Source organism: Notamacropus eugenii, chromosome 3, assembly GCF_028372415.1.
Source record: "Notamacropus eugenii isolate mMacEug1 chromosome 3, mMacEug1.pri_v2, whole genome shotgun sequence".
Taxonomy (NCBI): domain Eukaryota; kingdom Metazoa; phylum Chordata; class Mammalia; order Diprotodontia; family Macropodidae; genus Notamacropus; species Notamacropus eugenii.
In genome coordinates this window covers 95,619,413-95,841,836 of record NC_092874.1, presented here as the reverse complement: position 1 = coordinate 95,841,836, position 222,424 = coordinate 95,619,413, and the positions used below count along the sequence as shown (strand labels likewise).

General features: G+C 38.4%; 4 protein-coding genes, 2 long non-coding RNA genes and 4 pseudogenes across 12 annotated transcripts in view; 6 read left to right on the top strand and 4 right to left on the bottom strand.

The window, feature by feature from the left end:
* Positions 1-5,124: 5,124 nt before the first annotated feature.
* Positions 5,125-6,946, top strand: LOC140533012 (uncharacterized). Its single transcript, XR_011976762.1, has 2 exons — positions 5,125-6,208; positions 6,508-6,946. It is a non-coding gene; the product is annotated as an uncharacterized lncRNA (long non-coding RNA).
* A 32,622-nt stretch (positions 6,947-39,568) lies between these two features.
* LOC140531830 (GTPase IMAP family member 7-like) lies at positions 39,569-43,721 on the top strand (annotated as a pseudogene).
* Positions 43,722-45,574: 1,853 nt separating this feature from the next.
* Positions 45,575-58,106, bottom strand: LOC140533009 (polyadenylate-binding protein 1-like; annotated as a pseudogene).
* A 19,528-nt stretch (positions 58,107-77,634) lies between these two features.
* LOC140533011 (uncharacterized) lies at positions 77,635-127,837 on the bottom strand. Of its 4 annotated transcripts, none has more exons than XR_011976759.1 (7): positions 127,233-127,837; positions 126,557-126,648; positions 122,540-122,602; positions 108,359-108,407; positions 99,484-107,588; positions 78,373-79,620; positions 77,635-78,073 (listed from the first exon to the last, which is right to left on the bottom strand). It is a non-coding gene; the product is annotated as an uncharacterized lncRNA (long non-coding RNA). The 4 variants fall into 4 exon arrangements; XR_011976761.1 differs by having other exon boundaries at positions 77,635-79,620; positions 99,484-99,561; positions 107,441-107,588; positions 127,233-127,825; XR_011976758.1 differs by having other exon boundaries at positions 77,635-79,620.
* LOC140531028 (GTPase IMAP family member 5-like) lies at positions 85,016-90,459 on the top strand (annotated as a pseudogene).
* A 3,008-nt stretch (positions 127,838-130,845) lies between the features above and the next one.
* On the top strand, positions 130,846-146,782 carry LOC140533007 (GTPase IMAP family member 1-like). Of its 2 annotated transcripts, XM_072652260.1 has the most exons (5): positions 130,846-130,883; positions 133,541-133,589; positions 141,524-141,619; positions 142,031-142,079; positions 142,995-146,782. In XM_072652260.1, the coding sequence occupies exons 4-5, from the start codon at positions 142,037-142,039 to the stop codon at positions 143,921-143,923; spliced, it is 972 nt and encodes a 323-aa protein (XP_072508361.1). In that variant the 5' UTR covers positions 130,846-130,883; positions 133,541-133,589; positions 141,524-141,619; positions 142,031-142,036; the 3' UTR covers positions 143,924-146,782. The 2 variants fall into 2 exon arrangements, with proteins under 2 accessions (XP_072508361.1, XP_072508360.1); XM_072652259.1 differs by lacking the exon at positions 141,524-141,619 and having other exon boundaries at positions 130,855-130,883.
* On the top strand, positions 130,848-140,542 carry LOC140533005 (GTPase IMAP family member 7-like). Its single transcript, XM_072652255.1, has 3 exons — positions 130,848-130,883; positions 133,541-133,589; positions 136,811-140,542. Exons 2-3 carry the CDS (start codon positions 133,566-133,568, stop codon positions 138,419-138,421), a joined length of 1,635 nt encoding a protein of 544 aa, XP_072508356.1. The 5' UTR covers positions 130,848-130,883; positions 133,541-133,565; the 3' UTR covers positions 138,422-140,542.
* Positions 146,783-150,060: 3,278 nt separating the features above from the next.
* Positions 150,061-157,772, bottom strand: LOC140533006 (GTPase IMAP family member 6-like). Of its 3 annotated transcripts, none has more exons than XM_072652257.1 (3): positions 157,518-157,770; positions 153,582-153,777; positions 150,061-151,991 (listed from the first exon to the last, which is right to left on the bottom strand). In XM_072652257.1, exons 2-3 carry the CDS (start codon positions 153,655-153,657, stop codon positions 151,018-151,020), a joined length of 1,050 nt encoding a protein of 349 aa, XP_072508358.1. In that variant the 5' UTR covers positions 153,658-153,777; positions 157,518-157,770; the 3' UTR covers positions 150,061-151,017. The 3 variants fall into 3 exon arrangements, with proteins under 3 accessions (XP_072508358.1, XP_072508357.1, XP_072508359.1); XM_072652256.1 differs by having other exon boundaries at positions 153,582-153,657; XM_072652258.1 differs by lacking the exon at positions 153,582-153,777 and having other exon boundaries at positions 157,518-157,772.
* A 376-nt stretch (positions 157,773-158,148) lies between these two features.
* Positions 158,149-184,718, top strand: LOC140533008 (GTPase IMAP family member 8-like; annotated as a pseudogene).
* A 29,685-nt stretch (positions 184,719-214,403) lies between these two features.
* Positions 214,404-222,424, bottom strand: part of LOC140533004 (GTPase IMAP family member 9-like) — a 10,670-nt gene continuing 2,649 nt past the window's right edge. The window contains exons 2-3 of the mRNA XM_072652253.1: positions 222,193-222,225; positions 214,404-217,210 (exon numbers count right to left, since the gene is read on the bottom strand). Of these exons, the coding sequence (XP_072508354.1) occupies positions 216,302-217,210; positions 222,193-222,225 (942 nt within the window). The 3' untranslated portion in view covers positions 214,404-216,301. The remainder of the gene's footprint in view (positions 217,211-222,192; positions 222,226-222,424) is intronic.

The following is a 222,424-nucleotide window of genomic DNA, read 5'->3' as shown; positions in this document are numbered from 1 at the left end:
TCACCCAATATGAACCCATCTCTCAAATAGGGATGACTTTTCTCCTTGGTTCTCTATCATCTCTTCCCATTCCCTCACAAAAAGAATGATCCTGCATTCTTTCTTCCACAGGTTAAAAAAAAGACATCATCTTCTACTCCAATTCTAGCTCCTAATATGATGGCTTTGAATCTTTTCTCAATTTTCCATGTCTGTGAGGCTGAAAACCACTATGACATTTCTAAAATCCTTTGTCTCCTTCAATTCCACTGTCATCTTCTTGTAAATAGAGCTTTTCAATATAATGATTTAGAAAATAGTGAATTCTTTGTCACTGAAAGTGTCCAACTACAAATTGGACAACCATATATGAAGTGGGTTGCTGAAGTTATTACTACATCATGTAGGAGATTGGATAAAGGGAACTCAGTACCTTTCAACTCTACGATCTGGTGATTATAATTTGATGCTACTTGTTCATTATAAAATCAAGAAAAGGCAAAATTACCTCCTGGTTTTATATTATAGAAAATAATTAAGGATTCTCTTTTCCCATAATATAGTTCTTCAATTGGCCTGATGTGGTACCTAAAATCTTTATTATTGGAGCCCTCTCTTTAAGGCAGGACGCTGTCCTCAGATGATCCCTATTAAAATATGAGCTGGAAAGTTGTCAGTGTACAAGTAGGGTCTCTCTTGAGCTCTCCTCCAAAACCCCTCCAAATACCTGTAAAAATGACTCTAAAGAAATTCTGGAGCAGCAGTACTCACAAAAAGAGAAAATGAAATAAATTTCTATCCCAAGACAGCCTAGATGGTCTACAGGAAAAGTCTGTTGCACTATGCTGGGAGAGGAATACAGTTCAGGCTGCAATGGGGCAGACCAAGCCAGAGGAAACCTGGAGCAGGCCTTAGGGGACTGAATCATAGGCAGCTATGGCAGTTTCCAGACTTCTCACCACACAAACACCAAAGGCAACTTAGAAGGTCTGGAGGAAAAATCTGTGAAACTGGGAAAGAGAGGAGTGTAGTATAGCCCCATGCCAGTGCCAACAGAGGCAGTGGCAATGGTGGCAGCAGCTGCTGCTTCCAAAACTCTAAGCCCACAGATGGTAAGGGGACGTAGCAACTGATCAGAAGGAGATTGCAGGGATCTCTTTACTGGTACTGAGGCAGAATTCTCTTGCTTTGCCCACACATAGATATGACTTTCAGTCCTAGGGCAAGAAGGAGTACTGGCAAAACAGAGCTTGTGGCAGCAGTGGAGAGAGAACCCTCCTCACAGATCTAGGGCAGAAAAGAGTGCTTGTGGTCACTCACAGACCATAGCATAGGCCAGGAGAGGAATAAACACCTCTCCTTAGATCATACTATCTTGGAAGAACTGAAAACTTATAGGTCCCTAGACATATATCTGAAAACAGTTGCACAAAATCCCTGAAACTTGGGACAATACAAACTCCACCCTGGGAGCCAATCCCTCGTTCAACAAACAGTTAAAAGTGAAGTAATGAGCAGAGGACATAAGCAAACAATGGGAAAAAACTCTAACTATAGAATCTCATTATGATGACAAGGAAGATCAAAATACACACCCAAAAGAAGACAACGAAGTCAAAGCTTCTACAACCAAAGCCTCCAAGAAAAACCTGAATTGGTCTCAGGCCTTGGAATGCTTAAAATAATTGATAATCAAGTGAGAGAAGTAGAGAAAAAATTGAGAAGAGAAATGAGAGGGATGCAAGAAAATTATGACAAAAGGGCCAAAAGCTTGCCCAAGGAGGCCCCCCAAAATACTGAAGAAAGTAACACCTTAATAATAGACTAGACTAAGTGGTCAAAGAAGTCCAAAGAATCAATGAGAAGAAAAATGCCTTAAAAAGATGAATTGGCCAAATGGAAAAGCTCACTGAAGAAAAAAAGCAAATTGAAGCTAATGACTTTGAAAAATCAAGAAATTACAAAACAAAAACAAAACCATGAATTATAAAAAACAATGTGAAATATGTCCCTGGAAAAACAACTGACCTGGAAAACAGATCCAGAAGAGAAAATTTAAAAATTATTGAACCACCTGAAAGCCATGATCAAAAACAGAGCGCAGACATCATCTTTAAGAAATTATCAAGGAATACTGTCCTGATATTCTAGAACCAGAGGATAAAGTAGACATCAAAAGAATCTACCAATCTCCTCCTGAAAGAGATCCCAAAAGGAAAACTTTCCAACTTCCCACACCAAGGAGAAAATATTGCAAGCAGCCAGAGAGAATTAAGTATTGTGAAAGCACAATCAGGACAGCAAAAGATTTAGTAGCTTCTGTATTAAGGGATCAGAGGGCTTAGAATATGATATTCTGGAGGTCAAAGGGTTTAGGATTAAAACTGAGAATCACCTACCAAGCATAAATGAATACAATATATGAGGGGGGGAAATTGTCATTCAATGAGATAGAGGAATTTAATGCATTCCTTTTTTTGGACACAATTTAACTCTATTTTTACTCCTTTAAAACAATACTTTACAAAAAAAACCCCTCAGCTTTTACCTTTTCTGTTTCTATATTTAAATACAAAATATTTCAAAGTAGAATAAATTAACACAAATAATACAGATGTAAAGATTAGGATCATTTAGGCATAACAACTTTGGTATAAAGTCAAATTTATCTCAGTGCTTCTTTCTGTGTATGACAGGCGTGGGAATTAGCTGTTGGAAATTTATGGAAGGATTCCCTTTGCCTCTTTTTGTGACTAGAGGTGAGGAAGAGAAAGCAAAGATTGAGAAATTTTCCCATTCTTTTAGACGGACTAGTTCAATGCACAGACTTCTGACCACACAGAAACTTGAGTTTCATAGAAAAGTTTGGGTGCATGGCCTAGGGAACACAAAGAAAGCATATTGGGGTAGCACTGGGGAAGACAGAGAAATTTTGTCATGGCGTTCTGTGGCTTCTCTACAACACTCCAGAATTGGTCTTTCTAATTTGCTGATTTTCAGTGCAAAGAAAGACTGTTTCTTTGCTCCTAGGATTATGGCTGTGGCTGAGGGATTATCTGGAGACAGTCAGGCACAAGCCCAGCCACCTTGGAAAATTTGTGAAGGGAGTACAGAAAAGATTCTCTTCGTTATATAGTCCTGAGATTGGGGGTGGGAGTAAGAATGAGACTTTGTGAGATTTAGAATCATATCCTTAACAAATGCCAATGTGAACACTGGAAAAAAATATACCAAATTTTCTCTTTAAAAAACCTTGTGGTACAACTTTGCACTGTGATATCTATATCAGGGGATTTAAGCTTAAAAATCAAAGAGCACTGAATTAAATCCTCTAAATCAATCAAAACATAATAAGTTTTATTGATTAGGGTTATTTCTAAAACACAGAACTATATGTACATATTTGCATATAAATAGTAATTTAATATTTTATATACATATGTATATATATATTACTTTCAGTTTATATCCTGTGGAGAAATAATTAAATTCAAGGGAAAAAAGAGATATTTCATACAGATCAAAGTTTTGTTGCAAGAAGAACAAGGAGATGAGTTCTTCATCTCCATTAATTTATTTTATATAACTGATTCAAGGCCACATAAAGAATGCTCTACATTGCTATCTGAGCAAAAATAAGTGCTAGAGATGTTAAATTTAATGCATTCTTGAGAAGCCAGAGCTAAATTGAAAAAATTGACTTCTATATACAACAGTAAAGAGAAGCATGCGCAGGTAAACAGGAAAGACAGATCATAAGGGATTTATTAAAGTTGAACTGTTTACATTCCTACATGGAAAGATGATATTTGAAACTCATGAGATATTTCTCATTATTCATGTAGTTGGAGGGACTAGATAGATAGATAGACAGACAGACAGATACTCATGAGACATTTCTCATTATTCATGTAGTTGGAGGGACTACATAGATAGATAGATAGATAGATAGATAGATAGATAGATAGATAGATAGACAGACAGAAAGATAGATGGAGGGCACAGGGTGAGATAAATATGAAGGGATGATATCTAAAAAATAAAATTAAGTAGTGAAAGAGGAATGTACTGAGAGGAGGAAAAGGAGAGGTAGAACGGGATAAATTATCTTATGTAAGAGAGGTAAGAAAAGGATTTTACAGTGAAGAAGAAGAGGGGAAGGTGAGAGGGAATTAGTGAATTTCATTCTCATCAAATTTGGCTTAAGGAGGGAATAACATGCACATTCATTTGGATATGGAAATCTATCTTACTCTATAGGAAAGGAGGGGGAAGGAGATAAGGAGGGAAGAGACAAGATATGGCAGATTGGGGGAGGAGGTAATCAGAAGCAAACACTTCTGTGGAGGAACAGGGTCAAAGGAGAGAATAGAATAAATGGAGACTAGCATAGTATGGAGGGAAATATAGTTAAACTTTCACAATATGACTATTATGAAAGTGTTTTGCTTGACTACACATGTATAACCTATATCAAACTGCTTGCCTTCTCAATGAGGGTGGGTGGGAAGGGAGGAAGGGAGAGAATTTGGAATTCAAAACTTTAAAAACAAATGTTAAAAATTATTTTTACATGTATGGAACTAAGATACACAGGCAATGATGTTTAAAAATCTATCTTACCCTACAAAAAATAGAAAGGAAAGGGAATAATAGAAAGGGGCGGTGATAGATGGGAGCGTAGATTGTGGGAAACCTTAATCAGAATTCACGCTGTCATGAGGTGCAAGGAGGGGAGAGATGGAGAGAAAATTTGGAACTCAAGGTCTTGTGGAAGTGAATGTTGAAAACTAAAAATAAATAAGTTGTAAAAAATATGCGCAGGGAGTGTTTCTTAAAAAGTATAACATGATGACCAACTACTGGGTCTCATTTTGGATAGGTGATGCTTTCAACAATAGATGACAGTGGCATCTACCCTGAATTTAGAGTCAGAAAACTGAGGTTTCCATTTCAACTCTGCTTCTTCTTGTCTCTACAGGCTTTGCCAATTCATTATATCTCACAGGTCTCCAGTTTCCTCATCTGTAAAACTGTAGAGATTGGATGACATGTTCTCTAGAGGTTCTATCCAGGTCTAAGGTTTGTGCTCACCTAAAACCACTTGTTGATATTCACAGATCTATCTTAACATCCTTAAAGAAGATTACAAAAAAGAAGGACGAGAAAGGGGATGTTTCTTTATCATAAATATAATGGGGTGTAATGGGAGACTGCCCCATGAGGACCAGTCCTTAAAACTTGCACGTGATTCCCTACCTAGTTGCATCCAACATGTGGATTTTTAGGAAGACTTCTTCTGACCATGAGTAAACAAATGGATTGTGCCATATGGTTATAAAGCCTCATGGGGAGTCTGAGGAACTGGAAGGACTAATGACTGAACAGAGGTTGAGCTTGAACTGAGTAGTCTCACACAGAGCCCTTCGTGCACTTCTCTGTGCCCATACACTTCTGAGCAAGGAGGAGCTGCTATGGTCCTCCAGCTGAGGAAAGTGGAAGCAATTTTGTCTATCTCATTCCTCACCCAGATGTCCTGTATCCCTGATGCTATGATGGTATTGAGAGTATTCATTTTGTGTTTATTCTTTTCTGATCTTCTGTGTCTGAGCATACTGAGAAGAGACTAGAGAGACCAAGAAATTCATCAAACCCTCTGAAGTTTCATCTACTCCTGCAGTCTAGAGTCAGTGGTAGCAACAACTGAGTCCAGTAAGAAACCACAGCAGTGTGTAAGAACTAGATCAACCCAGTGTAGCAATGAAATGACTGGGCAGCTAAGACAAGGAGCCCTGCAAGGAGATGGCTCAGCTAAATGAGGGAGTGATTCATCCATCAGCTATGTCATAGCCCAAACTGCACTTGGTGAGGACCCTTTGGAAGGAGAAAAAAGACTCTCAGAACCAGAGGAACCCCTAGGCCACAGGTGCTCCTTATGTTGGTACTGTATCTGTGCTTCAAGTTTGAACTTAGTATTCCCAGGGACCAAGTGTGTACAGAGGGCAGTGTACTTCTGGGTTGGGGAGGGGAAGGGGCACGTGTCATTTCAGGCCTTGCTATACTTTCTTGGTAAATATCCTTTGGAAAAATCTTGGTGATATCATCTGGTTAATTGACATTGGAATCTTAAATTAGAGAACTTGTCAACCTCCCCTGGAAGACCCAGCCTGTTAACTTCAGTAGAGATTGGGAGAGAGAGGCCAGAAGCAGAGAGCTACGCAGACGAAAGGTAAGAAATTGTTTTGTGATTGCCATCTGTGGCTTCTGCCATCCTCTTCACCTTCCTTCTTTGCTAACTGAAATAACTTTCAGTTTGCTAGGTTCTTTGCTATGCTAAGAGGATATGCTTACTGGGAATAACAGCTCAAGTAACAGTTCAATTTCATTTATAATTATCACTCTGTTCCAGAAGGTTTTTCTCCCTAACGAGGGTTAACCAGTTGATCTCTGACCCACTTACTCTAATTTGTCTCTGATATTCTCTCTCAGTAATTAGTAATTACTAAATACTCTTTCTCTTTTCCCCAGGAACCCTGACAGTCTTCCCTTCCCAGGGGAATATTCTTAGAATGGGAGTATCTCACTCAAAGTGAGCCTGATAAGACCTTAGCCTAAAATGGCCAAGGTCTCACATTGCATCCTGGGACATCTCCAGTTGTCCTGATGAATATCAGGCCACCGGAACCAGATGACTCTGGAGGAAAAAGTGAGGCTGTTGACCTTTCAAAGCCCTCCCTCACTCAAATCAAAGTCAACTGCAAGTCACATCATCATCTTGATGTCATGGTCCTCTTCAAGAACTAAGGACAAACACAATGTTCTCTCTCTCTCTCCCTCCTGCTCTCCCTGCCTCCCCCCGCCCCCTCCTTCTCTCCCTCCTTTCTCCTCCCCCATTTCATTGTCTCTTCAGCCTGGTCAGATTTTTTTTCAGCCATGCACAATAATAGTAACAAAACAACTGAAACTATCCTTTGTGAAGTATTCTATGCATTTCAAAGTACATTCATGTTCATTCTCATTTGATCCTCACAGATTTCATGAAGTAGGCAGATAATTCCCAATTGACAGATGAAAAAAAGGAACAACACAGAGTAGCAATTGTCCAAGGTGTGTGGTGTGCGTGTGTGTGTGCATGTATGTGTGTGTGTGTGTGAGAGAGAGAGAGAGAGAGAGAGAGACAGAGAGAGAAAGAGACAGAGAGAGACAGAGACAGAGACAAAGTGAGAGAGAGACAGACAGACAGAGACTGAGACTGAGACTGAGACTGAGAGACAGCAGCTGGGACAAGATCCCATGTTTCTAGGCTCTTAATGAGACCCTAAAAACAAGTTGATTTGTCTTTACCTGATAAGCCCAGGAGCAGGTGCCTCTTTGTTGACAGTCTGAGGTCAGACCTTACCTCCCCAATCTTCAGTCTCTGCAGTGCTATCTGTTCAGCAGAACAAGAGAGCACTGAGAACAGGGTAACCTCTGATATGGATAGTGACACACAGTGGGTGGGGGGGGGGGTGGGCTTGAAATACTAAACAGGAAATGTTTGCTGTCCCAGAATCTCAGCTAGGCTCCATTAAGGAAGAGAGGCTCCCTGAGACTTTGGTTTCCAGAGAGATGGAATAAAAGAAATCAGAGACTTTTATAGAGACTCACCCTTCTGTCCTTCAAGCCAGACACTCAGTAAGGTCATCATTAGGAGAGAAGGGGAAATCAGAACCTTAGAGGGGCCCAGAAAATACTCTGCCTGCCATCTCAACAAAGCTTGACCCTTGGAAAGACAAGGGTCCCTATGTCTAGGGAAGGTAGAGAAGGGGTCACTAGGATCTCTTTTCAGAGGTGTTGTTGTGAAGGTGGAGAGGCCATTCTTTGAAACAGGGACCATCTCAAGAAACCTATGAAGTCGGTGAAGTGTGTCTTTGATAGGGGTTGAATATCCACTCCAAATGACTCTGCTTCTGTCTCTACAACCATCATATATCACTTTTCCTCAGGTCCCTGATCTCAGTTGGCTATGAATTTAATTTAGCAACATTAATCAAGCCTCCACTATGTTTAAGACACTCTGATAGGCACTGGGAATATAAAGATTGTCACCTTCCCCCACTCCTGAGACAGGGACAGATGAGAAAAGAAAAAGGGGAGGAGGAGGGAGAAAGGGAAAGGTCGATAGAGAAACAGAGAGAGACACAAACACAGAGGGAGACATAAAGGGAGGTAGGTAGAGAGAGGAGAGGCAGGGAGAGAACTTGCCCTGGAAAAGCTAATATTTTAGTGGAATGAAGGATCAAAACTAGGCAGATAGTGCAACTAGTAAAAAGCACTGGATCCAAGTCTAGACCTGATGTGAAATCTCACCTCAGATATTTATGCCATGTATGAACCTGGGCAAGTTATTTCATGTACCAGTCTTTGTTTCTTCTCAGGAACAATAAATAATAAAAATTATAGTAATAATAATGTATGCATCAAACATATGCCATGAGAATTTAGTTTAAAGCTTTTTCCCAAAACTTGTACTTTAGTTTCTGATTCTAGATGTATTGATCTTATTGAGGTAAAAACTTTTAAATTTTCTATTATGTAGACTTCCCGTTTGGTTATTTTATGATTTATTTTATCCTCTGATGCTGCATATTATTTTCTGCCTCTACCATGAAAGAAATAGTTTTCTAATGTCTTCCTATTTTCATGGTATATTTTTAATGAATTAATTCATTTTTAGCTTTCAACAATCACTCACATGAGCTTTTGAGTTTTAAATGTTCTTCACCTCCTTGCTTTCCTTTTCCTCTCCTGAAGACAGCATGAAATCTGAAAAGACTCAACATATACATTCATATTAAATATATTTTCACATTAATCATTTCATAAAGAGGAATTACAACCAATAGGAGGAACCAATAGAAAGAAGAAACCAAACAAAACAACAACAACAAGAAAGACAGACAAAGGTATATTTCCATCTGCATTCAGACTCCGTAGGTCTTTCTCTGGATGTGACATTTTGAATCATGAGTCTTTTGGAGATGTCTTAGATCATAGCATTGCTGAGAAGAGCTAAGTGTATGAAAGTTAGTCATCACAAAATGTGGCTGTTACCATACACAATGTACTCCTATTTTGCTTCCCTCACTCAGCATCAGTCCATGTAAGTCTTTCCAGGATTTTCTGAAATCCATCTGTTTATCATTTCTTATAGCACAACAGCATTCCATTGCATTCATATACCATGACTTGTTCAACCGTTCCTCAATTAGCAAACATTATCACAATTTCCAATTCTTGGTGACCACAAAAAGAACTACAATAAATATTTTTATACATGAGGGTGCTTTTCTAATTTTTATCATCTCTTTGGAATACAGAACAAAAGTGATATTGTTGGGTTCAAGGGTGGGCATATAGTTGGGCAAAGTAATTTCTAATTATTGTTTTAAGTTCCTCCTTATTGGCAATTAGTTCACCCTTTTTGTTTTTGATATTGGTGATTTGGTTTTCTTCTTTCTTTTTTTAAATTAGATTGACCAAAGGTTTATAAATTTTATTGGTTTTTTCATAAAACCAAATCTTAGTATAATTTTTAGTTCAATAGTTTTCTAATTTCAACTTTTTAAAACTGTCCTTTAGCTTTCAGTATTTCTAATTTGGCATTTACTTGGGAATTTTCAATTTGCTCTTTTTCTAGCTTTTTCAGCTGCATGCCCAATTCATTGATCTCCTCTATCTCTATTTCATTCACATAGTCATTCAAAGATATAAATCTTCCCCGAAGAACTGCTTTTGTAGTATCCCGTAAGATTTGGTAGGTTGTCTTATTATTGTCATTCTCTTGAATGAAGTTGTTGATTATTTCTATGATTTTCTGTTTAACCCACTCATTCTTTAAGATTGGATTGTAGAGTTTCCATTTTATTTTTAGTTTATATTTCCATGGCCTTTGACTACATATAATTTTTATGGCATTATGATCTAAGAAGGATGCACTGACTATCTCTGCCTTTCTGCACTGGATTGTGAGTTTTTTATGTCCTAGTACATAGTCAACTTTTGTATATGTGCCATGTACTGCTGAGAAATAGGTATATTCCTTTCTATTCCCATTCATTTTTCTCCAGAGATCTATCATATGCACCTTCTCCAGAGTTTTATTCACCTCCTTCAAGTCTTTCTTATTTATTTTGAGGTAGATTAATCAAGTTCAGACAGGGGAAGACTGAGGTCCCCCACTAGTATGGTTTTGCTGTCTATTTCTTCCTGTAACTGCCTTAAATTCTCCTCTAAGAATTTGGATGTTCTCCCACTTGGAGCATATATATTTAGTAATGAAATTGCTTCATTGTCTACAGTGCCTTTTACCAGGATATGGTTTCCATACTTATTTCTTTTCATTAGGTCTATTTCTGCTTTTGCTTTGTCTGAGATTAGGATTGGTACCCATGCTTTTCTTTCATCAGCAGAAGCACAAAATATTCTGCTCCCACTTTATACCTTTATCCTGTGTGTATGCCCTTTTCAAATGTGTTTCTTGTAAACAACATATTTTTGGATTATGATTTTTAATCCATTCTGCTATCTGTCTCCATTTTATGGGAGATTTCATACCATTCACATTCATTTACTATCTCTGCATCCCATTTCCCCTTGTTTATGCTTTTAGCTCTCCTTTCTCCCTTCTTCTCCACGATAGAGTTTTAATTTTTGACCACTGCCTCCCTCAGTCTTCCCTCCCTACTTTCAGCCTCCCTCATTTTTAATCCATTTGTCCCTTACTACTTCTTCCCTCCCTTTTAACCTCACCTTCCTTTTCTTTCCCCCTTCCCTTCCTACTGCCTATAGAACTAATAATATTTCTATACTAAACTGAATTTGTTGTACCCTCCTTGAATACAATCAGAAGAGAGGACCATTCAAACAATGCCCATCTCCTGCCCCTCTTTCCATCTATTGTGATATATTTTCAAGCCTTTTCCTATGATGAAATTTATTTTTTTCTGCCTCCTCCTTTGCACATCTCCCATTACAATTCCTTTATACTCTTAAATCACATTTGTTATCATCACATCATTTAATTTATAACCACTCCCTCTATCTTTGTATATGCCCTTTATATTTCATAATAAATATACAGTTCTCAAGATTAACAAGCATCATCTTCTTTTATAGGGATGTAAATACTTTGTGGATATTATGTAACAACTATTTTTCCCTGTTTACCATTTTATGCCTCTCTTGAAACCAGCATTTAAAGATCAAATTTTCTATTGAGTTCTGACCTTTTCATCAGGATGGTCTGCCAATATCCTTGCCTGAAATGTTATGCTGAACTTCTGTGGGTAATTGATCCTTGGTTGTACTCCAAGCTCCTTTGCCTTATGGAATATCATATTCCAATTCATTCTATCTTTTAATGTAGAAATTGCAAGGTCCTGTATGGTCCTGACTGTAGCTCCTCAATATTTGAATTGTGTCTTTCTAGCTGTCTGCTGTATTTTCTTCTTCACTTGATAGTTCTGGAATTGGGCAACAATATTCCTTGGTACTTTTCATTTGGGGTCCCTTTCAGGAGGTGAATGGTGGATTCTTTCGATGTCTCTTTTGCCCTCTGGATTTAGGACTTCTGGGCAATTTTCCTTGAGTATTTCTTGGATGATATCGTCCAGGCTTTTTTTTTCATCATGCCCTTCTGGTAGACCAACAATCCTTAGATTTACTCTCCTGGATCTGTTGTCCAGGTCAGGTTGTTTTTCCAATAAGATATTTTACATTTTCTTCTATCTTTTCATTCTTTAGATTGTGTTTGACTGATTCTTGATGTCTCATGGATTCATTAGCTTCCACTTGTCTGATTCTAATTTTTATCAAATTGTTTTCTTCAGTTAACTTTTGCATCACTTTTTCCATCTGTCCATTTTTTCATTTTAAGGAGTTATTTTGTCCAGTTTGGTTTTGTATTTCCTTTTCCATTTGTCCATTTGTCCTTTTAAATTCTTCTGTGATTTCTTTTTCCATATTTTTAAAGTCATGGGTCAGTTTTTCTTCTATTTCTCTAATTTGACTTTTAAAAGCCTTCCTGAGCTCTTCCAAGAAGGCTCTTTGAGCTTCAGACCAGTTCATATTCCCTTCTGAAGTTTCTGATAGGATTAAAGTCTCAAAGCTTACCTCTTTGGTATTTGTGTTTTGGTTCTTGTCCACATATAAAGATTCTATTGTCTTTTCCTTTCTGCTTTGCTTCTTATTCTCTTCTACTTTGCATCTTACTCATGATAATCACCCTTTACCTTCCTTTTAAAGTAGATCTCTGTTTCTGGCTCACAGAGGGGATCTATCCCACAGTTCCTGTGCCTTGTGCCTAAAAGTTGGGGGTTTGTGTGTTGTAGCTTCTGATTCTTTCAGGTAAAGTCTAAAATGCTGCAGCTTACCTGGTCCTGAGTTGGCTGGTGTTGGAAAGCAGAGGCCAGGTGAGGTCTTCTTGTGTTTCCCCACAGTTACCCAGGAGCTAGCTCATTAAGTGTGAGGGAGGGGTGATCTGGCCACAGGAGGTCTTCTCTACTGAGTTGGAGCATGGGAAAGCTCAGTGGTTGGTGATCCCGTCTGCCCTAGTGTCTTCCCGATTCCTCTGGGATGCTGAGACTCTCCTGGGGTCCTGGTGTTGGCAGTTTCTGGCTTCACCCCCCTGGGGCTTAGGATCTTCTCTGGGTTTTTTGAGGTGGGGCTGTCTGGGACAGTTCTGATCCTGCCCTGGTCCCCTTCAGCCACAGCAAGAGGGACCTTCCTTAGAGATTTTCCTAGCCTCATGGGCTAAGAGTCTGTTTACCCCTTCTGCTGCTCCCACTGTTCCAGGGTTTTTCTGGTGAGATATTCTCTGAATTCGTCAAGTACAAGAACTGAATTTGTAATCATGCAAAGTGAGTTCAACCAGGTATGCTGCATACAAGCCCTGTGACTCTGAACAAACTCATCTACATCTCCTTTTGATGATCTCTAATGTTACCTTCAGCTTTCAATTCTATAATCCTAATATTGTAATGACTGATACCAATTATTAGACATAAATATTCATAGGGAAACGAAAGGCAGTTCCTCCGGCAAACACAAAGGGAATTTTCCCTAATGAATGTTGTACTACTTTTTCCAGTAGCGAAACTACTCACTTAGACTTTCAGCCCTGAGAATTTCTATTTGTTATCTTACGGGAACAGTCCCCATTTGAAATCAGTTGTCATTCTAGTTTATCAATTAGTCTGTCATAAGTTTAGTTTGTGTGAATAAGTCCTTACCCCACCCCAGGCCCAATTACTTCTTATTTATATTAATAAATCTCAGGTTTTTAACATGGAAAGCTGAGTTTTCCCCAGGATCTATATCAGCTTTGACCCCCCTCCTACCGTTTATATATCCTATGAGTCTCAGTCTGAGAAGCCAGGTATCCTACCAGCCTTTCTCTTTTTAATGGTTTGTTCCTGAAGCACTTAGATCTTTGGGGCAAAGTTGCTCCCGGTAGAAGAAGGCATTGTTGCTCCCCTGACCAATGCAGCCTGGCTCCATAGCTCCTCTGTGCACATGTAATTTAAATTCTGGGATAGAGCTGAGCAGACCAGAAATCACCATCCACTGCTACTAATCTCAGTTGAGCATCACAGAAGCATAAATTTAGCAAAGTGAGGGATCTTGGGGATCATCAAATCCAAATTCCTTATTTTACAAATGAGGAAACTGAAACCAAGAGGTCACACAATCTACAAATATCTGGGACAGAATATGAATCATCATCTTCCTATTCTATCAATATTTATCATCTATGCAGGAAGGCAGTGAATAAGTTCAGTCTTAGACCATCATTGAGGGGTGCGGTAATCCTAGGGGAGAATACTTTTTTCTAAAAATTATTGCAACAAGGTCATTTCCTTCCTTAATGTTCAGTGAAATAAAGATATTAAATGGAAGACAGGCACAGTGACAATCCCTCAAAGTGAAGAGAAATTAGCCAAATACATGCATTAAACTGACTCACCCTTTGTCTCACACAATCTCAAGCCCTGAAATCCCTGCTCGCTTTGTTCCTGTGTTCAGACCCCCAGCTCCTCTAACCCATCAAATCTCTTTCCCCATCCCTTGCTATTCTCCAGCCCCTATTCAGGTTCACCTTCTCCCAGAAAGGTAGAAACAATCTTTTCCACTATAATGATAAAGCAGTCTGAAGTACTGATTCCACTTCTGCTTCAAAAATCAGAAGTTGTCTTTACTTCAGAAAGCTCAGGGACTGACTTTAACCAGTAAACTGTATAGCCCTCATTGGGCAGTCTGCTATAATGAAGCCTTCTAATTTGTGATGAAAAGATCAGGAGTAAATTGAAGGAATTAGAATACGCAATAAGGAAACAAAACTATCAGCTTTTACAGATGATATGATGTATACTTGCAGGATCTTAGAGAACCTACTAAAGAACTAATTGAAATAATGAAGAACTTTAGCAGAGCTGCAGGATATAAAACAGGCTCTCATAAATTAGCAGCATCTCCATATGTTATCAGCAAAGTCCACTAGGAAAAAATAGAAAAAAATGCCATTTAAAATATCTGTAGACAATAAACTACTTAAGAGTCTACCTCCCAATAATTTTATGTAATTACAAAATATTTTCTCACATCAATGAAGTCAGAGCTGTAAAGTTGGAAAAATATTAATTGGTCATGAGTAGTCCAAGACAATATAATAAAATAATAATCCTAACTAAATTAATTTACCTGTTCAGTACCACAGCAAACTGTCAAAAATATTTTATTGAACTTGAAAAAATACCAAAATTCATCCAGAAGAGCAAAAGGTCTAGAATATCAAGGGAATTAATGCAAAGAAATGTTAGTGAAGATGGCCTCACCATAAAAGATCTAAAGTTGTATTATAAAGCAGCAATTATCAAAACCACATGGTACTGGCTAAGAAATACAGGGATTAATCAGTGGAATAGGTTAGGTACACATGAAAGAATGGTCAATGACTTTAGCAATCTACTGTTTGATAAACTCAAAGACTCCAGCTTCCAGTGTAAGACCTCACTATTTGTGAAAAACTGCTGGGAAAACAAGAAAATGGTTTGGCAGAAACTGGACATAGACCAGCATTGTATGCTGTACACGAAATAAATTCCAAATGGGTACACAATTTAGATATAAAGGCTGATACTATAAACAGATTAGGGGAGAATTTATCCATCAGATTTATGGAGAATGGAGGAACTCATGACCAAACAAGAGATAGAGAACGTTATGAAATGCAAAATGGACAATTTTGATTACATTAAATTGAAAAGTTTTTGCACAAATAAACCCTATGCAACCAAGATTAGGAGAGAAACAGAAAACTGGGAAAGAATTTTTACTAGTGTCTTTGATAAAGGCATCATTTCTGAAATATATAGGGAACTGAGTCAAATGTACAAGAATCCAGGTCATTCTCCAATTGATAAATGCTCAAATGATACAAACAGGTAGTTTTCAGAGGAAGAAATAAAGCTATCTATAGTCGTATGAAAAATGCTCCAAGTCATTATTGATTGAAGAGATGCAAATCAAAACAACTCTGAGATCCTACATCTGAAATCACAATTTCAGATTGGCTAACACGACAAAACAGGAAATTGATAAACGTTGAAGAAGAAGTATGAAAGTTGGAACATTAACTCATTGTTGGTGGAGCTGTGAGCTAATCCACCCATTCTGGAGAGCAGTTTGGAACTATGGCCCAAGGGCTATAAAAATGTGCATAACCTTTGACCCAACATGTATCCTAAAGAGATCATAAAAATAGGAAATTTCCCACCTACACAAACATATTTATAGCCTCTCTTTTTGTGGTGTCAAAGAACTATAAATTGGGGAATGGATGAACAAGTTGTAGGATACAAATGTAATGGAATACTTTTGTGCTATAAGAAATGATGAGTAGGTGGACTTCAGAAAACTCTGAAAGATTTATATGAACTGATATTGAGTGAAATGAACAGAACCAGGAGAACACTGAAAACAGTAACAGCCACAGTCTGTGATGACCGATTGTTATAGACAGCCCTTATCAGTAATGCAAGGACTTAAAACCATTTCAAAGGACTCCTGATGGAAAATACAGTTCACATCCAGAGAAAGAACTATGGCATCTGAATTCATAGCAAAACATACTATTTTCTTTTTTTGCTTGTTTTGTTTTGTTTTTTCTTTCTTATGGTTTCTCTCATTTGTAATAATTCTTCTATACAACATGACTAATGAAAAAAATAGATTTAATAGGAATGTATATGCAAAGCCTATATCAGATTGCAGGCTGTCTTGGGGAGGGAAGTAGAAGGGAGGGAGGGAAATTAAAGCTAATGTAAGTAAATACTGAAAACTAAAAATAAATAAATTAACTTAAAACTAACAATGGAATTCATGAAAAAAAAATATGAAGGTGGCACAGTCATACAAGATCTCAAACTGTATTATAAAGTGTTAATCATTAAAACAATCTAGTACTGGCTAAGAAATAGAGTGGTGGATCAGTGGAATAGACTGATTACATGATACAGAGTAGGTAAATACCATAGTAATATAGTGCTTGATAAACGCGAATATACCAGCTTTGGGGATGAGAACTTATTATTTGACAAACATTTCTGGGAAACCTGAAGAGCGTTTGGAAAAAAAATAAATTTAGACTAATATCTCACACAATATACCAAGAAAAGGTTAAAATGAGTTCATGATCTAGACTCATACCATAACCAAATTAGGGGAGCATGACATAGTTTACTTATCAGACCTATGGATAATGGGAGAACTTTAGACCAAACAAGAGATAGCAATATTACAAAATGGAAAGTGAATAATTTTGAAAACATTAAATTCAAAACTTTCTTCACAGACAAACCAAATTAAAAGGAAAGCAGAAATCTGGGCTTGAGTTGCTATGAACAGAATGAGTAACTTAGTGTGACCAAAACAAACCTTGGAGACCTAGTGTGGGTCTCAAGGAAATATTAAATGAATTTAACAGAATTTGATAGTAAGAGGGAACATGAACTTAATAACCTTTAATATTTATAGACTATTCTTCCACAACATGAAATAGAATGTCTGAATATATTAGAAAGATAACAATTTTGTATATACAAGAAAAGAATTTAACCCACAAAACCACATAGAGAATCAAAGTGAAGCACTGAAATAAAATGTATTTTATATCTGCTGAGTCCCCAATAGCTGGCATAGTAATTATGATTCCATATAAGGCAGCTAGAAGAGGGAAACAACATTATCCTTAAAGTCATCAGAGTTAATTGAATGACATTATTGTTAAATAGCTATGAATCAAGTGATGTGGCATTTAAGTACTTGAAGGAAAAACTAACTAAGATGCAGAAAGACCTGGATAGGGAGACAATGATTATAGGTAAGTTTTTTTTTAACATTCATCTTTCTCTTTCAGGACTTGGCAAATCCAATAAAAAAATAATAAAGAAAATGTAGATCCGAACAATGTTAAAAAAAACTCCAAATTTGATAGACCTATCACAATTATTAAATGAAAACATCAAAAAGTATATTTTTATTTCCACGGAGCACAGTACCTTCAGCCCAGATGCCTGCTGGATAAGCCAATCAGCATTACAGTTTGAATTAACATGTGTAAAATATTCCTTTATCAATCACTTATAATTACAGAGCAAATGGAAGTTGAATTCCATCATAAGTAGGAGCAGATGACAATCTCAAGCAGAGAATACAATTCTCTGTAGACCCTGACCAAGGATACAACCAACCATGTCTCACGTTCAACCATAGACTCCTGATTCTTTGGGGTTTTATGGACTCTGTTATTAAGAAACAACCAGAAATGCAATTTGGCGATCAGAACCAGTAGAGTATAGTACCACTGAGTGATTCAAAGTCTCTCCCTCAGGACATTTCTTCTTATAATCTCAAGAGTTTAATATGAAAGTACTGACATACATGTTTTTCTCCCCTCATGGGTAACTCCTAAAGAGTAAAAGAGAAAACTTAAGCCTGTGACCAGAGCTCAGGACTTTATCATTAGTTCAACATGAAACCCTCTCAAGGCTTCCTAGATCAAACTACAAATAAGGGAAAATTAGTCAGTCAGGACAAGTAGTACCCACCATATCTTTTTTTTTACACAAAACTAGAGAATAAGGGAAACAAATCCCTGGGAACAGAAACTAAAAGAGGTAAAACTTAAGAAATACTGTACATGTCTACCACCTAGAAGGCATATAGAATTAGTATAGAATTTAAGACTTTTGCAGTGACTCACAAATCAATAGTATGAATGTTCCACCTTTTAATCTGCTCCTGAGGTGTCAAACTCATGGTCCCAAACTACCAAGTGTGACCTGAAGCAGATGAAAATATGATTGGGAAATTAGAACAAAATAAATAAAAATACAATACCACATAAATATTGTTAATTTGTGGTTTTCTAAGTGATTAAGCAGTGCACAGGGATCAAGGATCTGCTTCTATTTGAGTTTGATACACTGGTCTACTCCATGGTAGTATATCCTCATGTCCTAAGGACTTATTGGACCATAAGAGATGTAAGTAGAAATAAGTTGTCGTTCGCTTTTGACAAAACCATGATTATTAGGACTATAAGTCACAAAATGCAGAGACAGAAAACTGTTGCCTCTATTCCTGAGATCTGTATTTCTCTTTTTTAGATAGTCACAGCTTAAAAATATTTTTGATAAATAATAATTTATTTTTCAGTTCTCAAAATTCACTTACACAAGAATTGGATTCAAAATTTTGTCCCCATCTCTCACCACCCCCAACCCAGGAAAGCATGCACCACATCAGCCCCTTCCTCCAGTCTGTCCTTCCTTCTATTACCACCCCCTTCTTCCATCTCCCTCCTTTCTATTTTCCTGTAGGGCAAAATAGATTTCTATACCCTTTTGCCTTTGCATCTTATTTTCCAGGTGCATGCTAAAATAATTTTTAACATCCATTATTAAAGTTTTGAGTTCCATATTCTCTTCCTTCCTCCATCCCCAACCCCCTCCCCTTATTGAGAAAGCAAGCAATTCAATATAGGTCATACACGTGTAGCAATGCAAAACACTTCCACAATAGTTATGTTGGGAAAGACTAACTACATTTCCCTCTGTTTTATTCTGCCCTCCATTTATTCCATTCTCTCCCTTGACCTGTCCTCCCACAAAAATGTTTGCTTCTGATTATCCCTTTCCCCAATTTGCTGTCCCTTCTATTATCTTCCCTCTCCTATCCCCTTCACCCTTGTCTTCCTGCAGGGCAAAATAGATTTCCACATCCAATTGAGTGTGTGTTATTCCCTCTTTAAGTCAAATCCCATGAGAGCAAGGCTCACTTATTTATTTTCATTTCCCCCCTCCTGCCCTCCAGTGTAAAAGCTCTTTCTTGCCTCTTTTATGTGAGATGATTTACTACATTCTACCTCTCCTTTCTTTTACACCTAGTACATTCCATTCAACAGTAAATTTTGTTTTCTAGGTATTCTTCCTTCATATTCAGCTCAGCTTGTGCCTTCTGTATGTGTATACACACATATGTATATTTATATATATACACATATACATACATACATACATACCCATATACACATACATAACCATACACACATACACACATCTATACATGCATACATGCATGCATACACATAAAAATACACACACTTGTATGTATGTATGTATTTCTTCTACCTACCCTAATATTGAAAAAGTTCACATGAGTTACAAATAGCATCTTTCCACATACGAATGTAAATAGCTCAACTGTAATGAATTCCTTAAGGCTTCTCTTTCCTGTTTCCCTTTTCATGTTTCTCTTGATTCTTGTATTTGAAAGTCAAATTCTCTATTCATCTATGCTCTTTTCAACAATGGTTGGATGTCCTCTATTTCATTGAAATTCCATTTTTCCCCCTGAAGTATTATACTTAGTTTTGTTGGATAGGTGATTCGTGATTTTAATTGTATTTCCTTTGACCAATGGAATATCATATTCCAAGCCCTGTGATCCCTTGCAGTAGAAGTGGCTAAATCATATGTTTTCCTAATTGTATTTCCTCAGTATTTGAACTGTTTTTTTCTGGTTGCTTGCAATATTTTATTCTTCACCTGGGAACTCTGTAATTCATCTCCTAGTATTCCTAGGAGTTATCTTTTTGGGATCTCTTTCAGGAGGTGATCAGTGAAATCTTTCCATTTCTATCTTACCCTTTGGTTCTAGAATATCAGGTCAGTTTTCACTGATAATTCGTTGGAAGATGATGTCTATGCTCTTTTTTTATCACGGTTTTCAGGTGGACCAATAATTTTAAAATTATGTCTCCTGAATCCATTTTCCAGGTCAGTAGTTTTTCCAATGATATGTTTCACATTTTCTTCTGTTTTGTCATTCTTTTGGTTTGTTTGATAATTTCTTGGCTTTTCATAGAGTCATTAGCATCCTGTACTCTATTGTAAGTTTTAAAGAACTGTTTATAAAACTATTTTTAATTGTTTATTTATTTTTAGTTTTCAGGATTCATTTCCACAAGATTTTGAGTTCCAAAATCTCTCTCCATTTCCCCCCTCCCCCCACCCCAAGGCAGCGTGCATTCTGCTTACACTTCTGAAATCTTCCCTCCCTTCTATCACATCCCTCCCTTCCCTTATCCCTGTCTTCTCTCTTTTCTTGTAGGGCAAGACAGAATTCTACAACCCATTACCTGTATTTCTTATTTCCCAATTGCATGAAAAACAATTCTAAACATTTGTTCCTAACACTCTGAGTTCTAACTTCTCTCCCATCCTCCTTCTCCACCCACCCCCATGGAGAAGTCAAGCAATTCAACATAGGCTATACATGTGCAGTTATGCAAAACACTTCCATAATACTCAAGTTGTAAAGGACTAACTATATTTCCCTCCATCCTATCCTGCCCTGCCATTTTTTCTATTCTCTCTGTTGACCTTATCCCTCCCCAAAAGTGTTTACTACTAATTACTCCCTCCTCCCATTTTCCCTCCCTTCTATTATCCCCCCTCACACCCCACTAACCCCTTACTCCCTTACATTCCTGTAGTGTAAGATAAATTTTCTTATTTTTTATTAGCTTTATTTATTTTCAATGTTCTACTTTCATTGCCTTTTTACTTAGATTTTTCCCCTCCCCCCTCCCTCCCTCAGCCCTCCCTCCTCCAGATGGCATTAAATTTTATATAGGTTCTACAAATACATTCCTGTTAACTACATATTCACTATAGTCATGCTGTGTAGCAGAATTAAAATGAATGGGAAAAATCATATAACAAACCAAAACGTAATACAAAGAAAAAAAATGATCTTCTACATTCTGCAATTGAATTCCATAGCTCTTTCTCTGAATATGGAAGGCATTTTACCTTAAAAGACCCTTGGGAATTTTTTGAAGTCCTTGCACTGCAATGAAGTTCTAAGTCTACCAGAAAAAAACTCTCATCCAGTGTGGTCATTGCTGTGCACAAACTTCTCCTGGTTCTGCTCCTTTCACTCAGCATCAGACCATACGAGTCTTTCCAGGCCTCTCTGAAGTCTTCTTGTTCATCATATCTTACAGCAAAGTAGTATTCCATTACATCTATCTATCATAATATATTCAGCCATTCCCCAGTTGATGAGCTTACTCTTGATTCCCAGTTTTTGTCCACTAAAAAGAGTGCTGCTATAAATATTTTTGCACATGTGGGACCCATTTCCATTTTTATGATCTCTTGGGGATACAGTCCTAGAAGCGATATTGTTAGGTGAAAAGGTATGCATATTTTTGTAGCCCCAAATTGCTTTCCAGAATGGTTGGATCAGGGGGTGGAGCCAAAATGGTGGAGTAGAAAGACACACATACACAGAGTCTCCCCACACAGCCCATAAAATACCTGTAGAGAGGGACTCTCAACAAATTCTGGAGCAGCAGAAGTGGAGAACAACAGAGTGGAGGAGATTTCCAGCCCAGGATGACCTGAAATGCCCACGGGAAATGTCAGTTGCACCAAAAGCAGAGCCAAGCCCAGCCCAACCTTGGTCACGCGGCACAGCTCCAGAACAGCCCTCAGGGGTGGAATCTCCAGTTGTGGAATCCCCAGTCCCAGTAGCAGTGGGTTCACAGATGCCTCAACCCACAGGCGCCAAAAGTCAGTGACAGGGTTTTTTCAGCTAGCCAGGAAGGGAGAAGGACCTTCCATAGCTCTGGCCTTAGGCAGTGGCCTGCAAAGGCCACATCAGGCTAGCAATAGCAGTTCTCAGCCCCTACATCAGCCCGCATACATTATTGGAGCATAAAAACCCCTGGGGGCACTGAGGAGCTGAGTCTTGCGACAGCCCTGTGTGGAGGCCCTGGAGGAGCTGGTCTTTGATTCACACTAAATGGCGGCCCTGCCCATCCAGCTTATCTGAAAATCAGCCCCCAGTGCTGACTTGGCTGAACTGGAGGCCAGGTGGCTGTGGAGAGGTAACTGCTAAGATTCTGGGCACAAAAATCTCTCTCTGCATCCAGACAAGTACATGCTCGATTGTTCCACCTTGGAGGAACTGAGATCTTATAGAGTCCCGAGTATACCCTACTCTTGACAAAGGACCCAAAAGTCTAGTAACTGGTTGGGAAAAATGCCAAAAAAAAGGGGGAAAAATAAGACTATAAAAGGTTACTTTCTTGGTGAACAGATATCTCCTCCCATCCTTTCAGATAAGGAAGAACAATGCTTACCATCAGAGAAAGACATAAAAATTAAAGCTTCTGTATCCCAAACATCCAAAATAAATACTCAATGGGCTCAGGCCATGGAAGAGATCAAAAAGGAGTTTGGAAATCAAGAAAGAGAGGTGGAGGAAAAATTGGGAAGAGAAATGAGAGAGATGCAAGAAAAGCATGAAAAGCAGGTAAACACCTTGCTAAAGGAGGCCCCCCAAAAAATGCTGAAGAAAATAACACCTTTGAAAATAGGCTAACTCAATTGACAAAAGAGGTTCAAAAAGCCAATGAGGAAAAGAATGCTTTAAAAAGCAGAATTAATCCAATGGAAAAGGAGGTTCAAAAGCTCATTGAAGAAAACAGTTCTTTAAAAATTAGAATGGAACAGATGGAGGCTAATGACTTTATGAGAAACCAAGAAATCACGAAACAAAACCAAAAGAATGAAAAAATGGAAGATAATGTGAAATATCTCATTGGAAAAACAACTGACTTGGAAAATAGATGCAGGAGAGACAATTTAAAAATTATGGGACTACCTGAAAGCCATGATCAAAAAAAGAGCCTAGACATCATCTTTCATGAAATTATAAAGGAAAACTGCCCTGATATTCTAGAACCAGGGAGGAAAATGAATATTGAAAGAATTCACCAATCACCTCCTGAAAGAGATCCAAAAAGATAAACTCCTAGGAACAATGTGGCCAAATTTCAGAGTTCCCTGGTCAAGGAGAAAATATTGCAAGCAGCTAGAAAGAAACAATTCAAGTATTGTGGAAATACAATCAGGATAACACAAGATCTAGCAACTTCTACGTTAAGGGTGTGGAGTGTGATATTCCAGAAGTCAAAGGGACTAGGATTAAAACTGAGAATCAGAATGGTTGGATCAGTTTAGAGCTCCACTAACAATGAATTAGTGTTCCAACTCTCCCACATCCTCTCCAATATTTATCATCTTTCTGTTCTGCCATGTTTGCCAACCTGAGAGATGTGATATGGTAGCTCAAAATTGTTTTGATTTGCATCTCTCTAGTCAATAGTGATTTAGAGCATTTTTTCATATGATTAGAGATAGTTTTGATTTCTTCCTCTGAAACTTCCTGTTCATATCCTTTGACCATTTATCAGTTGGGGAATGACTTGTATTTTTGTACATTTGACTCAGTTCTCTCTATATTTTAGAAATGAGGTCTTGATCACAGACACTAGCTGCAAAAATTCTTTCCCAGTTTTCTGCATTCCTCTGAATCTTAGTTCCTTTGAGTTTGCTTATGCAAAAACTTTTCAGTTTAATTCAATCAAAATTGTCCTTCTTGAACTTCATAATACTTTCTTTCTCCTCTTTAGTCAAAAATTTTCTCTTCTCCATAAATCTGATAAATACACTACTCCTTGCTCCACCAATTTGTCCATATTATCAATCTTTATAACTAGATTGTGGACCCATTTGGATTTTATTCTTGTGTATGGTGTCAATTGGTCTATGCCTAGTTTCTGCCATACTGTTATCCAATTTTCCCAGCAATTTTTGTAAAACAGTGAGTTCTTATTCCAGAAGCTGGGGTCCTTGGATTTATCAGACGGTAAGTTACTAAATTTACAGCCTATTGTAGTTTGAATACCTACCCTATTCCATTTGTCTACCCTTCTGTTTCTTAACCAGTGCCAGGTGGTTTTGATAATTGCTGCTTTATAATACAATTAGAGTTCTGGTAGTGCTAGACCACCATCCCCAGCATTTCTTTTCATTCGTCCCTTTGATATTCTGGAACTTTTGTTCTTCCAGATGAATTTTGATACTACTTTTCCAGCTCTCGAAAATAGTTATTTGATAATTTGATTGGTATGGCACTAAACAAGTAAATTAATTTAGGCAGAATTGTCATTTTTATCATATTGCCTCGGCCTACCCATGAGCAACTGATGTTTTTTCACTTACTTAGATTTGACTTTATTTGTGTGAAAAGTGTCTTGTAATTGTACTCATATAGTCCCTGGGTTTGTTTTAGCAGGTAAACTCCTAAATATTTTAGAGTGTCTACCCCAGCTTTAAATGGGATTTCTCTCTCTATCTTTTGTTGTTGGCTTTGTTTCTGATATATAGAAATGGAGAAGGTTTGTGAGGGTTAATTTTGTTACCTGCAATTTTGCCAAAGTTATTTATCATTTCAACTAGTTTTTTACTTGAATCTCTAGGATTCTCTAAGTATATCATCATATCATCTTCAAAGAATAATACCTTAGTTTCTTCTTTGCCTATTCCAGTTCCTTCACTTTCTTTGTCTTCTCTAATTGCTACAGCTAACATTTCTAGTACCATATTGAAAAAACAGTGGTGATAATGAGCATTCTTGTTTCACCCCTGATCTTATTGGAAATGAATCTAGATTATCTCCATTGCATATAATGCTTGCTGAAGGTTTTAGGTAGATGCTGCTTATTATTTTATGGAAAATTCTCTTTATTCCTATGCTCTCCAGTGTTTTTAATAGGAATGGGTGTTGTATTTTGTCAAAAGCTTTTTCCACCTCTCCTGCGATAATTATGTGGCTTCTGTTAATTTTGCTATTGATATGATTGATAATATTAATGGCTTTCCTACTATTGAATCAGCCCTGCATTCCTGGTATGAATCCTACCTGATCATAATGTACTACCGTTGTGATAAGTTGCTGTATTCTTTTTGCTAAAATCTTATTTAAAATTTTTGTATATTTATTCATTAGAAAAATTGGTCATAATTTGTTTCTCTGATTTGACTCTTCCTCTTACGATACACCATAGGTGTATCGTAAAAAGAATTTGATCTCCTTCTTCCCCAACTCTCCCAAATAGTCTACATAGTATTGGAATTAACTGTTTGAGATAAATCACTTGCGAATCCATTCGGCCCTGGAGATTTTTTTCTTGGGAGTTCACTGATGGCTTGTTCAATTTCTTTTTCTGAAATGGGGTCCTTTAAGTATTCGACTTCCTCTTCTGGAGGTCTGGGCAATTTGTTGTTTTTTTTTTAAATACTCATTCATCCCATTTAGATTGTCGAATTTATGAGCATAAAGTTGAGCAAAGTAATTTCTAATTATTGTTTTAATTTCCTCCTCATTGGAGGTGAGTTCACCCATTTCATTTTTGGTATTGGTAATTTGACTTTCTTTTTTTAATCAAATTGACAAAAGGTTTGCCAATTTTACTAGTTTTTTCATAAAACCAACTATTAGTTTTACTTATTAATTCAACAGTTTTTTTTTATTTTCACTTTTATTAATCTCTCCTTTGTTTTTCAGTATTTCTAAGTTGGTATTTAATTGGGGATTGTCGTTTTGTACTTTATCTAGCTTTTTCAGGTGTATGTCCAAGTTATTCATCCCCTCTTTCTCTATTTTATTCATGTAAGCATTCAAAGATATGAAACTTTCCCTAAGAAGTGCTTTTGCAGTATCCAGTAAGATTTGGTAGGTTGTCTCATTATTGTCATTCTCTTGAATGAAGTTGTTGATTGCTTCTATGATTAGTTGTTTTACCCACTCCTTCTTTAGGATTAGATTATTTAGTTTTCAATGAATTTTTGGTTTATCTTTCCATGGCCTTTTATTACATGTAATTTTTATTGCATTATTATCTGAGAAGGATACATTGACTATCTCTGCTGTTGTGCACTGGATTGTGAGGTTTTTATGCCCTGGAACATGGTCAACTGTGTAATTGCCATATACTGCTGAGAAAAAGGTCTATTCGTTCCCATCCCCATTCAATTTTCTCCAGAGATCTACATATCTACCTTACCCAAAGTTTTATTCACCTCCTTAACTTATTTCTTGTTTATTTTAAGGTTAGACTTATCAAGTTCAGAGAGGGGGAGGCTGAGGTCCCCCACTAGTACAGTTTTGTTGTGTATTTCTTCCTGTAACTCCCTCAACCTCTCTAAGAAATTGAATGCTATAACATTGGAGCATACATGTTTCATAATAATATTGCTTCATTGTCTATAGTTCCTTTTGACAGGATATAGTGTCTTTCCTTAACTTTTTTGATTAGATCTGTTTCTGCTTTTGCTTTTTGTAAGATTAGCATTGATACCCCTGCTTTTCTTACATCAGCTGAAGCACAATATATTCTGCTCCAACCTTTTACCTTTACCCTGTGTGTATCCCCCCCATTTCAATATGTTTCTTGTAAACAACATATTGTTGGATTATGACTTTTAATCCATTCTACTATCTGTCTCTGTTTTGTGGGAGAGTTTATTCCATTCACATCCACAGTTATGATTACAGTATGTGTCTTTCCCTCCATCCTCTTTCCCATCGTTTGTGCTTTTAGTTCTCCTCTCTCCCTTTCCCTCCTCAATAGAATTTTCACTTTTGACCACCACCTCCCCCCTCTTCCCTTCCTTCTTTCAACCTTCCTCCCTTTTACTCCATTTTACCCTTACTACTGCTTCCCTCCTTTCTAGCTTCCTCTCTCCTTTCTTCCCCCTTTCCCTCCTACTGCTTATATAGTTAGATTTATATACTCAGTTAAGTTTGTTGTTCCCTCCTTGAACCAAATGACATTAGCACACCTCTCAATGTTCATCTCTCTTCCCTCCTTCCCTGTAGTATAATATCATTTTATACTTCTTCCTGTGATTTAATTTAGCATTTTCTGCTTCCTGCTTTTCACATCTCCTGTTAAAATCCCTTTGATGCTTAAATCACATTTTTATCATCACATCATTTACTTTATACCCGTTTCCTTGTCTATCCCTTTTATATTTCATAATATATGTGCAATTCTCAAGATTAGCAAGTATCATCTTCCCTTATAGGGAGGTAAATGGTTGCCTAAATTGAGTAACAAGTTTTTCTTTTCTGCTGTTTACCTTCTTATACCTCTCTTGATACCTGCGTTTCAGGATCAAATTTTCTATTGAGTTCTGGCCTTTTTTCAGGAAGGTCTGGAAGTTCCTTATTTCCTTGAACGTCCATCTCCTTGCCTGAACTTTGCTCAGTGATTGATGCTTGGCTATAGTCCAAGCTCTTTTGCCTTACGGAATATCATATTCCAATTCCTTCGATCTTTTATTGTATAAGCTGCAAGGTCCTGTGCCATCCTGATTGTAGCTCCTCACTATATGGATGGTTTCTTTCTGGCTGCCAGTAGTATTTTCTCCTTGACTTGATAGTTCTGGAATTTGGCAACAATATTTCTTGGTGTTTTCCATTGAGGTCCCTTTCAGGAGGTGAACGGTGGATTCTTTAGAAGACTGTATTACCCTCTGATTCCAGCCCTTCTGAGCAATTTTCCATGATGATTTCTTGGAAGATATTGTCCAGACTCTTTTTTTCATAGTGGCTTTCTGGTAGGCCAATAATTCTTAACTTTTCTGGATCTATTTTCCAGGTCAGTTGTTTTTCCAATAAGACATTTCACATTTTCTTCTATCTTTCCATTCTTTAGATTTTGTTTGACTGATTCTTGATGTCTCATAGAGTCATTAGTTTCTATTTACTCAATTCTAATTTTTATCAAATTGTTTTCTTCAGTTAACTTTTGCATTTCCTTTTCCATCTGTCCAGTTATTCCTTTTAAGGAGTTATTTTCTCCAGTTAGTTTTTATCCTTCCTTTTCTATTTGTCCAATTTTCCCAGTTCGGTTTTATGCTTCCTTTTCCATGTGTTTAATTTTCCTTTTTAAAGAGCTGTTTTCTTCATATAATTCTTTTTTCATACTGTTAAAATCATTGGCCAGTTTTTCTTCCATTTCCTTCTTCTTCTCTTCCAAGAGTGCTCTTTGTGCATGCGAGCACTTCATAGTCCCTTCTGAAGTTTCAGACGGGAGTACAGTCTCAATTCTCACCTCTTTGATATTCGTGTTTTGGTTCTTGTCACCATAGAAAGATTCTATGGTCTTTTCCTTCTTGCTTTGCTTCTTCTTACTCATGATGATGACACTTTGTGTATTGTGGCCTCTGGCTTTTTCAGCTAGAAGCTGAAGAACCTAGTGCTCAGCTGACTGGTGTGAAAAAGCAAAGGGCAGGTGCCTTTTTATTCCTTTTTGTTTTGTGTTTCCCTGGATCAGCCCTGGGGCTAGCTTGTTAAGTGTGGGGAGGGGTGGTCTGGTCACGGGAGATCTCAGCTGAGCTGGAGTAAAGGCAAGTTCAGGGGTTGGTGATCCTGGCTGCCCTATTATCTTCCCCTTTCCCTGAGGCAAGCCTGGGCTCCTGGTATTGGTGATTGTGGGACTGCACCCCCTGGGGCTCCTCTCCTTCTGGTTCACCTCCACCACAGTAAGAGGAAACCCCTTAGCTATTTTCATAGCCTCAAGTGCTACAAGACTGTTTGTCCCTTCTGCTGACCACACTGATCCAGGATTTTTCTGGGGAAATATTTTCTGGTTCTCTCAAAGTCAACAAGGGGAGGGGGAGAGAGAATTTACTGGTCACTCCATTTTGAAGTCTTCCATGGTCTGAGACAATTGTCTTATTTTTGGAGGTTTTTGATGTAGAAGCCTTGACTTTTATGTTTTTCGCTGATGGTGTGCTTTGTTTTTCCTCATCAGAAAGGATGGAGGAAAATACCTTGTGGCCAAGAAAGTTACCTTCTATGGTCTTTTTTCCCTTTTTTGGGCACTTTCTCATCCAATTGCTTGAAATTCAAGTCCTTTGTCAAGTGGAGTTTGTACTCTAGAGACCTGTAAGTTCTCAGTTTCTCCAAGGTGGCACAATCAAGGGAGAGGACATTAATTCTCTCCTGTCCTGCACTCTGGTCTGGGAGCATCCACAAACTTTTCTGCCCAGGATCCTCTCCAAAGCCTCCACCTCTCCACCACACCAGCACTCCTCCTTACCCCATGACTGGCACTCAGCACTGAGTCCCAAATTGGACACTCAGTTCCCCCAGGTTCTTTATGCTGAGGAACTCAAAAATGGACACAGCTGCTGCAGTGGCTACTGTTGCCTTGGGGCCATGGCTGTGACTGAACCCTACTCCATTCTTACCCAGGTGGAAGAGCTTTCTCTCTGACCTTTGAAGCAGTCTTTGGGTTGAGAAATCTAGGAACCATAGTTGGGCTCATAATTCCACACCTTGTGGCCTATTCCAGTCCTGTCCCTGCCATGCTGCCAAGCCTGGGTTATGCTCCCCTCTGAGCCTTTTGCAATAGACCTTTTCTGTTGGCCTTCCAGGCTGTCTTGGACTGGAAATCTCTTTCAATTTGTTGTTTTGTTACTTCTGCTGCTCTAGAATTTGTTTAAAGTCACTTTTTACAGGTATTTTTTAGGCTATGGGGTAGAGCTAGAGCAGGTCTGACCTTCTACTCCACTATCATGGCTCCACCCCTCAAGAACAATTTTATTCAGTGAGCTTTTGAACCACCTTTTCCATCTGGCCAATTCTGCTTTTTAAAGCATTCTTCTCCTCATTGGCTTTTTAGACCTCTTTTGCTATTTGGATTAGTTTATTTTTAAAGGTGTTTTTTTCTCCAGCATTTTTAGGGTCTCTTTTAGCAACTTGTTGACTTGTTTTTCATGATTTTCTTACATCACCCTCAGTCCTCTTCCCATATTTTCCTCCACCTCTTTTACTTGATTTTTGAAATTCTTTTTGAGCTCTTACATGGCCTGAAACCATTGCATATTTTTTGGAGGCTTTGGATATAGAATCTTTGACATTACTGTCTTCCTCTCCTGGTATGCTTTGATCTTCCTCATCCAAAAGGATGGAAGAAAACACCTTTTTACCATGCAAGTTCCCTTCTATAGTCTCATTTTCCCCCTTTTGGGCCATTTTTCCATCCAGTTATTTGACTTTTGAGTCTTTTGTCAAGGTGAAGGTATACTACCCTAGACTTCAATAATTTTGTGTAAATATTCTCAGAGATATCTGTAGGGACCTGTAAGTTCTCTGTTCCTCCAAGGAGGAAAAATCAAGGGAGAGGGGTTTACTCCTCTCCTGGCCTGTGCTTTGGTCTAGGAGCAACAAAAAGCACTCTTTCTGCTCTGGAACTGAAAATCGAATTCCCTTTCAACAGCTGTCACCATCATGTTAGTGCTCCTCTTCACCCCAGGACAGCCACTCAGGACTGAGACTCAGATCAACTACTCGATTCCCCTAGGTTCTTTAGGCCAAGGGCAACAAAAGTAGATGCTACTGATGCAGTGGGTGCCACCACCCTGGAGAAGGGCCTGGGACCAGACCACACTCCCCTCTCACCCATGTGAAAGAGCTTTGTTACTGACCTTTGAAGCTGTCTTTGGTGTTTGTGGGTTGAGAAATCTAGGAACCACAGCAGTTGCCTGATATTCCATGCCCTGAAGCCTGCTCCAGTCCTGTCTTTGCTGAGTGCGCCACGCTTAGCTGCACTCCACTCTAAGCCCAGTGTGATTGACCTTTTCTGTCGAACTTCTAGGCTGTTCTAGGCTAGAAATCTGTTTACTCATTCATTTTGTGGCTTCTGCTCCTCTAGAATTTGTTTAGAGTCATGTGTACAGGTATTTTATGGGTTATGCAGGGAGAGCTTACACTCAATTGATATCTTACTCTACAGGAAAATAGGGTGGAGGGGATGAAAGGAGGGGGTAGGACATAAGAGTTGTCAGATTGAGGGAGGGAATAGTTAGAAGCAAACACTTTTTTCATAATATTTTAACTTATTTTTTAAATAAAATTTATGCATTTTCAATTTTCAACATTCACTTCCACAAAATTTTGAATTTCAAGTTATCTCTCCATCTCCTCCCTCCCCTCACCCCAGTACATTGTGTAATCTGATTTCCCTTTCTTTCAATCTTCCCTCCCTTCTATCATTCAGCCCTCCTGTTTTCCCCTTCCCTTCTATTTTCTTGTAGGACAAGAAAGATTACTATACCCCATTATTTACACATCTTACTTCCTAGTTGCATGTAAAAATGCTTTTTAACATTAATTTTTAAAGCTTTGAGTTCCACATTCTCTCCCTTTCTTCCTACCTGTCTACCCTCATTGAGAAGTCAAGCAATTCAATATGTTACACATGTGTACTCATGCAAAATACATCTATAATAGTAATGTTGTGAAAGATTAACTGTATTTCCCTCTAACCTACCCCACTGTCCATTTATTCTATTCTTTCCTTTGGCCTGCCTCTCTACAAAAGTATTTGCTTCAGAAAACCCCTTCCCATTACCCCTTTCCCTGATCTACCATCCCTTCTATTAGGCCCCCTTCTTATTCCCTTCCCCCTGCTTTTCTGTAGCATAAGATAAATTTCCATACCCACTTGAGCGTGCATGTTATTCCTTCCTGAGTGCAAATCCAATGAAAATAAGGCTCACTTATTCCCTCTCAATTTCCCCTCCTTCCCCTACATTGTAAAATCTCTTTCTTCCCTCTTTCTTGGAGAATGATTTAATACATTCTACCTCTCACTTTCTCTTTATCCTAGTATATTTCTCTAAACACTTAATTTTATTTTTTAGATATCATCACTTCATATTCAGCTCACCCTATGCATTTTCTCCCTCCCTCCCTCCTTTCCTCTCTCTCTCTCTCTCTCTCTCTCTCTCTCTCTCTCTCTCTCTCTCTCTCTCTCTCTCTCTCTCTTTTTCTCTCTGTATATGTATATATATATATGTATATATGTATGTATATTTGTATGTATACATATATATACGTTTGTGTGTATGTATACACACATGTATATCCATAAATATATGTGTATATATATATGTATATGTGTGTGTATGGATGGATGGGTAGATATATTACCTTCAACTGTCCTATTATTGAGAAAATTCTCATGAGTTATAAATATCATCTGTCTATGATGTAGGAATGTAAACAATTCAACTTTAATAAGTCCCTTATGTTTTCTCTTTCCTGTTTACATTTTCAGGCTTCTCTTGATTCTTATATTTGAAAGTCAAATTTTCTATTTGGCTCTTGTCTTTTAAAAAAGAATGCTTGGAAGTACTCTATTTCATTGAAATTCCATTTTTTTCTCCTGAAATATTATACTCAATTTTGCTGAGTAGGTGATTCCTGGTGTTAATCCTATATCTTTTGACCTCTGGAATATCATATTCCAAGTCCTGCAATCCCTTACAGTAGAAGATGCTGAATCTTGTGTGATCCTGTTTCCACCATACTTGATTGTTTCTTTCTGGCTGCTTGTAGTATTTTTTTCTTGACCTGGGAACTCTGTAATTCAGCTACAGTATTCCTATGAGTTATCATTTTGAGATCTCTTTCAGAAGGTTATTGGTGGATTGTTTTCATTTCTATTTTACCCTCTGGCTCTAGAACATCATGGCAGTTTTCCTTGATAGTGTCTCAAAAGATGGTGTCTAGGCTCTTTTTTTAATCATGATTTTCAGATAGTTCCATAATTTTTAAATTATCTGTCCTGGATGCATTTTCCAAGTCGGTCATTTTTCCAATGAGATATTTCACATTGTCTGCTATTTTTCTCATTCTTTTGGTTTTGTTTCATAATTTCTTGATTTCTTATAAAATCATTAGTTTCTATTTCCTTCATTCTAATTTTGAAGAATTTATTTTCTTCAGTGAGTTTTTGGACCTCTTTTTCCATTTGGTCCATTGTGCTTTTTGAGATATTTTTCCCCTCATTGTCTTTTGGAACCTCTTTTGCCTTTTGAGTTAGTCTAATTTTAAAGGTGTTGTTCTCTTCAGCATTTTGGGGGTCTCCTTTAGCAAGCTGTTGACTTGTTTTTCATAATTTTCTTGCATCACTCTCATTTCTCTTCCAAATTTTTGCACTAATTCTCCTACTTGATTTTCAAAATCCTTCCTGAGCTTTTAAATGGCCTGAGACCAGTTCATATATTTTGGAGGCTTTAGATACAGGACCTTTGACTTTGTTCTGTTTTTCTGATTGTATGTTTTGATTTTTCTCTTCACCAATTACAAAAGAAAATACCTTTTCAAGGAGGAAGTAAGAATCTATAGTCTATTTTTTCCGTGTTTGCTCATTTTCCCAGCCAGTTACTTGAATTTTTAATTCTTTGTTAAGTACAGGGCTTCAAAAGAAGGTTCTGCTTCAGCAGTGAATTCTGCCATCCTGTGGCTGTAATTGGTACTGGGGCTCATGTCAGGGCCAGGCAGGGGCTAGAACAAGACCACACTCCCCTCTCAGCCAGATGAGAGACTCTTCTCATTGACTTTCAAAGCTGTCCTTGATGTTTGTGGGTTTAGAAGTCTGAAAACCATAACAGTCACCAGCATTTCAAGTCCCTTAAGCCCTGCTCTAGCATTGTCCGTGCTGGTGTGGCCCACACAAAACTGTGCTCTGCTCCAAGCCCAGTGTGATAGGCTCTTCTTGTTGACCTTCTAGATTGTCTTGAGCTGGAAATTTGCTTCAGTCTTTCATTTTATGACTTCTACTGCTGTAGTATTTATTTAGAGTTATTTTTACAGGTTTTTTGAGCAGTCTGGAAGTGATCTCCAGCAGGTCCCTGCTTCTATTCCACCCTCTTGGCTTCATCCCAGCAACAAACACTTTTGAAAAAGGTCAGGGTCAAAGAAGATAATAGAATAGGTGGGGGAGGAGGAAAGGATAGTGAGTAATTTAGCTAGCCTTTCACAACATGACCATTATGGACATGTTCTGCATAACTACACATGCATAATCTATACTGAATTACTTGTCCTTTTAATGAAGATGGTTGGGGAGGAAAGAAGGGAGAGAATTTGGAACTCAAAATTTCAAAAACAAATGTTAAAAATTGTTATTACATGCAAGTGGAAAATAAGATGTATAGACAATGGGCTATAGAAATCAATTTTGCCTTTCAATAAAGTGAGGAGAAGGGGGATAGGAAGAAGGATAATAGAGGGAAGGACAGACTGGGGGAAGGGGTGATCAGAATGCATGCCATCTTGGGGTGGAGGTAGAAGAAATATGGGTAGAAAATTTGGAATTCAAAACCCTGTGGAAATAAATGTCCACGACTAAAATAAATTTAAAAAGAATAGCAATCATAAAAAAAGAATAAAGGGAGAAAGATATTGAAACTGTCAAATTTTATGTGACTTAATAAAAATACAGATAATAAAAAGTCTCACAAAACAAAAAAATAATTTTCTTCAAAACAAAACTGAAGATATTTCTGATTCAGTTTTAATAATTACTAGAAAAACAGCTTGGTGCCATAAACTGTTGCATTCATACCCAATTATTCTTACATCAGTTTAAAAACATTTAAAGACCTTATTTTACACACACATGCACACACACACACACACAAAACTTGGAGTCCTTCTCCAAGTCTTTTCCATGAGAACTCTACCTATAGTTCATGGATGCAGAATCCCATAAGATTTCTGGCCTCATTGAGAACAGCTTAACAGCATTCTTTGAGTACCGTGCCTAGAAATAGACTTAGAAAAATACCAGTTAACAGTTCCATAATTTCTTAAACATAAAGTTCAATAATCAGAACTTTGGGTACATTCTGTTTCCAAGGATCACATATCCTGGATAACAAATAATGATTATAATCTCACATTGGCAGGATGCATTATGCAAAGTACTCCTGCTGAGTAGATTTTTTTATCCATAAGCATACTACACAAATCATTTTGCTTTAACATGCTTAATAGTAAGAAACAAAAGAAGCATTGTCTATAATAAAAGACGTTGAGTGATTAACCATTTTCAAATGGATATAAACATATACTACTGCTATCAGAATCCCTTGAAATACAGAAACATATTTAAGGTGACTCAAGTACTTTACATGTGTTTCAGGACATACTTAACCATATAGTTTGTATGTACATATATATATATATACATTTACATACATAAAATCTATATATGCATTCATATGCATGTGTGCATATTTGTATGTTAGTACAACCACATGCACACACATTGCTTGTTTTCTCTCCCATTAGCCTGTTCGCTTCTTCAAAGTACAACCTGCAACCAGGTGGCAAAGTGTATAGACAACTGGACCTGAATTTTTCAGTTCTGGGACATAAGATGGTGGAGTGACCAGTGAAGTGCTATCTCCCTCCCCTTGTTGATCTTGATGAGCTCAGAGAATATCTCACCAGAAAAACCCTGGAACAGTGGGAGCAGCAGAAGGGGTAAACAGACTCTTTGCCCATGAAGCTAGGAAAATCTCTAAGGAAGGTCCCTCTTGCTGTGGCTGAAGGGGACCAGGGCAGGATCAGAGCTGTCCCAGACAGCCCCACCTCAAAAAACCCAGAGAAGATCCTAAGCCCCAGGGGAATAAAGCCAGCAACTGTCAACACCAGGACCCCAGGAGAGTCTCAGCATCTCAGAGGAATCGGGAAGACACTAGGGCAGACGGGATCACCAACCACTGAGCTTTCCCATGCTCCAACTCAGTAGAGAAGACCTCCTGTGGCCAGACCACCCCTCCCTCACACTTAATGAGCTAGCTCCTGGGTAACTGTGGGGAAACACAAGAAGACCTCACCTGGCCTCTGCTTTCCAACACTAGCCAGCTCAGCACCAGGTAAGCTGCAGCATTTTAGCCTCTAGCTGAAAGAATCAGAGGGCACAACACACAAACCCCCAACTTTTAGGCACAAGAACTGAGGGAGAGAGACCCCTGTGACCCAGACACAGAGATCTACTTTAAAAGCCAGGAAAAGGATGATTATCATGAGTAAGAAGCAAAGTAGAAGAGAATAAGAAGCAAAGCAGAAAGGAAAAGACAGTAGAAAAGACAATCTATATATGGGGACAAGGACCAAAACACAAATACCAAACAAGTAAGCTTTGAGACTGTAATCCTATCAGAAACTTCAGAAGGGAATATGAACCAGTCTGAAGCACAAAGAGCCTTCTCGGAAGAGCTCAGGAAGGATTTTTAAAGTCACATTAGAGAAATAGAAGAAAAACTGACCCATGACTTTAAAAATATGGAAAAAGAAATCACAGAAGAATTTAAAAGGACAAATGGACAAATGGAAAAGGAAATACAAAACCAAACTGGACAAAATAACTCCTTAAAATGAAAAAAATGGACAGATGGAAAAAGTGATGCAAAAGTTAACTGAAGAAAACAATTTGATAAAAATTAGAATCAGACAAGTGGAAGCTAATGAATCCATGAGACATCAAGAATCAGTCAAACACAATCTAAAGAATGTAAAGATAGAAGAAAAAGTAAAATATCTTATTGGAAAAACAACCTGACCTGGAAAACAGATCCAGGAGAGTAAATCTAAGGATTGTTGGTCTACCAGAAGGGCATGATGAAAAAAAAAGCCTGGATGATATCATCCAAGAAATTCTCAAGGAAAATTGCCCAGAAGTCCTAGACCCAGAGGGCAAAAGAGACATCGAAAGAATCCACCATTCACCTCCTGAAAGGGACCCCAAATGAAAAGCACCAAGGAATATTGTTGCCCAATTCCAGAACTAACAAGTGAAGAAGAAAATACAGCAGACAGCTAGAAAGACACAATTCAAATATCGAGGAGCTACAGTCAGGACCATACAGGACCTTGCAATTTCTACATTAAAAGATAGAATGAATTGGAATATGATATTCCATAAGGCAAAGGAGCTTGGAGTACAACCAAGGATCAATTACCCACAGAAGTTCAGCATAACATTTCAGGCAAGGATATTGGCAGACCTTCCTGATGAAAAGGTCAGAACTCAATAGAAAATTTGATCTTCAAATGCTGGTTTCAAGAGAGGCATAAAATGGTAAACAGGGAAAAAAAACTTGTTACATAATATTGACAAAGTATTTACATACCTATAAAAGAAGATGATACTTGTTAATCTTGAGAATTACATATTTATTATGAAATATAAAGGGCATATACAAAGATAGAGGGAATGGTTATAAATTAAATGATGTGATGATGACAAATGTGATTTAAGAGTATAAAGGAATTGTAATGGGAGATGTGCAAAGGAGGAGGCAGAAAAAAATAAATTTCATCATAGGAAAAGGCTTGAAAATATATCACAATAGATGGAAAGATGGGAGGGAGATGGACATTGTTTGAGAGGTACTCTCTTCTCATTGTATTCAAGGAGGGTACAACAAATTCAGTTTAGTATAGAAATATAATTAGTTCTATAGGCAGTAGGAAGGGAAGGGGGAAAGAAAAGGAAGGTGAGGTTAAAAGGGAGGGAAGAAGTAGTAAGGGACAAATGGATTAAAAATGAGGGAGGCTGAAAGTAGGGAGGGAAGACTGAGGGAGGCAGGGATCAAAAATTAAAACTCTGTTATGGAGAAGAAGGGAGAAAGGAGAACTAAAAGCATAAAGAAGGGGAAATGGGATATAACAAAAACACTTCTAGTAAATGAAAGTGAATGGGATAAAATCTCCCATAAAATGGAGACAGCAGAATGGATTAAAAACCATAATCCAACAATAGGTTGTTTACAAGAAACTCATTTGAAAAGGGCATACACACAGGATAAAGGTGTAAGGTTGGAGCAGAATATTTTGTACTTCAGCTGATGAAAGAAAAGCAGGGGTAACAAATCTAATGTCAGGCAAAACAATAACAAAAGTAGATCTAATCAAAAGAAATAAGTATAGAAACCATATCCTGCTAAAAGGCACTGTAGACAATGAAGCAATTTCATTACTAAATATATATGCTCCAAGTGGGAGAGCATCCAAATTCTTAGAGGAGAATTTAAGGCAGTTACAGGAAGAAAAAGATAGCAAAACCATACTATTGGGGGACCTCAATCTCGCCTCTCTCTGAACTTGATACATCTACTTCAAAATAAATAAGAAAAATGTGAAGGAGGTGAATAAAACTCTGGAGAAGATGCACACGATAGATCTCTGGAGAAAACTGAATGGGAATCGCAAGGGATATACCTATTTCTCAGTGGTACATGGCACATATGCAAAAACTGACTATGTACTAGGCCATAAAAACCACACAATCCAGTGAATAAAATGCATCTTTCTCAGATCATAATGCAATAAAAATTATGTGTAATCAAAGGCCATGGAAATATAAACCAAAAACTAGTTGGGAACTAAACAATCTCATCCCAAAGGACGTGTGGGTTAAACAACAAATAATAGGAACATTCAAAAACTTCATTCAAGAGAATTACAATAATGAGACAACCTACCAAATCTTATGAAATATTGCAAAAGCAGTTTGTAGGGGAAGTTTTATGTCTATGGATTCCTCCATGAATAAAACAGAAAAAGAGGAGATCAATGAATTGTGCATGCAGCTGCAAAAGCTAGGAAAAGAACAAATTGAAAATCCCCAAGCAAATATTAAATTAGAAATACTGAAAACCAAAGAAGAGATTAATAAAATTGAAATTAAGAAAACCATTGAACTAATAAATAAAACTAAGAATTTGTTTTATTAAAAAGACAATAAAGTTGATAAACCTTCAGTCCATTTGATTAAACAAAAAGAAAGAAGAAAGGAGATGTTGTGATCTGGGTGTAGAGAGTCTTGGTATTGGATCCTGAGAGTGATAGAGAGTATGGAGTGTGTTGAAGGTCACACACTGGTTGGGAGCACAGGTGCCTGGGAGGATGGCATTGTAGAGTGCCTTAGAGAAGCTAGTAAAAGGCCACTAGGGCCAGACTAAGGAGGGCTTTGAATTTTAGACTTCATTGTGTGGGCAATGGATTGTTGTTATTGGTCATTTGACTACTATAACCCCCAGTTGCTTCATAGCAATTAATGTCCTTCCTATTTTCAAGGTCCTTGTGAGGGTTTAAATAAAGTAATGGATACAGAAGTGATTTGAAATAATTACAGTCATTGTATGAATATGAAGGATTATTCTTGCCTCCCTGCGCAAGAAAGTTTGAAATCCTATCAAAGGACAGTATGAGTTTGGGATCATACTAACTTTAGTCTCATAGTCCAGGTAGGGTCATGGTCAGGTATTAGCTGCAGCTGGAGTGTTCTCCACCCAGTCCAAAAACAAAAAAATAAATGTGTCAGAGACATGACTGAGCCTATACTTAAAGAGAAGAGGTAGTCATGTCCCTGTGTGATAAGAGTAATGAATAGCTTCTCTTCCTCAAAATATCAGCCCTTTCATCCTTCCCTGATATCTGAAATCCCATGCTCAGAACTTTATTTCTTTACACCAAATCATTACTTTTCTAGGCAAATGAATATAATGCAAATGAACCAGGGACTGTTAATCTTGTATACAAGAACTAACTATTTATACCTCATTATGAATTGTCTTTATCAGAGATACAGAAGTCAAATAACTAGCAGCACACTGAAGAATAGGATTTGAATCAGGTAAGTGCTAACAGGTGAGGAAAAATGGAACTGTTGTAGCCTGAGTTGACAGTTGACAGTGTGGGTCTAGACACTAAGCTCAGTTTGATGCTTATTGGATATCTGTTTGGAGAGGGCTCTCACAAAAGAAAAGAGAGAAACTCACTAAATGGGTTTACTGGTAGATTTCTTTTTCTTCTTACCATCTTTTTTTCTTTCCATCTTCCTTCCCTTTTCCTTTTCTCCCTCTCTCCCTTCCCCTCTCTTTCTTTCTTTTTCTTTCTTTCTTCCTTCTTTCCTTCCTTTCTTTCTTCCTTCCTTCCTTCCTTTCTCTTTCTTTCTTTCTTTCTTTCTTTCTTTCCTTCTTTCTTTCTTCCTTCCTTCCTTCTTTCCTTCCTTTCTCTTCCTTCCTTCCTTCCTTCCTTCCTTCCTTCCTTCCTTCCTTTCTTTCTTTCTTTCTTTCTTTCTTTCTTTCTTTCTTTCTTTCTTTCTTTCTTTCTTTCTTTCTTCTTTCTTCTTCCTTCCTTCCTTCCTTCCTTCCTTCCTTCCTTCCTTCTTTCCTTCCTTTCTCTTCCTTCCTTCCTTTCTTTTTCTTTCTTTCTTTCTTTCTTTTCTTCCCTTCTTTCTTTCTTTCTTTCTTTCTTTCTTTTCTTTCTTTCTTTCTTCCTTCCTTCCTTCTTTCCTTCCTTTCTCTTCCTTCCTTCCTTTCTTTTTTCTTTCTTTCTTTCTTTCTTTCTTCCCTTCTTTCTTTCTTTCTTTCTTTCTTTCTCTTCTTTCTTCTTCCTTCCTTCTTTCCTTCCTTTCTCTTCCTTCCTTCCTTTCTTTTTCTTTCTTTCTTTCTTTCCTTCTTTCTTTCTTTCTTTCTTTCTTTCTTTCTTCTTCCTTCCTTCCTTCTTTCCTTCCTTTCTCTTCCTTCCTTTCTCTTCCTTCCTTCCTTCCTTTCCTTTTCTTTCTTTCTTTCTTTTTTCTTTCTTTCTTTCTTCCTTCCTTCTTTCCTTCCTTCCTTCCTTCCTTCCTTCCTTCCTTCCTTCCTTCCTTCCTTTCTTTTTCTTTCTTTCTTTCCTTTCTTTCTTTCTTTCTTTCTTTCTTTCTTTCTTTCTTCTTCCTTCCTTCCTCCTTCCTTTCCTTCCTTCCTTCCTTCCTTCCTTCCTTCCTTCCTTCTTTCTTTCTTTCTTTCTTTCTTTCTTTCTTTCTTTCTTTCTTTCTTTCTTTCTTTCTTTCTTTCTTTCTTTCTTCTTCTTTCTTTCTTTCTTTCTCAAAATCTTAAACCCAGTTCACTCTGAAGCTCACAGACTGGACCACAATAGATCCCTGCCCATGCTACACTTAATGGCTGTTTTTTGGGCCCTCCTGGCATTGAGTGAATTTATACTGAATGTCAGTGGTAACTGTTTCTTTTTGGAACAGCAACCCTGAGAATCTTGCTCTCCAAGACTGATTGATTGATTTTTTTCTATTTAAAAGGGCCATCCTTGACTCACTTCTTAAAGAAGCAAGACCTATTCACTGAATGGACATTACCTCACTGTGAGTACCTGAAAAGGCCATAGTCTAAAAGGTTGCGGTTCCATTGTATATTAGGCTATCTCATTATCCTGATGAATATCTGGTCACTAGATCCAGATATCTCTGGAGGAGAAAGTGAGGCTGGTGACCTTTCACCTTTTCCTTACTCAAATCAAGGTTACCTGCATGTCATGTCATCATTTCCCTGATGTCATGGTCCTCTTGGAAAATGAAGAACAAACACAATACAACCTACCCACAATCCAGTGACATTGGAATACTTGTGATTCTTTATGCAAAACACTCTGTCTCCGACCTCTTTCCATTTTCATGGGTTGTCTCTCATTTTGTGAATTCTCTCTCTTCATTTATTGTCATTCCTCCAAGTCTTTGCTAAAATCCCACTTCACTCTGAGAGGATCTCCAATTTATTACATAGATAGATAGACATGGATATATAGATATATTTGACAGAGTTGCTATTATATTATCCCTCCATTAGATGCATTAGATTGTGAGCTCTCTGAAGGTAGGAACTGATTTTGCCTGTCTTTTTATCCCCAGCACTAAGCCCAATATGAGTAGGATTAAGGTTGAAAAAGAATGGAATAGTAGGAAGGAACCAGGTTCTGAAGGACTTCAAATACTAAAGAGCAGAATTTCTATACGATGCCAGAAATAATAGGGAGCAGCTGGAATGTTTTGAGTAGGGGAGAGACTGACATGGTCAGACTTGTGCTGTAGGAAGATCACTGTGACAACTGAGTGGAGGATGGGTTGCTGAAAGACTTGAAGAGAAGAAGTGAAGAGAATGCTCAATACTTCAGACCTGAGGGAAGAAAAGTCTGTGTACCAATTTAAATTAGCTTTCTTTTCACCTCACAGTTTTAAAGCTATGCCTAGAGACCTACAAGTTTAAGGAACTTTCCCAGAGTCACACGGAAAGTATGTGCCAGAGATGGACAGAGCTAGAACCCAGGGTATCCTGCCTCCAAGGCCAGCTCTCTATCTCTATTGCCTGTTTAAATGACTAAATACTATGATTAAATGCTATGACAAATTTTAAAAAGGAAACAAAGTACAGTTGAGTACCATTTTCACTAATCTTTTAAAGTTGTAGATCTATGCTCATCTGTATACATTCATTCATAGATCTGAATGAGAAAATTCTTTTTTTAAAACTCAGTCTACTTCTTTTAACATTGTTGCAAAATTTAATCCTAGACTACATGCAACACTGGGGTTCTGGGATTTGAGGCCAGATTGGGATCTAAAACCCTAGCAAATGACTTTAATTTTTTTAAAAATATCTAACCCTCCCATATTTGTTAACCATCATATAAAGTTCTGAATTAGTAAAAATTTTTCCCCACAATTCCATGCTGATGACGTGAATGCTGATCAGGCCAGTGCCCTGAGGATTGTTCTAGCTGGGAAAACTGGAAATGGGAAAAGTGCAACTGGGAACATCATCCTTGGGAAGGAAGCTTTTAAATTTAGAATCTCACCACATGCTGTGACAAAGATCTGTCAAAACAAAGTTGGAACCTGGAAAGGGAAAGACTCTATAGTTGCTGACACACCTGGGCTTTTTGACACAAAGGATAGTCTAGAAACCACGTGCAATGAGTTCAGTCTTTGTGTCATCTATTCTCGCCCATTGCCACATGCCATCATTCTGTTTCAGCAACTGGATCAATTCACTGATGAAGCAAAACACACTGTCTTTTTAATTAAGGCACTCTGTGGGAAATTATCCATGAACCACATAGTCATCTTATTCACTAGGAAAGATGACTTGGAAGATAAGCCACTAGAAGACTTTGTAAAAGAGTCTGATGAGAACCTCCAAAGTCTTGTACAAGAATGCAGCAGAACATACTGTGCCTTCAATAACAAAACTCAAGACAATGAAAGAGAAGTCCAAGTGAATAAGCTGCTAGACTCAATTGAGAAAATGGTGCAGAATAATCAGGACAAATATTTTTCAGAAAAAACTATACCAGCAAACTCATGAGTCACCGAAAATCAGGAGAAAGTCCCTGAGGGAAATCTACACCAAACAAAGAGACAGTGATCTGCAAATTATAAAAACAGCTTATGCAAACATAGGTCCTCTGTAGAAGAGGAAAAAAAGAAAAACCAAGAGATAAAGGGAAAGATAGAGAAGGAATATGAAGAAAAAATGAAAAATATGAACACAGAGACTGAGAAATCTGTATGTGAACAAATTTTTCATTTCATTAATTTTGTGATTTCTAAGATTTCTGGTTGGTTCAGAAAATAGTTTGCTTTATTTCCATTAATTTCTTCATAAATGTTGATATCCTGGATCAAGGGTGTGGGCTATGTGGCCTTAAGGTCACATATGATCTTCTAAATCCTGAAGTGGATTCAGTCCAAAAGTCTCACTTAGGGATTCTAAGTGAATCTATATATGCCACCACTTCTATCCTGGATGTACAGAATTATATACTTATGAAATGAATAGAATTGGGTACTAATTCCCTTCATTTCAATCAACAATAAGGGATTTTCAAACCAAGGAACACTCTCTGTTGGAGGTAGAGCTCCCACCAGAGATTTGTCACATTATATATAGCTACAAGAATTAAATTCCCCACTTGTTTTGTCTGAGCTTTTACTTACCATGGGCCTAGAGATCTGGGCCCTTGGTGTAGTGTCTGCAGCTCTGCCACCTCAAATCCTTTATTAGTTATAAATAATTATGTAAATAAATGAGAGTTGAGGTCCTTTAGGCATGGGAGAAAGATCAATAAAATGAGGAGGACCAGGAGTTGATGATGATTTACTCATTTGCTTCTTAAGTCCTACCACCATATTCAAATTGTTCCCTGGGCAGTTCCCTAACTCCATACTATCCTGATTCTGACTTCTGGATCTCCAGATGGTGTAAGACTCCCATGTTTACCAATTCCTTCCATGTACCACTTCCACACTTAACAAATAAACAAAAACTATTCTCTGTCCTCCTTAACACTCAGCCATACCTTTCATTTTATTTCTGTTCCTGCCTAGCTGCTATGATCTAGAGGTTCCTCCCTATTACTTTGGCCCACAGAGAAAGTAAGCTCCTCATTGGTAGACATTGTTTCATTCATTTTAATTGTATCCCCAGTTCTAGCAATGTCTACCACATGTTGAACTCAGCCAAGGTGTGTCACTGACATGGGCTTTTCCAATAGCATTCCATCTACTGGGATATTCAAGTATTTGAGGTTTGTGAGGATTCACTGAGTAGGATAGGATTCTTCTAATGGTGACTGGGGGACAAGGGAGGGTAGAATTTTCTGAGATTTAAACTCCTTTGAGTCAGAGTTCTCCTTTTGTGAGTACAGCTAGCTGACAGCACCTTGTGAAAATGGAAGGGGGGAACACCAAAGAAATAAGCATTTATACAATTTATTATGTGCTAGGCACTGTGCTAAGTGCTTTTATGAATATTAACTCATCTTGTCCTAAAGACAGGCATGTGTTCATAAGTTCTTTTATTATCCCTATTTTAGAGTTGAAAAAATTGAGGTAAACAGATCTTCATGGGCAGTTTCAAAAATACCTGGCAAGGCCTATATGAAGTGATACAAAGTGGAGTGAGAAGAACTGGGAGATCATTGTGCACAGTAACAACAATGTTGTGATGATTATCAATTGTGAAGCACATGACTACTCTGAGAAATACAACGATCCAAGAATGTTCCAAAAAGCTTATGATAAAAAAAATGCTATTAACCTCCAGAGAAAGAACTGAGGAACTCTGAGCACAAATTTAAGGATAATTTTCTCAATTTGTTTATTTTGCCTGCTTTTTTTGGAATATGGCTAATATGAGAATATGCTTTGCATGATTTCATCTGCATAATTGATATTGTATTGCTTACTTTCTCTGTGGGTAGAGGAGGGAATGAAAGAGAAAGAGAAATTTGGAACTCAAAAATTTAAAAGAAAAAATGTTCTAAATAAATAATCAATAATTTAAAACAGAAGAAAATTGCCTATCCATATCCTTTGAGTACTTATCTATTAGAGAATGGACTATTTTCTTATAAAATTAAATTAGATATTTATATATCTTGGAAATGATATCTTTATTAGAAAAACTTGTAAAGATTTTCCCTCCAATTATGTTTTTATTCTAATTTTTGTTACATTATGTCTGTTTGTGCAAAGACTTTAAATTTTTTGTAATAACAATTGTGTATTTTTTCTTAATTCACTTTTTTTCACTTATTTAGGTATGGATTCTTCCATCATCCATACATTCTTATTCCTCTACATGTGACCTTTTTATATCTTAGTCATGTGAATATTTGGAATTTATCTTGGTATGTGGTATGAAATGGTATAAATCCAATTTTTACCAGTCTGCTTCTTGGTTTTCCAAGTAGTTTTTGTCAAGTGGTGAATCATTCCCCCTGTAACTGGTATTTGGCAGGTTGTCAAAGATTCCATTAGTATACTTGGTTCTGTGTGTTGGACGCTGAAACTATTCCACTGATCACCCTCTCTATTTCTTTTTAAAAATCAGTACAAACTAATTTTAGTCATTCTATTTGATGGTAGTTTTCTTTCATAATTTCTTTTTCTTCCAGCCAAAATATTTATGTATATACTAAGTGCTAGGCACTGTACTAAGTGCTGAAGATACCAATAAGAGAGCAAAAGACAAACCCTGTTCTCAGGGAGCTCACGGTCTTATTGGGGGGTAAAGGGGTGGGGATGACAGGCAAACAAATATATACAAACAATGCATATATAAAGGATAAGCATGAGATAACAAAGGGAAGGCACTAGAATTAAGGAGAATTGGGAAAGGCTTCCTGTAGAAGGTGAGATTTTAGTTGGGACTTGAGGGAAGCCAGGAGGGAAAGAGGAGGAAGGAGAACATTCCAGGCATGGGGGAACACGCAAAGAAAGTGCCCAGAACTGAGAGAGGGAGTGTTTTGTTTGTGGAATAGCAAAGAGGCCAGTATCACAAGCCTCTGCTTCTGTTCCTGGGGTGGGGCTTAGGCCAACATAGATACCATTAAAGTCTCCTACCCTTGGATATACACAGCTGACTCCATTACCTGATGTGCATTAGATACAGCTGAGGAGTACTTGTACTGGGCCATGGTGTAGCCAGAGGAACCGGGACACCCAGTTCCCATACTCTGGGCCCCAATGTTGACATCTCTCTGCAAGCGGGGTCCTGTCTTGGGCACCTAAGTAAAGGCTTGCCAGACAGTATTGATGTTGGAGATAGAGTACCAGGCTGTGGACAAAGATCTAGGAGAAAAGTTGGTGCACCAAATGGGGACCACAGTGGTAAGACTGTAGAAGATTTCTTAGGTAAGAAGACTATGGTCATCTGGGGGATGGCAGGCAGGAAATAATTGGGGGGCTAGGGAAAGATAGGGTCATTTATGTTCCAGAGAATGGAGATTTATTGCATTGACTGGTTGGTGAGGATGGTCTTCTGCTCTTCCTTTTATTGGACCAGGGCCATGTGGGTACTGTCAGTCGGGGCCAGGTACTGATAATCGGCCTGTCCATCTCCATCACAGCCTCTTTTGGGGAGGAAAAACATGCAAAGCCAAAACCCTTGCTGTGGCCACCTTCTGTCATCACCTTGTCACTGGTGATCATTCCATATGGAGAGAACTCCTTCCATAGCTTCTCGTCACCAATGACATCAACCAGATTCTTCACACACAGATTAACATCATGGTAGCAATTTATTCTCTCCTGCTTCATCTGCTCAAATATACTCTTCAGGTCACTCTGCCTGTCTCTCCTCTGTGCCCATCCAACCTACAGGACCAAACCTCAAAGCTCCTTCTCATTCATGTTACTCACAGCCTTTTGAGCTTCCTCATGCTTAAAGTTGACAAAACCAAAGCCTTGGGAATGGCCATTTTCCTTGACCATCATCTTTACACTTAGAGTCTTTCCAAATTGAAGGAAGAGTTCCTGAAGGCACTGATCATCTACATCTTCCTTACAGTTTTTGATACAGATGTTGGTGAATTCTTGTGGTTGTGCACCCAGCTGTGCCTTCTGTTCACGCCAAGACTTGAAGTGGCCCACAGAAACTTTCCAGTCATTAAGTGGCATCCCATTCATGCTGTTGTTTGCTTGGATCTCAAAGTGGATGAAACCAAATTCCCTGGAACTATTCTCATCACACATTGCAAGAGAGGATGTTCCCAAAGGTAGAGAAGATGTCTCTCATACAAGGCCTTATTGTCAATGGAGTTATCCAAGGTTTTGATAAAGATGTTGCCAATTCCTAATTTCCAGAGCCCCAGGTCACACTGGGACCACTTGACACAGATGAGCCAGCCCTTGATTATCTCAAACTTCATGATGTCCAAGGCTTGTTTAGCAGACTGCTGGAAGTTGATGTATCTATAACTTAGGGAGTAGTACATGGCTACATCAGGGCAGACACAGATGGACATGATGGGCCCTGAGGCTGAGAAATTTTCATACAACATGGCCTCAGTCACACTGGGGTGCAACTTGCCTATGTAGAAGTATGATAGAGGGGCAAACAGGTCCCCTACATGTTCCAAGGAGAGGTGGGTCACAGTCCTGGCAACATCCCTGGAGGAACAAAAAGAGAGAGCATTGAACCATGCAGGGATTCCCTTCATGATTTCTTGAAACATATCTAGTTTCCTTTTTTTTGGTCATGGTTTTCAGATAGTCAAAGGAATGTTAAAGTAACTCTACTTGATCCACATTTCAATTCAGTTGTTTTTTATATGAGATGCACTATGATTTCTTCCATTTTTTCAATCTCTTGACTTTGTTTTAGTATTTCTAATGTCTCATGCAATCATGAAATTTTGTTAGTCCTTTCTAATTTTCTAGCTATCTGTTTTGGGTAAGGTCTTATACTCCTTATGCTAAGCTATTAATTCTCTTTCCAAGTATTCTCTACAAATCTCTCATTCCTTTTCCAATCCTTTCTGTTGGGGCTCTTATTTCATATAGTATCCTTTGTGGAAGGTAGTTAATGCACTGGATAGAATGCTGGGCCTGAGTCAGGAAGATTCATCTTCCTGAGTTCAAATCTGGCCTTAGACACTTACCACCTAGGTAACACTGAGAAAATCACTTAACCTTGTTTGCCTCAGTTTCCTCATCTGTAAAATTAGCTGAGAAAGAAATAGCACACCACTTCAGTACCTTTGACAAGAAAACCCTAAATGAGGTCATGAGGAGTCAGACACAACTGAAAACCACCAAAAATAGCAATCTTTTGAAATTATTTTTTAAACTCTTACTTCATTTTTTCTAGCAATTGTTTATCTTCTGGCCAAACTATGGGTTTTTTGAGCCTTTTTGCATTTTGCAGTTATTCTCCTCTCCTGTATTTGTGTTTAGTCATTCCTGTCACCATGCTGGTGCTTTATCTTTTATTGCTGTTTTTTACTCATTTTCTAGTCCTCCTTTACAGATTGGGGCTTTGTGTTAGGGCCAGGTTCTGTGCACCTCTGGAGGGACTATTATGGTCTTGTATATTCCTTACCTGTCTTATTTGGAGACTTTGCACTATGTTTTTGGGGTACTGAGTGCTATGTTCATAGAAGGAAATTGGACTAGAGAGTCGAACCATCAGTGACCCTTATTCTATCTTATTGAAGACACAGTCTATCTTGGAATAGTCTCTGTTTTGAGAGCAGACAACATAACTTCAGATTTGACACTGAGTGGTCCAGCCTGGAACTGAGTCCCTGATACATTCTGGGGCTGCTGCTAGCCATTCACTATTCTCGTCTTGGAGCTGGCTCCATGATATGACTCCTTTGAGTGATCCCATAGTCTGCTGCTTCTGATATAGCACTTTTGAAGCTCTAGATGCTATGTCTGTGATCCTAGTTCACTCTTATTCCACAGTTCCTGACTTGATAACTTGCTTGTGTGTAAAATTTGTGATTTTGAGCCAGGAAAATGATCCGGTATGGTTTTTCCTTCAATTTCCTGATCATTGCTCAGAATACCATTTTTGCTTATTTCTCTGTCATAGTAGTTATCGTAAGAGCTGGACTGTACTTCCTCCTATTTCACCATGTTGGATGGTCTTCTGCTGTACTACTGTTGAGAGCATTACTCTCTTCTCAGTCACACAGACCTGTGACCAGTGTTATCAGCAGCTTCCCAATCTGACTGCTCATATCCGACCTCATCATTTTTAACTTCATGACATCTTGCCTATGTATCCTCCATCTTCATTCACTAAGTCACCATTCTAGTTCAGAACCTCTTGAACTCTCACCTAGACTATTGCAGTAATGCTTAGGAAAATGCTAGTACAGAGTAAATGCTTAAGAAATGCTTCATGACTGGCTGATAATCCAAAGTTACTTCACCCTTATATAGAATAATCTTATGATTTTTTACAATTTTAGTTGCCCCTTTCACTACAGTTTATCAATGTTCCTCATAAAATATGGCCTCTAGAATTGAAAGAATATTATAGATGTGATCTCACCAGAATACAATAGAACCATCATCTTTTTGTACAGCACATTTTGCTTCTGTTCAGTCTAAGATCACATAACCATTTTATTTTGACTGCCACCAAAGCTAAAATTAGGGTAGAGTGAGGAAGGATTTGTTCTATTGTTCTAAAATGCAGAGGATACTGTCAGTACAAACATTTTAATAGGTAAAAAGAAGTGAGCATAGCCCTTAATTAACAATTATAATTAATTAAAATGAGAAATTATCTAATAAAATATTTCCTTTCCCAATAGCTGTAGCCTAGTTAAACTCCTCCTGGTCTGGATATGCCCTATTTCTACTCCTACAATAGCTTCCTGTCTATCAGTGTTGGTCACTTTGGATAATTTTCCCTTTTCCTTACCACCAAAATGGTTTTGTTTTGTGTCTTTGAAATTTCATTCTCTTTTTTAAAAGTTTATTTATTTTTAGTTTTCAACATTCACTTCCATAAATTTTAAATTTTCTACCCCTTCCACTCTTCCCTGTACTCTTCCCAAGATGGCATGAAATCTGCTGTAGGCTCTACATGTCCATTCCTATTAAACCTATTTTCACATTAGTCACGTGGTATAGAAGAATTAGAACAAATGGGAGAAACCAGGAAAAAGAAAAAAAAGTAAAATAAAGAAACAAAAAAGCAAATAGTCTGCTTTGCTCTGCATTCAGACTCCATAGTTCTTTCTCTGGATGTGAATGGCATTTTCCATCATGAGTCCTTTGGAATTGTTTTAGGTCCTTGCATTGCTGAGAGGTGATAAGTCTATCAAAATCAGCAGACTGTTACTGTGCAACAATGTTCTCCTGGTTCTGCTCACCCAAAGAGTAATCATGACCACCGAGACTTGGGACAATACCATAAACCCAAGACCACTAGGAATAGTAACTGAAGACCTAAAAATGATTACATCACGGTCCAGCCCAGGATGTATGAAAAACATGCCTTTAATTCAGCATTTAAATCCTCCTTCTAAGGAGGGGGCAGGGCATTCATTAACAAATGTCATTTTCCTCACCCTGAAATTAATTAAACTTCCGTCTTGTGTCCTGCCTCTCTTGTCTCTGTTCAGCTCTGCTTGTTTGGCTTCAGCCACTCAAAGATTGGAGGCCAGCTCCAGTCTGGTAGACACATTTAAGGTGGGAATAATTATACCTGCGTGACTAATTCTCACTGTTGAAAAATACAGAGATTTGTTTTCAGGGTAAAATTATGCAAAGGAGTTCAGAGGGTACAATTAAACATCACCTTTGTTCTCAGTCAGAAGAAGGACTATTTAATCAAATTTCTTGTTTATTTTCTTTCCATGTCAGAGAAGGTGTGAATTTGAGAAGGCAGTTCACCCTTGTCAGTTCTTTTCATAGTAGGGGAAATAGCCAATCAGTCAGCAGGGAATTTTTAAGTGATTACTACAGATTAGACTGAGGTGGACACATGTTTCTTTAGATCATTTGAAGAGTTGAGAATTCCCGGAAGACAGTGAAAGTGAAAGGTATTCCCCAAAGATAAGTACGAATGATTTTGGATCTTTGGATATTGGGCTGTAAGGGAAGGCAAGCAAGGATGTTGAAACCACCTAAAACAGTGACTCTCACCAGACAAGGTCTGGCATAGGGTACACATGTGGATTGGGAATGACGCAGGTGAGGCAAGAGGTGAGGAAGAGGGGTATCAAACACAAACATTGCTGCCTTCACAATTTTCCCAAGAATTAGCCCTACTAAGTTGAGGGTTGGGCCTTAGATTAGTATAAGAGGCAGGACTGCTGGTAGACAATCTATCTATCTATCTATCTATCTATCTATCTATCTATCTATCTATCTATAAATATAGATATATATACATGCATATATAATATAAATGTATATTATATAATATATATATATACATATATATATTTAAATGAATGTACATACCTTTTGTGCCAGAAAATTCTGTTCTCTTTGGTGCTAGGCATTTATATTGTAATGTGCCAAGTCACATGTTTTATAATGAAGAGTCAAGGTATGCAGTGAATTTGTCTTTGTTTACTCCTTTCAGTTGCGTATGACTCCATGACTCAGTTTGGGGTTTTCTGGACAAAAAGACAGAAGTGGTTTACCATTTATTTCTCCTGTTCTTTTACACATGAGGAAACTGAGGCAAACAGGGTTAAATGACTTGTCCAAGGTCACACCGCTAGTAAATATCTGAGGCCTTATTTGAACTTAGCTCTTTCTCACTCTAAACCTGGCGCCCCATCCACTGCTCCAACCAACTTCCAAAGAATGCTAACACATGAAGACCATTGTTTTTATAACTTGTCTTGAATGCATGGATGCCTTTTCTCAATTCCTTTGAGACATTTTCCCAACTACTCAAACTTGCTATATAACTCTTACTTATCAAGTTTAAAGATGTGAGACATTTTAAGTGATGAAAGAATCCAAAAGTGTCCACTTTGGGAGCCAAGATGGGAGAATAAGTAGTAAATTGCTGTGACTCTTCCATACTCACCTGCAAACAACCATAACATTAAGAAACATAAAAAACCCCCAAACAAATCCGGGTACAGCAGAACCAGTAAAAAGATGGGGTGAAACAATCTTTTAGCCCAGGAAATTTGAAAGATTGACAAGAAAGATTTGTCTCATGCTGGTAAAGGGGAGCGCATTTCAGAACAAGAACCATCCTAGCAAATCAGCAGCGAGTTCCATCTCACCAAAGCAGTGGTAGATCCTGAGGCACAGTGTGGTAGAGAAGGAAACCATCAACACCAGGACCCATCACATGCCTTAGCACAGTCAGGAGACCCAGCAGACTTCAGCTTTGAGAACCACCACATGCTTTAATGTAGCCCTGGGCAAACAGTCATTCTTCAGTGGCCAGACCTCAGAGTATATCCAGGGAAATGCACAAATGCCTATTTGAACCTAAGCACTTTCCTGACAGAACCTGAAGGATCCCATCTCACTTAGACTGTCAAATTTAGAGGCATACAATTGAACAAAGTGATCTTTTTTCAAATTAACCTTATTTATTTTTAGTGTTCCACAATCACTACCATATAATTTAGATTATTATTTTTCCCTCCCTCCCCCCTACTTCTCCCCTCCCTCCCCAAGAAAGCATACAATTTTATATAGGTTCCACACATGCATTCGTGTTAAATACATTTTCACTATAGTCATGCTGTGTAGAAGAATTAAAATGAATGAGAGAAATTATATAACAAACCAAAATATAATACACACACAAAAAAAGGATCTGCTGCATACTGGGATTGAAATCTATAGTTCTTTCTCTGGATGTGGAAGGTGTTTTGCCTTAGATGACCACTGGGAATTTTTTTTTAAGTCCTTGCATTGCTACAAAGTTCCAAGTCCACCAGAAAAAACTCACACACTGTGGTCATTGCTGTGCACAAAGTTCTCCTGGTTCTGCTCCTTAAGCTCACCATCAGATCATATAAGTCTTTCCAGGACTCTTTGAAGTCTTCCTGTTCATCATTTCTTCTAGTGCAAAAGTATTCCATTATATTCATATACCATAATTTATTCAGCCATTCCCCAATTGATGGGCATCCCCTTGATTTCCAGTTTTTGGCCACCACTAGGAGGGCTGCTATAAATATTTTTGTACATGTGGGACACTTTCCCACTTTTATGATCTCTTGCGGATACAGAACTAGAAGCAATATTGCTGGGTCATAGGGTATGCATATTTTTGTAGCCCTTTGGTTATAGTGGCAAATTGCTCTCCAGAATGGTTGGATCAGCTCACAGCTCCACCATCAATGTATTATTTCTAATTCTCCCACATCCTCTCCAACATTTATGATCTTCCTGGTCTGTCATGTTTGTCAATCTGATGTGGTACCTCAGAGTTGTTTTGATTTCCATCTCTCTAATCAAAAGTGATTTAGAGCATTTTTTCATATGACTATAGATATCTTTAATTTCTTCCTCTGAAAATTGCCTACTCATATCCTTTGACCATTTATCAATTGGGGAATGACTTGTATTTTTGTACATTTGACTCAGTTCTCTATATATTCTAGAAATGAGACCTTTATCACCCACATTAGATGTAAATTTTTTTCCCAATTTTCTACATTGCTTCTTCTTGTGTTTGAAATTTAGATTTTCTATTCAGTTCTGATTTTTTCAACAAGAATGATTAAAAGTTCTCTATTTCATTCAATAACCATTTTTTACCATGAAGCATTATACTCAGTTTTGTTGGGTAGATGATTCTTGTTTTTAATCCTAGTTCTTTTGACTTCTGGAATATCATATTCCAAATCCTTCAGTCCTTTAATGTAGAAGATGCTAGATATTGTGTTATCCTGATTGTATTTCCACAATACTTGAATTGTTTCTTTCCAGCTCAATATTTTCTCCTTGACTTGGGAACTCTGGGATGTGGATATAATATGTAATTTATCTTTTTCTTCTTCCTATTTTTCCAATTTCCTGTTTTCATGGATTGGCACCATTAAATCGCATTGTTTTTTATGATCATATCATTTACTTTATACCCATTCCCTCTATCTATGTATATTCCTTTCAAATATCATAACAAATACAGTTCTCAAGATTTACAAGTGCCAGATGCATTTATAGGGATGTAAAAAGTTCACTCATATTCAATTACAAAGGTTTTCCTCTCTTTACCTTTTTTATGCCACCCTTGAGACTTGTATTTGAAGATCAAATTTTCTATTGAGCTCTGACTTTTTCATCAGTAAAGGCTCAAAATCCCTTATTTCATTGCCTTGCCTGAAATACTATTCTCAATTTTTCTGGGTAATTGATCCTTGGTTGTAGACCAAGCTTCTTTGCCTTACAGAATGTCGTATTACAATCCCTCTGATATTTTAATGTAGAAGCTGCAAAGTCTATGTGATCCTGACTGTCATTCATCAATATTTAAATTGCTTCTTTCTGGCTCCTTGCATTATTTTCTCCTTCAGTTGATAGTTATGGAATTTGGCAACAATATTCCTTGGTGTTTTCAGTTTCGGATCTATTTCAGGTGATCAGTAGATTCTTTCGATCACCATTTTGTACTCTGAATGTAGGACCTCAAGTCAGTTTTCCTTGATGATATCTTGGAATACATTGCCCATTTTTTCCATCATAGCTTTCTGGTAGAACAATAATTCTTAGATTTTCTTTCCTGGATCTATTTTCCAGGTCAGTTGTTTTTCCAATGAGATATTTTACATTTTCTTCTACTTTTTCATTCTTTAGATTCTACTTGACTCATTCTTGATGTCTCATGGAATCATTAGCTTCTACTTGCCCAATTCTAATTTTTAAAAGATCGTTTTCTTCAGTTAACTTTTGCAACCCCTTTTCTATTTGGCAATTGTTCCTTTTAGGGAGTTATTTTCTCCAGTTAAGTTTTGTGCTTCCTTTTCCATTTGTCTAATTTTCCTTTTTAAGGAGCTGTTTTCTTCAGTGAATTCTTTTATCATATTTTTAAAATCATTGGCCAATTTTTCTTCTACCCCTCCAACTTGGCTTTAAAAACCCTTCTTGAGTTCTTCCAAGCATGCTCTTTGGGCTTGAAAACAGTTACATTTTCTCCTGAGGTTTCAAATGGGAGTACAATCTGAATGCCAACCTCTTTGGTATTCATGTTCTGGTCCTTGTCCCCACAGTAATATTCTATGGTCTTTTCTTTTCTGGTATGTTTCCTGCTCATGTTGATTGCCTTTTTCCTGGCTTTTAAATGAAGCTCTGCTTCTGCAGCACAGGGGGCTGTGTTCCACAGTTCTTGTGCTTAGGACTTGAGGCTTTTTGTATTGTGGCCTCTGATTCTTTCAGCTAGAATTTAGAGTGCTATAGCTTACCTGGTGCTGACCTGGCTGGTGGGCCAAAATAGAGACCAGGTGAAGTCTTTCTGAGTTTCCCTAGAGTTACCATGGAGTTCAGTACGTGAGGTGTGTGGAAGGGGTGGTCTGGCTGTTGGAATTCTTTTCTCCTGAGCTAGAATACCAGCAGGCTCAGGGGTTGGTGAACATCCAACTGCGTTAGTGTCTTCCTGTAATCAAATTTAAGCATTTTGCATTCCATAATGTTCTCTCTGTCTCGTTGTTCATAAGTTCTTCTCTTCTCCATAGATCTGACTATGGAGAAGTGAAAACTATTCCTTGTTTCCCAATTTGTTTATATTATCAGCTTTTTCATCTAAATTGTGTAACCATTTTGACTTTATCTTAGTGTACAATGTAAGATATTGTTCTATGCCAAATTCTGTCATTCTATTTTCCATTTTTTGCAGCAGTTTATGTTAAATAGTGAGTTCTTATCCCAGAAACTGGAGTCTCTCACATATTTTACGTTGTCTACACAAACTTTAAATAGAATTTCTCTTTCTATCTATTTCTGTTTGACTTCCTAAATGATATGAAAAAATTCTTATGACTTATGTTGTTTTATTTTATATCCTCCAAATTTGCTTAGAATTTTCTAAGTATACTCTCATATCATTGGCAAATAGTGTTAACTTTGTTACTTCATAGCCTATTGTAATTCCTTCAATTTATTTTTCTTCTCATTGCTAAAGCTAACATTTCTAGTATAGTACTGATAATACTGGTGATAATGGGCATTCCTGTTTCACCACTGATCTTACTGGGAAAATTTCTAGCTTATCCTCATTACACATTAATGCTTGCTGATGATTTTAGATAGATATCACTTATAATTGTAAGGAAAATTCCAATCATTTCCATTCTCTCTAGAATTTTTAATAGGAATCCCTGCTGTATTTTGTCAAAAGATTTTTCTGCATCTGTTGAGATGAACAGGTGATTTCTGTTGGCTTTGTTGTTGATATAATCAAAGATGCTGATCTTTATCTCACACTGAATGGTGGCCTTGCCCCTGCAGCTTATCTGAATCTCAGCCCCCCAGTGATGGCTTAGTGGAACTGAAGGCAAGGTGGTTGTGAAGAGGAAAGATTCTGCTAAGATTCTGGGCACAAAAATCTCTGGCTTCTCCCGGACCAGTGTACATGCTTGATTGTGCCACCCTGGAGGAACTGAGATCTTACAGATCCCCAGAGTATGCCCTACTATTGACAAAGGACCCAAAAGTCAAGTAACTGGTTAGGAAAATGCCTAAAAAGGGGAAAAAATAAGACTAAAGAAGGTTACTTTCTTGGTGAACTGATATCTTCTCCCATCCTTTCAGATGAGGAAGAACAATGCTTACCAGCAGGGAAAGATATAAAAGTCAAGGCTTCTGTATCCCAAACATCCAAAATAAATATTCAATGGTCTCAGACCATGGAAGAGCTCAAAAGTATTTTGAAAATCAAGTTAGAGAGGTGGAGGAAAAATTGGGAAGAGAAATGAGAGAGATGCAAGAAAAGCAGGAAAATCAGGTCAACACCTTGCTAAAGGAGATCCAAAAAAATGTTGAAGAAAATAACACCTTTAAAAGTAGGCTAACTCAATTGGCAAAAGAGATTCAAAAAGCCAATGAGGAGAAGAATGCTTTAAAAAGCAGAATTAACCAAATGGAAAAGAAGGTTCAAAAACTCAATGAAAAAATATTTCTTTAAAAATTAGAATGGAACAGATGGAGGCTAATGACTTTATGAGAAACCAAGAAATCACAAAACAAAACCAAAAGAATGAAAAAAATGGAAGATAATGTGAAATATTTCATTGGAAAAACAACTGACCTGGAAAATAGATCCAAGAGAGACAATTTAAAAATTTTGGGACTACCTGAAATCCATGATCACAAAAAAGAGCCTCGACATCATCTTTCATGAAATTATCAAGGAAAACTGCCCTGATATTCTAGAACCAGGGGGATAAATAAATATTGAAAGAATCCACTGATCACTGCCTGAAAGAGATCCAAAAAGAGAAACTCCTAGGAACATTGTGGCCAAATCCCAGGGTTTTCAGGTCAAGGAGAAAATATTGCAAGCAGCTAGAAAGAAACAACTCAAGTATTGTGGAAATACAATCAAGATAACACAAGATCTAGCAGCTTCTACATTAAGGGATTAAAGGGCTTCGAATATGATATTCCAGAAGTCAAAGAAACTAGAACTAAAAATAAAATCACCTACCTGCAAAACTGAGTATAATACTTCAGGGAAAAAAAGGTCTTTCAATGGAATAGAGGACTTTCAAACATTCTTGATGAAAAGACAGGAGCTGAAAAGAAAATTTGACTTTCAAACACAAGAATGAAGAGAAGCATGAAAAGGTAAACAGCAAAGAGAATTCATAAGGGAGTTACTAAAGTTGAATTGTTTACATCCCTACATGGAAAGACAATATTTGTAACTCTTGAAACTTTTTTCAGTATCTGGGTAGTTGGTGGGATTACACACATACACACACACACACACACACACACACACACACAAGAGCACAGGATGAGTTCAATAAGGTGGGATCATATCTTTAAAAAATGAAATTAAGAGGTGAGAAATATATTGGGAGGAAAAAGAGAGAAATGGAATGGGGCAAATTATCTCTCATGAAAGAGGCAAGCAAAAGATTTTACAGGGGAGGGGAAAAGGGGTAGGTGAGAGAAAAAAACATGAAGCTTGCTCTCATCACATTCGACTAAAGGAAGGAATAAAATGCATACTCATTTTGGTATAAAAACCTATTTTACAATACAGGAAAGTGGGGAGAAGGGGATAAGCAGGATGGGGGGATGATACAAGGGAGGGCAATGGGAAGAGGGAGCAACCAGAAGTCAACATTCTTGGGGAGGGACAGGGTCAAAAGAGAGGATAGAAGAAATGGGGGGCAGGACAGGATGGAGAGAAAAAAAGTTAGTCTTAACACAACACGACTATTATGGAAGTCATTTGCAAAACTACACAGATGTGGCCTGTATTGAATTGCATACCTTCCCAAAGGGGATGGGTGGGGAGGGAGGGAGGAAGAGAAGTTAAACCTCAAAGTTTTAGGAACAACTGTTGAGTATTGTTCTTGCATACAACTACTAAATGAGAAATACAGGTAATGGGTTTAGAATTTGTCGTGCCCCACAGGACAAAATAGAAGATAGGGATAAGGGAAGGGAGGGATGTTAAAAGGGAGGGCAGATTGGTGATAGGGATAATTAGAATCCTCAGCTTTTCGGGGTGGGGGAGGGGAGAAATGGGGAGATAATTTGGAAATCAAAATTTTGTGGAAATGAATGTTGAAAACTTAAATTTTTAAAAAATATAAAAAATAAAAATAATTTAGTAGGACTCCTTTTTTTATTTTTCCAAATATCTCATATATTATTGGAATTAATTTTTCCTTAAATATTTTTTAGAGTTCACTGATAAATCCATCTGGCCCAGGAGATTTTTTTCCCTTTATGTGTTCATTGATGGCTTGATTAATTAACTTTCTCTTCTGTTAATCTTCATAATTTATATTTTTGTATTCATCCATTTCATGTAAATTGTCAGGTTTATTGGCATACATTTGGGCAAAGGAGCTCCTAATTATTGCTTTAACTTCATCTTCATTGGTGGTGAAATCACCCTTTTCATTTTTGACACTAGTAATTTTGTTTCCTTCTTGCTTTTTAAAAATCAAATTAGCCAACTGGTTTTTTTTCTATTTTATTTTTTTCCCCATGAAACCAGCTCTTTATTCATTAGGTCAATAACTTTAATAGTTTTTTCTGATTTACATTTTATTAATATCTCCTTTGATTTTCAGAATTTCTAATTTGGTATTTAATTAGGGATTTTTGATTTGATCCTTTTGTAGCTTTTTAGTTCTATGACCAATTCATTGATCTCTTTATTTTGATCATATATGTATTTAGAGAGAAAAAATTTCCCCTTAGAACCAGTTTGGCTACATCTCATAAGTTTTGGTATGTTGTCTCATTATCGTCATTCTCTTAGATGAAATTATTGATTTTTTCTATGATTTATTCTTTGATCCAATCATTCTTTAGGTTAAGATTGTTTGGCTTCCAATTAATTTTTATTTTATCTCTCCATATCCATCTTCTATTACACATAATTTTATTGCCTCATGATCTGAAAAGGATGAATTTAATATTTCTTTTTTTTTTTAGAAATGTGAGTTTTTATGACCAAATACATGGTCAGTTTTTATGTGGGTATCACGTACCACTGATGAAAAGTTATAATCCTTTCTATTCCCATTCAATTTTCTCCAGAGGTCTATCACATCTAACTTTTCTAAAAATCTATTCACTTCCAATACTTCTTGTTTATTTTGAGATTAGATTTATCTGTTTATGAGAGTGGGGAGGTTGAAGTGCCCTACTTTCATGATTTTGCTCTTTTTTTCTCCTGTAACTCACTCAATTTCTCTAAGAATGTGGATAGCATACCACTTGATGCATACATATTTAGTATTGACACTACTTCCTTCTCTATGGTAACTTTTAGCAATATGTAGTTTCCTTCCTTCACCCTTTTAATTAGATCTATTTTTGCTTTTCGTTGTCTGAGATCAAGATTGCTACCCTTACTTTTTTTTTTTTTTTTACTTCAGATGAAGCATAATATATTTTGCTTCAGGCTTTCACCTTTACTCTGTGTACGTCTCTCTGCTTCAAGTGTATTTCTTGTAAACAACATGTGGTAGCATTGTCCTTTTTAATCCACTCTGCTATCTTTTTCCATTTTATGAGAGAACTCATTACATTCACATTCACAGTTATGATTACTTAACTACATTGCCATTCTATTTCTTCCCTTTTACACTTTTCTCCCTCCTTTCATCTTGTACCTCCTTATCAGTCTTTTACTCCTGACAACTACCTGCCCTCCCTTCTATCAGTCCACCTCTCCTTTCTTTCCCTCTTCTTTTCCTAAAGTGTAAGTTAAATTTCTATGCCCAATGGAGTGTGTATGTTATTCCCTCTGAGCCAAATCTGAAGGGAATAAAGTTCAAACCATGCTTAACCCCCTTCTCTCCCTTTATTGTAATATGCTTTTTGATATTCTTCATGTGATCTATTCTGCCTGGCCCTTTCATCTTCTCCCAGTACAATCCATTTTTTCACTCCTTGATTTTTTATATTATCATGTCAAAGTCAACTTGACCCACACTCTGTCAACATATACCCATTCTGCCATAATTCAGACACAGTTCTGAAGAATTACAAGTTTCGAGAGGCACAGCAAATATGGCCAAGTAAAAGCAAGGACTCATCTGAATTCTTCCTTAAATCCCTCCAAGTACTTTTTAAAATGATTCTAAACATATGGAGCAGCAGAATCCAAAAAGAAATGGAATAAAACAAATATCTATCTCAAGACAACTTGGAAGGTTGGCAGGAAAGGTCTTTTGTATCAGAGTGAGAAAGGAATGCAGTGTATTGAAGGCTCTCCCAGGAAAGAACAGGTTCCAGCAAACTGGGAGCATGCCTTGAGGTCACTGCATCAGTGCTAGCAGGGAGTTTCCAGACCTTGCAACCCACAGTTGCTAAAGACAACTTAAAAGGTCAACAAGAAAAGGTTGTCATACCCAGGTGAGAGTGGAGGACAGTCCTGGGCAGGCTTTGCCAACACAGCACTGGCCCCAGTAAACCTTGGGAGTGATTGAATTTGTACTAGCAGTGTGAACTTCCAGAACTCTCAGCCTACAAACTGTAAGGGGATCAAACATCTGATCAGAAGGAGATTATCACATCTTTTTGCTAGCACTGAGGCAGAATTCTGTTGTTTTGCTCATACTCAGATCTGAGTAGCAGTCTTAGGTGGCAGACCAAGGATGAGGAGTAGCACTATGCAGCAGCAGATGAAAGGGGAGCCTCCTCCAGTTCCAGAGTAGAAAAGAGTTCCAGGGTTTGTGGTTACTCATAGACCAGAGAACATGCCAGGAGACTAGGAAACACCACTACTTGGATCATACCACCTGGGAAGAACTGAAAGCTTACAATTCCCTAGAAGTATCTCTGAAAACAGCCTCATAAAACCACTGAAGGTTGAAGCTGTGAGCCCTCTGCCCTGGAAGATATAAAAGTCAACTAATAGGCTGGGGAAATGAGCAAACAATAGAGGAAAAACTCTGCCTATTGAGTAACCATGGAGACAAAGAAGAACAAAGCACATATTCAGAAGACAACAAAGTCAAAGTTCCTACATCAAAAGCCTGCAAGTAAATATGAATTGATCTCATTCCATAGAAGAGCTCAAAAAAAGATTTTGAAAATCAAGTAAGAGAAATAGAGGGAAAATTTGGAAGAGAAATGAGAGTGATGCAAGTAAATGATGAGAAATAAGTCAACTTAGTAAAGGAGACAAAAATATGAAGAAAATAACGCCTTAAAAAACAGACTAGGCCAAATGGTAAAAGAGGTCCAACAACCCAATGAGGAGAAGAATGCCTTTAAAAAACTGAACCCGTGAAATGGAAAAGGAGGCCAAAAATTACTGAAGAAAATAAATCCTTGAAAATTAGAATGGAGCAAATGGAAGCTAATGACTTTATGAGAAATTATAAAATAGAATCAAACGATTGAAAAAATAGAACTCAATAAGTAGCATCTGATTTGAAAAAAAAAGTACTGAACTGGAAAATAGATCTAGAAGAGATTAGTTAAAAATTATTGGACTACCTGAAAGCTGTGACTAAAAAGAGAACCTAGACATCATCTTTCAAAAAATTATTAAGGGGAGGAGCATATGACAGCACAGACCAGGAAGTGTGGAGCACAGCCTGACATGGCAGGGACAGGACCCTGAACAGCCTTCAGGGAGCCACCCACAGCAGCAGTTCCCACTTTGCTCAACTCACAAATGCCACAGGCAGCTTCAAAGGTCAGTGGGAGGGCTCAGTGACCCAGGAGAGGGGAGCATGATCTGGACTCCAGCAGCAACTTCCATTTTTGGAGGCCTCCACCTAGAGTCCTGGGAGAATTGAGCAGCTGATCTGAATCTCAGCCCTGAGCTTAGCCCTGACAAAGAATGTAAAAGTCAAGTAATTGACTGGGGAAATGCCCCCCAAAACGAAAAAAAAAATAATACAATAGAAGGTTACTTTCTTGGTGAAGAGGTATTTTCATTCATCCTTTCAGATGAGGAAGAACAATTTAAGTCTTCAGAGGAAGACCTAAAAGTCAAGGCTTCTACATGCAAAACCTCCAAAATAGATATTTAATGGTCTCAGGTCATAGAAGAGCTCAAAAAGAATTTTGAAAATCACGTAAGAGGTGGAGGAAAAATTGGGAAGAGAAATGAGACCAATACAAGAAAGTCATGAAAAGTAAGTCAACAGCTTGCCATATGAGAACCAATGAAATAATCAAAGACTATGTGGAATATCTCGTTGGAAAAACCACTGACCCGGAAACAGATTCAAAAGAGATAAATGTAAAAATTATTGGACTTCTTCAAAGCCATGATCAATAAAAGCGGCTAGACATCATCCTTCAACAAATTATCAAGTGCAGTTTTGCTCTGATGTTCTAAAACCAGAAGGTAAAATAAGAATTGAAAGAATCCACCAATCACTTCTGGAAAGAGATCCCCAAAGGAAAACTCCTAGGAATATTGTAGCCAAATTCCAGACTTCCTAGGTCAAGGAGAAAATATTGCACACAGTCAGAAAGAAACAATTAAAATATTTTAGAAATACAATCAGGATAGAACAAGATCTAGTAGCTTCTTCATTAAGGGATCTAAAGGCTTAGAATATGATATTCCTGAGGTCAGAGGAGCTAAGATTAAAACCAAGAATCAACTAGCCAGAAAAACTGAGTATAATCCTTCAGGGGGAAAATGGACATTCAATGAAATAGAGGACTTTCAAGCATTCTTGATGAGTAGACCAGCAATAAATAGAAAATTGGATTTTCAAATACAAGAATCAAGAGAAACATGAAAAGGTAAAAAGAAAAGAGAAATCACAAGGGACCTCTTAAAGTTGAACTGTTTACATTACCACATAGAAAGATGATATTTTTAACTCATGAGATCCTTCTCAGTATTAGGGTAGTTGGAGGAAATAGATAGATGTTATATAGATTAGATAGATAGATAGATAGATAGATAGATAGATAGATAGATAGATAGATAGATAGATAGATAGATAGCACAGGGTGAGTTGAATATTGAAGGGATGATATCTAAAAAATAAAATTAAGGGGTGAGAGATGAATATATTGGGAGAAAGAGAAAGAGAGATAGAATGTGCTAAATTATCTCACATAAAAGGGACAAGAAAAAGATTTCACGATGATGGGGAAGGGGGAAGGTGAAAAGGAATGAGTGAACATTACTCTCAGTGAATTTGACTTAAGGAGGGAATAACATACACACTCCATTGGTAATCTTATCCAATAAGAAAGTAGGGGGAAAGGAATAAGAGGGGAGATGATAGAAGGCTGGGCAGGTTGGGGAAGGGATAGTCAGAAGGAAACACTTTTGAAAAAGGACAGGGTTAAAGGAGAAAATAGAATAAGTGGGGGTGGTATAGGATGGAGGGAAATATATTCAGTCTTTCACAACATGACTATTATGGAGGTGTTTTCATAACTACACTTGCATATTGAATTGAATGCCTTCTCTATGGGGATGGATAGGCAGGGAAGAAAGGAGAGAATTTTGAATTTAAAGTTTTAAAAACAAATGTTAAAAAATGTTTTTACTTGCAACTAGGAAATCAGACATATAGGCAATGGGGTATAGAGATCTATCTTGCCCTTCAAGAAAGTAAAGGGGAAGAGGATAAGAGGAGGAATGATAAAACTGAGGGGAGACTGGGGAGAAGAACATTTAGAATACATGCCATCCCAAGGTGGAGGGAGGGGAAAGATGGTGAAAATGTAATAGACTGATATCACATGCCTTATACCAAAACTCTATTTTTCAATTTATTTAGATCATTTTTAATTCCTGTTCCAAATTCTCTCTGTTTTCCATCACTCCGAACTCACTGAGAAGGCAATAAATATGATATCCATGCATATGATGGCATGAAAAACACATTTCCACATTAATCACATTATGGGGGGAGCAAGAAAAATTAGATGAAAGAAAATATGCTTCACTTCCAGGAGCCAAGATGCCTGAATAAGAAGTAAGTCACTCTCCCTTAATGACCTCTAAATCCCAGAAAATACCATCCACAGAAATATCCTGGAATAACTGAGCCAGTAGAAAGATGGGGCGCAGCAGTCTTATAGCCCTGGAAGCTTAGGGGATTAAGAGAAAGGGTTCCTCTTGCTCTGGTAGAAAGGGAGCATTATAGGATGAGAGGTGTACCAGTAAATGTGTGTCAAGTTCCATATCAGCAAACCAGTGGGAGATCCTAAGACCCAAAGTGATGGAACAGACAAGCACCAACACCAGTACCCCCCATCCCCAAGTGTCTTGGCACAGGCAGGGGAAGTGGTAGACTCCAGCAGCCAAACTTTCCTGTGATTCAGCACAACTCCAGATACCACAGCTCCAGGAAAGTAGGCATCCTCTAGGAGCTAAATCTTCTAATGCTTCAGAATAGCCATCCTCCAGGGGTCAGAATCCCCTCCACCCTGAGTGCTCCAGCATTGATGACCCCAGCTCAGCAGCCAAAAAGCTTCCAGCACCTGAGGCTCCAACACACAAAGCTAGTGACCATGTCCCTGGCCCCCAGCACAAGAAGCTTGGGTCAGTGACTCCTGTGCTCCAGCAGGAGATTACAACTTTAAAAACCATGAAACAGTCAAAAGATCAGGAACAAGAAGGAGAAACAGTCCATGCCCATAGATTCTGTTTATGGGAACAGGGAAGATTAAAATACAAATTCAGAAGAGAACAACATCGTTGACATAGTCATATCCAAAACTTCAAAGGGAAATATGAACTGATCTCCAACCCAAAAAAACCTTCTTGGAAGAGCTCAAGCAAGATTTTAAAAGTCAAATAAGAGAGGTAAAAGAAAAATTGGGAAAAGGAAATGAGAGTCATGTAAGAAAGAGTCAATAGCTTGGAAAAAGGACAAAAATTGACTACAAAAAAAAATTCTTAAAAAATAAAATTGACCAGGGGGGCGGAGCCAAGATGGTAGAATAGAAAGACACAGTTATGCAGGGTCCTACCCACAGCCTATAAAATACCTGTAGAGAGGGACTCTCAACAAATTTTGGAGCAGCAGAAGTGGAGAACAACAGCGTGGAGGAGATTTCCAGCCCACTGTAACCTGAAAGGCCCATGGAAATGCGGGTTGTGTCAGACACGGAGCTGAGCGTAGAACCCAGCCCAGCCTTGGCTGCTGTGTGGTGTGATAAGACTCTGGGAGGAGGACACCTCGGGGGCAGAATCTCCAGGAACAGTAGCAGGTCCTCAGATCCCTTGACCCACAGGTGCCAAAGGTCAGTGATGGGGTTTTATCAGCAGGCCAGGAAGGGAGAAGGATCTTCCCATAGCTGTGCAGGCAGTGGTCACAGAGCCTGCACAGCAGCCCATACAGAAGGTCCATTGTTGGAGTGTAAAAACTCCTGGGGGCACTGAAGAGCTGAGTTTTACCTCAGCCATGGATGGAGGCCCTGGCTTAGCCTGTCTTTGTCTCACACTGAATGGCAGCCCTACCCATCCAGCTTATCTGAAAATCAGCCCCCAGTGCTGACTGGGGAACTGGAAGCCAGGTGGCTGTGGAGAGGTAACTGCTAAAATTTTGGGCATAAAAATCCCTCTCTGAGTCCAGACCAGTACATGCTTGATTGTGCCACCTTGGAGGAACTGAGATCTCACAGATTCCCAGAGTATACCCTACCCTTGACAAAGGACCCAAAAGTCAAGTAACTGGCTGGGAAAATGGCCAAAAAAGGGAAAAAAAATAAGACATTAGAAGATTACTTTCTTGGTGAACAGATATCTCCTCCCATTCTTTCAGATGAGGAAGAACAATGTTTACCATCAGGGAAAGACATAGAAGTCAAGGCTTCTGTATCCCAAACATCCAAAATAAATATTCAATGAGCTCAGGCCATGGAAGAGCTCAAAAAGAATTTTGAAAACCAAGTAAGAGAGGTGGAGGAAAAACTGGGAAGAGTATTGAGAGAGATGCAAGAAAAGCATGAAAAGCAGGTCAACATTTTGCTAAAGGAGACCCAAAAAAATGTTGAAGAAAATAACACCTTGAAAAATAGGCTAACTCAATTGGCAAAAGAGGTTCAAAATCCAATGAGGAGAAGAATGCTTTAAAAAGCAGAATTAGCCAAATGGAAAAGGAGGTGCAAAAGCTCACTGAAGAAAATAGTTCTTTCAAAATTAGAATGGAGTAGATGGAGGCTAATGACTTTATGATAAACCAAAAAATCACAAAACAAAACCAAAAGAATGAAAAAATGGAAGAAAATGTGAAATACCTTATTGGAAAAACAACTGACCTGGAAAATAGATCCAGGAGAGACAATTTTAAAATTATGGGAATACATGAAAGCCATGATCAAAAAAAGAGCTCAGACATTATCTTTCATGAAATTATCAAGGATAGCTGTCCTGATATTCTAGAACCAGAGGGCAAAATAAGTATTGAAAGAATCCACTGATCACTGCCTGAAAGAGAACCAAAAAGATAAACTCCTAGGAACATGGTGGCCAAATTCCAGAGTTCCCAGGTCAAGGAGAAAATATTGCAAGCAGCTAGAAAGAAACAATTCAAGTATTGTGGAAATACAATCAGGATAACACAAGGTCTAGCAGCTTCTACATTAAGGGATCAAAGGGCATGGGATATGATATTCCAGAGGTGAAAGGAACTAGGACTAAAAATAAAATCACCTGCCCAGCAAAACTGAGTATAATACTTCAGGGAAAAAATGGTCTTTCAATGAAATAGAGGACTTTCAAGCATTCTTGATGAAAAGACCAGAGCTGAAAAGAAAATTTGACCTTCAAACACAAGAATCAAGAAAAGCATGAAAAGGTAAACAGCAAAGAGAAGTCATAAGTGACTTACTAAAGTTGAACTGTTTACATTCCTACATGGAAAGACAATATTTGTAACTCTTGAAACTTTTCAGTATCTGGGTAGTGGTTGGGATTACACACACACACTCATGCACACACACACAGAGCACAGAGTGAATTGAATAGGATGGGATCATATCTTAAAAAATGAAATTAAGAGGTGAGAGAGAAATACATTGGGAGGAGAAAGGGAGAAATGTAGTAGGGCAAATTATCTCTCACAAAAGAGGCAAACAAAAGACTTCTTTTCAGTGGAGGGAAAAAGAGGGGAGGTGAGAGAAAAACATGAAGCTTACTCTCATCACATTCGACTAAAGGAAGGAATAAAATGCACACTTATTTTGGTATGAAAACCTATCTTACAATACAGGAAAGTGGGGGAGAAGGGGATAAGCAAGGTGGGGGGGGATGATGGAAGGGAGGGCAGTGGGAGGAGGGAGCAATTTGAAGTCAACACTCTTGGGGAGGGACAGGATCCAAAGAGACAACGGAAGCAATGGGGGGCAGGTTAGGATGGAAGGAAATATAGTTAGTCTCACAGAACATGACTATTATGGAAGTCATTTGCAAAACTACACAGATATGACCTATATTGAATTGCTTGCTTCCCAAAGGGAATGGGTGGGGAGGGAGGGATGAAAAGAATTTGGAAGTCAAAGTTTTAGGAGCAACTGTCAAGTACTGTTCTTACTACTAGGAAATAAGAAATACAGGTAATGGGGTATAGAAAGTTATCTGGCCCTACGGGACAAAAGAGAAGATGGGGACAAGGGAAGGGAGGGATGTTAGAAGAGAGGGCAGATGGGTGATAGGGGCAATTAGAATGCTTGGCGTTTTGGGATGAGGGAGGGGAGAAATGGGGAGAAAATTTGGAACCCAAAATTTTACGAAAATCAATGTTAAAAGTTGAATAAATAAATTTAAAAAAATAAAATTGACCAAATGGGGGAAAAGTACACTGAAAACAATTCCTTAAAAAGTAGGATTGGAGAAATGGAAAAGGAGGTACACAACCTCATGGAAAGGAACTCCTTAAAAAGTAAAATGGGTCACATGGAAAGGGAGGTACAAAAGCTAATTGAAGAAAGGCATTTATTAAAAATTAAAACAGGCAAGTGGAAGCTAATGACTTTAGGAGACTTCAAGAATCAGTCATACAAAATCAAAAGAATGAAAAAATAGAAGAAAATGTAAAATAACTCATTGGGGGAAAACTGTCTTGTAAAATAGATCCAGAAGAGATAATTTAAGAATTGTTGGTTAACCTGAAAGTCATGATCAAAGAAAGAGCCTGGACAGCATCTTTCAAGAAATCATCAAGGAAAATTGCCCTGAAGTCCTAGAATCAGAGGGTAGAATAGTCACCAAAAGAATTCATCAATCACCTCCTGAAAGATATCTCAAATTGAAAATGCCAAAGAATAATGTAGCCAAATTCCAGAATTATGAGATCAAAGAGAAAATGCTCTAAGCAACCAGAAAGAAACAATTTAAATACAGTGGAACCACATACAAGGATTACGCAGGACTTAGAATCTGCTACATAAAAAAATCAGCGGGATTAGAATATGATATTCTGTGAGACAAAGGAACTTGGATTACATGTCAGGATCATCTAACCAGCAAAACTGAGCATAATCTTTAGGGTGAAGAGATCGATATTCAATATCAATGAAATACAGGACTTCCAAACCTTCATAACGAAAAGACCAGTACTGAACAGAAAATTTGTTCTTCAAGTACAAGACTCAAGAGAGGCATAAAAAGGCAAACATGGGTGGGGGAGATGTTATTCAATAAGGACAAACTAGTTACATGGGTACATGAGAAAATATTATTTGTGACTCCTGAGAACTGTCTTTAATATGACATTGAAAAAGGGTATACGTAGACAGAAAATGTGGGTATAAAATGACATTGATGTGATGATAAAAGAATCTAATTAAGTGGTGGACAGGGATTGTACTGGGTGAAAAGTAAAGGGAAAGCAGAAAAGTGTAAATTATAGGACATGAAGAGGCACAAAGATCTATTACAGTAGAGGGAAAGGTGGGAGGGAGATGAGCATTGTTTGAACCTTGCTGTCATCATATTTGGCTCACATAAGGAATAACACACTGAATTAGGTAATTAAATCTAACTTACCCTATACGAAGTAGGAGGGTAAAGGGAAAAGAAAAGGGAAGGAGCTAATAGAAGTGAGAGCAGATTGAGGAAGGCTGTGGTCAAAAGTAAAACTCTAGTGAACAGGGAAAGGGATAAAGGAGAGAGGAAAGCATAAATAGGGGAAATAGGATAGAGAAAAAGATAAAGATAGTAATCATAATTGTGAGTGTGAGTGGGATGAACTTTCACATAAACTGGAAGTGGACAGCAGAATGGATTAAAAAACAGAATCCTACAATATCTTGTTTACAAAGAACATATTTGAAGTAAAGCTATATGCACCAAGTAAAGGTAAAATGATGGAGTTGAGGTAACAGAATTCAAACTGAGGTACTTAAAATCCTGCAAGATAATGGTATTAAAGTGCTACATTCAATATATCAACAAATTTGGAAAGCTTATAGTCAGACGGTTATTTTTCATTTTCATTTTTATATTCCCAGCAGTGTAATATAATGCCTGGAACAGAGAAGATGCTTAATAAAATGCTTATTTTCTGATTGATTAGTAGGAAGTGCCAGGCCTAGAGGCCTGTGGGCTACCCGAGTCTTACCTTACCTCTATCGGAGGTCTTCGGCTGGCCAAACCGGATACTCGTATGAGAGAAGAGACCTATCAGAGTCGAACAAGGGTTGAGCTTTATTCAGGGTTCTGGTTACAAGTGCAGGGGAATTCTTCCTTAGGAGGGAGCGAAGAATCTCCCAAGGAGGCAAAGATCTTACAATAAGAGATTGGAAGCAGAAGTGTAAGTGGGGAGAGAGGGGGAGGGGAGAGCAGAGAGAGGAAAAACGGAGCCTTCTGTCCTGTCCGCTCCGCGCCCCTCCCGCCTAAGAGAACTTTCAGGCTTTCCTGACTCCAATTAAGCTCTCCAGCGGCATAGTTTGCATCTGAATACCGTGCCTGTTAGGTAACAATGGGTGTGCCCAGATCCGGGACAGCCTCGAGAGCGGGGGATGCTCCTCCCATCACGTTTCTCACGGGAAGAGGCGGAAATACACGAGATAGCTCGGTTCACCTCGATTCCCAGTCGTTTCCTGGGGGGGCCTCGTGAGAACTCTAAGATTTAGAAGTTCCCACCTTTACCCACCCGAGACTGTCCACATGGAATTGAGCTTCCATCCCCAGCAAGGAAGGTCATCAAAGACAAGTGTGTGCTTGCAAATACTTAATTGTCCTCTGGGAAAAAAAATTTCCCAAGAAATCTTTAACTTTAATCTGCTTTATTATTATTTTCCCCATCACTTCTGATTGTATTATGCTTCAATTAAATTTAGAAAAAGCAGGGCTAGCAAGCTTGATCTCAGACAAAGCAAAACAAAAAAAAATAGATCTAGCGAAAAGAGATAAGGAAGGAAACTATGTTCTACTAAAAGGCACTATAGACAATGAAGTAATATGCACCTTCTGGCATAACATTCAGATAAGTAGAGGAGAAGGTAAAGGGGTTGCAGGAAGAATTATATAATAAAAATATACTAGCGGGAGACCTCTAGTTTCCACCTCTCAACCTCACCCCCTCAGACCTAGATAAATATAACCACAAAATAAACAAGAAAGAAGTTGAGGAGATGAATAGAATTTTAGAAAAGTTATATATGGTAAACCTCTGGTGGAAACTGAATGGGGATAGAAAAGAATACAGCTTTTTAATAGCAGTAATTGGCAACTATACAAAAAGTGACCATTACAGGGCATAAAAAATCTAACCACCCAGTGCAGAAAGGCAGAAATATTAAATGCATCCTTTTCAGATCACAATGCAATCAAAATAATGTGTAATAAAGGGCCATGGAAAGATGAACCAAAAAGCCATTGGAAACCAAACAACCCAATCCTAAAGAATGCGTGGGTCTGACAACCAATCATACCAGCAATCAATAATTTCATCCAAGAAAATGACAATAATGAGACAACATACTCAAATTTATGTGGTGCAGCAAAAGTGGTTTTTAGGAGAAATTTTATATCTCTAAATTCTTACATGAATAAAATAGAGAAAGAAGAGATCAATGAATTGGGTATGCAACTTAAAAAGACTAGAAAAGAACAGATTGTAAATCCTCAACTAAACAGCAAATTAGATATTCTGAAATCCAAAGGAGAGATTAGTAAAATTGAAATGAAGAAAAGTATTGAACGAATAACAAAAAAACTAAGAGCTGGTATATAAAAATAAAATAAAGTACACAAATCTTTGGTTGATCTGGTTTAAAAAAAAGAAAACCAAAAAATCAGTATCAAAAATAAAAAGTGTGAATTCATCAGAATGAAGAGGAAATGGAAATAATAACAAAGAGCTATTTTGCCCAACTCTATGCCAATAAATTTGACAATCTTAATGAAATGGATGAATAGTTACAAAAATATAAGTTTCCCAGATTAACAGAAAAGGAAATATGATACTTAAATAATCCCATTTCAGAAAAAAAGAAATTGAAGAAGCCATCAATTACCTCCCTAAGAAGAAATCTTCCAGACCAGATGTATTTAGAAGTGAATTCTATCAAACATTTAAAGAACAATTAATTCCAATACCATATAGAGTATTTGGGAAAATAAAGAAAGAATTCTACCAAATACTTTTATGACACAAATACAGTGCTGATATCTAAACCAGAAAGAGGCAAAACAGAGGAAAAAAATGAAAGACCAATTTCCTGAATGAATGTAGGTGCAAAAATTTTAAATAAAATATTAGCAAAAACATTACAAAAACTTATCTCAAGGATAATACACCATGACTATGTAGGATTTACACCAGGAAAGCAGGGTTGCTTCAATATTAGAAAACCTATCAGCATAATTGACCATATTAAAAAAAACTAAAAATCATTGGTAATCTCAATAGATACAGAAAAAACTTCCCTGACAAAATATACATATTCTTGTTAAAAAAAAAAAAACCACTAGAGAGTGTAGGAATGCATGGAATCATCCTTATGTATTACATATAATGTGGATAAGCTAGAAACTTTTCCAATAAGAGCACGGGTAAGAGCAAGGATATCCATAATCATCAACATTATTCGATATTTTTATAGAAATGTTAGCGTTAGCAATAAGTGAAGAAAAACTGAAGGAATTAGAATAGACGCAGGAAAAAAAAACAAAAAACAAAGCTATCACTCCTTGCAGAGGATATGATGGTATACTTGGAGAATCCTAGAAAATCAAATAAAGAACTACTTGAAATAATAAGCAACTTTAGCAAAGTTTCAGGATACAAAATAAACCCACACAAATCATTGGCATTTCTATAAATTGCTAACAAGGCCCACCAGTAAGAGTCAGAAAGAGGAATTTCATTTAAAGTTACTGGAGACATTATGAAGTTTTTGGGAGTCTTCCTGCCAAAACAATCCAGGAACTATATGAACAAACACTTTTCACACAAATAAAGTCAGATCTAAATAATTGGGAAAATATCAGTTGCTCATAGGTAGACTGAGCTAATATAATAAAAAGTTATTCCACCTAAATTAATTTACCTTTTAAATGTCATACCAATCAGACTACCAAAAATATTTTATAGAACTAGAAAAAGTTAAAAATGTTCTTGTGAAAGAACAAAAGCTTGAGAATATCAAGGGAATTAAAGAAAAGAAATGCAAGGGAAGGTGAACTAGCCATACCAGATCTTAAATTGTATTGTAAAACAGCAGTCATCAAAACTACTTGATACAGGCTAGGAAATACGGTGGTGGGATCAGTGTAATAGGTTAGGCACACAAGACAGAATAGTCAATGACTATAGTAATCTATCTATTGATAAACCTAAAGACTCCAGCTTCTGGGATAAGAATTCACAAAAGCTCCTAGAAAAACTGGAAAATAGTGTGGCAGAAACTAGAGATACATCCCTCTCATACCCAATATAAAAATAAAGACAAAATGGGTAAATGATTTAGATATAAAGGCTGACATTATAAGCAAATTAGGAGAGCAAGGAATATGTCAGATCTATGGAGAACAGAAAAATTTATGATCAAACAAGAGATAGAGGACATTACAAAATTCAAAATGGATTATTGTGATTACAATAAATTGAAAAGTTTTTATATGAACAAAGCCAATGCAACCAAGATTAGAAGAGAAGCAGAAAGCTGGTAAAGAATTTTTACAGGCAGTGTCTCTGATAAAAGCCTCATTTCTAAAATATATAGAGAACTGAGTCAAATTTGTCAGAATACATATTGTTCCCCATATGATAACAGGTTAAAGGATATGAACAGGTGGTTTTCAGATGAAGAAATTAAAGCTATCTACAGTGATAAAAAATATTTCTGAATCACTACAGTTTAGAGAAATGTAAATCAAAAGAACTCTGATGTATGATATCACACCTATAAGACTGGGTGAAAAGATAAAACAGGAACATGATAAATGTTGCTATCCAGTTCTGGGAGCCAAGTGGTGGAGTGATCAGTAATTGCTATCTCCCTCCCATCTAGGAGAAAGCAGATATGATAGATCTCTGGAGAAAATTGAATGAGGATAGAAAGGAGCATACCGTGATCTCAGCGATATATGACAAATATACAAATTTGACTATGTACTGGGCCATAAAATCCTCATAATCCAATGCAGAAAGGCAGAGACAGTCAATGCATCCTCCTCAGATCATAATACAATCAAAATTATATGTAATCAAAGGCCATGGAAATATAAACTAAAAATTAATTGGAAACTATATGATCTAATCCTAAAGAATGAGTGGGTTAAACAAAAAATCATAGAAATAATCAACAACTTCATTCAAGAGAATGACAATAATGAGACAACCTACCAAATCTTACGGGATACTACAAAAGCAGTTCTTCGGGGAAGTTTCATATCTTTGAATGACTATGTGAATGAAATAGAGATAGAGGAGATCAATGAATTGGGCATGCAGCTGAAAAGGCTAGAAAAAGAGCAAATTGAAAATTCCCAAGTAAATGCCAAATTAGAAATACTGAAAGCTAAAGGACAGATTAATAAAATTGAAATTAGAAAACTATTGAACTAAAAATTATACTAAGATTTGGTTTTATGAAAAAACCAATAAAATTTATAAACATTTGGTCAATCTAATTTAAAAAAAAGAAAGAAGAAAACCAAATAACCAATATCAAAAACGAAAGGATGAACTAATCTCCAATAAAGAGAAACTTAAAACAATAATTAGAAATTACTTTGTCCAACTGTATGCCCACCTTGAACCCAACAATACCACTTTTGGTCTGTATTTCAAAGAGATGATAAAAATTAGAAAAGTACCCTCATGTATAAAAATATTTATTGTAGCTCTTTTTGTGGTCACCAAGAATTGGAAATTGTGATAATGTTTGCTAATTGGGGAATGGTTGAACATGTCATGGTATATGAATGCAATGGAATGCTGTTGTGCTATAAGAAATGATAAACAGATGGATTTCAGAAAATCCTGGAAAGATTTACATGAACTGATGCTGAGTGAGGGAAGCAAAATAGGAGTACATTGTATATAGTAACAGCCATATTTTGTGATGACTAACTTTCATACATTCAGCTCTTCTCAGGAATGCTATGATCTAAGACATCTCCAAAAGACTCATGATGGAAAATGTTGTCACATCCAGAGAAAGACCAATGGAGTCTGAATGCACATGGAAGCCTACCATTTGCTCTCTTTCTTGTTGTTGTTTTGTTTGGTTTCTTCTTTCTAGTGGTTCCTCCATTGGTTGTAATTCTTCTTTATGAAATGATTAATGTGAAAATATATTTAATATGAATGTATATGTTGAGTCTTTTCAGATTTCATGCTGTCTTCAAGAGAGGAAAAGGAAAGCAAGGAGGGGAAGAATATTTAAAACTCAAAAGCTTATGTAAGTGATTGTTGAAAGCTAAAAATGAATTAATTCATTAAAAAATGCACCATGAAAATAGGAAGACATTAGAAGATTATTTTTTTCATGGTACACGCAGAAAATAATATGCAGCATCAGAGGATAAAATAAATCATAAAATAACCAAACAGGCAATCTACATAATAGAAAATTTAGAAGTTTTTGCCTCAATAAGATCAATACATCTAGAATCAGAAACTAAAGTACAAGTTTTGGGAAAAAGCTTTAAACTAAATTCTCATGGCATATGTTTGATGCATACATTATTATTACTATAATTTTTATTATTTATTGTTCCTGAGAAGAAACAAAGACTGGTACATGAAATAACTTGCCCAGGTTCATACATGGCATAAATATCTGAGGTGAGATTTCACATCAGGTCTAGACTTGGATCCAGTGCTTTTTACTAGTTGCACTATCTGCCTAGTTTTGATCCTTCATTCCACTAAAATATTAGCTTTTCCAGGGCAAGTTCTCTCCCTGCCTCTCCTCTCTCTACCTACCTCCCTTTATGTCTCCCTCTGTGTTTGTGTCTCTCTCTGTTTCTCTATCGACCTTTCCCTTTCTCCCTCCTCCTCCCCTTTTTCTTTTCTCATCTGTCCCTGTCTCAGGAGTGGGGGAAGGTGACAATCTTTATATTCCCAGTGCCTATCAGAGTGTCTTAAACATAGTGGAGGCTTGATTAATGTTGCTAAATTAAATTCATAGCCAACTGAGATCAGGGACCTGAGGAAAAGTGATATATGATGGTTGTAGAGACAGAAGCAGAGTCATTTGGAGTGGATATTCAACCCCTATCAAAGACACACTTCACCGACTTCATAGGTTTCTTGAGATGGTCCCTGTTTCAAAGAATGGCCTCTCCACCTTCACAACAACACCTCTGAAAAGAGATCCTAGTGACCCCTTCTCTACCTTCCCTAGACATAGGGACCCTTGTCTTTCCAAGGGTCAAGCTTTGTTGAGATGGCAGGCAGAGTATTTTCTGGGCCCCTCTAAGGTTCTGATTTCCCCTTCTCTCCTAATGATGACCTTACTGAGTGTCTGGCTTGAAGGACAGAAGGGTGAGTCTCTATAAAAGTCTCTGATTTCTTTTATTCCATCTCTCTGGAAACCAAAGTCTCAGGGAGCCTCTCTTCCTTAATGGAGCCTAGCTGAGATTCTGGGACAGCAAACATTTCCTGTTTAGTATTTCAAGCCCACCCCCCCACCCACCCACTGTGTGTCACTATCCATATCAGAGGTTACCCTGTTCTCAGTGCTCTCTTGTTCTGCTGAACAGATAGCACTGCAGAGACTGAAGATTGGGGAGGTAAGGTCTGACCTCAGACTGTCAACAAAGAGGCACCTGCTCCTGGGCTTATCAGGTAAAGACAAATCAACTTGTTTTTAGGGTCTCATTAAGAGCCTAGAAACATGGGATCTTGTCCCAGCTGCTGTCTCTCAGTCTCAGTCTCAGTCTCAGTCTCTGTCTGTCTGTCTCTCTCTCACTTTGTCTCTGTCTCTGTCTCTCTCTGTCTCTTTCTCTCTCTGTCTCTCTGTCTCTCTCTCTCTCTCTCTCTCACACACACACACACATACATGCACACACACACGCACACCACACACCTTGGACAATTGCTACTCTGTGTTGTTCCTTTTTTTCATCTGTCAATTGGGAATTATCTGCCTACTTCATGAAATCTGTGAGGATCAAATGAGAATGAACATGAATGTACTTTGAAATGCATAGAATACTTCACAAAGGATAGTTTCAGTTGTTTTGTTACTATTATTGTGCATGGCTGAAAAAAAATCTGACCAGGCTGAAGAGACAATGAAATGGGGGAGGAGAAAGGAGGGAGAGAAGGAGGGGGCGGGGGGAGGCAGGGAGAGCAGGAGGGAGAGAGAGAGAGAACATTGTGTTTGTCCTTAGTTCTTGAAGAGGACCATGACATCAAGATGATGATGTGACTTGCAGTTGACTTTGATTTGAGTGAGGGAGGGCTTTGAAAGGTCAACAGCCTCACTTTTTCCTCCAGAGTCATCTGGTTCCGGTGGCCTGATATTCATCAGGACAACTGGAGATGTCCCAGGATGCAATGTGAGACCTTGGCCATTTTAGGCTAAGGTCTTATCAGGCTCACTTTGAGTGAGATACTCCCATTCTAAGAATATTCCCCTGGGAAGGGAAGACTGTCAGGGTTCCTGGGGAAAAGAGAAAGAGTATTTAGTAATTACTAATTACTGAGAGAGAATATCAGAGACAAATTAGAGTAAGTGGGTCAGAGATCAACTGGTTAACCCTCGTTAGGGAGAAAAACCTTCTGGAACAGAGTGATAATTATAAATGAAATTGAACTGTTACTTGAGCTGTTATTCCCAGTAAGCATATCCTCTTAGCATAGCAAAGAACCTAGCAAACTGAAAGTTATTTCAGTTAGCAAAGAAGGAAGGTGAAGAGGATGGCAGAAGCCACAGATGGCAATCACAAAACAATTTCTTACCTTTCGTCTGCGTAGCTCTCTGCTTCTGGCCTCTCTCTCCCAATCTCTACTGAAGTTAACAGGCTGGGTCTTCCAGGGGAGGTTGACAAGTTCTCTAATTTAAGATTCCAATGTCAATTAACCAGATGATATCACCAAGATTTTTCCAAAGGATATTTACCAAGAAAGTATAGCAAGGCCTGAAATGACACGTGCCCCTTCCCCTCCCCAACCCAGAAGTACACTGCCCTCTGTACACACTTGGTCCCTGGGAATACTAAGTTCAAACTTGAAGCACAGATACAGTACCAACATAAGGAGCACCTGTGGCCTAGGGGTTCCTCTGGTTCTGAGAGTCTTTTTTCTCCTTCCAAAGGGTCCTCACCAAGTGCAGTTTGGGCTATGACATAGCTGATGGATGAATCACTCCCTCATTTAGCTGAGCCATCTCCTTGCAGGGCTCCTTGTCTTAGCTGCCCAGTCATTTCATTGCTACACTGGGTTGATCTAGTTCTTACACACTGCTGTGGTTTCTTACTGGACTCAGTTGTTGCTACCACTGACTCTAGACTGCAGGAGTAGATGAAACTTCAGAGGGTTTGATGAATTTCTTGGTCTCTCTAGTCTCTTCTCAGTATGCTCAGACACAGAAGATCAGAAAAGAATAAACACAAAATGAATACTCTCAATACCATCATAGCATCAGGGATACAGGACATCTGGGTGAGGAATGAGATAGACAAAATTGCTTCCACTTTCCTCAGCTGGAGGACCATAGCAGCTCCTCCTTGCTCAGAAGTGTATGGGCACAGAGAAGTGCACGAAGGGCTCTGTGTGAGACTACTCAGTTCAAGCTCAACCTCTGTTCAGTCATTAGTCCTTCCAGTTCCTCAGACTCCCCATGAGGCTTTATAACCATATGGCACAATCCATTTGTTTACTCATGGTCAGAAGAAGTCTTCCTAAAAATCCACATGTTGGATGCAACTAGGTAGGGAATCACGTGCAAGTTTTAAGGACTGGTCCTCATGGGGCAGTCTCCCATTACACCCCATTATATTTATGATAAAGAAACATCCCCTTTCTCGTCCTTCTTTTTTGTAACCTTCTTTAAGGATGTTAAGATAGATCTGTGAATATCAACAAGTGGTTTTAGGTGAGCACAAACCTTAGACCTGGATAGAACCTCTAGAGAACATGTCATCCAATCTCCACAGTTTTACAGATGAGGAAACTGGAGACCTGTGAGATATAATGAATTGGCAAAGCCTGTAGAGACAAGAAGAAGCAGAGTTGAAATGGAAACCTCAGTTTTCTGACTCTAAATTCAGGGTAGATGCCACTGTCATCTATTGTTGAAAGCATCACCTATCCAAAATGAGACCCAGTAGTTGGTCATCATGTTATACTTTTTAAGAAACACTCCCTGCGCATATTTTTTACAACTTATTTATTTTTAGTTTTCAACATTCACTTCCACAAGACCTTGAGTTCCAAATTTTCTCTCCATCTCTCCCCTCCTTGCACCTCATGACAGCGTGAATTCTGATTAAGGTTTCCCACAATCTACGCTCCCATCTATCACCGCCCCTTTCTATTATTCCCTTTCCTTTCTATTTTTTGTAGGGTAAGATAGATTTTTAAACATCATTGCCTGTGTATCTTAGTTCCATACATGTAAAAATAATTTTTAACATTTGTTTTTAAAGTTTTGAATTCCAAATTCTCTCCCTTCCTCCCTTCCCACCCACCCTCATTGAGAAGGCAAGCAGTTTGATATAGGTTATACATGTGTAGTCAAGCAAAACACTTTCATAATAGTCATATTGTGAAAGTTTAACTATATTTCCCTCCATACTATGCTAGTCTCCATTTATTCTATTCTCTCCTTTGACCCTGTTCCTCCACAGAAGTGTTTGCTTCTGATTACCTCCTCCCCCAATCTGCCATATCTTGTCTCTTCCCTCCTTATCTCCTTCCCCCTCCTTTCCTATAGAGTAAGATAGATTTCCATATCCAAATGAATGTGCATGTTATTCCCTCCTTAAGCCAAATTTGATGAGAATGAAATTCACTAATTCCCTCTCACCTTCCCCTCTTCTTCTTCACTGTAAAATCCTTTTCTTACCTCTCTTACATAAGATAATTTATCCCGTTCTACCTCTCCTTTTCCTCCTCTCAGTACATTCCTCTTTCACTACTTAATTTTATTTTTTAGATATCATCCCTTCATATTTATCTCACCCTGTGCCCTCCATCTATCTTTCTGTCTGTCTATCTATCTATCTATCTATCTATCTATCTATCTATCTATCTATGTAGTCCCTCCAACTACATGAATAATGAGAAATGTCTCATGAGTATCTGTCTGTCTGTCTATCTATCTATCTAGTCCCTCCAACTACATGAATAATGAGAAATATCTCATGAGTTTCAAATATCATCTTTCCATGTAGGAATGTAAACAGTTCAACTTTAATAAATCCCTTATGATCTGTCTTTCCTGTTTACCTGCGCATGCTTCTCTTTACTGTTGTATATAGAAGTCAATTTTTTCAATTTAGCTCTGGCTTCTCAAGAATGCATTAAATTTAACATCTCTAGCACTTATTTTTGCTCAGATAGCAATGTAGAGCATTCTTTATGTGGCCTTGAATCAGTTATATAAAATAAATTAATGGAGATGAAGAACTCATCTCCTTGTTCTTCTTGCAACAAAACTTTGATCTGTATGAAATATCTCTTTTTTCCCTTGAATTTAATTATTTCTCCACAGGATATAAACTGAAAGTAATATATATATACATATGTATATAAAATATTAAATTACTATTTATATGCAAATATGTACATATAGTTCTGTGTTTTAGAAATAACCCTAATCAATAAAACTTATTATGTTTTGATTGATTTAGAGGATTTAATTCAGTGCTCTTTGATTTTTAAGCTTAAATCCCCTGATATAGATATCACAGTGCAAAGTTGTACCACAAGGTTTTTTAAAGAGAAAATTTGGTATATTTTTTTCCAGTGTTCACATTGGCATTTGTTAAGGATATGATTCTAAATCTCACAAAGTCTCATTCTTACTCCCACCCCCAATCTCAGGACTATATAACGAAGAGAATCTTTTCTGTACTCCCTTCACAAATTTTCCAAGGTGGCTGGGCTTGTGCCTGACTGTCTCCAGATAATCCCTCAGCCACAGCCATAATCCTAGGAGCAAAGAAACAGTCTTTCTTTGCACTGAAAATCAGCAAATTAGAAAGACCAATTCTGGAGTGTTGTAGAGAAGCCACAGAACGCCATGACAAAATTTCTCTGTCTTCCCCAGTGCTACCCCAATATGCTTTCTTTGTGTTCCCTAGGCCATGCACCCAAACTTTTCTATGAAACTCAAGTTTCTGTGTGGTCAGAAGTCTGTGCATTGAACTAGTCCGTCTAAAAGAATGGGAAAATTTCTCAATCTTTGCTTTCTCTTCCTCACCTCTAGTCACAAAAAGAGGCAAAGGGAATCCTTCCATAAATTTCCAACAGCTAATTCCCACGCCTGTCATACACAGAAAGAAGCACTGAGATAAATTTGACTTTATACCAAAGTTGTTATGCCTAAATGATCCTAATCTTTACATCTGTATTATTTGTGTTAATTTATTCTACTTTGAAATATTTTGTATTTAAATATAGAAACAGAAAAGGTAAAAGCTGAGGGGTTTTTTTTGTAAAGTATTGTTTTAAAGGAGTAAAAATAGAGTTAAATTGTGTCCAAAAAAAGGAATGCATTAAATTCCTCTATCTCATTGAATGACAATTTCCCCCCCTCATATATTGTATTCATTTATGCTTGGTAGGTGATTCTCAGTTTTAATCCTAAACCCTTTGACCTCCAGAATATCATATTCTAAGCCCTCTGATCCCTTAATACAGAAGCTACTAAATCTTTTGCTGTCCTGATTGTGCTTTCACAATACTTAATTCTCTCTGGCTGCTTGCAATATTTTCTCCTTGGTGTGGGAAGTTGGAAAGTTTTCCTTTTGGGATCTCTTTCAGGAGGAGATTGGTAGATTCTTTTGATGTCTACTTTATCCTCTGGTTCTAGAATATCAGGACAGTATTCCTTGATAATTTCTTAAAGATGATGTCTGCGCTCTGTTTTTGATCATGGCTTTCAGGTGGTTCAATAATTTTTAAATTTTCTCTTCTGGATCTGTTTTCCAGGTCAGTTGTTTTTCCAGGGACATATTTCACATTGTTTTTTATAATTCATGGTTTTGTTTTTGTTTTGTAATTTCTTGATTTTTCAAAGTCATTAGCTTCAATTTGCTTTTTTTCTTCAGTGAGCTTTTCCATTTGGCCAATTCATCTTTTTAAGGCATTTTTCTTCTCATTGATTCTTTGGACTTCTTTGACCACTTAGTCTAGTCTATTATTAAGGTGTTACTTTCTTCAGTATTTTGGGGGGCCTCCTTGGGCAAGCTTTTGGCCCTTTTGTCATAATTTTCTTGCATCCCTCTCATTTCTCTTCTCAATTTTTTCTCTACTTCTCTCACTTGATTATCAATTATTTTAAGCATTCCAAGGCCTGAGACCAATTCAGGTTTTTCTTGGAGGCTTTGGTTGTAGAAGCTTTGACTTCGTTGTCTTCTTTTGGGTGTGTATTTTGATCTTCCTTGTCATCATAATGAGATTCTATAGTTAGAGTTTTTTCCCATTGTTTGCTTATGTCCTCTGCTCATTACTTCACTTTTAACTGTTTGTTGAACGAGGGATTGGCTCCCAGGGTGGAGTTTGTATTGTCCCAAGTTTCAGGGATTTTGTGCAACTGTTTTCAGATATATGTCTAGGGACCTATAAGTTTTCAGTTCTTCCAAGATAGTATGATCTAAGGAGAGGTGTTTATTCCTCTCCTGGCCTATGCTATGGTCTGTGAGTGACCACAAGCACTCTTTTCTGCCCTAGATCTGTGAGGAGGGTTCTCTCTCCACTACTGCCACAAGCTCTGTTTTGCCAGTACTCCTTCTTGCCCTAGGACTGAAAGTCATATCTATGTGTGGGCAAAGCAAGAGAATTCTGCCTCAGTACCAGTAAAGAGATCCCTGCAATCTCCTTCTGATCAGTTGCTACGTCCCCTTACCATCTGTGGGCTTAGAGTTTTGGAAGCAGCAGCTGCTGCCACCATTGCCACTGCCTCTGTTGGCACTGGCATGGGGCTATACTACACTCCTCTCTTTCCCAGTTTCACAGATTTTTCCTCCAGACCTTCTAAGTTGCCTTTGGTGTTTGTGTGGTGAGAAGTCTGGAAACTGCCATAGCTGCCTATGATTCAGTCCCCTAAGGCCTGCTCCAGGTTTCCTCTGGCTTGGTCTGCCCCATTGCAGCCTGAACTGTATTCCTCTCCCAGCATAGTGCAACAGACTTTTCCTGTAGACCATCTAGGCTGTCTTGGGATAGAAATTTATTTCATTTTCTCTTTTTGTGAGTACTGCTGCTCCAGAATTTCTTTAGAGTCATTTTTACAGGTATTTGGAGGGGTTTTGGAGGAGAGCTCAAGAGAGACCCTACTTGTACACTGACAACTTTCCAGCTCATATTTTAATAGGGATCATCTGAGGACAGCGTCCTGCCTTAAAGAGGGGGCTCCAATAATAAAGATTTTAGGTACCACATCAGGCCAATTGAAGAACTATATTATGGGAAAAGAGAATCCTTAATTATTTTCTATAATATAAAACCAGGAGGTAATTTTGCCTTTTCTTGATTTTATAATGAACAAGTAGCATCAAATTATAATCACCAGATCGTAGAGTTGAAAGGTACTGAGTTCCCTTTATCCAATCTCCTACATGATGTAGTAATAACTTCAGCAACCCACTTCATATATGGTTGTCCAATTTGTAGTTGGACACTTTCAGTGACAAAGAATTCACTATTTTCTAAATCATTATATTGAAAAGCTCTATTTACAAGAAGATGACAGTGGAATTGAAGGAGACAAAGGATTTTAGAAATGTCATAGTGGTTTTCAGCCTCACAGACATGGAAAATTGAGAAAAGATTCAAAGCCATCATATTAGGAGCTAGAATTGGAGTAGAAGATGATGTCTTTTTTTTAACCTGTGGAAGAAAGAATGCAGGATCATTCTTTTTGTGAGGGAATGGGAAGAGATGATAGAGAACCAAGGAGAAAAGTCATCCCTATTTGAGAGATGGGTTCATATTGGGTGATATTGGTGCTCTGTGGTTCAGAAAGCCAGCTACTCAGTTCCAAGATATTCCAGTCATAGGATAGTGATAAATCTTGGGCTGGCTACCAGCAAAATGAAGGTACCAGATGTGAAGTGATAAGCACCTGTGCTGAAGTGTTGACAATGGAGATGGAGAAATAGAGATATCTTTAAAGGAAATGACCAGAAGACACTAGTAAAATGAGGTAATACATTTCTGATTCATTTTTTCCTTTTTGAATGTTCTGCCTACTTAGTTTGATTTTTAGAAAACACTGGTTTATAGTTCTCTCTCTTAGAGGAAATGGCCAACTACCAATCCCTTGGACAAACTCTGGAGGTAAATACTAACAATGTAGTCTTGGGTATTCTTGAGGGTCTAGGGAATTCCTCCGTCACTCATAAAGATCTCACACCTGTAAATTTGTCAAGTCAGAGGCATGGATCATGCTTCAAGAGTTGAAATAAGCTCTCAAAAGAATTATGAAAAGTCACCTATGCTCCAAAGGCAAGGTATGAGAAAAATGATCTGTGTGTCACTGTTCACTGGATAACTTGAGTCCTCATTATAAAACATGTACCTTGCCATATTACAGAATAAAAGCCTAGGGCCACAGAGAACAGAATTATCTGGTAAAAAAAACACATGAATCTATTTTTCAAAATTATAATGAGGCTTTTGTTTACTAGCAGCCCTTCCCCTTATTGTATCCTAGCCAACTGCCTATTTTGCCCTCCCCTTGGCCCAGCTCCCTATTTAGTAGGGCTAATTTTTGGGAAAATCGTGGAGGCATTAAATTTTGTGTTATACAACCGTTTTCCATATCCCTTACCTCACTTTCAGTATCCTCAGCTATAGTATATATACCTGTGCTGGACCCTGTCTAGTAAGAGCCACCGTCTTCAGTATTTTCACCAGTTTTACCAACCTTCCCTTTACATCCCAGTCCCCAAAGATGCAAAAGAAACATTCCTATTAGTTTTGGCGTAATGTATTTATTTTAATTGTCTTCTTGGAATTGTCAGCACTGTAAATGATCCAAAGAAACCCAACTGTGTAAACCTTTCATCTCCACCCAGAGGAGCTTCTGGATTGTCTTTTCGTCTACTTTCATTTCCTATCTCCGTCCAATATGTAGTAGTCACTTAAAAAATTTCTATTTATTGACTCTCCTACTATGAAAAGAACTAAAGACAGGTGAACTACCTTCTCAGATTCTCACCTTCTCTGGGGTGGGAGGAAGATAAGAAAGTTTGATTAAATAGTCCACCTGCTAGGTTACTGACTGAGAAAAAAGTTATATTGAATTGTCTTCTGAGCTTCTCTGTTTATTTTAACCTGAACATTAAAATTTCACCAGTAAGAATTGCTCTGTTGGAATAATTATTCCCAAATTGAATGCCATGATTTCTCCTATATTATGTAAATAGTTTGGGAAAGGTGATTTCAGAGGTTGTTTCTAGCTCTAATGTGTTGTGTGATGAGCGATTCTTAGCTCCCTTTTTTCTAGAAAGAAAAGCAGAAGAGGAAGGAAGTAAAAGATGGAGATGTTGATGTGGGCAAGAAGACAGTGTCATTGATGTGTTACTCCCAGAGTCCTCCTGAGAGGTATAGAAACAGTGGACCTGGGGTTGAATCATCTTTTTCCTTGTGAATGATCAGCTGCCACCACAGAAATAAGGTAAAACCAGACATATAGGCAGAGAAAATGACAACCTGTATGGTAAAGTCTGACAACCTAATAAGAAAGTTGCCATCTGCCCATAAATATGTCACTACCCTGCTAGAATGCTTGAAATTTGTTCCTTTGTGCTAAGGCAGGGATACCCATAAAAATGTAAATGCCCCCAAAGGGGTAAAATCCTACCTACCCTGTAAGGTAAGATTCAAATGCAGCTCTTCCTTCATAAAGACTTCTTTGATCCAACATAGTAATTATATCTATAGTCCCTGAATTTTGATGAATACTTTGTTAGTATTCTCTTGAGAAACATCATGTTTTGTTCATATGATAGTGATTGTTTTTTATGTGCTCCTGCCACACTAGAGTCACCACTGAGGGCTGCATTCTTATGAAACTGTGCCCAGTTCAATCTCATCCAGTACCCAACACTGGACCATGTATACAGTGCTGCTCTGTAAATGTTGAATGGAGTGGAATGAACAACTAAATAAATAAATAATACCATAGCAAATGCTAATCTCTTAGGTGCCTAACTATCACCATGGAAAACAAAGCAAGACGCTGAAGAGATAAGGCCTAGGACAGGGGAAAATGATGAAGAGGAATCATTTCATGGAATAATGCTTAGGAAGAAAATCCCAGGTTGGTACCTTTGGGTGGAGAGCCAGTGACCAGAACATTGGTCCATTGAGGGCTCTAGAAACACTTTGATAATCCCTTTATCTATTCTTTTCCCTCATTCATTCATTGCCTACCATGTGCCCTGACCCTTGGAGAATGAGAGAGAAAGGTCCAAATATAATGTTAATGCAGAAAAGCAGATACTAAAACTACAATGTTAGTTGTCATACCTCACCTTCTACAAAAGTAGTTATGTATCTAACTGCAAATTACTAGGCTACCCATCATACAGAGAGAAATCTGCAGATAGTCCTGCCTCCTACTCTCCAAATACTTATATTTTAAAATAAGTAGGGATAAGGAGTAGCACCAACCAAAGATATTTGATGGGACATGGTGGGACTTGTTGGCATGTGTCATTATTGAGAAATACCTTTTTTTGCAGAAGGCCATGACAGTCATCAAAACACTGAGCTATTGAGGATCATCCTGGTGGGGAAAACCAGAGCTGGAAGAAGTGCGAAGGGAAATACTATCCTTGGGCAGAAAGTATTGTGCCTGGACTGAAGAGATGTATGAGGAAATTGGGGAGTGTTACCTTCTCTCTTACCCAGGACCCCATGCATTAATTTTGGTGACTCACATAGGCCACTATACTGCAAAGGATAAGGAAGCAGTGAGGGAAGTGAAGGAAATCTTTGGAGTAAAAGCCATGAGGCACCTAGTTATGCCTTTCACTTGTAAAGAAGATTTAGGCAATCTCTAGAGGATTATATAACAAATTCCAAAAATAAAAACCTACAGTGGCGGATCCGAGAGTGTGGCAGGAGATTTTGTGCCTTCAACAACCAGGCTACTGGACAGGAACAGAAGTCCCAGGTAGCAGAGCTAATGACTATGATTCAGAGGATGGAGGAAGAGAATGGAGGCAAATGTTACAGCAATGCCCTTTACAATGATCCTAATATCCTTCTGAGATTTATCAATAGAGGGTCTGAAGAAAATTACTAAAAATACTTACAGGTGAACTTTCAAATTCAAAAGCAGACATCAGAAGTGAGAGAAGCTGAGGCTAACTGTAGTGTCCAAGCATTTTTGAGGGCCCAAAGATGGGTTTCTTCCCACTGTGAAATCTGCTTTTGTGTTTTGCCTTGGTATTTATTGTCATAGTTGCCATATTGATTTATCAAAAAGCCTGAGTAGTTTTCTAAAGTGGCTCCTAATAATGGTTATTGGAAGAGGTCATTATCAATGTCATTATGAAATTTTTTCCAAATTGGTTTCCCTAATTTTTGAAAATACATTTGATCCTCAACTCCTATCCCTTTGAAGAATACTTGGCAAAGAGATACCTAAAAGAAGTCAATGGTTGTCTCCCTTCTTTTCATAAAAATTAGGACATGACACTGATAGTTCTCATATCTGGTAGTGCTAATGGTATGTTTGAGGGGAAACTGTGAGCTACTTCAGGCATCTCTGGTGACCGCTCTCCTATTCTTTCTCTATTTTCCTTGCCTTGGCAATGCCACCCACTCTTATGGTTTTAACATTCATCTCTTCATGGATAACTTTCACATCTAGATCTCTAGTTCAACCTCTCCAGAACTCTAGACCTACATTTCTGATTGCCCATAGCACATTTCTACGTGCATGTCTTCTCAGTAATGAAAACTCAACCTGAAAACAGAACTGCACATAGGCTTTCCACTAAAACATCTCCTTATTTTTCCTATACTTTTCCTTTACCTATTTTTTCAAAAAACAAAAATTTGTCCATTCCTTGATATTTAAAAACTTTGGAATTTTCTGTAACTTTCCCCTTTTCATTTCCATGAAATGTCCAAGCTTGAACTGTCTATTTCATCTCCAGAACATCTCTCCCATCTGTCCTCTCTTTTCTTCCCAAAGGCACTATTCTGATATCAGTCACATAGGCTATTTCAATGGTCATAGATCATTGAATCACAGAGTTAGAGATGGACAGGCCCTTCTAAATCATCTAAGCCAACCCTTCACATTTTACATTTAAAGAAACTGAGACCCTAAGAAATCTCACTACCATAAATCTCTTTTCCACTGCAATTCATTCTCCACTCATTATTGTCAAAGAGAACCTCTTAAAGCACAGGTATGACCATGTCACTCTCTCCACCCTTACTCAATCAGCTTTGCTGGATTCTCCATATCACCTCCAGGATGAAACATAAAATCTATTCGCATCCGAAGTTCATCATTACCTGCCCCTCTCCTTTTTAATTTCATTATATATTGTACCCCATCTCTGCCTTTCATGTACTCTGATTTAGTTACACTGGCCTCTTTGCAGTTACTTGAATGCCCAACTCCGGATATTTTCAATGACTGTCACCAGTGCCTGGAATGCTCTACCTCCCCATCTCTGTGTCTTGGCCTTGTTGCTTCCTTCAAGTCAAAGTTAAACTCTGAATTTCTACAGGAACCTTTCCTGGTCCTCTATAATTCTAGTGCTATCCTTCTCTTGATTATTTCCAATTTGTCATGTATATTCCTTGTTTGTGCATAATTGTTCACATATTGTCTTCCCCATAGGACTGTTAGCTTCTTGAGAATGGAGACTGCCTTTTGCGCTTCTTTGTATCCCCAGTATGTAGTACAGTGCCTGGCATAGAGTAGACACTTGATAAATAGTCATTAACTGACTGGCTTTCTGAAGGTCACACAGGTAAAAAGTTTACAATTTTGATCATGTACCTCTTCTCAAAATTTACAGAATGTGAGAATTGGAAGACCCTGTAAAAACCATCTCATACAACCCACATACCAAAGGAATCCTCACCACAACAAAGATATTTTCTAACGAATGTCTTCTGATAGTCTTGTCACTATGAAATCTGGTATCACTCTCCTTTTCCAATCGTATTTCATACTACCCTTTCTTTAAACACTCTCAATTCTAGACAAATTAGATGCCTTGTCATCCCTTATTCAAGTCTTAGACCCTCTCGCATCTGTGCCTTCACTTTCTTGTCCCTCAGTCCTAGAAAATTCTTCTCCGTCTTATCGAATGGTTGAAATCCTAATCGTTCTTTGAGATTGACCTCTAATGTCATATCCTCCACATCTTCCCTAGTCTTCCCGTTCAGAAAAGGTCATTTTACTCCTTGTACCTTGCATTGCTCTTTATTTGTATTTCTTTCATGTGCTTAGTATGCTGCCTCGTATAGTATGGTTATTTCTGTGTATATCTTATTGCTCCCTGTGATTATAAACCCCATAAGGATAGGGACTGGTAGTTACATCTTCCCTAGTACCTAGCTTAAGACCTATGCACAGTAAATGCTTCCATTACATACATTATTGAAATATTACAAATCCTGTAAAAGAACTAACTACATGAATTTTTTTTCAGTATTAACTAGACCAATTTTCTCCAAGAAAAAATTCTCTTTTCAATACTAGATTGAGAAAGATTTTGTTTGGAAGATTAATCTACATACACTAGGTGATTTGAGGGATACACATAATGGACTAAGCTCATCAAATGAGAATTTATCAGGAAACTCTTCCAACTCTCAATAAAAAACTGTCCAAATGGCTCAACTTCCTCTACTGCCTTTGTTATTTGATTCAGTTGAAAAGAAATAAAAATCATTGCTTTCCTGAGAGAGAATCTGGTCAAGTCTTAGAGTCATCTTTCTGGTTAGAAATTCTCATGTTCTAGGACTAAACATAAGGTGAAGGGGGAAAGAGTGAGAATATATATACAAACACACATGCATATATATGTGTGAATATAGCCTAAGTTTTGCTCTGAAGCCCTTGAGGTCTTCATTATTTCAAAGCTGTAGCTTTTCTTCAGCAGTTTTTGGTACCTTTACAAAGACTGATCGTATAGTAATACATAAAATTTTAGACTTAAAAGCAGAAAAATTAAAAGTATCTTTTCAGAGCACAATGCAATAAAAATTATATTTCATGAAGAATCACAGTAACATAGATTAAAAATCTAATTAGAGATTAAACAACCTAATCGTAAAGAATGCAAGGGTTAAAGAACAAATCACAGAAACAATCAATAATTTCATTAAAGAAAATAACAATGAGATATCATATCAGAACCTAAGGGACACAGAAAAAATAGTAATCAGAAGAAAATTTATTTCTCTAAGTACTTACATCAGTAAAATAGAGAAAGAACAGACCAGTGAATTTGGTATACAATTTAAAAAATAATTAGAAAAAGAACAAACTAAAGATCCCCAATTCAACACTAAACTGGAACTTCTAAAAATTAAAGGTGAGAAGAATAAAACTGAAAGTAAAAACCCAATGAATTCATAAAGTAGGACTTGATTATAGAAAAAATATAAAATAGGTAAACCATTGGTTAATTTAATTTTTAAAAAGATAGAAGAAAAACAAATCACGAGTTTCAAAAAAAGGGGGATATATACATCACTAATGAAGATGGAACTAAAGGAATTATAAGGAATTGTTTTACCCAATTATGTGCCAATACATTTTATTTTACATGCCTATACAATTTAAATGAAATGGAAGAATATTTATAAAGATATAAACTGGCAAAATGAAAAGAAGAGGAAATATAATATCTAAACAGATTTATTTTAGAAAAAAGAAATCACAGGTCATAAATTAGCTTCCCAAGAAAAAAGCACCAGGACCGGGTAGATTTACAAATGGACGCTATCAAACATTTAAAGATCAACTAATTCCAATATTAAATAATTTTTTGAAATAATACGCAAAAGAGAGATCCTACCAAACTCCTTTTATGAGAGAAATATAGTAATGGTATCATAACCAGAAAGAGCAAAAACAGAGAAAAGAATTATAGACCAATTTCATTAATGGATATGGATGAAAAAATCCTAAATAATATACTAAGTGAAAGATTAAAACAATATACTACCAGTACTATACATTATAACCAAGTGGGATTTATACCAGGAAGACAGAGATGGTTTAACACAAGGAAAACTATTAACATAATTTATGATCATATCAATAGATTCAGAAAAAGTTTTTGATAAATTACAACACTCATTTCTATTAAAAACATTTGATGCTCTAAATCACTTTTAGTTAGAGAGATGCAAATCAAAACAACTCTGAGGTACCAATCACACCTATTAGACCGGCAAACATGACACATCAGGAAAATGATAAATGTAGGAAAGGATGTGGGAAAGTTAGGACATTAATTTGTTGTTGGTGGAGCTATGAGCTCATCCAACCATTCTGGAGAGCGGTTTGGAACTATGCCCAAAGGGTACAAAAATGTGCATACCCTTTGACCCAGCTTTATCACTTCCAGGACTGTATCCCCAAGAGATCATGAAAATGGGAAAGGGTCCCACATGTACAAAAATATTTATAGCAGCACTCTTTGTAGGGGCCCAAAACTGGAAATCAAGGGGACACACATCAATTGGGGAATGACTGAATGAATTGTGGTATATGAATATTATTGTGCTATGAGAAATGATGAATGAGACTTCAGAGTGGCCTGGAAAAACTTGTATGATCTGATGCTGAGTGAAAGGAGCAGAACGAGGAGACCTTTGTGCACAGCAATGACCACAGTATGCGAGAATTTTTTCTGGTAGACTTGGATCTTCATAGCAAAGCAAGAACGTTAAAAAAAAAAAAAATTCCCAATGGTCTTCTAAGGCAAGGTGCCTTCCACACCCAGAAAAGAAACTATGGAATTCAATAGCAGAATGTAGCACATTATTTGTGTGTGTGTGTGTGTGTGTGTGTGTGTGTGTGTATTATGTTTTAGTTTGTTATATGATTTCTCCCATTTATTTTAGTTCTGCTACACAGCATGACTATGGTGAAAATGTATTCAGCAGGAATATATATGTAGATCCTATATAGAATTGCATGCCATCTTGGGGAAGGAGAGGGGTGGTGGGAGGTAGGTAAGGGGAAAAGAAATCCATGTTTTATGGTAGTGATTGTAGAACATTAAAAATAAATAAAATGAATAAAAATAAACATTTGAAAGTATTGGTATAAATGGATATCTTCTTTAATTGATAAAAAAAACATTTATCTAAAAACCATCAGTAAGCATAGTATCATGAGTCAAGTGGAAATAAGGAAGCCTGTTGTCATCAATATTATTCAACATTGTATTGAAAATAGTAGCAATAGCAATAAGAGAAGAAAAAATAGAAGAAATCAGAACAGGGAATGAGGTGACAGAACTAGCTGAGATCCTTAGGGAACTTGCCATCTAACAGGAATCATGATAAAATTTTTATAGGAAAAGTAGTGGATTATCTGGAAGATATGCTAATTAGGTGATAACTTACAACCTTGGTCATAGGTGTGATTCACTTAATGGAAACCAGGGGAAGGGGTTTGTCAGGAGTGTATTTTTGCTCTGTTATGGTTGTAGCAAGATAGTTTTGTGAGTTAATGTCTGTATCTTGTCCTCTGGATTGAATATGATAACTTTAGGAATCATTACATGATAATTCTGTGGTTATAAGATAAGTCTTGTTTTTACAAGAGAATATCTACAAGAGTCAGCTTGTTGTCGTGATAAGGAAAGATAGTTTATTTTATTGGGACTCACTCATGAGTATTTGTGAAAAAGGGTAATTTGTCTTACTGGGGCCCACTCATGAGTTGTTGCTAGACACAGCGTGCTTGAGGTGTAATTGTCAAGGATAATGTTTTGAGTCCAAGAAGAAATTTGATCTTGGAATTGGGGTCCAACCACAAGCACCCAAATACCTGATCGGTAGCATCATAAATCGTTAGCATTCCTTTATATCACAAGCAAAAGCCTGCAAGAAGAGGCAGTAAAAGATACCCCATTTAGATTAACTCTAGAGAGTACAAGATCCCTGGGAATACAGATGCCAAAACAATCCCAGGAACTATGTGAACAACATTATTAAATAAACTTTTTATACAAAAATAGATTTAAATAATTACAGAAATATTAGTTTTTCATGGAAAAACAATACCAATATAATAAAAATCACAATTTTACCTAAACTAATTCATATATTCAATGCCACGGCAATTAAATTACTGAATTTTACTGAACTAATTTTACTAAATTAAAAATCAGAAATAATATTAACAGAATTCATTTGAAAAATAAAAAGTTAAGAATGTCAAAGAAATTAATGAAAAAAAGTGTAAAGAAAGGAGTACCATGTCTTACACTATATTGTAGTAGTACCAGTACCAGATCTTAAACTGTATTATAAGGTAGCAACTTTCAAAACTACCTCATACTAGCTAAGAAAAAGAATGGCAGATCCATCGAAAAAGTAGACATAGAATTTACAGCACCAAATAAATATAATAACTTTGTATTTGAGAAGTGTAAATACTATAATTTTTGTATAATAATGCATTATTGGGTTAAAGTCAGTAAAATTGATCTTTTCTGATGGGAAGACTAGAGAAGATATGGAAGAGGAGACATTAGATAGATAGATAGATAGATAGATAGATAGATAGATAGATAGATAGATAGATAGATGGATGGATGGATGGATAGATAGATAGATAGACTCACACACATATATGCAACTTGTGTCTAATGGTAGCCGTCTCAAGAGCAAAGGGGTGAGGAGGGAAGAAAAAAAGAAATTTAATAATAACTTTATTATGTATTTAAAAAGCAATAGCAAGTTTTACATAAAATATTTGCAGTTTCATGTGCAATAATTTTTTCCATTCTACTATGTTAAGAAATTGCTTCTTTTATCTCACCAATTAAAATGAAATTAATAGAAGTTTAAAAAAATATATCTAATATTTAACACATAAATGGTTCATGTTGAGCCTCACATTTGCTAACTCATTTGATTTTCATACCAGCCTGTGAAGAAAACACTTCAGGTATTACTGCTGCTATTTTAAGGATGAAAATAATGAGGATCCTAGAGGGGAAAAATAACTGAAATATTAGAGCAAAGAAACAGAGATGAGGCTCCTAAGGATGAGGAGGGAGCTGGAACTCTGAGGTAAAAATAATCATTTGTCCTCCCATAGATGATTATATTCCTCCACAGATGTTGGAAGGTGAGATATTGGGTCAATGCAGAAGGGACAAGTGGTAAGGGTTGGTGATGTCCTTTTGGGTGTGACTGATGCAGGTTGACTTGATAGCAATAATAGGAAAGGTCTGTTGTCTTTCCAAGATCAGACAGAGAACATACTACTTCTCTAAGTCATTGGGTTCTATCTGTGCTTATGATTCATCTAGGCACATGTAATATTGATAGAAAATAGCTAGAAAATAATGGGAAATATTACAAAGAAGCTGAAAGACTTAAGGGACACAGATAATGTTTTTCTTATTGTTGGCCACCAGAGGACAAGGAGCTTCTGAAAGGGAATAGCTAGTTAAGAAGATGACGTCTGAAAATGGGATTGGATTTGTGACCATAAAGCATAAGAAGAGGAGGTTCTTGGCCAGTGGCAGAGTATAACTTCAACAGCTAGGAAGAATGCATTTACTTATAGTCTTACTAATCAAAAAGGTTTTAAGATGAAAAGAAGAAGAGCTGAGGAAAAAAAAAACCTACCTACATGTAACTACCAAAGTATGTACCACGAACAATATATATGATGTAAAAAGAAGCATAGCAATAGAGATGCCCAGAAATTCACAGAAGACAAAGTCCAAGGAAATAATAAGCAGAAAAGCCATGGCCTCAGATGCCTACAAATGAACATACAAAGCAAGGGGAACTAGACATTCTCATGCATAAACGCAAATTTGACTTCATATCTGTCATTGAGTAAGTAAGATGGAAAAATTCTAGGCTAGATCTGATTCTTACCAACAAGGTAAAAATGAATTGCTTAAGTAAAATAATGGGAACTTAGGAAGAAGAGATTATTCCAGGTTAAATTTAGGAATAGAGAAGCTGAAAATCAGTCTGGTCTAATATCCATCCTATATTTTAGGACAGCAGATTCCAAAGGTTTCTGAATAATAAGTAGGATCTCATGGCCTGTGATTCTATGGGACAAATCGTCCTAAAAGTAATGCAAAGTTGTGAATAAAGAAATTTCAAAGATGCAAATAAAAATAACTTTGATTGTAAAGAAAATGGTGAATTATACCAAGTGATGATGTAAATAGGTAGGAAGCTACAAAGGACCTCAATTAGGCTATAGTTATTGATAAAGAAGGTATTTTATCTGATAATTTTTCCATCTCAATTGAATATAATCGTTAATTAAATATGAAGCTCATTTGTTTCTATCAACTAAAAGACAGCAAGTATTGAGGATGCTCTCTAAATTTAAGAACACTAGCACAATGATTTTATCTCCCTACCTTAGTTATACCTCTGGTAGCAGCCAAAATAAAATGGTAATAAATCTTAGACTGAAAAGAGGCATAACATGCAGCACAAAGAAGCTGATGATCCTATTGCATTCTACTCAGGTCAGATCATATCTAGAATATTCTTTCAATTCTTGATGTCATATTTTATGAAGAGTATCAATAATCTGTAGCATGTCAATAAAATCATGTTACAAATGAAATAAGAGGCAAAAAGGAAAGGATAGGAAAAGAAATGAGAGATTTGTAGGGAGGACTTAGAAAGAGAATTAATAGTTCCACACAAGAAGCATAAGACCTTGCCCAAAAGAGATAGCTTGAAAATTGCAATGAGCTAGCAACAAAACTGTAAAATACTCATAAGATTATACTATATGAGGGTAAAACGGATCTGTGAATCATTATCAGTCAGTCAACAAGCATTTGTTAAGTGTTTACTATGTACTGGCACTGTACTAAATACTGGGCATACAAAGAAAGGAGAAAAATCAAGTCTCTAATCTTAAAAAACTCACATGCTAATGGGAGACAACATGTGAACAACTAGATACTTACAAGATGCATACAAACTATATAGAAGATAATCTGAGAGGGTATGGCACTATCAACTGAGGATATCAGGAAAGGCCTCCTACAGAAGCTGGGATTTGAGTTGAATCTTGAAAAAAGTCAGAGAAGCTAAGAGGCAAATCTTAGCTAAAAAGCTAAGAGGTGAAGAGGGAAAGCATTGCAGGCATGGAGGACAGCCAGGGCAAAGACATGGAAATAGGAAATAAGATTGCCATGTTTGAGGAACAATACATAAATCAGTGTTTCTATATGAAAGAGGGCCTGGAATGGAATAAAGTACACAGGAAAGATAGTAAGGGATGAAAATATGAAAAGCTTTTTATAAATACCAAATAGAAGATTTTTTAAAAATTTCTTCTCAGAGGTAATAGGGAACCACTAGAGTTTATTGAGTAGGGGACTGACTTAGACTCAAATTTTATATAAAAAAACAAAAAATTACTTCAGTAATTGAGTGGAGGATTCAAGTCAAAAGAGACTATGTCAGGAAGACCAATTTAAGAAGGCTGCTGTAGGAATCTAGGTGAGAATTGGTGAGGTTCTGAACTAGGATGGTGATTTAGTGAATGGAGATAAAGAGATACATAGAAAACATATTGTGAAGGTAAAAATGAGATTGGATATGAGCAGTTGAGAGTGAGGAGCTGAAGATGACACTGTTCATATACCTGTATGAGTAGGAAGACAGAAATGATTACAATAGTAGTAGGGCTCTCCTTCCCCCTTTCAGGAGCCACAATAACAGACAAGAGGTCCTTCTATGGGCCCAGCCCCACATAGCTTTCATTGCAGCCTCAGCCTCTGGGCTGCTGATATGGGTCCTGCACCATGATACCAGGTTAACAGGTGATGTCAATATCTTTGTACAGATGGGTCCTTTTTCCATTTTTTATTATCTTTTTGGAATAGAGCCCTAGAAGCTGTATGACTGGGTAAATGGCATGCACAGTTTTATAGCCCTTTCTGTACCTAACCTATTCCATAGATCTATCATTCTGTTTCTTAGCTTGTACCAAGTAGTTTGCATGACTGATGCTTTATAATGCAATTTAAGATATGGTATGGCTAGATCACTTTGCTTAACATTTCTTTTCATTAGTTCCTTTGATATTCTGGAACTTTTGTTCTTCTGGATGGATTTTTTATTATTAATTTCTAGCTCTACAAAATAGTTTGGGTAGTTTCTCGATATGACACTGAATAAGGTAGAATTGTCATTCTTATTACATAAATTTCCTTAATTCCTGCTGTCATATTATTGTCATTGTCTGAGATGAAATTATCTATTGTTTCTGTGCTTTGTTGTTTGACCCACTCATTCTTTAGGATTAGATTTTTTAAGTTTTCATTTGCTTTTCAATGTATCTTTCTACGGGCCTTTATTACCTGTAGTTTTTATTACATCATGATCTCAAAATGATTTCGTTTAATATTTCTGCCTTTCTGCATTGTGTTGTGGGGTTTTTATGCCGTAGCATATGGCCAATTTTTATGTAGACACTATGTACCACTAAGAGAAAGGTATATTCCTTTCTATCCCCATTCATTTTTCTTTAAAGATCTACCCTATATATATATATTTAAAGATTCTATTCACCTCCTTAACTTCTTTCTTGTTTATTTTGTGGTTAGATTTACTGTGTTCTGAGAAGAGGAGATTGACGTATCCTACCAGTATAATTTCATTTTCTGTTTCTTCCTGTAACTTACTTAACTTCTCCTCTAAGAATCTGAATGCTATACTACTTGTTACATATAAGATCAGTATAGTGTGATGGCAATCAAATTAGGATCTTTTGCTCTTTTTGTCTTACTAAAAGTTCCTCTGATTGAACAATGTGATTAAAGAAGATTTTCCCGATCCATTGATGGGTCTGTCCATTGAGGAAAGGTTGATTAGGGGAGTTGTTTTGTAGGAGGGTCCCAATACCTTTTGTTTTTTCTATTGCGATCATCCCTCTGACCCAGTGCCTCAATGGAGTAGATCAGGGAATCAGTAGGCTATCAGTATGGCTGTTCAAAACTTGCTTAAACTTCAAGTTAGCCAATATGGTCTGAGGCCAACTATTGTCTATTGGAGCACCACTTAGTATCAAATGTGAAATTGTGTTGTCTGCACTCAAATCAGGGCCTGGAGTCTGAACAGCCCAGGAGGGACTGGACCCTTAATAAGATAGAATAGGACTCATTGACAGTTTGTGACTCCCTAGTCCAACTTCATCTTAGGTATATAGCACTCAATATCCCCAAAAATATAGTGGATGGACTACAGATAAGACAGGTCAGGAGCATGCAAGATCATAACAGTTCCACCAGATGAGCACACAACCTGGCCCTAACACTAAGTCCCAATCTGTGAAGGAAGACTGGAGAATGAGTAAACAACACAAACAAGTGATAAAGTGCTATTATGGTGTCAGGAATGGCCAAATATAAACACAGGATAGGAGAATAATTGCAAAATGCAAAAAGTCTCAAATAAAATCGTATCTTGGCCAGAAGATAAAATGGGATTCTTAGAAGAAATATAGTAGTGAGTTTTTAAAACATTAAAAACAATATTATAAATGAAATGAGAATCCCAGAGGAAAAAATGGAAAAGAAATGTGAGATTTGAAGGGAAGACTTGAAATCAGAATTAACAAAGGGTACAAGACCTAACCCAAAGCAGATAGCTTTGATTAGACATTGAATTTACCAAGATCATCCACTGCATCCTGGGCCATCCACCTGTCCTGCCACTGGACTCTGATGACTCTGGAGGTTGCTGTTTGTCCTTTCAGGGAAAAGACCATAGTATTAGACAGGTAATGCCATGACATGAAAGTGAATAACAACAGGGATCTGTCAATGGTTCAAATGAAATGTATGTTTGCTATTGACTTTTGTTTTTACTGCCCTGATGGGAAAGTTTAACTCCACATTTGATGGTAGGATGGTGGCCAAGTTTCCTTTCACTCCTCTTTCTTACATCGAAGAATTAACTCAGCAAAATCTGTTGGGGGAAGATTATACAGACTATACCTTCATCTTCCTTTATATCCTCTGTACCATGTCTATTGGATAGAACAGTCAGAAGATGCTTGACCTTGCTCCTTTTCTGGCTGCCACCAAGCAAGCAGGGGGCCTTTGTCCCCTAAATCCAGCTGGAAAACTCTCCTGAGACCAAACCCAAAATTTTTCTTCCCTTCCTTTCTTACTCAGACACTCAAAGCAAAACTGCTTCTATTTCATCCTGAGCAGCAGGCACCGTTAGCCTCAGAGGCCACTTCCCAGCTTTCTGTCCTCTGCACATGATTGGAATGAGAACATCATTCTCAAGACAAGATTAATAATTGTGCTTGTCAGGTTTGAAAGTTTTAAAATGGGGGTACGTTGATTAGATAAACTTAAGTGCTATTTATGTGACTGAGAAACAAGGACTCTTTCATGCTACGCTTGTAATACTCTAAGAATATTTTCGACATGACCAGCTCATAATTCTGATATGTATCACATGCCATGGAAATGGGCTAGGCATGAAGTCAGAGGGAGCTGAGCTGAAAACAGTCAGTTAGATCTAGGCACACTCCAAAAAAACAATTTGGTTCATGATTATTTTTCTCCCAAGTTAAAATGTTAGGTAAGTACTAAGCTTAAGGAGAACCTAGTTTGTGTCGCTTCGTATATAAGATAATCCTATAGTCTAACTAACACAACTTGTTTTGGTATGTTTATGAAAAAAGTGCCCTAAAAATCTTCTGCTTACCCAACCCTGACCTGGTTATTATGATCCCACCTTACGGTTTAAACAAAGAAAAAAAATTTACAAAAACTTCTACAAAGATGATTCCACTCAACATTGGTACATGGAATGTATGCACACTTATAGACCACAAAAAAAATCCAATAGACCTGAAAGACAAACAGCTCTTGTGAGAAAACTCAGCATGTATTACATCCAAATAGCAGCCCTGAATGAAACAAGGCTGAAAAATGAAAGTCAGATTGCTAAAGTCGGAGTTGGAAATAGATTTTTCTGGAGTGGCTACAGTGAAAGGGAGTGCTGTCAAGCTGGTGAAAGTTTTGCAGTCAAACAAATCTAGTCAACAAGCTTGTATGCCAACCAAAAGGAGTAAATGATAGCCCATGACAATGTGATTGCCACTTGCAGGAAATGCCATGCCTTTATCATCAGTACCTATGCTCCCACCATGATGAACCCTAATGAAGTTAAAGAAAAAACTTATGAAGACATTGAGACCTTTATCATCAATGTGCCAAAAGAAGACAAATGTATAATTCTGGATGACTTTAATGCTAGAGAAAGCTCAGACTACCAGGCATGGCAGGGAGTCCTCAGGAAGAATGAAGTCAGAAACAACAACAGCAACGGTCACTTACTACTGAAGACTTAGGAATCTCATGACCTTCTCATCACCAACACTGCCTTCCTTTACTAAATGCAATAAAACAATTGGGGATGCATTCTCATAGCAAAAATAGCAATTAACATACTATGTGGGGGCGGAGCCAAGATGGCGGAGTAGAAAGACGCACATACACATAGCTCCGAACCCACAACTCACAGAACGGCTAGAGGGGACCAACTCACTGTGAATTCTGCACCCAGAGGCCACGGAATATTGGAGCGAGGGAGATTTCTGTTCCAGAGAGACCTGCAAACCTCTCACGGGAGATCCTTCACGCTGTGGACTGGGCGCCGGGACTGGGAGCTGAGTGCAGCCCTGCAGCGGCCGCGACACCGTGAGGAAAAGATCCGAGCAGGCTACGGGGACGGGATATCCTGCGGCGGCACAAGCCCCCGCACCCACAGGTGAAGAGGGTCGGTGAGAGAGTCTCTTTGGCGGGTCGAGAGGGGAGTGGGGTGCCCCCATGGCTCAGGCTCCCCCCCCCCCCGGGAGATAGAAGCTGAGAGGCGGCTGCAGACAGGGGGTCCCCAAGCGGGCGCGAGCCTGGATCCATTGTGGAAGGTCTGTGCATAAACCCCCTGAGGGAACAGAGCCTGAGAGGCGGCCCTGCCCCAACCTGACCATCTGAACTTAATTCTCTCACACTGAATAGCAGCCCTGCCCCCACCAAAAGCCCTAAGGCGGGAAGCAGCATTTGAATCTCAGTCCCCAAACGCTGGCTGGGAAGATCAGGAGGTGAGGTGGGCGTGAGGAGAATATTCAGAGGTCAAGCCACTGGCTGGGGAGAATGCCCAGAAAAGGGAAAAGAAATAAAACTATTGAAGGGTACTTTCTCGGAGAAAAGACACTTCCTCCCTTCCTTTCTGACGAGGAAGAACAATGCTTACCATCAGGCAAAGACACAGAAATCAAGGATTCTGTGTCCCAGCCGACCCAATGGGCTCAGGCCATGGAAGAGCTCAAAAAGAATTTTGAAAATCAAGTTAGAGAGGTGGAGGAAAAACTGGGAAGAGAAATGAGAGGGATGAAAGAGAAGCATGAAAAGCAGATCAGCTCTCTGCTAAAGGAGAACCAAAAAAATGTTGAAGAAATTAACACCTTGAAAACAAGCCTAACTCAATTGGTAAAAGAGGTTCAAAAGGCCAATGAGGAGAAGAATGCTTTCAAAAGCAGAATTAGCCAAATGGAAAAGGAGATTCAAAAGCTCACTGAAGAAAATAGATCTTTCAAAACTGGAATGGCACAGATGGATGCTAAGGACTTTATGAGAAAGACAGATATCACAGAACATAGCGTGAAGATTCGAAAAATGGAAGATAATGTGAAATATCTTATTGGAAAAACAACTGACCTGGAAAATAGAATCAGGAGAGACAATGTAAAAATTCTGGGACTACCTGAAAACCATGATCAAAAGAAGAGCCTAGACATCATCTTCCATGAAATTATCAAGAAAAACTGCCCTGAGATTCTAGAACCAGAGGGCAAAATAAACATTCAAGGAATCCGCAGAACACCGCATGAAAGAGATCCAAAAAGAGAAACTCCTAGGAGCATTGTGGCCAAATTCCAGAATTCCCAGGTGAAACAGAAAATATTGCAAGCAGCTAGAAAGAAACAATTCAAGTATTGTGGAAATACAATCAGGATAACACAAGATCTAGCACCCTCTACATTAAGGGATCGAAGGGAATGGAATAGGATATTCCAGAAGTCAAAGGAACTAGGACTAAAACCAAGAATCACCTACCCAGCAAAACTGAGTATAATACTTCAGGAGAAAAAATGGTCTTTCAATGAAATAGAGGATTTTCAAATTTTCTTGATGAAAAGACCAGAGCTGAAAAGAAAATTTGACTTTCTAACACAAGAATGAAGAGAACCATGAAAAGGTGAACAGCAAAGAGAAGTCATAAGGGACTTACTAAAGTTGAACTGTTTACATTCCTACATGGAAAGACAATATTTGTAACTCTTGAAACATTTCAGTATCTGGGTACTGGGTGGGAGTACACATACACACACATGCACACACGCACACATACATAGAGACAGAGTGCACAGAGGGAACTGAAGAGGATGGGATCATATCTTAAAAAAAAAAAATGAAATCAAGCAGTGAGAGAGAAATACTGGGAGGAGAAAGGGAGAAGTTGAATGGGGCAAATTATCTCTCATAAAAGAGGCAAGCAAAAGGCTTATTAGTGGAGGGATAAAGAGGGGAGGGAAGAGAAAAACATGAGGTCTACTCTCATCACATTCCACCAAAGGAAAGAATAAAATGCACACTCATTTTGATAGGAAAACCTATCTCATAATACAGGAGAGTGGGGGACAGGGGCACAAGCAGGGTGGGGGGGAGGATGGAGGGGAGGGCATGGGGAGGAGAATGCAATCTGAGGTCGACACTCATGGGGAGGGACAGGATCATAAGAGAATAGAAGTAATGGGGGACAGGATAGGATGGAGGGAAATATAGTTAGTCCTATACAATACAACTAGTATGGAAATCATTTGCAAAACTACACAGATTTGGCCTATATTGAATTGCTTGTCTTCCAAAGGGAAGGGGTGGAGAGGGAGGGAGCTAAAGATGTTGGAACTCAAAGTGTTAGGATCAAATGTAATGTTCTTACCACTGGGAAATAAGAAATACAGGTTAAGAGGTCAAGAAAGCTATCTGGACCTACAGGACAAAAGAGAAGATGGAGACAAGGGCAGGGAGGGAGGATAGAGGGGAGAGCAGATTGGTCACAGGGGCAATTAGAATGCTTGGGTTTGGGGGGGGAGGGGATAAAAGGGGAGAAAATTTGTAACCCAAAATTTTGTGAAAATAAATGTTAAAAGTTAAATAAAAAAAACAAAACAAAACAAAAAAACCAAAAATATACTATGTGACTGTAAGAAGAAGAGGCAGGCAGGATGTGAGATCAATGAAGGCAGTGTGTAGCACAGAGTGCTGGACAGATCATACATTTATGCTTTCCAAGCTAAATATTTTCCTTAAACAAAAGCAGCAGCCCCAAAGCAAAATGACTGTCATAAAAATTAATGTCAACAGATTGTAGTGCTTCTGAGTGGTAACAGTTTGTTACTAAGTTGGAGGGAAAGTTGAGTCAACACACAGTTTGTAACAGTAGAGCAGAAAAGGAGTAGTCACCTTTCAGAGATTTGGTGTATAGTACTACATTTGCTCATTTGGGTCAAAACACTTACAAACATCAAGACTGGTTTGATGAAAATGATGGGGAAATTCAGAAGTTGCTAAATGAAAAACAAAAGTTCCACAGGGTTTACCAGCATGATAGTTCATCCATCTCTAATAAGGCAGCATTGTATTCCATCAAAAATAAAGCACAAGTGAGACTTAGAGAGATGCAAGATTCTTGGCTCAGTAAGAAGGTCAACGAGATTTAGTTTTATGCTAATAGTAACAATTCAAAGCATTTTTGATGCCTTGTAGGCTATTTATGAGGCAAAGACCTATGGTGCCTCTCAACTACAAAATGCTGATGGAGCTACATTGATTAATGATGAGGACATGATCCTAGAGAAATGGGCTGAACACTTCCATAATGTTCTCTATAAACTGTCATCAGTCAATGCTGAAGTCATCTCAGGTTGAAGTCAATCCTGCCTTAGCTGACTTTCCAACTGAAGAAGAGCTTTTCAATGCCATTAGGCTCTATTCATTTGGTAAAGCACCTGCTGGTAATTCTATTCCAGCTGAGATTTATAAGGAGGGAGGTCCATTGTTCATAGAAGAGCTAACTGAAATTTTCCAGGTTATATGAAGAAGAAGTTATCCCTCAGGAGTTCAATGATGCCTTCACTGTCCATCTCTATAAAGATAAAGGAAATACTTGGCTCTGTGACAGTCACAAGGAGGGGGGAAAGAGTATCTCTTTCTTAGTTATTGCTAGTAAGATTCCTGCCAAAGTCCTCCTTAAGAGATTAATACTTCACCGGGAAGATAGTGATCTACCTGAGAGCCGGTGTGACTTCAGAAAGGGCCAAGAAATGATTGATACAGTGTTTGCTGCCCAACACCTCCAGAAGAAATTCCAGGAGAAGAACAGAGGTCTGTACACAATGTTTGTGGATCTGACCAAGGTCTTTGATATTTCAATCACAAAGGTTTATGGAAAATTATGTCAAAATTTGGTTGACCAGAGAAGTTCATCACTATTGTACATGAATTTCATGATGGCATGCTTGCCCGGCTTCTGAATAATGGATGATGCTCTTGTGCTTTCCCAGTTTCCAATGGAGTGAAACAAGGCTGTGTGCTTGCTGCCATGCTTTTTAGCATGATGTTTTCAGCCATATTGTGAAACGCCTTCATTGAGGACAAGCACGTTATCAAGATCAGCTACTGGACAGATGGTAAATTCTTTACTTACAAAGGCTAGGGAGTGGAGCCAAGATGACAGAGTAACAGCATAGACTTGCTATAGCTCTTCCCCAAAACCCACCCAGTATCTGTAAAAAATTATTCTAAACAAATTTTGGAACTGCAGAACCCTCAGAATGACAGAGTGAAGCAAATCTCTAGCCCAAGACAAGGTAGAAGATCAAATATTTATAGCAGCTCTCTTTGTGGTGGACAAAAACTAGAAATCAAGGGAATGTCCATCAATTGGGGAATGGCTGAGCAAGTTGTGGTATATGAATGCAATGGAATACTATCGGGCTATGAGAAACAATGAACAGGAAGACTTCAGAAAAGCCTGAAAAGACTTATATGAATTAATGCTGAGTGAAAGGAGCAGAACCAGGGGAACTTAGTACGCATAAAAAATCACAGTGTGAGAGGAATTTTTCTGATAGACTTAGTACCTCATTGTAAAGCATGGACTTAAACAATTTCCAACGGGCTCTTGAGGAAAAATGGCTTCCACATCCAGAGAAAGAACTATGAAATTGAATCGCAGATAGAAACAGACCATTTTCTTTTGTATTATGTTTTGTTTTGTTTTATGTTTTCCCCCATTCATTTTAATTCTTCTATGCAACATGTACTTAATAGGAATGTATGTGTAGAACCTATATAAGATTGTACACAGTCTCAGGGAAGGAGGGGAGAGAGAGAGGAGGGAATGAAGGGGAGGAAAGGGGAAAAAATCAAAAAATGTGTGGAAGTCATTGTCAAACACTGAAAACAAATAAAATAATTTGATTTAAAATAAAAAAAGAAAAGAATTCCTTAAAGATTAGAATGGAGCAGATGGAAGCTATTGACTTTATGAAAATCAAGAAATTACAAAACAAAGACAAAGAAATGAAAAAAATAGTAGTCTGTGTGAAATATCTCATTGAAAAAACAATTGACCTGGAAAATAGATCCAGGACAGACATTTTTTTAATTAATCTGAAAGCCATGATCAAAAAATGAGCCTAGACATCATCTTTCAAGAAATTATCAAGGAAAACTGTCCTGATATTGTAGAACTAGAGGGCAAAACAGATATTGAAAGAATCCACCAATCATCTCCTAAAAGAGATCCCAAAAGGAAAACTCCTAGGAATATTGTAGCCAAATTTCAGAGCTCCCAGGTGAAGGAGAAAATGTTGCAAGCAGCCAGAAAGAAACAAGTCAAGAATTGTGAAACATAATCACGATAACACAAGATCTAGCAACTTCTACATTAAGGCATTCCAGGGTTTGAAATATGATATTCCAGAGGTCAAAGGAACTAGGATTAAAATCAAGAATCACCTACCCAGCAAAACTGAGTCTAATACTTCAGGGGGAAAATGATCATTCAATGAAATAGAGGACTTTCAAGCATTCTTGATGAAAAGATGGAAGCTGTATAGAAAATTTGACTTCAAACACAAGAATCAAGAGAATCATGAAAAGGTAAACAGGAAAGAGAAATCATAAGGGACTTACTAAAGTTGAATTGTTTGCATTCCTGCATAGAAAGATCATATTTGTAACTTTTGAGACTTTCCTCAGCATTAAGGTAGTTGGAGGGATTATATACCTATAGACAGAGGGCAGAGGGTAAGTTGAGTAGGTAGGGATGATATCTGAAAAAAAATAAAGTTAAGGGTTGATAGAGGAATATATTGGGAGGAAAAAGAGAGAACTAGAATGAGGCAAATTATTTCACATAAAAGAAGCAAGAAAAAGCTTTATGATTTCTTGAGAACATAGAGCTTTGGTAGACACTTCTAGGCTAAAGATATCATGAATGTCAATGATTTCAATTTCTTCTGTATTCCAGCTCTGGCTACCTTTGCTGAAGATCCACGTCTCTTGGAATTGTCACAATTCTGGACACAAACATATTCTCCCCAAAGATGCTTCTCCTAGTTCCTCTTTTCTTCACCAGGATTACCCTCAGCTTGGGCTCTTTCAGTGGCTGCCTCTCCTCTCCTGAGTCTGCTGGGATAAAACATTGTTATTAGGAACTCACATCTACCTATTCAGGATAATTTGGATTCTCTTTCAGTTTTTATCAATTAATGAAGTAGTAATTTAAAAATATAACACTTGCTGTGAGAGTTTGACCCTGGAACTGACTCTTCTGCCCCCTTCTCAGTGCCCTCACCCAGAGACCCAGGAGTGCCCTTGCTACTCAGGCTTGCCCCTTTCAGCAACATTCCATGGTAAGTGCCTAGACTCTAGACTTAGTGCTGCCACTAACACCCTTTGTAATCTTGATTATTGAATCCTTTCTGTTCTCTGAACTTTAGTTTCCTGATGAAGTCAGCTTCTATTGTGAATCATTTCCTAAGTACTTTACAATTATTATCTCATTTGATCCTCACAAAAACCAAGGACACTCTTATTATTCTCATTTTAGTGTTGAAGAAATTAAGGCAAACAGTTAAGTGACTTGTCCAAAACCGCACAGCTACTAAGTGCCTTTGATCATAATTGAACTCAGATCTTTCTGTCTCCAGGCTCAGCACTCACCACCGTGCCATCTAGCTACCTTTGGTCCTAACCTTAAATATTTCTCAAACATCTAAGCTGACAGAAAACATAATAAACAGAACCCCTCTTCCTCCAGAAATAGTGGGTGTTTCTTGTGAGCTACAACACTGGGAGAGGGAGGAGGTGGGGCACTATCCTTGAGTAAAATGTTCATACCATCTAATTTTCAAGCAGAAAGTGGGCATTTGTGCCCTTTCAACAATATTCCTTACCATAAAGATTGTCTTCATCTCTTTCCACCTTTCTTCCTCTCATGTTTACCTGAAACATTAAAAAATAGGGTTTAAATAAATAGTGGAAAGTTTGGGTGTTATCATTCCTCTTACCATTATGAATGTTTACAGAAGATGGCCAGGGTAGACAATGAATACAGTCAGCAGTCAAACTATGTCTGTTTCATGGTTGAGGCCATGGTGCATAACAGGAAGTTCACTGAAATCAGGGTCAAGACTGTCTCTAATTCTGTGGATTCTTGAAGAAATCAGGTTCTATCCTCAAGTTTCAGTTTCCTCATCTGTAAAGTTGGACTATATATTTTCTAAGAATCTTTCCAGCTTGCTGATTTTCAATTCTGTCAAGGATGCTTAAAGTTCAACTACAATTGATTCATTCTTTAGGGGTAAGAATTTTCATATTTTAAAATAAAAATGCCCATTATAGCTAATCTACTAACACAAAATACCTTATCAGATAGAAGGATGTTCAAATCCTAGAGCAGGCATTTATTAGCTATGTGACACAAAACAAGTAGCTTAACCTCTCAGAGTCTCCTCACTTGTAAAAAAGAGGAGTTTGTTAGATACAATAAGGAGCCACTAAATATGTTTGAGTATGGGTGTGACACAGTCAGATCTATCTTTTAAGAATATTAATGAGGGAGGGAGCAGAGTCGAGATGGCAGAGTAGAAGGATGACCCTGTAGAAGATCCGCCCCCCCCCCCAGCTCATAAAATAACCTGTAAAAATGACTCTAAACAAATTCTAGAGCAACAGAAGTCGCAGAACTACAGAGTGAGAAGATTTTCCAGCCCAAGACAGCCTGGAATGCCTACAGGAAAGGTCTATTACACGAGGCTCAGAAAGAGAGCAGTTCAACCTTGGCCACACAGGCACTGGCATGAACAGAACTGGAGCAGGCCTCGGGAGTTGAATCCCCTGCAGCAGCTATGGTTCCCAGATTTCTCAACCCACAAATGTCAGAGATAGCTTCAAAGGTAAGTGAGAAAACTTTTTCACCTGGGTGACAAGGGAAGGAAGTTTGGCCCCACCAACAACAGACACTGCAGCAGCAGAGTCCATTTTTGGAGCCCTCAATTTATAGACCATATGGGAATTGAGTGGCTGATCTCAGTCTCAGCCCTGAGTTGCTCTCCTGGGTTGAGGAAGAGTGGTGGAGCTAGGGGTAGCTCTGGAGAGGGAACTCTACTGGCAGATCCTACTGGCAACTTGAGGTTGTTCCCAGACCAGAGCACAGGCCAGGAAAGGAGTAAAGTCTTCTCCTTTGATTGTGCCACCTTGGAGAAACTGACAGCTTACAAGTCCCTAGAGTACACCCTCCTCTTGACAAAGGACTAAAAAAGCCAAGTAACTGACTGGAAAAATGCCCCAAAATAGGGGAAAAAATAAGACTATAGGAGGCTACTTTCTTAGTGAAGAGGTATTTTCTTCCATCTTTTCAGATGAGGAAGAAAAATGCACACCATCAGAGGAAAACCTAAAAGTCAAGGATTCTGCACCCAAAACTTCCAACACAAATATACAATGGTCTCAGGCCATGGAAGAGCTCAAAAAGGATTTTGAAAATCAAGTAAGAAAGATGGAGGAAAAAATGTGAAGGGAAACGAGAGCTATGCAAGAAAATCTTGAAAAGTGAGTCAACTGCTTGATAAAGGAGACCCAAAAAAAGGCTGAAGTAAATAAAACCCTTAAAAATAGGCTAACTTAATTGGCAAAAGAGATTCGAAAGTCAATGAGGAAAAGAATTCTTTCAAAAGCAGAATTAGCCAAGTGGAAAAGGAGGTTCAAAAACTCACTGAAGAAAATGTACTTTTAAAATTAGAATGGAGCAGATGGAAGCTAACAACTTTATGAGAAGCCAAGAAATTACAAAACCAAACCAAAACAATGAAAAGATAGAAGATGATATGTTAATATCTCAGTGGAAAAACAATTGACCTGGAAAATAGATCCAGGGACTACCTGGAAGCCATGATCAAAAAGCAGCCTAGACATCGTCTATCATGAAATTATCAAGGAAAACTGCCCTGATATTCTAGAACCAGAGGGTAAAATAAATAATGAAAGAATCCACTTATCACCTCCTGAAAGAGATCCAAAAAGAGAAACTCCTAGGAATATTGTAGCCAAATTCCAGAGTTCTCAGGTCAAGGAGAAAATATTACAAGCAGTTAGAAAAAAAATAAATCCAGTATTGTGGAAATACAATCAGGATAACACAAGATCTAGCAGCTTCTACATTAAGGGATTGAAGGGCTTGGAATGTGATATCCCAGAAGTCAAAGAAACTAGAATTAAAACCTTGAATCACCTACCCAACAAAACGGGGCATAATGCTTTAGGGGGAAAATGGTCATTCATTGAAAGAGAAGACTTTCAAACATTCTTGATGAAAAGACCAGGGCTGAACAGAAAATTTGGCTTTCAAACACACGGATCAAGGGAAGCATGAAAAGGTTAACAGGAAAGAGAAATCATAGGGGACTTACTAAAGGCGAACTGCTCATGTTCCTGCATGGAAAGATAATATTTTTAACTCTTGAAACTTTTCTCAGTATTTAGATAGTTGTAGGGATTATACACATATATCACATACAACGAGCACACGGTGAGGTGAAGAGGAAGGTATGATATCTAAAAAAATAAAATGAAGGGGTGAGAGAGGAATATATTGGGAGGAGAAAGGGAGAAATGGAATGGGGCAAGTTATCTCTCACGAAAGAGGCATGAAAAAGCTTTTTCAATGGAGGGGAAAAGGGCAGAGGTGAGAGGGAAAAAGCGAAGCTTACTCTCATCACATTTGACTTAAGGAAAGAATAACATGCATACTCAACTTGGTATGATTATCTTACACTACAGAACAGTAGGAGAGAAGGGGATAAGTGGGGTGGGGGGATGATAGAAGGGAGGGCAAATGGGAGGAGGAAATAATTAGAAGTAAACATTTTTGGGGAAGGACAAGGTCAAAAGAGGGAATAGAATAAGTGAGGGGGCAAGATCGAATGGAGAGAAATATAGTTAGTCTTACACAACATGACTATTATAGAGGCCTTTTGCAAAACTACACATGTATAACCTATACTGAATTGTTTGCCTTCTCAGTAGGATAGGTAGGGAGGAAGGAAGGGGGAGAAGTTGGAACTCAAAGTGTTAGGAACAAATGTTGAGAATTATTTTGCATACAACTGGGAAATAAGAAATACAGGCAATGGGATATTGAAATCTATCTTGCCCCACATGAAAAGAGAGGAGACGGGAATAAGGGAAAGGAAGGGTTTGATAGAAGGGAGGGCAGATTTTGGGAAGGGGTAATCAGAATGTATAGTGTTTTGGGGTGGAGGTGAGAGATGGGGAGAAAATTTGGAACTCAAAATTTTGTGGAAATGAATGTTGAAAGCTATGGATAAATAAACAAACAAAAGAATATTAATTAGTCACCTTTATAGAGGATTGAACACAGATTTTGTCTCTTCTTAAAGGGAACTCAAATATAATCCAGAAAGAACTTTTAGGTCTGAGGAAGTTCCAGAGACACTAGAATTATGAATTCTGACATTTCACCCCCTCTTCATGTGTAAATCTGATTCTGGCCTTGAGAGTCAAATAGAAAACATTCTTGATTGACCAGTTTTTGCCATTCATCCAACATAGAATTGAAATCTCTGAGACCCATGAGAAGTGAATGCTAAATACGATCAGAGCCCCTCGAGACTTAGCAACACAAAATCTCTGAGACATCCCAGCCCTTCTCTCTCTTCATCCCCACCCTATATCTTTTGTGAATAGGGAAGATCCAGTCCCCTCAGGAGCTGGGTCAGAAACTGCCACTGACTGACAAAATAAACTTTTCAGAGCAGTATAGTGACTGGAGCGCTGCTTCCCATTGGTCTAGATCAGCAGTCAGTTAAGTCCAAAGTGAATAAAAGTGGGCAGAGCCAAGATGGCAGAGACAAACCAGGAAATTACCTGAGCTCTCCCCACTTTCCCTTAGAAACAATTTTAAATCATGCCTCTAAGTGGATTCTTGAGTGACAGAACCCACAGAAAGGAGTGAAACAATTTTCCAGCTTAACATAACTTAGAAGAACTTAAGGAAAGGTCTGTCTCACTGGGGTAAAAGGGGAGTGCTGCCCAGCATGGATGGTGTTTTGCCAAGCCAGTGGGAGGTTGTTGGCCACAATATAGATAAGCAACTGAGTCCCTTTGGTCTTGCTCAGCAGTCCAGCAATGAGGACTCCAGCCACAGTACAGAAGGCAAATTGTGAGCCCCAGAACTCTGGTACAACAGGTGCAGCTAGGCTGGGCCACCTGCAGCAGAGTAGGTAAGCTGCAAAAACCTCAGGGTCTGGAATGGAAAGCCAGTGATGAAGCCCCTGGCCTCCTGTGCCCCAGGAAGAGAACTCAATTTTGAAAGTCACGAAATAGGTGGTAAAATGAACAAGAAGCAGAAAAGACTCCTGACCATAGAAAAATATGGAAACAGGGAAGATCAAAACACAAACTCAGAAAAGGAAAATATCAAAATGCCTACATCTGATGCCTCAAAGGAGACTAAGAATTGATCTCAAGTCCAGAAAGTCCTCTTGGAAAAGCTCAAAAAGGAAAAACCAAGTAAGAGAAGTAGAAGAAAAAAAAGTGGGAAAAGGAATGAGAGTTATTTTAAAAAGTCACTTGCTTGGAAAGGGAGGCAGAAAAAATGACTAAAGAAAATAACCCCTGCAGCAGAGCCAAGATGGCAGGGTAAAAACAGGGACATGCTTGGGCACTCCTGCAAAAACCTCTAAAAATAACTGTAAACAAATTCTATAGCAGCAGAACCCACAAAATGACAGAGTAAAACAAATTTCCAGCCCAAGACGACTTGGAAGGCTGACAAGAAGGGTCTGTTGCACCAGTGTGAGAGAGTAGCACAGTCTAGTACAAAACTTGCCAGCACAGAGCAGGTCCCCCAGCAAATCTGGAGTAGGCCTCAGGGGACGGAATCACTGGCAGCTGTGGCTGCTTCCATGCTTCCTAACCCACAAATACCAAAGACAACTTAGAAGGTCAGTAGGAAAGATCTATTGGATCTGTATGAGAGGGGAGGCTGGTCCAGGAATCAGGCCTGGGCCAGCAGAGGTGGAGGCATCAGCAGCAGCAGCAGATCTTTTGGAAGCAGCAGCTGCTTCCAGAGCACTCCATACACAGATGACAGGGTGATTGAATGACTGTTCAAAGGGGGATGACAGGGATCTCTTTGCTGACACTGAGGAATGATTCTCTTGCTTTGCATGTGCTTCAATCTGGATCTCAGACCCTAGGTGGTGGTCCTGGGGCAAGAAAGAATGCTAGCATGGGGGAGCTTGTGGTAGTGGGGAAGAGGGAACCCTTCTCACAGTTCCAAGGCTTGTGCTTGTGGTTACTCACAGACCAGAGCACAGGCCAGGAAAGGATCTCCTTTGATCATGCCACCTTGGAAGAACTGAAAATTTACAGGTCCTTAGAAGTATTTCTTTAAAAAAAACTGCATAAAACATCTGAATCTTGGGACAATATACCTTCCACACTAGATGCAGAGCCCTAACTTAACAAAGTTAAAAATTCAAGTAATTGGCTGGGGAAATGTGCAAACAGCAGAAAAAAGTCAGACTATAGAATCCAACTTTGGCAAAGTAATTTTGGCAATCTTACTTTGACAAAGAAGATTAAAACATACAACCCAAAGAATCCAACAAAGTCAAAGCTGTTATATCCAAAGCCTCCAAGAAAAACATAAATTAGTTGCAGGCCATGGAACAGCTCAAAAAGATTTGGAAAATTAAATAAGAGAAGTAGAGGAAAAATTGGAAAGAGAAATAAGAGTGGTGCAAGAAAATCATAACAAATGAGACAACAACTTACTAAAGGAAACTACCTCCCCAAAAAATACTGAAGGAAATAACATTTTGAACAATAGAGTAACACAAATGGCAAAAGAGGTACAAAAAAAACAAAGAGGAGAATGCCTTAAAAAGCAGAATTGGACAAATGGAAAAGGAGGCCCAAAAGCTCACTGAAGAAAATAATTTCTTCACAATTAGAATGGAGCAAATGGAAGCTAGTGACTCTGAAAAATCAAGAAATTATCAAATAAAACTAAAAGAATGAAAAAAAAGAAGACAATGTGAAATATCTCGTTGGAAAAAAAAACTGACTTGGAAAATAGATCCAGATGAGATAATTTAGAAATTATTGAACTACCTGAAAGCCATGACAAAAAAAAAAAAAAAGAGCTAGACATCATCTTTCAAGAAATTATCAAAGAAAACTGCTCTGATATTCTAGAACCAGACAGTAAAATAGAAATTGAAAGAATCCACTAATCACCTCCTGAAAGACATCTGAAAAGGAAAACTCCTAGCCAAATTCCAGAGTTCCCATGTCAAGGAGAAAATATTACAAGTAGCCAGAAAGAACGAATTCAAGTACAGTGGAAACACAATCAGTATAACCCAAGATTTAACAGCATCTATTAAAGCCAAAAATCACCTCCCCAGCAACACTGAATATAATCCTTCAGGGGCAAAAATGGACATGCAATGAAATAGAGGATTTTCAAGCATTCTTTTTAAATTAAATTTATTTGTTTTCAGCTTTCAACATTCACTTCCACAAAATTTGAATTTCAAATTTTCTCCCTATCTCTTCCCTTCCCCCAACCCTGGACAAAATACATTCTGATTACCCCTTCCTCCAATCTGCCTTTCCTTCTATCATCCTCTCCTCTTATCTCCTTCTCTTCTATTTTCCTGTAGGACAAAAAATGTATCCCTTTGCCTATGTATTTTATTTCCAAATTGCATGTAATAACATTTTTTTAAATATTCACTTTTAAAGCTTTGAGTTCCACATTCTCTCTCTTCCCCCCTCCCCATGCACCCTCAATGAGAAGGCAAGTAATTTAATATAGGTTATACCTGTGTAGTCATGCAAAACACTTCCATAACAACAATGTTGTGAAAGACTATATTTCCATCTGTCCATCTCCCTTGTACAAGTCAGGGAGAAAAGTATGGCAAAGAAAATGACACCTTAGAATACATGATGGAAAACCCTGCTCAAGTATTGATAATTTATTACTCTTTCTTCTTTTCCTTTGAATCTTCTTATCATGTCCCTTATTTCTTTTTTTAATTTATTTCTTTATTTTTAGTTTTTAACATTCACTTCCACAAGACTTGGAGTTCCCAATTTTCTCCCCCTCTCTCCCCTCCACCTACCCCAAGACAGTATGCATTCTGATTATCCCTTCTCCCAATAAGCCCTCCCTTCTGTCTCCTTTTTTATCATTGCCTATATATCTTATTTCCCAGTTGCATGCAAAAACAGTTTTTAACATTCGTTTTTAAAACTTTGAGTTCCAACTACTCTTCCTTCTTCCCTCCTCACTCGTCCCCGCTGAGAAGGCAAACAATTCAATATAGCTTACACATGTTTAGTTATGCAAAACAGTTCCATAACAGTCATATTGTGAAGGACTATATTTCCCTCCATTCTATCTTGCAGTTCATTTGTTCTGTTCTCTCTTTTGACCCTATCCCTCTTCAAAAGCGTTTACTTCTAATTACCTCCTCCTCCCATTTCTCCTCCCTTCTATCATCTCCACCAAAACCTCATTTATCTCCTTGCTCCCTACTTCCTTGTAGTGCAAGATAGATTTTTCATACCAAATTGAGCATGCATATTATTCCCTCCTTAAGTCAAATGTGATAAGGTTCACTCTTTCCCTCTCACCTTCCTCTTCTTCCCCTCCATTGAAAAACCTTTTTCTTGCCTCTTTTATGTCAGATAATTAGCCCCATTCTAGGTCTCCCCTTTTCCTCCAAATATATTCCTCCATCATCCCATAATTTTATTTTTTCAGATATCATCCATACCTATTCAACTTATCCTGTGCCCTCTCTCTCTATATATATAATTCCTTTAACTACCCTAATATTGAGAAAAGTCTCAAGAGTTACAATTATGATCCTTCTGTGTAAGAATGTAAACAGTTCAACCTTTGAAAGTCCCTTATGACTTTTCTTTCCTGTTTTCCTTTTCATGCTTCTCTTGATTCTTGTGCTTGAAAGTCAAATTTTTTATTCAACGCTGGTCATTTCAACAAGAATGCTTAAAAGTCCTCTATTTCATTGAATTACCACTTTTTCCCCTGAAGTATTACAATTAATTTTTCTGGGTAGGTGATTCTTCGTTTTAATCCTAGTTCCCTTGACCTCTGGAATATCATATTCCAAACCTTTCAGTCCCTTAATGAAGAAGTTGTTAGATCCTGTGTTATCCTGATTGTGTTTCCACAATATTTGAATTGTTTCTTTCTGGCTGCTTGCAATATTTTCTCCTTGACCTGGGAGCTCTGAAACTTGGCTACAGTGTTCCTAGGAATTTTCCCTTTGGGATCTCTTTCAGGAGTCAATTGGTGGATTCTTTCAATATCTATTCACCCTCTGGTTCTAGAATATCGAGGAAGTTTTCCTTGTTAATTTCTTGAGAGATGATGTCTAGGCTCCTTTTTTATCACTGTTTCAAGTAGTCCAATAATTTTTAAATTGTCTCTCCTGGATCGATTTTCCAGTTCAGTTGTTTTTTCAATGAGTTATTTCACATTGTCTGCCATTTTTTCATTCCATTGGTATTGTTTTACAATTTCTTGTTTTTCATAAACTCATTAGCTTCCATCTGCTCCATTCTAATCTTTAAGGAATTCTTTCCTTCAGTGAGCTTTTGGACTTCCTTTTCTATCTGGTCAGTTCTGCTTTTTAAGTCATTCTTCTCCTCATTGACTTTTTGGATCTCTTTTGCCATTTAGGTTTGTCTATTTAATAAAGTGTTATTTTCCGTAGCATTTTTTGAACCTCTTTTAGCAAGCAATTGACTCATTTCTCATAATTTTCTTGCATCACTTTCATTTCTCTTTCCAATTTTTGCTCTACTTCTCTTACTTGATTTTCAAAGCCTTCTTGAGCTCTTCCATAGCCTGAGACCAATTCGAATTTTTCTTGGAGGCTTTAGATAGAGGATCTTTCACTTTGTTATCTTCTATTTGTATATTATGGTCTTCCTTGTCAAGAAAATAAGATTCTGTAGTCTATTTTTTTTCTGGTTTTTCCTCATTTTCCCAGACATTTATTTCACTTTTGAGCTCTTTGTCAAGGTAGTTCTCTGCTTTCAGTGTTGGTGGGGGGTCTACTGTCAGTCATTCTATCTCCATACAACCTTTGGTCCTAGAAATCCAGAAGCAGCTGCTGCCACTGCCTTTGCCCCTGTTGTGGCTTCTACAGGCTCCTCAGCCTGTCTGACACAGGTCCCACGGTTTTTTACCACTTAACTTCTAATTTGTTCTCAGTGTTTTGGGGTCATGAAGTCTGGAAATCAACGCAAGTGCCCAAGATTCAGTCCCCCCCGAGGCCTGCTCAGGTCCCATCTGTGCTGGGTTGGTCTACAGTACTGAGTGCCCCTCCCAAACTGTCATGATAGACTCTCCCCATTGACCTCCCAGGCTATCTTGGGGTGGAGATTTGCCCACTCTGTGGGTTCTGTAGCTTGAGAATTTGTTTAGAGTCATTTTTTACAGGTATTTGACTGGATTTGTGTGGAGAACTGCAGTAAGTCCATGCTTTTACTCCACCATCTGGACCCATGTCCCTTATTTCAAAATTCAAGTTTGTTTTGCTTATGATTATTCTCTTATCTATTCTTTCCACCCTCTAAAATTCCTCTCTACCCCTCCTGTGTCCCCTAACTTTTTTTATTATTTCTGTATGGAGATGTGCATGTATAAAATTGTATTCAATTTTCCTCTAAATCATAGATGTCAAATACACATCCTATGGAGCCTGAACCAGATTAAAATGTAATTAGGAAATACTTAATAAAAATAAATAAAAAGACAGAGATGACATTGCATTTTAAAATTGTCAATATGTGGTCCAAAGGGATTTTTATGTCTAGAACACTGATGTCCATTTTTATTCAAGTTTGATACCACCACTCTAAATGACTCAGGTGAAAGTAAGGTATGTGGTATGTTCATTTTCCACACTACTATTTCCATGGCTACAATCTCTTCGTATTATGCACTTCTATTATACAACAGTGATTTCTCTCTCTTTTTCCTTTCTTGCATACTATAATTTCCCATTCATCCTATGATTAATATAAATCAAATAAAATGAGTCATAAACCCTCTGTCACTTTAACCTTTTTTCTTTGACCTTTAAAGTTATTAGGGTTCTGAGAAGATATTTGCTTTTTAAGTTTTTATCATTATGCAAATGACTCAAACCCAAATATTTCCTTTCAATTAAACGCAATGTGTATCTTTTTACATTTCTATGGTACATGCATTTTCATTTTTAAGCTTTTCTATTCTGCATCTTTTGTTTCATTTCCTCTAGGCATGCCTATAATCCCTGTTTTCAGGTCATTTTTTCCTCTTAGACTTTACCTGGACTTGTTGTGGGGGCACTATCTTCTTCAGGGTTTACCTTCTGGGTGACTCTCAAATCAAATTGTTTCCTCGTGGTGTTCAGAGTTATCCTTGGTTTGCTCCTTGGGAAAATGTCTGTGTTTGTGTTAAATTCTACAACTGAATGGTGTGAATGGATGCTACTTAGTCCTTAGTATAATGTCCCAGATTAAACCCCTCATTCAAGGGACTATAGAACTACTTTGGTACTAAGCTCTACCTAGTACCTTCCTCCTGCCTCAAGGCTTTGGGACTCTCCTTGTTGTAGATTCTGCCTGGGGTTGATTCTCTCTGTTGCTGAGTTTGAGGAGTACTCTAATGTTGGGATCCCAGAACAAACTTCAGGGATTCTTTGAGTTGGATTTGTCTAGGATCTTTCTTCTGCAGTTTAGCTTTGACCACTGATAACCTATTAGACTGCCTGTAATGATCTAAATCTGGCTCTCTCTCTGTTAAGCTAGGGTTGGGTTCAGGAACTGTTGAAGCTAGTGAGACCTCAGATTCTGTTTTGCTTGAACTAGGAGTGCAGTCCTGAACTTCCCCCATAGACTGGAAAGGCTTGAAGCTGCTGTTGCTTGTACTAGGGTTAGGCATTGAGACAATCTTCAGAAAGACTCCAGTGCTGTTTGGCTTGGATAGGGAGTTCTCAGAATGCCCCAAAGATGTTCTCCTGCCCCCAAGGCCTAGGGAGAAGGTTCAGACTTGGCTAGGCTTAGGCCCTGAGGAGCTCAGTCATGGAGAGTTAGAATTGCTAAGAAGGCTTCAGCATCACTTTGTGCTCTACCATTGACCTGCCCATCTTGTCTATCCCATGATCACTGTCACACTCCTCGGGTCAGTCTCTACATTGCTTAATGGAGTGGTGCATCTCTAATTCCGGATGAAGTTTTTGTAGAGGAACAGGGTCTTCTTACAATCTTAGACTACCAATCTTTTAGCACATCCTCACATCTCAGAGCAGTGCATCTCCATTTCTGATCATACATATTCCCTGAGCAATATCCCTCCTGTGTTTATGTTTTATAGGCCATTATCAGAAACATGGCAATGCATCTTTCATTGCCTTTTAGTCACCTACATTTTTCTCCTGAGATTGTGGTGTTCCAATGTTTATAACCATGTACCATCACTAGAAAAATAGTTAGGTTGAAAAGTTGGGCCTTGGCATAATTGAGGAGCTTGGAACAATCAACATTTCCCAAATTCAATCAATCCTGTTTTTTTCTTAGTTAGTTCCTGACCTAACTCATCTTTTCATCTGTGTTGCCTCTCCAAAATGTATGTACCGATCTACTAACTAAATGGATTTTCCATAAAATTGTAAAATATAATCTGAGCAAGAGACATTTTTCATCAATTTAGTTTTCCCTGTATAAATTGCTAGGCTGATTTCTTTTGAATATGATGGGTCTAACTGATGAGGTCCTATAATATTCTGGGGTTTGACACAATCAGTACAGTGTTACCTACAAACAGTGGCATCTGAATTAGCTCATCCTATATATGGAAGCGACATTCTATTTGGATATTTTACAAGATATCCTCTATGCCAGTGACAGAGTATGTATCTCTTTGTTTAAAGACTTGATTGATATTAATTAGAAAGTCACTGAAAAGTGCTATGTCTGTATTTGTCAAGGAATATCTTAAGAGAAATGCATAATTCTTTCTTGAAGGAGAAACTCTAAGCTTGCACTTTGTTCTACTGATCCAATTTTTTTTGTCATCAATGGACAATAATCATGGTTGAATCTTGTGTTCTCTGACCTTTTCAATTAATTGTGTGGCCCAATAGATGTGAGGTGTTATAAATAATAGACAGCAAGGAGATCAAATCAGTCAACACTTAAAGAATTAATGCAGCCTATTCACTAGAAGGCAAATACTAAAGCTGAAGCTCAAATACTTTGGCCACATAATGAGAAGATGGGACTCATTGGAAAAGACACTGATGTAGGGAAAGATTGAAGGCAAAAGAAGAAAGGTGGCAGAGGATAAGATGGATAGAGAGTGTTACGAAAACAATGAAAATGAACTTGCGTAGACTTCAAGAGATAGTGGAGGATAGAAAGGTCTGCCATTCTATCATCCATGGGGTCACAAAGAGTCTAACTTGACTGAACGACTGAAAAACAGCAACAAAAAAAAACCTGCCTATTTCCTCCTCATATTTTCCTTGATGTTGCCTTCAATATCCATGTAGAGCATTCTGATAAAATTTGTATAAGGCTGAGAAAGTAGGAATTATGCATTTCTATTTGGGGGGGATATTAATGTCATCTGTGATTTTTAATATGATTGTCATAGTATTCTCCTTGAGATACCTCTTAAAGTGACCTTTCTATTTTTTTCAAAATTGTGCTGCCTCCAGCAAGGATTTCCTCAGTGAATGCTTGATCTGGTTCACTTGCTACTCCCAACTTCATCTTCCTTGGTGCCATTTCTACTTTGTATAGCACATAGAGGATGCACGTATTAAGAATCCAAATGTTATGTTTCTTTTGTTACTGATGAGAAAAAGTGGATCATTATCAAAAACCACAGCAGATTTGTTCCATTTTTTATGTCTGTTTTCTGCTCTCCTGCTAGTTTTATTCATGAATGTTTGTGGAATTGTTTTTACTTGTTTATATCTTATGTGATAGACACTTGTTGCAAGTACTCCTTGTGGCATTTGCTTTCATAACAAGACTAACTCTATGTCAACTTCTTTGCTTTTCTCTCCAAGGGGAACGTCTGAGCCACTACTCTGTTTCATGCACTTTTCTTTTGTTTCCTGGTTTACTTTCCTTGAGAATGTCAATACTGACAGGAAAATGTTATCTGAATCTGGAAATAAGGGGTCAAAGCCAACAGGGGCCAAACTTGGAAGGAGGAATAGTGGCTTCAGCTAATAGCTAACATTTGTATAGAGCTTTAAGTCAACAAATCATTTTACATGAATTATTTCATTGGGTCTTTGCAACAGTCCTATGAGTTAGGTGATATTATTATCCCAGTTTTACACATGAGGAAATTAAGACCCAAAGAAGTTGAATAACTTCCTCAGGCCCCAAAAGTAGTTAGTTTCTGAGGCAAAATTAGAACTCAGGTCCTTCTGACTCCAAGTCCAGTGCTCTGTCGATCCACTTTATTACTTTGTTTCACCTGAAGAATGAGCTTGAAACAGTGTCATTTTATGGCAACAGTATGTCCCCGCCAACCCTGCATGATATTTTCCTTGCCATCTCTGCTCAGTTGAAGATCTGTGTAGTCTTATATAAATGGATAGATTGGCTTACTGTTCTTGATGAGGGATATTATATGCCCAGGAAAGGCTTATCTTCCTCCCATGGTAGCCTGTGGATGTTGTTCCAAATCATAGCCTCAACTCTGCCACGCTGCCATGCCCTAAGCACAAAATAGGGACTTTACCTAATTTTCTACATTCTTAGGCTGAACTTCCTCATGGTCCTGGGGCATAGCTCACTTTGGGTGCCTCATCCTGAGAGATGGATGACTGAATTCTGGTCTCTCCACTGGTGTCCAGCAATCTCCATTTTCCCCAGCATTCTTGGTTTCTGACATTTTTGCCCTCCCTCAATCCCATCATCTACAGCTCATTCCCAGTTCCTCAAACTCTGTTATGACCTCCAACTCTCCTTGACTTTTCACCCATATTCATACTTACCGTAGTAATTCCTGAGAAGCCACCAGTTATAAAGAAGTGTCTCTTTGTTTTCTTGGGCTTGTTCTGTAGGAATGGAGAATGGAGGTAGAGGTTAGGCACATGTTATAATGGATAGGTATTATGAGGCCCGGGTATGAGTCACAAGGAAGCTTAACAATAACTTTCATATATTTTCCCACTGGTTATCAGACTCAATACCAAAAATGAAGGAGTGAATCCTTATCCCCCAAACACCTCTCAGAATGCCTGGAATACAGTAGACAATCAATCAAAGTTTATTCAATTGAATTAACTCCTTGAGGGCAGAGACTTATTATTTTTGTCTTAGTCCTGCAACACTTTGCACATTTCCTGCAATATGGTGAGCACTTAAAATAGCATAGATGTTTTATTGATAGATTGATTATACACATATTCTTTTGTCTCCTTCTTTCTCTTCCCATCTCTTTCTGTCTCCCTTCTTCCCTCCCTCCCTTTTTCTCTGTCTCTTTCTCTCTGCTCTCTCTCCCTCTCATTTCTCTCTCCCTATACTTCTCCTTCTCCCTCTCCTTTTCTTTCTGTGTTTCTCTGTCTTTTCTATCTTCTCTTTCTCCTTCCATCCCTCCCCCTCCCTTCTCTCTTTATATGTGCACACATATGAGAAGCATTGTAGATAGTCACTATGCTAAAGGGGTTACCAACACTGTTGACAGGGTCATTGGTACTTCCACCCCTTATCTTTTGGGCACTTCCTGTACCCCATATTTAACATGAAATAAAATGAATTCTAGTGTTTACTGTGAATATGCACTTAAGAAAGAAAAGCAATGTACCAATAAGCACTTATTAAATACTTATTATATATCAGACATATTAGAATGTGTATATTCAAACATATGCACACGGGAATGTAGAAACACTCACATATGTACACAAAGACGCACATGCATGCCTACATGTATATAAACACATACACATATATGCCTATTAGGACTCATACAATAAATACATAGTAGAAAGAAGGTAATTTAGAAGGGATGGCACTTTACAATGAAGGAATCAAGTAAGGAAGAGCAAAAAGGGAACAACTTTCTGGAGGAGGTGTCACTGAACCTGAGTCTTAAAGGAAACCAAGGATTCTAAGAGTCAGAATTTGGAACAGCCAGTGTAAAGGCATTGATCATGAAAGATGGAGTATCTTGTGCAAACAGCAAGTAGGTTAGAGTGGCTAGACTGTAGAATGCAGGGAGGAAAGTAGAATGTAAAAAGACTAGAAAGATAGAAAGGGACCATGTTGCAAAGAGCTTTAAAAGTCAAAGGATTTTGTATTTGGTCTTAGAGGCAAGAAGGAGCCATAGGAATTTATTGAGTAGGGAGATGATGTTTCCAGACATACATCTTAGGAAAATCACTTTGGCAGCTATGTGGAAGTTGGATCAAAGTGAGGAAAGACCTGAGGGAGGGAAACCAATCTGAAGGTTATTGCGTTCAGTTAATGGGTGATGAGAGCTTGAACTGGTACATGGGTGAGGAACCTGTGGCCTTGAGACCATGTGTGAACTTCTAGGTCCTTTGGTTCAACCTTTTGACTGAGTCCAAGTTTTACAGAACAAATACTTTGAAAGGTTGTACCGAAGGACCTAGAAGGACACACGTGGCCTCAAGGCCTGCAGATGCCCCACTCCTGACCTAAGATGATAATTGTATGATGGGAGGGAGAGTTATTCAAGACCTGTTGTAGAGAGACAAATGATAAGATTTGGCAACTGTTCACACATTGGAGTGTTTGGGGAGAGGATTTGAGGATAATGACAAGGTTTTAAACTAGGGTATTGCCCTTGGCAATAATAGAGGAGTTCAGAAAAGGGGAGAGTTGGGGGAAGGGGGGAAGATAAGTTCTGTTTTGTACATTTTGAGTTTGAGAGACCTAGCAGATTTCTAGCTCCAAGTGTCCAACAGGCAATGGGTGAGGTGGGAAGGACCTTAGGAGAGACAAGAGTTGGAGAAATAGATTTAGGAATCTTTAGCCTAGAGAGGGCAATCATGCCTACTGGTAAAGTGAGAGAGTATAGAAAGAAAAGAATAAAGGCACCCTGGGAGAGAATCTTAGGAAGAATACCCACAGTTAGTGTTTAGGGAATAGATGAAGATTCAATGAAGGAGATAGAAGAGAGGTCAGACAGATAAAAGGAAAAGAGAGAATGAGAGAGAGAGAGAGAGAGTCACCAAAACTCAGATAAGAAAGAGTACCTACATGAAGAAGGTGGTCAGCAGTATCAAGCGTTTCAGAGAGGTCAAGAAGACCAAGCACCGAGAAGAGGTCATTAGATTAAACAATCAAGAAATCACTGGTAAATTAGGAGAGAAAAGAAATCAGAAGTCAGATTGCAGAAGGCTTGATGAGTTGAGAGAAGAGTAAGCAGAAGCAGTGATTACATATCGATTTTTTCAAGGAAGGAGGTTAGCTGAGCAGCGGAGGAGAGATGTAGGATAATATCTAGTGTGCATAGGAGGATCTAATGAGAGGATTTTAAGGGTGGCAGAGATTTGGGTCTGTCTGAAAGCTGAAGTCTTGGGGGAGGGGGCGGTAGTTCCACTCTCTTATCCCTGGTAATGGGCTCAGCAAAGTAAAAACCACAAAATGCCCATTTTTGAAGGTCAGCTCACAATTTTCTTCTGCCTCCCTAGTGCCATCTTCACCTCCTCAGCAATTCAAGTTTTCTTGCACCTCTCTCTGCATCCTCCCAGCTTGAGAGTATTTCTACACCGTGGTTGATCCAATGATCTCTGAGGATTTGTGGAATGAGGGGTTTGGGCCTCACCAAATACTGGCACACAGAATGATGAAGTTGGGATTTTTATAGGGTGCCTGCATTCCAGGAAGGTCGAAAGGGACCCAGAGCCTTGGAGTGTCTCATATATAGTGGACTGAATTGTTAAGAAATATAACTCTGAGCCTAGGCTGGGATGGCCCACTTTAGCCATATCCTGCAGCATTTCCTGTTTCCCCTACACAGTTAGCTAGTTATGGTCTTGGCTCAGTTGTGCTCTTAGTTTCATAACTTTGGAGGAATTCTACATTCTCCCTGCTGTTCCTCCATATTTAACCCACACTTAAACTTCCATCAGTTCCTTTTTTCCTTAGAGATGTTTTCTCTTAAGATTCAGGTGGACTTAGGAAAGAAGAGAAGGGAATGGGCATTTACATAGTGCCTACAAAGTACCAGGCATTGTGTTAAGAAGTTTATGAATATCTATGTGATAATATTACAATAGAATGAATATTATATAACATTATATAAAATATTGATATAATTAATATGTTTTGTATTACACTTACATGATATACTACATATTGGAGTGCAATGACGTTTCATTCAACAGAAGACATCTGATATCCTGTATCCCCACAGAGGTTCCCCTTTCCTGCCTGTCTGTAATTCTGGGAGTAGCTGAACTTAACGATCCAAAGTAAAACAGTCCAGAGAGAGGAATCCTTAACCTATAATTAGGTCAGACACTTGCTCTAGACAGGTTGGGAGGGGCTTAGTTAGTGGGGACACAATTTGTCAATTAAGGTTTGTGATGGAGAGGGAGGATTCAGAATTCCTAGATTACAAAAATCAATTATCTTATGAGTCTTTGTCCCAAACTAGAACACCCCTTCCCCACCTCTCCTGTCCATATCCATCCTCTAAGGCCAATGTTTAACCCCAAGGTGGACTATTACATAAGGCTCCTCTTATTTTTATTAGGTTAATATTATCAATACTTTAAAGATCAGGTATATCATTGGTATGAGTCATCCCTCATGAGGTGCTGAAAAAGACCACATTGATCACCTGGTAACCTATCTCTGGTTGTGGGACTCCCTAAATTTAGTAAAGTTGGTCCTAAAGAAAATGAATACCATTTGGGCAAAAGCTTTCCAGCTTGGGAAAACCTATTAGAAATGTGTTCTTTCTGTCTTCCAGATCCCAGGGTCCATACCCCAATGAAGCTCTACACTACAGCCTTAATGGAAGATGTTGCACTTACCTCCTCAATATGCTCAAAAGCTTCACTTAATTCCTCTTTTCATTTTCTGGCACATGAAGTGAATTCAATCCACTATTTGGCTCCAGGGAATCCTGGTCAAAAGAAATAGGAAGTCACAGTTTCCAGCATGCTTGAATCCTATAACTTGCTGATGGGGCATAGAAATCAAGCACCTTCTGAGAGGAGACAGGGTTCTGGGTTTGTTAAAGATAAGGGGTGTGTGCATGAGGGATCCCTACATCAGAGGCATAACACTGGTAAATGGTTAAGTAAGACCCATTTTAAAGTTTAATCTGCATTAGCAATGCTCCCTCTATCACTTTCTTAAGTTTAGACCTCCACAAAATGATAAATCAAGCCCTAATCTGCAATGCTTCCTGATTTTCAAGGTGTAAATGCTCACATTGAAAATTTAACAGTCATCTCTCTTGAACATTTCCACTGCTTCCGACACAACTCTTTCTAGACCTGCTGGGTCAGGCTTTAAGTGGACCTGCCAGATCCTCTCCTCTCCCAAATGGCATTGAGGAAGCCGAGAAAGTAAGGATCCCCATCCTATCTTCTTGTCCTTTCTGCCTTCCAGTCGTCAATGCCTCTTTGTTCCCCTGCTCCCCCACCCTCAGAAGACACTCTGTTCCTTCTACCTCCTAGAGCCTCCACCCTGACAGTCACATACCTGTCTCTCCTTTTCCTCATCTGCTTGTTCTCTCCCTGTTGAGACTTTTCCCAGGGGTGTCTCGGCCCCCCCAGGGTGATCCCTGCCACGAAACTCAGCAGCCATAGCCTCATTGTAGCCTGTCTGCAAGCTCAGGACAGGGCCAGTTTAGACTAGAGGTTTGGTTCCTCTGAGAGAGGGCAGTGACCTGGCCTTTGGGTGTTTGGCTGCTCCTTGTGGGAGGGCTCATAGGGTTAGTTATAAAGCACCTTTCAGATACAGATGGCACAGGTAGGCAGTTTTAATTGAGTTTGTGTCCAAGGCCTGGACTTTGCTAAAAGATGATTTCGAGCCATTCTCTCCTGAATTTGTGTCTTGAGTGCCTCTATTACCACAAAACAACTTGTCATGATGGAATTCTTTCTTTGTCCATCTTCCTACTGACTTCGTGCCTTTGGACTTGATGTTGGGGCTGGCTTCTGTATATTTCTGTAGGAAAGGTCTGGGCTGCCTTTTTTGCTGCTTTCTTGGGGTATTGAGTGCTATATTATCCTGGGCTCTCAGGGACTGACTGGAGACTTGCAGACTTTCAGTGCTGTCAAGGCGGCCCAATCCAGAGCAAAGTCTGATTTCACCACCTCTCCTCCCACCTCCAATCTGAGCTCTTTGAGCTCCTGGCCCAGGATTCAGTCTGAATGATACTAGATGCTTCTGGACTCTGCTCCCACCAGTCAGCTGGAAAGTTTTGTTTGTTCAGAGTGATGGAATTACAGGCTGCCCTTTAGTCTGAGATTCCTACCCTAGTTATTTTTCTGCAAGATGGGCTAAATGCTAGAACTGAGGCCCCATTCTGGGCCTTGGGTCTAAGCCACATCACTGCAGTTGCTGGTCTCAGTATAGTACCCAGGACCTATCTTCTTGGGAATAATATCCCTGGTGCAGGTCTTCTTCAAGTCTATCCTGCATCTGTGACCTAGAACTGGGTAATGGGTGATGAAGCTTTCACTGGGCACCACCCCCTGTTGCAGTGCCCTGGTATAAGTCAAAGGGGGTGTCCTAATGTGGGTCTGGGACCTCCTCTTGCCCTAGTATGCAGCCTGCCCTGAACAGTAGACCCCTCCAAGTGACATGATCCTAGCCCAACCAGTCCCCAGTATCCACAGACCTTTCTATGTGTCACTAGTTCATATGAATATAACAACCAGGCTTTCCCGAGAGGGAAATGGATGCACACTTATTTTTAATTCTCATCAGCATAATTAATGCTTTCCTAAATCCAGGCCGTCAAGAAATCAATAAATCAAACTTGGTTTGTGGATTTCAAGGTTTGAATACTCATGTTGAAAATTTAACAATGACCTCTTCAAGTTCATTCCAGCTTATCCATGGGGAAAGGACATGTTTTCAGTCACGTGAAAAGATCCGGTTTGGGATCTCAATGACCTGAAACCACTTCCCAAGTACCTGTTTCTCTGTTTGTAGCTCCCATTGATTTAACATTTTAATATTTTTAAAGTGCTTTGTAAATATCACATTTAAAAATCCTGTGAGGTAGGTGCTATTATTATGATCCTTATTTTACAGTTAAGGAAACTGAGACAGACAGAGGTTAAGTGATTTGCCCATGCTCACATGGCTAGTAAGTGTCTAAGGTTGAATCTTAACATAGGTTTTCCTAGCCCTGAGTCTGGTAGTCTATTCTGCCTCTGTCTGGAAATAATCCAAAGGTTTCTGCCTTTCAGCCTCAGCAAGGCTTTTACCTTTCACTTCTTGCTCAGTGCCCTTCATTACTGAATTCATTTGAGTCCTTCATTTCCCAGATCCTTTCCTGAGCTTAATCTGTGATAACTGATCTTTATTTATTATCTGTCCTCTTACCACCATCACCATTTGGGGTTTTGGTGCTGGTTCAGATCCTGCATTTCCTATAGGAAGCAGAAACTCAACTAATCTCCTTTCCCATGTAGTAGCCCATCCCTCATTGAAAACAGACACTCACTCTTTGGATTTTTGCTTTAATAGAGGATAGTGATTATATCCCTCTTTACCTTTTTGCCTTTACAGGCAAATTATAGCAGTCCAGGACACACACACTTGGAGCAGCACAGTACACCATGTAGACAGAAGATACATCAACTGAGTTCTCTAATGTCCACTCTTCTGTTACAATGCAGAACATTCTGGCCTTAATATCTGTGAAGTTTTTAACATGATTACCCCATGGAGGTCCTTGAGTTTCTTCATTTCCTTCCCCATTCCCTCCACTGTCTTCTTTCCTCTGACTCTCCACTGCGATGTGATTATTTCTCTTCCCTCCTCTTACTAACTCAACAGGCATCTTCTCTTTCCTCGCTTGGAATAAGTATAATCAGCAAATACTAACTTAGGGCTTTTTATGGTTGTTGTTTTGGGGGCACATTTGAATGGAAAAGCATGATGGGATATTCTAGATTGCTCCATAATTTTTCTCATTAAAAATGAGTGGGAATAGCATTTTGGCAATACAGGTTTTTTTTTGCTTTTTGGGTAGTTTTCATGAAATGGATTTTGTGTATGTATATATGTGTGTTTAAGGAAAGAGCAAATGAAGGCCAGGGGCAAGGTGAGTTTAAGAATACATATTAAACAGAATCTTAGCTTCCAGAGAAGGTGTCCCTGGTTTATTTGAAAAGGCATATATATATATATATATATATATATATATATATATATATATATATATACACACACACACACAAAATGTATGTGTCTAAAAATATGTTATTATATATGTATATAAATACGTGTGTGGATTGTTAAGTCTGTAACAAGTAACAGACCTATTGAACACGACAAGAATGATCAGTTGGATTGCTTCATTCAAGGTTATTAGGTCTAGTATCACATACACAAGTGATATACTTGTACACGTGTAGTATTTGCCTCTATTCCTGATTTACTCTTGTTGTTGCCTGGGTAAAAATCCTTTCAAGGGGTTTAAATGAATTCACTGAGCTAGCCACCAGATGGCACTCTTCTCAAACTGTAACACAGTATGGGGACTATGGGTACAAGGTATCAACTTTACAGAGGCTGCTGTACACCCACTAGACACTAGAGGGTAATGAAGTCTGTGAACTCCTGAGTCGTTTCCTTCACAAAGACGCTGATTTTTGTGTTTGACTTCAAATGTAGTTCACCCCTTGTTCTTGAGTTCCAACTCAGAGGATGAGACACAACATTAAACGATATAAATCCTTACAATTTTCTGAATCTGTTCCTACCTCTTGAAAGGAGTAATGGAAAGAACCCCAAGTGGGAGTTAGAAGACCTTGGTTCAGATCCCAGATCTGCTACTTCCTAACTTTGCAACCTCCAGCTAGTCACAAGTACTCTAGCCAACTCTGACTAGGAGAATTTAAGCACCATGGCCAGCTGGCATTTGGGGGTTATGTAGACCTTGGAGAGCACATCAAATCATCCAGAAACACTGTTAATCTACCTTTTCACAAATTAGGAGATTTCATTATAGCCTACTGCCCCAGGAGGGCCCCCCAGTTCACTGGTTAAGGCCACTCCCTGAACATTCTGATACGAGGACAACTTTTGGTTTAATGAGCAAAAGAGAAAGCAGCACCTCAGATCGCTTTACCAGCCGGGTGGAGAAGATCTTTTCTACTTCTCTGGGAGAAGGTGAGTCTTGGAAAGGGCTGGGAAAGGGGATGGGGGAGAGATGTAATGGGTTAGAGGAGCCAGGAGAGTGAACACAGAAAGGAAAAGAGCAGGGATTTGGGAATTTGGGATTGTGAGAGGAATGCTGGGTCATTTTGATACAAATGTGTAGCTAATTTGTCAGTCTACCTCTTTCTATTTAATAGCTTTCTTTCACTCTATATTACTGAAGGAAATGGTCCATGTTACAATGATTTTTAGAAAAAAAACATTCTCCCCATGATTACCCTTCCTCTAAATAATTGTCGAGGACTGCACATGTTCACCTGTGCCCTAAACACATGATAAATATGGATAGCATTCTGGACTAGGAAGATGGGGATTCAGATCTTACTCTAGACCTTCGCAGGCTGTCTGACCTTAAGTCACTTAGCCTCCATGGGCCTCCATTTTCTTATCTGTAAAAGAAGGTGTTTGGATTTGACAGTCTCTAAGGTCCCTACCAGCACTAGATTTACAGTAGGAGTGAGCCTGCCCCTGCTCAGCTCTGTCCCAGAATCTAAATGACAGTTTACATGCAACCAGCCTGAGGAAGCCAGGAGAGCAGTATTGCCCTTTGTTCTGCGGGGCAACTTTGCCCCAACCACCCTAGTGCTTCAACAAGAAGCCCTTAAGGGAAGAGAGGCTGCCCTGGTTTCCTGGCTTCCCAAACTGAGTCTCATAAGGTGTGTAAATCTTAGTGGGGTCATAATTGATCAAAAACCTGAAGGGAACCTCGGCTTTCTAGGCTAAAAACTGAATTTTACCTGTGTAAGTGAGGACTAATTAGGCCTTGGGGGTCCTGATTCAAGTAAACTAAACTCACAAGAGACTGATTGCTAAATTAGAGTGACAATTAATTGATTTCAGATAGGGGGGTTGTTCCTGTAAGGTGACAAATACAGATCCTCAGGAGAGCAAATTATAGATCAGAAGGTGTTTGGTGATAATGGAATTTGTTAAAAGAAAGCAGGAAGTTCTTTTAAAACACACACACATTTGTTGATATCTGTTGTATTTTCATCACTTAGATTTCCTTGACCTCAAATCTTTCCCTCCTCCCCTACTGGAGAGTAAACACTTAAGTCAAATACATATTTTAAAAAAGTAAAAAGAGAAAGGAGGAAAGATACTCATCACAACTAATTGAAATATTAGAAAAGAATCCAACATCATATTTCCTGTTCTACACTTGTGAATCCTGACCTCTGTTTTGTCTTTTTCATCTCAAACTTTTGTTATTCATTATATCATATCATTCAGTTTTGTTTTGTTTTGTTTTTTGCTTTATGGTAGTTTTTATTCCCATTTATTTTGATGTAGTTATCACATTCTTGTCAATGTCTACTGGTGCTCCAAGATGCCTAGAAAAGCAAGGGATGTTTTGGATCCTTAGACTTCTGTCCTAAGCTTCCTCCTCTTGGACTCACTCACAAAAGGGAAAAAGAATAGGAGGAATCGAGAGTCTATCAATAGCCAATCATAATCAGCTTGATCAATGATCACATGGCAGGTAGCTAATAGCTAATAGGCATCTTGAAAAGCATAAGATTATATATATATGTATATGCATATATACATATATGTGTGTGTATATGGAAATATATTAAATGCAGTACATAAAGGACTTTACTTGTAGAAGAGCTAGAACTAAAGATGGGATGGTTATAGGAGGTTCAAATCCTCCCTTCAGTGCTAACTGTATGGCAACGGGCAACTTTCTGAGCTTCAGTTTCCTCATCTGTCAATTGGTGATAATGGTACCTGTACTATGTACCTAAGAATGCTGTTGGAAAGAAAGCATTTTTAAGTCTCAATACATTATAAAATATGGGCAATTTTCATGGGTCTCAGATATTTCAGAAAGTCTTATTGTTAGAGCATTTTTGTGAATGTTTCTGTATCTGCCTGAAGAAATTTTGGTGACACTCTAATGAAATCAGATTTGTTTGGGGCACATCATGAGGAGTCCTAGGCATTCCTCCAAGGAGTAACAGTGAAGAATTATGGGATACCCAGTCTTCCTTCCCCAATCTAGGACAATTCTGCTTTGCTTTCAAGGTTCAGCTTAATTTGCCTTCTATATACAAAGTTTTAAAGAGTGCATTCAATGAGCAAGACCCTGCATTAGGCTTTGTAGAAGAATGTGCAGATGGGAGACTAAGACACAAGTCCTTCAGGCATTTAAAATTTTCTGGTAGGAATATGACACACAAATAACTCCAATTTAAGATAAAACTTCAAGGCCTTTGTGAATTGCACAATCAACAAATCCATGAGCTCAGAGAAGGGGAGATCATCTCCAGTAAGAACGATCTGCAAAGGGTTCATGGAGGAGGTCATCCTTACTGATCAACCTTGCCCTTGAAATTCCCAACATTTATAATCTATGCCACATAGTTCAGGCCTTGTTTTATCTGTATGTCTTATCTCTCCAAGTAGGTTGTCAGCTTCTTGTGGTCAGGGGACATCTCCCATATCTCATTTATGTCTTCTGCAGGGCTAACTAGAGTTATGGGAAACATAGGTACACAACAGGTGCTAAATAAAATGTACTAGTTAAGTGTTCATATTTATACAAATGTCAAAACAAATACAAATGTACATTTTCCTTTGTCTTTCTTCTTCCCCACTCGCAGCCCTGCTACTTCACTACTGTTCAAAATGGGAGCCAGTACAAGTATATCTGTAAGTATCACTTTCCTCAATTCTTTGTACTCTGGTAACTGAAAATCATAAATAGACTCCACAGACACATAGAATGTTTAGGTCAAGAGAGCTAATCCAAAGTCAATTTGCTTCTTTCCTTTCTCCATTTGACATCTATGTCACTTAGACAGATGGAGGCTAGCCCCACAGAGAAAATGGAGCAGTTTCATTCCTGGGTCTCCCCCAGATCATGGCAAGGTCATATTTCTATGAAAGTAACCTAATCAATTCTACTTTATTGGGTAGGAAATTCTAATGGCCTAAGAATAAATGACTGAGACCCATTAATTATATGCTAACCTCTAAGTAAATTATAAATATAAAACTCTGAATATATAAAATTTAGTAATGTGACAAGAAATCTGTCCTCAGTAGAATTATGAAGTAAAGAGACAGGGATTTCTAGTGATTTCCCAGTTTCCATTCCCTCTTAAGAACCCCCTTTCGTACTTTGAGACTCTTGCTGGATGAGCTAAAGACTCCCCTCTAAGGAGCCCTAAAATAGGCATATATTCCCTCCAGGGTTTGCCTTCCTCCCTTCCCTGTTACCCATGACCTATCTGTGCCACATTCTCACCTCTCTGTTAGTGTATCATCTGATTAATTTATCAAATCTAAGGCATTAATGGTTGATAATGATTTAATGATATTCTCTTTTTTGAAAATGTCATTTGTATTTTAAGTTTTTCAGTGCTTTGAGCTACAGAAACAAGTGGAAGTGGGAGATTCTTGTCAACTCCTTTTTTTCTCCCTCCAAAAAAGGAATTTGTGTCATTAAGATGATTCCTAAGTCTGGCTGTCCAAAAAAAAGACAATGATGTCTGGCACCACAATTAAGTATTAGATTTATAAACTGTTCAAACTGGAAGGGATATTAGGAGTCATTTTGTCCAACCCCTTCAGTAAACAGATGAGAAACCTGAGACCCAGGGAGCCGAAGCAGGCACACAGTGACTATGGTAGGAGGTTCTATGTGAAAAATTCCCGATGAGTAGTATAGAGTAACCACTGATCTTGCCATCATCCCTCGGTGCTCCACATCAGTGTAGATGAATTCTAAGATTTATTTATGTCATCACAATCAGTTGTCATCCCACCTCTCCCTCTGCCTTGCTACTCCAGACCTGTTCATTATCTTCACTGTGACCTTCAATCCTCATGCCCTTCAGTTGTCTCCCAGATTATCACCCCTGCATTGTCCATACTCTCCTCCCTCCTTGCTAGATCCTTAGATGAACCAGTTCAATTCTACATTGTTCTCTTTTTCTGAGTTTCTCGTCCCCCTATCCTATCATCCATCTTGCCCTGCTGAGCCTCAGCCTTGTATTACCCTCATCATCTTCTGCCTTTGCTTGAAATCTTGTGTTGTTGAAAGAAGCTGGAGAGAACCCAAAACCCATGCTGATTGGGGAATCCCCAAATTTAAGTTATATAGTCTCAACTGAGACCTCACCATAAGACAATCAGGCAGTGGCTTTTAAAATACTTATGATCCAGGAAGGGATAACACAGCAAGCTATTTTTCTGCCATTAGTATCATAGTATTAATTAGTTATTATGATGATTAAAGTATTAAATGTTATTATCATTATTAAATTATTTTATAGATTAGCAAGTTGGTCACCTCCCTGGACACTAAGGAATAGAACATAAAGCAGTAAAGGTTTGATGGAGGGAGAAGAGAAAGAAAGATCTAGAACCACAGTAGGGGAAGACCTGGGCAGTCAACGTCAACCTGACAAGCTGGAAAGTTCATTTTAGGGAGACCAAAGACAGAAACAGAGCTCCTTAAAGATACATCTGAAAGCAATGAAGAGAAATGGTACTGACTTTATGACTTTGACAGGGATCTCTCCCAGCCAGAGAAGTGAGGAGTGGAGCTGAATGGTCTTGTCCTCTCTGGTCATGGGAAAGGAGCAGAGACTCATAAAGCCAGAGACCAACGGTCAAGCAATAGTTTCACCCAAATCAATTTCACCTTCAGAAACATCAAAAGGACCAGATTTGGTTGGTGGATAATAGATAGAGATATGCCCACTACTGTGTTAGACATTGTGGAAATAACAGATAAGGAGAAGATATCATCCTTGCTTTAGTTCTGATGGGGGAGATGAACATACATGACTCAGGACAAAGCCGTATTAAGTGCTCTCTATGGGCCAGGCCCTCTGCTAAGCACTGAGAAAACAAAGACAAAAGTGAAGCCCTCAAGAAGTTTCCCTTTTAAAAGGGGGAAAAAGTATGCTTATAACAAAAGGCAGCCTCACATGGTGGACGGGGCTCTGTACTTAGAGTTAGGAAGACCTGGATTCAAATTCTGCTTCAGAAAATCGCTGTGTGACCATGGGTTAGTTACAAATCTATCTGTGCTTTAGTTTCCTCATATGTAAAATGAGGGGCTCAGACTCTGTGACTGTTAGGGTCCTTTTCAGCTCTAGATCCAATAGCTTAAGAAGCAAATACCAGATAAATACCAGATCGTTTTGGGGGAGGATTCATCATAAATTAAAATTACAAAAGACTTCATGAACTAGGTGTCATTTCATCTCTGCATTGAAGGAGATAAGGGATTCTAAGAGGTGGTGCTGAGGACAGAGTACATTTTAGACATGGAAGACAGCCTATAGACCCATAGGGGACAAACCGTGACTTTTGCTCCCTCCCCTCATATGTGGCAAAATATTTTAGAGATTTTATCTCATTTTATTCTCACAAGAACCCTGGGAGGTAGATGCTATTTTTATCTCCATTCTGCAGATGAAGAGACTGAGACAGACAGAGGTTAAGTGACTCACCCAGGGTCACACAGGTAGTAAGTATCTGAGGCTAGTTTTAATCTCAAGTCTTCCTGAATCCAGAACAACGCTTTTATCAGCTTTTTCTGACTTCAGGTCCAGCACTTTATGTACTGGGCCACTTAGCAGCCTTATGTAGTGATTCTAATCTCTAGTTGTTGTTGTTTTTAATTTCTAGATCATATGGAATGTTTCTTTGTAACTCAGTCCACTTCTGTTTACATTGGGTTAAAAGTCAATCCTAGAGGTCTACAGAGTTTTAAGATTCTGAGGATATAAAAGGCTAACTAGGCATCTAAAACCCAGTCATTTCTAACAACTTCCCTCCTGTAGTGGTAGCCCTGCCTCACCTTTCCTTATTACCCAGATGATGGGGTTTTCAATCATTCAAATTTATCCCCACAGATCCCTGATGACATTGTGAATTATCAGCCTGATAATGCCCTGAGGATTGTCCTGGTTGGGAAAACTGGACATGGAAAAAGTGCAACAGGGAATACCATCCTTGGGGAAATAGCTTTTAAATCTGCAGTTTCGCCCTATGCAGTGACGAAAACATGTCAAAGGGTAATTAGATCCCGAGAGTCCAAGGAAGACCTTGTGGTCGTGGATACACCTGGGCTGTTTGACACAAAGGAAAGCCTGAGGACCACTCCTGAGGAGATCAATCGCTGTGTTCTCCTTTCTTCCCCAGGGCCACATGCCATCATTCTCGTTCTGCAGGTAGGGCGCTACACGGAAGAACAGCAGCAATGTGTCTGCCAGATCAAGGAGTTCTTTGGGCCTGATGTCACCAAGTACCTGGTGGTTTTGTTCACTAGGAAAGATGATCTGGATTATATGACACTGGAAGAGTTTTTGAAAGGATCTAGTACAAACCTCAAAATGCTCCTTGAAGAGTGTGAAGGGCGATACTGTGCATTCAATAACAAAGCCCAGGGCACTGAGAAAGAAGCCCAAGTGGAAGAACTGCTGAATATAATAGAAAAAATGAGGGAGGATAATCAGGGGGCGTATTTTTCAAATCCGATATACAAGAAAACTGAGAAAACACTGAACGAAGCAAGAGAACACCTGAAGAAAACACAGATCCCTCGTGACAGTGTAAAATCTCAGCCTGATAATGCCCTGAGGATTGTCCTGGTTGGGAAAACTGGAAATGGAAAAAGTGCAGCAGGGAATACCATCCTTGGGGAAAAATCTTTTAAATCTGAGATTTCATCTGGTTCAGTGACCAAAGAATGTCAAAGGAGAATCAGAAATCGAGAGTCCAAAGAAGACCTTGTGGTCGTGGATACACCGGGGCTGTTTGACACAAAGCAAAGTCTGTGGACCACTTGTGAGGAGATCAGTCGCTGTGTTATCCTTTCTTCCCCAGGGCCACACGCCATCATTCTGGTTCTGCAGCTAGGACGCTACACGGAAGAAGAGCAGCAATCCGTCTGCTGGATCAAGGCGCTCTTTGGGCGGGATCTCACCAAGTACCTGGTGGTCTTGTTTACTCGGAAAGATGACCTGGACGGTCAGACACTGGAAGAGTTTTTGAAAGGATCTAGTACAAACCTCAAAATGCTCCTTGAAGAGTGTAAAGGGCGATGCTGTGCATTCAATAACAAAGCCCAGGGCACTGAGAAAGAAGCCCAAGTGGAAGAACTCCTGAATATAGTAGAGAAAATGAGGGAGGATAATCAGGGAGCATGTTTTTCGGATACCATATACAGGAAAACTGAGGAAAAATTGAACAAAACTATAGAACACCTGAAGAAAACACACAAGCAGCATCTCGAAAATAACATCCATGATTTGGAAGAAGAATATGCTAAGAATCCAAACCCCACAGATGAGGACAAACGCAAAAAAGAGTCTAAAAAAATAGAGCTACAGAAAAAATATGAGGAAAATATGAAAAACTTAAGGGTACAGGCAGAGCAAGAGACAAGCATACTGACAGAAGTGGCAGAGTTAATTAGAAAGGCTCTTACAAATATTTCAAATTGGTTCCAAAAGTTGGCATAGGAGCTTTAAATGAAATGAACTTACTTTCTTTTGTTCATAACTATCCCTGATTTTGTGTAAACTCTGTCTATATACAGAATTGAGTCCTGATTCCCTTCATATCAGTCAAAGATAAAGATTTTTTCAAACCATGATACACCAGATGTGGAGGGATGGAGCTCCCACCCATGTTGTGCCATATTACATCTCCCAGCATGCAACTGCCCTCTTTTTTTATCTGCGCCTTTACTAGCTACATGTCTAGACACCTGGTCCCCAAATGTAAAATTTGTGGGTCAGCCACCTCAAATCCTCTGTATAAGTGAATAGGTAATAAATCACTGGATATAAATGTTTAAGTCAATAAAGGAGAGTCAGAGGCTCTCTGGAGACAGCAGAAAAGTCTGAGGTCTAAGCAGGAGCAGAAATCAGTGGATGATATTCTCATTTACTTCCTTGTTTTTATGCTTATTTCATGAAACTATTTCAAAGCTTCTTTACTCCTGACTCTCTAGGTTCTGACCATTAGTCTCAGAGTCTATAGAAGTCTTCCTTGTCTATGATTAATTTTGTCTTCTTTGTGCACTTTAAAACCCGTTTTTCCTGCCTCCTAAACACCCAGTCCCACTTTTCATTTTCATTGTGTCTACTGCTTTGCCCATGTAGAAAGTAAGCTCCTGGGAGTAGGGATTGTTTCCTTCATTGTAGTTGTTACTCCAATGCCATCAGTATCTGGTATATGTTGTTGTTACTGCTGTTTAGTCATTTTCGATTGTGTCCAACTTTTTGTGAGTCCATTTGAGGTTTTCTTGGCAAATGTACTGGAATCCTTTGGTATTTCCTTCTCCAATTCACTTCAAAGGTGAGAAACCTAAAGCACATCTCACCTCCATTTCCTCAGTCCTGAGATGCATCTGAGTGTCAGAGAGGTCAGGAGTATGGCTCAACGGGGCAATACAGGGGAGAGTGAGGAGGAGGAGCAGGAAAGTGAGAGAGAGAGAAAGAGAGAGAGAGAGAGAGAGAGAGAGAGAGAGAGAGAGAGAGAGAGAGAGAGAGAAGGAGATAGAGAGGGAGAGAGAGACAGAGAGGAGAGAGAGAGACAGAGAGGGAGAGAGAAAGAGGGAGAGAGTGAAAGAGAGAGAGAGAGAGAGGGGAGAGAGGGAAAGAGAGACAGAGAGATAGAGGGAGAAAGAGAGAGAATTCTTCCCTCTGGGGACCATGGAAGCAGACTCAGGCATCACCAAATCCCATAAGTTTGTTTTGGGACTCTAGTCTCCCTTCTGTCTACCTTTTTCCTTCCCTGATGCTCTTGTTATCTTGCATATCCTCCCTCTTCTTTTTCTTCCACTCCCTTTAAGCCCTTAATGCACTAATTCATTGTTGGTGGAACTGTGAAATGGTCCAACCATTTTGGAGTGCAATCTGGAATTATATCCACGGAATTATTACACTATCTATACCTTTTGACCTAGCAATACTCCTACTTGGTCTATTTCCAAAGATGATTAGGGGAAAAGGAAAAAAAAAAACTCTGTTCTAAAATGTTTATTGCAGATCTCTTTGTGGTGGCAAAGAACTGGAAGTTGTAGGGATGCCCATCCACTGGGGAACAGCTGACCAAATTGTGGTATATGATGGTTATGGAATACTACTGTGCTCTAAGCAATGATGAGCTCAATGGTATTAGAAAAACATGGAAAGAGTTGCATGAAATAATGAAGAATGAGATGAACAGAACCAAGAGAACATTATTTACAGTAACAGCAAGATTGTTTTAAGAACAACTTTGAGTGAATAAGCCATTTTGTGTATTATAAATACCCAAATTAACTATAAAGGACAAACAAAGAAGGATGCTATCTGAGTCCAGAAAAAGAACTGATAAATAGAAGTGTGCACAGAATAATTTTACATATACATATTTGTGTCTAATGGTATTCATCTTTAGGGTGGGGAAAGGGAAGAAAAAGAAAGAAATTTACATGATAACTTTGTTGTATATTTGAAAGGAATGGGAAGTCATCCATGGTAAATTTGCAGCTTCATATACTCTCATCTTTTTTATTGTGCTATGTTATGGAAATACTTGTTTTATTCCATTTATTCCATTAAAATAAAAGCTCCCAATGTCTTTAAAATCTTTCCCCTACTCTCTGAGTCCTTTTTCAAGACAGGTTCCATTCTCTGTTCTTCCCTTCTCCCTGTCTGTGAGTGGATGTCCGCCCTCAGCTTCTCATCAAAGGGGCCTTGGGTTTTGGTAACTACTCTGCTCCTGCCTGCAAGATGTTGGGCAAATAAATCTCTTGCCCACCCTGAGCTTTAGCCTCTTCTTCTGTCAAAAGCAGGGGTTGTACTAGATAACTCTAAGGTCCCTTTCAGCTCTGACATTTGGGGTTTCCTGACCACACTGCAGCTCAAAGGTAGCAGCCCCTGGCCAGAGAGGGCTTGGAGGAAAGTAGCTGAGCTTTGGTGGACAGGGGAGCTGTGGGAGGAATACCTTGCCTTGGGCTAGGAGCTCAGTAGATGTGGTGGAATATAGGAGAGGTAAGCAGAAGTCAGATTTTTGTCCACTTCAGACCTACTTTCTACTGGCCTAGACCAATAGGAAAGTGCTCTATGGTCAGTAAACTACACTATGAGGCTTATTCTGTCAGCCAATGGCAGATTCTGGCCAACTCCCTGAAGGGAGTAGATCCTCCATTCACAAAGGACCTAGGGTTGGGCTGAAGAGACAGAAAAAATCTGAAATGCCCCAGATTGTGCTGATGGAACTAGGTGGAGTGTAGTAACATTTAACATTTCAGGAGTCTCAGGGTCTCAGTTTTATGTTTGTTAAAAGTCAAAAATTGACTCAGCAGGAGTGCTTCTCATTTGACTCTGAATCAGCAAGGCTAGTTTTGCACATAAGGAGAGAGCTATTCTGTGAGAATCCATGATTTCAGGGGCTCTCGAACTTCCCCAGCCTACAAGTTTTTCTCTTTCATAATGAACAAAGTCTCCATTCAGTCTTCCATACAGCTGTCTAATTGATATTCCTAACACACAAATCTGACCATGTCATACCTGTACTCAAGCACCTTTAGTGGCTCCCTATGATGTCTAACAAACTCCTCTATTTCACAGGTGAGGAAACTCTGAGAGGTTAAGCTGCTTGACTTGTATCACATAGCTAATAAGTGCCTGCTCTAGGATTTGAATCTCCATCTCCCACCTGATAAGGTATTATGCATTAGTGTGTTAATTGTAATGGGTATTTTCATTTTAAAAGATGATAATTCTTACCCAATGGAATGAATCAAATGTCATTGAATGTTAGCCACCCATTACTGAAACAGAGGATCATAGAACAAGAAGGATTCTGAGAGATTATTTAGCACAAGTTACAGATGAGGAAACTGAGACAAATAGAAAGACTGACTCATTCAAGGTCCCGCAGGATTAGAAAGAAAGTCTCCTAACTCCAACCTTATGTACAATGGCCTCAGTCCATGAAACATCCATAGCTGACTGCTGACTACACTCACTGTCTCTACCCTGCCCTTGGTCTGTCCAGATCCATAATGCCAAGAATAATGACTCACCCAAAATGTTCACCATTTGTTTAAATCATTGTTTCTGTGGCTGTTGCAGGTAAACATGAGAGAAAGAAAAGTGGCAAAAGATGAAGAAAATCCCTATGGTAAGGAATGTTTCTGGAAGGGCCCAAATGCCCACTTTCTGCTAGAATTCTAGGTGGCAAAAACTTATAGGCTGAGTGCTAAGCTCCGCCCTCCCAGCCCAAGATGTCAAGGCCAATAGGAAAGACCCACTACTTTGTAGAGGAAGAGGGGCTCTGTTTGTCAGTTCAGATGTCTGAGAGATATTCAAGGTCAGTAACACAACCACTGTCTAAACTACTTATTAGTAGCAAGTAGCAAGGTTTAGAGTTCTAGGGTTTGCAAACACTTACTCACATTATGTTAACTGATCCTCATGACAATCTTGTAATATAGATGCTATTGTTATACCCCTTGTATAAGTGAGGAACCTGATACTGACATTCTTTAAGGGAACTGCCCAGGTCATAGACATAGTCAGTCCCCGAGGAAGAATTTGAGCTCAGGTCTTCCTGATTCCACATTGTGTCCCTAAGCTGCCTCTGTCTATTATCACTTTTTATTGACTAACAGTAAGGTCATATTTAATGCAAGTTCACAAGGTATATAACTATCAACTGAAGGAAGAGAAGAGCTGGAGGGAGCAGAACAGGTAAATTCACTTGACAGATAAGGAAATCAAAGCTCAGAGACGAGAAGGGATGCAATAATGGAGATTTTACATGGTGTTAGTGGCAGATCTAGGTCTAGAGCCCAGGACAGAGCATGGAGCATTGTTGAAGGGGTAAGCCTGAGTGGCAAGGGCAATTCTGGGTCTCTGACTAAGGGCCCTGAGAAGGAGGCAGGGGAGTCAATTCTGAGAGTTAGCTCTCACAATGAATATGTTTTTCGTTAATTTTTCTTCTTTTGTTAAATGGAAAAACTAAGCCCCAGAGAGTGCCCAGATTATCCTGAAAAGGGAGACTTGAGTTCCTAATAATAGTGTTTGCTCCCTCCAGATTCAGGAGAGGAGAGGCAGCTGCTACAAGAGCCCAAGCTGAGGCTAATCCTGGTGGGGAAAACAGGAACTGGGAGAAGTGCGACAGGGAACAGTATTCTTGGGAAGAATGAGTTTGTGTCCAAGCTTGGGGCAGTGCCAGTGACCAAGACCTGCAGCAAAGGGAGCCGGAGCTGGGGTAGAGGAGAAATTGAAATCATTGACACTCCTGATATCTTTAATCTAGAAGTGTCTGCTGAAGGTCGAATTTATCAAGAAATCTTTCAATGTTATCTCCTCTCCTCCCCGGGGCCCCACGCACTGGTCCTGGTGACCCAGCTAGGTCGCCACACCAAGGAGGACCAGGAAGCCATGAAGAAGGTGAAGGAAATCTTTGGGAATAATATCATGAAGCACACAATCATCCTTTTCACCCGCAAGGAAGATCTGGGGGAAGAGTCTCTGGAAGATTACATCAGGTTCACAAATAACAAGGCCCTGAAAGAGCTGGTTGCACAGTGTAGGGGCCGGGTCTGTGCCTTCAACAACCAGGCCACAGGGAGGGAACAGGAAGCACAAGTGAAAGAGCTGATGGATATAGTGGAGAGGCTGGTACAGAAGAACAGGGGAACCCACTACACCAACGAGGTGTATAGCCTGTTGGAAGAGCTCCAATGGGCCAGGCCAGAGGAGCAGTTCAGAAAATTTATAGAGAAACTGGCTGAGTTTAAGGAAAAGAAAAAGAGGTCCCAGATATCATGGGAAACAGTCTTCCTGAGACTCAGAGCTTTATATGAATCAAGAAAATATCACCCAAAACTGTGGGTATTCAGTGTTGCCACCATTGGCTTCTTCTTCCTATGGAGAGTGATGCCCAGCAGTTTTTATAATGATTGGTTGGGGACCAGCCAGTTTTTTAGTGGCTCGTTGGGCACCACCAGTCATGAATAGCTGCTGCTTTCTACCATCTTTATTAGTCATCGGGGCAATGGTCATGAGCAATGCCTTCTAAATTTGATCACTTCATGGCTACCTATCACTCTGCTTAAGTCAATTTAAAGCATAACCTGAAAAATCTAGCTCATAACTCATCTCCTTCAAGAAATCTTCTCCGCCAGTGCCAACTTCCATGGTGAAGGAAGCTTAGTGCATTTAAAATAGCAATGGATTCCAATCAGATGACATAGGTTCAAAATCTAGTTCTGCTCCTCATGATCTACCTGAATTTGAATACAACCATTTAATGTCTACTGGTCTCACTTTCCTCATTTATCAAATGACAGTGGGAGGGTTAGGTGATTTTTAAGGTCCCTCTTAGCTCTAAATCTAGGAAATGCCTTCTCTGACTTCCTTTCATACATAGATCTAGCTGCTGGATCTGTTTCACACTGCCTGATTCCATAAGTATTTGAGGTCCAAAATCCTCCAGTAGTCTCTGCAAGATTAGGAATGATGCCTTCACCCAAATCTACAATTGCCCACACTTGGACAGCACTTCCAGGTTTTTCACAACATGATGAGGTAGGAAATGTGAGCTTATCATCCATATTTTTTACCTGAGGAAAAAGGCTTAGAAAAGTCAGTGTGCTCCCAGTAGCACAAATGCAAATGTTGAAGCCAGACCTTCCAATTTCAGATACCGAGTGTATTTCCTACTTCCTTAAGCTGCTTCTCCCCTATTTTTTGGACAGAAACCAGAACAGGTTAAGCATGTAGAAGACAGGCAACAAACACTGGTTGAATTTAATAGAAACCTATCATTTCTATAAAGGAATATACTATGCTTTCTAAAGCCTCTTGGCTGACCATTATTAAAGGGAACTGATGATTGTGTACAAAACTCCAACATATTTTATAGTCACTGAGAGCAATTTACTGCATCTAGCTTTGTAAACTCTGGAGATTCTTATCCCAACTCCCACTTTCATCAATGAGTTGTGTCTCTACAGGTGAGGGTAGCTGTGTCTCTTCCTCAGAGGAGAGATCTCAACCCTGAGGGACTGAAAGAGTGTCTTTCTCTAGTGTTGTTCAGTCAAGCCCCCTTTCTGGTGTGTACTCCCCACTCTCAATTGTCCGTTGTGTTATTAATGTCCTTGAGTGATTAGTGTTTCAGTATCATTTAACTAATTAAGAGCAGTTGGCTTTTATGAAGAAATATTTGCTGAGAATATATAGCAAGGGCAGAAGTTACAAGGCCTTCCTTCCCAATAACTGAGGGGTATACTCACCCTTGTAGCAGCTTTGTTCCTAGGGAGACTGGGCTTAACCTCAAAATAGTTTTCACCAAACATTTTCACCACTAAGTGGGCTTATGAATGTGGAAGCCCTCTTCATTGCATTAGATCAACTGCTATGCCAGTCAAGCACTTGTCACTCAAGACTCTGATCCCATCAGTGTCAGCTGTCTGTAAAATGTGGCATGGACTCCAGCTCCCAGATCTTTGGTGGCTCCCTCTCCCAGCCTTTCAAAATTCACCAGGTTGCAACCTACTCTGAAACTCCTTCACTCAAGAGTAAGAAAGGAGAAAGTTTCAAAGAATATGAGTCCCACAAGACCAGGTGAGGAGCTAGGTAGCTAGCAGAAGGAGGTTAGTGTTCCTATTGTTATGCCTTCTCTTAGGAATAGCAGGGCCATGTACTCTTAGTTTCATGGATCAGAGATGGGTTGAGATATCTCTCTTATCTAGAGGAGGCTCGTTGCAGTTCATCCTCCTTGTTTACCACCAAGAAAAGAAAAAGGGCTGAGGTGCCCACGTAGCATTCTTTGTATGCACTATCATATCCACTTCAGCAGTATATCAAAAATCAGTCTCTTTACTATATGGTTAATGGATCAGAAATAGAATACTTGGACATGCTCCAAAGTCATGTGGGAAATTAGCTCATGCTGAGCATGCTGGACATGCTCACAAGGACTGGGATCTCACTGGGCCACCCCCATTACAAAACCATCAGTAACCTTTCATCCTAAGAGATGTGAATTCAAATCTGTTTCCTTCTAAATGGTGTTTATACACATATTCTTTCTCTATATATTCTCTATGTGTATTCAGTCTTCCTACTGAGGCTGTGTGTATGTGTGTGTTGGAGAGTGTACCCCAGATTTATGGTCAATGTCATGTTTTGCTGCTACTTTTGTTGCAAGCCATTTAATTAAATATCTTTGATCTGAAGTAATTAGATTATCTAGCTGACTATTAAAGATAAACTTATGAAGGTGGTGGTAATGTGGTCATGAGCTCTAATTTTAGTGGTGTAGACCTACTGAGTGCCAGGAATGTTGGTTAGCCATTTGTTGTGAGTTGGCAGGTGCTAATATGCTTCCCATCTACTTTTTTTGCTATTAATTTCAGGGCATGCAGAGACAAATTCAGTGCTGATTGCATGCTTTAGTGAATTATATACACACGTGTATGTGTATATACATGTGCACATACTACATTATATATATATATATATCATAGGAATCATAAAAAGAATTTAGGCATGTGTAAATGAGCAAGTCCATTAGTAAGATGGTAAATAGGAGCTGCCTAATACAGAAGATAGCATTCCTTAGGGCACAACAAGCTATGCGCTTGATTTAGAAATATTTTGTATTAAAAAGCAGCAAATTAAAAAAAAAACAATTTAAAGAAATTGTCTCATAGTTTTTGGGGAACTCTATGAAATGTTTTAAAAATGAATTTTAATGGCTTTATCATATCACCTCACTTAATCAAGTTTTGTTTCCTCATGTTTAAATAAAAAACACCACTGAAATCACTGTTTTTAAAATTCAATAAAAGTAATTGAATTAAGCGAATAAAAGTGTTAACCTTATTCAAAGCCCCAGATCAGCTTCTCTTATTCTCAGGTAGATACAACACACAAGGTAGATCTGTCAGTCAGTGGATGGACAAAAACACTTGCCAAATAGTCTATTTTGCTTGTATACTCTACTTGTTTCTTCATGACAATGAAAAAAATTTTGTTTCAGAATGTTTTTATGTAATTAACTTATTTAATTTTAGTTTTCAACATTCACCATAAGATTTTGAGTTTTAAATTTTTGCCACCTTCCTTTCCTCTTCCCTCCCCAGATGGCATACAATCTGATATAGGCTCTACTTATACATTCATATTAAACATATTTTAACAATACTCATGATGTAAAGAAGAATTAGAACTAATAGGAGGAACCATGAGAAAGAAGAAAAAAAAACAAAACAACAAAAGAAAAGGAGAGCAAATAGTGAGCTTCCATCTGCTTTCAGACTCCAAAGTTCTTTTTCGGGATGTGCACAGAATCGTTCTATCGTGAGTCTTTTGGAGTTACATTGCTGAGAAGAGCTAAATCTATCAATGTCAGTCATCATATATTGTGGCTGTTACTGTGTACAGTGTTGTCCTAGTTCTCCTCATCTCACTCAGGATCAGTTCACTTAGGTCTTTCCAGGTTTTTCTGAAATCAGCCTGCTCATCGTTTTTAATAATACAATAGCATTACATTACATGCATATACCAAAACTTGTTCAGCCATTCCCCAACTGATGGACATCCCCTCAACCACCCTCAAAAGAACTGCTACAAATATTCTTTGTACATGTAAGTCCTTTACCCATTTTTCTGATCTCTTTTGTATACAGCCCTAGTAGTGATATTGCACAGTCTTACAGCCCTTTGGGCATAGTTCCAAAATGCTCTGTAGAATGGTTGGATCAGTTCACAACTCCACCAGCAATGCATTAGTGTTCCAATTTTCCCACATCACCAATATTTCCTGCCAACCTTCCAAGTTACCTTGGTCTGGAAATTTGTTTCACTCCATCTTTTTGTGGGTTCTGCTGCTCTAGAATTTGTTTAGAGTTATTTTATAAAGTATTTGGAGGGTTTGAGAAGAGAGCTCAGGTAAGTCCCTGCCTTTACTCTGCTACCTTGGCTCTGCCCAAAATAAATTTCAAATTCAGCTCAAACAAGTAGGACAGTTTTGAAAGCATCAAGTTTAATTTATTATATGCTTTGAAAAACAAACAAAGAACACAAGAGATATGTATGAAATAGAAATGTGTGGTTACACATACAATTTCTTTTTGTCTTCTACTTTGTATAGAAATATACATTTTTCAGTGTTTGTGAAATTCAGGATTATCTATATATATATATATATGTATGTATATATGTATACCTGTGTGTACATATATGTACATGTATATGTATATATATAGTCTTTATTTTCTTCACAGGATAAAAGATACAATAATTTCATTGAGAGAGATAATATTTCTACCTCTTTCCTTTTCATGTCACTTTCCAGATGTGAGAGGAAAAAAGCATCTTCAATTTCTCTCAAGCAAGCCCTAAGTCTTAATAGGTTCTCACTATATATGGTGTGTTTATGTGCCTGTACACACATATGTACATATGTATGTGTGTAATCCCAACCCTGTTTCAAAAGCCTTTCCTACAGAGGTTACAAAAATGTTACTGGGTCTTCAAGAAGGAAAGGTGCTCACAGTTACAATTAAACCTATCACTCTATCAGGTCCTTCTCCATGAGGCGTGTAGAAACCTTATGGGTGTATAAATTTAACTTTGCTATGTGAAGATCCAAAATAAATTATAGAGAAGGAAGAAAGAAGGTAAAGAGAGATTTCTTTTTTGTTAAAACTTTATCAACTTTTTTTTTTGAAGAAACATTATAAAGACAATTTGATGAGATGAGTCAGGGTTTAAGAAAAATTGAAGATGCTGTTTTCCTGTCTCATCTGGAGAATGACATCAAGAAGGCAATGTGGAGATATTCTTTTTTTAATGAAATTATTGTTAACTTTTATCTTGTGAAGAGAATAAAGAGAATAGTTCAAAGAAGAATTTCTTATCTCAAGTAAACTAAATAGCGTGGGACTATTTTCACAAGGGAAAAGAAGTCATCTGTTCTCACCATGTCACTTTCAGGTGACTGTGGCTGCGATCATACACATGGCAATTTTGCAAATAATTTTGTCATTATTAATTCCGTTTTTAACAAACTGTGTATTCATGCCTTGATCACATAATTACTCTCAGTCTCTTTAGGCCTAAAGTCTACTTTTGAACTTGTCTTTCTACCTTTTTTTAAAGGTAATTTGGGTAGCTTTCTTCAGACCTTTTAGTTCTGGGTATCTGTGATTCTCAGTAACTCTGGAAAAAAGAGATGCCAAATGCTCCCAAATATGGTTGAATCAGATTAAAATGTATTCAGAAATAATGAGTAAAGTAAATAAAAATACACTACAACATAGTTAATGTTGATTTGTAGTTTTCTAAGTCAATATGTGGCCCCCAAAAATTTGTTTTTATTTGAATGACACCACTTCTAATACCATTAGTACTTAATAGCAACCTCCTGAGTTCTCTTGATGACCTTCTTTTCCCGCCCATCCTCCTAATCACCATCATCAGCTCTGTCAGCTCTGTGTGTCCCCCACAGCATGTAGCATGGAGCTAGGCAGCTATTTACTGCCTAGTAGATTTTTTAAATGAATAAATGAAAGGAAAGGGCTCACCCAGATGCATCAGATAGTCAAAATGTCAAAAAGCAGTTACTAAGCTCTTATGATATACAATGCAGTATGCTAAGCTAGTCTTTACTTAACCAGAGCTATAGTTGTTTTCCCATCAAGGACAACCTGAATTTTGTTTGGTTTCTCCACCTCTAGGCAAACCTTCCTAAGTCTTTTCCTATGCCTTCATGCTGCTGTTGGGCTATCCAACCTCCTCATCCACCCACCCCCCCCACTCCCATGTCCTATCTGGGCTTACTATACCAAACAGTCTCCTCTGCTTTATTTCTGTATTACAACTCCTCTTTCTATCCACTCGTCCTAGATTTCTTCCTCTTAAGGTCCTGCTCTGTGCTTTCTCTGTTGACCTGTCAAATTAAACTTTGATAAGGTATTAAATATTTATTTATTGGTTGACTCCTGTATTCATTTGAGCAAATCCAATTCACAAAATTCTATTACAAGGCCTTATGAGATCCAAAGTTAGAAAAGATCATTGACTTCATGTACCTTAAAATCTAGAAAGTAAGATAAGATATGGACATACGTGACTCTGACACAAAATGGATTGTGATAACTCATTAGATATTTAATAACAAAGTACCAGCAGCAAAGTTCATAGACTGAGGAGATAATTCTGCCAGGCAAGATCAAGGAAGATGTCATGGTGGAGGGGATGTTTGAACTGATTCTCAAAGTGCTGGTAGGACTTTACCTTAATGTGTTACCACTCTTCTTTGGAGCATTTTCATTTTTACCATGTATCAAAACTTTTGCCCAAAGGAAGCGACATCTAATGCTTTGAACTTAAATCACAGTAGCAGGCTAGTGAAGGAAGTGTTTCTGATAAGAGGGCAACTTTCTTCAGTGGTCATTAGCCTATATTATGCATGGTTATCTTTTTATTATTACTAGTTTGATTAACTTAAGGACAGTCTTACTTACATCATTCATAAGGATATCAATAAAAATTTAAAATACAAAAATCCCTACTAGGAAAAAATTCATTATTTGACCAAAAGTGCTGGAACAATGGATAACAGTATAGAAGAAATCAAATTTAGACCAACACCTAGCACCTTATGCAAAATAAGATAAGCAAAGGCACCCAGGTGAGCTAGCCTCACACACAGGCTAGCTATGTGGCTCTGTGAAAATCACTTAACTTCTGCCTTCCTCAGTTTACTCAACTGTCACATGAATCAGATGAAGTGACTCGTTCATGCCATAGAACTAGACAAGTGGCAGAGCAGGACTGGAAGCTGGATCTTTCGGATTCTACTCTGAAAAAAAAGAATTGGATTAAATGATGTCTAACATCTCTTTCTACCTGTGATTCCTCTGATTCTGCCTCACCAATAGGGATGTGGGAAGAATCAGATAAATTATGGGAAGAAAAGTTCATTGAGAAGTATAATAGCCTGACACATATCTTGGGATGGGGTTATTTATTGCATTTTACTTGCCATCCATGATACTCTGGCTTGTGACACCACCCTGAGCTTCCTTCTACTATGATTCCTAGCTCTGGGCTCTTTCCTTTCTCTCACGGGGCCTGGGTGCAAACAAATGGGGAAGGTTCATGGATGATGGAAGAAAGGAGAAAGGATTACTGAGAAGCCTGACTGGAAAACTTGAACAGAGAGTGCCCCAGTATGAGTTGCCATCCTCCCAAGGGGTCGGTGACTCCTTCTTCAGCACTGATTCTTGATGCTGTCCATATGTCCTCTGAATGATCATCAGACGCTGTAGGGCAGAGTAGGTCTGATCTGACTCCTTTGATGCCATATCCTCCTTACAGAAAACTCCCGTAGAACCCTGTCCCTGGCCTATTGGCTGTTCTCCCAGGTCCTCTCTTAATTGCTGAATATTTTTCTGGATATAGTCATACACCTCATTCGAGTAGCAGCAGGAGTCATTTTTCCAGAGAACCCCTACTATCATCTCCATCAGTTCTTTTAGTTGGGTCTCCTGTCCCTCTCCTTCAATTTTGTTGTTGAAACCACAGTGAAATTCTTCACACACCTCATTCAGCCATTTCAAGTTTTTGTTCTCTGTTCCTTTTAAGTATTCCTTCAGGGTTTCTTTCCCTAAGTCTTCTTTCCTGGTGAAAACAAGGATGGTGCGAGACAGGATCCCCACCCCAAATATCTCCTGGGTGTGCCTGAGGGCCTCCTTGTCCTCGTTGGTGTAGCGACCCAAGTGGATCACCAGTAGTAGGGCATGAGGACCTGGGGATGAAAGGGCCGTACAGTGACAGATCTCCAGATCTTTATTTATTTGGGCTTTGGAGGAAAAGATATCTGGGGTGTCAATGACCACAGGTTTTCTTCCATGCCATTCTCTGCTCTCTCTTTGGCATCTCTCAGTCACTGGCCTGGAACTGACCTTAGATGTAAAGGCCTTCCTACCAAGGATGCTATTTCCAGTTGCACTCTTCCCACTTCCCGTCTTGCCTACAAGGATGAGCCTCAACTCTCTTGGCATCATTGAATCTGGAAACACAAACATGAAAACGAGAGGGTCAAAATTCTGAAGGATGTAAACATCCTTTTCCCCTGTTGCCATTAGTCAAGTCATGTTGAAAAACAAAAGCCAAGCCGTAGTCATTGTTCTGATTAAGATTTGAACCATGGGAAGTCAAGATGACTTATTCTCACCCTTTTAACCCCTGCACTACTCCAAGCTTACATATGAATGCTGGGTGCCAGTTGGGAGAGGAAGGGAGTGAGCTGGAATCAGGCACTGGAGACAGACAGACACAGACAGAGACAGAGACAGACAGAGACAGACAGAGACAGAGAGACAGAAAGAGAGAGACAGAGACAGAGAAACAGAGGAAAGGAGGGAGGGAAGGAGAGTGAGAGAGGCAGGGAGGAAGGGAGAGAGAGGGAGGGAGGGAAGTAAAGAAAGAGACAGAAAGACAGAAAGAGACAGAGACAGAGAGACAGAAAGAGAGTTTTTTGTTGACCAAAGAGTTGCTTTTTTGACAGGTAAGCAAAGATCCTATTTACTACCTCATTTCTAAGTCAGATGTTCTCCTGTTGTATTCTGCCTGCCTAGATTTTTGCTGTAGGAAAACAATTCTCTGATCTATCATGTCCTCTCCCTGCTTCCTTATTTGAGTTGTGTTCCATCTCATTTGGCCAAGCTTCCTTTTTTTTCCTGCCTCTTTCTCTATGCCTCACTCCATCTCTCTCTTTCCATTCCTCATGTTTTATTGAGAAATTCAGTAAGGAGGTCAGCACATCTTCCTGCATTAATACTCCCTAACTGAACTCAGTCATGAATTTCATTATCAGCAAATGTCTCCCTTTAACTTTGACAAGATACTCTTCTCACAACAAGATTCTGATGAATTTAATGCAGATATTAGTGTCTTAATTTTATAGGTGGGGAAATGGAGGCACAAAGAACTTGAGTTGCCTAGATTCATGCAGCTACTATCACACCAAGACCCTGTTAGATCTTCTGATTACAGTATCAATATTTCTCCACAATATCATGGGGCTTCTCAGCTTTTCTCTTTCGGTTCCCTTTCTTTTCCCCTCACCTCACATATTTCAAGTGTTCTCAAGGATGTGGGGGAGAATGCAAATGAAAAGTAGATCCTCGTCCTACAAAACACTGAGTTTGTTGCTTCATTGTTTCAGTCATGTCATACTCTTCATGACCCCATTTGGGGCTCTCTTGACAAAGACACTGGAGTGATTTTTGCCATTTTCTCTTCCAGCTCATTTTACAAACAAGGAAACTGAGGCAAAAAGAATCAACTTGCCCAGGGTCACTCCACTAATAAGTGTAAAGCCTTCAGATCTCTGGCTTAATGTGTTGTCCAGTCCAAGTGTATTTGTGTCTTCAGTGTCTTAACCCAATGAAGGAACAATACTGATGGAATTTCAGGCACTGTACAAGGTAGATGAGGGATAGATTGGAGGGTGAAGGGAAACCTTCCTCATACCCAGATATCATATCATCTAGGGAGCCACCTTCTTAGTCTTTACATAAGACCAACATCAACTGTTTATAGGCATAGTTGGTACCGCTCTTCTTTAGAGAAAAGCCTTTATTATCAAAATTCTCACCATCTCCTTGGGCTGCCTGACTGGCAGGAACTTCAGTGTTGCCACAGGGCTCTCCATCTCCTTCTCCCCTTTCCATCTGAAGATAGCAGCAGACATGAAACTGAAGTTAATTTTTATCCTAAGATCCAGGGTCCAAAATACACTGATCCACTTTCCAGAAATGTTGTATTTGGAAAATCTTTGACAGTCTGTGGACCTTGATTAGAGGGAGAAAACTTGTCAAATACGACCCTCCATCTATTTTAGAAAACAAGAGAGTGTCTATTTCTCATTTCTAGCACTGTTCTTTCAGAGTCTGAAAAACTACATGGAGGAGGTAGGACTTGGGTTGGGCCTAGATGGATAGCTAGGATTTAGAGAAGGAAAGGAGAAGAGATAAACATCCTCACAGAGGGAGAGGAAAACAGTATGGACAGGAATGAATCAGCCAGATATGAGGGAACAATGAGGAGACAGGTTGAGGCACATATGAGGATGTATATTGGGCGTGATAGGCAATAAGACTGGATAAATAACACAAATATTCATCAAGCTGAGATTCACAGAATTTCTTTACAGCAACAACACTATGAGATTAATAGTGGAAATATAATTGTGCCATTTTATAAATCATAGGCTGTAGGGCCGAAGGAACTTCACACATCATCCAGTACAACCGCCTCACTTTATAGATGAAGAAAACTGATTTCCAGAGAAGTTAAACAATGTGCCCAGTGTTGCCCAGGTAGTAAATAAAAAGGCCAGGTTTAAAAATCTGCTTCCTTTCCTTTTCAGCCTTGTCCAATCCACATACTTTCCATTAACACTGCTACTATGGAAATATTCCAGTAGGAAAAGATATAAGCCAAATATTCCCCAGACTCCTTGATAATCTTCACATAATTATTAGGAATATAAGAATTCCTGATGTAGAAGGCAATATTTGAGCTGGGTTTTTAAGGAGAGGGATTACCAGTGAAAAGGTACAAAGTGAAATAATAGATGTATAATGCTTTGTAAAGTTTGAAGTCAAGATTCTTAAGTGCCATATATGAAGTCTCTGCTTTGCTTCTCCTGCTACCATAGAAACTATTATTGCTCTTTTTTTAGGGAGACACCGTCCTCCCCATACTGCCCTACAACATACCCTCAGATAGTCAACACATTTTAAGCACTGTCAGCTTCCACTAAACTGGCGCACCAATGGGATGCTTTGAGAATGTTGATTTATCCCTCCCCACAGAAAGTCCTCCAGCTTAGTTTTGACAGAAATTAGGAAACCTTAGGTATCAGCTAGCAAATAAAGTTATTGTATTTTAAATTATAAAAGTTAAAAAGGAAGGGGTGGCCAGTCTGACTATAGTTTGCCCAACCTTACTCTAGAACAAATATTAGGATCCTCTCAAGTAGAAAGAAACCTCAGTCTTTTTCTTTTTCTTTGGGCTCTTCTTCCTGGTTCAATAACTAAGGTATTGTTTAGAAAGTAAATACTAGCTTGTGCCAAGTATTACACTTACCTTTGAATTTTAATCTTTAAAAGCTGTAGTCTAGCTGCTGGACTATCAACCAGGTAACAGTTATTAGTAGCTATGTAACAACTCTCTGTAACTGTTTTTCAATCCTAAAGCTCTCCTTTTTTTTTCTCTTGTAGATGAGTGAGTGGAGAAAAGGGACCAAGACAATTCCAATCCCAGGCAAAAGACCTCCATTACTTGTTCAGTCACATTGCAGACCTTTTCATCCCCACACTTGGACCAAGATTTGGTTACGTCTAGACATTTTAATAAATCTCAGGAAGACATTAGCCTTGGCATACATACATGTGTGTATACATATGAATATGTGTATGGATACATATATATGTATATATATTCACACACATATATGTATTTGTTGTTGTTCAGTTCTTCCAGTCATGTCAGATTCTTTGGAACCCAGTTTTGGGGGTTTTCTTGACTGAGACACTAGAGTGGTTTGCCATTTCCTTCTCTAGCTCCTCTTACAGGTGAGTGAACTGAAACAAGGAGGGGTTAAATGACTTATCCAGGGCACACAGCTAATAATTGTCTGAGACCAGATTTGAAATCAGGAATATGAGTCATTCTGATTCTAGACCCAGCACTATATCCATTGTGCCAACTAGTTACCCTTTATATTGGTGTATATAGACATAGCTGTACTTATAGATACATGTATACACACATACATATACACAGATATAGACATATAGAGATACACAGATATAAATAAAAGTATAGACATGCAGATACAGATAAAGATAGTTAGATATTATATTCTATACCATGGATACTGGTATATTGGTATACACCATGTACAAAATAAGTGTTTAATAATGGTTTTTTCAATAGAGTTCAATTGATTTGGACTTCCTTTTCTATGACTTCAATCTCACTAAGAAAATGATTAGGTTTCTCTACAGGTTTGGTTTTCCTTTTAGAGTATGTACTGAACTGCACATTGTAGTCCTAGGCTATCATCGGTCTTACTATATAAATTATTGACTTGATTTCCTGAATCATCAACAGTTTCGTGTGAATTCTATTAGCAAATAAGTCTGATGGCCCCTATGTGGATTGATAAAATCAAGCTCCTGACTTGTTAAAATGTGAATTTTACTTTATATGAGAGCCAAACCCTTACTCTTTGGTAACTTCACCAAAATATAGCCACCCTGTAGCCACCCTGCCTGAGAAGTTTTCCAAATGGTGTTTGCTTCTCTTTCTAATCAATTAATTTACCAATTCACAATCACTTATTCCTATGTGCCAGACACTATACTAGGGTCTGGTCATACCAATACAGATTGTATTGAAATGACGCAATGCCATTCTGATATATCTTGACACTTGGCTCCAATCAGAGTACCTACACACCACAAATCCAGAACGTGTTCCTCCCAGGGGGCCAGACAAAAAGAAATTTGAATAGACAGGACAGAGGGCACTTAAGAATGATTGTGGAGTGGAGCTCCAAGACCATAATAAGTCCTAGGTGTGAGGAGATTGGGGAAATAACAGAGAATGATATTATGGGAAGAACAGTGAATCATGATTGAAACATCCCATGTTTTTGCCTTGAGTCTGACCAATTCACCATGTGACTTTGGGTGAGCCAGTTCTCTTTTCTGGGACTCTGATTCCCTTAGTTGTCAGGAGAGGGTTTCAGAGAAGAAAAACACTAATATCCTTTCTGGCCCAGAAATTCTATGGATTTTTAAATGATCCCTGGGTCATCAGTCATTTGTAGCAAAGCAAAATAATGAAGGGACAACAGTAGCACAGCTTTCTGGCCTGAGTTATACCTCTAGCCTGAATTATTTGTGGAGTACTGAATCACATTTACTCACTAGTAATCAATGAGCTGGTCCTTTCTTCAAACAGAGCAGACAAATGAATAATTGATCTCTCCCTCTCACAGAGCACTTTTGGGAGCCCTACAACATCTCAACCTTGTTTGATCTGCCACAACAATCCTCTGAGGAAGCCACTTGGCTTTCCAGGGTGAAGAATGAAATTCAGAACTTGGGACCCAGACCAGGTCTAAACGAGGAACACAGTGGTGTGGTCAGCCATTTATTTGATCTAACTCTTCTTCCCAAATTTTATGCTTTTTCCATTTTGCCACAAGCACACAGTGAGCACACACACACACAGACACACACATGAGTACACACAGGGGCACAGAGGAGTGTATACATGAACACAGAAACATTAGCACATACAAACTCATGCAAATACCAGAAGTACCCATGGACACACAGGAACACACAGGAGCAAATACATGAACACACAAACCTGAACAAACACCAGAAGCACCCATGAACACACACACAGGGGTATATACATGAACTCAAGGAGCCCAAACACAAGCACACTGACACACTAACACATACAAGCACACATACGAGCACACACACCTCTGAACACACAGACTCACCATGGTGCTGCTGAGCAATGTGAATCATGGACTTGTTTTCTGTCACTGATGTCTGTGAACTGTTAGAAATCTCCCCGTAGCTTGGATGTGGTTCCACTGAACACCAGGTCCCCAGATGCCTTCACCATAATCTTTCCTCTCTTCTCTAAACTTTTCAACAGAAAATGGTCTGCAACCATGGTTTGTTCTGAAGGAGCTGCCCTGACACAGTATACTGGCTGCTATTGGCTCTGAGACAGTCAGCTACAAAAGCAGGAAGTCAGGACCTGCCTGTTTACATCTCAAACCAAGGCAGGTGTAAAAGGGAAAGCTCACCTTACCTTAAACACGCACTCTCCATGATTTTGGCGGTACTTAACACAGAGAAAAAGCTCTCTCAGCTTGGGTTCAGGCCTGGTTCTGGAACTTACTAGGTACACAGCCTACTCCTTACTCCAAGGCTTCAAGTCTCAGTTTGATCATATGTAAAATGAGGACAATAAGTGTCCTGTTTATCTAACAGGGACATTGGAAAGATCAAATCAGCTTATGTGTGTGGAAGCACTTCCAAAAATTTATGTTAAATAGGAGTTTTTCATTGCATTGATAAGAGTTCTTTAATGAAAAGGGAAGCGTAAAAGGGACAATGTTCCAGGCCCTCTTGATAAGCACCTTATAAACAGCATTTCATTTGATCCTCATGACTACCCTGTGAGGTTCATAGGTGCTGGTATTATCATCCTCATTTTACAGTTGAGAAAACTGAGGTTAAATGACTTGAATTTATATTTGAATTCAAGCTTTCCTGACTGTAGATGTGAAGTGAACCTCAGAATTATTTGAGTTTGCATTTCTCTCGTTATTAGTGAATGTAAAACTTTTTTTCATAAAGCTATGAATAGCTTAGATTTCTTCTAAAGCATTTGCAAATATAAAATAATTATTACTGCAGTCTCTGCCAGAAGTCCTACCCTGATACTTCATCAGAGTACAGAAGCAGCCCTAGGCTTCCAGACATTCTCCAAGTAACACAAAACCTCGAGCAGATTGCTGTGAGGCAGGGATGAAATCCTCTCATGTAACTCACGACTTCTCATTTTCAGCCTTTCTTATAGTATAATAGCATTTCATTATATTGTACATAGGTTACAATTTGTTCACTCATTTCCTGGTAAACACACATCCATTTTGTTTCTAGCTTTTTACTACTACAACAAGACTGGCTATGAATATTTGGACAGATTAAGGACATTTCTTTGTGTCTTTGGCCTCCCGGGATCTATACCAATGGGTAGAGCTGCTGGATTAAGAGTATGAAATTAGTGACTTTCCTCCTATCATTCTAAATGAAGACTGCATTAACTCAAACAGACAAAAACAACATGCTGCCATTTCTGAAGGTGCTACTGTAAAATACTGTTCTAAATGTATTCTGTTTCAGGAACTGAAATTAGAATGGGCAGGGAGAAAATGGCATAGCTTGAGATAGGCCAGTGGTTCTTGCCTTTTCTTCCTCTGGCAGCCAGCCTTTTGTCCCTAGATTTACTTGTCAGGGCCCCACATCCAAGGATCAGAGGTTATTCTTTTTTTTATTATTATTATTCTCTTCCAGTTAAGCTCTTTAAGTTTATTCCTGACAACTCAGCACACACCAGGGTAGTTTTCACTTCCAGAGTTCACAAGTTCCTCTACAATGAGGCCCTTTGCACCAGGGGATTTTCAATATCTTTTCCTTGAGGGAGGAACAAGAACAGTGGGCAGAAAGCCAGTAGTCTTGTTTTCCTGCCTCTTCTGATCATCTAAGGACTTACTGGAAACTGCATTATTTAGAGGGAAGCCCAGGCAGCTGAAGGAAAAGAAGTTTGAGGCCAAGCTGAGAGTCCTGAGCCGAATAATAAGGACAGAGGTATTTTGCATGTGTCCCTGTGCGTATAGACGTGTGTGTGTGTGTGTGTGTGTGTGTGTGTGTGTGTGTGTGTGTTTGAAATGGAAACATTTTTGAAAGTTACAATTCACTCAGAGCCAGTTCCAGACTGGCATGGCAGCTCTGCCCAGATAGGGCACAGGGTCCCTTTCAGGGATAATTTCAGGGGCCCTGAGAGGGTTCACAAAAATCCCTCCTTTACCTGCTCACCTGGAATCTCTCCACTGAGAGAGAGCTTTTCATTCCACAAAGAAAATAGGCTCCTTAAAAATCCTGGCCCCTGAGAGAGGAGAACTAAGGATCTTCACACAGGCTGGGACGTAAATGACTGAGGCTGAGACTTTTCCAGCCTGCAGGCTCTTCATCTAAGGTCCATGGATCCCCAAGGGGTACATGAACTTGAATGGGAAAAAATTATATCTTTCTTTTCAATAACCTCTAACTGATATATAACATTTCCTTTGATTATAAATGTCAAGAAAAAATCATGATTCTGAGGAGTTCATAGACTTCACCAGACTGTTAAAAGATCCATGATAATAAAAAAGCTTTAAGAACCTCTGATCTAGAGGGAGTAGGGGGATGCTGGTCTTGGTAGGTCATGAGGAATGGGGCATTATGGGAGATAGTAAGGGGGAAGAAACGGCATATAAACAAAAATCTTTGATCTAATCATTTTGCTGTCAGTTTTCTCTTATTCGTCACTTTTTGATCAGCAGCTTGAGGGACAAATAGTGAAGGTTTGGCACTGAAACGTTAATTCTTTAAGAGGAGCTAATTCCCTGTTAGCTGCAACTAACAGGTTTCATTTTGTACTAAGTATGTAAATCACAGTCTGTGCACTGACCATTTACTGGGTAGCTCTTTCTTCACATGTAGATACTGGTGCTGCCCAGAAGTGAACTGTGGAGCTGCCTTAAAGTCTATGCAAAGTGTTAGGAACACAAAGTGAAGAGGTGGGAAAGGTTTTGTCTTCCCTTTGAATGGTAGGGGACTCTATGGTGCTCCCTGGCCATTGGGATGATCAGAGTTAAGGACTTCAAAGATGAAGCAATAGTGCCTTGCAATGACTGTTGGTTGTATTTGTCCTTCATTCTCTAAGAGGACCATGGCATCAGGGAGATGATGACATGACTTGCAGTTGATTTTGATTTGAGTGACGGAGGGCTGTGCCTCACTTTGTCCTCCAGAGTCTATGACTGATAAGAAGAGATAAGTGGCTGGAGTGAATGAATGGAACCCAGTGACCCCTTCCATCCATTTACTGGAGGGGTGAGTTTAATGACGCACTTTCCAGGCACTCTTCTAAGTAAGAGGGATACAAACACAAAAAGAATATGCATTCATGGAGTTTTCATCCAAAACAGGAAGGGGAAAGGATTTATTAAGGGCTGACTACATACCTGACACTATTATTAATACTTTGCATTTGATTTGTACAACAACATTGCAATATAGATGCTGTCATTATCCCTATTTTATAATTGTGGAAACTAAGACAAAGGTTAAGTTACTTTCCCAGGATCATACAGTGGGTGAGGCTGGATTTGAAATCATGTCTGCCTGATCCCAACCCCTGTACTCTATTTATTGTGCCATCTACCTACTGAATGCCACCTTTCCCTACTAAAAAGGGAAAATAAAACATATAAGGGAATGGTGGTCAAGGAAAGAAGTTTTAGAGTTAATGTATAAAACACCAATAGGACACACACTTTCAAAAATCAATGATACTGTAGCAGCTAGGCACTCTAGTGGAAAGAGCACTGGGCCTAGATTCAAGAAGACTTGAGTTCAAAACTGGCCTCAGATACTTACTAGCTGTGTGACCCACAGGCCCCTAACTCACTTTCCCTCAGTTTACTTATCTGTAAAATGAGCTGGAGAAAAAAAAAGACAAACCATTCCAGTACCATTGCCAAGAATATCCCAAATGGAGCCATGAAAAGTTGGACATGACTGAAAAAGGACTGATCTATAACAATTGCATGGATGGGAAGATTAAAGTTAAAATCCTCCTAATCCTTCAAAAGTTGCAAGGTCTTTTTCCAGCCAAAAAGGAAAGGAAATCTAGGTGGAAAGGAAATCTAGGCTGACCATTCTCCTCTCCCACAAACAATTACTTCTCAGGGAGAGTTTCCTTTCCTTTCAGTGATTTCAAATAGCTTGATGGTCTTATACAGGGTCCAGAGAGCATCACCATGTCCCTCAGGCAATCTGAACACCTCAAGAATGTTCCTACCTCATGAACAATTTAGATTCATTCTTATACAAAAAATATATCAGGGCTAAGCAAAGAGGCGATCATTTAGACCTCTCTGTTAAATATGAAATACAGCCATGCTGAGGATGGGATGTAGGAAGACAGAAAATTTATGGGGAATTGTAATCAAAACATTAATTTTAGAGCAACTAGGTAGAGAAATGGTTAGAGTGCTGGATGTGGAGTCAGAAAACCCTAAGCTGATATTCAGCTGACAGGCTAGCTGTGTGAGTTTGGACATCATTTAAACACTGTCTGCCTCAGTTTCCTCATCTTTAAAAGTGAATATAGTAATAGCACCAATCTCCTAGATTGTTGTGAGAATCAAATGAGATAATATTGTAAAGCACTTCACAAACCTTGAAGCATGACATAACTGCTAGCTACTATATAATCATCATCATTATTAATTTTACATATCGTTTCATTTGAAATTATTTTGTGTATAAGATTGAACGAGCAGCCTAGAGGCCATAAAATCACATGGGTTTAGGACTTAAATGGGGATTCAAGGTTATCCAGGATATATATACATATATAATATATATATATATGTGTGTGTGTGTGTGTGTGTGTGTGTGTGTGTGTGCGCGCATGAGTGTGTGCACAATACATATATGTATTGTGCACACACACACACATGCACACCTTATGCTATGTACCAGTGAGGAAGATTGAAGCCTAGAGAGGTTGAAAACTGAATGTCAGAGACAAAATTCCAACACAAGTCCTATACCAGGCTGTCATGCAGCAACCCCCAAACTTTACACTTGAAGAAACTCAGGCCCAAGTAACAACCATGTTGTCACAGTGACTAGGGTAGTTCAGTCGCAAGGACTCTGAGTTCCCTAACATTCTGCCCTAAAATGCTAGAAAAGACCATTAAGATCCAGAAAGCTACACCTCAAAATTTTAGGGGAGCACAATCCCAGGTTGTATCAATGAGAAGAAGCAGGGGTATCTGAATGAGAAGATTTGGGGCTACTATCCTACCCAAAAGTTCACCAGAAGCCTTAATCTGGTCCTTGGCACTAAACTTCAAGTCAGAAACTAAAGCCAGAGAGATGATTTAAAAAAACACAACAAAACAGATCAGTATCAAAAATTATCGCAAATATATAGATTCCTGAGAAAAGGTAACAATTGCAGACAAAGATTCAAAGAGGAAAAGTAGATTTTTTCACTTATGATTTCTTCAAATACAGTATCCAAGCTTTTTTTTTAATATTGTTTTTCCAAGGAGTTCAATAGTCTTAAAATTATCTTTCCTTGATCTGTTTTCCAGGTCAATTGTTTTTGACATTAGAAATGTTGTATATCTTCTTTTTTTCAATCTTTGGATTTTATTCCAATATTTTTTACTCTCTCATAGAGTCATTAATTGTAGTTTGCTCCACTATAGTTTTCAGGGAGTGTCTAATTACCTATTCTGCTTCCAAAATGTTTTCCTCCAGAGCTTGATTTCATTTTTAATCTTCTGTTTCATATCTTTGAAGTATTCATGTATTTCTTGCTTTGTTTTGTCTTTGAGAAAGATGTGTTGTAAATTTTACAGCACCATGTAAATGTGATTTTATCATTAATAATAATAAAAATTGCATAATATTAACAAAACATAGAGTTTATAATCTTAAGGCATTTCTGAAAAAGATTGGTACTTCTCTACTAAAGAGGAGGAAAAGAATTGATAGCTATTACTGGAGAACATGAGAAACAGATCAAAATTTTCTGAAATATTTTTGAAATAAAGTTACCATTCCATCAAGCAATAATAATAGATGCTCCTAGATATTGGCTTTGAACTTATCAAAAGCTCTGCTTGGAGCCTAAGAAATGGGTAAGATCTAGAAGTAGAATTACACATCCTCTATGGATAAAGGTATGCATGAACATAGCCAACATCAAACAAATGGCTTAGCCAAGACAAACCATAGTCATAAGAAACTGCAGAAGGTCCTCATGGATGCTGCCCCCTCCTTTTCTCATTCTTTTCTTTTCTTCTTTTATGAGCATGTGGAGATATTTAATTCAATTCAAATAAAAAATGTTTATTAATCTCCTACTGTTTGTCTGGCTCTGTGGTCTGCAGAGACCATCAACAGCACTGCCACTATAATGAACAATAATAACAAAACAAACAAAAACCGTAACACAGTCCTGACTTTCAAAGAGTTTACATTCAACTTGGACAAAACAAAAAGAATACCTAGATCTGTAAAATGTGAAATATATATAAAAATACATTACAATGGTCATTTTAGGTGAAGAGGAAGACATTAATAACAGAGCATTAGGAAAGCCTTGCTGTGGGAACTGAGCCTTCAGGTGAGTTAAGACTCTAAGAGGCAGCATTGAAGATGGGGAGCAAAGGCATTCTATGGAGAAGTGGGAGAAGGAATGATGTGTACAAGGAACATGACTTGTGTCACTTTGACTGGAGAATAGAGTAAATGATGGGGAATCATGTGGAATGAACTTGGAATTGTGCTTAGACCAAGAATGCGAATGGTTTTAAATTCTAAAGAGAAGAGACTGTATTTTATCTTAATAATATAAAATACATACTATTATACATAATGTGTAATATTACTACAATTACATATTGGATAAATAATATGATATAATAATCATATCACATCATAAAATAATCTCAATTACCTTAATGATAATAACTGATATTGATATATACCTTTAAGGTTTGCCAAGGTCTTTACAAATTTCTCATTTTATCTTTCCAGCAGGTCTGTGAGGTAGATGTTAGTATAATCCCCATTTTACATTTGAGGAAACTAAAACAAACTGAGGTCAAGTGACTTGCCCAAGGTCACAGAGCTATTATGTATCTGAGTTAGGATTTGAATTCAGGTCTTCCTGACTCCATGTCCAGCAATCTAGTTACTTTGGCATCTACCTGCCTTGGGACATTTAGGCAAGGATTGAAAAGATTTATTGAACAGAAGAGTGACGTTGGAAGGGAATTCCTCCTAATGTTTCATCTGTGCCATCTCTTGTTACATATTGGTCCTGAAGATTTGGAATAGATCCATCACCTTTCTACTGTGGAGATAGCAGAGTGGCTAAGCACAGGCACCAGAGTCAGAAGGCATAATTTCTGATATGATTTCAGACACTTATTAGTTATGTGACATTGGGCCTTAACTTAACCCTCTGTCAACATTACATAGAGATAATAGTGGCACAGAATTGTCGTGAGGGTCAAATCAGATAACAGATAATAAAGTAAGCAAACCTTAAAATCCCTAACAAATGTCTTGTATTATTGTCCTTGGCCTTGATTTTCTTTTTGTAAAATTAATTTTATTTATTTTCAGTGTTCCACAATCACTACCATACAATTTAGATTATTATTTTTACCTCCCTCCCTCTCCCTCCCCTTTCCCTCCCTGAGACAGCATACAATTTTATATAGGATCTACACATACATTCCTATTAAATACGTTTTCACTAGAGTCATGCTGTGTAGAAGAAATAAAATGAATGGGAGAAATCATATAACAAACCAAAATGCAATACACGCAAAAAAAAAAAAATGATCTGCTACTACATTCTGCTATGGAATTCCATAGATCTTCCTCTGGATGTGGAAGGCATTTTGCCTTAGAAGACCACTGGGAATTTTTTTACAAGTCCTTGCATTGCTATGAAGTTCCAAGCCCTCCAGAAAAAACTCTCACACACTGTGGTTGTTGTTGTGCACAAAGTTCTCCTGCTTCTGTATTTTTCACTCAGCATCAGATCATTTAAGTCTTTCCAGGCCTCTCTGAAGCCTTCCTGTTCATCATTTCTTATAGCGCAATAGTATTCCATTACATTCATAGACCATAATTTATTCAGCCATTCCCCAGTTGATGGGTATCCCCTTGATTTCCAGTTTTTGACCACTACAAAGAGTGCTGGTATAAGTATTTTTGTACATGTGGGACCCTTTCCCATTTTTATGATCTCTTGGGGATACAGTCCTAGAAGTGATATTGCTGGGCAAAGGGTATGCATATTTTTGTAGCCCTTTGGACATAGTTCCAAATTGCTCTCCAAAATGCTTGGATCAGCTCACAACTCCACCAACAATGTATTAATATTGCAACTCTCCCACATTCTCTCCAATATTTGTCATCTTCCCGTTCTGTCATGTTTGCTAATCTGATAGGTGTGATGTGGTACCTCAGAGTTGTTTTAATTTGCATCTCTCTAATCAAAAGGGATTTTGAGCATTTTTTCATATGACTATATATATATATATAATATATATATGTGTATGTATAATTTCTTCCTCTGAAAATTGCCTGTTGATATCCTTTGACCATTTATCAATTGGGGATTGACTTGTATTTTTGCACATTTGACTCAGTTCTGTATATATTCTAGAAATGTGGCCTTTATCACCAATCTTACATGTAAAAATTCTTTCCCAGTTTTCTACATCCCTCCAAATTTTGGTTGTATTGGGTTTGGTTGTGCAAAAACTTTCCACTTTAATGTAGTCAAAATTATCCATCTTGCACTTCATAATACTTTCTTTCTCTTCTTTAGTCAAAAATTTTCCCTTCTCCATAAATCTGATAAATGCATTATTTATTGCTCCACAAATTTGTCCATAGTATCAATTTTTATGCCTAGATCATGTACCCATTTTGATTTTATTCTTGTATACAAGGTCAGGCCTTGGTTTATGCCTACTTTCTGCTTCACTTTTATTGTTTTCCCAGCAATTTTTGTCCAACAGTGAGTTCTTATCCCAGAAGCTGGGGTCCTTGGGTTTCTGAAACAGAAGATGGCTATATTCATTGACTACTGTGTCTTGAGTACCTAACCTATTCCACTCATCTATCCCTCTGTTTCTTAGCCAGTACCAAGTAGTCTTCATAATTGCTACTTTATAATACAATTTGAGATCTGGCAGCGCTAGGTGACATTCCCCAGCATTTCTTTTCATCAGTCCCCTTGCTATTCTGGATCTTTTGTTCTTCAAGATGAATTTTGATACTATTTTTCCAGCTCTAGAAAATAATTATCTGATAGTTTAATTGGTATGGCACTAAATAAGTAAATTAATTTAGGTAGAATTGTCATTTTTATTATATTGGCTTGGCCTACCCACAAGCAACGTATGTTTTTACACTTACTTACATCTGAATTTATTTGTGTGAAAAATGCTTGCAGTTGTGTTCATATAGGCCCTGGATTTGTTTTGGCAGGTAAAATTTCAAATATTTTATAATGTATACTCTAGCTTTAAATGATATTTCTCTTTCTATCTCTTACTGTTGGGCTTTGCTATTAATATGCGGAAATGTAGAAGATTTGTGTAGGTTTATTTAGGAACCTGCAACTTTGCCAAAGTTGTTTATAATTTCAAGTAGTTTTTTACTTGAATCTCTGGGATTGTCTAAGTATATCATCATATCATCTCCAAAGAGTGATAACTTAGTTTCTTCCTTGCCTATTCTAATTCCTTCAATTTCTTTATCTTGTCTAATTGCTACAGCTAACATTTCTAGTACCATATTGAATAATAGTGGCGATAATGGACATCCTTGTTTCACCCCTGATCTTATTGGAAATGCATCTAGCTTATCTTCATTGCATGTAATGCTTGCTGAAGGGTTTAGGTAGATATTGCTTAATATTTTCTGGAAAGTTCCCTTTATTGCTATGCTTTCCAATATTCTTAATAGGAATGAGTGTTGTGTGTTGTGAAAAGCTTTTTCTGCATCTATTGAGAAAATCATGTGGTTTCTGTTAGTTTTGTTGTTGATATGATCAATAGTGCTAATAATTTTCCTAATATTGAACCAGTCCAGCATTCCTGGTATGAATCCTACCTGATCATAATGTATTATTCTTGTGATAAGTTGCTGTATTCTTTTGGCTCAAAATCTTATTTAAAATTTTTGCATCTATATTCATTAGAGAACTTGGTCTATAATTTTCTTTTTCTGTTTTCTCTCTTCCTGGTTTAGGTATGAAAACTATATTTCTATAATAGAAAATATTTGGAATTTCTCCTTCTTCCCCAATTTTCCCACATAGTCTATATAGTATTGGAATTAACTGTTCTTTAAATGTTAATTGAATGCACTTGTAAATCCATGTTTAAATCACATTTTTATCATTACATCATTTACTTTATACCCATTCCCTCTCTCTGTGGATATCCCTTTTATACTTCATGATAGATGTACAATTCTCAAGATTAACACATATCATCTTCCCTTATGGGGATGTAAACAGTTTGCCCAGATTGAGTAATAAGTTTTTCTTTTCCCTTGTTTACCTTTTTTTGTCTCTCTTGAGACCTGCTTTTGAAGATCAAATTTTCTACTGAGTTCTGACCTTTTTGTCAGGAAGGTCTGGAAATCCCTTATTTCTTTGAATGTCCATCTCCTTGCCTAAACTTTATGCTTATATAACTTATGAAAGTTATGCTGAACTGTATTCTTTGTTGTAGTCCCAGTTTCTTTGCCTTACAGAATATCAGATTCCAATTCCTTCAGTCTTTCAATGTAGAAGCTGCAAGGGCCTGTGTGATCCTGACTGTATCTCCTTGATATTGGAATGTCTTCTTTCTAGCTTTCTCCTTCACTTGATAGTTCTAGAAATTGGCAACAATATTTCTTGGTGTTTTTAGTTTGGGATCCCTTTCAGGAGGTGAACGATGGGTTCTTTTGAGGACCACTTTGCGCTCTGGATCTAGCACTTCTGGGCAGTTTTCCTTGATGATTTCTTGGAAGATATTGTCCAGACTCTTTCTTTTTCATCCTGGCTTTCTGGTAGGCCTATGATTCTTAAATTTTCTCTCCTGGGTCTATTTTCTAGGTCAGTTGTTTTTCCAATTAGATATTTTACATTTTCTTGTATCTTTTCATCCTTTAGATTTTGTTTGACTCATTCTTGATGTCTCATAAAGTCATTAGCTTCTACTTATCCATTTTTAATTTTCAACCAATTGTTTTCTTCAGTTAAATTTGCATCTCTTTCTCCATCTGTCCGATTATTCCTTATAAGGAATTATTTTCTCCAGTAAGTTTTTGTACTTTCTTTTCCATTTTCCAATTTTCCCAGTTAGGTTTTTTTGCTTCCTTTTCCATTTCTTCAATTTTCCTTTTTAAATAGGAGTTCTCTTCAGAGAATTCTTTTTGCATACTTTTAAAATCATTGGCCAGTTTTTTCCGCTATTTCCTTCTTCAGTTGTTTCAGGACACCTCTTTTTGCATGCAAGCAGTTCATAATCCCTTCTGAAGTTTCAGGTGGGAATATAGTCTTTTTGCCAATCATGTTTTGGTCCTTGTCCCCACAGAAAGATTCTGTGGTCTTTTCCCTCCTCCTTTGCTTCTTGCTCATGATGTCAAGACTTTGTGGGTTGTGGCCTCTGGTTCTTTCAGTCAGAAGCTGGAGAATCTGTAGTTGAGCTGCTGGTGTGGGAATCTAAAGGCAGGTGCCTTTGTTTTTCCTTTTGTTTTATGTTTCCTGGCTTAGCCCTAGGGCTAGCTTGTTAAGTGTGGGGGAGGCGTAGTTTGATCACAGGAAAACTCCTCAGCTGAGCTAGAGCAAAAGGAGGCTCAGCTCATGCCTGGATCCTAGTGCGAGTTTCCACCCCCTCTGGCCTCCTCTCCTTCTGATTAGCCTCCACCAGAGTAAAGAATCCTCCTTAGCTATTTTCCTAGCCTCAGATGCTATGAGACTGTTTGCCCCTTCAGTTGTTCCACTGATCCAGGATTTTTCTGGGGAAATATTTTATGGTTCTTTTGAGGTCAACATGGGGAGGGGGAGAGAGCATTTACCAATCACTCTGACCTTTTGGCTCCCAGAAGATCAAGTAGGTGACTTACAGACATTTAATCTGTGGGCTAAAAGTCTAAGGAGCTGCTACGGCTGATATCTGGGGATCAGCAGCTCTCATTCACTCAACTCCATTGGTCTCTTGCTGCAGGCTGCCTCCCTGCCTTTCCACCATGCTACTGCTGCGGGTGGCTGCCCAGGTATTTTCTCACTTGGCCACCCTGCTGTGGGAGGCACTGCGTTGTGTGCTGTGGGCTCACCCTGGAGGAAAAGATTCTTCCTGTCTGTCTTCCAGTCTGTCCTGGGCTGTGAATCTGCCACAGTCTATCTCCTATTGGATTCTGCACCTCCAAAATTTGGTCAGATTCTCTTTTTAGAGGTATCTGAAGGAGTTTGTCTAAGAGCTTAGGTGAGTAGTTGCTCCCACTCCGCCATCTTGGCTCTGGCCCCCTTCCATTATTTTCTTAACTCAATGATAGAGCTTCTGACTGAAACTGCTCTCTCCAAATATCACCTATGATCTCTTAATTGCCAACCTAATGATCTTTTCTCAATTTTTTTCTTTCTTGACATCACTGCAGCCTTTGATCTCCCCTCCTTGATATTCTCTTATCTCTAAATTCTTCTCTTACCTATCTGATTACTCCTCCTTAGTTTCTTTTGCTGGATATTTATCCAGGTCAAACATGCTAACAGTAAGTATCCCACAGGACTTTCTGTTGGACCCTTTTCTCCCTCTATGCTATTTTGCTTGGTGACCTCATCAGCTCCTTTAGATTCAATTACCATCTTTATGTTGATCGTTTTCAGATCAGCTTATCCATGTCTAATATCTCTTTTGACCTTCAGACTCACATCTCTAACTGCTTATTAGGCATCTCAGACTGGATGTCCCATAGACATCTTAAACTCAAAGTGTCCAAAGCTGATCTCATCATTCTCCCCAAGTTCCTTCTTCTTATAAACTTTCCCATAGCTAGGGAAAGCCTCACCATCATCCCAGTCACCCAAGCTCACAGTCGAGGCATTATCTTTGACTTCTCTATCTGTTGGATTCTGGGCATATCCATCTATTGTCAAATCTTGTTTCTGCCCTCATAAAATCTATTCAATAAACTCCAGGGACTTCCTTTCACTTCCAGGATCAAATATAAAACTTTCCACTTGGCTTTTGAAGCCTTCCACAATTTGCCATTTTCTGGCCTCTTTATAATCTTCTTTTACCTTACTCTCCAAGTATACTATGATTGGTGAAACTGTCTTCTTCACTTTTCCTTTCACAAAAATGCCATCTCCCCCATCTATGCATTTTTCCTGACTATTTTCCATACTTGTAATTCTCTTCCTTCTCATCTCTGCCTCCTGGATTCCCTGGATTCCTTCAGATACCTCTTTTCCAAAAAAGCTTTTGTTAAACCCCCTTACATCTTGTGCCTTCCTTCTATTGATTATCTTCATATTCTCCTACACATAGCTTGATCAGACATAGTTATTAGCATGTTGTCTCCTCCCTTAGACTGTGAGCTTCTTGAGAAAGGGAATTGCCTTTTGCTTTTCTTTGTTTCCTCAGAACTTGGCACATTGCCTGGCACACTGTAGGTGCTAAATAAAAGGGTATTGAGGAGACACTTGGCAATAGATTCTCTGTATCTCTCACTTAAGGGTAGCCTAACTAAGTTTAGAAAGGCTCATTAATAGAGGCAGCAGAGTGGTAGATTTTTCAGTCAAGGCAACACTTGAAGACCTTCTTCCATGAACTCATGGAAGGGTCATAAACTGCGTGGTGGTGGACATCTCCTCACAGATGATTAATGTACTGTGGAAGTAATGAAATAATCTATTTACAAGAGCTTATTGAATGCCTAGTAAGTATTTAGTATTAGAATAAATGTTACAAGTGATATTGAATATCTACAAAAGATGTTAGATATTACATGATAACAGAACTAGAAGAGATCTTCTTGATGAACTGAAGTAATGCTAAATCTTTAACAATGATATTCACCATATTCCACATTAATTTTAAAAGTTCTATGTTTTTTGATGAAAGCAGTCTTAGAAAATACAAAATGAGACCTTTGGTCAAAAAAGCTTGTAAATTGTGCCATCTGGTTTAACCTGCAACTTTCTAATACAATTTTGAATAATTGATTTCTCTCCTTTCCACCCCAACTTAGAAATTCCAACAAATTACAGACATGAATCATCCAGAAAGCCACCAGGACAGACAACAAGGTAAGCACAGGATGGGGAGGTCTTTTCACTTTGCTACAAATGATCTATATGATGGGGTTTTTGCAATTCTTAACCACCATGAAAAGAGTTACTATAATTTTTTCCACAGGTGTCATTTTTCTTTGCCTTTATCTCTTTGGAGTTCAGACAGAGTAGCAGTATTGCTGCGTCAAATTTTATGCATAGTTTTATCATCCTTTGGGTATAGTTCCAAATCGTTTTCCAGAATGTATGAACAATTTCCCATCTCTCCATCAACAGTGTGCCAGTGTTCCTGTTTTCCCACATCTTACCCAGCATTTGTCATTTTCCTTTTCTATCATCCAGTCTGAAGGGTCTACCTCAGTAATCTCTGGAGTTTTTTTTCAAGATTTCTGCCACAAGTAATTATTGTATATTGGGGCTTATAAATAAGTGTTTGTTATTTGACTTCATTGACAAAATGTTTCATTCACTGAGGCAGGACTCTCTTGCTACCTTTTTACGATAAATCATTAAAAATGTCTTCTATTAAAGTGCATTCTACTTTCTCTCTATTCACCACAGTGCATACTACAGATTTGACCATGCAATAGATTGCTTAATGAATGCCTTATAAGTAGAATTCAGTTGTAATGAAATAGAACATACTCTCTTGTTACTCTGATGACCTGGTGAAGGTCAGAAGGAATGACTACTAATGGGCAATTTTTGTGCCAACAGAGTCAGATGACAAGAGCCAGAAGCAGGGGAGAGAGTCAAAATTGGCCCCTGGATCCTCAGAACTGAGAATTCTCCTCGTGGGCAAACATGGTTCAGGGAAGAGTGCAACAGGAAACAGCATCCTGGGGAAGCAAGTATTTGAGTCCAAATTCAGTGACCTTCCAGTAACCAAAACTTGCAAGAAAGAAAGTGGAACTGTGGAGAAGAGGGAAGTTGTGATCATTGATACTCCTGGTGTTTTCTCTCTAAGTAACTCTCCTGAAGAGAGGGAACAAGAGATCAAGCACTGCAAAACCCTCTGTTCCCCGGGACCCCACATCCTACTGTTGGTGACCCCTGTTGGCCATCACACAGTGGAAGATGAAGAGATAGTGAAGGGCATTCATGATATCTTTGGAGATGAAGCCAGGAGGCATATGTTGCTTCTCTTCACGAGGAAAGAAGATCTGGAAAATCAGTCACTTCAAGATTATATTGAAAATACTGATAATGAGTTTCTCAAGGAGCTGGTTCAGAACTGTGAGGGTCGGTACTGTGCCATCAACAACAAAGCCGTTAGGGAAGAACAAGATATTCAGGTTCAGTGTCTCCTTAAAGAGATTGAACTGTTGATGAAGAAGAAAGGTGGCCAGTTATCAAACCTACCAGATATTCTAGAATGGAAGGTAAGAATCTGAACCTAAGCATTACATTGATCAGAATAACAATCTCTTACATTTTTATGATGCTTTTAATTCTAAGAAAGTATTTGTCATAGGATTTAGAAATCCAAAGGGACATTAAAGGTCATTTAGCGCAAGCCATTCATAACAGTTGTGGAATTGATCATTAAAGTTTAGTTGATTTGCCTTATGCACTAAAGGAGGTTTGACTCTGAACATCTGAAGTATCTTTGAACTTCTTGGTTTTGTCTTACATGTAGACCAAGGGAGTTTGGGCTCTGTTTGTTTTTATGAAGATCCACAGTTGAGAAGGATGTGCTCATAGACTGCTTTGATGCATTTCATTTTGTTCCTTTTCTTACTGGTATGATTCTAAAAAACCCATACATATGTGTGTATACAATTACATATATACAAACATATACATATATATGTATACATTGTGCATGCATGAGTGTAATACATATGTATATATATATATATATATATATATATATATATATGCATGCTTTTATACTACCTATATGATGAAATAAATCCAGGCACTAAGTTCTTATATTAATAAGAGTAGCATTGCCTCCACAATGGGGCCAGGGAAACACAGGAGAGACAGCCAGTTCTTTGAGAGTCATAGAGAGTTTGGTGTTAATCACAAGGGTCCTCTACCATTGGATGGAGCACATTACCAGTGAGGTGGAAAGAAAGTGGAATTCTGGGAAAGAGCTGCTCTCTCTCCTTACTACTGACTAGGATCAGACAATTGGCCAAGAATATCCTCTTTGTGGCGAAATATAAAATGAAGGTGTTAGATTGGATAATAACTTAGGCAACAGCACAATACTCCTATAGTAGTACAGTATAGTAGTATAGTGCAAAAGCTCTGGAGTATAGTGGTGAGAATAATAGTCATCACATGTGGGAGTTTTGTCATAACAAATCAAGGAAGGAATAGCTATAAGTAAATCCTCACAAGAGTGGCAATCTTTGAAATTCTCTCAGATAGGTCCTCTCCTTTCCCTAGCAGAGTCAGTAGTAAGAGCAGAAAATGAACCCATTGTCTTTCTGTGCAGACCTAGCTGATCTTGTGCTAGGTTAGAAGTCCTTAACCTGGAGTCTGCGAATCTTAAGAAATATTTCAATAACTATAGTTCAATACAATTGGTTTCCTTTGTAATCTTACATATTTTATTTTACGCATCTTACACACATTACTCAGAAAAGTGATCCATAAACTCCTCTAGATTGCCAAAGGTGTTTATGACACAAAAAGTTAAGAACTCTTCTTCTACTCTTAAACATTTGGGAGGAGAAGTACTATGGGTACCATTGATAACTTCTGGAATGATATTATGCTCTTCAGAAGCTTCAGATACTGATCTTGGAATAGTGTTTTTTATTTTTTCTTTCCATTCTTTGGAACAAGATAGATTTGGTGGTTCATGTGGGATGCTTCTCTCTTATTTTTTAGAGTTGCATGATGGGAGTCAAAACTCATCAAAAGGAACCCAGTCTACCTGGTAAGACTACATTTTGAGTCATGTTCTATTTTCAGAGTCCATATTAATGCATCTACTCAGGCAAAAGAAAGTGGAAAGGGAACCAATAGCCCAGATACTTTACACACCCAAATGTACCATAACAACAACAATAATTCATGTTTCTATAATAATAGCTAGACAGAACAATGAATAGGGGAGCAGGCCTGGAATCAGGAAAACCTGAGTGCAAATCTGGCTTGACACATACTAGTTGTGTGACCTTTGTTAACCTAAATCTTCAATTTCTGCACCAGAAAAATGGGAATAATAATAGCATCTACCTCTCTGGGTTGTTGTGAGGACCAAATGAGATATTTTTAGTAAAGAGATGAACACAGTGCCTGGCACACAGTAGACACTTCATAAATACTTATTTCCTTCTTTCCTTCCTATAATAACTGAAAAGGCAAAAATAAAGGGCTTACTTTTTCATAATCAGAAGTTAATTGAACTGAAAAAAGTAAAAACATTACAATAGCTGTTTAGGGAACTTCCATGTTTCTCTTTCAGCTAGAAAATTTTTAAAGAAAGATAAACAAAAATTAAACCATATCTAAAAACAATTTTGGAAACAGTATGTTCGCAATGCTTAGAATATCTTTTTTTTTAACACTTTTATTTAAAGTTTTGGGTTCCAAATTCTATCCCTTCCTCTGCTGCCCCTCAAATACAAGGAAAAAATGAAAGAAAAAAGAAAAATAACATGCTTCGATCTGTATTCAAACAATATCAGTTCTTTCTCTGTAGGCGAATAGTGTATTTCATCATTAGTCTTTTGGGATTGTTTTGGATCATTATATTTCTGAGAATGGCTAAGTTATTCATAGTTCTTCAATGAAGAATATTGCTGTTATTATGTACAATGTTCTCTTGGTTCTGTTCACTTCACTATGCATCAGTTCATGTAAGCCTTTCCAGGTTTTTCTGAACTTATTCTGCTTGTCATTTGTAATAGCATAATAATATTCCATTACAATCATATGCCACGGCTTGTTTAGCCACTCCTCAGTTGATGGGCATCCTTTTGAGTCCTGATTCTTAGCCACTATAAAAAGAGCTGGTTTAAATATTTTTGTACAAATAGGTTTTTTTTTCCCTTTTTAGGTTGTCTTTGTTGAATTGTTGAATTTTTTTTTTTTTTTTTGGTAATTTATTTGTTCTGTTTCTGGCTCGGCTTTTCTAGTTCTCTGTATCTCTATCTGTTTTGCTTACGAAATAAGACAACGTTTTATTCATTAAGTTAGAAAATGATTAACTAGATTAGTCTCGATCTAGCAGTAGTATTGCTGGATTAAAGGGTTTACACAGTTTTATAGCCCTTTGGGCATAGTTTTAAATTGCTCTCCAGAATGGTTGGATCAGTTCACATTAGGATATCTTTTCATTGGGAATATTCAATAATACATATTTTTCAGCAATGGGATGTCTTCACAAAAAACTTATGTAACAAGACACAAAATATAATAAATAAATCTACTCCTAAATCAATTGTTTTTTCCAGCTCCATGTAGTAATACTTTGGCAGCTTGACTGGTATTAGAGTGAACAAGGAACTAATTTGGTGTTGTTATTTCTGATGTACTGGTTTAAAATGCAGAAATGTCAAATATTAAACATATTCTTTATGCCCCATAATGTAATAATATAGTAATTCACACAGGAAACACACAACAAATAAGTTATCTAAATAGGGACTAAGTAAGGGCACGTTAAATAACGAAGGAACCAAAGTATATATCATAGAAACAATAAATAATTATGTCAGAAAGAATGACAAGAATCAGCCAGAATACCAGTATTGTTTCCATAAAGCAAAAGCAATCCTGGGAGGAAAAATGGTGACTTTGAAAACATATATTAACAAAGTGGAAAAATAAAGAAATAATCATTGAACTTACAAAGTAGAAAACATACAAAATAAGCTAATGCACACAAGAGAAATAGACTAGACAGATAAAAACTGAAAATGAAATATTATCAAATGGATAGAAAGAACCAACAGCTTGAAAGTACTAACTAGATGAATAAAGCATTGCTTATTTGGAAAGCAAGACAGAGAGAGACACAGAGAGACAGAGAGAGATAGAAAGGTGAAAATAGAGACAGATCAAATTAATTTACAAAAATAAAAATTAGCAAGTCAACAAACATTTATTAAGCCTTTACTAATGCTCAGGACTGGTAATACAAATGTAACTCAAAAGAAAGAGCATCCCTGCCCTCCAAGAGCTTACATTCTAATAGAGATAACACATAAAAGGAAGCTAAAAATGAATGGGAGTGGGTGGGGGAAAGTTCTTGTGTAAGGGCATAGTGGATAAAGAAGTCCAGAGAGTCACATGAAGAATTGTAAGAGGAGAAAAGGAATGAACACGGATAACCTGGGTTCTTTCTCAAAATGGATGTTCTGGGAGAAGCTCACTAATAGACAGAGGGACCATGGGGGAGGAGGTATCTTCCAGGATGAGAATGCTTCTGAGACACGGAGGAGTCCAGAAAGTTAGAAGAAGAGACAGGAGTGTAGTGAAGGAATCAGTGTGACTTTCTTACCATGGACCTTTCTTTAATATAATCAAAAATATCTGTCTTAAACAAGAGCTAACTTTATCTGTAATGGAAAAGCACTGAAGTTTTCCCAAGAAATATGGAACAAATTGGGATGGCCCCTCTTCTCATTTTAGAAATTCTTCAGATAGTAACAAAATTAAAGATAGACAGATGAGAAGAGACAAATTTTCCATTATTCCTGATGACATGATGGTTTTTCTAGAGGACTTCAGAAAATCAACCCAGAAACTAGTTAAGACTATTATTACACAAGAAATAAAAAAAGGAAACACACATTTATTAGGCATTTACTGCACAGCAGGCACTATACTAAGCACTAGGCGTAAAAATATAAGCAAAAAGATACTCTCTACTCTCCAGGAGCTTACTTTTTAATAGGGGAATGCAACACACCATAGAGAGTTAAAAATGAGGAGGGGAAGGATGGGGAAAGGAGAGGAAGTAGCAGGATACAAAATAAATGCACAAAAAATCTATAAGAATTTCTATATAATCCTAACAAAAACCAAGAAATCAGAGAAAAAACTCACTTAAATCAACTACAAAATTCATGAACTGTTTGGTATTAATCTACCAAGACATGCTCAGGACCTACACAAATATAACATTTGTCCTCACATGCCTATGGCCCAACCAGCTGGAATAGTCTTGCCTCAAGAGCCTTGGTCCCTTTCTTTGTATGAGTTTCCTCTGCCTATGCTTTCTGTCTCCAGGTCTACCTGGGTTTCTTAATACATTATATTTATTTACTTCATGCATCTTCAATTGATTCCATCTAGAGCTGGGTTACTCTCTGAGTCTCCATTTTGAACTCAGTAAATTTACTTTTAAAGGTCACCCTTAGGCAGAGTTGATCATTCTTTAGTGTTAAATTGTTTCCTGTTTGATTCATGTAAAGGAGTAGCAATTCTCACCTCTGAATGGGATAAATTGGTCAGTCAGGTCTTTTGTGGTAAAACACCTCAATGTAGGCCCCTTTTCTGTGATTAGCAACTGGGATGTCAAGGACATATCCTTTACAGTGGAGAAAATGGTTGTAGAAATAAGAAATACAGTGTAAGGGCTGGAGTGTTTTCTACACACAGGGTCATAACAAGACTTGTCCAAGGGACAACACTAGAGATTCACATTCGCAAAATTCTTCAGGAATGGCCATTAAAAATTCCTATCTCTGATGCGGAGGACTTTAAGAATAACCCAAATGATACAGCAGAGATCAAAAGAAAACTTACAAGGATGCAAAGAAAAGAAACTATAAACACAAGTAGTATTTATTACACAGACTTTCTTGAAATGGAAATTTATTGATATATATTTTGAATCCTCTCTTTAGGTTCTTCTGTGCACATGATGGTTTTTTCTTTTCTTCTTTAGTATTTAAGTTTTAATATTTAAATTCATAATAGGTTTCTTTTTCTTTTCTCATGGCGTATTTGTTTTAGAAAAGTAAAACAAGAAAAGAATAATCTAAATGAGAGTCCATGGGGTCATCACAGATTTCCATAGGCTATGTGGCTCACTCATGTTGGTTGTTTGGAAGACTAGAAAGATGAGCTTGTGTGTAGACTTAAATTAGAGAAGTAAGGTAGACCAGTAGTATATGGATTCAGTCATTGCCTATTTTAGACCTGCAGAGAATATATCACCACATCTGTATGGATAATGATAGACCAGTTTGAGTGGATGTCCCAAAGGAATTCTGGGTCACCTGCCACTTAACTTCTTAGAGCTCCAAGCAACTCTAAGTTGCAATGCAGGTGCTGAACTGCATTGGTAGTTGGAGTTTCTTCCTCGGGATTCCTTATACCAATGAAATCACAATTTTAGTTCCCCCCCAAGTTTTTTGTATCTATTACAGTTATTTATATTCCTGTCTTATGACACTACAGATGCCATGTGAATAGGTGTATTATTTTAGCTTAACTCTGTATCTTTCAAAACATATATCATATGTTTCTGCACCCTGGTGTTTAATAAGTGTTTGCTATTTGACTTGACTGATAATATGCTTCACTCACTGAGGCAGGGCTTTCTTACTCCCTTTTTTATGGTAAATAATTAAAAATACCTTTTATTAATGTGCATTCTACTCTTTCTCTATCTACCACAGTGCATACTACAGATTTGACTCTAACAGTATGCTTAATGAATGCCTTATGAGTAGAATGGAGTTGTAATGAAATAGCACATACTCTCTTGTTATACTGATGACCCAGTGGAGGTCAGAAGGAATGACTACTAATAGATGACTTTTGTGCCAACAGAGCCAGATGACAAGAGCCAAGAGAAGGGGAGAGAGTCAGAACTGGCCCCTGGATCCTCAGAACTGAGAATTCTCCTCTTGGGCAAACATGGTTCAGGGAAGAGTGAAACAGGAAACAGCATCCTGGGGAAGCAAGTGTTTGAGTCCAAATTCAGTGACCTTCCAGTGACCAAAACTTGCAAGAAAGAAAGTGGAACAGTGGGAAAGAGGAAATTTGTGGTCATTGATACCCCTGATCTTTTCTCTCTAAGGAGCTCTCCTGGAGAGAGGGAACAAGAGACCAGGCACTGCATCACCTTCTGTTCCCCTGGACCCCACATCCTACTGTTGGTGACCCCTGTTGGCCATCACACAGTGGAAGATGAAGAGATTGTGAAGGGCATTCAGGATACCTTTGGAGATGAAGCCAGGAGGCATATGTTACTTCTCTTCATGAGGAAAGAAGATCTGGGAGATCAGTCACTTCAAGATTATATTGAAAATACTGATAATGAGTCGCTCAAGGAGCTGGTTCAGAACTGTGAGGGTCGGTACTGTGCTATCAACAACAAAGCAGTTGGGGAAGAACAGGATATTCACGTTCAGTGTCTCCTTGAACAGACTGAGCTCTTGATGAAGGAGAAAAGTGGCCAGTGCTATGAAGAATTTAATGTGATTGGAGAAAAGCAAGACAATTCTATAGATTCTGAGGCAGATATTGTCAAATCTCCCAGATATCCTAGAAAGAAAGGCAAGAACCTGAACCTAATATTACATTGTTCCTAATAATCTCTCATGTTTTTAACTTCAAAAAAGAATTTACAGTGGGATTTAAATAAAGGATCCATTTTAGCCCTTCATTTTTACAGATGAACAACTGATCACTAGAGAGATTAGATGACTTGCTCAAAGTCACAGTCATAAGTAGCAGTGTCCTCTGACCTCTGTTCTGTGGTCTTTCCACTCTATGCTATTGCCTCTATTGAATATTTTATGTATATATATACATACATATATACATATATATGAATATATACATATATATTATATATGTACATATATATGTTACATATCCATGATTTGAGTTACCCTCCCAGGGATCACATGGAGACTGGAAGGTGACTATTACCTTTTTTTCTGTTATGTCAGATGAAGAAACTGAAGTAAACACATGTTAAAGGCTCCACTCAAAATCCCACAGGCAGTCAGTGGTAGAACAAGGATAAGCAGCCAGGTCTCTCAGCTTCATATTCACTGCTTTTTCCCCCATCTTGCTCTGCCTGATGAATACACTGACCTTTTAACTGTGACAGCATTCTTTCCAAGAAATGTGCCTTGGAGCTTCCATTGTACTTTTCTGGAATGCTACCTTTCTGAGGCTCTCATGTACTAATGTCGTTAAATAGACCTTAGACTAAATTGGAAGATGTAACAAGTGGCACATCTTGGCTCTCTCAGTGAAAGGAGATGAGAAATTGAACAAGTCACTTTTCATTTTGGGGCCTTAGTTTTCATATTTAAAAAACATTTGGACACCACCCTGAGGCATACTTAGGCTACAGAGCAACTGTGAAAAATCATGGTACTTGTAACTTTTTCTTTTAAATTCAACCCCACATAGTTGACCCTAATCCTGAAGCTCTGGAGGACAGTGGGGTTTAAAACCTCAATCATCCATTGTAGATGTCATTGGGAGCTCCTGCCACAGCTGAAATTCCCTCACAAAGAGTCAAATGAGAACATTCAAAGTAGAAGAAATTCCAGGAAGCACCTCAGATGGGAGGCAGATTGGGGGAGTCTGCATAGACCTCTGCATATATGATAAGGCAATGTGATATTGCAGAAAGAAATGTAGACATAACAAAGGACCAAAGATGAAACACAGCACCTACCTCTCACCACTCACATTCCCTTCACTGGTGGGGCCAGCAAGAACATTTTTAAAGGTCTAGTTGGGCTTTCCTTAGGATCTGAAGCTTTGCATGGATAGGTTCCATGAGTATGGGCTGTTACTGTCTATACCATCTGACATATCCTTGTGTACTTTGGGATGCTTATATACTGATCTTGGAAAAATCTTTTTATTTCCATTTTCATTCTTCAAAGGCAGACTAATTTGGTAATTCCTATGGGCTGTTTCATCCTCTTATTTTTCATAGATGTGTAAGTAGGAATGAAATTCATCAAAAGAAAACCAACTTACTTGGTAAGACCATCTCTAAATTTCTGGCTCTAATAGGTTGCATTTTTTAAAAGTTAATTTATTTTTATTTTACATTTATTATCTCTCCTTTTTGCTGCCCCTCCCAATTTGAAACAATTTGAATAATTAAAAAAACTTCATAACAAATATGTATATTTTGACAACATAAATCGTCACATTGCCCACATCCAACAATGTATATATCTCATTCTGCATTTTAAATTCATCTGGCAAGAGGTAGGTGCCATACTTCATCTTTGGTCTTTCAGCAAGTCCACATTTCTTTCTGCAAGATCACATTTCCTTACTACAGAGGCAGAGACCTACAGTTTCTCTATGAATCGGCAATGTAAAATAGTGTTTGCAAGTGTAATTCTCTACTGATATAAGAACTTCCAAAGAAAAAGAAAATAATACTCACCTGCTAAGCAAGACTGGAAGTGCTATGAGGATTGTAATGTAACAGTTTCCTACCAGGAGAAGAGAATGGGGAGAATTCTCTCTAATTGCTTTTGGGATAAATTAGAATGATTTCATGATGACTTCACAAAATTCATGAATCTTGAGGAAGAATTTAATAGATGAGAGAAACATGCTGCCTAGTAGCTAGGCATAAAGATAAACAAATGAACACAAATGTGAAAAGCTTTTTCTATCTGTAATTTCAACATCTAAAGAGTTCAAAGAATTTCATTTTTTCTTTGTCATCTATAGCACAAAATGATGGCTGATATTTTCTACTAATAAATGAATCATCAAATAATTTCAATTATTTTTAAGATGATTTTCATTGCAACATCTTGATGTATTCTAGTTTTATAAAAACTTCTGCTAATTAAACTAATTAAGCTACTTAAACAGTGTGGAGGAAGATATTTACAGATGGCATTTTATGATCAACTTCAGGTAACCAAGATATAGACACACCTATATCTTGTTATTTCAACAAAACATTTGGTAGTAACATAATTAATAGAGCATAACCAAATTCCACCATGAAGTCTTGGAAACCTAATGTAATGCTCCAGTGTGTCAGCTATTCCTCTGGAGCTCCCTTGTAATGCTGAATACATATATATATATATATATATATATATATATATATATATATATATATATATACATATATTCAAACACAAGCCTCACTTCTCCTCCAGAGCTATCTGTATCTAATGGCCAGATATTCATCAGGATAACTGAAGATGACTCACTATGAACTGGAATACACACAAACATATATACATATACATACACACATACACATGTACATATACACATATAAAATATATACACATATACATGCATACACACACATATGATCCCAAGAATGGACGCTCATCGGTGTTCCCATTATATTGAAAATATGAGAGTGTATCTTTAGCCAGAGAAGAAGGAGAAAGAGATGAGAGGAGACATGTAGACTGAAGCAGCAAAGTAGCACAGGAGAAATAGAGAACACATAGACAGCAGCATTTCCAATGAGGACATAGTTGTTAATGAGAAGGAATTTGTTATTGTTCATGTAAGATGGAACTGAACAATGAGGGTCCAGTCCCTAGACCATGCACATTTGGTAAGCCTGTTTCTAGAAGTGCATAACGTGGAATGAAGGGGTCCAGCTCTCCACTTAGGAGCATGTGCAGCAATATTCAGGGGCTCTTTCCTGTCTGCTGACTGCTTAGTGGGGGACAGAAAGGCCTTTTGGCTGGCTGCTGGGCCAGAAGTGAGAGTGCATGTTAAAGGTCCCAGTGGAGATATTCATTTGCATATGTGTGTAGTATACATATATATATGAAATGTACATATATACCTATACATAATGGACATATATACATAAATATGTTGTTGTTGTGTTCATCCTTCATTGCTGAAGAAGACCATACCATCAGAGAAATGATGACATGACTTGCACTTGGACTTTGTTTTGAGTGAGGGAAGGCTGTGGAGATCACCAGCCTCACTTCTCCTTCAGAGCTATCTGAATCTAGTGACCAGATATTCATTAGGATGACTGAAGATGAGTCAGTATGAACTAGAATACACAGAAACATATATACATATACATACACACATACACATGTACATATACACATATACAATATATACACATATACATGCATACACACACATATGATCCCAGGAATGGTCACTCATCAGTGTTCCCATTATATTGGAAATATGAGAGTGTGTCTTTAGCCAGAGAAGAAGGAGAAAGAGATGACAGGAGACGTAAACTGGAGCAGCAAAACAGCATAGAAGAAATAGAGAACACATAGACAGCAGCATTTCCAATGAGGACATAGTTGTTAATCTTTCCTATGTTTCTTCTCACAGATGTGCTGAGCCTCATCCTTGTAGGGAAAAGTGGGACTGGGAAGAGCTCAACTGGGAACACCATTATTGGGGAGCATAGTTTTGTAGCCAAACTTGTGGGAAAAACCGTCACTAAGACCTGACAGAACAAGGACAGAACCTGGAAAGGGAAGATTATTATAGTTGTCGATACTCCACCCTTTGACCTTACCCTGCCTAGTGAAAATTTTCCTGTACAAGGGGAAGAAGCCTTTCGTATCCTTTGCTTATCTCCAGGAGCCAAAGTTTTCCTTCTGGTGACTCAGCTGGGCAGGTTCACTCAAGAAGATGCGAAGAATGTTAGAGAACTAGAAGCCATATTTGGAAAAGAAGTATTTGAGTACATGATCGTACTCTTCACCAGGAAGGAAGATCTAGGTACTGGAATGCTGGAGGATTACATCAAAGCTTCACATAGTCGACCTCTTAAGAAGCTAATTAAACGCTGTGGAGGATGATTTTGTGCTTTTAACAACAAAGAAGGTGGTGTAGCCCAGGAAAAGCAGGTTAATAAGCTCTTGGAAATGGTGGATGAACTTGTCCAGAGTCATGGAGGCCAAGGCTATCGTGCCAGTGATAAACTTGAGGCTTATACCAGAAGGATTAAAGATTTCCAGGAGAAAAGTTTGCTCAGGACAGTAGAGAAATGGCTACACAAGAAAGATTTGTCATGATCCAGTTGGTTCTTGCTATGGCTGATGATCCATATAAAAGTAAAGAGTGCCTCAGAATATATGGTGAGGGTATTTTTGGCAACAGTCAGCTAGATACATGTATTGGTTAATTATATTGCTGGGATGTGACTAGTAACAGAATGTATATGGAGGGTGAAACATTTAAGCAAGTTTTGAGGAAGCAGGCTAAGGGTCAAAACAAGGCTGTGAGTGGCAATCAGGTAGGTAATTTGGAAAGTCTGGATATGCATGAAGCTACAAGTGGCAAGGCAGTAACCATCTGAAAACCATTTGACACTCAAGTATCAGAGGTTCTGTGGGGTGGGGGGGGGGGGGACACTCTTCCTATACTCCAAGAGAGGGAAAAAGTTGATTGAATTCAATATCACTCAGCCAAAAGTAATGGTTAGGGACCTTTTAATCAAAGGAGTAATTAATGGATCATAGCCACCTGAACAACATCACCTAGGAGATGATGCTAGGTAAAGTGAAGCCAAGCAAGCAGACAGAGATGAAATTGTATTAACCAACCTCATGGATTGTGGCCTGGGTGGTCTTACTCTGGAAGCAAGGATACTTTTCCAGAGCTAGATAGCAGCAGGAAAACCAAGAAGCTCTTAGAGTTTAGGTCTTATCTTAATCTTAATTCAGTGAAAGGTACTGAAGAAGCCAGAGAAAGGGCAGAATGGAGGGATGTGGTGGATGACAGTAGCGGTACAATGGAGAAGCACAAGAAGACTGCTGTGAAGGTAGAGGGTAAAAATAGGGTGCAGTTTCAGTGAATGACAGATGCAGATGGAGAGCTTCCACAGAGGACATCTGCAGGAGACAATGTTTCAGGAGATGATCATGGTAAAGGTGATGAGTAGTGGCTCAGGGTGGAGCTTCAGTCAACAACAAAGGCAGAGTTAAGAAGCAAGAGAAAGTTCTGGAACCACAGGAAGCAGCATCAGCCCCAGAAGGTAGGCATCTCCAAAAGCTGGGAATATCGAGTCATCTGAACTCAAGTGGTAGAGATTTTCTTCTGTGAAATAAGGTAGAGGTCACTGAGGCCCTAACTCCCCTCAGAGCATGAGTTTTCCTGAAGGTTTTTTCCCTTCTGCACACCAACATCCCTGTGGGTCTGTAGAATATCGAGCTCATGTATGTTTATGGAATCATACTCATTTGCATATGGAACCTGAACAAATCAATGCATGGTTTTTCCTGTTATTTCTTTTGTTCCCCTGAATAACATCTATGGGGGTTAGGTTGGAAGCAGAGTCTGGGGGACCAATGCTTGCTTGTAGGCTTTCCCTGAGAAGAAACCACACTATGAACCCCCAGCTTCCCACAGTCCAGAAGTGACTAAATGAAGCCTCACTAGAAACCAACCCAAGTGGGATGGAACTCTAATTATCTCTGTCCAAAGCCACTTCTCCTGATTGCCAGCATCCACCTCCCTTGCCTCTACCCTTTGGCTTCTAAGTTACCATTGTTGTTTCTGCCTTCCTGAGAAGAGTAATATTATTTAGGGCTGGTTTGAATGAGATTTTGAACTGAGTGTTCCCTATTATACCTCTCAAGGAACTAAATGGATTTTCAATGTGTGGTGTGGGAATCAGAACAGCAACTGTCCCCATCTCTAAGTGCATGCATTTTTGAAAGAAAAAAATGTGATCTGATTGGCCAAATATGGAGTAGCTTTCTTTTCCTTGGAAGGTATATGTTAGTTTGGGCCACTTTTTCATATAATAACTAAGTGGTTTGAAGCCAAGAATTCAATGAAAGAAACTTTGATAATCTCAACAGTATCATATACTATTTACAGAATTCAATGTAATAAAAATTGTGATGAATAAGGCAAACATGCACAAAAGACTCAGAAAAAGAGAAACTGGATAATATTATCTTAGGCTAAGTGGGTCAAAAACCCCCACAGAAACAATAATTTTATTAAAGAAAGCAAAATGAAACAATTTATCAAAGCTTGTGAAATATGGCTAAAGCAGTTATTAGAAAGAAATTTATATTCATGTTTCTGTACATTTATATTCATAAAAAAGAGTATGGAAATGTCAATGAATTGATTCTGTACCCAGAAAACCTAGGCAAGAAACAAATTAATAATATCAAAAGCAGGAAAATAAAAATCATTGGATGAGGAAAATTAAAGATTAGTTAAATAATTTGAGAACAAAGAACTATTGAGCTGACAAATAAAGCTAAATTGACAAATAAAATAGATAAACTATCATTTATAACAAAGACAGAGAGAGAGAAAGACAGAGAGAGAGAGACAGAGAGAGAGAGAGAGAGAGAGCTCTACTGGCAAAATAATGCAAGGGGGGAATTTATAAGGAAATTATTAGTATACTCATTACATGCCAACAAACTGAAAACAAATCAAATGAATATTTATAAAAATATAAGATGACCGGATTAATAAAACATGAAATACAGAATTTAACTTCAGAAAAGGAGTTTGAGTAAACAATAAACTCCTAAACAGCAAAATCCTTGGTCAGAGAGATTTACAAATTAATTCAGTAAAATATTTAAAGAACAAATGCCCACCTCACCATATTCTGCAAGCTGTTCACAAAAAATAGAGAAAGACAGTAACTTCTCAGATTCCTTCTACTAGGTCATGCCTCCTGAACACAACTTCTGGGAGGCAGTTGGATTGCATAGTAGATAGTATATTGGACGTAGAGTTAGGAAGATGAGTTCAAATACCTTCAGACACTTACTAGTTGGGTTATCCTGGACAAGTCAGTTAATCTCCCTCAGCCTCAGTTTCCTCAACTATAAAATGTGGATCATAATAGCACTTAGCTTACAAGACTGTTGTGTGGGTCATGGGATAATACGTGCAACGTATTTTGCAAACCTTCAAGCTTCATATTTATTATGAACACATTGATAGCTATTGTTATAATAAAGCAGAGAAAGAAAACTATTCTACAGTATCACTAATGAACACAGATGCAAAATTATTAAATGAGATATTAGTGAAAAGGTTACAGAAGTATTAGTAATACTAGGTTGGAGTTATATCAAAAATACAAGGATGGTTTGACATTAAGAAAACTATAAACAACATAAATGGTATTTCCTAATGAAAATAATAATTCCATTATGTCAACAGATATGGAAAAAAGGCTCCAACAAAATACAGCGTCATCAGCGTTTGAAAAATTATGCTAAAATAAATAGGAATAAGAGGACATTTCAATAACATAAGAAAAACATTTAAAATCAAGAGTTATATTATTTCCAATGGAGAAATACTAGAAACCATACCAAGAAGAGCAAAAGTAAATAGAGGATGTTCAATATTTAGCTGTAATAACATGACAGAGATAGGAACTGAATCTGTGATTTCATTGGTTTAGAGAATTCCTAAACAAGGAAAGTTGCTCTAACACTATGCATCAGCACTTTGTCAGCAATATGTAGTCTCAAGTTGCCTACAGCCCTGAGAGAATAAATGATTTGCTCAATGTTACTCAACCATTATGTGTTCAACCCAGGTTCTCTTGTCTTGGAGACCTGCATTCTATATACTACACTACATTATTGCAATAAAATAAGAAAAATGGATTGAAAGAGTTCCTCATCAGAAAGGAAGGGAGGAAATATCTCTTCACCAAGAAAGTAACCTTCTATAGTCTTATTTGTTCTTTCCCTTTTCTGGGCATTTTCCCAGCCTGTGACTTGACTTCTGAATTTTCTTTCCACACCCACCATGCCTCCAGATCCGCCCAGCCAGCTCTTGGGATCTGAGATTCAAATGCTGCTTCCCAGCCTCAAGGCTTTGGGTGGGGGGCGGGGCTGCTATTCAGTGTGAGATTAAGTTCAGCTGCTCAGGTAGGGGCAAGGCTACCACACAGGGCTCAATTCCCTCAGGGGGTTTATGCAGAGACCTTCAACAATGGATCTGAGCTCCTGCCTGCTTGGGGAGCCCTTGTCTGCTGCTGCCTCCACTGCTGCCTCCCAAGGGGGCTTGAGTTATGGGGACACCCTGCTCCCCTCTCAGTGAGCCAAGAAGACTCTCTCACTGACCTTTGCCACCTGTGGGTGGAGGGACCTGCGAGGCTGCTAGAGATTCTGTCTCTGAAGCCTGCTACGATCTGCTGCTCTCGGTGCTGCACGGCCAAGGCAGGGCTGGGCTCTGCTCCGGGTCTTGTGCATGACGGACCTTTCATGTGAGGTTTTCAGGTGTCTCTGGAATAGAATCTCCTCCACTCTGTTGTTCTGTGGCTTCTGCTGCTCCAGAATTTGTTGGGAGTTCTTCTTTACAGATATTTTATGGGCTATGGGTTTAGACCTAGCATATGTATGTCTTTCTACTCTGCCATCTTGGCTCCTCCCCCTACCACATCGATTGAAAGAATTATAATAGTCAGAAAGGAGGAAAAAATATTTTTAATTTGTAGATAAGGTGATGGTTTGTTTAGAGAACTTCAGCGAATCAATAAAAAAGTTAATCAAAGTATTAATTGCTTCAAGAAAGTAGCAGTATACAAACTAAATCCACAAAATCACCCACCAATAAATATTATTACCAATAAAACCCAGTAAAGAAGGAGAAATTTCATATCTGACAAAAATGTACTAAATGTCTGTGACCACTAATACACATAAGATTTATATAAATGCAACTCTAAAACATTTTAATGGAAAAAGGCATGAATAATTTTTTTTTAAGTAGTCAGTGTTCATGGCTAGGCTATGCCAATATAGCAAAAATGGAACTAACATTAAAGTAAGGGATTTAGTTCCATGTTCATGAGATAATCAAAGGGATATGTTGCAGAATTAGATGAGGTAACAATAAAATTCATATGGGTCAATAAAAGGTCAAGAATAGCAAGGGGCATCATAAATATGTTGGGAATGAATGTAAATTGGTTCTACCTCCTTTCAGACTATACCCAAAAAATAGATTTATCAAAATTATCTGGTCCTGAATAAAAATTTGAAAAGTTTACCAGTTAAATAGACTAGAGAAGAAAAGAAAAATGACTAATACATACAGCAATCATGTCAGATTAAGTCAGAATTAAGTCAAATTATTGGGACAAAGATACCCTACTTCAACAGTTAAAAAAATTGGAAAATTTTTGCTGAAAAAGACTTAGACCAGCATTATATATTTTACCTCAGACATCTATTTTAAAACTTATTTCGTTTATCTTTATTTTCAGTTTTAAATTCTCTCCACCTGTTCACCCTCTCCACCATACACTGAGAGGAAGAAATATGATACCCATTATACACATGAAGTCATGCAAAACACATTTACACATTAGTCATCTTGTTGGGGGGATGCAAGAGAAACAAAGTGAAAGATAACATACTTCAATTTGTATTCAGAATTCCTCAGTTATTGTTCTCTGCAGGTATGAATAGTATTTTTCTTCATGCATCTTATGGAGTTGTGAATCATATTAATGATCGGAGTAGCTGCGACCTTCACACTTGATTGTCAGTACAATATAGCTGTTATGTACAATGTTCTCTTTGTTCTGCTCATTTAACTTTACATTAGCTCATCCAAACCTTCCCAGATTTTTCTGAAACTATCCTCATTATCATTTCTTAAAGTACAATAGAATTTCATCACAATCATATACCACATATACTACAACTTGTTCCACCATTCCCCATGTGATGGGCATCCCCTCAGCTTTCTCTTCTATATCACCACAAAAAAGGACTGCTATAATTATTTTTGTACATATGAGTCCTTTTTCTTTCTCTCTAATCTCTTTGAGGTACAGATCTAGTAGTGGTATTGCTAGGTCAAAGAGTTTGCACAATTTTATATTCCTTTGAGCATAATTTCAAATTGTTCTCCAGAATAGTTGGATCAGCTCACAATTCAACCAACAGGGCTTCAGTGTGCTTATTTTCTCATCTCTCATTCACCATTTTTAATTTTTCTTTTCTGTCATCTTGTGAATCTGATAACATATGAAGTGGAACCACAGAGTTGTCCTAATATACATTTTTCTAATTTTTAGTGATTTAAAGCATTTTAGGTGATTCTTGATAGCTTTGATTTTTTTCTTCTGAAAACTGCCTATTCATATTTTTTTTATTTTTGAATTTCGACATTCATTTCCACAAAATTTTGACTTCCAATTTTTCTCCCCATCTGTCCCCTCCCTCCTTCCCATAATACTTGCATTCTGACTATCCCTTCCTTCAATGTACCCTCCCTTCTATCACACCCCACCCTTCCCTTATCCCCATCTTCTCCCTTTTCTTGTGGGGCAAGAGAAATTTCTATACCCCATTACCTGTGTTTCTTTTTTCCCTGTTACATGCAATAATAATTCTAAATATTAATTTCTAATACTTTGAATTTCAACTTCTCTCCCTCCCTTCCTCCCTACCCATCCCCACTGAGTAGGTAAGTGATTCAATATCAGCTATATACATGTGGTTTTGCAACAGATTTACATAATATTCATGTTGTGTAATACTAATACTGCCCTCTACCCTTCCCTGTCCTCCCGTCCTTTTTTTATTTTCTCATTTGACCTTGTCCTTTCCCAAAAGTGACTACTTCTAGTTACTCCCTTCTCCCATTTGCCCTCCCTTCTATCATCTCCCTCACCCCACTTCTTCCCTCCTCCTCTGCTTTCCTGTAGTGTAAGACAGATTTTCATATCAAATTTAGTTAGCATGTTATTACCTCCTTATGCCATGTGTGAAGAGAGTAAACTTCACTTTTCCCCTCTCATCTTCTTTCTTTCCTCCTCCATTGAACAGAATTTTTCTTATGTCTTTCATGAGTTATAGCCTGCACCATTCCATTTCTTCCTTTCTCCTCCCAGTATTTTCCTCCCTCACCCCTTAATTTTTATTTTATTATTTTTAGTGGATATCATCTCTTCTGATTCAACTCAACCTGTACTCTCCATCTGTATGTGTGTCTGTGCCTGTGTATGTGTGTGTGTGTGTGTCTATAATCCCTCCACTTACCCAAATACTGAGAAAATTCTCAAGAGTTATAAATATTATCTTTCCATGTAGGAATGTAAACAGTTCAGTTTTAGAAAGTCTTTTATGATTTGTTTTTCCTGTTTACATTTTCATGCTTCTCTTGATTCTTGTGTTTGAAAGTCAAATTTTCTATTCAGTTCTGGTCTTTTCATCATGAATGCTTGAAAGTCCTGTATATCATTGAATGACCATTTATTCCCTTGAAATACTATACTCAGTTTTGCTGGCTAGGTGACTCTTGGTTTTAATTTCAGTTCCTTTGACTTCTGGAATATCCTATTCCATGCCCTTTGATCCTTTAATGTAGAAGCTGCCAGATCCTGTGTTTTCTTCATTGTATTTCCACAATACTTGAATTGTTTCTTTCTAGCTGCTTGTAGTATATTCTCCTTGACCTTGGAACTGTGAAATTTGACCACAATATTCCTAGGTGTTTCTCTTTTCCAGTCTCTTTCAGGAGGTGATTGGTGGATTCTTTCAATACATATTTTGCCCTCTGGTTGTAGAATATCAGGGCAGTTTTCCTTGATAATTTCACAGAAGATAATGTCTAGGTTCTTTTTTATCATAGCTTTCAGGTAGTCCCATAAATTTTAAATTGTCTCTCCTGAATCTATTCTCCAGATCAGTTCTTTTTCCTATGAGATGTTTCACATTATCTTCTATTTTTTCAAACTTTTGGTTTTGTTTTCTAACTCCTCAGTTTATCTCATAGTCATTTGCTTTCCTGAACTCGATTCTCTTTTTTGAAGAACTATTTTGTTCAGTGAGCTTTTGAACTTCCTTTTCCATTTGGCTAACTCTTCTTTCTAAAGGCTTCTTCTCCTCATTGGCTTTTTGGATCTTTTTTTGCAATTGAGGTAGCCTCTTTTTAAAGGTGTTATTTTCCTCAGCATTTTCTTAGTTCTCCTTCAGCAGGCTGCTGACACACTTTTCAAGCTCTCCTGTGGCCTGAGCCTATTTCATATTCATTTTGGGGATACTGGAGGCAGAGGCCTTGACTTCCTCTGACAGTATGCCTTGTTCTTCCTCATCTGAAAGGATGGAAGGATACACCTGTTCACCAAGAAAGTAACCTTCTATGGTCTTATTTTTTGCCTTTTGGGGGGCATTTTCCCAACCAGTTACTTGGCTTCTGAATCCTTTGTCAAGAGGAGGGTCTTAGTGTTCCTCCTTTCCCTAGCACTATGCTCAAGGCTGAGATTCAAATCAGCTGCTCAATTTCTCTGGTTTTGGGTGGGGGTGAGACGCAACTGAGGGCTGAGGTTCAGATCAGCTGTTCAATCCTACTAGAGGCTTTAAGCTGAGCTGCCTGGACAACAAACCCAAGTTGCTTCCTTGGCCACCGTAGATGCCCACCTCTCACTGCTGCTGCCACCTCTGCCATCTCCTGGGGCCAGTGCTGTGGGAGCCCTATTTCCCTCTTGCCCAGCTGGAAAAGCCCTCCCAGGCTGATCTTTGGAGCTTTCTTTGTCACTTGTGGGCTGAGGGATCTTGGACCCTCCCTGCTGGGAATTGTGTCCCAGAAGTCTGTTCAGGTCCTATTCTTCCCAATGCCACATGTCCAGGGCTGGGCTCCACTCCACTAAGAGTTCCATGAGATAGACCTTTCCTGTCAGCCTTCCAGGTTACCCTTGGCTGGAAACCTCTTTACCTTTGTTGTTCTGTGGTTTTTGCTGCTCTAGAATTCGTTGAGAGTCATTTTATACAGGTATTTTGTGGGTTGTGGAGGAAGCACTAGAGTATGTGCATCTTTCAACTCTGCCATCTTGGCTCTACCCCCTATCTGCCTATTCATATCTTTTGGACATTTGGCAGTTGTGAAATGATTCTTATTTTTTATAAATTGCTTCAGTTTCTTATGTATTTGAGAAATGATAATTAAATCAGAGAAGGAGTTGCAGAACAGTTTTTTTCCCAGTTTCCTGTTTTCTTTCTCATTTTGGCTGTATTTGATTTATGCAAAACTTTTTAAATTTAATGTAATCCAAATTATCCATTTCATACCCCATGGTCCTCTCTCCTGTTTGGTCATGAATTTTTTCTTTATCTATATGTATGACAGACAAATTTTTCCATGTTCCCCTAATTTGCTTATATTACCATTTATATCTAAATCATACATCCATTTTGAACTTATATTGTTATGCAGTGTGAGATGTTGGTTTATGCCTATTTTTTGCTAGAGTGCTTTCTAGGTTTCTCAGCAGTTTTTTCTGACTAGTAGATTCTTCCCACAATGGCTTGGATCTTTGGATTCATCAAACACTACACTACTGTGATCATTTGCATTTGCTCAGGTACCTAATCTTTTCCATTGATCAACCACTCTATTTTTTATACAGGATCTGGTTGTTTTGATGATTACCACTTTGTTATATAGTTTGAAATCTGGTCCTCGAGTGTGACTTCCTTCACTTCTTTCCTATTGATTCCCTTGATATTCTTGACCTTTTGTTCCTCCAGGTAAAAATTGCTATTATTTTTCTACCTCTATAAATTATTTCTTTAGCAGTTTGGTATGGCATTGAATAAGCACATTCATTTTGATAATACTATAATTTTTGTCACATTGGCTCAAGGTTTATTTGTGTGAAGAGCGCTTTGTAATTGTATTTATTCAGTTCCTGCATATCTCAGCAGATAGACTCCCAAATATTTTATACTATCTGCAGTTATTTAAAATGGAATTTCTTTCTATCTCTGCCTGTTGTTGGCGATATGTGGAAATTCTGATGATTTGTGTGGGTTTATTTTATATCCTGTAACTTTATTAAAAGTTGTGGGGAGACAGGAACAACCACGAATTTTAAATCAATTCAGAATTTACTGAGGTCAACAGTGAGAGGGACTTATTTAAATAATAGTCATTCAAAAGGAAATGGGGGAACTTTGTTAAGGTGGCAGGCAGAGGTGTATTTGCCAGGCTACTCTGAGGTTCTGATTTCCCCCTCTCTCTTAACTGAAGATCTTAGTGAGAATCTCACTTGAAGGAGTACAGGGAGTGTTTCTATAAAACTCTAATTAATTTCTTAATCTCCCTCTGGAGGCTAGAGTCTCAGGGAGCTGAGGTGCTGGGACAGCAAACATTTCCTAGCTAGCATTTCAGCCTCCCTTCCCTTTCCTCTCCACGACCCACCATGTGTCACTGACCCATATCTGGGGTACTCTGTTCTCAGCGTTGTCTTCTTCTGCTTAACAGAGCTCTGCAGAGACAGACTGCTGGGGCGGCAAGGTCTGACTTCAGACTGTCTGTAAAGAGGGAGCTGTTCCTGGGCTTATTGAGGAAAGAGGAATCAGCTTGTTTTTTGGTTCTCATCAAGAGTCTAGAAACCTTTTCTCTGGTCCCAACTGTTCTCTTTCTCCCTCAATCTCTCTCTCTCTCCCTCTCTCTCCTTCTCTCCTTTCATCCTTCTATACCTCTGTCATTCTCTGTCTCTTTCTCTGTATGACCATGAAACAATCACTGCTCTACTTTGGTCCTTGGCTTCCTTCATCAAGGAATCTGTGAGGATCAAGTGACAATGGATATGAGTGTACTTTGAAGGGCATAGAGGACTTCACAAATGATAGACTTAATTGCTTTGTTACTACTACATTGCATGGTTGGGTAAAAAGAACAAAAACATTCAGCGAGACTGAATAGGCAATGAAGTGTGTACATGTGTGCCTCTGTGTCTGTGAGTTGTGTGTGAGTGTGTGTATGATCAAAACTTGACATGATGTGCTGATGCCCTGACACTCCTGTCCAGTCAGGAGTGATGCACAATCCATGATGTTTATTGGAAAGGCAGGTGTATTTTTGCCTAGGGTCAAGAATGGTTTTGGGCAAGACTAACGGGAACCGTCTTACCAGAGCTGTCTGTCCATGGATACAGGGGTATGGGAAGGTCCCCCAAAGCCATATCATGACTCTCCTTAGGCAGAGTCAGATGGGCTCTCCCATCATGCTCGCGAGTCACCTTCACTGACCAAGCTGACTAGTCTGAAGACCATTTAATGCTGGAAGACTGGTGGACAAAATCATGGGGTTTTTTTGTACAATTTTTCGTTGTAAGGGGAGGAATAGGAAGTTTAATTGGGGGCAAATGGCAGCGTGAGCTCAGGGTATGTTTTGGGGCTACCTAAGCTTATCTATATGAAACTTCTGCCTAAAGAGTATACCAAGTAGATGTGACTATGACTGTGCTAAATTTATGTGCAAGGAGTTATTTTTCTAAGCATGGGGGAGGGTCACTTGCCTTGCAATTAAATTCACACATAATATGGGGGCTTTAAGAATTTAATTAAATTGTAGAAACAGTTGAAAAGACAACATCCTCTGCTGTATCTATTACTCTGTTTTCTGTTTCCATTGTCCAGTCTTTATAGATCATTTCTTTTTGATACTGGATTGTCAACAGTTTTAGTGAGAGGGAGCTTAAGTTTCACAAAGAAAGAGGAGAGAGAGGGAGAGACAGAGACAGAGAGAGAAAGAGAGAGAGACAGAAAGAGAGAAAGAGAGAGAGAGAGAAAGCTTCCAGGATGAATTACTATAAGCTGAGCAGAGATCTACTGCTTGGCATGTATGGAGCAGAGTTGTTCAATCATTTCAGTTTTGTCCCCATGACCTCATTTGGGGTTTTCTTGGCAAAAGGACTGGATTGTTTTGCCATTTCCTTCTCTAGCTTATTTTGCAGATGAGGAAGCTGAGGCAATCATGGTGAAGAGACTTGTCCAGGGTCACATAGCTAGTAAGTGTCTGAGACCAGATTTGAACTCAGGAACATGAGTCTTTGTGACTACAGACTGGACACTCTATCCACTGCACCACCTAAAAGAATTATAATTATCTGAAACTGACAAGTGATTTGAGCTGTTATTACCACTGATCGCATCCTCTTAGTACAGCTGCAAATCTAAGAAACTGAAAGTTATTTCAGTTAGCAAAGAAGGAAAGTGAGGAAGTCACATATGGCAATCACATAAGAATTTCTTACTTTTTGCCTGTGTAGCTCCCTGTATCTGACCTCTCCCAGTCTCTGCTGAAGTTAACAGGCTGGGTCCTCAGGGGGAGGTTGACAACTTCTCTCATATCAGGATTCCAGGATTAATCCTGAGGAATTGAGGCTTCTCATACTGTCACTTATGAGCTCCAATGTGGTGTGCCTCACTCACTCCCGTATCAATTAACCAGATAATCAGCTAGATTTTTCCAAAGGATATTTACCAAGAAGGTAGAGCAAGGCCTGAAATGACAACCTTCCCTCCCCAACCCAGGAGTTCACTTCCCTCTGCACACGCTTGGTCCCTGGGAATGCTAGGCTCATACTTGAAGCACAGATAAAGAGGCACTTACATAAGGAACACCTGTGACTAGGGGTGCCCCTGGTTCTGAGAGGCCTGTTCTGCTTCCAAATGGTCCTCACCAAATGCAGTTTGGGCTGTGACATAACTGATAGATGAATCACTCCCTCATTTAGCTGAGCCACCTCCTTGCAGGGCTCATTGTCTTAGCTGCCCAGTCATTCCATTGATATACTGGGTTGATTCAGTTTCCCATTGGTTGCCATGGTTCCTTACTGGACTCAGTTGTTGCTGCCACTGACTCTAAACTGCAATGGTAGATGAAACCTGAGAGTGCTTGATGAATTTCCTGGCCTCCCTGGTCTCCTTTCAGAATTCTCATACACTGAAAATCAAAAAAGAATGAACATAAAAGGCATAGATGTCATAATCTCAGGGATACATGGCATCTGGGTGAGGAATGAGGGACCAAAACTGCTTCCCCTTCTCCATCTGGAGACCCATGGCAGCTCCTCCTTGCTCAGAAGTGTCTGGGAAGAGAGAAGTACATGAAGGACTCTGTCTGAGACAACTCAGTTCAGGCTCACTTCTGTTCAGTTATTAGTCCCTCCAGTTCCTCAGACCCACGAGACTTCGTCACCATATGGCACCAGCCCCTTATTTACTCATGGCCAGAAGTTTCCCCAAAGATACACATCTTGGGTGAAACCATGTTCAAGCTCTAGGGACTGGGGTCTCATGGAGAAGTCTCCCCTTGCACCTCTTCTTATATTTTGATTTTAAAAAATCTTTTTTCTTGTCCTTTCTTGGTAAATCTCTTAATGGACATTAGGATGGAACTGTAAATGTCAACAAGTGATCTTAGTCGAGGACAGACTTTAGACATGGAAGGATGTCCTAGGGAACATGTCATCCAATCCACTTATTTTACAGATGAGAAAAACAGGGGCCAGTGAGATAAAGTGCACTGCCCAAGCCTGTAGAGCTAAGAAGCAGCAGAGTTGAGATGGAAACCTTGACTTTCTGACTCTAAATTCAGGGCACACCCCACTGTCATCTATTGCTGGGAGCATCACCCATCCATAATGAGCCTCAGCTGTCCATCAGTATGTTACACTTTTTAAGAAACTTTCCCTGTCTCACTTATATTTGTAACAGGGATGTCCAGATGACAGCATCCTGTTTTAAAGAAGTGCTCCAATAACAAAGATTTGATGCACCACATCAGGCCAATAGAGGAACTATGTTGTGGGACAAGAGAAGTCTTAATTATTCTCTCTTATATAGAGCAATAGAGTTAACCACCTTTTCTTAGTTTTGTAATGAGCAGATGGCATCAAATTATGATAACCAAATATTTGATTAGGAAGAGACCGTTTGAATTCCAATATGGCTTCCCTCATCATCCTCACCTTCCTTCTTTGCTAACTGAAATAACTTTCAGTTTCCTAGGTTTACAGCTGTACTAAGAGGATGTGATCAGTGGTAATAACAGCTCAAATCACTTGTCAGTTTCAGATAATTATAATTCTTCTAGGTGGTGCAGTGGATAGAGTGTCCAGTCTATAGTCACAAAGACTCATGTTCCTGAGTTCAAATCTGGTCTCAGACATTTACTAGCTATGTGACCCTGGGCAAGTCTCTTAACCATGATTGCCTCAGTTTCCTCATCTGTAAAATTGGCTAGAGAAGGAAATGGTAAATATCCAACCTCCTATGCAAAGTAGGAAGCACTTCTGTAACTCACCTCACAGATGGTTGTCCAACCTGTACTTGAACATTTTCAGTGACAGGGAATTTAATACTTTCCAAACCATTTCACTAAGAAGCTCTAATTGCTAGTGATGACAATGGGATGACAGGAGACAAAGGATTTTAGAAATGTCATACTGCTTTTGGGTCGCAAGACATGGAAAATGGAGACATTATTCAAAACTATGATTACAATTGGAGTTGAAATTGGTATAAAAATAACAAATATGGCACAACTAGTTGATGCAGTGAATAGAGCAGTGGCCCTAGAGTCGGGAGGGCTTGAGTTAAAATCCGGCCTCAGATACTTCACAATTACTAGATGTGTGTCCCTGGGGAAGTCACTTAACCCTCATTGCCTCACCAAAAAAAAGCGAAGAGGAGTCATTTATTTGTGTGTGAAAGACATGGAAGAGAATTCTCTTTGTGAAGGAGTTGGAAGAGATGGTGAGAAAATAAGATGGAATGTCATCCTTTTTCATTAATCATTATTATTCATAAAAATATGCTATACACATTCCAAATATACATTTCAAGCTTCTGGATTACAAAAATAATGTGTATGTGATGAAAGCACATGAAATAAAATGAAACTCTTCAAAATCCTAAAGTTAAATCTCAAAAAACACATTATATCTACGAGGGTCAAGAGGAGATAAATTAAATCACAACTCTACATACAAAAACATTCATCAACCAATTTTTTATAATAGCTACTTCAAGATTGCCACATATTAAACTTAACTGTGCAACTTGTTTTATTTCCTTAAGTTAATTGAGATAAAACCAAAATTATTTGGATAAATCTGCCACCAAGTCATGACCAAGGTAAGATAAAAGATAGTTGACAAGCAATTTTAAGGAAAAAATATCTATTCTTTTCTTTTGAAAAATAAAATTTTGTTTTATTTTAAATAAAGAAACACCTTCTGTTTGGGAAGGTAAGTTTGAGTAAATAGTTGTTGCTTCTATTCTTAGCAATATGTGAATCGTTGCACCTTGTGCTATTAGAGTACTATTTCTTCAACAGATAATCTAAATGGAATTTGCAATCTGTGTTAATCTGAGAAAGCTTAGTTTCTTCTTTATTGTTGATTTAAATAATTGCCCAAACTTCAACTACTTTTTTACTTGGTTGTCTATTTTGAAAATTCGTAGGGTACTAGTAAAGAACTTGTAATTTTTATAAAATCCAAGAAAATTAATTATTTGCATATAGCTATTTCAGTATGATGGCCATAAAAATCTGAAGTTACTAGGAACAGATGAGTTCAAGGACAGATTCAGAGAGATCTAAAATTAGTTTCTTTGTTCTCTTGGCATCTAATAAGAAAAACAAGTCTTTGTAAGGAACAAAGGCTTCTTCTTATAAACCAGGTGAAAAGTTGATGTATGCTATTAACAAGGCTAAAGTTGGGGGATTTTGCCCACATCAGACTTCTATATCCCTGGCTTTCTCCATCAGGCTTTCTAATTGTGACTATTGGATAATAGGTTAGTATTCCTAAAATCAACCAGAAAGCAAACCTGACCAAATTAATATTTACTCAGGAATCTAAACCTAACCTTCTCTCCCCTGCAAAAGATAGTAGTTCAGCCTAGTGATTAATCTTGTATTCTAGGTTTTTCTTGAGGTCAGAGTCAAGGTGACAGAGAGGTACCAGGAAGTTGCTTGAGCTATCCCCAGTTACCTCCCAAATCAACATTAAATAAAGCCTCCAAATGGATTTTGGAGTGAGAGAGCACAGGAAAAGATGGAACGAAACAATTTTCCAGCTTAAGATAACTTAGAAGGACTTCAGAAGATGTCTGTCTCACTTAGGTAAAAGGGGAGCACAGCTCAGTGCAGATAATGTCCAGGCAAGCCAGCTGGAGATTCTAAGCTGCAGCGCAGGTCAGCAACTGAGGTCCTTGGTCCTGGATCAGCAGGCCAGCCATGAGGCCTCCAGTCCCATTGCAGAAGGCAAATTGGGAGCCCCAGAACCCCAACACAATAAATGTGACTAGGCCAGGACACCCACATTACAATGGGCAAGCCACAAGAACTGAGGCCCCAGTGTAGAATGCCAGTGACCAGGTCCTTGTTCCCCAGCACAAGAATCTTTGGAAAGTGCCCTCTGTGTCTCAGGAACAGAATTCGTTGTTAAAAATCACAAATAGAATGACCTACATTTCCTGTTGTCCATAGCACATTCCTACCTACATGTATTGCCAATAATGCAAAGTCATGAAAACACAACTGCACGTGAGCTTTCCCCAAAAAATGTGCCTTTCCTTTTCCTTACCTATTTATGCAAGAAAACAAAATTTATCCAGTTCCTGATATTTGAAACTTTGTGATTTCTTCCTAACTTTTCCCTTCTCATTACCAGAACTGTCCAAGCTCTGAACTGCCAATTTGACCTCCAGTCTCTCCCATATGTCCCCTCCTTTCTTCCCAAAGCCACAATCCTGATACCACCCACATAAGCTATTGAAATAGTCATAAATCATTGAATCATAGATTCGGAGATGGGAGGGGTTTTCTAAGTCATCTAGGCCAACCTTTCTCATTTTATGGTTAAGGAAACTGAAGCCCAAAGAGAACTCACTTCCACAAGTCTCTCCCCACTGCAACTCATCCTATGATCGGTGTTGTCAAAGAGTACTTCAAAGAGCCCTGGTATGACCATGTCACCCCCTCCACCTCAACTCAGTCAACTTTGCTGGAGTCTCACAATCACCTCCAGGATCAAATGTAAAATCTGTTGACATTTGAAGCTCATCATAGTCTATCCCTTCCCTTTTCAATCTTCCTACATGTTATATCCCAGTCCTGCCTCTCATACACTCTGTGATTCAGGAACACTGGTCTCCTTGCTGTTCCCTGAATACTTTTACAGAAGACATTTCTTTGCGTTCTTTTAACCTACTGCCTTCCTTCTGTTGATTATTTCCAGTTTATCCTCTGTATACTTTGTTTCTGCATAGTTGTTTGTATATTGTCACCCCCATTAGACTATGAGCTCCTTGAAAGCAATGTTTTGTCTTCCTTTGTATCCCAGCTTTTAGCATGGTATAGAGTGGGCACTCAGGAGAAGAAAGTGAGGATGGTGACCTTGTGCAGCACTCTCTCACTCAAATCAAAGTCAACTGCAAGTCAGGTCATCATCTTGATGTCATGGTACTCTTCTAGAACAAAGGACAAACACAAGCCATGAATGAGTGGCAGCTCCTCTCCTTTCCTGTCCTCTCTTCTGGTGTTCTGCTCAGGCCAAAAGCTGCCTTTTTTCCTTTGCATTTACTGATCACATTTCTTGCTGAAAGATCAAGCCTTAAACCTAATTCACCTTGGAGCTCATAGACTGGACAACAAGTCCCCACCCACCTAGTACAGAGGGAATCTAATAACTAAATAGTAATAAAATTCTTTTACCCAGGAACTCTGAAGGTCTTCCCCCCCAGTTTGATTTTTTTTATGAAAGGGTCCATCCCTTGAATAACTTAAAGAAGCACATTCATTGAATGGGTGGATCTCACTCAAAGTAGATTGTGATAAGACCTAAGCCTGAAAGGTCCAAGGTCTCACATTGTATCCTGGACCATTTCCAGTCATCCTGATGAATCATACCCCTGGACCCAGATAACTCAGGAGAAGAAAATGAGGTTGGTGACCTTGCACAGCCCTCACTCACTCACATCACAGTCAACTGCAAGTCAGGTCATCATCTTGACGTCATGGTCCTCTTCAAGAATGAAGGACAAACACAAGCTGAGTAGGCACTTAATAAAACCCTTCAGTAACTCACAACATTGTGGAATGTGAGAGTTGGAAGATATGGGGAAAAAATGTAATACAACTCATATACCAAAAGAGTCCTCCTAGGTATTATAACGGGACAGTTCATTTAATGTTGGATCATTCAAGAAAAGAGGTGGTAAAGGTTGGTGATGCCATGTTGGGTATGACTGAGGCAGTGAAACAATAATAGAGAGATGTCTGCTGTCTTGCCAGGATATGACAGAGAACATCCCCATATTTGTCAAAGTCATTGAATTCTACCTACATCTCATGATTCATCTGGGCACAACTGATACTAAGAAAAAAATAATTAGAAAAATATGGGAAATATTACTACATTTGGAAGAAGTTGAAAGACTTCAGGGGCATAGATACTGTGCTTCTCACTGTTGCTCATGAGAGACAAGGACTTCCAAAGAAGAAGGTCGATTTGGAAAGTAAACAGCTAGTAAAGATGGTACCTGAAAATGAGATCGGATTTCTGTACCATGGCTTAAGACATAAGAACAAGAAGCTCATAGCTAAGGGCAAATTACAACACTTGGAAGAATTTGTTTGTCTATAGTATTACTAAACAAAAAGGCGTTTCAAGATAAAAAGAAGAGTTGGGAAGGAAAAAGCCAACTAGCCAATATAACTCACAACAACATACCATAAAGAACAGCTATCATGTAAATAGCAAAAGAGAGGCCCAGAAATACATAGAAGACATAATCCAAGGAAAGAATCATCAGAAAAGCCATGGAATTGACTTGACATACCTCCTTTTACCCTTCCTACCACCAGCACGACCAGACTTATACATGCCCTCATACACACTTTCCATCTCTCATTTGGAGTAATCATTTCAACACTGCCATTCCTGGACAGGACATACCAATCAATAACTCTTCCTGTGAAATCAACCACCATTCCCTCTGCCTTCACTTTCTAAAACACTCCTCCTTGACCACCATGCTCCTATAGGTGTTTTGTTTCCCTTACAGTGAAGCTCCTTCCTTGTATTTTTATTCCCAACACATAATATTTTTTTTTCATTCTTCCAATACAGTGTACCTTTTAATTGGTACATCCTTATTATCCAAGACAGATTATAATTTGACAACTGTAGCTTTTTTGCACCGGAGTTGTCAGGGCTGTCTGTCGAAGGCAAAAACTGGCCATTTTCCTCTCTTCCCTTTGTGTCCCCTTTGCTCCCCCACACACACACTCCCCACTCCAATATATCAATTGTTTAGATCTCTTGGTTCTCAGTTTGTTCCCCGGTGGCTTCTACATTCATGTCACCACTCTAGCCCATGACCAGTTTTGCTTTTGATTTTCACATTCATTACCTCTCATCAGAAGGAACATGATTTCTGTGGTCAAACGAGCCAGTGAAAAAAATAGTCATTTCCTGCCCACAGTGAGGGAAGAAGCAAAAACAAAAGTTGGCAGCCAGGGCTGAGGCTAACCATATGTAGAGTAACACATATCTGTCTCTCTAGCATGACCTGAAACATGAACCACAAACTTCCTGCTCTGCTCAAATGCATCTCTCCCACTTCCTGGCCATGAACCCTTCTCCTCTCATACAGGAAATTTCCAGCATTAGATTGTTAACGTCCACTCAAAAGCAGGGCTATTATCTCCAAAATATACTTTGAGCTGTGCCCTCTTCTCTTCTCACCCTCTCTTTCGCTTGGTGATCTCTCAGGGTCTCATAGGTTTATCTGTATAAACATGACTCACCAATCAACTGAGGTAAAAAGTGCTATTCAAAGTCTGAAGAAGAAAAACTTATTATTGGAGGGGCAGGAGAGGGAACATTCATGGACCACTTCATAGGGGATGTAGCAAAAAAGATGGATTTTAACAACTTATGGTCCCATAGACACAATAATTGTAATAACTGGAAGGAATCTGAGGAGATTGTTAAGTTCAATTCTCACATCATTAGATGGAAAAAAATGGAGGCCTCAAAAAGAAAAATCAATGTACTCAGGGTCAGATGAGGGTATTTATGTAACATATCATTTGCAGCTTGAGCACATTTACTTTGCTACTTGATCCCATACTTTTGAGAAAGTGCAGTACACTTTTTGTATGTTGTACAAGGAACTGCCTCGATCAGTGGTTGATTATACATTGTCTCCTATTGTTTCTTCCATGTAAGACATTTCTCCAAAAACACTGTAAGAACCTAGAGGCCAGGTCCTGCGTAATTTACTTTTCTGTATCTTCTACATGGATTACCACTGACTGTTGCATGGATGTTCAATAAACAACTGTCCATAAACCATGTCATCCCCCTTAACCCCATGTAATAAATTTTACTAGAGGTTTCCCCCAGGATGAAATGTAAAATTTCCTGTGGACTTTCAAAGCTCCCCATAACCTGCTCCTAACCTTGTCATTCTTATGTGTTATACCCCACTCCTGCCTTTCCTGTACTCTGTGATTCAGTAACACTGGCCTTCTTGTTGTTCCTCAATGCCAAACTCAAGTAATTTCACTGGCTATCACCCATGCCTGGAATGCTCTCCCTCCTCATCTCTGCCTCCTATATTCCCTGGCTTCCTCCAGGTCCAAGCTAAACTCTTTTCTTCTACAGGAAGCCTTTCCTGGAACCCTTTTAATTCTAGTGCCTTCCAGCTGTTGACTACTTCCAGTTTATGCCGTATATACCTTGTCTGTGCATATTTGTTTGTATGTTGTCACTCCCATAAGACTATGAACTCCCTGAGAGCAATAGCTTGTCTTCCTTTGTCTCCCCATCTTTCAGCACAGTGCCTGACTAAAAATATAATAATTTTTATAATCATCAGTAGATAATTAATAAATACTTATTAAGTAACTTTCTGAAGGTGACACAGGTAGAAAGTGCACAAATTTGATCAAGTGACTCATCTCAAAACCCTTCAATGACTCAGAATTACAGAATATGAGATTTGGAGGGGACAGTAAACAGTGTCTAATACAATCCATATACCAAAGGAATCCTCACTACAACAAATGTATTGTCTGATGCGTAGAGATTAAATCCTTTTGACATACAAGACACTCTGAAATCTGGTGTCCCTCTCCCTTTCCAATGTTGTTTCATATTATCCTTCTTTAGCATACTCCCAGTTCTAGACAAATTAGACTCCTTGCCCTCCCCTCTTGATGGCCTATACCCCCTCACCTCTGTGCCTTTACTTACTTATTCCTTAGTTATAGAATCTCTTCTTTTATCTTATGCAATAGTTGAAATTCTAACCATTCTTCAAGATGAAACTCAAGTGTTACCTCATCCATGACATCTTCCCTAGGATTCCTATTCACAAAACATCATTTTCCTCCTCATACCTTACCTTCATGGATAGCATAAAGTCAGCAGTCATCTAGTATTGGGTCAATAAAGAAGACACAAGTGATAAGGGGGGTAGGGGGTGGGGCGTGATACCATATTGGGTGTGACAGAGGCACCTACATATTGGCCTGATAATAATAGTAGGGGTATGTCTGCTATCTTGCCAGGATATGACAGAGAATATCCTGATGTTTCTCAAAATCATTTAGTTCTACCTATGTCTCATGACTCATGTGGGCAAAAGTGATACTGAGAGAAAATAGCTACAAAAAATGCAGAATAATACCACGTTTTGAAGAAGAGGCTGAGAGAGTTTAGAGGCATAGATGGTCTTCTCCTCACTGTTGCCTATCACAGATAAGGGTTTCCAAAGAGAAAAACAGACTTGGAAAATGAACAGTTACTTAAGAAGATGATATCCTAAAATCCAAATGGATTTTTGGACTATGGCTTAAAATATGAAAACAGGAAACTTCTAGCCTGGGGCATAGTACATCTAATAATAGCTAAGAAAGATGCATTTCCCTACATTTTTACTAATCAAAAGGGTTTCAAGATGAAAAGAAGTTGGGAAGGAAAAGAAAACTATCTAATATAACTACCAAGCTATATATTATAAAGTATAGTGACAACATAGAAAGAAGCAAAGCAATAGAGATGCTTAGAAATTCGCTGAAGACAGAAACCAAGGAAAGAATCAGCAGAAAAGCCATGACCTCAGATATCTTCAGACAAATATACAAATCATATGTAACAAGCAAGGTGAACTAGATATTCTCATGTATAGAGACAAATTTAACTTTATAAATGTCCCTGAAACATGACAGGATGACATCTGTGAGCAGAATATAATTCTGGAAGGGTATTCCTTGTTCAAAAGCAAGAGAATAGGTAATGGGTCTGTGGAGTTTGCAGAAGTAACATTACGTATTAGGATTATGCATTCATATAAGGGGACCCATGAAATGGACTTGTGGATAGTATTCAGGTGAAGATCAAAGGAGACAGAAGCAAAGGTGATATTCTTGTTGTTGTTTACCAGACACCACCAGAACAAAGAGAAGAAACAGATGAAGAGTTTGGTGAACAGATCACAAGCTGAGTATAGAGTTCTGGATCTAACAGTAATCAAGAACTTCAGTGATCTAGAGATACTTTGAAGCTCTCTGTGCTGAAAGAAGTGCAGCTAATGAAGGGAGGGGGTGTGGAACCAAGATCATGGAGTAGAAACATGGACCTGCAGAAGCTCCCTGACATCTCCCATAAAATGCCTGTAAATAATTACTCTAAACAAATCTAGGGCAGCAGAAGCCACAATACGACAGAGTGAAAGAGATTTCCACCCCAAGACATCCTGGAAGGCCAATAGGCAAGGTCTATCACACCAGGCAGGGATCAAAGCACAGTCTAGCATGGGCCACATGGCATGGCAGGGACAGGGTCAGAACAGGCTTAAGGAAGCCTGAACTGCAGCAGCAGTTCCCAGGTTGCTCAACTCACAAATGCCACAGACAGCTTCAAAGGTCAGTGGGAAAATTCCTTCACCCAGGAGAAGGAAACATGGTCTGGATCTGTGGCAGCAGTCACTGCAGAGGCAGTGTGCATTTTTGAGCTCTCCACTTAAAGCTTCTGGGGGAACTGAGCACCTGATCAGAATCTGAGCCCTGAGAGGCAGCCCTGGGAGACATCTGCTTAAAGTCTCAGGGGTATTTGAGCCTCTGATCTGAATCTCACCCCTGAGGGGGTGGCTTTGCCCTACACCTAAAGCCCCTGGGGAAATTGAGCAGCTGATCTGAATCTCAGCCCTGAGCATGTCCCTGGGGTGAGGAGGAGCACTAGTGTGGTGGAGCTAGAGGCGTTCGTGGAGAGGAAATTCTACTAATAGATTAGGGCAGAAAAGGCTTTAATTGTTCCCAGACCAGTGTGCAGGCCAGGAGAGAAGTAAACACCTCTCCCTTGGTTGTGCCACCTTGGAGGGACTGAAAATGTACAGGTACCCAGAGTTTACCCTCCTCTTGACAAAGGACTCAAAATTCAAGTGACTGTTTAGGAAAATGCCCAAAAAAGGGAAAAACAAATAAGATGAGAGAAGGTCACTTTCTTGGTGAAGAGATATTTTCTTCCATCTTTTCAGATGAGGAAGAACAATGCATACCATCAGAGGAAGTCAGAGCTTCCAAAACCTCCAAAATAAGTATTCAATGATCTCAGGCCACGGAAGAGCTCAAAAAGGATTTTGAAAATCAGTTAAGAGAGATGGAAGAAAAATTGGGAAGAGAAATGAGAATGAAGCAAGAAAATCATGAAAAGTGAGTCAACAGATTGCTAAAGGAGACCTAAAAAGTGATGAAGAAAATAACACCTTTAAAAATAGGCTAACTCAATTGGCAAAAGAGGTCCAAAAAGTCAATGAGGAGAAGAATGCTTTCAAAAGCAGAATTAGCCAAATGGAAAAGGAGATTCAAAAGCTCACTGAAGAAAATAGTTCTTTAAAAATTAGAATGAAGCAGATAGAAGCTAATGACTTTATGAGAAACCAAGAAATTACAAAACAAAGCCAAAAGAATGAAAAAATAGAAGATAATGTGAAATATCTCATTGGAAAAACAACTGACCTGGAAAAGAGATCCAGGGGAGACAATTGAAAAATTGTGGGACTACCTGAAATCCATGATCAAAAAAAAGAGACTAGACATTTTTCATGACATTATCAAGGAAAACTGCCCTGATATTCTAGAACAAGAGGGCAAAAAAAATAATGAAAGAATCAACCTATTACCTCTTGAAAGAGATATGGAAAGAGAAACTGCTAGGAATATTGTAGCCAAATTCCACAGTTCCCAGGTCAAGGAGAAAATTTTGCAATCAGCTAGAAAGAAACAATTAAAGTATTGTGGGAATACAATCAGGATAACACAAGATCTAGCAGCTTCTACATTAAGGGATCTAAGGGTTTGGAATATGATATTTCAGAAGTCAAAGGAACTAGGATTAAAACCAAGAGTCACCTACCTAGCAAAACTGAGAAGAATATTTCAGGGCAAAAAATGGTCATTCAATGAAATAGAGGGCTTTCAAGCATTCTTGATGAAAAGACTAGAGCTGAATAGAAAATTTGACTTTCAAACACAAGAATCAAGAGAAGCATGAAAAGGTAAACAGGAAAGGAAAATCATAAGGGACTTTTCTAAAGTTGAACTGTTTACATTCCTGTATGGAAAGATAATATTTATAACTCTTGAGAATTTTCTCAATAGTTAGGTAGTTGAAGGGATTATACACACACACATACACCACACACACACACACACACACACACACACATAGACAGAGAGCACAGGGTGTGTGGAATAAGACGGGATGATATCTAAAAAAATACAATTAAGGAGTGATAGAAGAATATATTGGGAGGATAAAGGGAGCAATGGAATGGGGCAAATTATCTCTCATAAAAGAGTCAAGACAAAGTTTTTTCAATGGAGAAGAAAAAGGAGGAGGTGAGAGGGAAAAAGTAAAACTTATTCTCTTCACATTTGGCTTAAGGAGGGAATAACAAGCTCAATCAATTTGGTATGAAAATCTATCTTACAATACAGCAAAGTAGGGAAGAAGGGGAGAAGTGGGGTGGGGGAATGATAGAAGGGAGAGCAAATGGTAGGAGGGAGTAATTAGAAGTAAACAGTTTTCAGGAGGGACAAGATCAAAAGAGAGAATACAATAAATAGGGGACAGGATAGGATGGAGGGAAATATAGTTAGCCTTACACAACATGACTATTGTGGAAGTCTTTTGCAGAATGACACATATATAACCTATATTGAATTGTTTGGTTTCTCAGTGGGGGGGGGGGCGGTGAGGAGGGAGGAGGGGATAGAAGCTGGAACTCAAAGTTTTAGGAACAAATGTTGAGAATTATTTTTGCATACAACTGGGAAATAAGAAATACAGGTAATGGGGTATAGAATTTTATCCTACCCCACAAAAAACAGAGAAGCTGGAGATAAGGGAAGGGAGAGGTGTGATAGAAGGTAGGGCATAGTGAGGTAAAGGGTAATCAGAATGCAAGGCATTATGGGGTAGGGGAGAGGAGAGATGTGGAGAAAATTTGAAACTCAAAATGTTGTGGAAATAAATTTTGAAAACTAAAATAAATAAATAAACATTAAGAAAAAAGACTAGGAGACAAAACTGACGTTACCCTTTCAGTCTAGAAAAGTTTAAAAAAATACCCAGGGATTTATGTATTACAGTGTGGTGGAATGAGGGTTCAAATGAATGGAAAGGAATTTTAGCACTCCACCCAAATCAAATGCTAGTCTGGAGACACAGAGTGGCAGTTGAGATACAAATAAAGGAGATAAGATGATGAATGATATAAAGAAAAAAGGAAAGAATGGATATTCTTGTGGTCAGGGCTAAATCAAACCCTCTATTTGTATTTTAAAAGTCAACATACTAAAGAGTCATATCTATTAAGGCAAAGGGCCTCTGACTATCACAGGAACTACTTTTGCCCTTTAGACTGAAATAGAGAAACCAAAAGTCATTGAAAAAGCATATGCATTCTCATGTGGGGATGACAAAAGGGGCAACTATGTAGGTCAAGCTCAAAACCACTGAAGCAGAACAAAGGAAACCCTTTACCAAACTGAAAAAGGCATTTGATGACTCTAAGCAAGGTCCAGAAATTCATGGGCTCAAGAAATGAAAAGGACTTTTGAGATATAATGGTAACTATCCTTGTCCTTACCCCTTGAAGGCCACATATGTTATATCTCACCCTTCCCCTATAGTTCTCCAGTACTGTTAATGGGATTTGGGGTATCTAGTCTTGCTAGCATTGACTCAAGACCTGCCATTTTTGTGTTCCTCCAATTTTAGGGGTCCCCTAGTTCCATTTAGTGACAACAATCAGATTAATTTTCCAAAGGCATATTTGCTTCAAGATACAGCAAGACCAAACCTGTATATATCCATCTCACCCCCTAACATCTAGGGACATAATAACCCTTTATACCACCTTAGTCTAGGAAATGGAGTGATGTAACATTAGCTAGTGGGACTATATAGCATGGTGCCACCATGTTCCAAATGCAAAGCCCTACTGGGTTTGCATCCATATCCAAGCATTCTGGCTTCTCCAATATTCTCGTCTGGATTGGAAGAAATATCCAGCCTAGAATACTGCTCCCCAAATCACCATGTCTTGAGCATTCAGGCCCAGGGACTCCATTACCTGTGTCTATAACTGAAAATGCCAAATAAAATAGAACAAAACTCCAAGCCTAATTCTCAGGACCATCGGATGAAAGATAGAGAGGGAAAATAGCCATTCCCCCATTCAACTCAATACAGTACACAAATTTCAGATGAACAAAATCTTCATCTCATGGATGGTGCCAAAAAGAAAGAAAGAAGGAAGGAAGGAAGGAAGGAAGGAAGGAAGGAAGGAAGGAAGGAAGGAAGGAAGGAAGGAAGGAAGGAAGGAAGGAGAGAGAGAGAGAGAGAGAGAGAGAGAGAGAGAGAGAGAGAAAGAAAGAAAGAAAGAAAGAAAGAAAGAAAGAAAGAAAGAAAGAAAGAAAGAAAGAAAGAGAGAGAAAGAAAGAAAGAGAGAGAGAGAAAGAAAGAAAGAAAGAAAGAAAGAAAGAAAGAAAGAAAGAAAGAAAGAAAGAAAGAAAGAAAGAAAGAAAGAAAAGAGAAAAGAAAGAAAGAGAGAGGGAGGGAGGGAGAGAGAGAGAGAGAGAGAGACATTGGGACTATCTGAGTCTGATAGTTTGGTTTGTTTTTTTTTAATGTAGCCTGTTCCAGCTACACAAACAGTGGGAAAAGGCTACTTTTACCCATTGTGACAGGGATATATAGTAAAATGTCTTCTCCCAGAATCAGGTTCTTGCCATCTTCCTCATAGATGTCTTCATCTCAAATGACCTGGGCATGTACAGCAAAATTGCATTATAAATAAATCTAATCCCACCTCTTGTTTTAGAATTGAAGAGACTGAGGCATATGAGATTTCTTAGAGTTAAAGAGTTGGAAGGAACTCCAGAAGTCTTCTAGTTCTCCCCCTTTCCCCTCCCCAGCCACAAACTTTTTTTTAACAGATAAGGAGTTTGGTGCCTAGAGAGTGCCATTTTTTGCTAATAGGTGCCAGAGCTGGGGTTTTAATCTGAATCCTTTCTCTCCAAATCTTGTGATCTTTCCACTATACATGTGTATTTCCCCTCCTTCTTACTACCCACCAGAGGGTGTGAGCTTTTACCTGATACATAAAACATGTTGCCTGATTCTGTCTGGATCTATGATTTAATTTGACTATGTGACTTGATTTATCTCCAAATAAATACTTAAATACCATGCAGAACTGAATTGCTTGGCATTAAAATGTGTTGTTCAGTCAAAACAAAAACCGAAAAGATGCATCTAATGACTTCTTGGTTTACCTTTGTGAAAATGACATCCTTGAACAGGTGGAGGAAATAAGGAGGTAAAATTTTAAGTTGGATCTGATTTTTATCAAGAAAGAAAAATGCATTGCTTGGATAGAAATAATGGGAGCTTTGAAAGAGAGTACTCCAAGTTAGATTTTGTTACAGAGAAGACAAAATCCAGTATAGTCTGACATCCATCCTGTATTTTAGGACAGCAGTTTCCAAAGGGTTCAGAGAAATAATTATTCATTCTTCCTTGTTTGTCTTTCATTCTTGAAGAGGACCATGACATCAGGAAGATGATGTTATGACTTACAAGTGAATTGGATTTAAGTGATGGAGGGCAGCACAAAGCCACCAGTATTATTCTCTCCTCCAAAGCCATCTGGGTCTATTGACAACATATAGGTTAGGATGACTAGAGATGGTGAGAAATGATAAGTAGGATATTAGGACATGGAATTCTCTGGAAGAAATCATCCTAAGAGGAATGAAGAGACTATCAGAGTGAAACTTCAGAGACAAAAAGAAAAACAATTTTGATGAAAAGGAAAAGGAAAAATTGTCCAAAGTGACATTGAAAAATAGGAAACTATTGCAGGGGTAGAGACAGGGCATAGCCAGTCTAGGAGTTCAACTGGGCTACAGCTTTTGGAAAAAGTGATATATTATCGCAAAATTTTCCATTTTCATTAATTAAAATTGTTAATTAAATGCTAAGTTCACTTCTTTTTACCTATTGAAAGATCCATACTGACAATACCCTCTAAATTTTAGAATACTAGAACAAAGCCTTGATCACCCTACCCCAATTATAGCTCTGTTGGCAGTCAAAAGAAAATGGTAATTTGATCTTAGACTGAACAGAGTGGGCAAAGGAAGTGGTGGCTCTTTGGTATTCTATTCCAGTCAGATCATATCTAGAGTATTCTTTCAATTTTAGATGCTACATTTTACGAAGAACATTGATAAACAATAGTGTGTCCAAGAAAGGGACAATTAAAATTGTAAAGAATAATAAGATTAGGTTATATGACTGAAGTAGCTATGGATTATTAGTCAATCTGTCAAGCATTTGTTAAGCATTTATTGTGTACTAGCACTATGCTAAGCATTACTGCACTAGTCTAGGTGAGAGTTGATGAGGTTCTGAATTAGGATGGTGACTTAGTGAATAGACATGGGGGATACATAGGGAATATGTCATGAAGTTTAAATGATAAGAATGGATATGAGCAATCAGATTAAGGAGCTGATAATTCTGGTCACAGGCCCATGTGACTAAGAAGACAGTAATGCCCTCAACAGTAGAAGTGCAGAAGACCCTTCAAGATGGTGAAATAGGAGGAAAAAGTACAGTCCAGCTTGCAGCACAAGAACTGTAACAGAGAGCTAGGAAAAAGGGCATTCTGAGCATTGATCAGGAAATTGACAGAAAAACTACACTGGATCACCTTTCTGGCTCAAAATCCCAAATGTGACACAAGCTTCTCCCTCCTCCTCTCTATCTTCTGGATTCCCTCAATTTCCAACTGAAATCTCACCTTCTACAGGAAGCCTTTCCCAATCCTCCTTAGTATTTGTGCCTTCCCTCTGTTATCTTCTGTCTCTTCTTTATGTATACCTTGTTTTTGTATATTTGTTTGCTTATTGTGCTGACCCCTTTACCCTCCCTCCAATTACATTGTGAGCTCCTTGAGAGCAGGATTTGTCTTTTGCTCTTTTTTTTTGTATCCCCAGAACTTAGTACAGTGCCTGGCACATGGTACATGCTTAATAAATGTTTATTGACTGAGAAAAATTCTTGAAAGAAAACTATTACAAAATAGAATGAATAAATTATTTTGGTCTGATTTTTAAAAAGAGATATAGAAGTGCTCAGTGGAATAGCTTAAGTGTTCAACATGCAGAAGCAAATATAGTAGTATAATCTTTGGTAAACCCCTAAACATCAGTTACTAGGGGAAGGATTCACCATTCGATGAAAACTACTTGTAAAATCACTTGGTAGGCTGGTAGTTTTTAGACCAAACATATCATACTACATACCAAGATAAGCTCCAAGTGTTTACATCACCCAGATGTTAAAAGGTCACATTTAGACGAATAAGGATCTACAGATGAGGGAAGAGTTCGTAACTAAATAAGTGAAAGAGGTAGTGAATCAAGATAAAATATACAGTTTTTATTGCACAAACAAATGTAATATGACAAGTTAGAAGGAAAATACAATGGGGGGGAATCTTTACAAGTTTCTCTGATAAGAGTCTCATTTTCAAGATATAGATAAGTAGTGAAAGGATATGGACAAGAAACTTGCTTTTATTTTCAAATTATTATTTATTTTTAACATTTTTTCTTTAAATTTTTGAGTTCCAAATTTCTCTTTTCCTCCCATTCCCTCCCACTAAGAAGGTAAGCAATATATCAATTATACAGGTGAATTCATGCAAAATAAATTTTCATATTGGCCATATTTCAAAAAACAACAGGAAAATCAAGAAATTGAAAAAATTGTATTTCAGTTTGTACTCAGAATTCCTCAATATTCTCTCTCTGGAGGCTATCATTTTTTTCATCATAAGTCCATTGAAACTGCCTTGTATCATTTTCTCACTGTAGCAAAGTCTTTCACAGTTGATAATCATTACCACATTGCTGTTACTGTGCTCAATGATCTCCCAGTTCTTCTCACTTCACTTTGCATCAGTTCATATAGGCCTTGCCTTATTTTCTGAAACTACCCATTAAGGTCTGTTTACTTCAATTTCTTCAACTATAAAATGGGAAAAATAATAGTGCTCCTTAATGTATGACTGTCTTTAGGATCAAATGAGGTAATATTCATAAAAGCACTTAGCATAGTACCTGACACATAGTAGATTATTTAAATGTTTATCTCCTTGATGGTCCCCATTCCATCTTCACAAGGTGCTGTCTACTTTCTCTGCTCACAGAAGGAGAACACTGACTCAAGGGAATTTAAATCTCAGATAATTCTAGCCTCCCTTGTCCCCCAGTCACCATTAGAAGAATTCTATCCTACTCAATGAATCTGAGAAGAAAAAAAACACTCACGGACCTCAGATCCTCAAATATTCCAGTCAATGGGTTGCTATTGGAATATCCCATGTTAATGACACAACTTGGCTGAATTCATCAATCAACAAGCATTTATTAAGCATCTGCTATGTGATAGACATTGCTAGAACTGGGGATACAAGTATAATGAGTGAAACAATGTCTACCAATGAGACATTCTATGTAGGCCAAAGTAACAGTCAGGAACCTCTCTGGATCATAGCAGTTAGACAGGAACAGACATAAAGTGAAGGTAGAGCTGAATGTTTAGGAGGAGAGAGAATAGTTTTTGTTTATTTGTGAAGTGTGGAGGTGGTACATGGAAATAATTAGTAAACATTGGAGGCCCACACCATCTGGAGATCCAGGAGTCAGAGTCAGGACAGTATGTAGTGAAGGAGCTGCCCAGGGAGCAATTTGAATTCTATAATGGTGGGACCTAAGAAGCAAATGAACAAACCATCACCAACTCCTGGTCCTCCTCATTCCACAGATATTTTTCCCATGCCTAAAGGACCTTAATTTTCATTTATTTACATACTTATTCATAACTAATTACTTATTTCCGTAAAGGACTCTATACTTGAAGTCCAGGTCTCTAGGCACATACTAAGTAAAGGCTCAGAAAAAACAACTGGTTAATTCAATTCTGGTAATTTTATAATGTGGTAAATTCCTGGTGGGGGCTCCACCCCCAAAACAGAGTGTTCCTTGTTTTGAAAATCTCTTATCTTTGACTGAAATGAAGGGAATTAAGACCCAATTCTATCCATTTCATAAGTTTATAATTCTGCGCATCCAGGATAGAATTGGGAACCTGTGGCCTTCTACATCCTTAAGTCCAATTTTTTGACTGAATATACTTAAGGATTTAGAAGGCAACATGTGGCCTTAAGGCCACAGGGTTCCTACCCTTGATCCAAGATATCAACATTCATAAAGAAATTAGTGGAAAATAAAACCAACAAACCAAGTAGCCCTTCATTCCTTGAACCAACCATGAATTTTAGAAATCACACCCTTAATGAACTGAAAAATTTTTTCAAATATAGACTTCTCAGCTTCTGTGTTTATGTTTTTCATTTTTTCTTCATATTGCCTCTCTACTTTTTCTTCTTTGTCTTGCTTTTCCTTTTTATCCTTTTCTGTCAGAGGACCTTTGTTAGCATACTTTAGTTCTATTATTTGCAGAGCATTTTCTCTTTGTTTTGTATAGATTTCCTTCAGGGCCTTTCTCCTGTTTTTCAGTGACTCGTGAGTTTCCTGGTATATTTTTTCTGAAAAGTATTTCCCCTGATTATCCTGCACCATTTTCTCGATTATTTTTAGCAGCATATTCACTTGGGCTTCTCTTTCACTGCCCTGAGCTTTATTATTGAAGGCACAGTATCTTCCTCTACACTCTTGCACAAGACTTTGGAGATTCTCATCAGACTCTTTCACAAAGTCCTCTAGTGGATCTACCAAGTCCTCTTTCTTAGTGAACAAGATGACCATGTGGTTCATGGCTAATTTCCCAAAGAGTGCCTTAATCAAAGAGACAGCATGTTTTGCTTCATCAGTGTATCGATCGAGTTGCTGAACCAGAATGATAGCATGTGGCCCTGGGCAGGAATAGATAACAAAAAGACTGATCTCATTGCATGTAGTTTCTAGGCTTTCTTTTGTGTCAAACAGCCCAGGTGTGTCAACAACTATGAGCTCTTTCCCTTTCCAGGTTCCAACTTCTTTTTGACAGGTCTTGGTCACAGCATGTGGTGAGATTTTAGATTTAAAAACTGCCTTCCCAAGGATGGTATTCCCTGTTGCACTTTTCCTATTTCCAGTTTTCCCAACCAAGACAATACTCAGCACACTGGCCTGATCAGTATCCACATCCTCATCATGGAACTGTGGGGGAAAATTTGGCCAATTCAGTACTTTATGTGATGGTTAACAGTTATGAGTGGGAACTACAGAAGGTTAGTTATTAAAAATAAAAAAATCATTTGCTGGGGTTTTTGATCCCAATCTGGCCTGAAATCCCAGACTGTCTAGGATTGACTTTTGAATCAATTTTAGAAGAAGTAGACTGAGTTTAAAAAGAAAAAGAACTTTCTCATTCAGATCTGTAAATGGATATGTATAGATTAGCATAAATCTATTGCTTTTAAAGATTAGTAGAAAGATACTCAACTGTACTTTGTTTTCTTTTTAAAATGTATCATGTCATTTAGCATAGTACTTACTCATTTACAGAAACAGTGTGGTGTAGTGAATAGAGAGCTGACCTTGGAGTCAAGATGCCCTGGGTTCTAGCCCTGTCCATTTCTGACACATGCTTTCTTTGTGACCTTGGGCAAGTTACTTGAATTTGTAGTTCTCTAGGTAAAACTTTAAGACTGTGAGGTGCAAAGAAAGAACCAGTTTGCATCAGTAGAGAGAATTTCCTCACCTCAAGCCTGAACTATTGAGCATTCTCCCCTATCCTTCAAGTCTCTCAGCACTCCCTCTTCCACTCAGTAGTCACTATGATCTTCCTACAACACACATCTCACCACGTCAGTCTGGGCAGCTTGTGGTTGACAAAATTTGTCCTCCTTCCTTCCTGGCTCTTTCCTCATTCCTTCCTTCCTTCTTTCCTTTCCTTCTTTCTTTGTTTTCTTTCTTTCTTTCCTTCCCTTCTTCTTTCTTTCATCTTTCACAAAACCTTAAATGCAGTTCACTCTGAAGCTCATAGATTGAAGCACAATAGGTCTATAACCAAGCTCCACTTAATGGCTGTATTTTGGGTCCTCCTGGCTTAGAGTGAATGTCAATGGTAAATGTTTTTCTTTAGAACAACAACCCTGAGGGTCTTCTCCTCCCAGCTTGATTTTTTTTTTGCACTTACACAGGTCATCCCTTGACTAACTTCTTAAAGAGGCCTATTCATTGAATGATTGTTGCCTCACTCTAAGTGAGTAACAGAAAAGGCCTTAACCTAAAAGGGCCAAGGTCTCCCATTACATCTTGAGCCACCTTCAGTCATTCTGATGAATATCTGCTCCCTGGATCCACTTGGCTCTGGAGGAGAAAGTCAGGCTGCTGACCTTGCACAGCCCTCCCTCACTCAAATCAAAGTCACTCAAATCAAAATCATCATTTCCCTGATGTCATGGTCCTCCTCAAAAATGAAGGACAAACACAACTCAAAGACCATGTCAGTCTCTCCCCTACCAGAAATATTCTAGTTGCTCCCTATTACTTCTAGCATCAAACAGAAATTCCTCCTTTTGGTATTTGAAGTCCTTCAGAACCTGACTCCTTCCTATTTTTCCAGTCTTTTTAAACCTTAATCCTCTTCAGAAACTACTGATATTAGAATCCTTATCTTTTTTATGCAAAATATTCTATGTTCACCCTCTTTGCATTTTCATGAACTGTCCCTCATTCCTTGAATTCTCTCTCTTCATCTCCTGGCTTCTTTCAAATTTCTCCTAAAATCCCACTCTTTGCAATCTTACTGCCTTTGTGCTGAGAGGATCTCCAATTTGTGCTATATATAACATTTGGCAGAGTTGCTGGTATGTCAGTCCCCTATTAGAGGCTGATCTCCTTGAGGGCAGGGACTACTTTTGCCCTTCCTTGTGTCCATAGCACTAAGCCCAATTTCTGGCACACATTAGGTATTTAATAAATGTCTGATGACTTGACAGACTTCTCTTTGCTAGTTAAGCCACAGGTCTAGTCCCTGTTCACATCCCACTTAATCATTCATTTGATTTTTATGTTTAATGGTTTTGATTTATTTTAAGAAGCTTGATTTCATGCTATTTGGGGCAATGCTGTGGTTTGAGTATAAGAGTCAGAAGATCTGAGTTCAAAACTTGATTGACATTCCCTGGACATATCACTTGACAGAACTTGGCATACATCTATAATTTAGAGTGCTTGTTTATGACTTGGTTATAACTGATTAACCACTGTTTGCTGGTGGGAACATTTCCTAATTGTAGTTAAAGTACATAAAAGGCCTAAAGAGGATGTTGGGAGGTACCTTAAAACTCTAAATCCCTGAAGTCAAGTGTCAAAAATCAGTTTGCTACACTGTTAATTATTGCACTATCTGTTACTTGTTACACACCATTGTCTTCAGTTTGACTCCCCCATTAGACCTAAAAATCCTTGTCAATCAGTGCCCTGTCTTCTTCTTCCCTTATCTTCCTAAAATAAGAATGGATGCACAGTAGATATTTGCTCAGTATTCTTGGACTGAATGACTGTCTTTTCTCCCTTAACCATAGCTCTTTGTCTTCTATATTTCTATAGTTACAGTAGGTTTAGGTTTAGCAATTGACTGGTTTCACTCTCAAGGTCCTTACGCTAACAATAGGCTGGTAGTTTTGCCTGAATCAGACCCAACAGGGAAGGAAACTCCTCTCTACCCATCTTCCCAATTGCCTAGGTGAGATTGACCTTTGTCTAAAATGTAGGGAGAGCAAAATTCCCTTTTAGCATCCTCCTGCTTCCTCTTACTGAGTTTCTCTTTTTTCTTTTGTGGCAGCCCTCTCCAAACAGATATCCAATAAGCATTACACTGAGCTTAGTGCCTAGACCCACAATGTCAACTGTCAACACAGGTTATAACAGTTCCATTTTTCCTATTCTTGAGTGTCCTGCTAGTTGTTTGACTTTTGAATCTCTGACAAAACAATTCATGATGAAGTAGTCATGGAAGATCATGGTATATAAAATTACCTGTCCCTGGTTTATTTGCACTAAATTCATTTGTCTAGAAAATAATTAGTTGTAAAGAGCAAAGTTCTGAGGGTAAGATTTCAGACATCAAGACAGGATGAAGGTGCTGATATTTTGAGGAAGAAAGGCTATTCATGACTCCTCACACAAGGACATGACTACTTTCTCCCTTTATGTCTAAGCTCAGTCATGTCTCTGACCCATCAATTTCTCCTTTCTAGATTGGTTGGAGAACACTCCAGCTACGATACCTGGACATGACCCTACCTGGATTATGAGACTAAAGTGAGTATGATCCCAACCTCGTAGTGTCCATAGATGGGGTTTCAAGCTTTCTTTCATAGGGAGTGAAGAATAGTCCCTCATGTTTGTATGATGACTACAACTATTTCAAGTCACTTCTGAATTAATTATTTTATTTCAACCTTCACAAGAACATTGTCAATAGAAAGGACATTAATTGTTATGAAGAAATTGGGGGCTATAGTGGTCAAAAGACCAATAACAATAATTCATTGCCTATAGGACAAAGTCTAAAATTCAAAGCCTGCCTTAGTCTGGCCCCAACGGATTTTTACAAGCTTCTCTAAAGCACTCTACAATACCATTCTTCCAGGCACCTGGGCTCACAACCTAGAAGTGACCCTCGACACACCCTGCATTCTCTATCACTCTTAGAATTCAGTACCAAGACTCACTGTACCCAGACCGCAACATCTCCTAAATGTCACCTTCTCTCTGCTCACACAGCCACTAGCCCATGGCAGGCTCATATCTACCACCCAGGCCTGGGCTGTTGTAATAGCTTTTCAATTAGTCTCCTGGCTTCAAGTCTCTCCTAACTCTAATCCCTCTTCCACTCAACTGCCAAATTGAATTTTCTAAATTGCAGGCATAACTGTGCTATTCTTTTACTCAATAAGCTGTAATCAAATATAAGACCCACCCTTTGACATTGCAATCCTTGACAACTTTACCCCTCCTTCCTTTTCCAGACTTTTTATATTTTTTTCCACCAGATGGTCTGTGACACAGTCTTTTTTCTACCTGTTTCTCCACCAGGATGCTCCATCTCCTGCCTCCCTTTCCTTTTCACTGGCTGTTGCAGGGTAAGGTAAAGAGGGCTTCTTTAGTGGGGAAATGATCAGTTGTGGAGTGGAAGAGAAGGCTCCTCTTATTCTAAGATAATTCCTTCTTCACTGATTCTTCTGGGCTGAGCTGACATTCTATTAAAATGCAAATAATCTTTTCTGGAAAGGAGAGTCTAATAAAGTCATTATAAAATATTCATTTCTTATTTAATAATACTAGCTATCATTTATACCCTGCTTTACAAATATTATCTCATTTTATCATTACAATAACCCTAGAAGGTATGTATAATTATTATGCCTGTTTTAGAGATGGGGAAATTGGGGCAAGCAAAGATAAGTGACTTGCCAGGGATAACATAGCTTATAAGTGTCTGAGGAAGATTTTGATTCAGGTCTTCCTGATTTCAGTCCAGTGCTCTAACCACTGAACCTCCTACCTGCCTGCCCCTAGGAAGTGATAAATTGGTCAGATGAACTATTAGCTGAGAATAGGACATTGAAGGGGAGATACCTATGATGTCCAAGTGTGGATAGCAGAAAAGAGAACAAAGAGGGGCTCAAGATAGTGGGACACTTGATTCCTGAGGCTCTTTAGAAGGAGGGTTGAAAGCAGATAGGGAATAGTAAGAAGTAGGAAAGCACAGGAAGGGGGATTGGTGAAAGAAGGGAACAACAGGGATGCCAGGGGCCTCTTACTCCACATTTGAACTGAAGCCCAAGATGATGATATGGTATTAAATGTTCTATGTTCAGAATTTTATTTTTCTGTTTCACTTTGAGTTCAAGTCTAGATTGCTAATGCATTCTTAGAAAGTTATTACTATACCTTTAAATCTGGGGATTAAAAATAGTTTAATGGACAGTAAAGTGGAATGTTGTTTCTTTTAGAGCAAAATGCCCATGTCATGGTGTGGGGAGACCAGGGAAAAGACTTTCCATGCTCCCTCATGGGCAGGAATCCCTAACCTCCATCTGTCTGGTGGCATTATCATGTAGCAGGAGATAATTAACTTGGATCTAGCTCCGAGTGCTGAGGGAGCTGCAGAAAGAGATACTCACTGAGGTAGCAGGTTGATTCGATGTAGCAGCCATCTTAGAGGGTTTGGGAGGGAGACAAAGAAAAAAAGTTTAAGTTTAGGCAGTTAGAAAAACAATCATAATTAATCAGAAAGTTTCTAGTGCCCTATTCAACTAGTGGATAGGTATATAACCAAGGCAATATTCACAGCACCAATGGACCAACAGAGACTATGAATATGCTGTCATAGTTCTTAATTGCAAAGTTTAACAA

Bases quoted from the DNA above. Each gene is read 5' to 3' on its own strand.
- LOC140533005 (XM_072652255.1), top strand. From the start codon at position 133,566: ATGGGAGCCAGTACAAGTATATCT. The intron at 133,590-136,810 runs GTAAGTATCACT...TTATCCCCACAG, and splicing joins GAGCCAGTACAAGTATATCT to ATCCCTGATGACATTGTGAA.
- LOC140533007 (XM_072652259.1), top strand. From the start codon at position 133,566: ATGGGAGCCAGTACAAGTATATCT. The intron at 133,590-142,030 runs GTAAGTATCACT...TGGCTGTTGCAG, and splicing joins GAGCCAGTACAAGTATATCT to GTAAACATGAGAGAAAGAAA. The intron at 142,080-142,994 runs GTAAGGAATGTT...TGCTCCCTCCAG, and splicing joins AGATGAAGAAAATCCCTATG to ATTCAGGAGAGGAGAGGCAG.
- LOC140533006 (XM_072652256.1), bottom strand. The intron at 151,992-153,581 runs GTGAGAATTTTG...TTGTGTTTCCAG, and splicing joins TCAGGCAGCCCAAGGAGATG to ATTCAATGATGCCAAGAGAG.